The sequence below is a fragment of the Sarcophilus harrisii genome, chromosome 3, assembly GCF_902635505.1.
Source record: "Sarcophilus harrisii chromosome 3, mSarHar1.11, whole genome shotgun sequence".
Classification (NCBI taxonomy): Eukaryota; Metazoa; Chordata; class Mammalia; order Dasyuromorphia; family Dasyuridae; genus Sarcophilus; species Sarcophilus harrisii.
The window spans coordinates 67668230-67944944 of record NC_045428.1 but is presented as its reverse complement, the minus strand read 5'-3'; the positions used below and the strand labels follow the sequence as shown (position 1 = coordinate 67944944).

Below are 276715 nucleotides of genomic sequence, written 5' to 3'. Positions count from 1 at the left end.
AATTCCTGTAAAGTCTTGATTAGCTGAAGTAAATGAGTCTGAGAGCACTTGGATTATAAAACACTGGGGTAATACGGACTGACAGGCACACATAGTATTCTTTCACTGGATTTCTTTGAAATAGGCAACTGTGCACGGTTTCAACATTAAAGACACTTAACTCAAAGAGCTACCATTTTAAAATGTGTTAGTAGATGGTTGGCTTCTAATCCAGATGTATGATTCCATTAATGTGGACAATACCCAGCATGGAAACTCCCTTTCCCAAAGCAGATCACTAATTCATGGGTAACTATGGTCCTTTTTTTTCTTTTTATAAAATGTATTTTATTATAGCTTTTTATTTACAAAGCACATGCATTCAACACTGACCCTTGCAAAACCTTCTGTTCCAAATTTTCCCCTCCTTCCCCCCACCTCCTCCCCTAGATGACAAGTAGTTTAATACATGTTAAATATATTAAAATATATGTTAAATCATATATATATATATATATATATATATATATATATATTGATACAGTTATTTTGCTGCACAAGAAAAATCGGATCTAGAAAGAAAAAAGAACCTGAGAAGGAAAACAAAAAATGTAAGCAAACAATAACAGAAAGAATGAAAATGCTATGTTGTGGTCACTCAGTTCCCATAGTCCTCTCTCTGAGTATAGATGGCTCTCTTCATTACTGAACAATTAAAACTGATTTGAATCATCTCATTGTTGAGGAGAGCCATGTCCATCAGAACTGATCATCATATAGTCTTGTTGCCATGTATAATAATCTCCTGGTTCTGCTCATTTCACTCAGCATCAGTTCGTGTAAGTCTCTCCAGGCCTTTCTGAAATTACCCTGTTGGTCATTTCTTACAGAACAATAATATTCCATAACATTCATAGACCTTAATTTATTCAGCCATTCTCCAATTGATGGGCATCCATTCAGTTTCCAGTTTCTTGCCACTACAAAAAGGCTGCAGCAAACATTTTGGCACATTTGGGTCCCTTTCCCTCCTTTAAGATCTCTTTGGGATATAATCTTAGCAGTAACACTGCTGGATCAAAGGTATGCAGTTTGATAACTTTTTGAGCATAGTTTCAAACTGCTCTCCAGAATGATTGGATCTGTTCACAGTTCCACCAACAATGTATCAGTGTCCCAGTAACTATGGTCTTAAAGAGCTACCATGAAACACAAAGAAGTTAAGGGATTTAACCAAGAGGTTATCCTTGCTACATGCCTGAGGCAAACTTATACCCAAGACTTACTGACATTAAGACAATTGTCCATATACTATTTTGTAAAATTTCTTGGGAGGTATCATATGTGGGACAAAGCTCCTGAAGTACAATGGTACTTATACGTCACCTACCTTATCTTCTTCCATAACTGATCCCACAAACTTAAATGACTGACACTTATATGACCATAGTTCTCTTTTGATACTTGTTTCTTATCATATCTTGCCTTGAAATTTTCAGGCCAAAATGACTAGTAGGGCACAGGGTCTTTTACATCCTATTTATGGGAAATACTAATCACTCATTGTGTCATCAAGCTTGTAAACATTCCTCAGCATTAAAGCAAAAAGTCTGCCCTTGCCATTTTGGAGAAGTGAAAGACCAATTTTGTTTTCACATTGTTCTTTGAATAGATCCTAGGTCGGAAGAGAAGGATTGCATGCTGCCACTTCTCTGCTCAGATTGCCAGCACTGAAAGAGTTAAATGGCCAATTGCATGCTGGGAACTCCTCCTTTTGACTATTTCTAAGGATACCCAGAGTGGCTTCCATTACATTTTTCTTTTCGTTTGTTTGTTTTTTTGGTTTCATTCCCTCTTTAATTAATCACAACATTGGGTCAGCCAGACCCATTAGCAACATTTCTCATTTGGACCTCTCAGAGATGCAGCTGCAGAGGCAATTTAATTTGTTGACCTGTGATCAATAGCAATTAATAGCATCTCTTTAATCTTGTTGAAAGGTCTGACTTGAGCTTCTAGTAGCTACCATCTCAAGGGAAAGGTATCATATACATCTATTATTAACTCCTGTGGTCTAGTCTCCTTCTACCATCCACTTTTCCAATGGCCTCCCAATCTCCACAAGGCTGCCCGTTCCAATGACTTTGCTTATTACATTACAATTCTAGATTTCTCTTCTTTAATTTATTATGCAAATACTATGAATGAAAAATTTTAAATCCTGTGAAAGTGGCCATAAATATCTTTTTTTCCTTTTTCTTCAGAAAGCAGATTTAATTTTTAAAAAACCACTTATAATGTTAATAACATGGAAGCTCAGCCCAACGAAGGCTATAATATGCTCATGTAGATGATACGTGGATGAAGAATGAATTTTGAGTCAGGAAGCTATGAATTCAAATCCTACCTCAAATACCATATCACTGTATGCAAGTTACTTTAATCTCTTTCAACCTCAGTTTCCTCATCTGTAAAATTGGTATAATAATACTATTCCTTATTTTACAGATATATTATGAGAATCAATTGCAGTAACATTAAAATACATTGTGAATTTTGAAACATTATATATGTTAGTTGCTTTATTATTTAATATTGTTATTATTGTAGGAATAGTGATGGGAATCAAGAGCTAAGGTCCTGCAACAACAACACAAAAATGTTCCTTCTATTTAAAAGTGTTAAAACCTCCAAAAAGAGATGGGGAAGGGTCAAAGGTCCCTCATACCCAACAAAAGACATAGCTATGAAATCATAACATAAAGTTGTACCTCTACAGATAAAGCTGATTCCAAAAAAAAAAAAGTTGCAGTATGTTCTCTGCCCTTAAGAAACTTTCTCTTTTGGAGACTTATAATTCCATTACAGTGAAACAGTAGGCAATGTCAGTGAAAGAGAGATTAGACACATATAAGGGCTTTAGGCATAAAGACAAAAATTTGCAGGGTCCGAGGATCAATTGGTACAAATGTACAGTGCAATGATTAGAAAGAGCATAGGATTTGAAATCGGAGATTTGGGGATCACACTCTACCTTCATCACTTACTCCCTCTATGAATGTTAGTACTTTTTTTTAAACTTCTCTGGGTCTCACTTTCTTCATTAGTAAAATAATAGGATTGTACTAGATGTTCTCTCAGAACAGATTCCTTCTAGTTCTAAATCTATGATCCTTCAAACCTACCTATATACATGTACATGTCTGTGTGTACATATGTCTGTGTCAAGCTCCCATTTTTGTGAGATCCTCCCTAAGATCTTTCCTTAAGTTAGTACATCTTTTTCATTCTAACTTCCAATCTAGCACATATTTGGCTCCCTGTCATTCTCATTGCACTTCCACTTGCCAGTAAAGTACTTCATTACTTCTGCTTGCTCATAGATTTAATTTCCCATCCCTTAATCATTGGTGACTTGTGAAAAAAATAAGTCCATTGATTTCAGAGAGAGCCCAGACTATGAGAGGCTCTCAAAGAAAAACAAAAATCAAAGTGAATGCAGTTACTTAACACCATTTCAGTGACAAAGTTACATGTGCATGAAGAGAAAGTAACTGATCTTATTAAACATGTCAAGACATTAGTACGTGTGTGTGTATGTGTGTGTGTGTGTGTGTGTGTGTGTGTGTGTGAATGCTTTCTGCTGAGAACAGGGCTTACCTTTCCTGTATATTCTAGGCTTGCTGTCTGATCCTCTATAAAGTATAACTTTTTTTTATAAAATGGAATAAGAACAATTTCACTGGGACCTCAGGCACATGCATATGATCATGTCATAAGTGCAACTGAATAATGATAATTTTTCACTACACTTAAAATGACTTTGCCTCAGAGCACACGAATGCCCCTTGCACTGAGTGTGCCTTTAACAGGAATCCCCTTGCCTTTTTTCAAGCTGTTTTCAGTCCTGAATTTTCCATTTTACAACCTGCAATTAGCATAGCATAGTGAATGTTAATACATATGCCATCTTCTGAATATCTACCTTTACTTTCTAAGCCTTGAGCCCTTGAATAATTGCATAAGAAAGTATATTTTACATTTACCTAGTGATAACTGAATGGCACCAGTTCCATTCACAAATAAAAAAAAGAATAAACAAGGGGATTTAAATCCCTCTACCTTTCCCCAGCCCCTCACCAGCACTATGATATCCATCAGCACCTGGGCTTCTGGCCACCAATACCCCTGAGTCAGCAGCCTGTAATAGTTTCAATGGAATATAATGACTGAAGTTCCATTTTTCTTGACCTTCTAGAGGATCAGCTCTCCTCCCAATCAGCAGGGAGGCAAGAGTCACTGCAGCAAAAACTATTAAATGATGCATCTGAAAACCATAAAGTAACACAGAGGGGAAAAAGGGTTTTCCCACTATCATGATATTTTACAACATCAATGTAGCGTGCAATAATGTATTCCCCTTTTTGCATTTGCAAACGGGAAATGGGAGAACCTGCATCTCTAATCACAGATTCCATTACATTGATTTGCTCCTGCAGTAAGTGGAAGGCTAGTCATCAGGGGCATATGCCTATTGAAATGATGTCAACATAGACAAATACTCTTTGTTTACCATATAATCTATATTTTAGTATATATAAATCAGCAGTATGCTGGCTGGGCACACAAACAAGACACATCTTAGTGGATTTTTTTTTAGAAAATAAAAGAACATATTGGAAATGCATTATGTATGTGTTAAAAATCACAGAATTTGCAACTGAAGCAAACCTTGAGGATGCCATGAGTTCAAACTCCCTATTTTACAGACAGTTTTAGAAAGCTCTAAGAGGTACAATTACATACCTAAAGTCATGTAGCTTTTGAGAACAGGTTTTCTGATTCCAAGGCAAACAGTAAGGCAGAGGAACGAAAAGTCTTCCAGACTTTCTGGAGTCTGAAAGAAGTGAATTAAATCCTGACAAAGATACTGCTAATTGTGTGAGTCTGAGCTACTTTTCTCTATCTGTTTTTTCATGTAAAAGATGGGGATAATAATAGCACTTATCTTAAAGGGCTGTTGTGCAGATCAAATGTGATAATACATATAAGAAAATTTGCAAAAATTAGAAACTCTGGAAACTGCTGCTACTGCTGCTGCTGCTGATGATGATGATAATGGTAATGATGATGATGATGATGGTGGTGGTGGTGGTGGTAATAATGATGTCTCATGATGGGAATCGTGATAACCAGGTCAACATCTCTGTCTACACAAAACAAATGAAAGTTCAGATGCAAGTAATTGGATTAATTGTGTAGTGATCCATACTAAACAAGCATAACCTCTAACCCTACTTGGGGCATAATAACTATTGTGGTTTGCCCAGACTGATACAATCAACTAAATGATTGACAGATATCTACTTCATTTTCAGCTAAGCAAGTTGTATTGTCAAAACAAAATCATTCCCACCATTATGTTTAAATAATTCATTTCACATCTACATCTAGTTTACTCTTTTAAATTATATATGTGTGTATGTGTGTGTGTGTGTATGTATCTACAAAGGCAATAACAACTTTAAAAATAGCATATATGTATACTTATCGAGAAATAAAGATATATACTTACATATATATATGCAAACAAAACAAACCCCCAAAACATACACATATATTATTTACATTCTATATATTCTATATAATATCCCATACTATATAAAAAGGGGAAGCTAGGTGACCCAGTTGATAGAGTGACTACCCTGATGTCAGGAGACCTGAGTTCAAATCTAGTTTCAGATACTTGCTAGCTATGTGACCCTGAGCAATTACTTAACCCTATTTAACTCAGTTTCCTCATCTCTAAAATGATCTGGAGAAGGAAATGGCAAACTACTCCAGTATCTTTCCAAGAAAACCCCCCAAGTCATGAATAGTTGGAAATGACTAATTGACTAAATATATGTAAAGGCATGATATATCATATATTGTGTGCTATATATATTATAAAGGTTTTATTATATATATAATTACATATCATATAAAATATACACACACACAGAGAAATAGACAAAGCGAAAAAGAGAGAGAAACATATAGAGAACAGAGAAAGAGACACACAGAGAGAAAGAGAGCTACAGAGACAGAGAAAGAGACAGAGTTGGAGAGTTGCATGGTGGGTCTGGGTATGAATGAGATATGGCCAATGCACACCAATCAGTTGCCAAGAATTGGAGCTTGAATTCCAGGTCCCAGGAACATACTAGCACAAAGATGTCTGAAAAATGATATCATGGACTATAAGTTCCGATAGAGACTTGAAAATTGCTGATATAACTATAGTTGTAAATGCTTCATGAACAAGTTTTATATTTTGAAGAAATCCTAGTGTTGTTTGCATAATAGACACTTAAACAATAGTCATTGAATGGTCTCACTAAAAAGAATGTAAATGAAAATATTTACTATTTTTTTCCAGTGTATGTAAAAAAAAAATAGAATACCATTAAGATTATATGCACAATGAGACTAGAAATTTTGTTTTCAAAGAGACAGAAAATAAAAACCAGAATATCAAAACTGAAAATGACTTTACAGACACTCTAGTTCAAAGGTTCTTAAAGCTTTTCATTTTCAAAACACATGCATAGATAGTTTCAACATTCACTCTTGCAAAATCTTGCATCCCAAATTTTTTTCTCCCTCCCTTCACCTGCTTCTTCCCTAAACAGCAAGTAATCCAAAATATGTTAAGCATGTGCAATTCTTCTATATCTATTTCCACAATTATCATACTGCATAAGAAAATCAAATCAAAAAGGGGAAAAATGAGAGGAAACAAATTGCAAGCAAACAACAGCAAAAAGTGAAAATACTACATTGTGATCCACACTCAGTCCCCACCATCTTCTCTCTGAATGCAGATGGCTCTCCCCATCACAAGACCATTGGAATTGGCCTGAATCACATCACAGAATCATGTTCATCACAATTATCACATAATTTTATTGTTGCTGTGTGCAATGTTCTCTTCGTATTCACTACACTTAGTATCAGTTCATATAAGTCTGAAATCATCCTGCTAATAGTTTCCTATAGAACAATAATATTCCATTACATTCATGTACCATAACTTATCCAGCCATTCTCCAACTGATGGACATCCACTCGATTTCCAGTTTCTTGCCACTACAAAAAAGGCTGCCACAAACTTTTTTTGAACATGTGGGTACCTTTCCCTCCTTTAAGATCTCCTTAGGGTACAAACCCAATAGAGACACTGCTGGTTCAAAGGATATGCACAGTTTTATAGCCCTTTGGACATAGTTCAATATTCTTCTCCAGAATGATTGGATCAATACACAACTCCACCAACAATGTATTAGTGTCCTAGTTTCCCCACATCTTGTCCAACATTTATCATTATCTTTTCCTGTCATCTAGTTCAAAGTTTCTTAACCTGAGATCCATGAATTTGTCTGTGGATATGTGTGTGTGCATGCATTTCATATATATTTTCGTATATGTATAATTACACTATTTTATCTGGAAAAAATCATATAAGCACATATGCATGTATATATATATATATATATATATATATATATATATGTATATACATACATTTATCTCCTTCCTCTGAAAACAAAATTTCTAGTCTCCAAATTATAAACATAAACTCAGGACATAAGCAACCATTTTCACTATCAGAAACGTATGGTAACTTATGAATAGTAACATCTTGGATATATTATCCTAAAAGTATGTTAAATTTTTTTATATGAACTGGAAATAAATAAATGGATGGATGGCTAAATAAATAAATATAGCCAGAGAAAATTGTATTCAATATAATTGCTTTTTTAAATAAGCCTATGTATTTTACTTTCTATGTTTAAAACTTTATTTTTTAAAACTATTTTGACAAGAGTTACATAGACTATACAGACTGCCAAGGGGGTTCATGACAACAAAAAAAAGAAGTTAAGAAATTCTAATGTTATCCAATCATCTCATTTTACATATGAGGAAACTGAGAAATTGGTCAATGTAATACAACTAATTAGTGGAAGAGTCTAAGAGATTAAAATTTCTGGGGATTTGAACTCACTTTTCAGTCCTTTTCCAGGGATATATCCCTTTTTATGCTACATTTTATGCCATAGTCTAGAGTTTTACTCACTAAAGCTGACCTGAAAAACTTATTCCTCCAGAACTGGAATTATTATTTACGCCAGGCAAATGACCCTGGAAGCTGGTCCCAGAATTCAAAGTTTTAGGTACTAGGCAAATAGGATACAGAGTTGAAAGTCAAAATACGAGAAAAAGATCAGAAAGTTACCAGAGTGACTATCAAGATTATATTGTTGAATCAGGATAAGAGAACCAACAACAGATTAAAATTTTTGTTTCATGCACACAAACATATACTGTAGACGTCCATGACAGCATTTTTCTGAGGCCATTACTTTGTATATCCCCAATGTCCCTAAAAGTATTTTTAAAATGAAGATTTTACTTCCTATTTAAAAAAAAAAAAACTTTCTTTCTGGTTTTTTATCCTTAAGTACCGTTGTTTCTTGTAAACTTTGAAAATTACTAAAATGGAGTACATAAGAAGAATATATAACTATGAAGGAAAGAGTAGAAAAAGTAGGCATTTTATGAACCTTATTCTTATTTGAACATGACAAAGCAGATTTGAACATGCATCCATATACACATGCACAGATAAGAATTAGTTGTAGAAATATATTAAATTCAAAAGAATAACAGCTAAATATATGAAGAAGAGAGAAGTTTAGAGAGGGAAAGTAGAATGGAGGAGAAAGTAAGACAAAACATCTTCAGAGGATGGAACATGAAGGAAATTGAAAGGAAAAAAAGAAAGAGTAAGAAGCAGTGATTAGGTTCTAGTAAGGAAAGAGAGGAGAACAATAGTATAGAAGCAGATCACTTCAATTATAGGTCAGTATATTATTGTCACACCTTATCATTCACCACCTCCTTTGTAAAGAGGAGGTACGGGGCAAAAAGCAAGGGCAATAAATAATCATAATTATAAATTTGAATGAGATGAACTATCACAAAATGGAAGAAAGTAGAACTGACTTGAGAGTAGAATCTGACAATATGGTGCTTACAATAAGGAACATCTTAAACAAAAGATTCACATAGAGTCAAAATGAGAGTCTGGAGAAAAAAAATATTATATATGGAAAAAATGAGAATTACATAATATACCAAACCTTTAAGATCTAGTCAAAGTATTTCTCAGGTAAAAAATTATACCCATAAATACTTTCATCAATAAAATGGAAGTAATAGATCAATGAATTGGATACGTAACTTAAAAACCACTGGAATTTTTAAAAGTAAATTTTAAAAAGCCAACTAAATATAAAAGAAATTCCAAAAATCAAAGAGATTAACAATACTGAAAACAAAAATCTCATTGAATTAATGAACTAGAAGGTGTTTTTAAAAAATAGCTTAAATGCTAGCTATATAGATTTTTTTGAAAAGAAGAAAATCAAATTTCCATACCAAAAAAGAAGAAGAGGAAGAATAAAAGGAAAAAGAAGAAATAGAAAAAGAAAAAGAAGAAGAAGAAAGAGGAGGAGGAGGAAAAAAAGAAGAAAAGAAGCATTCACAACAAATGAAGAGGAAATACAGGAAGCTATTAAAAACAATTTTGCCCATTTATGGGCCAACAAAACTGATAACTTCAATGAAATGGTTGAATATTTATAAAGGTAAAAAAAAATACCCAGATTAACAGACTTAAAAAAAAAACTAGCCTCTGAAAAAGAAATTTAAATTATAAATAAACTCTCCAAGGTGGTGGGGAAGAGGGAGGGAAGAAAGGAGGAGATAAATTTATATGTGAATTCTTTCACACATTCAAAGAAAAATTAATGCCCATACCACATAAAGGATTTGCAAAAATTGGAAAAGAAAATATTCTAACAATTTCCTTCTATAATATAAAAGTATTCTTAATATCTAAACAAGGCCGACCTAATCAGAGAAAGTAGATCTGTGAATTAGCCTAAATATTCCAGAAAGTAATTTTGAATGATACCTCAAAAAGTATTAATAAAGTACTTATGGGGCACTTAATATTTGCAAAATATTGTGCTAAATTTTGAGGATACAAATAGTAGAGCACTCTAAAAGAGTTTATTTTCTAATGGGGAAACCAACAAATGAGTATAAGTCATATGGAAAAGTCAAATATTCATTAGGGTGTTGGGACAAAGCAAATGGTAATCCCTGGTCTTTTTTGATATGTAGTCCTTGGCTCAAAGGACTAGTTAATTGCATGGGACTTTTTCCCCAATGATGGAGATTGATTACTTAACTTACCATGCCTGGGGGGGCGGGAAGGGAGGGAGGAATTAGTGAGAACTTTTCTGGCATCCAACTTTGAGAAAGAGGATGTGCCATTCTATTCACTCTCCAAATCACTAGAGAGAAAAACTTTTTCTCTAAATTAATTTTATTTGAAGAAACAGAATAAGAAAAAAGAAAAATAGGAAAAGCAATACAAAATAAAATGAAACAAAAGAAAAAAGGGCATCATGTGCCCAGCAGAACATCAGAGAAGATTCAAAATATATAAAAACAAATACCAATTTAAGAACGTATATATAATATTAGAAGAAATTATATTCATAAGTGTATGTCTCTATTTCTTTGTTGCTGTACTTCCTTGTAAATTGTTCTTTTGTTCTTTGCTGCACACTTTTTTTAGTTTATTCTTTTCCCTCTCCTTTAATTCCCCCCACTACCTCCAAGAAGGCTATAGTTAAGAAAAGATATATCGTATATACATATGTAAATATATATATACACATACATATACATACACGTACATACACACACTTATTTCCCTTTAATCCCTCCTACCACCCCCAAGCAAGCTACAGTTAAGAAAAGATATATTTATGCATCCATGTATAGATATATACATACATACACACACATACCTCACATGCACACATGTCTTTCCTATCCCTGCTGACTCATTAAATTCTGTTCCATAACTTGGCTTACTATACTTAATCTCCCCCCACCTAAGGATCCCTCCCTTGTCTTCTTCCTTCATTCTTTGCTTCCCCATTCATCTATTCCTCCTCCTCTTATCTCTTTCTAGATTTTGTAGAGTTCTGCACTCTTCATATGTAGTGTTAAATGTAGTGTTACCTATTGAATCTATTTCTGATGTGAATAGGTTTTCAGAACTATGAACTTTCATAAGGAAGGAGTTATTTCATAAGGAGGAGTTTCAGAACTCCTCCCTCCTCTAAAGCCTCTGTGTCTATTCTTCTTCTGCATCTCATCTGTATAACATGATTTCTTTTACCTTTACTCTGCCAGTCTTTTTTTTTGAGCTTACCCTATTGTTGATGTAAATCTTAAACGTAAAGAATATATTTCCCATGTAAAAAAAAAGCCATAAACAATTTGTCCATGTTTAAACAGTTTGTCCATGTTAAGTTCCTTAAAATTGCTCTTTGATATTGGCTTTTAAATATTAAATTTTCTGTTAAGTTTGGGTTAAGTGGATAGAAAGTCATGAAAATCTGCAAGTTCATTGAATGGCCATTTTTCTCATTTAAAATTATACATAATTTTGCTGGATATGATATTTTGGGCCACAGGCCCAATTCTTTTACTTGTATGTAGATATGATTCCAAGACTTGTGGTTTTTTATTGTAGCTGCTACTAAGTCTTGAACAATTCTAATTGTAGCTCCAGTATATTTGAATTGTTTTTTTCTCTTATTTCTTGCAAAACTTTCTCTTTGATCTGAAGGTTTCAAAATTTGGTAATAATATTCCTTATATATTTTCCACAAAGGATCTCTTTGAGGTGATGATCAGGATTTTTTCTGTTTCTACTTTTTCCTCATGTTCTACCATTCCAGCACAATTTTCTAGGATAATTTCTCTTTTTGGCCACAACTTTCTGGCAGTCCAATTATTCTTATATTTCTCTTTTTCCTTTTTTTTTCCCTGAAGCAATTGGGGTTAAGTGACTTGCCCAGGGTCACACAGCTAGAAAGTGTTAAGTGTCTGAGATCACATTTGAACTCAAGTCCTCCTGACTTCAGGACTGGTGCTCTACCCACTGAACTACCTCGCTGCCCCTATATTTCTTTTTCATCTGTTCTCCAGATCTATTGTTTTTCTTATGAGATGTTTCACATTCTGTTCTATTTTCTCATTTTTTATAATCTGTTTTATTAATTCTTGTTCTTTCATAGCTTCACTGGCTTCCCTTGTTTGATTCTAATTTTCAAAGAGTTATTTTCATCTTTGAGACTCCTTTTCTAATTGGTAAATTTTTTTTTCAAAATCTTCTTGTTTTTCTTAGATAGTTTTAATTTTTTTCTTTAGTTTTTCCTCAGTGTCTCTCATTTCTGAATTCTTTTTGGAGTTCTATAAATTCTCTCTGGGCAAGGAGCTATTTCACATTACTCTTTCATGTAGAAGCTTTTTTTTTCCTAAAGTGTCCTCCTCTGAAGATGAATTCTGATCTTCTCTATTCCCATAATATGTTTCAATGGTGGGATTCTTTCTTCTTTGCCATTCATTTTTTTAATAAGAGGTATTAGTGTAAGCACCTCTAATTTCCTCAAGCTTCCTTTCAGTTTTCCACTCTGACCAGGAACCCCAAACCAAGAGCTCCTGCAAGTGCCCACTGCCAGCTCTACTGCTTCTGTATTCACCATTTGCTGGTTCCTTCTTGCCCAGGGCTAGCTCAGCAGCACAGCTGGCCTGGGAATTCCCAATTAGTCAAGATTCACTCTGTCTTCCTGGACTCAAACCCCCACTCCACAAAAAGTCAGGCAGATGAAGGTCTCTGTGGTTCTGGCAGAGACTCCACCCACAATCAGATAAGCAGAAATCCTCACTTAATGTTTCTCTGCAACTAGCTTGGAGGTGTTTGTACTTCAGACAAGTTAATCCCAGCCTGGTTCTTTCTTCAAATCTTGTAGGGTTGTATCAGAACTTCTGCCCCAAGTCTTCTTGGTTTTTCACCAGTCCCTGTTCACCGTGAAGTGCAAATTTGTTCTATTTGTGGGAGAAATCATGAGAACTTACAATTTACCACCATCTTCCCAGAATCTTTCCCAAGAGAGAAAAATAGGAAGAAGATGATATGTCAAACAAAAAACTAGCAATTCCTATCAAGTCTCTATCTCCAGACTGCTATACTAGAGACTTCAAGGAATTTCTCCTTGAATGTGATCTAAGATTCTCTCTTTTAGTTGAGGTGACTTATTTTATTCCCAAAGAGAAAGCTCCTTTATTCTGTATCATTTTGTATGAATTATCCTATATATTTTTCTTTGATTTTTGTTTTTCTATTAACTCAATTAAGTGGGTCTATTTGCCAGAATAACTCTGACCCACGTGAACATGCATGAGCTATATGGACAAAACAACAGAACACAAACCACAACTTCTACAGTATAAAATAATATCAGTTTCGGAAGCTGAATCATTTGAAAATGCCAAGGACTTTGATAACAAAAACCTTTATTTATCTGGATATTCAATAACTGTAGCTATAGCACTTTTAGGAGTAGATACCAAGCTATATTTTCAAAAGGGATCCTAAGATGATACTTATGGTCACTGGGCTAAAAACATGGCTATTTCCAAAGTCATTGGGACCTGGGATATTTTCATTGAAGACTGAAGGAATATAGTTACCAAGGTGATGCTATGAGGTTTGTATGTCACCTGCTGAAACATACTGCATCCCATTTCTCCCAAAGGGCACCTTTTCAGGTGGCCTACATTCCTTCCCTGTAAATAATATTTTGTTGGCAACTGATGGAGATAACTGGCCCCTTCTTCATAGGAGTTGCTTCCACAAATTACATCTTTAAGTGTTGGATTAGAAACAGGACCTAGATCTGGACAGGATTCAGTCAATCATCACAAAGTTTATATGTTCATCAACTAATTGGAAACAATTGGTTGACATTTGTTAATGGAAGTAGTAAGAAAGGTGAGCCCAATTTCTACAGTTATTTTCCCCCTAATGATGGCTTGAGAGGCCTGACCTATGACATGTGGTGATTTCAGGGGCACTTCTCTTGGGTTCAGAATACTGAGCTGTTCTCTTCAGGGTCTGATGGAAGATGGTGGTCAAAATGGTAGTGTTTTGACACTATTGTGCCTACTTTTTGAAAGAAAAGATAAGACATACAAAAATATTTATAGCTACACATTCATCATAGCAAAAAGAGAGAAGCTAAGGGAATACTTATCAACCAGGGAATAATTAAAGAAACTGTAGCATATGGATGCAATGGAATCTTATTTCTCTGCAAGACATGATCAAAGGGATGGATTCAGAGAAACTTAAGAAGACGAGTTTGAACTCAAATAAGCAGGAACTGGAGAACAATCTATATAATTTCTACAAGTCTATAAAGCAAAACAAATTTGAAAGACTTAAGAACTATGATCAATACATTGACCAATGAAAATCTGAGAGATTCAGTAATGAAACATCTACCCACTTTTTGACAGAGAGGTGATGAACTACAAAGAATGAAACAAAAACAATTTTGAATACGTCCAAATAAATGGGCTTCTTTTGCTTGAGTATACTTATTTGATTCAAGGGAAGCTGTTTTTTATTTGGTGGGGAAATAGTTGGCATGGATAAGGGCAAGTGATAGTGATATAAAAGAGAGAAAAAGAAAAAAAAGAAAGTTATTAAAGTATTTTAAAAGATATAAAAGGAGACCAAAAGGAAGTTCAGAGGGAGACAGCTAAGCAAGACAGCTTTAAAACTAATGTTGTATTTAAAAAAGATGAAACATGAAATTACAAATTTATTATATACAACTTGCTATTACTATTACATATATGTTATAAATTTCTTTTTTTCTTTTTCCTTCCCCCCAACTCTAGAGATGGCTACCATTAGACACAAATATACATATATATAAAATAATTATATACATATTTCTATTTATCAGTTTTTTTCTCTAGATCTAAATAGTGTATTCTTTCATATGTCCTTTGTAGTTAATTTCAGTATTTCTAATAGTCAAAATACTTTTTACTCAAATTTTTCCTTAAAATAATTTTGCTGTTATTGTGCACAATGTTCTCTTGGTTCTGTTCATTTCACTCTTTTTTATTTCATTCAAGCCTGTTTAAGATAATTGAGCTCATAGTTTCTTATAGTTCAATAGTATTCTATCACATTCACATACAACAGTTTATTCATGTGCTTTTCAAAATACAAGTTGCATGTAATAGAGATCTGTGGTGTCATTATAAACCACTGTTTCTGTATTTTGTTGTTCTGTTGTTGTTTTCTATGTTTTCCATGTTCTAAATAAAAGGAAAATTTAAAGAAATCAACAGAGTTTAAGAATATATCCTTTGAGTGTCTTTTCAATGCTGTCTTCAAAGAGACAAAATCTGTCCTTCATCTTTTCCAAGAGTGTTTTCACACAAATTTTGTCAGCTTTGAAGCATTTGAAGCTTTGAAAATCATATGACCCTTCTTAGGGAAAGTATAGCATGATCACAATGTTGGTGCCAAGCCACTCAGGAAATAAAAGGGCAACAGAGCACAATTATGTGACTGGAAAAGATATGCATTACCCTACCTCAGGCAATTGGTTTAAGTTAGGGAATCCAAGGACATTTTAAAAAGGATTGCAACTACAAATTCATCACTAAGTTAAGAGGATCCACTTAAGGTTGAGACATTTGGCAGATAAAAGAGGCAGCTGAGGTTTTTTATGTTTTGCTCTAAGGCTTATTTGCTATTTATAAATGACGTTCTCAGTGAAGTTAAACCTTTGTCTTATTTCTCATTGAACTTGTTTCCTTCTGAACTTCAATTAGTTTTTTGTTCCCTTTGAGAGTCTAACTTTGAGTTTTTTCTTCTGTGATTGGAGGATAAGAGAATTAAGCACTTAATACGTGCGAGGAATTGTGCACTGAGAATTTAAAGAAAAAAACAAAACACAATCTCTGCCCTCAAGAGGCTTACTTTCTAATAGGGAAGAGAATTCATATATAAATAGGAGATATAAAATACATTCAGAATAGATGGAAGATAAGCTTAGAAGGGAAGGTACTATCAGAGGAATCTGGAAAAGCTTCCTTTGTCTTGTGGCATTGGAACTGAGTCTTGAACAGAACCAGAAATTTGATAGAAGTTAGGAATAGAGTAGTCCAAGCACAGAAACAGGGATTCAAATGTCCTATGTGAATAATAGCAAGCACTCTGTGACTGAACCAGACTTAGAAGAAAACTTGATAATACTCAACAAACATTTTTGAATAGCTATGTATACAGGATACCAGGTGAAGTATTGGGCGAGGCAGAAAATTAAAATAATACCTTGTAGTTACCTTCATGAACTTATTAATTACAAATTTGCCCCCACACAATAGGGGCAAAAAAACAAACATAGATAACTATAGTTTACAACATCATTTTTCCATTACAGAATCATTACTGATAGAGGGGAATCAGGAAAGATTTTGTGTAAGATGCATATTTGAGTTACATTTTTAAAAAGGTAGGAATTAAACATATGAAAAGAGGAAAGATAGATATATCGGATAGTATGAGCAAATGGAGGTAGAAAATGGCATAAGTGTGCAAGGTGTGTCCAAGGAAACTCTACTGAGAGATTTTGCTCTTCCAAAATGCCAGAGGTTTACCAGCACAATTTGAGCTGTCTTCCCAAAACAAGCAAAAATCCAACAGTACCTCATAGATATGATTACCTATGAGTGACCAGTGAGGAAGTTCCCCTTGCCTTTCTTAAGACTTCTTCATATATCACTCTTATATGTACAGAAATGGGATTCAGCTGTAGACATTTCAGAATGCAATATAAAAATGAATAATCTTAAAGTTCTTTGTTGCCTCTATCTCAAAGACTTGAATACTAAAAGTATGGTGACTGCCAGAGAGAAATAATGAAGTCAAAAGGAGATGCCATATGGGAGTAAAGATAATTAGTTCAGTTTGGGTATATTGAGTTTGATGTGTCCATTGGAAATGTGCATCTGGAATTTAGGAAGAAGTCAGGAACTAACTGGAAGTCTGAATGGAGTAGGTCGTTGAAACTGAGGAAGTACAGAAACCATGGAAATAAATTCCAAGTAGTGAAAAAATAGACAGAAATAAAAAGGGCCAAGAATAGACCCATACTCACATAAAGAGTTTAGGAAATAGGTGAGAAATGAGTACAAGACACAGAGAAGGAACAACTAAATAGGAGAATAAGTTAAATATGATATTGTTAAAACCAGAGAGGGCTACATGGCCAGTAGGAACAAAAGGTGTGCTGAAGCTATCTCTAACTTAGAGACCTTTGCTAAAATTTCAATGTAAATATTTAAGTTTTATGATCATTTTTAATTGTACTACCATGCTGCTAATTCAAACCTTGGATAGCATCTCCTTCAGCCTTCTATTCTTATGATAGGAGAGCAACAGAGTAAAGGACTAAATTCCTCCCAAAGCTTTCCTTTATAGAGGACAGAAATTAAATTTGCAACTCACTCTCTCTATTATTCAACTATTGTTCTGCCCAGTTTGAACTGCATAGTATAAAGATACCAGTTTCTGTTATCCCTCAGGTATCTATCCCCCATCTGTTTTTCGGTTTATTTTTTGTGTGTTTATTTCTCCTCATTAGCTTGTAAGCTCCTTGAGAACAAGAATTGTCTTTTTGTTCTTACCTGTATACCCAGCGCTTAACATGCAATCTAACATTTAATAAATATTAATTGAATTGAATTTATACCTGGAAATCATTATAATTCAGAGACTGATTTGTTTTTTTATTGAGTGATTCACTTTAAAAATATTAATAATGCAGATTAAACTTTAAAGTATGCATATATTTTCCCCTGGACAACCCACTTATAAATATTTACTAGCACACCCTGAGTGAGAGGGACTGGTCAACAGAAACATTACTACATAGAATTAAAGAAGGATGAAGAACGTATGGAAAGGGGACCTTGGATTTAGGTATAAGGAGGGCACTGGTAATCTGAGAGAAAATAATTTCATTCTTGTGGTTGGGTGTGCAAGTCTTATTGCAAAGAATTGAAGGGAAAGTGATTTTTAAAAAAAGGAAGAAAGTAAATGTAGACTTTTCTAAGAAGCTTATCAGTGCCAATCACAGTCCTAAAAAATAGAAAATGAATTATAATTCTTTCCTGTTAGCAAAAAAGGGGCTCCATTTCATCATAATACCATAAAAATTAAAATATTTTGATTTAACTCTATATTAAAAGTAGCTTCAATTCTAGGTTGGAGGGGGAACAGGACACGCAGGCATGGGGTATATGCAGAAATTATTATGATGTAAAAACAATATGTATCAATAAAAATTTAATTAAAAACAAAATTAACAATGAAAGGCAAGAATGAGATGGGCAGTAAATAGGGTAGGAGATCAAGAAAAAAGCTTTTAACGAGATCTGAGCATGTCTGTGGGCAGATGGAAAAATACATGTAAAAGACTCAGAACTCCAAATCAGCATCTTCTATATTCTCTCTCCAGTCCCACTAATTCTCTAAAAGATAAATGCATGCATGCATGCTCTCACTGGATCTTCTTTCTCTGAGAAGGAACAAAGGGAGAGAGGAAAGGAAAGGAGGGAGGAAGGAAGGAAGGAAAGAGGGAAAGAAAGAAGAATGAAAGAAAGAATGAAGAAAAGAAGGAAGGAAGGAAGAGCATAGAAAAGAGAAAGAAAAGAAAACATCCCTGTCCTCAAAGAGCTTCCATTTGATCATTGAATTGCTTTGCCATGTAAGTTAAAGGAGGTATGTCAAAAGACAGTGACCTTGTGGGGAATGTTAAAAATAGCTTGAATGAAAATTGGGTGTTCAGGAGCTTAGAGAAATTTGTCAGACTTCCTTGGTTTTGTTCATCCATGTACATAAATACATACATTGATGGGAAATGTGTATGATTTGTTCTCACACAAATAACTCTTACCTATATGTGCTTAAATGCTCATTTCTCAGTCCATTAACTTCAATTTAATGCATATAGAACATGTCCAGAATCGATAGGATTTTGAAGGTTTCATTTTTAATTTTACTCAGATGAAAAATTCTATGTGCTTGCCTGATAGTTGCAGCACTTACACAGCTAAGACAACAGGCCCCACAGGAAGCATGAGGCCAAGGTTAAAGCACTTCTAAGTCAAGATGCTACAATACCCAGAGAACCAATTTCCCATAGTATCGCATGACTTCTGCTATTTTATTGGCACATGCCAAATCTGAAAATAAAAGGTGTGCCCTGGGACTACTTTTAATTGCAAATGTGTACTTCTGGTTTTAAATTTTCTCTAATTTCACAAGATTCAAGGTTACTGCATTGGCTTATTAGACTTTAGATGATTTTGTACAATAAACCAAAAAAAGAAAAGTATAGAAATAATTAAAAGAAGCATAAAATGCTCTTGAGATTGGATCCCAGCTATGTGCTGGAATGTCAAGCACTTCCCAAACAATCTGTGTTTGTTTCCTAGAAAAACTGCTCTCAACATGCAAAATAATAGCACTCCATCCTCAGAATGCATCTGAGTTGTTTTTATAGTGGTGATAATGGATTTGAATGGAACTAACTACACCTGTTTGGTCTGGGTTCTCTTGTGACCAATGGTATACATTTGCAAGGCAGCTGTCCAAGGTACTTTTCTACTCGGGAACACTACTCTCAAGATCTTGAAATTACTTCAGTATGATTTTGTTTACACTGTATTTATTTCTGCATGTACATGTCCATATACCCAGCCCCAGATCATGCTTTCCAAAGCATCCAGACATCCTATAGTGAATCCATGACTTCTTCCTACAGCCCTCTAGTGAGCCATGGCTATCTCACTTATTCTTTATCTTACTGAAAAAATGGATACAAATATCATTGTTAGAAAAGTATCATAATAGATTGTTTTAGAACTCCATGAAAGTTCCCTGTAATTCCCCAAGCTCTAACTTCCTTCTCTGGCAAGACTTCCCTGATCTGCTCAGAATGCAACTCCTACAGGATATTGACAAGACTATCTTTTGTATCAATCTGGAATTATGCCCAAAGAGTTATCAAACTGTGCATACCCTTTGATCCAGCAGTGTTTCTACTGGGCTTATACCCCAAGGAGATACTAAAGAAGGGAAAGGGACCAGTATGTGCCAAAATGTTTGTGGCAGCCTTGTTTGTAGTGGCTAGAAGCTGGAAACTGAGTGGATGCCCATCAATTGGAGAATGGTTGGGTAAATTGTGGTATATGAATGTTATGGAATATTATTGTTCTGTAAGAAATGACCAGCAAGATGAATACAGAGAAGCTTGGAGGGAATTACATGAACTGATGCTAAGTGAAATGAGCAGAACCAGGAGATCATTGTGTATGTCAACAACAATACTGTATGAAGATGTCATCTGATGGAAGTGGATTTCTTTGACAAAGAGACCTAATTCAGTTTCAAATGATCAATGATGGACAGAAGCAGCTACACCCAAAGAAAAAACACTGGGAAATGAATGTAAACTGTTTGCATTTTTGTTTTTCTTCCCGGGTTATTTCTACCTTCTGAATCCAATTCTCCCTGTGCAACATGAAAACTGTTTGGTTCTGCACACATACATTGTATCTAGGATATACTAGGACATATTCAACATATATAGGACTGCTTGCCATCTAGGGGAGGGGATGGAGGGTGGGAGGGAAAAATCGGAACAGAAGTGAGTGCAAGGGATAATGTTGTAAAAAAAATTACCCTGGCATGGATTCTGTCAATAAAAAGTTACTATAATAAAATATTTTTAAAAAAAGACTATCTTTTGTATTTTCACCTCCAACATCAAGTAGACTTTCTGGGACATTATGCTGCTCAGTCATTTCAGTCATGTCGAATTCTGCATGACCCCATTTGGGGTTTTCTTGAAAAAGCTATTGGAGTGATTTTCCGTTTCCTTTTTCCACTCATTTTACATATGAAAAAACTGAGACAAAGAGTGTTAAGTGATTTGCTCAGGATCACAAAGCTAGCAAGAATCTGAGACCAGAAGTTAGGTTCCTCCTAACTCTAGGGCTGATACTCCATTCACTGTACCACCTAGCTGCCCATAGCAGATATTTAATATATGGTTTTTTTCATTCATTAATTCTGGTATCCTTTCCAGTACAGTACAGGTCCAAGAGTATTTTTCATTTTGGTACAAAGAACATTACTGTGCACAACATAAAACTTTTCATAAAGTACTTTTGATATATTTTTTTAAATTTTATATCACTTAAATTTCTCCCTGTATTCCTCCTCTTGTCCATTTTCAGACAGTTATCCAACATAGCAAAGAATATTACAAAACAGAACTTTAACAAATGTTTATTGAATTGAATCAAATCCAAGATTTGCCACTTACTAAGTACATAAAATTCAACACATCATTAGCCTGCTCTGGACCTCAGTTTCCTCAGCTGTAAAGTAAAACTGTTAGATGACTTCTAGGGTTATAAAGACAGAAGATTTAGAGATAGAAGGAATAGTCCCTTGCATCCTTAAATACTATGATCATTACAGCAATCTTATGAAGCAGAAAGGGCAAGTATGATTGTCTCTATTTTACAGTTGTAAAAAGAGTCTCAAAAGTTTTCCTCCATAGAGTATTTTTCTTTAGTTTGCAGAACAATTCCTAGCTCATTTTGGTAGAGGGAGTTCCTGATCAAAAACTCCTTACAATGATGAAATTACATACCTTTCCCATTTTATAGATGAGGAAACTGAGGTTCAGAGAGTTTCCCCAATTTATTTAGGCTCTAATATGTGGCAGAGCCAAGCCTAGGACATGGTACGCTTTTCACTAAAGAGTGTCCCCTCTGGTGACAAATAGTAGATCATTTCATTCCACTTTTTGTCTTTTGATCTATGGCTTTGCTTAGTCCAGACTTAATGGAACAAAATGTCCCTCCCAGGATTGTCAGATCAACAGAAATCTCATTCTGCTGCTTAACTCAGTCATAGATATACTCAACAATCTTTCTACCTCCCTCAGCCTTCCCTCTTCTCTGATTGGAGGCCTGGAGAGTGGAAAACTAATCTCTCCCCAAAGCTCTCCTTTTAAGAAGGCAGAAGCTTTGCTTGGAATCAAGATGCCCCCTCCCTAGATGTCCTCTCCCCTTGCCTTCCCTCTCTAGCATCCTTTTTAGTGTTGTATTCTCCCATTAGATTTTGATCTTCATGAAAGCATTAACTATCTTCCTTTTTCTTATTTCTATCCCTAGCACTTAACATGGTAGCTGGCACACAGTAGTCATTCATTAAATATTTATTGAATTGAATTGAGTGAAACATCCGTGGGGGAAGAAAGATTTTTTCTATACTAGCAGTCAGGAAACATTGTGAAGAAGTTGAAGCTTGTCTTTGCTTTGAGAAACTTTGACTGCCAATATCAAGAGTTTATTTTTTGTCAGATTTTTTTTCTTCTAGGGAAAAAAAATGACATTAGTTTCATTGTTGTTATTACATCCTTACACATGAGCATTGAAGCTAGAGACTCACTGGGTAAGAATTAAGGTTCAAAGGCATCATGAGAGTAGTGACTCTGTGCAATTATTGACCTCTGTTCCCTCTATCTCAAATACAATGTGGCAAGCTATTTATCTTTGTGGGATTTTGGAATGAAACAAACACTGAGTATATCAAGTTCTGAATCACTCCACTTCTACTTCTGACTAACTACATGGCCAGCTAGTTCACTTGGTTAGAGGCTACCGCTTATAGGGCCAGGATTTGTGCTCTTGATCCCCACAAGGACTAATTAGTTTCCCTCTTACCTTGGCACAGCCAACCCCTAGCTGCCACCTGCTGACCCACAGCTTTTTAGACTTACAGAAGATAGGACCTTGGCTAGAAAGAGTCAAGACTGTCATTCTGAGACCCAGGATCTATATATGGGGAAAGCAATTCAGAGGAAGCAAGAGACAGCATGTCTCTCAGCTCAGATAGCCTCCTGCTTATTCTCCCAGGTCTGGACAACCATGTGATTGCATAAAGAGTCTTAAAAGAATAAAATAATTGACCAGCCCGTAGGACAAAAGCAGGAAGAGGCAACCAGCCTCTCACTTCAGATGTATCAATGATACACATTCATAACTAGCATTAGATCTGTCCTGGAGTGTAGCTTCTTTTTACTCTCAATAAAGTGTTCGTTCAGATGAAAACAGGTTTATTTATGTGTGTACTTTTTAACAAAACTAACAACAGCTTAACTAGATAACCACTCCTTTGGAAGTAATTTCATCTTTCTCTTTTTTTTTTATTCCCAATGCTAGCATATTGTAGGCACTTAATAAAGGTTTAAAATTTTACTGATTAACATCACCACTCAAAAAAAAAAACCCAAAATGGAAAATTATATAGTATAAAACAAGTTTTAATACTTCAGAAAAGAAATAAAGACAACAGGAGAAATAATAGTTTTAAAGATAACAAGGGCTTTGTTATTATGCCTCTCATTTTTTCTCTGTCTCCAGTCTTAGTGGAAGAGTTTTTCTTCCCTACTTAGATATACAGTAGAGAGTACTAGAAAGTATTAACCCTGAATTCTCATAAAGGCAAGCTGCTTTTCTCCTCTAAATCAGAATTCTCAACTTCCATTCTCTTTAAGCTACTTTAGATTTTATCATAGTTATGAAGTCAATTATTTCTACAGTGTAATCTATGGATATTTTAAATATAACACTGAATTTGGTGAAATTTTAGTCATGTATTATGCTTATTTCATGTTTAATGTTATATGTCTGACCCTACTTTACATCTCATTGAGCTGTTAAACTCAGACTATCTTCCCAAACTACTCAGACCCCAAAAGTAAACTCAACTAAACCCTTTCCATTTCATATTCTGGGAGGAATCAAATCAGTATCACCATTACTCCTGAGAATAATGTAGATCTCACCTATAAACGTTATTGCTATGACTCTACAGATCAAAATTTCCTTCCCTAGCCATCATTCTTCTACTAATGTGGTCTCCCTTTATTAGAATTTAAGCTCCTTGATCATTATACTCGGCAACAACAAGATTATACGATGGACATGGCTCTCTTAAACAATGAGATGATTCAGGCCAGTTCCAATGATCTTGTGATGAAGAGAGCCTCTCTACTCAGAGAGAGGACTATGGGAACTGAGTGTGGTTCACAACATCGCATTTTCACTCTTTTTGTTGTTGTTTGCTTGCATTTTATTTTGCTTCTCTTTTTTTCTTGTGCAGCACAATAATTGTATAAATATGTATACATATATTGTATTTAACATATATTTCTACCATGTTTAACATATATTGGACTACTTGCCATCTAGGGAGAACATGGAGGAAGAGGGAAATTGGAACACAAGGTTTTTCAAGGGCTAAGATTGAAGAACTGTCCATGCATATGTTTTGAAAAATAAAGAGCTTTAATAAAAAAAAATAAAAATTTTCACTCAAAAAAAAGAATATAAGCTCCTTGAGGGAGTAGCTATTAATTTTTTTATTTGCATTCTTGGAGCTTAGCATGTTAGCTTAGCATGGCACATAGGATGCATAAGACATTTAGGATATAGGACAGCTACATGGCACAGTGGGGAGTATTCCAGCACTAGAGAAAGATCTTAGTTCAAATCTGGTCTCAGATGCTTACTAGTTGTGTGACCCTCACTTAACTCTGTTTGCCTCAGTTTCCTCATCTGTGAAATGAGTTGAGGAGGGAAATCAGGATCTTTGCCAAGAAAATCACAAATGGTATCACAAAGAATCATAGATGATTGAACTGAACTACTGAAATGAACAAAAATAGCACATAGTAAGCACTTAATCTTTTTATTTACTCATATTCTAAAAATTATATACACATTTTTACATAATGATGTACATATCTCTCTATGTACATATGTATAGAGCCTCAGATCCATCATAAATCCACAAGTACCACTGACTTGATCTATCCAATCTCACAAATTCATGCCAATGGTCATGAAAGGGCAGATGGATCATCACCAACCAAAGAACAGTTCAAAGACAATTCCCTACTGTTGTTGGGTCAATATTCCATTTTCATATAGACAGTCACATGATTGCAATACTGCCAGAGTCCCTCAGATTCCTGTTGTTTCAAATCACCATTTGTGAAATAAAATGATTGCACCCACCACTGACATCACAGAACTAAAGGATTTTGCTGTGAAAGAATGAGAGCATCCCAAGGCCGCCTGGAAAATTGGGCAATCATCCAGTCCATTCAGATCACACCTACACTGTCGTAAGCAGAAGAATGTTTATTTCTCTCCAAAGATCTAGAGCTTAAATGTTAACTAATCATGTCATTAAGATCTAGAACTTAAGAGCCAACCATTTATTTTGTTACAATAAATCTCTCAGAATAATATTTTATCATCTGGTTTATGATCCTTTCTATTCAAGAGAATAACAATTTTTATAAGGCTAGTCAATTCATTAATTAAATAATTATGTGTGTAATTTCTGAGTCATGCAATTCCCTTATCAGAGCACAAGAAAGCACTTTCTTTGAGCTATCTTTGTGACATATGAATTTCCAAAAACCACAATCCCCAAATTACTTTCTGTCCCCTTATGGATTGGTCCCTGGAGTTGATAGAATAGGGGGTGTTAATATGTTCAATCTAATAATAGCTCTGATTCTGCTACCTTCCATCTATGTGACCTCCATAATGTCCCTAATCTATCTAGGTCTCCAGACCTCAGTTTATTCATTTGTAAGTCTCTTCTCGTTCTAAATCTATAATCCTAGATGGTATTTCAAGGTATGAAAAAAATGGCTTACATATTTTAACTCATTTGATCTTCATAAAAAAACTGCATGAGTTAGGTACAATAATTATTCCCATTTTATAAATGAAAAACTAGGCTGAAGCTAAAGGTGGGTAGCATCTGAGGAGTACACAAACTTAGATCTTACTGAATCATTCTACATGCTGTACCTCTTGACCTTTAGTGTCTCAGGGACAGTCAATCAGGGTATGCCCTGATTTCTAATTTTCTGGTATGATGCCTGGTTGCTTTTGGTATCAGGCTCAAACATTGGTAAAGCCAACAGAAACCAGGATCTCTCTGCTCCCACTGTGAATGCATGCTCCACTGCCCCTAAAGCTTTACTTGTGCTTTAATATTTAATGTAGATTGATTCCATGTTTGCCCAAATAACTAAATATGATTTGTCTAAATCTCCTCATATGGAGGGAAAACCACAAACATATTATTTGGGATATGGCAAAAATAGTCCTCTATAAAGCAAATTCCTTTTTTTTTCAATCAGAATTAAATGAATAAGAGTTTCTCCATATGCAGCATGAGACACCGCTCAAAGCTTAGTTACCCTTTAGCAGGACCCAGATTATCACATTTCATTATTTGATATATTTTTCAGGCCTGCAACTGGGTCTCGATGAATTGGTGAGAGCAGCAAATTCGTTTTATAACAGGTTTATCACTTCATCAGGTATTCATTTAAACAGAATTCATTGCATAACTGGATCTCTTTGGCCTCATGTGACATGTTTTTCCAAATGGAATGATAATAAGTTGAGAAATGTAATACATAGTTACAGACTGCTCATGTCCACAAGGTACTGGGATATCCAAAGGAGGAAATTACTTTCATTCTAGAGCCATTGCATACTATGAGATCAATGGTCAGTCATTTTAGGGCCTAGCTAAAGGGAAATCTGGAGCTGCCACAATCCTTTGGCTATTAGTGAATGAAATGAATAGCTATATTATAGAGAAACCAGCATAGGAGATCTGGATTTGGATGAGGCAAAAAAAAATTGAGCAAAAAAATGTATTATGTTACAGTTTCTTACAGCTACTAAGCCAGATCAAATAAGGAAATGGCATGAGATTAATTAAGAAACTAAAATTAAAACTCAAAGAAAAATCCATTACAAAACTCTGAGCTTACTTCTGATTTCCAGGCTCAGTAAATTATGGTTGCAATTATTCACACAAATCTATAGTCTATAAACTTCAACTTCTAGTCTGAGGTAAAGATTGTGAATTTGATGAGTTTCTGTAGAATGGAATTAGGTTGATCAATTGCAAATTGCATCATGGCAAAAATAACTAGCCTCCAGATGAAAATGCTTGATTGCCAAAATAAATCAAATCAAAACATGGCCCCATTTAAGTTACATTAAACTATTGAGTCTCATTTTTAAATTCCCAATCAGAGGAGACAAAATAAAAACTATAAATCCATAGATGATACATATAATTGTTGTGTATTATAAGGATTTCTTTTTATTAACAGATTTTACATTTTATCATCCTCAGCGGAACACTAGCAAGACCACAAGAAATGGTTTTAATTACTAAAGAAACAAAAATAACCTTTCAACCAAGAGGTAAAATTTTGGACTGTCATTAACCTTCAAAAACTTTGCATTCACTAAAAGGGAGAAAGAGAGGGAGACAGAGAGAGACAATAGACTGAGAAAGACAAGAGACAGACAGAAACAAAGACAGAGAGACAGTCACAAAGAGAGAGACAGAAAGACAAAGACACAGAGAAAAAAACAAAGAAAGGCACACATACACAAAGAAAGAGACAGACACAGACACACAGAGACAGATACAGAAAGAGAGAGAGATAGGGAGATACAAACATACACACATGCAGAGAGAGAGAGAATTAGTCTAAGCAACCTAATCTGGAGGACATATCTATATTTTCTCCAGTCATAATTCTAAAAGTATACCTCTATAATCTGAAGATAAGGCAGATTTGAGTCAAATATTGTTTGCTAAAAACAGATATGTACATATATTTACATGGGAAAAGTTTCTAAATAATACTGCTGTGGGGACACCATAAACTTTGTTTTATTTGACCATGTATTGTTTACACTGGTGTAAGGGAATTGGTCTCTGAAAGCTTAGGACCTATAATAATTCAGAGAAAAAGGCATGTGGAAGGCATTTAAAAAAAAAACACTGAAATGCCAAGTAATGTGTTTTATGAAGCACAGACAATTGTAGGGTAAACAGTGTTTGGTGATGACCTTCGGAGGCCAGTTAGTGAGTCTAGTCAGACCTCAGACTCAAAAAGGAAACTAACCCTTGAGGAAAATACCAAGACATCCATAGAGTTGGAGAAGGGGAGGCTCCAAGAATATACATAGAAATGGGAGAAGGAAGCAAGGCTGTTGGTAGCTTCTACATACATCAGGAAAAGACTTCTGGAAGGAAAACAGTTTGGACCAAGCAAGCAAGACAAATCCTCCATTTTTAAACTATTTGCCCTTTACCCACACCCTAAGATGTTTAGGCATTGTATATCTCCTTTCTCATGCTGGGCTCCTTCTTAGTGAATGGATGTCAAGTCTGCTTATCTTTCTATGTTTAAATAGTATTTATGTATGGTGCTAATTTTATAAATAATCATTAATCATAGGCATTTGCTAGAATGTGTCATTACTGGGAACATAGAAAAAGGCAATGGAAGAGAAAGCATGAGAGAGAGAGAGAGAGAGAGAGAGAGAGATCTAATACTGACATGTTTACCAAAGGGCTAAAAGTTAAGAGAAACAAAGAGAGAGAGAGAGATACAGAGGCAGAGACAGAGACAGAGAGATTGAAAGAGACAGAGTCAGAAAGACAGAGAATTACAAATCTTTCTGATATAACTTTTTAAGGTAGAAAAGTGCTTATACCAAGAAACTCATCTAAGTAATGAATTAGTAATATGGAGATATGGAGGTGAGAAATAGGAATAATTGAACAACTGTGCTCACCAGTCTCTAAAAACTAGAACAGGAGGAAGTTAAAGATAGGTGCAGGCCAAGTAGCCTGGTTTTCCCTTATTAAAATGCTTGTTGGGATTTTTTCTGGAAATCTCTCTTTGAGAAAACTGAATATTTGTAGCCTTAAATAAATGTTGATAAAACAGAATTTATAATATAGCCCCTATTATTACTGAGTTCATAGTTTCAGGGGATTTGGATATGTATCTTATCTCCTGATAAGTAAGTAATTTCAAGTGGAAAAAGCTGAATAACCACAGTCAGACCCCTCCTATTCTGATTTATCATGGTGCCCTGGAGTTATCTGGGCTTTCAAAGGCCACAGTTGCAGAACTTAAGTTCTGATGGATTTTGTCAAACCAGAAAGACTTCAAATAGCATCCTGGAAATTTTCTGTCCATCTTCTGAGAACTAAGTCTGGAAATGGGCTCCTCACTAGAAGGTTGCCCAAAATATGAAGAATTTTTTCTTTTAAACAACAGCAGCTGATGAAGAACAGCTACTAAGGAATGGATGGGTTTTCAATTTGTGTCAGTGGAAGAAATTCCCAAGCAGTCAATTAACAAACAGTTATAAAGCATAAAGGTATTTACATGACATAATGGATAGATCACTGAGCCTGGAGTCAGGAAGGCCTGAATTCAGATATTACTTCACATATTAAAAAGGTTTGTGACTTTGGGCAAGTCTGTTTGCCTCAGTTTCCTCAACTATAAAATGGAAGAAAGAATTGCACCTATATTTCAGGGTTATTGTGAGGATCAAATGAAATCATATATGTATAGTGCTTTACATAGTGCTTGGCACATAGTAGATACTATAGAAATGCTATTTATTATTATTATTATTATTATTAGCAGGTACTGTACCAGGTTTTGGAGATACAAAGATAGAATTAAGATCATCTCTGACCACAAGGAATCCACATGCTCATGAATCAGTGAAATTTCAGTTCTTTTGAAGCATTAAGGGTAATGTGTTCCTTATAATTCGATAGAACTTAGTCTTATTCTCATCAGTATTGACTTTATAAAAATGTCCCACTATGGCAATAGCAACCATATAGAATGTTTAAGTTATGGTTTATAAAGAATAATAATAGCTGACATTTACAGGATGTCCCAAAAGATAATAGTTTAAAACTGCACAAAGACTTTTGAGATAGTGTGTCTTTAGAACCAATGTTAACAATAATAATTGTGATAGCAATAATAACAGCAACAATAAAAATATTATTCAGTAATTATTTTTAAAAGCATCAAATGACACTTTGTCTCCTGTCTCTGTTGATTATCAAAAAAAGTTCACTTTCTTGTTCATGTGTCATATGCATGCAAATATATTCATTATTGAAAGAACTCTGAACTTTTTGATGTCTACATAGAAAATTTTTCTATATTTAAAACCTGCTACAAAAAAATTCAAAAGCAATTGCTATAAAATGTGTTATCTCTGGAAAACAGATCAAGGGGACACAATATAAAAATTGCGGGATTATCTCAAAATTATAATAAAATTTATTTTACTATAGCATCTTGACACAATATTAGAAGATGTTCTTAAGGAAAATTTCAAAATTCTATAACAACAGGGTAAAGTAGAAATTGAAAACAATTTTATCATCCACCACATGAAAAAGATTCTGGGAAGAAAACTTTTAGGAATGTCATAACCAAGTTTCAAAATTCCTAGGTTAATGAGAAAATATTGCAAGCAACAAGAAAAAAAGATAAAATTCAAGATTTCACAAAACCTAACCATGTTTACGTTAAAAGACTGTACTCTTGGAACATTATATTTCAAAAGGCAAAAAAACAGGGGTTGTGATCAAGAATAACTTAACTAGCAAAGTTGAATGTAATCTTGAATAGAAAAAAAAAGAATATTTGAAAGATTTTCAAGTATTTGTAACAACAACAACAACAACAAAACAGAGCTCAGGGGAAAACTCAAAATAAAAATCCAAAATAAATATAAGAAAAATCTTAAAGACTAATTATAAGAAAATCATTAAAGTTAAACTGCTTAATTTTTATATATGAAGATAGAGCTAGTATTTTTTAAACAGTCATCATTACTAGGTCAATTTGAAAGAAAGGTTGAAGCTGAGTTGTATACTCTAAAAAACAAAATAAATTGGGAAAGGTTAAAAAAGATAAGTTATCTAATAAAATGGGGTGTGAAAGGAGATGGGGGTGAAGGATAGGCAAAGTTGGGAATTTCACTCATTTGATGTGAGTTGTACATCTAGAAGGGTATAAAAGTCTAAACTGGGTAGAATAAGGAATGGAAGGGGAAGGTGGAAAGATAATAGGAATAGGGTAAAAAGAGAGGCTGAGAAGATAGTGAGTAAAAAATAAAATAACAAGAAAATTGGAAGAGCATGGAAAATATTACTTATTAGACTTACAGATAAGTGAACAATTTGTAAATTAACAAGAGATAAAGAGTAGAATGAGAATTAAAATGGATAATTTTGATTACATTAAATTTAAAAGTGTACAAATAAAACAAATGTAGCCAAAATTAGAAGGAAAGCAGAAAATTGTGGCGGGGTGGAGAGATTATAGACAGTTTCTCAGATAAAGGTCTCTTATCCCAAATATGAAAAGAATTTTGTTAAAAATCTATAAGAATGTGAGTCATTCCCCAATTAATAAATGGTCAAAAGATATGAACAGTTAATTTTTTGATAAAGAAACCAAAAAAATTATAGTCATATAAGAATGCTCTAAATCATTATTGAGTAGAAAGATGCAAATTACAATAACCTTGGGATATTATTTTATATCTATCAGCTTGGCTAAAACGATTGAAGAGGAAAGTAACATGTTAGAAAGGAAATAGAAAAACTGGGACACTAGTTTATTGGTGGAATTGTTCATTGATCCAGCTGTTATAGAGAGCAATCTGAAATTATGTTCAAAGAATTATTAGACTGTTTATACTCTTTGACCCAGCACTAGGAGCTCTATTTCCAAAGATAATTAAAAAGGAAAAGAACCTACATGTTCTAAAATATTCAGAGCAGCTTTCTGTATAGTGGCAAAGAAGTGTAAACTAGGGGTTTCCCCATCAATTGGGGAATGTATATGATACAATGGAATATTAATATGCCATAACAAGTGAGGAGGTCAATAACTTTAGAAAAACATGAGTATAGCAGCGCAAAATAATGGAGAAATGAAAACCAAAAGAACATTATCTACAGTTATAGTAATATTTTTTAAGAAAAACTTTGGAAAAAAAAAAGAAAAACTTTGAGTGACAAAGTCATTTTAACTATTACAAATACCTAAATCAACTACAAAGGACATATAAAGAAAGTGCTATCTGCATCCAGAGAAAGAACTGATGAAAAGAAGTGTATGTAGAATGATTACACAGACACACACACATTTTTTTATATCAAATGGTAACAACCTCTAGGGCAGGGTATGGGGAAGAGAGGAAATAAAAGAAATTTACATGATAACTTTGTAATATATTTGAAATCAATAACAAGTTGTACATAATAGATTTGCAGTTTCATGCATTGTCATCTTTTATTATTACACTATATTATGGAAATGCTTGTTTTATTCCATAAATTTAAAATAAGGGAAAAAATGTGTTATCTTTCAGAATTGACTAAATTCCACTTTTGTTCTACCTAGACTATCCTTAGTTAACCTCATTATATGTCACCAAATATGGCTTAAAGTTAAAGAGAAATTATATCAAAGCATCTTGTTAATCACTTGATATACACAGCTATCATGTTGTATGGGTCTACTAAAAACACATATCAAGATATCACTTGGATTTTTCAAATGGAACATCTTCAAATAGAGCCTTTAAAATGGCCAGGATCATCAGCTCCAGTAGAGCAGTAATGAACTGAACCAGCTACACCCAGTAAAAGAACTCTGGGAGATGACTATGAATCATTACATGGAATTCCCAATCCCTATATTTTTGTCCGCCTGCATTTTTGATTTCCTTCACAGGCTAATAGTACACTATTTCAAAGTCTGATCCTTTCTATACAGCAAAATAACTGTTAAGACATGTATACTTATATTTAATTTATACTTTAACATATTTAACATGTATTGCTCAACCTGCCATTGGAGGGAGGGAATGGAGGGAAGGAGGGGAAAAAGTGGAACAAAAGGTTTAGCAATTGTCAATGCTGTAAAATTACCCATGCATATAACTTGTAAATAAAAAGCTATAAAATGGCCAGGATCCAGCAATAGAATCCAAAGATGTTTCATGGTTGATGTACACATGACCTTAATCAATAATATGCAAACAAAAAACATTCCAAAAATAGTTCTGTCCTGGAGATTTGCTTTTGAAAATGGTGGGAGTTATGATAGAAATTAGATATTAGATATTAGAAATTAGCTAGAATAGATAGAAAATAGATAGATAGATGATTGATAGATAGATAGATAGATAGAGGATAGATAGAAAATAGAAATATTCTTAAGAAGGCCAGACATCTTGATCCATGTGAATTATATAAGGAAATGATAGATAGCATGCAGCACATCATTAAAGGCTGTAAAAATTAGCACCAGCTGAATACCTTTCAAGGAAATGACACATAGTATGCAGTACATCACTGCAGGCTGCAAAAATTAGCACCAGCTGAATAGCTAACAAAAAGTGACCTTGTGGTTAAAATTATAGATCAGGAGGCACTGTCTTTCACAAACCAATAGATGACAACTCTGTGTACTACAAATAAAGAATTCAAAACATTCTTAGAAATTTGATACATACCCCAAATTCCACTGGAACCAGAATATTACCCCATAAAAAACCATTGTCAACAATCTCCAAAATAAAACTTTGATCTAAATCTTTTCTTTTTTCTTTTTTTAAAAATTGTTTTATTTTTGGTTATTCATGTACATTAATTTGTTTAAATACACATTTTTATGAATCATGTTGGGGGAGAAAAATCAAAACAAAAGGAAAAAACCACAAAGAAATAAAAAAGAAGGAAAGGGAAAAAAGTAAACATAGCATGTGTTGATTTACATTCAGTCTCCAGAGCTCTCTCTGTGTATACAGATGGCGTTTTCTATCCAAAGTTTATTGGGATTGTCTTGGGTCACTGAATTACTGAGAAGAACTAAGTCTTTCAGAGATAATCATCACATAATCTTGCTGTTACTGTGTACCATGTATGCCTTTTTCTGCTTGTTTTGTTCAACAATCTGTTCGTGTAAATCTTTCTAGGCCTTTCTAAAATCAGTTTGTTCATTTCTTATAAAACAATAGTATTCCATTGCATTCATATACCATAATTTATTCAGCCATTCCCCAATTGATGGATATCTATTCATTTTTTAATACTTTGCTGCCACAAAAAGAGCTTCTACAAACATTTTTGCACATGTGGGTCCTTTCCCCTCCTTTTCCTTGGGATACAGACCCAATAGTAGCACTGCTGGATTAATAGGTATACACAGTTTGATAGCCTGTTAGGATAGTTCCAATTTGCTTTTCAGAATGTTTGGATCATTTTACAACTTCAGCAACAATGCATTAGTGTCCCAGTTTTTCCACATCCATTCTAATATTTACCAATATTGATTTTTTTTCCTGTCATCTTAGCCAATATGAGAGATATGAGGTTGTACCTCAGAGTTGTTTTAATTTGCATTTCTCTAATCAATAGTGATTTAGAGCATTTTTTCATATGACTATAAATGGTTTTAATTTCATCTTCTGAAAATTGTCTGTTCATATTCTTTGACCATTTATCAATTGGGGAATGACTTATCTTCTTAGAAATTTGATATAGTTCTTTATATATTTTATAAATGGGGCCTTTATCAGAAACACTGGGTGTAAATTTTCCCCCAGCTATATACTATTATTTGAATTGGTTTTATTTGTGCAAAACTTTTGAAATCAATGTAATCAAAATTGTTCAGATCTATGACCATTTAAGGTGAATTTTAATAGATAGAACTATGCCAAATATCCATCATCTCCAAGTTAAATAAAATAAAAAGCTTGCAAAATGCAGAATCCTAATAAAAAAATCAAAACCATGCACATATGATCTCTGTGTTCTGCCTGTCTACTATGAGGTTGTCCTGAAGATACTTTTAGTGAGCTTATCAAAAGTGAACTTAGATTCTATTTCTTTTATTCAATTACAGAAAGCAATTATTTTATTCACCTGTGCAATAGTCTGTAGAACATTAAACATGAAATATTAATTGCAGGATAATGATTTGTTCCTGGAATGTTTCTTTCAGAACTTCATCTAAAAGGATAAGAAGGATGATATTAATAACAATAATATGTTCTGTCAGTTCCTTGAGTTATGATTTTACAGAATATGAACTCGTATCCTTGTACTTTTATAAAAGTATAAACAACAATAATTTTATCTACCTGAACAATTATCTGTCAAACATTAAAGCATAAAAGAACAATTGTTGGATAGATACTTAGCCCAGGACAATTTCTACCTGAACTTCATTGACTATATAAAATGAGAAGAATAAGAAAAACAACAATAATAGTTTTCATTTATATTGTATAAGATTTTCAAAGCACTTTAAGAATTTTATCACATTTGGTCCACGCAGTGATCCTGTAAAATATCTGCAATTACTATTCCCAGTTTATAAATGAAAACATTGACATTTAGAGAAGTTGTGAGCTGTCCAAAATTACAAAGACTGGTCACAAGTTACAAGGCTGGTGAATCTCAAAGAGTGGATTTGAACCCAGGTCTTTCTGAGGCCAGGTCCAGCTCTCTATCTGCTAAACCCTGCAGCCTTGGAATGGAGTATACAGGTGCTTTGTTATGTTTATAACAAAATAGAAAGAAAAGAAGAAAGGAAGAGAAGGAAGGGGAAAGGAAGGAAAGGGGAGAGGAGGGAAGGAAGGAAAGAGAAAAGAGGGAAGGACAGGGGAGGACAGGAAAGGAGAGGACAGGGGAGAGAAGGGGAAAAATTTCATTTGATCTTAGGATCATGCCATTGTAGGTAGAATTACAGCTGCTCTCTGGACATTAAGACATCTTTTCTGGTCCTTTGCTACCAATGTATATTCACTAGTTAGTCCAATTCAGTCAGTAGTATGCTGGAGTCAGCTCTTACCAGCCCACAAGATCTGATGGGTAAATTTTCAGTATCAGCATTTATACCTCAGAAATCATCAAATAGTAATCATCAAGGCTTGATTTACTGGTTTTTTTTTTTTGATTATCTGGACCACATATATCCCCTAACATTTACAAGTGTTATGAAGCAGATTAAAATGTAATTGGGAAATATGTAATAAAATAAAAATACAATAAAACAGATAATATTACATTTCAAAACAAAATAATTGTGCAGCCAGTATAATATTGAAGAACTTCCTGATTTAATTGGATAACAATGACTTATCCAGGATCACTCAGCATCAGAAGTAGAAATATGACCATGTTGTTGGGTTCTCAAGAATGACCATTCCTCATTCCTTTCCTAAGTCACAGAAAGGATCAAAGGGTCCTGAGCTTATAGGAGCTTGAGATCCTAGATTTTTAATCTGGAAGTCATCTAAACTGTAGATTCTTAAAACCTTTTTATTGTCATCAACCCATTTGACACCCTACTGAAGCATATGCACTTCTCAGAATCATGTTTTTAAATAAGTAAAATAAAATATATGATAAAAAAGGAAACATTTTTGAACAGACATATTCACAGATCCCATAACTCTTGATCAAATACAACCCTTAATTTTATAAATAAGTAAACTGAGGCCTAAAAGGGCTAAGTAAATTGCCCGGGGCTATATAAGGACAGGTGAATAAATTAATAAAGTGAACAAATGAATGAATGAAAAAACATATATTAAGCACTTAGCATAATACATAAAGTTAGATGCTATGTTTTAAATAAAGGATACAAACACAAGGAAGCAAGACAGTCCCTGTCCTAAAGTAGCTTATATTTTAATAGGAAAAGACAGCAAAAAGAATTTAATAGCAGAGGAAGGCATCATGATTAAGAAAGTTTTTTTGGAAAAGGTCTGTGACTTGGATAGGAGAGAAATAAAGCCTAGAAGCCCACCTATTTGAGTCCAATATCCTAAAGAAATATTTGAACCTAGGTCCTCAGTCCTCAAAGCTAGTGCTTTTTCTTATGTTGCCATAACTACAGTAAAATAGGATAATAAATAGAATTTGAAAAGTGAACAATGTTGAATTCAGATTTTCCATTTACAAGCTCTGAGAGGGAAAAGGAGTTTTCCATAGTTACTAGCCCCCAGCTCTCCTTCAAAACAAATAGCATAGGGCTTTTGCTTCCTACAGAGAATAATCCATTGCAGAGAACTTGCAAGTGCCAGACTATATTATAGTAGCATGTGAGGAGGGCCAAAGGAAACAGTCTCAGAATGGTGACAAAAGCGAGCGAGTTGGGTTTCATTTCTCTGGTCTCACAGCAGAATTTGTCATGGAGATTGGACCCATGTTTTGCCATTCTTCCATTCTCATTTGCAATTTTTGTCGCAAGAGTGATGTGTCAAAATTTATACTTCCCACACAGTTCCTGTATAGTCAGTAAATTATGTATGAGTGTTTGCTTCCCCTTTGACCTTTTCAGTATTCGAATTCTGGGTGTGTGATATCAAAGAGAAAAAATAAAGAACAAACATTGCTTCCTAAGATCCCTATACTCCTGATGGAAAATGCACAACCCTCTCATTCTGTTCCCACATGTTAAAGGCTCTGAGCTGTCGGTACCCATTTTTTTTTATTTTACATATTAAATTGATATGAAAGGGCATTAGGTATTAGAGAGGGTATATAAGAAGAGAGGCTGAAATAATATGGATCCCAAAGGAGAATCCAAGATAGAGAAAGGTTGGGTATTTTCAGTGTAATGCCACTTAATATTTAAATGGTGAGTGAGTTCTACAGAATTAGCAAGCAACTTCTTTCCCCAGAGCATCCTCATAACACCAAAGTTTCCCTAGTTCCTTCTTTTTGTTTTCTGATTTTGAAATCCAGGAATGAGGATATGAACAGTTCCATGCTGAAGGCGTGTCTATTGTACTTTCCTTCTCAGGTCAGACAGAGCACAGACTCATTCTTAAAATACTGTTTTTTATTCATGAGAGATATCATGGTTATTTATGTGTTCTTCTCCCTCTCACCCTACTTCTCAGCAAAATTAAATTCCACCATCTACATAATTCCACATATTGTAGTGATCGTGAATCTCTGAAGTCTTGGTAAATGCCACCAAGGAGGTATAAATTGTATTTAATTAAATCCTTTCTGATAGCTGCTATTCACAATTCTGCAACCTGTTCATATCAAAATTTTGGAAGCTCTGAAAATGACTGTTATCCCTGCTAGACATAGCATCAGCCTTCTTAGAGCAGGAGCTCTTAACCTAGGTTCTATGAATTTAGAAAAAAAAAGTTTAGGTAATTTTATTTCAATATAATTGACTTCCTTTGTACTGCTATGTATTATTTTCAGAAGAGGTCCATGACAAACAAAAAGTTAAGACCTCTCTGACCTAGGGGAACATAACAACTCACTTTATGCTAACTCTCTAGTTTGCTCCATACTAACTGCCATGATAACTCTATTTTGAACCCTACTCACTAATAAGTGGGTACCTGCCCTCATGCAGTCTTGTAAGCTCCATGGAAACAAGGATTGTCTTATGTTTTTATATTCCCCAGTGCCTGGAACATAATAAACCCTTAATATATGCTTCTGAGATCTGGAGGATTATAATTTTCACATAGACAATAGGGAGCTACTGTCTTCTCCTTATTTGGTGGATTATTTTTATTTTGTTTTGTTTTAAAGTAAGGAAGTAATACAATCTGAGGTTATTATATAATAAATATGTAGATTTATATCATATATGATAGTTCAAGTAAAAGGTGATGAAAAACTAAGGTAGAATACTAACCATGAGTGGAGGTGAGATAGATGGAGTAATGGAGGTTGTTAACAAAACTTGACAATTAATTGGTCAGGGGGGTTGCAGTGAAGGAAAAGGAAGATTCAAAGAGTCCAAGATAATAATGTGGCAATTTGTTTAACTTCATATTTTGCACAAGAGATTTTTTTTTCAATAGGAGTTGAGAAAATAGGGAATGAGAGAAAAAGATTGGTAAAAGATAGGGGTCTCTCTGTAACACTTCCCAAAAATGAGAACAAAAGATAGGAAAAAAGGAGTCATAGATGATCAGGATAGTTTTGAAAGTTATACATTGAATTTACAGTATGCTTTAAAATGGGATGAGGCAAGGTCTATATAGTAGAGATTCAAATTATTATTGTGCAAATCTCTTCTCCACTGTGCATATAGAAATGCTCATTTTATATGTTATTTCTTAAATTCAGAATAAAAAGAAAAGGAAAAAAGACTCTTGGTGACAAGGAGAATAATGATACTCAAGAGAAATAAGGAAATTTGGAAAAGAGATGATTCAGGAGAGAAAATGAGTTCTATTTTGGACATGTTAAATCTCAGATGTTGACAGGTCACTTAGGTAGAGATGTCTAGCAGACAATTGACAGTGCAAGACTATTACCCAGGAGAGAGAGAGATCAAAACTGAATTTAAAAGACATCTGCATAGGGATGATAAATGAACACTTGGGAGCTGGTAAGATCACCAAAGGAATGTATAAAGAGAAAAGAGATGACTCAGAAGAGATTTTAGGGCAAAGAAATTAGATGATGGTCCAGCAATAGAAATTGAGAAAACTGGTGGAAAATACTACCTCAGACAGGGAGAAGCAAAACTAGGAGAGAGAAATGTCAAAGATATCAAAGGAAAACAAAGTACCTGAAAAGTTTCAATAATATTTTAAAAAATGAGATAGACCATTGAGTAAGAGGTTCAGGAGGAAAAAGGAATGTTTAGCTGTTGAAAAATAATCAATCATCTTTTTAAGTAATAGATTTTATTTTCAAAATATATGCAATGATAGTTTTCAATATTCATCCTTGAAAAACCGTGTGTTCCAAATTTTTCTTCCTCCCCTTCCTCCAACCCCCAGACAGCAAGTAATCCAATAAATATTAAACAATACATACTTCCATATTAATCATGCTGCATAAGAAAAATCAGATAAAAAGGAAAAAATGAGAAAGAAAACAGAAATCAAGTAAACAACAACAAAATGATGACAATACTGTATTGTGTTCCATATTCAGTCCCAATGATCCTCCCTCTGAATGCAGATGGCTCTCTGCATCACAAGTCTATTGTAATTGGCTTGAATCACTTCGTTGTAAAGAGTTATGTTCATCAGAATTGATAATCACATAATCTTGTTGTTTTATGTAACATTCTCTTAATTCTACTCACTTCTCTTAGCATCAGTTCATGTAATATGTCTTTCCAGGCCTTTCTGAAATCATCCTGCTGATCATTTCTTAAAGAATAATAATATTCCATAACATTCATATATTATAATTTATTCAGCCAATTCCCAGCTGATGGGCATACACTAAGTTTCCATTTCCTTGCTATCGCAAAAAGGGTTGCTACAAATATGTTTGCAGTATGACTCCTTTTCTCTTTTTATGATCTCTTTGGTATACAGACCTAGTAATGGCACTGCTGGATCAAAAGTATGCAGAGTTTGATAGCCCTTTGGGCATAGTTCCAAATTGTTCTCCAGAATGATTAGGTCAGTTCATAACTCCACTAACAACATATGTGTTCCAGTTTTCCCACATCCCCTCCAACATTTATCATTATCTTTTCCTGTCATCTTAGCCAATCTGAGATATGTGCAGTGGTACTTCAGAGTTGTCTTAATTTGCATTTCTCTGATCAATAGGGATTTGGAGCATTTTTTTTCATATGACTAGAAATGGTTTTAATTTCTTCATCTGAAAATTGTCCATTGTAAAATTGTAACCATTTGTCAATTGGAGAATGACTTATAGTCTTATAAATTTTAGTCGCCTTTGAGGGAAAAGTTTCAATAGAGAAATGGGGTCAGAAGCCAGATTAACAAGGGGTCAAGAAGTGATTAGGTGATGATAAAATAGAAGCAGCCATAGGATTCGGTCAAGGACAAGGTAGCCTGGCATCTGAGAATTTATTATAAAGATATATATTTTGGTAAGTATTTAAGTGTTTTTTTTTGCAATACTATGCATTTAAAGATATTCTGAAAATGGGTTTCACCAGCTGTCAAAGAGATCTAGCACACACATACACACACGCACACACACACACATACACACACAAAATTGTTAAGAACTTCTGGTCTAAGAGTTTGGTTGTCAAGGGAAATAGAAATGTTGGATAGTGGTTCAAGGGGATGATAAGAATAAAACAAGATTTTTAAAATATACAATAGCTTTTTACTCTTCGAAATACATGTCAAAGACTCACACTTTGCACTCACACTTGCAAAATTTTGTGTTCTAAATCTATCTCCTTCCCTCCCTTACTTCCCCCCATTATCAAGATAGTAAGCAATATGACATAGGTTAAACATATGCAATTTTTCAAAACATTTTTCCATATTTGTCATGCTGTGCAAGAAAAAACAGATCAAAAGAGAAAAATACATGAGAAAGAAAAAACAGCAAACAACAACAATAAAAAAGTGAAAAATACTATACTTAAATCAACATTCAGTCTCCAAAGTTCTCACTCTGGATCTCTCTATCACAAGTTTTTTGGAATTAACTGAATTATCTCATTGTTGAAAGGAGCCACATTCATCAGAGTTGATCATCATATAATCTTATTGTTGCTGTATATAATGTTCTCTTGTTTTTACTTCCTTCACTTGGCACTAATTCATGTAACACCTTTCAGGCTTTTTTCTGAAATTATTCTGCTCATCATTTCTTATAAAATAATAATATTCATTACATTGATATAGCATAACTTATTCGGTCATTTCACAACTGATGAATATCCACTCAATTTCCAGTTCTTTTGAAGTACAAAAAAAGGCTGCTACAAACATTTTTGCACGTGTGGATCCTTTTCCCTTTTATGATCTCTTTGGGACATAGACTCAGTAGAGACACTGCTGAATGAAAGTTATGCACAATTTCATAGCTCTTTGAGCATAGTTCCAAATTGTTCTCCAGAATAGTTGGATCTGTTCACAACTTCACCAAAAATGTATCAGTGTTCCAGTTTTCCCACATCCCCTCCAACATTTACCATTATCTTTTTCTATTATCTTAGCCAATCTGAAAGGTTTGAAGTGATACCTCAGTTGTCTTAATTTGCATTTCCTCTGATCTGTAGTGATTTAGAGCATTTTTTTTCAATGACTAGAAATGTCTTTAATTTTTTCATCTGAAAATCATCCCTTTGGACATTTCTCAATTGGGACTTGTATCTTATAAATTTGAGTCAATTCTCTATATATTTTAAAAATGGGGCCTTTATCAGAAATACTGGATGTAATAATTTCCCCCAACTTTCTGCTTCCCTTCTAATTTTGACTGCATTGGTTTTGTTTGAACAAAATCTTTTAAATTTAATATAATGAAAATTATCCATTTCGCTTTTCATAATGTTCTCTCGTTCTTTTTTGGCCATAAATTCCTTCCTTCTTCACAGACCTGAGAAGCAGTTTATACCATGTTTTCCTAATTTGTTGATAGTATCACCCTTTATGTCTCTATCATAAACCTATTTTGACCTATCTTGGTGTAAGGTATTAGATGTTGGTCAATGCCTAGTTTCTGCCATACTATTTTCCAGTTTTGCCAGTAATTTTTGTCAAATAGTAAGTTCTTATGACAAAAGTTGGAATTTGGGGGTTTACCAAACACTATATTTCTATAGTCATTGACTCTTTGTCCCATGTCCTACTTCTTAGCCAGCACCAACTTTTTGATTTTTGATTATCACTGCTTTATAAGATAGTTTGAAATCTGGCACAGCTGGGCCAACTTCCTTTATGTTTTTTCATTAATTCCCTTTGAAATTCTTGACTTCAAAAAGAGATATTTTAAGAATAAAAGAGATATGATCATAATAGTGGTAAATGAAGAAGAGACCAATGGAGAAAATGAAAATGAGAGAATAATGGATGGAGGACTGTCAGGTCAGAGTCATAGTTATCAAAGATTGAAAATGGCCATGCCCCTTGGAAATAAATAATAGACAGAGCCTCCTTCCCCTTCTAGGTGTCTGCTGGCCAAGGCAATCACCCTCTAGGCTACTGCCATTAGGTTTCTCTCCACAATATTTAGAACATGGTAGCTATATAATAACTGCTTATGGAAAAATTCCATAATAATAATAAAGGTGGCCTGGATGAAGTGGATAGAGGGTCAATCTTGATTTGAGAAGACTTTTATTTAATTCCTATCTCTAAAACATATAGGCCCTGAGCAAATCACTTACTCTCTGAGAAGCCTCAGATAACATTTTAAAATGATCAGTTAAAAAGCAGCTGCCTATTTGCCATTTTTTCCTTTACCAGGAGTTTCCTAAACTAATGAAATCCTGACCAGAAATAGAAAGAAGTGAAAATCAAGAACAAATATGTCAGGCATGCCACTAAAATATCCTAAAGATCTTTACAGAGTTTTATGCTATTTAGGCAGTCATTTGCTAATTCAGCTTCAACCTCAAATGACTTAACTGATCTGTATAAAGGTAACTGAAGGCTTGTTTGTGCAAAAGCACAAAGCAACCTTTATTTACACATGGCTTACTGTGTATGACTCCACAATGATACTTTTAAAAATAATCACAATGATAATTCACATTTATATAATAGTTTGGAAAAATGCTTTATGTAGGTTATTTCATTTCATAAGTGTCACTTGTTCTTTTCTTTAAAAAAAGTTTCTCATGCTAAGTATGCAAAATTGAGTAATCACAATATTTTTTTTTATTATGCAACGAGCTTTAGCTACTTTGACAGGAATACCAGTAAACTTCTGGACTGACATACCGGAAGGACAATTCCATTATAACATAATCAGAAAACATGACTATGATCCTTAGATTAAAAATAACATTCTAGAATGCTATTTTTATTCCCATGTTTTCAGAGGGTTCAGAAAAAGTATGATTTTGATGAATCTTCATAAAAAGAGTGTTCCTTATGAAACAAAAACTATAACATGCCATAGATAAGAATTCATAGAGAATCAAACTCAATTCCTAGTTTCACAGATGTCAGAAAATTGAGTCCCAAAGATGTAATTTTTATAAGATCACTCAAATGGTCAATGTTAAAACTGAGGCTCAAACCCAAGCCTCATGTTCAATATTTTTCATCTTACACTTCTTGGTTTGGAAAATAAGGTCATCTATTTTGATCCAAAAGAACAGAGTGGGAAACACACTTCCCTTCTCTCTGAACATGAGTGTTGCCTAGAACTCTTCCTTCCTCTTTCCATTTACTGCCAGCTACTTTTTATAAATCCTCTACATGCTTAGCTATTTTTACATTGTCTCTTCCATTAAAATGACAAAGCAACTTGAGATCAGAGACTGTTCTTTGCTCTTTCTATTCCCAACTAGTTGTATATAAGAAATTGGAAATTAATCTTTCTTGATTTACCAGTTAAATCACATTAATAGGTAATACAATAGGTAGTCCTAGAGTCAAAAAGACTTAAATCTAGCCTCATTCATGTAATAGCTGTATGATCTTGTGCAACTCACTCAACATTATCATTCTCAATTTCCACATCTGTAAATAGAGCTGATAACTGGTACCTACCTCCGGGATTGCTATGAAGATCAAATGGAATATTTGTAAAACACTTTGTCAATTTGAAATACTATATAAATGCTAGTTTTTATTTTTAAATATATTTTACTTTCCCACAATTATATATTAGAACAATTTTGGACATTTTTTAAAAAAGAATTTGAGTTCCAAATTCTACCTCTCCCTCTCCTCCTCCCTTCCTGAGACAATAAGCAATCCAATATAGTTCATTCATATGAAATCATGTTAAACATTTCCAGATTAAGCGCTAGTTATTATTGTGCTGTAATTACAATTGGCATTAATATAGCACTTTATCATTATCAAAGACATTACATATATTTTCTCTTTTAATCCTTACACTACCCTATGAAGTAGCCAGGACACTTTTATTATCTGCATTTTATTACTAAGAAAACAGAATTTAAGTAATTTGCTCAAGATCACACATGTATTTTGTCAGAGCAAAGATTCTAAGCAAAGTCTCTGACTGGTACTTTTACCACATAATGAAAACAATTTAGTAACAAATAGAAATTATTATCAAAGTAAAATTAATATATGACCACATCAGTCAGAACCAGCCATATGCTAAATTGTGAAATAGAGTAAGTACAGCTTCAGTGGCCCTAGGGTCCCCATTCTTTTTAAAAGATTTATTTAAATTTATTTTATTTTTAAATTATGGAATAAAACAATCATTTCTATAACCATTTAATAAAAAAGATGATTACACATGAAACTGTAAATCTATTATATATAATTTGCCATTCCTTTTATATATATATATATATATATATATAATATTTATAGTAAAGTTGTGATACAAATGTCTTTTCTCCCCTTCTTTTTCTTTTCTCCCCACCCTTTCCCTAGAGATGGCTACCATTAAGCACAAATATGTATGTGCATTTTATATATATATACATATATACACACATATGTGTGTGTGTAAATATATATACATACACATATATAGGAATGTGTATGTGTGTGTGAGTGTGTGTGTGTGTGTGTGTGTGTACATATCCTTCTATTTAGCAATTCTTTCTTTGGATGCAGATAGTGTCTTCATGGGCCATTAATATAATTTGGAAATTTATAATTGTAAAAATGATTTAGTCACTCAAAGTTGTTCTTAAAACAACAATGCTATTACTGCAATCAATTTTCTCTGGTTCCAAAGATTATTTCTTTTCTCTCTCCTTCCTGTTATTTTTTTCTTTCTCATCCCCAAGCAGCCAATGACCACAGGTTCCATTTTCTTAATACCCCTACTAAAACTTTATTTCAGATCATCAAATCATATTGAAAGTTGTATTGGTGGCTAATAATACCTTAAAATTATTGCCCTTCCTGGAGTCTTATGCAGTTTTAAAGAATCAAAATCTTAAACTTTGTTAATGAATGAATAGTATAATATGAAAAGAATAAAATAAATAGTATAATTTGGATGATAGAGGACTGATTGGTTCATTCACTCATTCATGTATTCACTTTTTATCAAATTCTTCCTAGAACACCTGAAATAACTGCATATAGTTGGTTGCCCACTTAAAAGACCAAATTCTATAAGAAATGTCTTGAGTAAATCCACTAAAGCATAACAGTTCTTCTCTATCCTAAGTTTAATGGAGCCTTTTCGATGAAGAAAATCTAACCTCTCATCATATGTTTTAGCTTAAATTAAGCCTAATTCCAGTTTTTCATGATGAAATTATGGTTAAATGATTAATCTTTTTATTAGCAGATTGCAAATAAAGGCAATGTGATTAATTTAAAGTGCAAATTTGGATCCATGATTAGTTAAATAGGGGAATACTTATAGATCCTTTTTTCTTGATTTTTTTATATTTGTTATTTTTAGATTATTGTCCATAATGTTTTTTTAAATAACAAAAATTAATGTTGTTAAAAACAAATTTGTGTATTTTTTAAAAAGAAAACAAGAGGCATTTTTCACCTCATTTAAAGAACTATTTTCAAGTACTTTGGATTGGGTACCTTGAAAGTCTTTGTGTAGTTTAAAGCTACTAAAACTGAGACTTTGATTGGTTTAGGTATGAATGAAAAATCATTTTTATTATCCATTTAAAAAATAGTACTCCCTTCCCATGACCTGAACTTCTTAGATAAAGAAGCGAGCACAAGAAATGAGAGGGAAGTTTATTATGGGTAACAAAAATAACAATTTGCACTTACTTGTTTTAAAACATCTAAATTATGGAGCTTATTCATTCTAATTTTGCATCATTTGTTTTCAATTGTTTTCTTGTGCTAGTTCTTTGTCTTGACATTCTTATAGTCACTGTATATAATCAATGAGCACTTAACTGCCAAATTTGATGGTCTCTTCTCAGGCTTTCTTATTCTCAGCTTATCCACTAGCTGCATTTGGCTGTTAACCAACCTCTCCTTTTGATTACTCCACATATTATAGGGTTTTGCAACAGTCATTTCCCATGATTCTCCTACCTTTTCTTCTCCATAACTCTTTCTGTTTCATTCATATCTTGCTATTTCTACCTTTCCAACATCTCTCACAAGCAACTTTTTCTCCAGACTCACATCATTCATCACCTCTCACAGAGATTATTAAAACATCCTCCAATGGGCCTTCTTCATTCCAACTCATTCCCCAAAGCTGCTAAATTGATTTTCCTTAAAGATATGATCAAATCACTTTCCTACTCAATTAATTTCTTGAAGATATTAAAGGAATAAGAATAGGCAATGAGGAAACCAAATTATCACTCTTTGCTGATGATATGATGGTATACTTAGAGAACCCCAGAGATTCTACTAAAAAGTTATTAGAAATAATCCACAATTTTAGCAAAGTTGCTGGTTATAAAATAAACCCACATAAGTCATCAGCATTCTTATATATCACTAACAAAATCCAACAGTCAGAGTTACAAAGAGAAATTCCATTTAAAGTATCTTTAACAGACTGTCAAGAAGGTCCTAGAGTAGTGAACAAATAAATCAGCTCCCTCAAGTACTCAACCCTGTCTGCAGCTGAAATATTTATTCAATCAAAAAGGTTCTTTGATACTTAAGATCCTAAATTCCTATTCAGAGGATGAGTTCTTGAGCTTGAATAGTAATCCATTTAGTATAAAATATTTAGGAATCTATCTGCCAAAGAAAAATCAGAAACTTTATGAGCAAAACTACAAAACACTTTCCACACAAATTAAGTCTGATCTAGCTAACTGGAAAAATATTAAATGCTCTTGGATTGGGCGAGCAAATATAATAAAGATGTCAATTAATTTCTTGGCTCTCTTCTGTCTCTAAAATAAAATCCCACCTCTTCTATTAGGTTTTTTTTAAGGTGAAAATACTATGTTGTTACCCCCACTCATTCCCCACAGTCCTTTCTCTAGATGCAGATGGCTTTCTCCATCACAAGTCTACTGGAATGGACTTGAACCACCTCATTGTTGAAAAGAGCCATGTCCATCAGAGTTGATTATTACATAATCTTCTTGTCACTGTATACAATGTTCTCTACTCCACCAAGAATGTATTAGTATCCCAGTTTTCCCACATCCCTTCCAACTTTTACCATTTTCTTTTCCTGTCATTTTAGCCAATCTAAGAGATGTGTAGGCATACCTCAGAGTTGTTTTAATTTGCATTTCTCTGATCAATAATAATTTAGAGCAGTTTTTTCTTATATCTAAAAATAGATTCAATTTCTTCAAAAAACTATGCCCAAAGGACTATAGGACTGTGCATACCTTTTGACTCAGCAGTCTCAATACTACATCTGTGTTTCTAAGAGAATATAAAAGAGGGGAAAGGTCCCACATGTATAAAAATGTTTGTAGCACCCTTTTTTGTAGTGGCAAGGAACTGATAACTGAGTGGACGCTCATCAGTTGGGGAATGGATGAATAAATTACGGTATATGAATATAATGGAATATTATTGTTCTGTAAGAAATGACCAGCAGGATGATTTCAGAAAGGCCTGGAGAGACTTAAATGAACTGTTGCTGAGTGAAAAGAGCAAACCCAAAAGAACATTGTACACAAGAACAGCAAGATTATATGATGATCAACTGTGATGGACTTAGCTATTCTCAACAATGAGGTGATTCAAAACAGCTCCAATAGACTTGTAATGGAAAATGTCATCCAGGCAGAGAACTATGGAGACTGAATGTGGATCAAAGAATAGTATTTTCACCTTTTTGTGGTTGGTGGTTTTTTTCTCCTTTACATCTGATTTTTCTTGTACAAAATGATAAATATGGACATAAGTTTAAAAGAATTGCACATAATTAACCTTTATCAGATTGCTTGCTATCTTGGGGGGGGGGTCAGATAAGGAAAGAAGGAAGAAAAATCTGGAACACAAAGTCTTATAGAAATGAATGTTGAAAACTATCTTTACATATATTTGGAAAATAAATTTACATTAAAAATTTTTAAATATCTAAATTCAACCTGACTCCTTAGACAGTTGTTCCAAAATAGTAAGCATTTGCTTTACTTTTATAAGAAAAAGAGCTTATTCATTACAGATAGAACAAAAATGCAATAACCAAAGCATAGAATCTCAGAACTAGAGTGGACCTCAGAGGCTGTCTAGTCCAATTCTTAATAGAACAGAAACCATAGCTATAATAACCCCAATGAATGGTTATAAAAATCATCTGAAGACCTGTTGTAAAAATACATAACAATATAAAATTTCTACTTTGTTCATTTCCTCCTTTATAATATAAAAATTCTTATAATCTTTTAATTTCTAAGAGAACATATTCAGGACTATGATGAAACTTTAACACAAACTTAGAATTGAAAGAGGCCTTAGAAGTCATGTAGTTCCTGTCCATGTAGTGCCTAAGCAAAAATCCCCTTAGAATACCCAAGATAAGTGATCAAAACAAGCTATTCTTAGAGAATTTCCACTGGAAAAAAATTGCCACTATCTGAGGCAACCCATTTTTGTATGTTGAGATGAAATCTTATGAATGTCTTCCAGATAGTATTCCTAATTTCTCCCTCTGGGTCCACACAGAATAATTCTAAACTCCTTTCTCCAGAAACCCTTTTATTCATTTGAAGATAATTCTCTTGTCTCTCCTATCCTAAATCTTTTCTCTAAGTAAAACAGACCTAATTAATTCAATTGATTATCATGTGGAATGATATATAAAAGTATATAATAGATATGTATAGATGAATAAGTATAAAAATCAAACATTTATTGATAATAAATCATGATTTCATGTCCCTCACATTTCATTACTTAATCCCATATGGGATCGTGACCCACAGTTTAAAAGGCTTTGGTCTGAATGATTTAAAACTCCTCTCTCCATTTCTTTCCTATTCCCTTTCAAGAGAATAACAATAATAATAATAACTACAATAAAATTTATCTAGTGCCTACTCTGTGACAGGCCTTATACTAAGCACTTCATAATATTATCTCATTTGGTCCTCACAACAATATAGAGAGATAGGTGTTATTATGAAATCCATTTTACAGATGAAGAAATTAAGGCAAAGGTCAAGTGACTTGTCCAGGGTCATACAACTAGGTCTTCCTGTCTTCAAGAGCAGTGCTCTGTTCAGTGCACTATCTAGCTATCTCTAAAATAATTTTAGACTAATAAATAAATTCAACAAAGGAGGTTTCACAAAAATTAACTAGTGCAGTGGTGAGTTGACAGTCAGAATCTGCTTCCCAATAGTAATTCAAAATGTGTAGCAGCCATCATAATGCTCTATCATATTTAGTCACAAGGTAACTGAAGGACAAAGAACTGAAAGCAGAGGAAGGTATTTCTCTAAGCATTCCCAGTCCCAAAAGATGAAGAAAACGATCAATGGTATCTTTAACAGACTGTCAAGAAGGTCCTAGAGTAGTGAACAAATAAATCAGCTCCCTCAAGTACTCAAGCCTGTCTGCAGCTGAAATATTTATTCAATCAAAAAGGTTCTTTGATACTTAAGATCCTAAATTCCTATTCAGAGGATGAGTTCTTGAGCTTGAATAGTAGTTGCTGTGCTTTTCATCTTTACATGAAGAAAACAAAATCATTTTTTCCTTCTTTTAATCTTCTTTAATTATAGTTTTTTTGCGGAGGGCTGTATTATGTTTGAAAATAAAAATGGTCAATTGGTAAGAATCAACCTTACTGGAAAATCTAGGCATATTTTATTTGCTCATCATGGGACATTGCTTTCCTGTCTTTTACTTTCTAATTAACCCAGAAACATTCCTGCTGAGTCAATCTGAACCCCAGTGTACAACCTGAGAGATCATGAATATTGCTATTAATTATATGTCCGTGTTTGAGTGAAACATACTCAAGCATTTCCAACTGAAGCCTCATATATGGTTTTATTTTGTATGTAATGACCCAGAATTAATGATTTACATTGTTTTATTTCCCATAAAAGGAATAAATATATCAGGAGTTAAATTTTCTTGCTCTTAAGACACACAATACAAAAGCAACACCTCCTCTTAAAAAAGTAAATTATTCATCAGATGCCTTGGTCTAAGTCTTTTGTTAATTCCTTCCATCATTTCCATCTCCAGTTATAATTCCCTCACTTCTCCATAATATACTTTAGATATCAGCTAATAAATATGTGTGTCTGGGTGTTGATCACTGAGTTTAATTGTGTGAATATGTTTATCAAATCCTAGGGGCTAATTATCATCAACTTTTTTTTTCCTACTGCACTAAGGAGTATTTTGTAGAATAGAGAATATTAAAAATGTAAAAGATGTCTTTCCAAGCAAAATGGAAACTATGATTTATTCTCCTAAGGTAAGATAGCATATGCAGACAGTATATTGGCAACAAAAAAGCAAAATACACTTTAATTGGCTTTCTGAGGTATTCTTGTCAAATTGTTCCTCACAGGGAGTTGGTGAAAAAGTAATGAGAATAGTTTATAATTTTTAGTACTTTATCATTTACAATGTGTTCTCTTCACTCAATTCCTGCGAGATAATTACTGCCATCTAAAGGCAGTAAATAAGCATTTATTAAGCACCTACTATGTACCCAGAGCTGTGAAAAGGACTGGGGATATTAAAAGAAAAAAAAAAGACTAAAACCTCCCTTAACCTCAAAGAACTCATAATCTAATGGTAGAGATGGTACAAATAAATTAGAAGTAATCTCAGAGGGGAAATCCTATCTATAATAAAAGGACTGACTTAGCTAAACTTGAAAAATCTATCACCAGATGATGAATATTTTTAGCTTTAACCAATCAGAAAAGCTATCCACACACACTTTAGAATACTTGTAAACAGCATCAAGGGGAAGGACTTTCCAAATAAAATAAAATTTCTTGTCCTCAAGATGAAGTAACAATAATAAATATAAAACAAGACAGCAACAATAATACTATTAATAACAAGCTAGCATTAAAATGGTGTTTAAGGTTTACAAAGCTCTTTATATATATTATCTAATTTGATCCTCACAACAAATCTGGGAAGTAGGTTATATTATCATTATTTTATCAATGAGGAAACTAGGTTAATTGACTTGACTAAGGTCACACAATTGGAAGTACCTTATATATTTTAGTTTTATCTCTTTATATCTTTCTTAAATTAAAAAAAAAACAATAATTTATTGGTCTATGAAGGACAGTTTTCAGTACAGTTCTCTCCCTTGGCTTTAAATCAAAGCAAGAAGTATTTATTAAGTATGTACAATGTGCTAGGCACTGTGTTAAATGTTGGACAGACAAAGAAAGACAAAAACAGTCACTTTCCTCAAGGAGCTCACTGTCTAATGGGGAAAAGAATATTATCAGGCACTGGAAAAGGCTTCTTGCTGAAGATGGAATTTAACTTCAAAAAGAATTCCAACTTTCCTCTAAGAGGATTACATCTATTGTATTCTTGTAATAATTAGGAAGATTGGTCTATTAATGCAGTCTCAGATTTGCTGTGTGTGTGAAAAGACAGGCTCACATTTCACTTAATTAGACCTCAATGCACAGACAGGAAAACTCCTTTGAGACTGTAATTATGCTAAGTTTTAAAGATGGGAGCTGGGGACTCAAACATTCACCATTTTGACCTACTGTGATCCCAATCATTTCCATATATTCAAATGGTTAAGGACAGAGAAAAAGGTCCCATATACATTGAAATAGTCATAGCAGCACTTTTTGTAGTAACAAAGAACTGGAAATGAAATCAACATCTATAAATATGGGAAATGACTAAATAAATCATGATAAATGGTTGCAATGAAATGGAAGTGTTACTTCACATACACAGAGCTTTAAAAAAAAAACACTTTGAGATTTGCAAAGGAGTCTTCCTATATTATTTCATTTAGTCTTCACAACAATCCTTCCTATTGAGGAAGTGCTATTATTACACCCATTTTTCAGATGAGAAAACAGAGGTACAAAGAGATTAAGTGACTGGTTAAGTGTTTTAGCAAGATTTAAACTGAGTTCTATGCTGACTTGCACTTGGGCGTGCAATCCATTGTGATACTCAGTTATAATATTACATATATATGTTATAAAATTAATGAAGATGGAGACGTTAAAGAAAAATGGAAAGACATATGAACTGATTCAGAGTTCTTTAAACAGAATTAGGGAAACAATACTTTTGATAGTTATAACAATGTAGACAAAAAGAACAACAAAGAAACTAAATGCTGTGTAATTATGACCAAATTCAGTCAAGAGGAAAAGTGGAAAAATGTACATCCTTTCCTTCTTTGCAGAGATAGGAAGATCATGGAATATTGTACATACTGTCAGATAGGATGATGGATAGATTTGGTGGTTTTGCTCTATTGCTTTTACTTTGCTTTAATCTGTTATAAAGAAAAGGTAGAGGTGGGGAGAGGTGTATATTTGAAAATGGAAGTAATGCAAAAACAAGAGATATTAAAATGAAATTTAAAAAGGAAGAGAAAATATGGCAATAAGAACTAATAAGGGAAAATAGACTAAAAACACAAGTATTTTAGGTGATTAGGTAAGATTCTTGCTAAATGTACAATGTTACATGTCAAGGGATGCAAGTTGATCCATTTTGTCTAAAACGTGTAAAAATTAAATCATGCTATAATGAAGCTCAGATGTGCAACACTTTCTTTTAATTTAAGGATCTGACAATGTTGATACAATAACCTGTGAATCCTATAACCCCCAAATGGGGTTACCTTTTAGACTGTAAATTCCCAAAGGACTGGGACCATATGTGTTCAGCTTATTTCATGTAAGGTTTACAGGTCAAGCTTTCAGTAAAATTAGGAAATGGGCAAAATTTGTCTTCTATTCTCTATTCTCCTATATCTGTACTTTCTCTTCTTCTCCATTTTCTTTATCTCCCTATCCAAGAAACAAGTGATCTCTTTCCTCTTTTCATCAAAACTTGTTCTCATCAAAATTTCTGTTTCCCTTCTCCCTAACTTGGAATAGCTATCCCCTGGACTGGCCTTCCAGAAGCCATGATGTTCATTCGAGTAAGTTTGTCTTCTTAGATATTGGTCTTGGTCTTGGGACCGAATTGTCCTGATTGATGGGTGAATGAAAAATTGACTAACCTACCTACTGCTAGGTGCTATAATGCATAGAGCAGTTAGTGACGCATCAGGAAGATCTGAGTTCAGATCCAGCCTTAGAGATTTATTGACTTTGTGACACTTGACAGGTCATTTAACTTTGGTCTGTGTCACTTTCCTCAACAGTAAAAATGGAAATTAAAATAGCACCTACTTCCCAGCAGAGATATGAGAATAAAATGAGATTATATTTGTAAAACACTTAGTTTAGTACCTGGCATAGAAAGTACTTAATAAATGCTTGCATTTTCCCCCTCCTCAACTTACCATATCTATATAACAGATCATGCTTCATATTTCATCCAGCCATTCATCAGAAAAACAGAGCCTCTGAGGTCATCTAGTTGTCTACCCAGCAGCTATACATCCACATAACCCATTACTCTTGGGGACAATAATCAAATCAACCCTGCTATTGCCCTTGGAAAAAGCATGATAATTAACCAATCATCATTTATTAAATGAACTAAATTTTCATAATCTAGTGCCCTCTGACCACACTCATAATCCCTAGGATTCTTTAGTCCAAAATTCTTCACCCTAGCTACTCTTCTCTATATGTACTGTGTTCCCCTATAGGAAGATAAGCTTCTTAAGGGCAGGTTTACTATAGTATTATCTACAGTTTTTTTTTTTTCATAGTTTCTATCTCATTAGTAGGTACTTGGTGCTTTTTCATTCATTCATTGATTGATTCATTCATTCATTCTCTGGAACAAATCTGAAACTTATTCACCATAAATGGATATAAAATGATAGCAGCTCTGTTACTCCTCCTAGGGGCAAAGGAAGTGGAACAAAGTTGAAGTAACCTTGAAGCAGCAAAGTATACTAGAAAGAATAGTCAATCAGGAGCTAAGAGATTTGGATTCTAATAACATTAAACTACAAGTTTAGTAATTTAAGTTCTAATTTTTTAATGAATAAGACTGTAACAATAGAATTGTAAACTACTATACAAAAATTTCATAAGATTTAGAGCTAGAAGGAAATTTAGAGATTAGATCAACCATGTCTTCTCATAGATAAGAAAACTGAGAACCAGAGCAGGGAAGGAACATATCTAAAATCACATAATTGGCAGAATTGGACATTTCCACCTCACTTAGCTGCTGGAAGGATTTTTGGTTGGTTTTGTTGCCTGTGCAATCTCTAAAATAATTCTAATTTTATAATAGCAATTGGTCAGAAATCATGCGGACTTCTTCTTGATGCCCTGAAGTCATGCCAGGTAGGAAAAAAATCAATTTCCGCTATAAGTGGCTCTTGTCCTGCTCTGTTCCCCCATCTCTCATGATATGCAGACAGGTGCTCAGTAATTGCTCTTTGATAGGAAGTTGAAGGAAAATTATTTTAATAATGGACAGTTCTGATTTGGGGGTGGGGAATAAAAGGTAAATCCTCTTACCAATCTTCAGACAGCAATAGAAATAAAAGCTGTAAATTGGTCTTTCTCTACTATATACTTAGAAAAATACTGGCAGATCTCATTCCATTAGTCTTATTAAGCTTTTACACAGAATTTGGTATTTCCAATTGCTTTACAATCATGAACCAGTTAACGATTAAATTACTAGTTTCAAAATGCTCATTATAAAGTAATAATGTCAACTTCCTTGTTTCTCTTGATTGCTTGTTTTTAAATTTTTAAACTCAGTATCATTAGTTAGGCAGTATGCTAATATTTGAAGAATATTTATTGCACATAAAGCTTATGTATGTTTTATGATACCAATAAATGCAGCAAAAGCAGTTATGGGAATTAGGACAAAATTTTAGGACAAAAAATTAGAAGGCTGGGGTTCTAGGCCTAATTCTTCCATGGATTCCTGTCGCCATTTCTCTACTAGCAGAATCTGAAATAAAGGTGTTTCAAGAAATTGTCTCAGGTCCAATCCTAAGAAAAAAACAAACACAAAAATGTGAAAATTATATGCTTCAATCCATATTCAGTATCTATAGTACTCTCTCTGGAAGCAGATGGCATTTTCCAGCCCATGTCTATTGGAATTGTTTTGAAGCATCACATTGTTGAGAAGAGCTAAAATAAAGATATATTTTCGATCTCACTTGGTTACCAATTCTTGAATTCTATTTTGTCCTCTGAAATCTAGATATCCAACCTCTATCCTCCCACACAGTTCTTGCTATTGATTTATCATTCTAAGCCAGAACATCAGGTATAATTAGTTAGAAAGCAGCCCAGTATTTCAGTGGAGACTTTTTCTTGTAATCATGAAAAAATAAAGATTCTAGAGTCATAAAAACTTTTTTCTTTTCCTATTCCTGTATTTTATAGATGAAGAAATTAAAGCTTTAAGTCTGTTAGTGAGTTATCACACTAGTAGCATCTGAATCCACATTTTTTAAATTTCAGAATTAGTACTCTTTCCAACATAAAGGTCTCAGTGTCCTATCTATGCTCAACACACGTCTTGTCATCTTGATTGGCTGTACCTTAAATGAGTTGACATTATAAAGTGCTTAGCACGTTGCTTGGCACATAGTAGACAATTAAAATGCTTATTCCCTCCCCTTTCTCTCAAAAGAAAATCATTGGGTACATTAATTAATCCACATGCTAAGGAAGTGAGAACTTAATTTGCAAAGTTGTCTATAAAGCATTTTTCAAAGACTATTATTCCAACCCTGATATTTACTCTAGAGATTTAGGTGTTGATAGATTTCTTGATTGTGCATTGGGTGATAACCATACCTACAAACTAGTCTGCCTGAAGTGAATATAGATTGCAAGTTCCCAGAGAGCAGAGCTAGAGTTTTGTGGCAGTTATGACCAAGCAGATGGGCTTGAAGTCTGGAAGATCATGCTTCAGAACCTTATTAGAAAAAAGTGTGATCCTGGCCAAGTCCCCTAACCTCTCATGTTTCAGTTTCCCCAGATGATGATAATAATAGCACCAATCTCACAGGATTGTTATGAGGATCAAATTAATTAAATGTGTTTAAATTGCTTTGTAAATCTTAAATGCATGTAAATGACAATTATCATTATCATTGTATTTCTATTATATTAACTGGTTTATCAGAAGACCTTGAACTGCTGGGCCAATCCTTGGAAAAATTCTAAAACTCTCCCTTTTCTCTTTCTCTCTTCCTCTATCACATGCACATATGGACACAAATGTATGAACATACCCAAATCTTAAATTCTGTAAAGAAATTGTCTTTTACCAGTTCTGATGGATCAGGCCATCCTCAGCAACGAGATCAACCAAATCATTTCTAATGGAGCAGTAATGAACTGAACTAGCTATGCCCAGAAAAATAACTCTGGGAGATGACTAAAAACCATTACATTAAATTCACAATCCCTATATTTATGCACACATGCATTTTTGATTTCCTTCACAAGCTAATTGTACAATAATTCAGAGCCTGATTCTTTTTGTACAGCAAAATAATGTTTTGGTCATGTATACTTATTGTGTATCTAAGTTCTATTTTAATATATTTAACATCTACTGGTCATCCTGCCATCTAGGGGAGGGGGTGGGGGGGTAAGAGGTGAAAAATTGGAACAAGAGGTTTGGCAATTGTTAATGCTGTAAAGTTACCCATGTATATATCCTGTAAATAAAAGGCTATTAAATAAAAAAAAAGAAATTGTCTTTTAGACGTTTGTTGCATCTACATTTTAACAATCAACAATTTTTAAAACTAACTCTGTCTTCCAACTAAATATCTTATTCTTTTCTGTCCATGAAAGGAAATAGTTCATATGGTCCTTTAGCCATAGATATTCATTCATATTAGTAGTTAGGCATGAAACTAGGTCTGCAGAGGAAATCATATCAGCATCTTCAGACACAATAAGTTCCTTTAAATGAACAATTGAGATGATTTCACATTAGTTAGTGGCATTGGTTGTTTTTTCCACTTCTTAATGAAAAGCTCATTATGACTACATACATATTTATATTTTCCACATATATTTATTTATATATTTATATATTCATGTATATATCAAGCAACCAGGTAGCACAGTGGACAGAATGTTAGGTTGAGTCAAGAATACTCATCTTGATGAGTTAAAATCTGAACTTAGACACTTACTAGTTGTGTGACCCCACACAAAGCACTCAATCCTATTCATCTGTAAAATGAGCTAGAGAAGGAAATGGTAAATCACACCAGTCAGTATCTTTGCCAAGAATAACCTGGACACCAAGAACATGTGGGTATGTATATATGCATACACATATATGTAAGTGTATATACTTAAAAATACAATATATGTGTGTGTGTGTGTGTGTGTGTGTGTGTGTGTGTGTAGATAAAGAGATCAACCAATGAAGATAGAAATTGCAGGCCCAACAAGGGACTCCAGGGCCCTGGAAATGAGTCATTAGTTCTTAAGGGCCATTATGCAGATAGATAAATGATATCTGTGATTTGGGGATCCTGAATGGAAAGCATAATTACTAGGCTTTAAGCAAGCAATAACATTAACTATGACTATAATGAAGTTGGGAGAGTGAGGGTAGATAATTAGATAGCCAGGGAGGGAAAGAAGAGAGAAAGAAGAAAGGAAGAAAGAGAGAGGAAGGACAAGACAGAGACAGAGAAAGATAGAAATACACAGAGAGAGAGACAGAGACAGAAAGACAGAGAAGACAGAGAGACAAAGAGAGAAGAGAGAGGCAGAAAGATAGACACTCAGAGAGACAGAGAGAGAAGAGATAGAGAGAGGCAGAGACAAAGAGAGACAGAGACAGAGCGAGAGAAGAGACACAGAGAGAAGAGAAAGAGACTGAGATATGAGAGGGGATATATATATATATATATATATATATATATATATATACAACTATATGGCATACATAAAATTACCAATAATCACTAATATTTACATAGCACTATAACATTTTAAGGTTTGTGAAATGCTTTATAAATATTGCTTCCTTATATCTTCACAATAGCTCTCAGAAGTAGATGTGATTATTATCCCCATTTTACAAAATGAAAAAGAGTTTAAGCACCTTTTCCAGAATCACAAAGCTGGTAAGTATTTCAGGCAAGATTTGAATTCAGATTCTGTGCTTTATTCATTGAGCTTTTTAGCTGACTCTCATTACTCAAAAGCAACCTCAAACATCCTGAACAAACCACTTAACTCAGTTTGCCTCATTTTCTCATCTGTAAAATGAACTGGAGAAGAAAATTACAACCCACTTCAGTGTTTTTGCCAAGAGAATCGTCTAACATGATCACAAAGAGTCAGACACAACTCAAATAACTGAGCAACAACAATTACTTAATATGTTTCCTGAAGAAAATGTTTCTTCTTTTTTAGGGTCATAAATTTTAGAATTAAAAAGGACCTGAGAGACCACTGAGTACAATCCTGCATTTCACAGGTGGGGAAACTGAGGCCCAGAGTGTTTAAGTTACTTGTACAGATTTATGCAGTTAGTAAATAAATGGAGCAAGATTTGAATTCAAGTTTTCTTGATTCTAAGTGTAGTACATTATCTATCATGTCCCATTGTTTTCCCCTATTTTTAAGGCAGCATAGTACAGTGGGAAAAGTATGATCTATTTTGGAATTATGCTTTTTTTAAAGTAAATACTGCAACAAGAATCAGGAGTAGAACTTATTAAGGGAAAAAGTAGGGCTAGTAATCATTGATTTCAGACATAATTAAACCTAAAGTTCCAATTAAGAGAGAAATCTACATTATGTCAGCCATATTAATATTGTTTTAGATGAGAGTTTATATGTGTGTAAATGTATATATATATATATGTGTGTGTGTGTGTGTGTGTGTGTGTGCGTATATATATATATATATATATATATATATATATATGTGTGTGTGTTTGTGTTTATAGATATAGGTGGGTGGGGTGAAATATATATGCATACCCATGTTTAATTAAACATTAATTAAACTACTTGGGGAAAGTGGTAAGGGGATGAAAGGAGAGAATATAGAGGGAAAAGTACACAGAAAAGAACAAAAGAATAACCTATAAGGAAGCAAGAAAAGATAGACAGTCATGAACATAATTTCTTTTATTACTATAGATGCTTTTTTTTTTTTTTTTTTTTTTTTTTTTTTTTTTTTGCTGAAGCAATTGAGATTAAATGACTTGCCCAGAGTCACACAGCTAGGAAGTATTAAGTGTCTGAGGTCAGATTTGAACTCTTCAGGGCTGGTGCTCTATCCATCTAGCTGCCCCCTATATATGCTTTCTTGAAATGGAAATTTATTGTTACATATTTTGAATCCTCATTTTTGTTCTGCTGGGGACATAGCAATACTTTGCTTTGTTTTTATTTTTCTTTTTCTGTCTCTCTTTTTCTATTTTATTTTATTCCTTATTGTGCATTTTATCCACCTCTTTTCATCCAAAAATCCAAAGTCTAGGTATGAATAATAACAATAGCTAACATTTATAGAACATTTACTATTTACCAGAAATTGGGCTAACAGCTTTATAATTATTGTCTCATTTGCTCTTCACAACAACTGTGTAAGGTCGTCGCTATTATTGTCCAATTTTACAGATGAAGAAACTGAGGCAGACAGGACTTAAATTGACTTACCAGGGTCACATAGCTAGTGAGTGTTTGAGACGTCATGTAGATTATTAGTCTTTTTGACTAATGGGCCAGTGCTCTGTGCACTATGGCACAATCTAGCAATCCCTCACACTTTGGACTGGAGTGCTGATAGTTCGTGGATCAACCATATCTGTGACAGTAGACTATCCCCAGAGGAGGTTAAAAACAGAAAGAAAAGTCTTGTATGTACCAAAATATTCATAGTAGGGCTTTTTGTGGCAGCAAAGAAAACTGGAAACAAAATTGTAGCCATCAAGAGGAATATTGACTCACCACATTGTAGCATATTAACGTAAAAGAATGTTACTACAACATAAGAAATACAGTGTAATGAATTCAGATAAGTATAGAAAGACTTATAAGAACTGATACAGAACAAAGTATAGCAACAACAACAGTAACAACAAATGTTTTCTGTAATGACCAAAACTATGTCAGTAGAAAGAACCTTGAAGACGACAATAAACCGAATGCTAAAAATGGATGTGGAACACTGTATTTGCTATAAAAGTCAGTCTCTTCCCCATATATACTTTTTCTTTTGCCCTCTTCTTGCCCCCTTTTGGGGGAAGAAATGATTGGAGTTGCACTGTTTAAATCCTATCTCTCCTATTGTTTACTTTCTGTTTGACTTTGGACATTTAGCAAGAATGTTTCTGGGACTCAATTTTCATCTGTAAAAATTATAGGGAGAGGGGAGGAGAATGACTAAATGGTCTCTGAAAGATTCTATAATCACATTGTTATAAAGAGTTCTTTTTTATAGAAATTCCTTTTTAACACAAATCAGCAACTTGTTATTTATAGTCTTAACGAGTTGCTTAAAGGCAAGTGATCTGTTCTTGATCACATAGCTAGCGCATATCAGAGGTGAAACCGATCATCCTTCTATCCCCAAGGCCATCCTGCTTCTCAAAAAGTCCTCTTCTGTACCAAAAAACTATTTTCTAACAGCACCTTAATTGCATTTCTCTTGCCAGCGTTAGCCTAACTTTAAAATAGATCTGAATCAGTCACAGGAGAGTTTTCTTGAAGTTCTTAATTCTAAAAATATTCACAAGCTTTTCATAGGATCACACGGGAACATAGATTTAGAGCTAGAAGACATTAGAGGTCATCTAGGAAAACCTTGTTGTTTTTAATAGGTGAAAAACCAATTGGCTTGCTCAAGGTCACATTAGTAGGGAGTAGCAGATATGGAATTCAGGTTCTCTGATTCCAAATCCAGCAATCTTTCTCAGAATTATTTCAGTATAAAAACAGAAAGGGTTCACCACTGAGATTCCAGATAATGTCATAACTCCCTATTCCACCTCTAAATCCTATGTTCTCATAAAGAATATTTCTCTTTTGTATCAAATTTATATATCATTTTAATAAAATTTTAAATTATTAATTAAAACATAAAATATTAATTTCATTAATGTTATTGTTGTTTAGTTATTTCAGTCATGTCTGACTCTGTGATTCCATTTGGGGTTTTATTGGCAAAGATCCTAGAGTGGTTTGCTACTTCTTTCTCCAGCTCATTTTACAAGTGAGGAAATTGAGGCAAATGAGGTTAAATGATTTGCCCAAGGTCATATGGCTAGCAAGTATCTCAGGCTGGAATTGAGTTTAGGTGTTCTTGACTCCAAGCCTAGCACTCTATCCATTGTGTCACCTAGCTGTCCCTAATTTTATTAAAACTGATGATTAAACTAAATTATTTAAATGGATAATTTAATATTAAATTTAAAATTATTTTGGATTTACATTTTATTTTATTTTAAATTGTCAAATCTTTTTTTTTTTTAATTTCCCACCTCTCCTCATCACTGGGGATCATCACTGGGGAAAAAAAGAGAAAAATAAAACTGTTGTTAACAAATACATAGTCAAGCAAAACAAATTTCCATATCAATCATATCCAAAAATGTATCTCATTCTGCATATTTAACCTTAACCTCTCTGTCAGAAGGCATGCAGCATGTTTCATCATTGGTCCTCTGGAAACATGGTTAATCATTCTATTAATAAATATTCACAAGTCTTTGAAAATTATACTATAAATTATTCTGCTAGTTCTACTCACTTCACTCTGTATTAGTTCCTATAAATCTTCCCGGGTTTCTCTGAAACCATCTGTTTTATCATTTTAAAGCACAATAGGAATAGGAATAGCCTATTCATATACCACAATGTTTAATTATTTCTCAACTGATAGACACCACATTATTAACACTATAATATAATCATGGACTGCTATAAAATAATTTGCACATATAGAACCTTTTTCCTTTCTTTACTCTCTTTGAGAGTAATCAGTAAGGGATTGCACAGTTTAGTACCACTTGGGAAATGGTTCCAAATTTCTTTCCAAAATGGCTGAACCAATTCAGAGTTCTACCAACAGTATACTTATGAATTTTTTTTCCTACAGCCCCTCTAATATTCATAATATTCCTCTCATGTCAATCTTACCAATACAATGAAATCTGGAAGAATCTCCCAGTTACTGAATTTTACATCTCTCTAGTTATTAGTGAGTTGAGGTTATTTCATATGGCTATAAAAAGCTTGGATTTCTTCCCTTAAGAATCAAAGACCAATTCTCAAATTCAGAGTTTTTGTGTTGGTTTACTGTTTTCACAACATATTTCTAGAGCAATTGGGCAAACCAGTTAAATCTATTCCTTTAGGTATTTGGGGGGGAAAGTATAAACTTAAAAATGTGGAAAGGGAGGGAATCATTTCTTTGGTTACATGTGGACATCATGTTGAACATAGACTCAGGATTATGCATCTAGATATCCTTTTTAGATGGATTGCAAATAAATCCAAACAGAATCAAACAATTGGTGATGGGGTGATACCTTTCAAGACTAAAGGTTTTGTGACTGCACCCTTTATTTTATCATCAATTCTGTATGTATTTCATCATACTGTTGAATGTTTCTACATGTGTTGTCTTCTGCTATTAGAACATAAGATACCTGAAAACAGATGATCTTTTTTTTTATTGAATCATCCATTACTTAGTGCTAAGAGCTTTAAAAAATTCCTTTTACTCATGCATTCATTGCTTTTTTCCTGTTTTGTTTTTGATGATAAGTGATCAATTGTCTTTCTAACTTCATCATCTTAGAATGAGAATCTTTCATTTAAGATCTTTCACAAATTTGTCAGGTAAAAAGAAAATTGACAAGTCCCAAGAACCTCATGCTTAGAAAGAAATGAGGAATAACATCCACATAGCATTCCTCAAATAAAGACTTTTGAATTTATTTCTTGTTTTTATTATATATGGTCTGACCTCTTTTCTACAGGAGGGGTGAAGAAGAGCTCCTAAATATATATTGTAGTATAATGGGCAAGACAGCTAGATGGTGCAGTGGATCAAGTGCCCAGAGTGAAGAAAACTTATTTTCTTGAGTTCAAATACGGCTTCAGATTCTTATTAGCTGTGTGATCCTGGACAAGTTATTTAACACTGTTTGCCCCAATCTCCTCATCTGTAAAATGAGGTAAAGAAATAAATGGCAAATCATTCCAATATCTCTGCCAAGAAAACCCTAAATGGGGTTACAAGAATCAGACTTAACCCCATTACCCTAGTTTCCTCATCTGTAAAATGATTTGAGAAGGAAATGGCAAACCACTGCAGTATCTTTGCCAAGAAAACCTTAAATGGAATCACAAAGAGTCAGAAGCAAAACAAATGAACAGCAACAACAAAAATAATGATGGTAGAGTATCATATTGAAAAGTACAATGGACAGAGACATCAGAATACCTGGGTTTCTGTTGTGGTTTCACTAGTAACTAGTTTTGCAGTCTTTACTTAGTAAATCTGGGCTTCTTTTTCCACATCTGAAAGAGTTAAAGTAAATAATTTCAACTCAATTCAACAAACACATTGTAGGGCTTGAAGCCTACCCATAGGCCTCCAAAGCTATTCTCTAATCTCCTAAAATGTGAATCTGGTGCTGATCTGGTCTACTTTGGTAGAGAGAATTTCCAAGTTTACTAGCCTAATAAGAGCATAGGCAAAATTCTTATCTCTACATTTCAGGTCTTGAGCTAGGCACTGGAGATACAATGAAGAAGTGAAGAAATAAGCATTTATTAAGCATCTGCTATATACCAAACACTGTACTAAACATTTTACAAATATTAACTCATTTGTTCTTCACAACAACCATAGAAGTCAGTTACTATTATTATTTCTAATTTATAGTTAAGGAACTTAACTTAGAGATTAAGTGACTTGCCCGGAATCACACAGTTAGTATTTGAAGATTGATTTGAACTCATGTTTTCTTGACTCCAATCCCAGAATTTTTATTTACTTCATCTCTTAACTGCCTCTACAAAGACCATAGCAAAATAGTTTTTGTCTGTGGGGGAAGCCTAGGAGGAAGGTTACAGAGAAAGCAAATGCAAAATATACCAAGTAAATATAAAGCAATTTGGTACTAGGGAAACTGGCAAGTGGGGGGGATGAAGAAAGAACTCAGGTAGGAGGTCATAATGGAGTTGAGCCTTGAACTGAGTTAAGGATTCCAGAAAGTAAAGGACTTCTTTGAATTCTTCCTATTCTGTTATTCTAAGAAATCTGACTCCAATAGAAAAAATTGTGGTATTATAAAATGATCTGTCATTTTAAAACACCTTAAAAGTAAGAGGAGGATAGCCAAGGCCCAGGAGCAAAGCATATACCCATTGATTGGGGAATGGCTAAACAAAGAGGATGTAAGAACAGAATGTCACTGTGATGAATATGAATGAATCAGAGAAACTCAGGAAGACATGTTATGAACTGGTACAAAGAAAAGTGAGGAGAACCAGGAGAACATTGATGCAAAGGAAAACATGGGATTACAGATTTAGAGTTGGAAAGCATTTTTGAGTCACTTAGTCTTACCCTTTACTTTATAGATGAGGAAAATGAAGTCCAGCAAAGTCAAATAATTTGTTTAATACACGGGTAGTAAAATATCAAGTCAGAATTTGAATCTCAGATTCCAAATCCAGGATACTTTCCAATATGCCATGGCATATGGGGGACAACATGTTGTCCCCATCTGACCAATATAGTCACTGATTGAATCTTCAGAGGGCAAATGGAAAAGTATTCCTCCCTCCCCTCAGAAGAGAAAGTCAATTGTAGATGTAGAATGAGACATACTGGCAGATATGGCCAATGTGTTGACTTGTTTTAATGAAATTTCTTTGTTATAAGGGAGAGGTTTAATGTGGCTTTTCAAATCATTAGGAAGTCAGAGAAATGTAAAAAAAAAAAAGGCAACAGGAATGGATTTAAAAAAAAATAGATTGAGGGTACAAAGATGACCTCTACCATCATCTTTTCTCCACCCCAACCCCTCCATACAAACTTACTGATGTCTGTGTACATATGTGTTCTTCTCTCTATTAATAAAAAAACATGAATTATCACTGATGAATATCTGCAAAAAGTAAATGATAGCTAACCATAATGTGAATCCAATGAATATGAGGAAAGGATGTAGAGTTCATATTTTGTTCTTACATCATTTTTCAAGCATATTCAACCTTCTATGATCCCATTTGGGGTTTTCTTGGCAAAGATACTAGAGCGGTTCACTAATTTTTTTCTCCAGCTCATTTTACAGGTTAGAAACTGAGGCAAAGAGAAATAAGTGACTTGCCCAAGGTCACACAGCTAGGCAGTATCTGAGGCTGGATTTGAACTCATGAAGATAAGTTTTCCTGATTCCAAGCTCAATGTTCCATCTGCTATGCTACCTAGCTGCCCCAATGTCTGGATTATGACTTGTTACTAAAAATTTGCCAATTCAGCTCTGCGATATCACTACATACCTCTCAGATTGGCTAAGATGACAGGAAAAGAAATTGAAAAATGTTGGAGGGATATGGGAAAACTGGGACACTAATACATTGTTGGTGGACTGTGAATAGATCCAACCATTCTGGAGAGCAATTTGGAACTATGCTCAAAAAATTATCCAACTGTGCATACACTTTGACCCAGAAATATTTCTACTGGGCTTATATCCCAAAGAGATATTAAAAGAGGGAAAGGAACACACATTTGCAAAAATGTTTGTGGTAGCCCTTTCATAGTGGCAAGTAGGTGGAAATGAGTAAATGCCCATCAGTTGGAGAATGGCTGAATAAGTTATGGTCTATGAATGTTATGGAAAATTATTGTTCTATAAGAGATGATCAGCAGGATGCTTTTAGAGAGGCCTGGAGAAACCTACATGAATTGATGCTAAGTGAAATGAGCAGAATCAGGAGATCATTATACACAGCAACAACAAGGCTATATGATGATCAATTATGATGGACGTGATTCTTTCCAACAATGAGATGATTGAGGTCAGTTTCAATGATCTTGTGATGTAGAGAACCATCTGCATCCAGAGAGAGGACTGTGGGAACTTGGTGTGGATAATAACATAACATTCTCACTCTTTTTGTTGTTATTCATTTGCATTTTGTTTTCTTATTAATTTTCTTTTCTTTTTAATCTGATCTTTCTTGTTCAGCAAGATAATTGTACAAAAAAGTTTACATATATTGGATTTAACATATATTTTAACATTTATAACGTATATTGAATTACTTGCCATCTAGGGGAGGGGGTAGGGGAAAGGAGGGGAAATTTTGGAATATAAGGTTTTGCAATGGTCAATGTTGAGAAATTATCTATGCATATGTTTTGAAAATAAAAAGCTTTAATAAAAAAAAATAAAAGTTTGTCACTTTATCTGAAAATTAAAATTATAAACTACTTAGGCTAAACCATCACCTGGATAGGTAGTGGGACATAGTGAACAAAGATTAAACTTGGAGTCAAAAAATATCTTCCTACTGGAAACTGAATGGATGCCCATCAGTTGAGGAATAGCTGAATAAATTATGGTATAAGAATGTTATGAAATATTATTGTTCTATAAGAAATGATCAGCAGTAAGATTTCAGAGAGACCTGGAGAGAATTATATGAACTGATGCTAAGTGAAATGAGCTGAACAAGAAGATCATTGTACATGGCCACAACAAGATTATACAATATTCAAATCTGATGGACATGGCTCTTTTCAGCGATGAGATGGTTAAAACCAGTTCCAATTGTTCAGTAATGAAGAGAGTCATTTAGACCCAGACAGAGGACTATGGGAACTGAGTGTGAATCACAACATAGCATTTTTATTCTTTTTGCTGCTGTTGCTTGCATTTTATTTTCCTTCTCATTTTGTTCCTTTTTTGTTTGATTATTCTTATACAACAAGATAATTGTATAAATATGTATGCAGATATTGAATTTAACATATATTTTAACATGTTTAACATATATTGGATTATGTGCTAACTAAGGGAGGGTGTGGGAGGAAGGGGGAGAAATTGAAATACAAGGTTCTGCAAGGGTTAATATTGAAAAATTATCCATGCATATCTTTTTTTTAAATTATAACTTTTTATTGACAGAACCCATGCCTGGGTAAGGTTTTTTTTATTTAATAGCCTTTTATTTACAGGTCATATGTATGGGCAACTTTACAGCATTAACAATTGCCAAACCTCTTGTTCCAATTTTTCACCTCTTACCCCCCACCCCCTCCCCCAGATGACAGGATGACCAGTAGATGTTAAATATATTAAAATATAAATTAGATACACAATAAGTATATATGACCAAACCGTTATTTTGCTGTACAAAAAGAATCAGACTCTGAAATATTGTACAATTAGCTTGTGAAGGAAATCAAAAACGCAGGTGGGCATAAATATAGGGATTGGGAATTCAATGTAATGGTTCTTAGTCATCTCCCAGAGTTCTTTCTCTGGGGGTAGCTGGTTCAGTTCATTACTGCTCCACTGGAAATTATTTAGTTGATCTCATTGCTGAGGATGGCCAGATCCATCAGAACTGGTCATCATATAGTATTGTTGTTGAAGTATATAATGATCTCCTGGTCCTGCTCGTTTCACTCAGCATCAGTTCGTGTAAGTCTCTCCAGGCCTTTCTGAAATCATCCTGTTGGTCAATTCTTACAGAACAATAATATTCCATAATATTCAATAATATACCACAATTTATTCAGCCATTCTCCAACTGATGGGCATCCACTCAGTTTCCAGTTTCTAGCCACTACAAAGAGGGCTGCCACAAACATTCGTGCACATACAGGTAGGTCCCTTTCCCTTCTTTATGATCTCTTTGGGATATAAGCCCAGTAGTAACACTGCTGGATCAAAGGGTATGCACAGTTTAATAACTTTTTGAGCATAGTTCCAAACTACTCTCCAGAATGGTTGGATTCGTTCACAACTCCACTAACAATGCATCAATGTCCCTGGGTAAGTTTTTTAAACATTATCCCTTATGCTCACTTCTGTTCCAACTTTTCCCTTGCCTCCCTCCCTCCCCTCCCCTAGATGGCAGGCAGTCTTATACATGTTAAATATGTTATAGTATACCCTAGATACAATGTATGTGTGCAGAACCGAACAGTTCTCTTGTTGCACAGGAAGAATTGGATTCAGAAGGTAAAAATAACCTGAGAAGAAAAACAAAAATGCAAACAGTTCACACTCATTTCCCAGTGTTCCTTCTCTAGGTGTATCTGATTCTATTCATCATTGATCAGTTGGAACTGAATTAGATCTTCTCTTTGTCAAAGAAATCCACTTCCATCAGTATATATCCTCATACAGTATTATTGTTGAAGTGTATAATGATTCTGTATAATGGTTCTGCTCATTTCACTCAGCATTAGTTCATGTAAGTCTTTCCAAGCATCTCTGTATTCATCCTGCTGGTCATTTCTTACACAACAATAATATTCCATAACATTCATATACCACAATTTACCCAACCATTCTCCAATTGATGGGCATCCATTCATTTTCCAGTTTCTAGCCACTACAAACAGGGCTGCCACAAACATTTTGGCACATACAGGTCCCTTTCCCTTCTTTAGTATCTCTTTAGGATATAAGCCCAATAGTAACACGGCTTGATCAAAGGGTATGCACAGATTAATAGCTTTTGGGGCATAATTCCAGAGTGCTCTCCAGAATGGTTGGATTCGTTCACAACTCCACCAACAATGCATCAGTGTCCCAGTTTTCCCGCATCCCCTCCAACATTTGTCATTATTTTTTCCTGTCATATTAACCAATCTGACAGGTGTGTAGTGGTATCTCAGAGTTGTCTTAATTTGCATTTCTCTGATCAATAGTGATTTGGAACACTCTTTTATATGAGTGAAAATAGTTTCAATTTCATCATCTGAAAATTGTCTGTTCATATCCTTTGACCATTTATCAAGTGGAGAATGACTTGATTTTTTATAGAGTCAATTCTCTATATATTTTGGAAATGAGGCCTTTATCAGAACCTTTAACTGTAAAAATGTTTTCCCCGTTTGTTGCTTCCTTTCTAATCTTTTTTGCATTAGTTTTGTTTGTACAAAGGCTTTTTAATTTGATATAATCAAAATTTTCTATTTTGTGATCAATAATGTTCTCTAGTTTGTCTTTGGTCACAAATTCCTTCCTCCTCCACAGGTCTGGGAGGTAAACTATCTTATGTTCCTCTAATTTATTTATAATCTCATTCTTTATGCCTAAATCATGGACCCATTTTGATCTTATCTTGGTGTACAGTGTTAAGTGTGGGTCCATGCCTAATTTCTGCCATACTAATTTCCAGTTTTCTCAGCAGTTTTTGTCAAATAATGAATTCTTATCCCAAAAGTTGGGGTCTTTGGGTTTGTCAAACACTAGATTGCTATAGTTATTGACTGTTTTGTCCTGTGAACCTAACCTATTCCACTGATCAACTCTCCCAGTGTTTATAGCTTCTCTGCTGATCTGCTGGCTTCCTGTCAGGACAAAGTAGCCACACTGTGATAAAGTTCTCCCTGCAGAAATGGCTGAGATCACACCCCACCTCCCCTCCAGTCTGCTCAGTGTGAGCTGCTTTCCATACTCTCACTGCCTGCTGCGCTCCCACTGCCTACCTTCAGTCTGCGCCTGATCTAACCATCCCTGCTGCCAGCAAAAACCGACCTTTTCTGGCGAATTTCGAGTATATCTTCTGTTGGTAATTATTTGTGTGTTTTTTCATTCAAGCCCTAATTCCGAGGCCTTGTCATGAAATAAAGTATTCTGAGAGCAAGAAGGAGCTTAGATAGATGTGTGTTTCCTCTCCACCATCTTGGCCGGAAGTCTCCATGCATATCTTTTGAAAATTAAAAAGCTTTAATAAAAAAAGATTTTCTTCTGATACATACTAGCTATGCAAGTATAAGCAAATCACTTTGACTCTCAGTTCCCAACTCTCTAAGACTGCAAATTATGTCAAAGGAGGGAATTCCTAAAGGTTTGTGACTGATGAAGTTACAAATCTGGACTATACATACATAATACACAAAAAAACCATTAGCTGACTTTGAGGATACATACATATATGGATCCTAAAATGGTAACAATCCTTTGAGACAAGGATAATGATACATCTAAGGTGAACTCATTAAGGTTTCCACAAAAGATAGAAAAGTATTCCCTGGGCTAGGAGATTAGAGGTCTCTCTAAGCTTCTGTGTTAGCTATTCATGTGCCTGACTCTGTACTTTTAAGTATGATTCCTTTTTCCTTAAGATCTTGTGAATTTGTGAGGGAAGAGTGAATCCTCTCCATAGTTTGTTATTTAAGGAACTTGTTTTATAACTCTTCTTGCTATACCTTCTCAGTAAAGACTCTTATAAAAGCTAATCGATGTCACCTGGCTGATTGATAATGTATAGCAGACCATTAAGCAGAGTTATGGCCTCTAATAGTCTCTAGTGCCCTCAACCAGTGTAAAATGTAATTGGGAAATGTTCAACAACAAATAAAAATTTATATTTTTATAGATAATGTTAATTTTTGATTTTCCAAGTCACTATGTGGTCTGTATCTATTTAACTTTGATACTACTGATGTGGAGCATATCAGATAGATGCCTATGATAGTTCTAAAAAAAAAATCTAGTCCTTCAAAATTTCCCCTAGAACTCTAGAAAAAGGTTATCCCTAGATATAATTGGTTACCCCCAGGGAAATTAACTTCTTCCAGAAGGGGCAGAGGTCTATATAGATTAAACTGATAAAATCAGAAAATGACTTAGATGGAAACATATCAGATGTTAAATACAGGTTGAAGCAACCAAGATTCTTACTGGGATTTACACTTTGGGATTTACAGTGACTGAGGTCATTAGGATGGTATTTCATGCCCTGTGGCACTTTTTGCTATGAACACTGCCTTTATGACCTGGGAGACCTAATTTTCTTCCCAAATCCAATGGGCAATCATTGTCTAAATGTCCTGGTGGGATCTGGCCCAGAACTAGTTCTGTATTTTCACCTCTTTTTAAATCTTATATTTAGAGAAAGTCATAAATAGATTTACCATTTTTCCTCATTTTTTTTTCTCTTAGAGGTCTGTTTTTTTTTATTTTAAATAATTAAAACTGGTTTTAAAATTACTTTCTAAAGCATCTTTCAAAATAATACTAGAATTATAGGATTTCTAAAAAAATATCCATTAACCATTAGACATAGGGAATTTTGGAGGGATGGCAAATACTACTGCTCATCCTTCATAGGCCATAATTAAGCATACTCAGTGGAAAATGATGCAAATAAGGTAATAATCAGAAACTAAAACTCATATGCCTTTCCTTCTTTGCCTACCCTTTATTTTTCCTGACTCTTGGAATTCCTTTACTATATTATTCTTCATTATTTAACAGACTAAAATGTTCTGGAAATTGTGTATTGATAGAAATGAGTGAGAGATAATGAGAATGAAAGCATTCCACAAATATACCAATGGAATATATATATATATATATATATATATATATATATATATCAATACTCAATTTTTTCAAGACTTTAAAATATGTAAATGTAAAATGCTTTAACTGTACTAAGGAATCTTTAGAGATCAAGAAGTCATGAGGTATAATCAATCCATAGATCAATAAGCATTTGGTAAGCACCTACTATGTACCATGGGTTCAAAGATAAAAATCAAACAGTTCGAGTCCTCAAAGTAGTCCAATTTGAATGGAACACAGGGTGTGTAATGTGTAGAAAAGGTGGCAAAGCCCAAATGTAAAGGGCTTCCAATGTTAGAGGATTTCTATTTTATTCTAGAGATACAGGACACACTGGAGCTTTTTGAATAGGGCAGTGACATATTCAGATCCATGCTTTAGTGTATCAATTGGATGACTATGTGGGGATGAATTGAAAGGGGGAGAGATAAGACAAAGAGAAGTTATTAAGCATGGATAAAAAAAAGATAATGAAGGGAAAGCTAGGGTGGTGCAGTGGATAGAGCACCAAAGAGGAAGTCAGGAAAACCTAAGTTCAAATTGTACCTCAGATATTGTGTAGCTGTGTGGCTGGCCCTGAAGCCTCTTAACCCTATTTGCCTCAGTTTCTCACCTATAAAATGAACCAGACAAAAATAAGGCAAACCACTCTAGTGTCTTTGCCAGGAAAATTCCAAATGGGGTCACAAAGAGCTGGACATGATTGAACCAACTGAACTACTACAAAAAAGAAGATAGTGGATAATTGAATTTGGTTTTAGGAAGACGTGGGTCTGAGTCTTGCCTCAGATTTTTACTGGCTGTATGTATGAACATGAACAAGTCATTTAAATTTTCAGTGTCCAAGATATCCTCTAAGACTCTACCAAAAAGTCTTCAATTTACTTCAGTGGAAGGAATCTCTACACCAGTTATTCCTTACCTTGAAGAAATAAGAGATCCTATTTAAAAAAAACAATAACAATAAAACCCACAGAGAATGATATTTGGAGTCAGGAAGATACATGTAGGTTAAAATCCTACTGCTAACAGTTACTGGGTACCCGACTACGGGCAAGACCCATAAACTTTCTGAGTTGTAGGCAGATTTATCTACTAAAGTTATAGATCTCAGTACTGATTATTCAGGGATCTCTCTATGTCCCGATTGGAGACATTTCACTATTTCAGGATGACAATGTCATTTAATAACAAATGTTTCCCTTTCAAAGTAGATGAAACAATGGCTCTTGGGAAGACAAATGAGTCTTAGGTGAAGGACAGCTTTCACTTGTAGAGATGTCTTTGGAACTGGCAGTACATGGATAATGTGAATCCTTTGACAGGTGAGAAAGGGGAACCATGAAGCCCATCTTTCAATATTGAAATGTTATCTCTCAGATGGCAAGGAGGATAATTTAAAAAAAAAAAAAAACAGCTAGAAAAGGCTGATCAACCCCCCTCTGTCCTTCTGAATGTTTGAATTAACATTAAATTTTATTTTGTTTTAGTCATCCCTTCTCCATCCCCCACTGTCCAGATTTTAATTAGTAACTCCCCTATCATAGATAGGTTATCTCCTAAACTTCAGGAAGCAAAGTGGAAACTATACTTAACCTGAATAGTCAGATGTGGTTCTAGAAGCATTCAAGAATTAAGGCTGAATTTTAGATCATCTGGCACCATCTTGTTTATGAGCCTAGAATTTTGATCCAGACTTGGGAATTTTGGGACTTTTGCCCAAGAAACAGAATCTAATTCATAGAATCAGATATTAGTAGATTTGAGGAGGAAACAGAAAGATCCTTTTTAAAAACCCTCTTATTTTATAAATAAGGACAATTAGCTCTAACAAAGTAAAAATGATTTCCCAAGGTCACATAGCAAGTTAATTTCAGAGCTAAGACTTGAACCTATATCTTCCAATTCTAGTCCAATACTCTTTTTTTTTTAACATTTTATTCATATTAAAGCCCACTATTCTATTTTTAGCTAGAACTGCTCAAATACAGGAGAAAAATCTTAAGGGAGATTAAAAAACAGATAAGTTAATTAGAAACAAATCCTCAGTGAGTTTAAAAACAATTAAGATAATAATAGAAGCTATTTTGACTCAATGCTTCTTAAAATTAATTTTATTTTTAGATCCCATGTCTATTAACTTAATGAGTTTTCAAAAAATTACTTTTATTATTTTGAAGTAAAAAAGTATTTCATAATTTTTAAAGGAAATTTATTGTTTATCTAAAGTTTTTTCCTAATGTTAAATATCTTTTTTCTACCAGTCATAGATGAATCAGCCCATTAACAAATGGGTAAGTTCCCATTTGTTTTGAACATCTGGGGCTCTCAAAAGCAACCATAGGGGGAAAGAACAGAATGCCAGATATCTTAATTGCCATATTATCATAGATGGACCTTCTCTTGGGTATCAACAAGTCTGTCCATAAGACAGAATTCCTTAGTGGGCTGTGAAACATGTAGTCAAATTCACTTGCCTTAACAGCAGAGCAACCAAAATACTCTAAGATCCCTTCTAATATAAATTTATCATCCTATCACTTATAAAAGGGAAGACTTTGATTTTCCACATACTTCCAGATGCGTCCTTCCCTGGGACCAAAAGATTCATATTTCGGTCAATTTTCTCTATTTATAAATAGAGCAATCCTCCCTAAAGGCAATAGAGTTTCTTTCAATATAACATCCACAAAAATAACTTTCCTTCCTTCTTCTTAAATAACCCAGGTAAGTATATGATATTAGAATGTCAGTGAAATTACTCATAATCCTAAATATTCCTGAATTTTCCAAAGTTCCATTGAATATCATGGTTAACAAGGTAGATTCAAAAGAAAATTAATGCTATATGCATATTAAAAATATTTCCCTGTTTTGTTACATTCAAAACATGCAATTATTACTGTTTTTATTATTGTTTTAATTCAAACAAGAGTTGGCTATGATGCTATAATTATATAGCAGTAAATTTAATTAAATTTAATTTAAATTTAATTAATTTTATTTAATTTAAATATTAAATTTATTGTAATTATATAGCATTAAAGCATTATATCTGTCAATATCCCTTCTAAAATTTAACCAAAAGTGGACATATCAATTCCAGATGTGGTCTAACTCTTTTATTTGTTCAGTCATATAAATCACATCAGACTCTTCATGACTTGGAGTTTTCTTGGCAAAGAGACCAGAGTGGTTTGCTTCTTCCTTTTCCAGCTCTTTTTATCAATGAGGAAACTGAGGCAAACAGGGTTAAGTGACTTGCCCAGGGTCATATAGCTAGTAAGTATGTGAGGTAGGATTCAAATTCAAGTCTTTCTGACTATGTATCCATTGCAACACCTAGCTGCCTGGTTTGCCTAGATAGACAGACAGACAGACATAGATATAGACAGATAAACACACAGACATACATACACATACATATATAGTAATTACATGTGTTTATATATACATGTGTAGGTGTGTATGTATATATAATGCATATGTGCATTCACACATTAATGTGATTATTACCTTCCTGGGTCAGAATATCATTAGGATGAGATTAGCTTCCTTTATTAGAAATGGGGGCAAAAAAAGGCAAACCAACTGATTCATTCCTTGTTTATCATATTTTTCAGTTAACAATTTTGAAAGACATTGTGTCCTTGTTAATTGGATACATAACCAAATATAGCACTGCCATCTGGTGACAGCTTTGTGAATTGTAGGCACAAGGTCCCCTGGAAGTGAGGGGGGAATTATCCTTTGAAAAAAGTCAATTTAGGGCAGCTAGGTGGTAGGTGCAATGGATAGAGCCCAGCCCTGAAGTTAGGAGGACCTGAGTTCAAATTTGAGCGCAGAGACTCAACACTTTCTAGCTGTGTGACCCCGGGCAAGTCACTTCCTCCCAATTGCCTCAGCAAAAAAGAAAAAAGTGAATTCAACTGTAATTCAATCACACTGTCCATATAGGAATCATACCCTTACCTATGGGTATTCTGCCCAAAGGAATATAAATTTTGATTGCTGAAACCTCACAAGATACTTGGGATTTACAGGCTAGATATCCTTTTAAAAGACCATGCCCTAAATCCTGATAATTCTGGCTCTAAGTGATTGATCAACAGTAGGTCGCAGCCCTGTCTCATTTGGTCATTGTTTGGCCTCTAGTAGCTAAGACTGGGTGTAAAGAGCCATTGTTTCTGTTTTGGCTGGAAATTCAGAGGGTCTTCCCCTCTTAGAGTGATTTTTTTGACTAGGTAAAAGAGGCCATTCTTTACCTTATTTCTTACCTAGCCTTGATTACTGAATGGCATTGCCTCAGACAAACAGAACTTGTTTAAGAATTTAGCTTAAAAATACCAAGATCTCCTATTGGATCCAGGCTTATCTCCAGTTATCCTGTTTTACATCTGACCACTGGACCCAGATCTGGGGGAGGAAGAGAGGCTGATAAGATTAGAAAGCCTAGCCTCACTTAAATCCAATTCACTGCAACTCTTGCAATCACCTTCTCAATGTCATGATCCTCTTCAAGAATGAAAGACAAACAAGAATAAATAGTCACAGCAACCATTATGGACATCTAGGATGCAAGCCAATAAGGACTCTCCCCAAATTTCCATTTTGCTCAGTTTTTATTCATTCATTCATTTTTGCCCCATGTCTTTTTAAAAGCTTTTTTATTTTCAAAATATATGCATAAAGTCCCTCCCTTCCTTCCATTTCTCACCTAGATGACAAGTAATCCAATATATGTTAAATGTATAATTCTTCTATAAATATTTCCACAATTATCATGCTGCACAGGAAAAACCAGATCAAAAAGGAAAAAAAAATTGTTGCTTAGTTTTTTTAAAGCAGAAATTCTTAGGAATTTATTTTAGCCATTGTTTTCATCTTATATACTCTCTCAAAAGACACTTTGCAAAGGAATGTTTCTTTCCCTGGGCCACTCTGCAGAACTTCAGCCTACATAGAGATGGATATTCTAAGTGCTTTTTCCATTCATTATTGCCTACTCTCTTGTTTGCTCCTTTACTAGAGAGACTTAATCAATTATTTAATATGTTGCAGAAATTTGAAAATAAAAGTTAAAAGTTAAAAATTATCATCCCTGAAATACCATTCCATAAAAATGTCTGCATATTTGTTTAACCATTTATCTTGAAAACTGTGCCAAGGAGTTATTTCTCTTTTTCAAAAACCAATTTTGTGCCTTTTAGTAAGAAGAAAAAATGCCTGGACTTTTTTACATATTTAAAAAAATACTAGGATATTCAATTAATGCCACTTTGTAACTATAACAAAATAAATATTGATTAAATAAAAACTGAAAGGATGAATCTGGAAAATAGAAGTGGAGTTAGTGCACAATTTTATATGTTTTGTTAAATAAAAACTCTGGGTTTCCAAAACCCCTAAAAAGCAGATGTACATATACATACAAATGTATATATTATATTATCAATCAGATACAGACCAATTTCCTTTACTTTATATTCAAATCCCTTTATGATTTGTCCCCACTCTATCTTTCCAGTCTGACTAGTGCCACCAGGCCATCTCTTTTAAGAAGCAAAAGTAGACACAGCTGAAATCTCTTGACTGTTCTTCATAAGAAACCATGGACAGGGGCCTCTTCATATACAATGGTTTGTCTTAACAAGAGCTGAGTGCCATAGAATCAGTTTTGCCGGTTTTCAGAGCTCTGATTTTTCACATTGCCATTGAAGGGTTTTTTGGTGCTTTTCATAACAATCTATTATACTGACCTAGCTAGCATCATGATTTTTCTGCTTGCCCATTCCCTTTGCTCTGGCATCTTAGGGTCCTTACTCTTCAATAGTCTTCCCCACTTCTGGATCCTACCAATTAGAAAAATACTACTTCCTGCTAAAATTCTGGCCATACTGACATTGATAATGACCTTTTCTCTTGCCATGGAACTACTCATCCCAAACATGCTCCTAATTTTCCCTTTCTGTGTATTTGCTTTAGTGTCTTCTGAGTTCCCCTTTCTCCCACTGTTAAAATTCAATCCAATTGAACAAGGAATTATCAAATGTTCATTATATACTAGGAGATACAAAGAGAGAGACAATATAGATTTGATTTTAAGTTTATTATCAAATATGGGAGGGGAGGAAATTAGAATACAAATAATTATAATACCTGGGAGAATGTGATAATTAACTAGACAAACTTCTATGAAGCAATTACTAGGTGTCAGGGATTGTGCCCAGGATGTAAAGGAAAAAAATCGTACCCTTACATTACACTATCACAACCTAGACAGTTCCTAAGGTCCCTTTCAGCTTTTGATTTTAGAATTGTGAGTGCATAGAAAAATAAATAAGAGAGAGAGAGAGAGAGAGAGAGAGAGAGAGAGAGAGAGAGAGAGAGAGAGAGAGAGAGAGAGAGAGAATGCATTGATAACTAGGCATATCTGGGGGAAAAGTGTCACCTGAGCTTGTCCTTAAAAGGAGACAAGAATACTGCTAGATGAAAATTAGAAGGTTGGTCATTCTAGACTTGGAGGCAAGAGATGAAATTGCAAGTTAGGGAATAGCTTTTGAGCAAGAGAATGGCATTGTCAGAGATGTGCCTGAGGAAGATTTTTTGGCAGTTCTGTGGAGGATTAATCGTAAAAAGACTAGAAACCTTAGGAGCATATTACACTAGTCTAGGCAAGAGGTGAAGAGTTTCTAACTTGGGTTTGCAGTTTATAACTGGAGAGAAGGAGATGAGTTTGAAAAATATTGTGAGACAAAAGAGGCAAGATTTGTCTACTGATTGGATTGTTAAGAGGTGGGAAATGAGGAAAAATAAAGCATGATTGTGCTTTTATAAATATGAAGGACTGGAAATAGAGTAATTTCTTCAAGGGAAATAAAATTATTTGGAGGAAGGGACTTTTAAGGGAGGAAGAAAATCATTTCCATTTTGGACAAGTTGAGTTTAAAGTAGCTGCAGACATCTTGCCCTAAATTCTTTCCTGAACGCCAATCACAGATTGCCTACAACACATGAATATACTATCATAAGAGTTTTTTATTTTGTATTTCCTCTCATTGATTTATATAATTTGAGGGGGTGTCAGGACTATCTCCTAGTTTGAAGATTATTGAGCTGGCTGAAACCTGTTCCACAAGATAACGTTCCTCAGATAAGTAGCTCAAAAGAGAGTCTGGCTTCTAGAAGTAATTTATCTTGTTTTATTGGTGGAAAGAATCTATTATCCTTGAGACATGTAAATATCCCCTCTCAATAAGGCATTATGAATTTTATAATTGTATCTTAATCTGTAATCAGATTTAGTTTATCTATTGGATCCTTAACTAGCTCTGTTTCCTTAGAGAATGTATGAGATTATGATTGTTTAACTAAATTTGTTCAACTTTTATGATCTAAGTGGATATATTCTGTGTCAAAAAGTATTTCTCTGTCTATGTTGTGCACAAAAAGCCTTTTTAGAATCCTAATACTAGCTCAGTAATATCTTTCTATCTCTGGAACCTATGCTTAAGCAGAATAAACCTAAGTTTTTACCTCTATTATTTCTGCACTTCAGTATATTTATTCAGTAACATCACATGAACTCAGGAGATATTTGTCCCATAACACTACCATCAGCATCTCAAAGTCAATCTGTCCAGGCAGAACTCACAGGTCACACATGGGTGGAGGAGCTGGGAGGAAGCTGGTGGGAAGGTGGAACAGTTCAGAGAATGAATTAAATTAAACCAGACATGAAGTGAGCAGTATGGCTGGAGGTCCTCAACAAATAGTGATCTTAGACAGAGTCTCACCAGTGTGCAAATCTCAAAGTAAAAATCATTCCTAGGCGGAAAAGATATAGAGTATTGTGAAAAATGAATTGAACTGGGAATTTTTTATTAATAGAATGTAATCTCTTCAAAGCAGGGACCATTTGATTTTTGCCATTCTATTCCCAGTGCTTAGCACAGTACCTTGAACAGAATAAGTTCCAGGGGAAAAAAAGCTTCCTAAATTGAAATTGATATAGTAGGAAGGTATAGTATTAAGAATAAAGGTAACTAGCCTAGCAATCCATACAAGGAAAAATAATTCCTACCTAAATTCAAACCTAACCTCAAACACTCACTAGCTATGTGACCCTAGGCAAGTCACTTTACCCTATTTGCCTGATTTTCCTCATTTGTAAAGTGATCTGGAGAAGGAAATGGCAAAGCATTCCAATATCTTTGCCAAGAAAACTCCGGACAAGGTCACAAAGAGTAGGACATAAAGTGAACAACAAAAACAATACCAACTTCTATTATGACTAAATATATTTCTTATTCGGTCATCGGAATGGATGAATTGTCATTTACTTTTCCTTTCTTAGCTCTAGAAATTGTGTCCACCATAATAAACGTGCCCTGACAACTTGTTAATTGTGTTAATTGGGGAGCAGCCTTCATGGTGAGACTGGGGGTGGGGAAAAGTGGTGATGAGAATAAAGATTCTTGGTTCTAAATAGTTTAGGTTTCCAGAGGGCACAGATCTCAGATATGAGACAGCCATGGGGGGAATCCTCTTACAGGGAGCAACAAAGACAGATTTTTTGTGCTGTTTTTGCCCTGCTTCTCTTCTTGGTTTATTGTAAAGACTCTTCTGTCCCACTGAGGTTGTAAACTTGCCAAGCCCCATCTCTTTGATTTCTTGTTTTCCTACAGGACCAGCAGGCTGTTGACATTCAATAAATGTTAAATGATAACAACAGTTTACTGTCAGTTGTTTCTTCATAGCTGTCACTACTGGGGGAGCTAGTGGGTGGAGGAGACAGACCAGTTTAGTGTGGTCAGATTATTTGGACATCAAGGTTATTGGTCAAACTTGAGTTTTGTGTAAAACACTATAGTGCTCAAAATGAGGTGAGGGAGGGTCAATGGACAGCTCCTCCTGGAAGCTGGCTATGTGCTGGCAGCTTTCTTATTCTTCCTGCAGTATCCCCGATTGCAACAACATCCCTGCCTGCATAATACTCTGTCATCCATTCTGCAGCCCTCTGATCTCAGATTTAGCCCTCTCTCTCTGGACCCTCATTGAGCAAGGTCAGTCTTCAACTTGTAGTCCTAATTTCCTCACTCCGGAAAACTGATGGGTGGTTCCCTTCAACCTGTTCCCTTCCCCACATCAGCACTTTTTTTCTCTTTAAAACAATCCAAATCTGAGACCAACTGTTCTAAACCTTTGCTTTTCTTTTCCTTTTTAAGGGAGTATAGGACCAAAAGAAACCTCTAGGTGCTGATACAAAGACAAGATTAAGATCCATCGCTTTAGGGAAGTTGCCTTTTCTAGTGACATACCAAACAACCTTCAGTTTCCAGTAGTTAAGATCCTGTTCACATCGAGCCTCTGGTGTATATCTTGAATTTTTACATGCAAGAGCATAGCTTATGTTTTGTTTTAATAATGCCTTTCTGTTCCAACTGGGAATCTCCTTAATACACCAAGATGTTAATTGACTAAGACAGCATTGGAAGGACTGTATGACCTACAGTTGTTTTCTTTCTTTCTTTTTTTCTTGGGGAGACCTGGGGGTGGGGCCAGCAATGAAAGAGCATTTAGGGTCCTGTCTTCTCAGGAAGGTACCCACTGTAGCCATAAACTCTGTCAGCAAGACGCTGTCCAGACATTTTGCAATTTAGAATTGCTAACAAGGTTTCACTGTCAGAGGTGGTGTCCCAAGGCAACCTAATGAGAAAATAAAAGCAAGAAAAATGTAACTCTCTAGTTCTGGCAAATGGCTCATTTAGTGAATTACAAACTTCAGCAGATAAAATGAGGAAAAAGGCAAGCATGTTTCTGGCTCATTGTTTAGGCTAAGAGCTATTGGGTCTCCACTAACATGTGTGAGAAGGCTCAGAGATTCCTCTTTCTTCCTTATTCTAAAGTTACTCAAGCACAAGAAGGAGATACACCTATGATGAGCCAAAAACCAAATTTCAGGAACCCAAATACAGCGTCCCAAAAGAAGGAAAGGAAGGAGGAAGGAACAGAGAGAACCCAAATACAGCGTCCCAAAAGCCTTGGTGCTGTCGTGAGCCCAAACTCTAATTTCAGGAACCCAAATACAGCATCCCAAAAGCCTTAGTGCTGTTGTGAGCCCAAACCTGAACTTCAGGAACTCAAATACAGCATCCCAAAAGTAGTGCTGTTGTCAGTCAAAAACCAAATTTCCCCAAAAGCCTTGGTGCTGTTGTGAGCCAAAAAACAAATTTCAGGAACCCAAATACAGCATCCCAAAAGCCTTAGTGCTGTTGTGAGCCCAAACTTGAATTTCAGGAACTCAAATACAGCATCCCAAAAGTCTTAGTGCTGTTTTAAACTTTAGCACATTAGTCCTATTGTTATTGGGAGGGAGATGGAGGTTGTCACTTTATAGAAAAACTACATGGTTCAGTAAATAGAAAGCTCATGAGGAATGAGGAAGACTCATCTTCACAAGTTCAGATATAGCCTCAGACACTTTAAATAACGCTAATGTGTTTAAGTGATTTTACTTTACTTACTTTAATAACACTAATGTGTCACCGGGCAAGTCATTTAACTCTGTTGTCTCAATTCCTCATCCATAAAATGTTAAATAAGGAAATGTTTATCTTTATCAAGAAAACCCCACATTCAGTGATGAAGAGTTAGACATGATTGAACAACTATTATACAGGTTAAATGAGATGATATATATAAAGTGCTTTGCAAACTTTAACATACATAGAAATGTCCCATTTCCTTAAGGCCGTTTGGGAGAGAAGGGCAGGGGACAAATGGAAATACAGTACAGTGGTCATTTTGCTCTTAAACAATATAGATCTAGAGGTAAAATAAGAGACTTTATTTGGTGAGTTAACTTTAAAAATGAAAGCAAACTGGGTATGGTGATACACACTTGTTATCAGTGATAGCAAATAGGCTAAGGCTGGTAGATCTCTTAAGGTCAGGAATTCTAATTGCCCTTGGAAAAGTTAATCAAGTATTTCCATTGTTTGGCAGTAATATGGTGAGCCCCTGGAAACAAAGGGAAACAGAAAGAAAGAGTAGAGACAGACAGACAGAGATTGAGACATGAAGAGAGAGACAGAGATAAATACAAAGAGAGAAAAAGAGAGGGGGAGGGGAGGAAGACGGAAAAGGGAGGAAGGGACAGAGAGAATTTTATTTTTTAATCAAAAAATCTTAATTTTCATCCTTGTGGAAAAAGCTAAGTTTCTAAGAGATCTTGGTGTTTTTTTTAATGGAGGGAAATTAAAAATGTGGTTTTGATCAATAAGGTCTTCAATTCATAAACCCACCAGTATAGATGTGGGGGATTTGGGGGTCCCACCAGCTTACTGTACTCCTCCATCAGCATTTCACAGGTCCTGGCTCCCTTGCAAAATTCCTGAGTTATCATGGCCACCAACTTTTCTCTCCCTTCACTTCCAGTCATTTGTTACAGAAACGTCATCTTCATATTTCATAAAGTTAGAGCTGGAAGGAACTTTAGATGTCATCAAATCCAAACAACTCATTTTACAGATGAGGAAATTGAGGCCCAAAGAAGTCAAATTACTTTCTTCAAGGTCACACTGGTAATGGACTGGCAGAGCAGAAATTTAAATCCATGTCTTCTGACCCCAAATTCATCATTTCCTTCCCTACCACTCCTCCTCCTCCTACAACTATTACTACTAAAATTATAAGCATTCTCAATAATTATAATAAAATAATAATTGCATAAAATTATTTGATCTTGTTTTTATTATATTCTCAACCAAACAATCTCTACTAGTTTTAAATTCACAAGTTGCAGGCTGTCCCTAAAGAGATAACTACCAATCTAGTTCCAAGGTGATTGAAGATTCACACTTTTAAAAGAATGAATCAAAAATTCTTACTTAATAATCAGCCTGTGGACACAATTCACTCAAAGCAAAGGCACTTCCTAGGATGGTAGAGCAGAGCAATAATTATCAAAAATTCACCACCCTCTCCCCCACCCCCATTAACCTAGAACAAACTATCATAAATATGAATGGGTGAGTGATTATTATTTGGGATCCCTCTCTCTCACCTAACAGATGAAACTGTCAAGTCCTACCATTTCTATCTTCCCAATATCTCTAGCATCCAGCTTCTTATCGCCACTCATACACTCCTCAAAAGATGATTTTAGTAACTTGGTCACCCTGCCTCAGCCCTCTTACCATTCTATTCCATTCTACACACAATAGTCAAAATAATTTTTCTTAAGCACAGATCTGACCATGGTAACTCTCCTACCCAACCAACTCCAGTAATTTCCTCTTGCTTCTTGGGCAGACAGAAACTTCTCTGTTTAGTTATTAAAACAATTTCTCTTCCCCTACTATGATTAAATAATTTTAAATTTTACAATATAATGTTCCCACAACTCTTGAAAGAGGATTGAGCAATGGAAAAGGCACTAGGTTTGGAGTTTTAAAAAACTAGGTCCAAATCCAGCTTTGACCCTTAATTCTTGCATTTGTAAATTTGGATAAGTTGATTCAATGATCCCCAAGGCTTAAATTTCCTCAAGTATAAAATGAAGGGTTATTATTGCTATTCATAGCCCCCATTAGCTCTAAGTCTATGACCTAATGATACTTCAAGTGTTTCTATTTCCATTTTATACATGAATGAGCCAAGACTCCTGAGAGGTTTGGGTCCAAGATCATACAATTGTTAAGTGGCAGGTCTGGGATTTAAAAACCCAAGCTTTCCTGAGTCTAGGTCCGATGCTTATTCTATTGCTGTTGTTGTTGTTTATCCCTTCTTCTCAAAGAGAACCAAGGATATAATGCCATAATCTGCAAGTGAATTGGATTTAAGGAAGGAAGGACTGTGCAAGATTACCAGACTGATTTTTTTCTCCAGAGTCATCTGGGTTCAGTGGCAAAATAGAGATCAGGACAACTGGAGATGGCTCTAGATGCAGTAAGAGACATGATCTTTAACAGGTTTTACTTTGACTGAGGCAACACCCACTCAGGAATTAAGACTAGCCAACAACTCTGAGAGGTGGGTTCTATTATTATTTCCTTACAGAGCAGTAAACTGAGACAAATAGAACTTTCTTGAGGACTTACAAGTAGTAAATTTCTAAGTGCCAAATAACAAATATCTTTTCATGTTTGATTGTAATTTACCATAATAATCCTGATAGGGAAAATACACTCAAATCTGGTTCTTATTTCCTTCAGGACATATTTTAGCTTAAATCAAATCACATCTAGATTCATAATCACCAATGGTAACAATTTAATTTCTAATTAAGTTCTAATTCTAAATTAAATTCTTGCCAATACTCGGAGATTTAAATGAAAAAAGATTATCACCTATAAATTCATATTATTTTAAATGACACAACATGACAATTCCCACCTCTTTATATTTTGCCCTGCTTCCTTAAAGATCTGCAATCTCCTGTCTCTACCTTTGAGACTTATCAGACAAAAATTTTATTCTATTATTTTCTGCTGGACTATGAGGCTTAAACTACCAGGGTCCCACAACCTGATCTGACTCCCTATGCTTCTATCACCAAGGATCCCACAAGGCTAATCTTTTTTTCTTAATATTTCAAAACGTTTAAACCTGCTAAAATACCCACCAAATTTTAATTCTTCCACCACACTTTCCCATTTGATTGTGAGCTGTTTAAGGGCTCTGTCTTTTATCTCTTTATATATCCCTGGTGCTTACCACCTGAAATGGTTCCTGAAACATAGCAGTAAACCAGTTAATTGACAAAACTGAGATGATTAATACGCAGAGTGAAAAGGGTACTGACATGAATTAGGAATGACTGAAAAAAATACATTTTATATATGTAAATTAATTTGAATGCAAATAGTTTACTCAACAGGTTTGATTAGTTGTTTTGGTGTCCAATGTAAAAAAATTAATATATTCATTTAAATCCATTTTATAGATATGGTGCCTGCTTTTTTATATGGGGTTCTTTTAAGAGGATAGGCATACCATTTTGCTTCCTTGCCTCCTAACATATATAGCCAGACTTTGTGAAGTTGATGCTAAAGATTTTCTCAAAATCTGAATATTACTAATTGCTCTAGTGAATGTGGAAGCAGAGAAGTATAATGTTCTATTTGAATTTAACCTTATAAATTGTATCATTTTTATTTTTTCTTAATAGTGAAGTCATCTTTTAAATTTCATTTAATGGTCCATTAATATTCTTCTAACCCCAAACCTAAGTGAGCTAAATCTGACCCAGAATAATATGCACACATAATATACATACACACAGACACATACATGCACTAAGAACTATGTGCATTTTGTGCTTCTCTCTGACACAACTGTCTTTTCAATCTATATCTCCAATTTCTCAGGATATAGATTCAACACTCAAGTCCTCTCCCAGGATTCAAGTTCATGGAACATAAAAAAACAATAGCTTATATGTACAATAATTAATAATAGGCATTTCTTCTAACAAATAAGGTCAGGGTTGTGGCACCAGAACAGCCATATTTTTATGGAATCTGGTATTATCATTCAATGATGTTATACAATTCATATTCACAACAATCTTCATCAAGTGAGTAAAAGTGGATAAAAATCCTCAACATCTTCTATATTATCTGCGCAATGACAAAAGTGACTTGTAGAACAGACTAGATCAGGAGTCAACAAACTGTAGTTAGTTCACAGCCTGTTTTTGTATGCCCAAGCTAAAAATGTTTTTTTTTTACATTTTCAAATAAAGTTTTATTGTATTTAAAAATGTAAAACCTACTTTTAACCTAATTCCCTTAAATAGATAAGAAGGCCCAAAGGTAGTAGATCACAGATGTCCAATGTTCAATAATCCCAAGACCACAAACTTTTGGGGAAAGGATTTGAGAAGAACTTGTAAAAAAAAAAAAAAAACTGGAAATGTTTCTATAAGTTCTTATCAAATCCTTATAAAGAGCATTATATACCACATGCTAAAATAAATTCCAAATGAATATGTAACCAAAATATTAAAAATATTTTAAAATTAGAGAATGGAAGAAGGTATCTTTTAGAATTCTGCCTAAGAAATCTTAACTGAATAAACAATGTTCACAAAATGTAAAATAGAATGTGAGGACATAAAATTTGGGACAAATATAATTAAATAAAACTGACATAAGAAGAAAATATCTGATGGAAAAATTGTGTCAAGTATCTTCTAAAAGTCTGATGTTTGATATATTTAAGGAATTGCAGCAAATATGTGAGGGCAAGAGCCATTCTCTAGTAGATAAATGATCAAAAAAAAAAAAAAGAATTGTTTACAAAAGAAGGACAAACTATCAAAAACCATATGAAAATATGTTCGAAATCATTAATAATTACAGAGATAAAAATTAAAATAATTCTGAAGTTTCACTTAACATTTAGCAAATGTCAAAGATGGTAACAGATGGAACAGTCAATTTTGGAGGGATAATAGAAAGATAGAAACATTAAGGCACTGTTGGGAGAGTTGTTAATTGATCCAATCATTCTGACAGCAATTTGGAATGGTTGAAAAAAATATTAATGCTGTACTCTGTTTTAGGCACAAGTCTGCCAGAAGCAATTTTATTAAATTTCACACTAATCTAGTTTCCAAGATATTTCTAGCTTAGAAAGTGAGATACAAGCTGGCATAGTTATCCCTCCTGCACTCATTCCTGTCCTTCTACCAAAAAATGATTTAAAGTAATATTTATTGGAATCTTAAATGAAGAAAATATCCTAATTTGTTCAAATATACTTCCAGAACAACAATCACTACTTCATTCTTCTCTTGATCATTCTACTTAAGCATTACATTACTCCCCAAAATTAAATCTTCCAAAAATCAATTATCTCAATAGACATACAGATATAAGCATATGTTATACATATGTATGTATATATATACTCATACTAACACTTTTTTGATAGCTCAAAACAAGAAACAAATTAAGCATCCATAAGTTGAGGTGTAGTTGAACAAATTTGGGTACAAGAATTAAATGATTATTTGTATTGCATTACTCAATGTAATATATTGTTATATAACAAATTATGAATATGAAGAATTCAAAGAAACATGGGAATTTTGAATGAATTATTTCATCTGAAATAATTATATAAAATTTATATAATAAGAGTCAATATTTATGTAGCATTTTAAGGTTTAAAGATTATTTTACAAAAAAATATATTATTTGATTTTCAAAAAATACCATAAGACAAATGCTATTATTTACACCATTTTTATAAATGAAAAAGCTGAGTTTCAGAGAGGTTGAATGATTTCTCCAAGGTCATACACTTTAAAAAAGCACAATAGGTAGGATTCAAGAAACCAGGTCTTCCTGACTCCAAATTGCCCACAATACCTACTATTATATTACCTGTAGGAACAATTAGTAGAATGACAAATAAGTTTACAATAATGTAAATAGAAACAATATCAAGAACCAGCCAAACTCAGAATAATCACCATGATCAATCTTGATTCTGGAGAATAGACGATGCAAGTATTTAGCTCTCAGTCAAAAGGTGCAATAATATGAATGTAGAATGTATATTATATCAACTATGGTAGGATTTTGTAATCTGCTTTTGCTTAATTATTTTTCTTTATTACAAGAAAGGTTTCAGCTCAGGTGAGGGGATGATGCTCAGAAAAAATTGTGGTATTAAAAAACCAAAAGACATCTACAACCTGAAATTTTAAAAAAATGTAATATGTATATCATAAGATATGTAATGTATATTTCCTGGTACTAATCTGATAATTCATAGATTAATCAGATAACATTGGGAAACGCATTGCTCAAGGAAGTTTCTTTGCTCAGATTTTCTAATTGTAAGGATAAAAAAGTTCAAACTCCTCATTTAAAAGCATCAATATACAGGGATGGATGGATGGATGAATGGAAGGAGGGAAAGAGGGAAGGAGGGAGGGATGTATGGAGGGATGGAGGAAGGGATGCATGGATGGATGGATGGATGGATGGATAAATTAAAAAATATTTATTAAGTACTTCCAAGCTCCAAGGATAAAATTAAAAGCAAGGAAATCATCCCTGCTCTTTAGGTTGCATTCTAACAGGGAAAAGCAAAACCCAAAGGGAAAGATTGTAAAGTGAGGAGAACTGGCTATCTACACATTGGCATGGTTCAGAAATGGTCAGAAAGTTGTTTGGAATACTAATTTGCAAGCACCATAAAGCATTATCTCTCCTAACAAAGCCTTGGCTCCCAAAGGACCCAATAATAAGTTCCTATTAAAGAAAACCATTTATATGCTTCTCTATCAGTTAGTGTCCTACTCATTTCCCTGGTCTTTCTCATGTTATGTAATTCTAGTACATGCCCTTCTACAAATCTTCCATAGAAGATCCACCCAGTGTATTAAAGGCCATTGAGCTCTTTCATATTTGAGGAATACTAATCTACTTAACTTTTCCCCCAGTAGCAAGGTATGACTATGAGACTTTTGAGAGTCCCTTGGATAGCAGGGAAGTCAAATTAATCAATTCTTAAAGACATTAATTCAGATTAATCACTGGGAGGTCAAATATTAAAGCTGAAGCTTAAATACTTTGGCCATATAATGAGAAGATGGGATTCATTGGAAAAGACTTTGACATTGGGAAAGACTGAAGGCAAAAATAAAAGGAGATGGCAGAGGATGATATGAAAAAATAGGATCATAAAGACAACAAATGTGAAATTGGAAAGACTTCAAGGGATAGTAAAAGTTAGAAGGGTCTGATGTGCCATGGTATGTGGGTTCACAAGAGTCATACATAAGTGAAGGAATATACATTAGAACAATTCAATTGATACCAACTCCAATGTGTTAGAAAATGCCAACATTTCCAAATGTTGGGCGACGGCAGAACCCTCAATAGAGGAATAGACTTGGTGGAATTTTACCCCTGACTGGTTTTGCTGCTCCCTATTTGACAAGTCCATTACAGGCAGCCTGTGGATCTCCATAGAACAACTCCTAAAACCAAAAGAAAGAACCCAAACATAAATTCTCTGTGATTAATTTAAATTAACATTTGTATTAATGACAGCTTGGCTATAGGATCTTCTGCCTGTAGCAGTAAGAAAAACAAAAGAAAACTGTTCATCTGTGGTTGGTTTTTAATCAGAAGTTGGAATAGAGTCAGCATAATTCTCTGATTGTTTTAGACGCCTTGGTAAAATGAGCATTTAGCTTATTGACCATTTAGCAGATTTCTCATTTTTGTCAACATCACCAATGCTAATCCTAATGAGGGCTGTCACCCACCCCTAAAAGAAGTGTTCTAGGGATTTTGTGCATTTCCTCCACCCTTTGCACATGAGCAGAATTCCCTTACAAATCTAAGGCTAAAAACAACTTCACAAAATCATAGGAATTTAGAGGTAAAGATCTCAGACGCTGTCCAATTCAATGCCCCCATTTTTTAAATTAAAAAACAGGGTCAGAGAGGTGAAGGGTTTTAGCTTACTGTGGTGCTGGGAGGAATAAATGAGGTAATATATGAAATGTTTTCCCAATCTTAAAGTACTAAGTAGTTATTATTATTACTTCCAATGGCCTTACAGGTAATAAACAAATATCTATTAGGTGTTTGTACTAGAAGCTAGAAATAAAAAAAACGGAATACCCGTCCTCAGGAAGTTTACATTCTAGCAAGGGAACCAACATCTATATAAGAGGTAAGAACTGGGGGAAAGGGTGGCTTTATGACTTTATTGACAAAAGGGAATTTGTATGAAGAAATTCTGACTAAAGCAGAGCGTTTCCTGCTCTACAACTTATAATCAGAGAATTGCTTTGGGGCATTAAGAAGAAAGTTACCCAAGATCACATAGTTAGGCAATGTCTGAGGGCAGACTTGATTTCAGGTCTACTAAACACCAAACCCAGCACTCTATACACTGTGTCACCTAGCTACTATTGAATTAAGCTTCAACTGAATATAGAATTTCTAAGAAGCATATATAAAGAGTGAGGATATTTCAGAAATCTGGACAATCTGTCACCTATACTATGTTAAGGGCTAATTCTTTGAATTAGGAAGGGAAAGAAAGAGGGAAACAGAGAGACAGAGGCAGAGACCCTGTTTTAAATGTGTTCATACCCTAAATAGGAAATAAAGCACATCTAAGAGAATTCAGCTGCAGGGATCGCTAAGTACATCAGTAGATCAGCTGGCAGTGACTAGGAGTCTTGAGGATGACATAGCAGATGATAAAGTTGGGTGTTCCTGCATTTTATTAGAAGCATTATAATTTGTGATTTCTTGTTCCTCCATTGCATGTCAGCTGCCATGTTGCTTTTTCCAATTAAAATAGGGGTTAGAAATTAAGGGGTTGAGAGAAAGGGGAAAGGAAGGCACTCTGGGTGAATTTTTCAGTAAGAACAAAAAGAAAACCTTCAAGAAATAAGGGTTTAGTTGAGATTACATAATACGAATGAATAATGGACTCATATTTTGGATTAGGCCTGACAGACATTTATAGGTCATTCTATAGTTAACAAAAGGAAGTCTATTTAACTTTAACATAAAAAAGGATAGTCCTTAAGATCACTTTACATCTCTCTCTTTTTTCTCTATAGTGAACTTTTATATTGTCATGGTTATCAGGACAAGGTGTGATTTCTTGGAGATGTTTGCCAAATCTCATGTTTCTCAAATTTTAGGTCTTTTTATATGTTTAGATGACTAAAAAGTTGGAGGGAAAATTTGGAACACAAGGCTATGCAAGGGTCAATGTTGAAAAATGCATATGTTTTGAAAATAAAAACTTTTAAAAAATAAAGAAAAGAAATATCCCAAAGGCAATTAGTGAACTGAAGTGTCTACAGACAAAGAAATGATGTCTCTTTATTTAGCAATCTAGACTGGGACAGTCACACCTTCTGTAGAGATGGAATTGAAATCAATTTTTTAAAAAACAACTCCAGTATAAAGGATTTCCAAAGCTACCAAATTAATGACATAATAAGAACTGACATATTTAAAAATAGAATTTTATGTACATTTCCTCATTTGAGCTTCACAATGAGTCTGTGTAATGGAGGGATTGGCCAATAGAGGGTTCATCCTTAAAACATGCACAGGGGGATCTGTCCAGGGGAGGCTTGGTAAGCTTGTTTTTGGAAGTGGAAGATGATGTATAATGGAGGCGTCTCAATCTCAGTTAAGAACATGAGTAAATATTCTTTTACTATTCCCTAAGGAATAGTGAAGAAAAAATGTAAGTGGATTCTTTCATTGTAGGAAGATGAGAAAAGAGGCTTTGGGCCTTAATTTCCTCAAAATGGCCACTCATAAACCCATAGCTGTGTTGTTTTTTCTTCTGGTTGCATTTATTATTTCATGATCTTAGGTAAAAGAAGAATAAAGATAAAACAATATTTAAAGGTTGAGAAAATCAGCAGTACTTGCTAACAGCTCAGTTCAATGAGGAACCATTCCTGAGGAATAATCTGTTTAGACTAAGCTGGACAATGGATCAGTCTAGCTTCTGAAGCTAGCAAACAAAGCAAAAGAGTAGTTTTATTCTAGCGGATAAGTCAATTCAGTGACTTTAAATTTAAACCCATTTTCCCCAAAGACTGAAGTAAAGTAGTAAGAGTATACCCTGTTTCAGGGAAACTTTTTTGCATTTTAGTTCTTGCTATATCTTTTCAGGAAGCATTCCTCTGTAAAAGCTAATTGATATTGATTGGTTAATAATGTTGCACAGAAATTAACTGGTTAAATTGACAGTGATGTACTAATCAATGGTATTGATGATAATGAGGAAACATTAATCGACATGTGATTAACATAGAGATGCACTAAATAGAGGCTTGAGCCAATAGCATTGGAGTAATATTTCAGGGTCATACCTAAAACTCCAAGAGAAAAATGTAACCAGACACATAGTAATGACTGATTTGCTGGGGTATATATGGGTATATAGGTTTTAGTAAATCCAGAGTCCCATTGCACTTCTGAAGTGGGGACTGAAAACTTCATAATCTTAATTTTTACAAATTGAGAAACCTATTGATTAAGTGCTTTCCAGTGGTCATATAAGCTATTAAGTGTCAGAAGTGATATATGAACTCAAATATCTTGTGATTCCAGAGACAAAACTCTTTCCACTAAATCACACTGTCAAACTGAATACAAACATAGTAACCAAAACTTCAGAGCTTTATGGAAGACTTGTTTCACCAAATGTGATGCAAGTTTGTAGAATGCTTATCACATCCCACAGAAAGAAGAAAGCAATTGAATTCATAAAAATCCTATGGTTTAAAGAGAAAGAGCATTTGTTGACATCAAAGACATAGCCTGGCCTTTCTTGGAATTTCCTTTCCAAAAGCAGGCTGCCTTTTTCAGGCATTTATGGTCAAATACAATTTCCTCTTTAAGGGGAACTCTAATTTTAAAAAAATTAAGCCAAGGGATAATCTGGATCTCAAATGTATAACCCATTAGAGCTAAAAAAAGAAAAAAAAAAAGAAAAAAAAGAAAAAAGAAAAAACCTTACAATTCAGGTCAACAAACATTTATTAATTACCTATTATTTACATAACTGTGTAAGGACTGCCAGCAGGATTGTAGAATGGCAATTTCCTGATTTTCCAAAAACAGAAAAGATAATTTGCAGCTTGAAAATTATAGGCCAGTAAGTATGACTTCAATTCCTGGCAAAATTCTGGAACGTGTCATTAAAAGGATCATTAATGAATATCTAGCAAAAGAAGCCGTGATCACAAAAAGCTAATATGGCTTTGTCAATAACAGGTTGCGGAGTCTCTTTATTTTCTATTTTGATGATGGTAATAGACTAGTAGATTGGGTTATAAAACCGAACTAAAAACTTTTTTTAATTCAGCTGAAAATATTAAGAAGTTCTATTGCTATTCTAAAAGCCCTTTAAAAGATTTAACCAAGCCTTTAGAAATATGGGGAATAGGAAAGTAGATTAAGGCTGCAAACCAACATTTAACAAAGATTACCTCAGGATGAATTAAGATCCTTGATGTGACTATTAGCTGTAATATGACCCACATTTTTACATTCAGTAAGGTTTAAGATATTAATTGCCAGGGGAGGAACTATGACAGTTTGGATCTCTCTTTTTCTATCTCTGTCTCTGTCTCTTTCTGTGTGTGTCTCTCTCCCTGTTCTTCTATCTTTGTATCTCTCTTTCTCTATGTCTCTGTCTCTCTCTGTGTCTCTCTGTGTCTCTGTGTCTCTGTCTCTTTCTTTTATATCTTTTTCTCTTTGTATCTCTCCTGACTCTCTCTGTCTCTCTTTCTGTGTGTCTCTTTCTATCTCTCTACTTGTCACTGTCTGCTTGTCTCTTTCTCTAATTCTCTTTGTCTATTCCTTTAAATGTGTGTGTGTCTCTATATGTCTTTCTGTCTGTCTGTCTGTCTGACTCTCTTTTAACGAGAAATGGATTGTGACATTAGGTTAATATCAAATTAAACAGCTATTTCCAGCAGATTTATGCCTAAAACACAGAACAGTATTTTTAGTATTTATATACTAACAGTGTATTATATTTATATAGTAATTATATACTAACAGTAATTAGTATTTTTCTTCAAAAAGAGATATATTATTAATATATTATATCTCAGTTTTACAAAGCACTTAGCAAAGACTCTAATGCTAGTTAATTAGGTAACACAGTGGTTTTATATTCACAGTGGTTTATATATGATTGGGAGTCAGAAAGTCCTGAGTTAAAATATTGCCTCAGATATTTACTAGCTATGTGATCCTAGACAAGACTCTTAATCTCTGTCTGCCTCAGTTTTCTTATCTATAAAGTGGGGACTATAATAGTACTTATTTCCAAAAGTTGTTGTATGGATAAAATAAGATAACATTTGCAAAGTGCGTTATAAACCTTAAGGTTCTTTATAAATACTAGTTATTTTTCTTGTGAGAAAGATGGAATAATTCAGTCTAGACAATACTATAATTTTGTGATTGAATGGCCTGTTCCAAAAAAGTAGTCATTAATGATTCAATGCCACTTTGGAAGGAAGTTCTTAGTGTAGGACCATAAGGATCTCTCCTGGCCCCATTTTAAATATTTTTGTTAATGATTCAGATGAAAGCATAGATAGCTTGCTTTCAACTGACGCCAAACCAGAAGGAATGTAAAACATTAAATAAGTCAGAATTCAAAAATATGTTAGCATTCTAGACTGCTAGATCAAATCTAATAAATTTAGAACTATCCCAAAACAGAATTAGTTGCCTGTGAGAGTGTTTTCTCTTTTGATGAATGTCCTTAAATAATTTTTTTAATTTATGTAATAAAACAAGCATTTCCATAACAGAATATAAGAAAAAAAATGATTACAAACCTACTATGCTTTTTAAAAATATACAACAAAGTTAGCCTGTGAATTTATTTTTTTTTCTTCTCTCCCCCACCCCATTACTCTAAGCAAAATTTAGATACACAGTTGTTTGGTATGTAGAGAGGAATTCTTGCTGAAATATTAGTCAGATTAGATGCTACCAAAAATTTTTACTACTTTGAATTCTGTGCTAGTTAGTGGAGAAGATGCAAAGTACAAATAAAACATATTTCTGCCTTCATGGAGTTTACATTCTAGGTTAAGAATAATAAAAATACAAATAGCAGTATTTTAAAATTACACATCATAAATGCATTATAGAGGTATAATACGTGAACATGGTGAATATTTCATATTTCTATGTGAAATCTGGAAAGAGCGATTATAACATATGGGAGATACAAATTTAATGTTATTTTGATATACTAATAGTTCAAATTTATGTATTATTTGAAGGTCTACAAAGCTCCCTTAACAACACTGTACAGAAATGTAATTTAATATATGAGGATACTAAGGTCGGAATACTTCATAAAGGTCACACAACTGCTACAGAGTCAAGCCAAGATTCTAATCCAAGTTTCTTGATTCAAAATCCAAACAGTTCATCAATGATCAAAGATTTATTAAGCACCTACTATGTAGGCACTCTCCTAATGCAGTGATAGTACAGTGAATAGAGCATCAGTCCTGCAGTCAGACCTGAATTCAAGACCAGTTTCAGACACTTAACACTTACTAGCTGTGTGATTGTCACTTAATCCCAACTGCCTCATAAAAAATGAAAACATAATATTCTAAGGAGGAGACAATAAATACATGATATATATATATATATAGAGAGAGAGAGAATAAATATTTAAAAAATAAATATTAATTAAGACAATTAGGGAAGAAGGGCACTAACAGTTGGAAGATCAGGAAAGACTACAGAAAGGAAGTGATGATTGAAGAACGTGAGGAATTCTAAGAGACAGAAGTGAGGAAGTAGTGTACTCCAGAGGAGGAGGGTGGTCAGTACAGTCATAAAGACAGAAGATGCTCCCTGTAAAGAAGCCCATTCATGTGAACCATAGAGTCTGGGAAAGGAAAATAATGTAAATAAGTTGGGGCTAAATTTGGAAGGGTCTTAAAAGCCAAACTTATGTTTATCCTAGAGACAATAGACTTGTGAAGATTACTAAGAAGGGTAGTGTTCTCTACACTGCATGCTATAAGACAAAAGAAAATACCAGGTAAATTATCTTGTTTTTCAGAATATCCAATTTAACAATTTTATTAAACTTTTATCTCCTTATTTTTCTATTGGCAATTTTTTAAAGCTTATGTAATCCAATTTCAAGACCATATAGGACTTCTCAAAACCAGAAAAGTTTGCCAACCACATATGTGTGTATGTATATAAAGTAAGTATATATATATGCATATGTATGTATGTACATATATATACATATATGAGAGACTAAGAATTCAGAAAAGCAGAAAGAAGATGATGATTTTGTCCTGAAGTTTAGTTTTTTCCCCCCAGAGATGTGTGTGTGTGTGTGCGTGTGTGTGTGCCTTCGTCCCCATCCTATTTGCATGTGAGAACAAAAGTATAGAGACTGAGAAATCAGAAACCCTGAATCCAAAGAGCTCTTGCCAATTTGCTGCCAGAGTACATGTAGGAAGATTTGTTAGGAGGCTATTGAGATAGTTCTGAGAGGTGGTAATTCAGTTCAATTTAATTCAACAAGCATTAATTACCTACTGAATAGCCTCAATAAGTTTACCTTTGTTATGGGAGAAATATCTCCTTTCTGATTTCATGTGGTAGGTAACTTGCTGAAATTGATTTGTCATAATGCTGAAATTATAGAGGTAAGCAAAACCTATGTTTTATAATTATGTTTAAGCATTGTTTCATATCTCAAACAAAAAAATTCTGAATAATGATTAGGATTCTCTCAAAGACAAAATTATGTCATGGTGACAGAAAAATGATTTTTTTCCATATTGTTCTCATTAGGCCATAGTTGTCTCAGACCATAAAAGTTTAAAAAAAATCCATAATCCCATTCTTTCATTGATTGCATAAAAATTAAACAACCTTAGTTAAAGTCATAATTTTATATATAAACAAACCTAATTAAACAGGTATTATAGATAAACTAAGTGAGGTTACAGATTAAACTATATTTATAGGATTCAAAAATAGGTGAATTGAGGAGAAAATTTACAAATTGCTAAGGAATGAGGGATAATTGAGATTCTTCCTCTGGATTCCAATCCTATTTAGAAGAGGGAAGATAAGAAAGATGTTTTCAGAGAAGGGGGATGATGAAATTTGGATCAGTGGAAGCTTAAGAGAAGAGAGGGGATTTGAGATTAATTTTGAAAGATGATGTGAGTCAAGAATGAGAAAAAAGTTCATTTCAAGCATGGAGGTGAGAGAAGGTTGGATAACAAGATGTTATGGATAAAGAATCAACAAAAGTTGATGGCAAGTGAATGGATTTGAAGTTGGATGTATGGAGGATGATTCTGAGAAGATGAATCAAGTTGACCAGTAAGACAGTTACGCCCTCAATAGAAATAAGGAAAGGAGAAAATTTGGGAAAGAGGTGAGTTTAGAAAGAAAAATAATGGCTTCCATTTTGAAATATTGAATGTGGGATTCTAACTACCCTAAATGAAGAGCAATTAGTGATATGAGAGATACCTAAGAAAAATGTTTAGGATTGGATATAAAGATTTGTGAATTATTTGCAAGATAATATTTGAATGTAAGGAACCAATAAAATTACAAAGGAAGAAAATATAGAGAGTCCAGGATATAGCTTTATGTTCGGTGACACAGTGGATAAAGTTCTGGGCTGTGAAACATCTGAGTCCAATTCTCCCATCAGATACTGACTAGCAGGGTGATCCTGGGCAGGTGATATAATTGCTACACATTTTAGTTCCTCAATAATAATATGAGGATAATAATAGCATCTTCCTCCCAGGGTTGTGAAGATCAAGTGAGATAATATTTGTAAAGGTGCTTAGCACAGTGACTGGCACATAGTGGGCTCTTAACAAATGTTTGTTTCCTTCTTTGGGGGGAGAGGGGATACTAACAATTAAAGTATACGAAAGGCAATGAACCAGCAACTGGGAATGAGAAAATGATACTGGAGAAGTATAAGAAAAGGAGAAAAACAATAGTCACAGAAGCCAAGGAGAGAAGAGTATGAAGAAGGAGGATTTGATCAATGACATTAAAAGTCTCAAAGAATGGATGCAGACAAAAGTTAAGAAAGTCTAATGGGTTTTGCATTGGAGAAAACACCACTATGAACACCTGTACTGGGATGGTGACAGTGGGAATAAAAGAAGGGACAGCTGTGGAGAGCTATTGCCAAGATAAAGTTGACTCATTATATGACTCACTTAGTGGCATTAAATAAAGCATGCACTGTCTCTAACAGTACACAAAAATCAGTAAGTTCCTTTTTAATTAAGGTAGGCAAAAAACCAAGGAAAATATGGATAATATTATGAAACAGCTCCATCCATTCACTGCCAGACATGGTGGCCCTGTTAGTTAGATTTGCTTGAATATTTTTATTTGGTACAAAGGGGTGGAGAGTCATTGAAAGTGAGAATTTTTAAGGACAAAAGACAATGTTATAAAAACTAAAAGCAGCAACAATTTAAAAGGTAACAAAGAATAATTAACTATTTGTAATCAATAATCAAATTATCTATGTCCTCAATATTTCTGCTTTATTCTCTCTCTCTTCCCACCACAATACCCCACTATTGAAGGCTCTCTTCATATTCCCCTGAACTATTGCAAAAGACTTCCACTTGGTGCATACACAACCACCTCCCTTTGCCAATCTACCAGCACATAACGGCCAAACTGCTATTTCTACAGTGTTCTGACCTTACTCAGGAAGCTTCAACTCCCTATAACCTTAATTAAAATGCATGCCCTTCTGTTTGGCATCTAAAACTCTTCACAATCTAGATCCAGATTAACTTTCCAGCATGGTTATACATTGCTCCTTATCACATAGTCTATTTTCTAGTTAAATTGGACTACTTATCCATTCCTTTTCCCAGCTTTATTCTTTTGCATGGGCTTCTTTCCATGCCTAAAATACACAACATCTTCACCTCCACCTCCTAGAACCTCTGTGTCCCTTCAAGGCTCAGCTCTAGAGCCACCTCCTTCAAGAACTCTTTGCTAATTGATATCCCCCAATTGTTAAATCCTCCAACATTACATATATCTTGTACTTTCTTCTCCATAATTGGTTTTTTTAAACACACACACACACACACACACACACACACACACACACACAAAACAGAATGTAAACTCCTTGAGTATAGAGATTACCTTCTGCTAATCTCTTTCCCATTCTCTTCTTATCAGCTCACCTTTCATTTATTTGTACATATCTATATATTTTCACTTTATCTCATTATTAGAATATCCTGGAGGGCAAAGACTATTTTATTTTTGTTCTGGAGTCCCAGTGTTTAGCACAGTCACTGGTATATTATAAGCATTTAATAAATCCATGTTGATTGATTGATTGATTGATCTTTGTTTTTTGGTGAACCTAAGAACAGTAATAAGATTTGCTATTTTAAAAACTCTGCCTTCAAATACCATTATAATTTTGCTGAAGTAGAACTGTTAATATAGTCATAAAAGATTTCCACATGCTATTTATCAGAAAGCACCTCTGATGAAAGTTCAAATCTTTCCCTGCCCTAAGCCCTCTGAATGTCCCCAGTCCCACTTCCTATCCTGGTTCTTCAGTTAGCCCTGATTCCCACCTTTCCCTGTGCCCCTCCCATTTGTTGTTCTGTCATCTCCTCCATAATAGGACGCTGATGTCATCACGGATAAACATGTACTCCCTATTTCGGTGACTATGCAGCCATTGCAGCTGCCTGGCATCGGATCCATGTACAACTCTGCCAGTTAATGTGAACAGCTCAGGCCCTCAGGGACAGCATGCAGATTTGTAACCTTCTCTGGAGAATTTGTCTGCACTCCAATGAATATGTTAGGCTGAGGGAAACATTATGTTGTCTGTTTAAACAGGTATAACCTTATTCATGTGTGTCAGGAAACAGAAAGAATAGCTCCTATTGTTCAGGATCCCTATAATTTCTAAAGGTAAAAAAGATTTTGGACCAAATCCTAGAGTGACTGTTTTTGGTACTTGGTAATCCATTCTGTCTAATAGAAGACTATGATTTTATTTAATTTTATTTAATTTTTTCCTCCTTTTATAATCATGAATTTTACAAATGAAAACAGACATGAGCAGTTCATTATATAAAGAAGAGAAAATGAATACTGTCTATTCAATTATGAATCTCCACTCTGTTTAGCTTTTTAAGTGTATTTCACATTTAGATGTATTTCAAAGGCAGTAGGGTTTGGTGGCTAGCAAGCTGGTCTTAATCCAAAAAGACCAGGGTTCAAAAACCTTTTCTGACACAAGATACTAATTTTATTTCACTCAGCATCAGTTCATGTAAATCTCTCCAGGCCTCTCTGAAATCATCTTTCTGATCGTTTTTTATGGAATAATAAGATGCCATAACATTCACATGTTATTCAGTCATTCTCCAACTGATGGGCATCCACTCAGTTTCCAGTTTCTTGCTATTATAAAAAGGGCTGCCACAAACATTTTTGCACATGTGGGTCCCTTTTCCTCCTTTAAGATCTCTTTGGGATACAAGCTCAGTAGAAATATATGCACATTTTGATAGCTTTTTGGGCATCGTTCCAAATTGCTCTCCAGAATGGTTGGATCATTTCACAACTCCACCAACAATGTATAAGTGTCCCAATTTTTCAACATCCTGTCCAACATTTGTCATTATCTTTTCCTGTCATTTGAGCCAATCTGGGAGATGTTGTAGTAGTACCTCAGAGTTGTCTTAATTTGCATTTCTCTGATCAATAGTTTAGAGGGAAATGAGTAGAACCAGGAGATCACTATAGACAGCAACAACAAGATTATATAATGATCAATTCTAATGGATGTGGCGCTCCAACAATGAGATGATTCAGGCCAGTTCCAATGACCTTGTGATGAAGAGAGTCATCTACAAGCACAGAGAGGACTGTGGGAACTAAGTGTGGATTACTACAACATAGCATTTTCACTCTGTTTATTGTTGTTTGCTTGTATTTTGTTCAAGATATTTGTATAAATATGTATGCATATATTGGATTTAACATATATTTTAACATGTTTAACATAGATTGGATTATTTCTAGAGGAAAGAGTGAGGGAAAGGGGGGAAATTTGGATCACAAAGTTTTGCAAGGATCAGTGTTGAAAAATTATCCATGCATGTGTTTTGAAAATAAAAATTTTAATAAATAAAGAAATAAGATATTAATTATAATTAAGTTCAAGAAATTTTGGCTATCATTATCCAACAATCACATTCCTCCCACCTACTTGGATCAAATTTACTCCAGCTACTCATCTGTTATGCTCTAAGTACTAGTAGTCCTTCACTAAATACTTAAACAGTGTAATAGGGTGTATAGACCTCTGGATATGAATTTTGGAAGATTGAGTTCAGATTCTGCATCAAACATTTCCTAGTTAAGTGAGCACACATAAGGTCCTTGTCTTCTAAGGAGCTATTTGATCATCTATAAAATGGGGCTACTATTATTTGCCCACCAAGGTTAGTGTGACAAAATTGAATTGTCAAAAGTGTAAAATAAATGTATGTTGATTTTATTAGACCACAAAGGGGTATAAAAGTTGAATTTTGCATAATTTCTGTCTTCAGTCTCTTTTAGATACCCTCTGTTTCCCAACTCAAAAATTCTTCATAGGCTAAATAAGGCATATCTCTATCTATCTATTTATCTGTGTGCTAATATCTGATTGGTTCTATAAGGAATATTTGTTGTTCAGTTGTTCAGTCATTTCAGTCGTATCTGCCTCTTAAACACTACATTTGGAAACTTCTTGGCAAAGATAGTGGGGTGGTTTGCCATTTTCTTCTTCGGCTTATTTTACAGATGAGGAAACTGAGGCAGACAGGGTTAAGTGACTTGCCCAGCTAGTAATTATCTGAGGCTGGAATTGAACTCATGACTTCATGACTTTGGACTCAGTGCTGCCACTTAGCTGCCCTTATAAGGGAATACAAAGCATATATAAAGAGGAAGGACTGGGGTAATATGGTAACATTTCAGGGAGAAGATTCATATGGAATGACAATAATGGGAACAATTTTAAAAGGACGGATGTGAGACACACTCCTCCTCTGTTGCCCTACTGTCTGAAGAAAGGCTTATCAAACAGGACAGTGATCTGTAAAGCAGTTACTGAAAGGGCAAGCTAAATTCTATTCATTTCAAAGTTCCTGCCATACTGAAGGCTCTCCATCCAGGCCAGTAAATGCTCCATGGGGGCAGGCATTCGCTGCGACACAAACAAGCTCAGCCATCACACGGTGCGGTATCAGGGACCAGACAATAGCATGAACACAAGCAATAAAATAGAGTCAAATAGAAACCATGCTAAGACACCGATGGCAAACTTCCTCTGAATAGTAACAAAGAAAAAACATTTTAAAATTTGTCCTGCAATAAAGTGGAGCTCTGTTCAAGACCTATATATTGCGTATAGTGTTCCCTTCATGTGGAACAGCATGGAGGATTAGAAAGAACAATTGGGGGGCAGCAGAGAGAGCACCAGCCCTGAAATCTGGAGGATCTGAGTTCAAATGTGGCCTCAGACACACTTCCTGGCTGTGTGATTCTGGGCAAGTCACTTAACCCCAATTGCCTCAGGGGAAAAAAAGAACAATTGGTCAAATCATTTATGAACTCTGTTGAACACTGAAACAAATCATATTCATAAGGTAAGATGTAAGAGGTTGGTTAGTGTTACTTGATTTGGTTTGGTTTGTCAGAAGGTAGAAGTAGTAGGGTTAGTTGGTGGGGATTGGGGAGATGACTCTAGACCAGTGGTTCTCAAAGTCTGGTCCAGAGCATCCTGGGAATCTCTGAAATCCTTTCAGAGAGTCTACAAATTCATAATTAGTTTTTATTTTAATGTGATCAGTATCTATAACTATAAACCACATAAACAAAAACCCTTTGGACAGATCCTCAATCATTTTTAATAGGATAAAGATACTGAGAACAAAAGTTTGAGGACCACTGCCTAGACCTTCAATTTCATCACTATAGGAAATGCCCCACATGGGAAGGGTCGGTCACTTTGCCTCAAATCTCATCCTTCTCCAATCCATTCTACACAGAGTTGCCAAATTAAGTTTCCTTATGCTGATTTCTAACCATGTAACTCCTCTACTTAAACAATTATGCTGGCTTCCTATTGCTACTAAAAACAAATAGAAACTTTTCTATTTAGTTTTTAATGCCCTACAGAATCTATCTCAATCTATCTTTACATTTTCATCCGACATTAGTATTCCCTCACTTGGAGGTTCAGCTAAATTAGCCTTCTCTCTGTCCTTCACACACAATATGCATCTTCTTTGTACTAAAACTGCTTTGTACTGAACAATTAAATATACTTATTTGTATTTATTCACCTTTTGTTATACATCCATGAGGTATTCATATATATAAGATATATATATGTACACACACACATATATATATATACATATACATATACATACATATAATACATGCACATACAGGTATATAGATATATATACATACATAGATATATACATATATATACACACATATAGTTATAATCACAAATATATATACATTTGTCTTCCTAAAAGAACATAAAAGTAGGGATCATTTTATTTTTTGTACTTCTGTTCCAAGTGCCTGTCTAGGGAGTTAACTCAATTAAGGCAGCACTAGTCCAAATCCAATTTCAGACACTTCCTTGTCATTTAACCCTTGGCAGTAAATAAACGGCCCCACTGTTTCTTCAAATGCAAAATAGGAACAATAATAGCACCTAACTCCCAAGGTTGTTGTGAGGATCAAATGAGATAATTCTTGTAAAATATATAGTAGATACTTTCCTTACTTCATAAATACTCATTGATTGATCCTGCCTTTCAACTATTGCTTAATAAATTATATTTTATTGTAATTTTGGATGGAGATGCAGGCCTCAAAATAGAAATGAGGGGCAGCTAGGTGGTGCAGTGGATAGAGCACCAGTCCTGAAGTCAGGAGGACCTGAGTTCAAATGTGACCTCAGATACTTAATACTTCCTGACTGTGTGACCCTGAACAAATCATTTAACCCCAATTGCCTCAGCAAAAAAAAAAAAAAAAAAAAAATTATATATATATATATTATATATATACACATATATATGTATACATACACAAAAATTTACTTGTCAACTCCCAATCATTCCTAAATGTTTCTTAAATGTAAAAGTGTTGTTCACATTTTAATTTGGAAGGCAAAGAAAGAAATCTTTATCCTTATAACCAACTTTAGGGAAATTTTTTTTTCAACATTAATCCTTACAAAGCCTTGTGTTCCAAATTTTTTCTCTCTCCCTTTTCCTCACTCTCTCCCTTAGACATCAAGTAATCCAGTATATGTTAAAGATGAGCAATTCTTTTATACATATTTCGACAATTATCATGCTGCCCAAGAAAAATCAGATCAAAAAGGAAAAAAGTGAGAAAGAAAACAAAAAAGCAAGCAAAGAACAAGAAAAGGTGGGAATACTGTGTTGTGATTCACACTCCCATAGTCCTTTCTTTGAGGGCAGATTGTTCTCTCTATGACAAGACTACTGGAACTGGCCTGAATAGTCTCATTGTTGAAAAGAGCCATGTCCATCAGAACTGATCATCATAAAATCTTGCTATTGCTGTGTACAACGTTCTCTTGGTTCTACACACTTCACTTAACATGCTCAGGTAAGTCTCTGCAGACCTTTCTAAAATCATTCTGCTGACCATTTCTTAAAGAATAATAATATTCCAGTACATTCATATACCATAACTTATTCAGCCCTAACTGATGAGCATCCCACTCAGTTTCCAATTCTTTGCCACTATAAAAAAAAGGCTGCTACAAATATCTCTACACATGTAGGTCCTTTTCCCTTTCTTACGATCTCTTTGGGATACAGACCAGAAAAGACACTATTGGATCAAAGGGTATGAAGATTTTTTTCTGACGAGATTAGAACCAGAAAAAAAGCTGTTGTTTAAAAATACAAGTCAATTAAATGAGAGCACTCGACCAAACTACATTTCCTTCTTGTAGATATGTTTCAATTGAGGCATTCCATTGCCCTCAAAATTTTTAGTTCTGAGGACCACTAATGAGATGACAATGTTTGCAACAAAGAGCAGCAGTATGTTTTTTTGTGTAGTGGAGCCAAATTTCAAATGGGGCTTCACTGAGACTAGCTAATACCTTTTCTTCCTTTTTTAAGTGAAGAGAATGCAACATTTGGCATCGATAACATGCTCCCACAGTGATGAAAACATGAAAAAAATTTTAATAAAGAAAAGTAATTTTCACAGCTTCATTTGAATTCTTCTATGAAATTCAGACTTTGTGCTTTTCTATAATAACCCATAACTGTATGCTAGCCACACAAAAGTCAAAAGACTAGACATCCTCCTGGATTTTCATGAAGCATAATTATTTCCTTATTGGGACATTTGTAATATCCAGAAGGATGTAGGCAAAAGAAAATATGTAATTTCCCGTATTTATTTATTTTTATTGTTTCTTTCCTCACCCATTTTAAGACTTGGCAAACAATCATAGTTACTATGGATTTTTGGACAACTAGATAAAATTTCATTTTGACTTTTCTTTGTGTGGCAAAAAGTATATTTGCAGAAACACAACAATGCAAGTAATGGAGGAGGGCAGTAAATAACCTTTTATTAATAGTTCAACAAATGAAATAATCTTGATATGCCCATGGGAAAGATATTTCATCAACACAATTTTGATTAGGTTTGAGATCAAGTTAGGGTTGTGCCTGAAACAAACAAATATGAAAAAAATAAGTATAATTTTTCTACTAGTATACTATGTATAACCAATAGAGAAATAGATTTTGAATCAGGGGACATTGATTCAAAGGCCAGGTCTACTTTTTATTACTTTGTATCTCTCCTCACTCTGCACCTCTCTCACTTTGAAGATGCCTTTATCCTATGGACTCCTCTCCTAATTGGGGAATCTGTCTGATTCTGATATATTCATCCATTGTATTCTGAGGGTAGCTAGATGGAAATCCAACTTGAAGTCAAGGAACATTGAATTTTTATCTTGATGTCTTCTTATCCTAGCACAGAGTAGGAACTTAACACATATTTATTAAGACTGATTGTATCAATTTTCCTTCACCTTTGCATTATAAAGTGGATTTTAAAAAAGGATTTCTTTCTTTGATTTTTTACAGAGACAATAATTATTCAACAACTATTATATAGGTATGGCAGACATACTTATTTTCTCAAGCAATGAACTACATCAAGGAGCCATTATTTTGGACATTCTATATATGAAAGAGGTTTTGTTTTTTTTTTTGAACTAGTAGCCAAATAAGGAAGAATTAGACAGAAAAAAAGAATTAAAAACAGGCACATATCCTAAAAATAACAAATTATAATGAGCAATGATAACATTTGCAAGATATCAAGAAAGATATCTAGGTCTAAAACAGTTAATAATAACATAATATAACATTTATACAGCATCTTAAGGAATGCCAAGTGTTCCATATACTTTTATTATATGTAAGCCCTACAACAATCAGTGAAGTAGGTGCTAGTTATTATTTTTTATTTTTATAGTATTTTATTTTTCCAAATACACGCAAGGATAATTTCCAACATTCACCTTTGCAAAATCTTGTGTTACAAATTTCTCTCTTACTCTTCCTCCTCTCCCTTCCCCAAAATAGCAAGCAATTCTATATAGGTTAAACATGTACAATTCTTCTAAACACATTTTCATATTTGTCATATTCTGCAAGGAAAATCAGACCAAAAGGGAAAAAAACACAAGAAACAAAGAAACAAAAAGAAACAAACAAAAAAAAATATACTGCGCTAGGATCCACATTCAGTCTCCATAGTTCTCTCTCTGGATACGAATGACTCTGTACATCACAAGTTTATTGGAATTGCTTTGAATCACTTCATTGTTGAAAAGAGCCAAGTCCATCACGGTTGATTATCACCTAATCTTGTTGTTACTGTATATAATGTTCTCTTGAACATTGGTTCTGCTCGCTTCACTTAGCATCAGTTCATGTAAACTTCTCTAAGCTATTCTGAAATCACCCTGTTCATCATTTCTAATAGAACAATAACCTCCCCTCATATTCACATACCATAACTTATTCAGCCATTCCCCAAGTAAAGGGCATCCTACAGTTATTATTATTATTCCCTTTTGCAGATGAGGTCATTGAGGTTCAGAGAGTTTAACTGACTTATTTGTGATCACCCAGCAGTGCTCAGTATTATAGGCAGTTTTTTGACCTACTGATCGCCAACATGCTTTCTACTCTAGTACAAATCCAAATAAAATACTGTGACTAATCATGGTAGTTTATCTGTGTGATTTCTGTTACTTTGAAGGCTGGGGCTGTGGAACACATGAATTTAAGGGAATGATGATTTTTAGATATGGGTAATATAGTAGTAGTAGTAGTAATAGCTTGCATGTATGTAGTACCTACTATGTGCCAACCACTATGCTAAGAACTTTACAAATACTATGTCATTTGATCTTTACCTTTGAGGTAGGTGCCATTACTATCCCATTTTACAGTTGAGGAAACTGAGGCAAAAAGATACTTGTTCAGTGACTTGCTCAGGATCACAGAGCTAGTAATTGTTTAAGGTCACATTTGAACTCAGATCTTTCTGATTCCAGACCATTAAATATGGCACCAATATGGTGAGCCTGCTGGAGCAGGGATGGGAGTGAAAGAGAGAGGGAATAGGGAATAGGGAATAGGGTCCCTAATAGCAGAGAATTAGCCCAAATCAGAAATAGAGCAGTTCAAAATTCCTGCACGTATCACAAAGAGGATTAACCTGTGAGTGCCCTACCCTGGCTGAAAGAGAGACCTAATCTTAAAAAAAAACCTATGCTAGTAATTTAGTTATTAGGCCATTGCAGTGCTTACTCTGTATTAAGATTTGGGGGGAGGCAGGGAGGTGGGGAGCTAAGGGGTTGGTAACAGTGCAAATTTTGTGCTAAGATCTGATAAACGGTTGTTCCAAAATTAATATTTAAAAAAAGACAAATCAACAACAGATAGGTTTAAGAACTGTAATTTCCTTAGACTAAAAAAGACCAAAAAGTATCCACTGATACAAGACTGAAAGTGAATGGAATATAAAGGATATCTATTTTTCAATCTATTTTTCAATCTCAAATGGACACTATTCTACTGTCAATGATTCTGAAGAGTATAATTAGAATGCCATCAACAAATGGAACAATTTTTCTTCAATTTAACAAAAATTCCCTTAATAGATTCTTATTTATTTCTCATTTTGGATTGATCTGTGATTTTGGACTACTTTTCTTAATTGATTTATTGATCATACCTTTAGGAATAGAAAGAGATAGAGAGGGTTCCTCTTCAGAGATAGACTAAAATTTCACATGTCTAACTGTGATGATTGATTGAAAAGATGTTATTCTAAGTCTTTCCATTGGTCTGTTGCCTCTGGGAGTTGACTTTTCTCTCAAACAAAGCTCAGAAAAATGGCAGAAGCTCTATCTCAGTAACAGTCCAACTAGTCACCAGCTCACTCGACCCAGTGCTGAATCACTACTTAGAAAGAAATCCTGCTATAAGTATTGTCTTTGTCTTGGGGAGTTGCACAAATGAATCTCAACTATCATTCTGAATTCCCAGACAGAAGTTGCATTATGGCAAAATACTAGTTTTCAATTCATCTCTCTTGGCTTCTGGACACTATTCCAATTATTTTTTCTCTGCTAGATTTGAACAATGACACTTAGCCTAGCAATATGAGTAGTTAGTAACATTTATCTAGTCTGCTGCCTTAAGAGACAAACTAAACATTTAAACAAAGTCAAACAGGCTTTTAAGAAATAAACTGCCCCCGCTCCCAAGAAAGATATCAAAGAAAGGAAAGAGAGAGACAAGGGAAGAGATGTAAGAGGAGCAGGGAAATGAGAAATACATAATACACATCTTTTTTTTCTATTTTAAAATCTCAAATGATCACTGTTCTATTGTCAATGATTCTGAATATTATAATTAGAATGCCATAAACAAATGGAATAAATTTTCTTCAATTTAATAAAAATTCCCTTAATAGATTCTTATTTTTTTTTGTATTTCTTTTGTATTTGGTATTTCATTTATATTTGTGCTGTGTGTCGATGTCTGTAGTGCAGAGGTTTCTACTGTTATCATTATTAATTAAAATATGCTTTATTCTGAATTTAAATGTCAAAAAAAGATTTCCTTACACACAGTAGAACACAAAACCAGTATTGTTTGAGAAACCATGAATTTCCATTTCATTACTTGCCCTTTAAAAATATATAATAAATTCTATTTATTAACTTCAAAAACTTATAGTATTATCTGTTCCTCTCTGTGAACTCCCTTCTGTTCTTTTCTGTATATTTTTACAAATGTTTCAACAATCCTTTTTTTAAAAAGCTCATCATTGCTAACCCTGTCTCCTCTACCAGCAAATCTCCCCAATTAAAAGACTGAAAGAAAAAAATCTACTTTGTAACAAATAAGCATAGTCAAGTAAAGTGAATATAAAACACCCATGTCCAAAAATGAATCTATTTCATAAGTCCATCCCCTCTTTGTCAGAAAGTAGGTGACAAGCTTCATCAAAGAGCTTTTGGAGATGTGCATGGTACATTTATCAGAATTTTTAAATCTTTCAAAATTAAACACACATATACACACATACATACATACATATATGTTATTCTTGTCTAAATCAGGGTTTCTTAAACTCTTTCCACTCAGGACCTCTTTTTGCCCAAGAAATTTTTACATGACCCAAGGTATATAGATATATAAAATAGGTATACAAATCAATAACATATATATATATATATAAATAATAGATCATAAGTTTTCAGTTCTCACTTTCAGTTACACAACCCCATACGGGGTCACATTCATAGCTTAAGAAGCTTTCCCCCTTATGCTTTCTAAGCATTAGTTCAGATCAAAACTATCTCCTTGTTCATATTTCACCATGTATTAGTTCACAATACCCTGGAGTCTCTGCAATTGTCTCTAATAGCAAAGTTGCATAGAGTGTTGGGCCCAGAGTCATGTAGCTTTGAATTCAAATCCAGCTTCAGATGTGCACTAGTTGTGTAATCATGGTCAATTCACTTAATCTCTTTTTACTTTAGCTTCCTCAATCGTAGAATTCAAATAAAAACAGCACCTCCCTCCCTGGGTAGTTATAAGGATCAAATGAGCTATTTGTAAAGTATTTCATCTAACTGCTTGACACAAAGAAGGCATTGTACAAATACTAGTTATCATCATTATTTTTATTAAATTATATTACATTCATAAATCACAATTTGTTTAGCCATTCCTCAACTGAGGTCACCCCCTGAGACTCAATCTTTATTTTGTCTTTTGAAACATTTCAAGATGCCTTCTCATTAATAGTGGAAGCTTCCCAGTCTTGGGTGATCCTATCTTCCATTGCTACTTGAATTACTTATTTATGGATTTTTTTTCTTTGATATGGCTATCTCATCTGAATTTTGGCTATATCATTCCTGGAACTCTTGGGTTTGGGTTATCTTCACTTCCCCCCCCCCTCCCTATTTTGAATAGATCTGGCAGTATATATTTATCATTTCTTGAAACATAATGTCTGTTTTGTTTTCTTTACATTTTTAATCATAGCTTTCAGGGATTCCAATGATTCTTAAATTGTCTTTTCTTAATTTCTTTCTCTGGTTAATTGTATTTGATGTTACATTTTCTTCCATTTTTAAAAAGATTTCATCCAAATATTTCTTCTCTTGTGGAGTCATTGATTTGTTTAATCTGTTCTACTTTTCAAGGGATCTTTTCAAGGGCTTGCTACTTTTTCTTCTAAGTTATTTACTTTCTTTCCATTCATTCCTCTACAGTTTATTTCATTTTTTTTAAATCCTCTGTTGCATTTCTTCTAAATATTTACTTAGTCCTAATTGGAAATTAACTTTTTTTTTTACTCCCGATTTACAGTTATTACAGACTTTTTTGTGGATTTCTAGATCTACAATAGGTTTTTATTTGTTGCCATTTTCTTGATTTACTTATCTCTGCAGCCTTAGCTCCTTAATTGGGGTTTTGTGTCAGGTCCAGACTCTGCCCCATGTGTACTCTTAGGTAAGTGGTCAGCCCTGTTTGATCTTGTCCTGGATCCTTTGAGTTCTTGTGCTCACTTCTATATCTTGTATATCTGAGCTTCAGAGCTCTAAATCTTCAGGTCTCTCTATGAGGTATCAGGACCCAGTGCTAGAGAGCTTGGAGGACTTGGAGACCTGGGCTGTCCCCAGGTGAGTAGCACTATCCCTCCTCAATAACTGATTTCCAGGGATTTTCAATGTTATTGCTCTTGGACTTTCTGATCACTCTGGTAATTAAAAAAAAATTTCCATGGGACTTACTTAAAGGGGGATTACATTTGTAGTGCCTCTACACACAGCATCTTGAACATTACACATGTTTCTTGTCCATCTCTGGCCTTGATGGGAGCCTTGGCTTGTTTAGCTGAGCTAGCTCTGGCTTTGGCAAAGGCCTCTTTACTGTTTTGTTGCCTGCTGGCATCTGGCTGACTTTTTGTGGAGCTGCAGGGTAGCAGTCACTGTATTTTCTTATTGGGTTTTTTAATCATTATTTAGATTGGTGTAAATTTCAGAGTTTCCCCCCTAGCGTAGTTATGTGTGAGCTGGATAATCTGCCTCTTTCAAGCAGTCAAATATGCTCGAAGACCCCAGAGAGACTTTCCACATGTCCCTACGTCCCTCTCAAGCACAATTTGATCACATTGCCTCAGTCCCAGGGTTCTGATGCCTGTTTTCATTATGGCTGTTCTTAGATTCTGTTTTCCATGTCTCACGTATTTGGTCTCCAGCTCCATGGGGAAACTCCTCTTTAATTTCTATGCACTCTCTGTGTATCATGCAGCAATCCACATCTCCTCTCACATTCCTTTAGAATGGTAGGCTCTAACTTGTCAGTCAAATTCAGGGAAAAACTCTCCAGAGTCTGGAAAAGATACTGCTGAAACAGCGCTCTCTCTCTCTCTCTCTCTCTGTCTCTCTCTCTCTTTCTGTCTGTCTCTCTTTCTGTCTCTTTCTGTCTGTCTGTCTCTCTCTTTCTGTTTCTCTCTTTCTGTCTCACTCTCGCTCTCTCTTTTTGTCTCTGTCTCTGTCTCTCTCTTTTCTGTCTCTCTCTTTTTCTGTCTCTCTCTTTCTCTGTCTCTCTCTTTCTGTCTCTCTCTCACTCTCTGTCTCTTTCTCTGTGTGTGTGTTTCTTTCTGTCTCTCTCTCTCTGTCTCTGTCTCTCTCTCTCTCTCTCTGTCTCTGTCTCTCTCTCTTTGTCTCTCTCACACACACACATACACATCTACTCTAAGACAAGACTATATTCTTTCCCAGGGGAAGAAAAATTTCCTATCCCTTGCAAAATCATCCAGTCTACTGTACACCTAGAGACACAAGCAACAAAATAAATAAACCTTAACAAGAACAAGGATGATTAATTCAGAATCCCCCATAATCATCTCAGGATATTGTTCACAGCATATATACACCAGCAATACATGAAAGACATATCATAATGTGAAGTATTGCCTGAAAAACTGCTTCAGTGACTACAGGTCTAAATTATACACAAATCGTATTATATGTTCATATCTTACCCCTGCATGCAAACCCATAAAACACAAGCAATTATGCATAACAGTAAAATAAAGCAAAGCAATAACACAACTAGTAGGCCTACAAAATCAAACATTTATTAAAAAGTATATATAAAATAAATAAGAAGGAAGAGTTTGCATAGTTAATATATATATATATATATATATATATATCACATAGGTGACCTTAGCACAGAAACAAATAAAAATGAAATGATAAAATAAACATGTCTGGATATACAGTGATTAATATGCAAATAAATGAATACATGCAAGTCCCAGATTGCATGAGTAAAGAATAGCAGTCTCATCTGACTACCTGTATTATCTCTTCTCTAGATTTTCTTTTATCACATATAGTAATACAGTTACAAACTAAATATATCTATTTCTCTTGTGACCTGTTTACCTGTCTGTCCCTATATCTGAGATAGTTAAAAGTAAGAGCAGACTATAGATCTTTATACAACCATAGTCCTGCATCCCTAAATGTGAATTCATATAAGAGCAAGGCTGGTTAGCAAACACCTTGAAGTTCTGAGCAAGAAAAACATTGTCTCTGTGACAAGTCTTCTATCCACATCTGGACTGGTCACTGGGTTATAATAGCCATATTCTTCTTCACTGGAAATATCTGTTTCTAAACCATTACCTAGTTCTTTGCCACAGTCTTTGCATAATTGATAGACTGGATTTTTTTTTTCAACAACAAGCATTTATTTTTACTTCCTTCCACCTTGCCCACTTCCTCTCACCATTAAATAACAAACAGAAACAACAACAAAAACCTCATAACAAATATGCATAGGCAAATAAATTCTTGCATTAGTCTTATAAAAATATATATTTCATTGTGTACCCTGAATCTATCAACTTTCTTTCAGAAGGAGGGTAAAATGTTTTGCCTTCAGTCCTCTGGAATCATGCTTTGTTAGTGCATTGATCAAACATCTGTTAGTGCAGAATTCTAACATCTTTCAAAATTCTTTTAATTATAATATAGTTACTATATAAATCATTCTCCTGGTTTTGCTCATTTAACTCTGTTATACTCTTTTCTGTTTTGTTTAATTTCTTCCAAAACTGACTCTTTTGTCACATCTTATAATAAAATAATATTCTATTACATTCATATGCTGCAATTTGTTTAATCCTACCTCAATAGATATGTTTCCTACATCCTCCTTAATTTCCAGTCTTTTGATACTATAAAAATAAGTTGCTGCAAGTATTGTGTACATATGAGTTCTTCTTTCTTTGATTTCTTTGAGAGTATAGGTCTTATAATGGTATTTGCTGGGTTGAAGCACATGTAATTTGAATGGAGTCTTTGGCAGCATAACCACATTGGGCCAATTCACAATTTGTTGTGCTCCACACATTGTTCATCCTTTGTTTTCAAAGAGGACCATTAACATCATAGGGTGATAACTTAACTTTCACATGAATTGGACTTAAGTGAGGCAGAATTGTGAAAAGGTATCAGTTTTCCTCTCTCCTCCAAAGTCATCAAAATCCAGTAGGAAGACAAAAGTCGGGCAACTGACAATGGCTCCACAAATAGTCAATTGACAGACAGTGTCTTTTGCTTAGAGTCCATTGAGATAAGCATCCATCAGTCTTTTCTTGCTAATTCATTAGGAAGTTCCCCTAACTTTCCTATTGATAGTTATGGTAGATTGTCTTTATTTTATCCTGTCAATCATTATTGCCATTCTGTAAACATGTAAATTAACTATTCTCTTTACAACAAGGTGTGGAGTAGCTTTCCATCTATCTGCTGATTACATTGTCTCATGAAATTCAAGAGTCATCAGCAAACCTCCATTTCTTATTTGAAGGTAGTAATAATGAATTCAGCCATCACATCATTATTTGCTCCTGGCAGAGCTTTTCTGGGCTGAAGTTGTAACAATGACCGTTTCAATCTTCATAGACTCCAAAGCACAACAAACGTAGAGTAGCTCTCATCCGAACATCAGCCAGTGTGTTATAAAGGATGTGGCAGCAGTAGTAGAGATATATTTGAAAGTAGTAGAAATGTTTTATCCTGGAGGATAAAGGTGTTCGTTTAAAAATATATGTGATTGAAAAACATGAAAATGTTGTAAACGATTGCAAATATTTAACCCATATAGGATTGCTTGCTGCCTTGGGGAGGGGGAAAGGAAGGGAAGGGAGGGAGGGAGAAAAATTTGGAAAATAATGTCTTACAAAAATGAATGTTGAGAAGAACTATCTTTACATGTATTTGGAAAAATAAAATACTACTGAAGAAAAAAGTTAAATAAGCAAACAAATAAATAAAATACACGAGTGGAAAGACTGGTGATTTTGAATTCAGCATAGAAGAGGCAGCATTTTTTTTAATTCATTCTGCAGAACAGTATACAGTTTTCTCTTCTGTAAGACTATTACTTCTATAGAAAGTAACAGCGGTTAAAATTTATAGTCTGGAGTATCAATGTACGTTAATCAAGAGACATGCAAGGAAAGGTGGAATTGTACATTTGCTGATACTAGCCAATATTTTCAAAGTTCCAATCTTGGTCAGAAGGGATCCTAGCAAGAAATCTATACATGGGGCAATACTTCTCCTCCAACAGTTTAGCAACTTTGGAAGCTTTGTGTTTCTTGATAAGAGTATATAGCCAGAGAAAGAACACTGGGAAATGAGTATGGACAACATAGCATTTCTACTCTTTCTGTTATTGTTTACTTGCATTTTTACTTTTTTCTTCTCAGGTTATTTTTACCTTCTTTCTAAATCCAATCTTTCTTGTGCAACAAGATAACTGTATAAATATGTACACATATATTGTATTTAACATATACTTTAACATATTTAACATGTGTGGGACTATCTGCCATCTTACCCATGCATATATTTTGTATATAAAAAGCTATAATAAAAATAAAAAAGTATACCTGAAAATACCTTTCAATATTGTCATTCATCATCAAAATGTGATTTATATTACTTCTGCCTCTTTCTACAGATAGAAAAGGAAAAGCAAGACATGTTCCAACAGATTGCAAGTATTTATATTCCCCAAATATGCAGGACAAGTTGCTAGCACTTCAACCACAACAAACACAAATTTCAGACTGTTTAGTCTTATCAGCAACCATTTAGACCAGTAAAATCTCTTTCTTCTTAGCTCTGATTTCCTCTCTTGACTCATACACTCACAGTAATTAAGTAAAGCCCCTACATCCATAGAACAATATTCACTGGGTAGCACCAATTGCTTCCTACTATCACATATAGGTTCAGCAACAAAACAGGGCAATATTCCACTGCACAGCTCCAACTTCTTATGTCATCTCAATAGTTGAGTACCTCCAAAGGACCAGAACTTGAGTCCTTTAGCATCATTGATTTACCTCTTGCCTTGCAATACTTCTCTCAGTCCCACATCAACCATTTGCTTTTATTACCAGTCACTCAAATGAGGTAGAAAAGGTTGGTATAATGAAACAAGGTTCATAAATGTTGCTGATGTGCTGTCTGGTGGAAATCCCAAATTCTCAGCTGTACAGCTATTTTACTGTAGCCCAGCTCTCTGGTTGTCACGGATAGCCTTTACTCTTTCTTGAGAAATCACCATAGCTTTGACATCACATGGCTATTTGGACAGTCACTATATTAAGGGAGAACAAGGGGAATAAGCATTTATATAGTACCGATTATGTGCCAGACACGCTGTTAATAGCACTTTACAAATATCACCTCATTTTAATCAACAGTCTTAGGAAGAGATGCTATTATTACTTATAGTTTATAGCCGAGGTGCTCCTAAATCCAGACCCAATCGTTTATTCACTGTCACCTAGTTACCTTAGCCAGGCGTGAATTTTAAATTGATGGTTAGCTAGTGTTACCATACATCAGCAGCATGAAACATCAAACTTCACAATGGCCAGAATGCATTAATTTGACTCTACTTTTGCAACTTTGCTCCATCCACATAATCTTTGAATTTCTAAATGACATTACACTTCAAAGGCAAGAATTTCAATTTGTAAATAGAATATCAGATTTCACTGTCACTCATCCCTCCTTTCTTGGACACAAGAGATTTCTGCTAAGCATCCCTCTTTTGTATCTTCAAGCCCTCCAGTCTGATATCAGTTCAAAAGGTCTGTTTGTTTCTCCAGAGACCAATACTAATGCATATGGGAGACAACTGACCAAGTCTTTGAAAGTTTATTTACATTTATCTGTCCTTCAGTCTCCAAAAGTTTTATGAAAAATCAATCTTTCTTACTCCTTCTGATTCTCTTTAATCACGTAAGCCTGAACAAGGGCATTTGTTGATTTAGCAATAGAAGCAATGTTTTTAACAAATTTTCCATAACAACGTCAAATCCTAGAACACCTCAAGAGGTTTGGTGAACATAGTCAAGCCAAAAAAGGCTTCTTCTGTGAGTCAATGTTCATATCTGGTAGAGATACTGCTTGACCCACATACTTAACAGAGGCCATGTCAAAATGTGACTTGTCCACTGAAAATTTTAGAGGTGAAAATTTTCCTCTAACCAATTCAACTTCTTCACTAATCTCTCCTACTGGTGGTCTTTTTCAATGACAATGAGGGTCTTCTAGGTTCACAATACTTTTAAGTAACTCTTGTCTCCAATTATGTCCTCCATCAATGGAAAGTAGTCAACACACGCACCATGCATTGCGACTCCTAATTAGGCTGACAAACTCAAGTCAGATAAATGAAAGTCATCTTCTCATAGGCAATATCACCAGCAACTTATAGGACAATTGTTTTTTCAAAAACAAATGCTAAAAAAAACTATTAAGTCATTATCAGATAACAATGGATTTAGGAATTGTCTTTTTCTTAAAATAAAAAAGAGACAAAAATTTACCTTTAAAAGGCTGGAATTATATGGAACATAAAGAAGAGGTTGTTTTTTTTTAATATGCTATAAATATCTCAAAACATCATTGTTCTATTTTCAAATTATTTTTCATATTATATTTAAAAAGTCATTTACAGATGGAACAACTTCCTTCAAATTAAAAAAAAAAATCCTCATTTATTTCTCATTTTAAATTGACCTGTGATCTCAGACTAATCTTAATTAATTCACTGATAAGTACCTTTAGAAATCAGGGACAAGGAAAGAAGAGAAAGTTACCGCTTCATAAGCTTAGAAACATACTTGGTTCATATGCAAGGAAAAAAATATGTTAACTTGCAAATACAGACACAGAATGCCATAAAACTGATATTTTCTCTAAATGTTACTTACTATATGATCAGTTCTGAAAAAATCTATAAGTTTTGTTGATCTAAAATAAAAATGGGGACTATCAATCCATACATAAGGATCCTTGCAGGCTATATATAGATTTAGTTTTAAAATGCGATATTACAACTATTTATTTTGTTAAATATTTTCCTGTTTCATTTTAATTTATTTTGAACTGTTCTTGAGACTGCTCTTGGACCCATATGTCCAGAACACCATTGAACACCTTTGGCCTATAGAATATATCTAAGCCATTTAAAAGCTCTCTACCCCTCCCTAGTAGAGTGAAACAGGATTATTACGAGATAGAAAATCTAATATAACCATTAAGTTTGGTAACAATTTATGAGTCTTCCAAACTACTAAGAGCTTATAATCACAATGCACATTTTTGGCTAAAAGAAAACACACAATTTGGTGGAGAGTAAAAAAGTTTTGTATTTATGAATGAAAGCCATCTCTTTTTTCATGTAAATGAATCTTTAAAATAAATTTACTATTGATTATAACAGAAGAAAGTGAATGGGAATGGACAGAAATCTGATAGACATTTAGAGCAAGTAACTAAAAATTACGCTAGTAACAACAGTAATGATAGCTTTTTTGATATATTATATCACTTGCTACTTCTGACAATTTTATAAGGTAAAGGCTATTATTATCCCCATTTTATAGATGAGAAAACTGAAGCAAGAAGACATTAAGTGATTTGGTGAGGATCATAAAGTTAATACATATCTGGGGCAGAATTTGAACTCGGGTTTAAGGAATAAATTGTTCCTAAATTTAGTTAGTAATAATCTTTTCTTTTTTTCAATATACAAAAATCTAATTTCTCTCCATGCTCTCCACTGAAAAAATAATGAAAAAATGTTGGTTCCTATATTAACTATATTCAAAAATATATGTCTCACTTTGAACTCTGACTCTCTCTACTCTCTGTCAGGATATATTGGTATTTTTTAATACACTTCTTTTTTTCAAGAAAAAAGTGCTCTACCTTTAAAAAAGAAGTGGAGAATGTAAAGGCTTGATCTATTAGGAAGCCTATTTCAGATTTGTCCTTGGATTAAAAAACTGTTAGTAAACAACAAAAGGATCCCAAAAGTTTTAATGGAATTGCATGGACTGGAAGATCTCTTTGGTCTGCAGTTGCCCAACTGCCATTTTGGTTGGAATACACCAACTTTGGCAAGAATATGATAATTCTTTCAGATTTATTATTGAGCATTTCAAACAAAAATACCTGTTTTTATTTGTAAAAATCACAGTATCTATTCAACAAATATTTATTAATCACTTACTAGGTACCAAGATCTGTTCTATATACTGGGCATACAAAACAAAAATAGTAATCTCTGCCTTCAGGGAGTTTACATTCAACTGGGAAAAGACAAATAAATAAAAAGTATATTCTAAAAATACCAAGTAATTTAAAGAGAAAGAAAACAGTAACGACTGGGAGAAATAAGAAAAGTTTCTTAAAGCATATATTTATTTTCCTTAGAGATAGACATGCAATAATCCCTATGTCAAAATCCCCACCTATGAGAAGTTACATAGTACCAAAAAGCATACACTAATTTGAGGGATTGATGGCAGAATCAAAAATTGCTCATACACTAGGGAAAAATGTAAATTTATTTTCTGCCGTATCCAAAATTATAGAATATTGTAAAAGACAGAGCTATAAAGTATAGTTATTATTTCAAAAAATGACTGTAAAAACAGTCTCTCTCAAGAACATATCTCTCTCTCTCTCATGTGTCTTTTGATTCACGTCTGCTTAGTTTACCCTGAAGAATAAATTTTTACCACGGCCACCCCTGCAGAACCAATATTCCAACAGAAGAGCAAAGCATACTCCACTCTGCCTCATGAATCAAAAATACTGCCGACTGCGTTCTGATTTCAGAATCCCCATTGTTGGCAATCATGTACAAGGTAGAATGAATGCTTCTTGATTTCTGAAAAGGTAGCAGAGTACTCAATAGACATAATAAACGCCCCCACTTAGCATTGTGTTATATTTGACTGAAGCAGGGTTCTGAAATACTTGAACTTACTCTGTTAGCAGCAGAAAACCCAAACAGGACAAATTGTGGGTCTAGGAGGGAGCCTTGGAATATGAACAGCAGTCACAAATTACATCAACCAGAGGTAAGATATTCAATAAATCCTTCACTTTCATGGAGTGGCAGAAATACAGGGTGAAGCAACAGGAAATTGAGTAACACTGCTCTGGTCCAATCATACCTAGCAGTGATTTCAAATCTGAAACAGCAGAGGAATTTTCCAAATCATATATAGTACATCAACATAAATATTAGGAGCTCCTGAGACTGCATCAACTTAAGCCTCCATGATGGCAGAAACCCAGCACCTGAAGTCAGCCAACTCCATCAATACCATGGTGACATTTGCTTTGCTATAAACTACAGGTGAAGGGTACAAATATACTTCTCTGCCTCCAAGGACAATAGAGATTTTTAAAATGGAATTATTAAAAAAAAAAAAAGAAAGAAAAGAAAAAAGGAGCCAGATTTGGGGTGAAATGAAAACATATCCCATGTGGGAAATAAAGCTACATTTAAAGGTTACTCAGAACTTTCGAATTTAACTAATTCACAAAATACATGGAAATTTTGTCTCTGGTGAATGTCGAGGTCACTGACGCATTTACCTAATGGGCAATTTCAGGGAAAGATCTTGAATAAAATTCATCATATTTGAGATATAAATTTAACAGGTCAACCATCTGTATCAAATGAAGACAAAGTCAGAAGGGCATTACTTAATTTCTTAAAAAAGAAGAATTAAGGTTTTTTATTGTTTTGTTTTTTAGATATCAGTAGATTTTGCTTTATTTTAACAATTTGATGTGATTTTAAGAGGGCCAGACTTAGCATCTAGAGAGCTCTAGATTCAAATTCTGCCTCTGGTACTCACTTAATAATTGTAAAATCATGGGTTTTTCATGTTTCTCTGAGTCTGAGTTTCTTCATCTAAATGGAGATTACACTTGCATTACTGGTGCAAAGGATACAATGTTGGACTAGATTTAGGAAGTTACTGTTGTCATTTCATCCGGGCATGACTCTTCATGATCCCATTTGGGTTTTCTTGGCAAAGGTCCTGGAGTGGTTTGCCATTTCCTTCTCCAGATCATTTTACGGATGAGGAAACTGAGGCAGGCAGGGTTAAGGGATTTGCTGGGGGTCCCACAGCTAGTAAGTGCCTGAGGCCAGATTTAATCTGACTCCAGAGCTGGCAACTCTGTAGACTACCCACTCAATATTTCAGGAAGACCTGAATTCAAATTCAGATTTAGACATTTACTAGCTGTAGGACCCCAGGCAGCTTTCGAAACATCTCAGTTTCTTCATCTGTAAAATGGAGATGATAGTAATTGCATCAAGCTCCAAGGGTTATTATGAAAATAAAATAAGATAATACTTATCTTACAGGAATGTTGCTACAATCCAATTAGAAAATGTACACAAAGTGCCCTTACCTCAAAGCACTATGCAAACTTTAGTTGTTATTAAAGAGACCTCTATATATTTGAAGGCACAAGGGGAAGAACCAAACTAAATAAATAATTAAATAAATGAGAATTCCGGTTTTGGAGACACTGTGGTGCAATTCAAAGAAATCTACATTTGAAGTGAGAATATATGGATTCAGATTTCCACTGACTCCCTGAGTGCAGCTGAGTAATATACTGCAGAAAATGCTGGATGGAAAGTCAGAAAGATCTGAGTTTGTTTGAATCCTGCCTCAGACCCTACCCATTTGACTCTGGGAAAGTCACTCAAATTTCTCGATTTTCTTATCTGTAAAAGGGGGAAAATATTAGCACCTACTGCACAGGGTTGTTATGAGAATCATATCAAATGAGATAAATAGATAAAGTGCTTTGCATAACTCAGCTTAAAAAATGCTACCTATTATTTTAATTACAATAATGACAACAGATTCTGGTTTAAATGACAAGGCTAGTTATTGTTAGTAATTATAATAATGACAACAAATACTAATTACTGTTATTAATTATAATAGCAATAACACAATGGAGTTATGATAATGCTACTTATAGTTAATTATAAAAATGTTAACATATTTTTGTTTTCTTTCTCATTTTTTTCTTTTTGATCTGATTTTTCTTGTGCAGTAAGATAATCATATAAATATGTATACATATTGGATTTAACATATATTTTAACATGTTTAACATATATTGGATTACTTGCCATCTAGAGAAGGAGGTAGGGGGGAAAAGGGGAAAATTTGGAACACAAGGTTTTGCAGGGGTCAGTATTGAAAAATTATCCATGCATATGTTTTGAAAATAAAAAGCTTTAATAAAAAATGCTAACATAATAATAATTGTTATAATGATAACTATTAATTATAATAATGACAATAATAGTAGTTATTATGATAATCCTGATTATTGTTCATTATAATAATGATAACAGAATAGTTGTTATTATTATAATTACAATGCTAGCTAATATTAATTATAATACTGAAAATACAGTGGTAGTTATGATAGTGCTAGTTACTATTATTAATTATAATAATGTTAACATAATAGTTATTATAATAATAACATTAGTTACTATTAATTATAATAATGATAACAATAGTAGTTATTCTGATAATGCTGGTTATTATTAATCATAATAATGATAACAGAATAGTGGTTATTATAATTAGAATGCTAGCTATTATTAACTATAATAATGAAAACACAATGATTATCATTATAGTGATAATACTAGTTATTTATTAATCACAATAATAAGAATGCTAGCATCATAATAGTTATTGGAATGTGAACAAACACTAGTTATTATTGATGAAGAGAAAGAAGAGGAGGAGGAGGAGGATGGTGAGAAAAAGGATAATAACTATAATTCTTTTCACCTCTCTCAGTTTTAATTTTATCTGTAAAATAAGGTGAGTTGTATTCAAACTTTAAGATCTATGGGTTTATGATTATTTTTTTACAGAAAACCAAGATTCTCTGAAAAAGCATATGTTATACTGCCTAGTATTAATAGCAACATTAGGTAAGCCATGTAAAAAAAGCAGAGAAGGAAGCAATCAGCCTCCTAGAAAACTTAAAAAAAAAAAAAAAACCCATAGCATCCTATGTGAAAGGCAGCTATCAAATTCTAAGTGACCAGAACAGCCTGCTTTGTGCAGTAGGTGATGTTAAGAATCTTGTCTAACATGTTCCCCTTGTAAAAATCCCAGAATAATACATCTAGGAAGTACCACTTGAGATCATCTGGTCCAGCTGTCTGCCTTCTGTGATTCAAGTTCAGAGTTTATAGAAGACAGTGATGGTAAAAGAGATATCAAATGGGAGGGGAAATAGAGATTCTAGCAGAAAAATTGCAGCAGCAGAAGCAGCATGGGGGGAGATGCTGGACATTACAAGCAAGAAGAAAATGTTGCTATCTTCTTCTTCAACTGAAGGATGTGAATGAGGTCATCCACCCTTCCTGCAGAGAGAAGCAGCAGAGAAAACATTTTGTTATAGAACTGGCAAGATAGAGAATCCCAAGTATACTATATTACAAGGTAAAAAAAGCAATCTCATATGCCAGGGAGAGAAGCTTGGGGCTCCAAGTCTGCAGTTTTTCAGCAGAAATGGTATAATCTTTCTAGGATAGACTTTTTTATCATAGGATTATAGATTTTGAACTTGAAGAGACCTTAGAAGCCATGTAGTCCAACCTCCCTTTACAGATAAGGAAACTGAGGCCCAGCGAAGTAAATATTCCTTTCTTCTCTTCCTCCTTTCTTCCCTTCCTTTCCTTCCTTTTTTCCCTTCCTTTCTTTTTTCCTTTCTTCCTTCATTCCTTTTTATCTTCCTTCCTTTCTTCCTTCTCTCTTCTTTCCTCCTCTCTCCTTTCCTCACTCATTCCCTCCCTCCCTCTTTTCCTTCTTTTATTTCTTCCTTCTCTCCCTCCCTTTCTTTCCTTCCTTCCTTTTTTCTTTCCTTCTTTCTTATTTTTCTTTCTTTCTTTCTGCTTTTCATTCTACCTTTCTGCTTTCCATTCTATCTTTCTGCCTTTATTTATTTATTTCCTTTTCTCTCTTTTTTTCCTTCCTTCCTTCCTTCCTTCCTTCCTTCCTTTCTTTATTTCATTCCAAAGCTAAAGATCACTTACAACTGAAAAAAAGATTTATTAAATGACACAGTTTTTGGAAAGAGACCAAAATGAGAGAAGGAAGTGGCTCAGGGCCAATACTTTAATCCAGGCCTTCTAAACCTACACTACAGCCTAAAGATTTTAGGAAGATGAGTTGCCAAAGATATGTTTGGTAACCTTAAATTACCCATTTGTTCTGTAAAGGATTATTTCTGCCAAAAACTAACAGGAGGTATTTGATCAGACTTCTATAATGTAAGAGATAACCAAAATAATGTAACTATAAATTTTGTGAATCAAAAGAATAATAATAATAATAAAAGAGTTCAGTTCATTGTGTCTTAAATAGATTATTTGTTGTCCATCTGCCAATTCTTAAGAGTCACAGACTTAGAGAAGAAAATCATCCTTCATCTAGTCTAACATCTTCTTTTTATAGATGAGCAAATGAAGGTTCACAGAAATCATAATTCACCCAACGTGACATGGTGAATAAAAGGCAGAGGCAGAATTTGAATCTAGTTCCTGACTCCAAATTCAGTCTGCTTTTTATTGTACCCCGTGGCAGTCTCATATCAGATCCAAGAATAAAGAAATATAAAGCAATTATGAAAACTATATATCACGTATTCAGCAATTACCTTGTGATTTCCTCTGCTCCAATAACTCTGATTGCTTTATTCTAACTCCATCCTTGGATTGCTGGGAAGTTAATAGATCCTGCTTGATTGGCTAAAGGTGGCTCCTTCCCTCTTACATCCTCTTTACCTATCTCATCAGTCATAGTCTATGGGGTGACCTTACCTATTTCTTCCAAAAAGAAATCTTGCTCATTTTATCAATTTCAGAGTCTTTATATCTCACCTAAGCCAAAATGACTGCTTGCCCTCAATTTGCATTTTAGTTAACCTCCTGTCATTGACATCTTCTTTTAAGGGTTATTGGAGCAAGATTTATAAACTTTTAAAGAAGAGAGGCTTTCCAGGAAAGATTAGACAGTAAGGCTGGCTGTTAAAATATTTAACCAGGAGCTTCCTGAATGCCTCAAACACAGAATACAGATGATGGACCAAGAAGGTTTTCCAGGGCAGGGATGGATTCAATCACCTTTAATCATCACTGAAAATTCTAAATCACATTCAGCTTAGCTCCTGTTTACAGAATGTCTACTTTTCAGTTGGGGAAATGCAAATAGAACTAATCTGGCTTCTATTTGCTTTCAACAAGATTCTCAATGAATAACTGGACATTGAAATCAATGAAAGTGAGACCTGTTTCTGTCTAGGTCAGACTCACACCATTTAAAAGCATTACTTCAATGGATAATCTATCATTTCCAAAGGCAGAAGGAGATGCATACCAATATTATTGGCCTGTAATTGCAAAAGAAAAGATCAGAATTTTATTTTAGATGCTTTTTCTGCCACTATTGAGAGAAATAGTTTCCTTCTAATTATATCTGAATGCATGGAAAACTACCATAAATATTAAAAAGGGCAAAATGCATTTTTTAAATAGGCAGGAGATGCAATTCACCAAGAGATTAAATGAATCTAAAGAGACTTAACTACTGTTTAAATTATATGGAGACTGAATTGCTAACTTAGCAAATTAAATACTGATGGGAAAACCTCATTTTCCATTCATGCCAACAGTAAGGCGCATTTCCTGTTTCTGAATATACTTCCCAACAGAAAATCCAGTGTGATAAAACATTAGCAAAATGTCATTCCCTCCTGCCAAGAACCAGGGTTGTTACTGAAGAGGATTCAGATATCTCAAGTACTTTTTTAAAAAATGAAGCTTTAGATTTATCTTATCGAGATTGGTGTGCATTTGGTACTGATAGATCCTGGATAGTTCCCAAAGCACTTTGTTCAAGCATAAAGACTGCAGATCAAGGACTATAATCCCTTTACATGTCTTTATCAGTGATAGTAATAAAGGGGGACTCAATTGTTTGCTATCATGCAAATTGTGAAATAGGCAGACTAGGGTCCTTAAATTATAAGGAAGGTTAATATTTAAGCTTTGCAAAGGACTTTTTGTATATTATCTTGTTTGATTCTCACAACAACCATATTATTATTCTCATTTGACAGACCATGACACTGAAGCTAAAAGTTTTAAGTGACTTGTTTAGAGTATGTTTTAGATAAGATCAGAACTGAGCTCTTCCTGATTCCCAACACTCTATCCAACCAAGCAAGCAGTTTTCCATATTTTTATTATCATAGCTATAAATATAAAATAGAAGAAATTATCTTTAAAAAAAAAAAAAAAACAAGTGCCTACATTTTCACATCTTTCTTAGCTCCAGAAATCAAAAGTAGTTCAGAACAAGTGATGAATCCAGTCCAGAGCAGACCAGGATCAGTTTAATTCAATAAATATTTATTAAGATTATATTACAGATATTCACATGAAGACAGAACAGTCTTATGCGTCAAAGTACACGAAAATCTAGGAGGGGATGAGACATGTACACAAATAATTATAATGTCAGGTACAAATATGTGCAAGTGAGAAAGAATAGGATATTGGAAAACAGCTAGCAGTTCAGTTTGATTAGAACAAAAGTTATTTGAAGGGTAGGAATAGGAAATTAGCCCAGAAACGGAAATTAAAGTCAGATTGTGGAAGACCTTGAATTATAGTTTATAATTTATCTTGCAGTAACAGAGAATTACCAACAATTTTTTCGAGAGGAAGAGGTGAGATCAGATCTTTACATTGGGAAGATTTTTCCTCACATTGTTGTAAATAGGTTGGAGAAAGACAGAGAAACATGGTGATAGGTGATTATAAAATTCTAGGTAAGAGGAAATGAAGACATGAACTAGAATGGGTGTAGAGGGAAAGAAGGAAAGGATGATATCAGTATTGTAATGGTAGGTACATTGGACTTAGAAAATAATTGGATTTGGAATATGGAATATTTATGGAATGACTCATAAATAACTATGAGTTTTTGGGCCTGAGAGGCAAGAAGTGTTGTATACCACAAGGGCAGGAACTGTTTTTGTCTTTCTTCATGTAACCAGTGATTAGCATGGCTCTTGACATATAGTACTGAGTAAATGTTTGTTAACTGACTGATGTATACCATTAACAGACATGTCCAAAAGAAGGACAAGATGTGGGAGTGGGTAAAATGAGGGGATACTATGGCATGTCACATTTTGAACATGTTGAATTCAGGTGGTGGAGAACATTCATGTAGGTTTAGAGGGAAAGTGTAAATTGTTTTAGATATGACAAAGTCAAATGTGGGAAATTCAAATGTAAATGTATTGGAGATAGTTGTTGATGATGATGATGATGATGATGATGATGATGGTAACAGAAACAGAAATAGAAACAGAGACAGAGACAGAGAGGAGGCAGTGAAGGAAAGAAGAAGGAGAGGAAGAGAGAGAAGAAAAAGGGAGAAATTTATTGATAAGGAAGTTCCTAGAGCATACAGGAAAGGAGAAGATGGGACTGAGGTCACAAACAGCAAGGTTAACCTTAGCAAGGAAAACAGCCATTTCTTCCTTAAAATAGGATTAAAAGAGGATAGATTAAAATATAAAAAATGTTTCAATGTTTAAATTATGAAAAAAAAGGGAGCTTAGAAAAAATAATCATGTCAAACTAAGGGTATCTGAGGGAGCAGGATCTTGAAAAGGTAAGACTGAGTAGAGTAGGAGAGTCAATAAAAATGGAAAAGTTTTGCCATGCAGTAGCAAGAACTCATTTGACATTAAATGACATAAACTTATTGAGGCTGCAGTTGCTATGAAAGTATTGCTTCTTCCTCTGGCAGTTTTGGTACATCAGGATAACTAGCAAGGAAGAAAGATGGGGGGTGATCCAGGGTTGAGCACATGGTTTAATCATAGTAGGAAAAGAAGGTAAGGGAATCAAAGATGGAGAACAGTATATTGCTGAAATTTAGCAATTAAAAATTGCTAATTTTTAAAAATTTAAAATTTAAAAAAATAAAAAATTTAAAAATAGAAATTAAAAACAAGTTTGCCATTAAGGTGAAGAAAAGTGAGATCAGAAAAAGGGAATGGTAGCCTGGGGAAAGCAGAAATTAAGGCACAAGAAATTATAGTAACAATGAAGAATAGCAGCAGAAATCAGGCAGTTGGAAAGATAGAACAGGAAATGATGATCAAAGAGAAATTTCAAAGTTCAAAATCATATACGTCTCAATCACAAACAAAGATATGATCATCTCTGTAGGTAGCTGAAACAGGCGACCGGGGTTCAGGTTGAGGAAATGGAAGGTCATGGCGTTTGAGATATTAATGGCTATGATGAAATCTGTAAGTATGAGGGCAATTTTGGAGGAAATGATTGAATCAGATTGCAATAAGAATCTGTACCAAGAGACAGAATGAACCATAGTAGAAGGAAAGTGACAGTGGCAGGAGGGTTACCAAGATAGCAGGAGGGAGCAGAGACCATATCAACTCCTCCTGTCCCAGTATGCCATAAAGTATGTTTTTAGTCATTCAGCCATATTCAGCTCTTCATGACCCCATACAGAGCTTTCTGGGCAAAAGCATTGGAGTGGTTTGCCATTTTCTTCTCCAGTGGATTAAGGCAGACAGAGACTAAGTGACTAGTCCAGAGTCATATAGCTAGTAAGTGTCTGAGGCTAGATTTGCACTCAAGTTTTCCTGACTCCAAGGCCAGCATTATGTACTATCTAGCTGTCTCATCATAAAACATAGCAAGGGCCATAATATAGTGCCTTCTAGAGAGAGTTAAGGTTTCTCTGATTGGGTGGAAAAGTGTGATATTCTTGTGATAATAATAATAATAATAATAGGTACCTAAGACATATAAAAATTCCTCTCCAGGAATTCTTCAGAGTCTTTATCAAGAAAGTTTGTTCTTGGTAGGAAAGCCCAGTTCTAATTTTCCAGCAGCATTAAAGAAATAATTTATCTAAGTTTATTATCTGTTGATTTGGTCTTTATTCACTCAATCAACAAGCATTTGTTAAATGTTTACAATGTGTTAGGCACGAGTGATACAAATATAAATAATTCCTCCTTTAAAAACTTAAAACCATATTAAAAGTTATATCAAAGACTAAGCTCCTGAAGGACAGGTACTGAGTATGTATTTAAGAACTTTAAGATGTCATGATGTCATAAAGATGGCCACTACTTCCATCAAGATCACAACTTCTCTATTACTGATTTATTAGATGGTTTTCTCTGGAAGTTGCTGGGGTTAAACAATTCACCAACCATGGACCAATCTGGTCATGAACCTCTTTGAATAGGATTAGGCAGGTCCCCAGAAACAGACAAAGTCCATTGTCAGGTCTGTGCATAAAGCCTTTCTACTCTGATATGCAACCTCCAGACCCATCAAATTGATTTTTCTAAAACTCAGATCTGACCATATTATTCCTCTACTCCATAAACTGTAGTAATTCCCTATTGTCTCTAGCATCAAATATAAATGCCTGTTGGGCTTAGAAAGCTCTTCACCATCTGACCCTACCTTACCCTTTCCAGCCTTAGCACACATCACCTTCTAGAGTCTAGTTAAGCTCTAGAGTCTAGTTAAAATGGATTTCGTGCTGCTCATTGCTGCATCTGCTCTCTGTAAGCCTTTATATTGACTGTTCTGCAGGTTCTCTTATATCATTTTCCTTTGTCATCTCAACTTCTGGAAATCCCTCCTTTCCTTTAGGACTAAATTCAATGACATTTTCTACAAGGGGTTTTTCCTGCTCTCCCTAGCATCTTCTCCCTAAGATTTCTGTACATCTGTTTTGTATATGTTTTATTTTTACCCATATAAGTATATGTTGTATCACCAATCAGAAAATAAACTCCCTAGTTCTTGTCTTCATATTTCCAACGCCTACCAGTTCCTGGAACATTTGTTACTGTTGTTGTCTTTTTTTTTTTTTTTTTTTCAATCACGTCTGACTCTTCTTGGCAAAGATGCCTTCTCCAGCTCATTTTACAGATGAGGAACTGAGACAAATAGGCTTTTCTAGCCTACCAAGCAAAGTTATACATCTTACAAAGTATGTATTTATACAATTGTCATGTCAATCTGACTCAATTCTTTGCAGGCTATGCAGGTATGAACTCTGGCACTACCTACTAATCAACAAGCCTTTATTAAGTGCCTACTATGTGCCAGGAAAGAAGCACGGTAGCACTGCAGTGAATAGAGTGCCAGGATTGAAGTCAGGAAGACTTATTCTTCCTGAGTCCAAATCTGACTTCAAAAACTCACTGACATATGATCCTAAGCAAGTCACTTAAATTTTCAGTGTTTTAGATACCTTTCTAAGATGTTTCTGTCTTGAATTAGTAGAGGGAGTTTCCTTAGCTGGCAGTTTCTGAAATCAAATCACAACTCCAACTGGAAAAATATTTATAATGAAGGCTATATAAATATCTTTTAAAATATAAATGTGTAAAAATCTTTAAAAATATTTTCATAAACTTCTAAAGCACATTTTAATTGTTTTGTAACTTAAGAAAACACTAAATCCGTTTTTTATTTTGTTACTAATTATTATCACTACAACCTATGGGGGGAAAAGCAATCTGAAATGCCATTTGATGACAAAATTTCACAACTTTAAGGAAAAAGGAGAGATGGCACAATGAACATGTTCACACATACTTATATTTTAAAACAAACTCATTCAAGTCTTAACTTCTTAAAGAAGTTTCTTATGCAGGTTGCCATTTGCCATGGTGAGTTCTAATCATGATTCATTTATCTACCATTAAATATCTTTAGGTTCATGCTTGTACCAGTTTGGCAGAGAGAATTTCAACGTTCAAAGCATTGAGTTGGAGAATCCTTTCAGGGACATGAGAATTCCCAAGCATATTTGGCCTTGGAAATTTTTCACTCTAGGGCTGTTATCTTTCTACATCTCTGAATAACTAATCCAGTCTGGCCTTTTCAAAGTCATTCTGCTAATCCTATCCCATGGCTTCCAAACCACCTGCAGCAATAGTCACAAGCAGACAGGAAAAAGAAAAAATTAATCTCAAAGCTATGACTATACATACTTTTCATGTAACTAACAGGCAGAGCTTGCTTGCTGGGAAACAGCATGGTGGTGGGAAATATGCTACCCTGGGAATTGGAAGACCTGATTTCCACTCCCTGTCCTGCCACCGACTAGCTGTGTGATCTTGGGCAAGTGATCTAATTTCTCTGGGTCTCAGCAGTCTGCCAACTGAGGGGCTGAACTAAATGATTGATAAAGGTCCCTTCTAGCTGTCGTGTTCTATTTTTAATATCCAGCCCCCAAAAGCCAGGGGATTTTAGAACTTACATTTGAAGTCTGTCATCAACTCATATGCAAATCAGAACAATCAATTAAGGCTCATTTTCTAATTTACATATTTTAAATATTTAAGCCAACTCGAAGCTACAGATCTCACTGTTCTAAATGGTGTACACAGCCCATCATTCTGTATAGAAGTAGCGTGACAGCTGCTGGCCTGGGGAGTGCTTTGCAGTTCTATAGAAAACACTCCAAATACAAGTGGGGATTCTAAAGCAGAAAACCCTTTGTCTCCAAAGGTTAAGATCAAAAGCTAGTCAAGGTATAAAAACAGGGAAAAGACCTACATCTTGATCTTGGCAGCAAAGAATATGCAGCTAACTTCATTTGAGCCAGCAGGCAAGCAGGGAGGGATATTAATAGTAAAATATTCATCACAATACTCCGCTGGGTTCACCTTTCTGCATCATAGAGCAAGAAGGGACCGTACAAATCCAAGCAGGAAAAGATCATGGAAATACCCTAATCTGACCCTCACTTTACAGATAAGGAAACAGATCCAGAGAGATTGTGAATTGTACCATGGTGCTTCTTCACTGGATTAAACCAGTGAATTGCTGCAAGAGATTTCAGATCTCCAATAAATCATAGAACGTGAAGCTTAGAAGAGACCTTGGCAACTTGCAATCCAGGTACAAGAGGCATACCTGCTATATCTTCCCAATCGGTCATCCAACCTCTGACTGAAGATCTTGAAGGTGGAGGAGACTACCACTTCTTGAGGCAATCCTATCTACTTCTGAACTACTCTAATTACTGGATTATCGATGATTTCATCAGGAAACTTCTCCTTGACTTCAAATCTCAATTTGGCTCTTCATTTTCCACCTTATTCTGCCCTCTGGGACTTATTAGAATTATAGTCCTTCAAATATTTTAAGATAGTTGTTATCTTCTCCAGTCTAAACATACCCAGTTCCTTTAACCTATACCGCATATGGCATACTCATAAATTCATCTCCTTCAATTAATTTATTCATGTTTTCCTTAAAACCATAGTGTCCATAGCTAGAACATAATATTCCAGAAGAGTGAGTGAATTCCAAAAGATCATGCATGAGGGCAGAGTACAATGGGATTAATAACTCCTTGGATTCTAAGATATTTTTTTTTGTTGTTTCTTCCCATCTCTCCATCAAGATTCATGATTGTATTTCTTCTTCATAGACACACTTGATCATTGTAAATCAGCATTCAGTTTCAGTGTTTTGTGTTATTGTTGGTGGTTGAAGTGATTTTTCCATTTACAATGTTATAGCCATTGGGAATTTTGTTTTCCTTATTCACTTCACTTATCCTTGGTTCATGTGTCCCCACTTCTCTTTAAAGGCTTCTAAATTCCTTCAGCTATCCAAAATTCTATTAATTTTTGGCTGCCCCACTACACTGTTGACCCATATTACTCTCTCATTTTGTATTTACAAAGTACAATTTCTTTGTGCCCAAATGTATTAAATTTACTCCTATTTAATTCCATCTTATTAGATCCAGTTCAAGTGCTCCATTTTAACCCATGTCTGCACAGGAATCCTATATAAAGTTTGCCCTGAAAGACTGATATTCAGTCTTTGTTTGAAGACCTGCAGGAAGGTAGAATCTACTACCTCCCAAAACAGTCCAACCCACTTTTAGAAAGTTTCTATTATTAGGAAATTGTTTGCTTTTTAAAAGCTAAATCTGTGGCTCTGTCATTCTCACCCATTCCCACATTACTCTTAGTTCTCTTTGGGATGATGCAGAACAAAGCTAACATGTCATCCACAGAGAACCACTTGAGATGCTCATGGGCTCACTAAGCATTCTCTTCTCTTGGTTAAAGTCCTTTTTTCCTGGGCCATTTCTCTTACGCCATGTACTCATTTTACCATCTTGTTCTCTTCAGTCTGGATCTAGTTTATATATGTTTTTCTTTGAAATGGGGCAGCTAGAATGAAGCATACATAATACTCCAGTTGAGATCTATGGAATTATGACCCCTCAAGTCCTGGATCCTAAGCCTCTCAAAACAGCCTAAAATCACGTTAGTTTTTGTGATTTATAAATCATATTATAAAAACACATATATCTTGTAGTCACCCAAACTCCCAGATTTTTTTCCCCATTTAACTATCTAGAGTGGTTATATACTATATATGTGAAGTTAATTTTGTGAGCACAAATGTAGAATTGACATTAATTAAATTTGATCCACTGGACTAACTTGTAGAGAGCTTTTTGGATCATGACACTATCAAGGTTCACCAACAAGTCAGGACTTAATGCACAAACCTGCCATCTCTGCTTTGGAAGGAAGGTAGACACTGGTGGGTTGCTGGGTTCAGAGTTTGGAACTGCAAAAGGGCTAGTCTATCCTCACTCAGTCCCAGCATCAATATAGAGCCCTTAAGATCAAGGGGTCACAAGGCTATTTAGGGAAAATCATGGAAAATGGGGTCAAATCCTCATGTTAAAGATTCCATTCTGCTCAGTAGTTCAATGAGCATGAACTCATTGGATTCATGAGTAGCTTTTGCACTTCTGGCCTTGGTGAGATAGAAAGACCCACTCAAAAAAAAAAAAAAAATACCAACATCAAAAAAAAAGAATTTGCTCTGTCCATTTTAAAATAAAATAGCACTTTTAGAATGGCATCAAAATTTGAATAATGAAGAAAAGTTAAAGAAATGCATACCAAAAAAAAAGTTAAAAGTATAATTATATCACCACAAACTCTCCACCTGATCTTCTTTTACTAGCTCGTACCTAAAGATGCCTCATTGATTATTAGATTTTTGTTACCAAATATCCTCGTTAGGAGCATTCTCCCCATTTAGCTTTGTTTTGGGAAGTGATAAAAACTTAAAGATAGCTAGGTGGTGCAATGGATAGAGAAGACCATTTACAATTGGTGTTTCCATTTCTTAAAATTAGTGGTCTTTTATCAGTTCTCATGCTATTTAATCTCTGCAGACTTTGACACTCCCAATTCAACATTTTCACTGACTCTCATCTAAATCTGGTATTCTTTCCCTCCTCATCCTGCCTTCCTTGGCCACCTGCTACAAGAAGTCTTTTCCAGTCATCAATCTTAGTTTGTGTGTCTTTGTACATAGCTGTTTGCATGTCATCTGGCCATTGGATGACTGAGAACTGGGACTGTGTGTGTGTATGTGTGTTCTTTATATCTCCAGTGCCTAACACATAATAAACACTTAATAAATGTTTGACTTATGTTGGGATTGGAATCTGAAAGACTCCCCCTTCAAATACTACCTCAAATACTTAACAGCTGTGAAACCCCAAGCAGGTCATTTAATTTCTACCCTGTGTTCCCATCTGTAAAATTAGGGGGTAAGACCTGATATCCGGCTAAGTCCCTTTCAGTTTAAAGATCCTGATTCTATTATTCTTAGTCTTGCTCTTTAAAAAGAAAAAAAGGAGCACAACCTTTTATTTTGAGGTTCCTTTTAGACATTTTATTATTAAACACAGAAAACATTAAGACAAGGAAGGAAAGTTTACACATTCTTAGAAGGCTTACCAAGTTGATCCTGGTCCTGGTGTGAAATAGAAGGAATTAAGCCTTAATCTTTTTTTAGCTCCTTCTCTCCAACTTAACAGCAATACTGCTAGCTCAAGCTCTGAATGATTTCTAACTTATATAACTTGGGACAGTCAATAAACCAATATTGTGCTAAGTGCTGAAAACATTAAAGATAGTCCCTGACCCCAAGGAGCTTACAGTCTAATAGGGGAAGATAATGTGCAAAAGGAAGGGGGAAAGGAGGAGGAGGTGGTGATAGAGAGGTCCAGGGTACCGCAGCCAGGTGGGCAATGATAGCAATTCTATATTAGAGGTTCTGATTCTGAAATTAAAGGGACAGATTTCAGGGGGGTCCATGAACTTGGATAGGGAAAAAAATATATCTTTATTTCAACACAGTTTTCTTTGTAATCCTATGTATTTTATGCATTTAAAAAATATTATTCTGAAAAGCCATAGGCTTCACCAGACTGCCAAAAGGGTCTATAATAAATACAAGAAAGATTTAAGAATCCCCATCTTTCTTTGTAATTTTTAGCAATGATTTCTAGTTTCTTTCTGCTAATGTCATCTGTGACCATGGGGATCACTTAGAAGCAGGAACTCCAGCAGCTTTCTGTTAACAGCCTGGCTCCTTTGTATCCCTTCTTGCACATAACTCTGTCCTGTGGACCTTAGGAGCATCCCTTAATCTGTCCTCCATGCTCAGTATGTTCTCCCTCAACTCTGCTTCTTGGAAAATCTGATTTTCTTCAAGATTCCATTCAAGCATGACTTTTGCAGGAATCTTCCTGATTCCCCTCTCAATTCCCTTCCCATCCAAGGTTATGTGGCATTTTTTGTGTATTGTCCATATGGATAAAAGTACATATAGATACCTCCACCACATTAAAACAGATGGACCTTAAGAGGAAGGACCAAATGAGCTTTTGTCTTTCTATCTCCATCCAGCATTCAGTAATGTGTCTAGAACACAATATAACAGCTGGACTGGAATAAATTAAGAAGGCACTAAACAGGAGTTGCAAGACTTAGCATGACGAAAAGTATTCATCTGGACTAAGAACATTTGTACTGAGAGTTCCAATATATTATACCTTAGCTTATAAATGTCTGAGGGAAGATTTGGACTTAGGGAAGATGAGCTTCCTTGATCTTAGGTTTGGAACTCTTTCTATTCTGCCACATAGATGCCCCAAAATTTATATAGCACTTGACAAATATCTCATCTGATTCTCACAACAGACTGAGAGGTAGATACTATTTTATAAAGGAGAAAACTGAGACTTAAGAAACTATGGGATATGATAAGCCCAGATTCACCTGGCTAATGAGTATTGGATTTTAGACCTGAATTCAGGTCTTCATGGGCCAAGACTGGCACAATAGTACTTAGTTGCCAAGTGTCCATGAGTATTTGGAAACATATAGTGGGATGTTTAAGGTAAAGGTTGATTTAATACTAATTTTGACAGATTTAACAAAATTGGCTGCCTTTTGTAACTATAATTAATTTGAATTTTGTCCACATTAGGCTTTAGGATATAAGAGCCACAATTTCCCATTCTTTCACATAAGTATATGCCTTTTCCCCAGTAACCTAACCAGCAATAATGGCATAGTGTCTGTATAATCCCTGCATCTGTGTCTGGTTATCCTATACCTGTCCTTGGTACCACTTCTTATAAAAGAAGGTTGAATCAGTGATGCATTTTAGTAGCATGATTGTGATAAACCATAGTGAGCTATAAAATTATAAAAAGGACAGGCTTTGTGTTAGGTGCTATGATTGTGTAAGACACAATCTTTGCCTTCATACAGTTTATCCTTATATTATTTTAGAGGTAGACCCCTTAGGAGAACATTTAGTCTGACCCTTATCTAACTGACCCAGAAAACTTAAAGTGATATGCCCAAAATACAGGGCCCATTAGCAGTAAAGTTAGGATTAAGACCCAGGTCTCCAATCTTGGTAACATATAAAAGAGATGCTCAAGAACACATCTAAATTATAAAATTACTGACACAGGCAGAACAACAGAAGCTTTCAAGGGCTGACAGAAAGCATGTATCACTGAAACAAAAATCACAGAAATTAGAAAATGAAGCTAATTAAAGAGCTGAGAAGACACAAAGAGAAAAGCCAGAGTCCATGAATTAATGGATTAGAATAAAAGATTTCAAAAGTAAATGACGAATCTAAACAAGAGCACTGAGTTACAAAGTAGCTTCAGAGGCAGATTCCCTTTTATAAGCAAGGAACCTGGGTCACATAAGCAAATAACAAATTTTAAACCCAGGTCCCTCTGACTCTTAAGAATTACTACTTTTGCCTTTGTACTAAGCTCAATTGGAGCATGGTAGGGAAAAAAGAAGAGATGCAAATTTGTTTCAGAAATACAGCTGAACAGGTAATGGAACAGATAGAAAGCTAGCTCTAAATCAGAAATGACAACAAAGATCCCTCAGACTCCTCAATTATTTAATCTAGATATGATCTCATCTCTCACTCCTGACCCATCACATTGGTGTTCATTATTCCCCATAAGAATGAAAATTTTTACCATCTAACATGTCATTGACAATGGATAGAGAAAATGAACAGATTCATTACCTAGGATTCAAGACAGGTTGTTTTGAAAGGGTATATATTAGGTCTCTATAGCTGGTGTGCATGAGTAAGAGGAAGACTCACATGATATTTATAACAAAAAACACTATAAGACTTTATATATAATTCCTGCTTTGATTAATGCAGAAACAGATCCATCTTAAGTAACTTGGAAAAATGAAGAAGTTGAAGAAACACTATTCAGGGTATCCAAAACCTACTTTCACTTAAAAGAAAAAAAATCACTCTTTACTGGCTACCTCAAAGGTGCCACATAAGTTGTTGAGATGAATCAAACGAGAACAGATTATAAAGTATTACAGAAATATAATGAAGAATGGACAAAGTCATTGATGTTTAAGGTCAGGAAGGACTTTAGAAATCCCTCATTTTGCAAATGATACTAATGTTCTTCCCTACCAAGAGTCAGAAGATCTGACTTTGGCTCTGCTATTTAGTATTTGTGGCTTGGTTCATTTAATTCTGAACCTGGTTTGCACATCTATCAAAGAGGTGGGTAGACTAGGATCAGTTTTTAATCTGGAGTCCTTGAACCTGATTTCCCCCCTAATATTTTGATAACTATTTCAGTGTAATCTGGTTTCCTTTGTAATTCTATTTATTTTATGCATTTGAAAATATTATTCTGACAATGAGGTCATAGGCTTTTCAAAATCCTACATAGAGCCCCCTTTAAGATTCCTTCTGATTATAAATCCTATGAGCTTGTGAATTAAATATTGTACATAGTTCACAAAATATATTCTTAATTTAAAAAAAAAAACACCTTATTTTATAATAACTTGTAAAACCAAATAGGAAAAGATGGAATCCCAATTCCGTTTATTACATAAAATCATCTTGAAATGACATGACCACTATTTAAGACCTGACAAAAAATTAACATTGTTATTGAAATGAGATTCACCAACTGCTATTAAGACATGTATTTCAGATATACAAAATAATTTCATAATGTAATAATAATGAATCATTACATAAAAGGGCATCTCTCAATGTTGATTTTCTCAACACACAAGCACACGAATAACTGCTTTTTAGCATCATGATTTTTTTCCAATTGCAAAATCCTGAAGAAAGACAACCAAGTAAATAATAATAAATTTAAAGGCAGGAACACACAGAAGTTCAATACAGACACAAGAGAAGAAATAGTCAAGCATTTAAAATCTGTGATTAGTTGGATCAAATATGTACTTTCTTTGCATTTTTATTCAAGCATTTCCAGAATAACTCTTTTCACAAAAATCCCTGCTTCCTCTATAATAGTAAGTACTCATTATGGCAGGTGTGGGCTTTTCATCAAAGCCTATCAAGTGGCTTGACAGTAATGATACAACTTGCATATCTCACCAATGGTTCAGATATACTCTCATTGATCTCCAAAAGCTGATGATTTTAGTAGAAAGACATAATGAATATCAAACCAAAGGTCTCTTAAAGAAACAGCCTTTCAAAGCAGTCACAGTATCTAAATGGGAAACATGGACTGAATTCTAATGTTCACCTATAAGTAAAAACAAAATAGTTTTAAAGTTCAACTAAGAAAAATCTTGAATGGTGCCAACTTTTGTAATAATATGACTGGTCAACAAAGGTAAGCACGGTCGCCATGTTTCTGTCCCAATGGCTCATCTGGGGAAGGGGGTAGCTTTCACTTGGCAACAGGGAGCACCTGAAATGACACCAAACAGTCTATAAACCAGCTGGAGGGAGCCATCCAGACTTTGCCCTGACGAATCTTCTGTGGGCAATAATTAGAGAAAGCATCATAGATGATGTACTGTGTGCAAAATCGCTGATCAGAGTCGGGCCTGGCGTGGTACGACACCGTGTTGATTGTCTGAGTCACGTCACTGTCTGGTTTTGGCTTTCTATTGAGGATCTGCCCTCCAGAAGCTTTGGCCAGTTTAATAAGCTCATCCTTGGAATGATGCTTGAAAGTTCCCTCAAAATAGAAATAACAGCCATCAAATAACTTTGGCAGCTGAAAGAAAACGAAAAGAAAATCTGTTAATGGGGAACTAACACACAAAGAAAGTCATGTGCTTTAAGCAAATGGGGGAATAAAGGAAAAATTAGCCTCACAGAGGAAATCAATGGAGACGGACAAAATGATTCCTCAAATCAACCAACTATTGGTTAAGGAAAAATGCATGTATATATAAACAATCTTCATTTGCAGACTTAACCTCCAATATTTTAGTAAATTAGCTAATTTACTAATCCAATTCATATTTGTGGATCTCATCCATAGTTCCTTACCCTTAGGCAGGTTTTGAAAATATAATAAAACAAAACAAAACAAAAACACCTCTCTTCTATTTATTGTACTTCTCTGTCTGGATGAACTGGACCTATCTGATGGAACCCCAATTCAGTCCTTTGGATTCAGAAAAGTTGATTGCAGAGCTTTGTTTGGTACTACTAGAAATGATTAGGATAGAATACAGTGGGAAACTCTCCTCCTACCTGAACAAATCCAAATATCCTTTACTCTACATTTTCTAGGGCTACAGTCGAAAAAAGGGGCCTCTAGGAATGCAGAGTTACTCTTAATGGGAACTAAAACAAGCAGGACTTATAGGTTATGGGGACCAAGACTAATGAGGGTTCTGAGAACTGGAACTCAGTAGATTGTCAAATGTTACTTGCTCACAAAAAAGCCCCCTCGCATTTTCATCTTATGGTACCTTCTCTCTATATTAAAGAATTTTTCAATAGTTGGTCCCTTGTAATTTTCCAACAGATATAAAAACCAAACGGACAATGGAACTTCAGATTGTCTATTAAATAGGGACACGTGGCAAAGAAGACATATGGCAGTTAAATCCAAGCAGCAGCTGTAAGTCTTCTTTTGAGCTATTTCCTGAATTTGAGACTTACCTCAGATTCTGAAAGGTTTATGGGAATATTTGAGATGCCAGAAATCCATTAACAGTATGAAATTATTACCTTTTTGGATTTTACTGCACGTCGTGACCATCTTTCAGAATCAAGTGCTTGAAATAAGCACAATTAAAATTTTAATCAGTAGACTCTACTTGAAGAAAGGGCAAGGGCCATTTTTCATGGCAGCAGTGACGGTAATACTAAGCGATGATGATGATATACACCATCACCAGAACAAAAACAATGAGGAAATCTATGAGAAGGAAAATACCAGCTGTTCTCTGTTGAGCCTGCTTCTCTGCGGACCACCAGGCATTTCATACTTTTCCTCTGGTTCACACATTCTGCTTTCTAGACAGGCTTTTACCCCTGGAAAGATAAGAGAAGGATTAAAAAAAATAACAAGCATATCAGCTGTGCAGCATGCCTTTACCACAGATGTTTGACAGAAATCACATAACTCTTTGGAGGAGTCAATATATTTATTCTTTACAGCAATATTATTAGTTTGTTGTCACACTAGAAACAGAAATCTTAAGTATTTAAAAAAGTAGATCTGAGAGAAAAGCAATTTTCTTGGCTTGAATTTCTTTTCAAGAACAGTAAAAACACTGAAATTGGGTCTCTTTCTGAAGTAATTAAATCACAATATTCTTTTAAATGGCACACACACACATACAGAGAATCACAAAAGATAACAATTTTACAGTATTCAACCTACCTTTCTAGCCTCTTTTCTTAAACCCCTTTAACATACTTTCTGGCTCCTGGCTTCACCACTGCCCTCAAACATACCAGTCTTTTCATCCTTAGAAAATCTTAACTAGACCTTACCATCCCCTCAAGATAATGTGCTATATCTCATTTCTTTATTAAACTCTTGGGGGGGGGGGGGAAATTTTGCACTCATTTCTAGCTCTCCTCCCATTCACATATCATCCCTTTGTAATCTGGTTTTCAACCTCACTGCACAACTGAAATTGCTCTCTCTTAACTGTTAAATCTGACAATCAAATCAAAACAAGCATTTGTTATTAATTCAGGGCATTGTGCCCAGGGCTTAGCAGGGATCCTCAAACTTTTTAAATAGGGGGCCAGTTCACTGTCCCTCAGACTACTGGAGGGCCAGACTATAGTAAAAACAAAAACTTTGTTTTGTGGGCTTTTAAATAAAGAAACTTCATAGCCCTGGGTGAGGGGGATAATTGTCCTGGCCGTAGTTTGAGAACCCCTGTGCAGCTAAGCCCTTTAGAACACAAAGATAGGCAGCTCTGGCTCTCAAGGAATTTCTAGTCTAAAGGAAGAAACAATATACAAATAATTTTTATGGTTTTTTCCTTTGTTTTTATCCTTAACCTAGATACCGTGGACAACCTTCTGCTTCTGAGTACTCTATCCTTTTCTGGGTTTTTGTTACAATATTCTCTTGGTTCTCTGCCTACCATCTGACTGCTCCTTCCCGGTTCATATTCCCTGTGTAGTCGGCAAGACTTTCATATAAATTGGTCTTTTCTCCATTTCTCACACATAGTAATCCATGTTCCCTCCATGGGTTTTTGTAATTACCTTCCTCTTCTTTTCCCTCACATAAGACTGTAAGCTGGATGACCGCTTATTAGGTATATTATGAGGGATCAATCAATCAACAATTCTTTATTTATTGCTTACTCGTGTAGTCAACACTGCTCTAAGTAATGGGGAGTAAAAACATTTCCTGCTCTCAAGAAGCATACAAGCTAATCGAAATGATTTTTTTTAATGTACAGGTTAGACTAAATAATCAAAGAAGTCACTTCTCACTATAAAATTCAACAATTGTCCAATTTGCCAAACACAAAAAAATTCCTTCTTAAAAGGTTAAAAACAAACCACAAGCTAATCATGTTTTACTCTTGGCTTAGACGTGAGCCTATTTACCAGCTAAGAAGCAGAGGACAGAAAGAACGGCAGCCGGAGCATTATTAGCAACACTCCAGGACCTGGCAGCGGGCAGGGGGTTCCCCGCTTGCATGCTATTTGCTGGCACCAAACTGGGTCTGGCAGAGCTCCGTGGCTGAAATGTGGCACTCTACAGCTTAGACCAAGCGGTGCCAGATTTCAAATGCAGGGCTGTCTACCACCACCCACCAGGAAGCATTGTGGGGATGCACATGGTGCATTCTGGAGGTACACTGAGGGGTCAAATCAGATGGTTTGTGGTCAATCGCCAGTACTGGGGAGTGAGAGGAAAGAGTTGGGCAAAGAGATATTGAATCACCTCCTATCAATTTTTAACATTGGGTGAGAGATATTTCTTAAGAGAATGCAAACCTGTGACATTATAGACGCTTAAAAATGTTAATTCCCAAAAACCATTAATCCAAAGCTTTCAGGTTCACATAAGAAGAAACTAAGGTTTTATTGGGTTAAATATCGGACTCTTGAAACTACAAAGCAGCAATTACTCTGATGCTCTCAATTTTACATATGAAGATTATGTGACCTGATCAAGGACCCATTGATATTAGTAAAACAGGGTTATAACTCAGGTGTCCTGGCTTCTGTAGTAGCAATAAGTTCAGTGTCTAGTATATATAATTAAGCACTTAACGAATGCTCAATGACTGATTTAAAGGAAGCAAGAAAACAGAATATGACTTGACATTCATTTGTTTTTTAAAACACTAATTTAATTTAAATATCTCAATTAATATTTAGGAGATTAGGTTTTAATATTTGCTTCAAATATTTAGATTTATAGGCCTACATATAAAAATTGATCAGATAATTACATAGATGCTTGTGATGGAACTTTATAATATGATTTTCTTTTAATTTTAATCTATTTTTGGAAATCAAAACATAAATCATGAATCTAACAGCTACATAACTCACATCTGAAGTTATAGTAATATTAAACTTAATCAGAATGAAACTCATAGCTATAGATATTAACTTTTTTTGGTAGAGAATTAGAATTATATACTGGCTATAAACTGATTTACAGTACGGAAAGAATTGGCTATGTTGTTTATTTGACTGAAAATGACCTGTAGTCAAAAATGCCTATGAAACTGAATCCTAATTTAGCCTAAATCTGGCCCTATTCAAACCCTTCAGCAAGACCTGGGTCATGGAGAGACATGCAAGGAAAAGAAAACAGTTCCTATTACCCCAGAAATACTTCAACAAAGACAACGGTAGGTTCTAAGAAATAATTTATGACTTTGTCATCTATGTTGGCAAGATGAAACTGTCATCTGTGAATCATTTGGCAAGACTTTGTCTTGTGAACCAGCTGTGGGAAGTTATTAGACTGAGGCACTGCAGTCATGGCGGAGGTGCTCACTAGGGAGAAGAGAGCCTCCAGATGGTGGAGTATAAGCTGCCTGACCCATCAAGAGAAGGAAGCCCTTTTGGCAGAGAAAGAACAATTCTACTCCCCAAAAAGAGTGCTTTTAGAATCAAACGTATCTCAAACCAAGATTCAATCTATTCTGCGTTGAGTTCAATGCCATTCCATTGCGTGGCATATGAACATAATGGAATATTATTGGCCAAAAAAAGTTGTTTTTTTTCAGAGCAGAACCAGGAGAAGATGGTGACTTTATAACTATAAATAAAAATTCTGAAGTACTTAAGAATATTGATCAATGTAAAGAGCAACTGTGATTCTAAAGGACTGATGATGAAGCAAGCTTCCCACCACTTAAGAGCAATGGATCAGAAGAAAGAGACATACTTTTGGAGACTGTAGATTTGCTAGGCTTTCTTACCTGGACTGAAGAATGGTGGTTGTTATTGTTGTTGTTGTTGTTTTTTAAATACATTTAGAGAAAGGAAAATGGGGAAAGCAGGAAAGCTCGGTGATAGAGATACTGACAAAAAAGATCAATAAAACATTTTAAAAGTGAACAGGAAAGAATAGAAACTGGTTCAGAGGGAAACAGACAAATGGGACCGTTTTAGATTAATGTGCTAAATTTAGTATCTACTTGAAAAACAGCTGTACATAATAAAGATTAAAAGTTTCAAATTCTCTTTTCTGTATATGAACTGTTCACATTTGTTGGTATTTGTTGAATTAGGTATAAAAGAAAATTGTATGCATATATGTGTATGTGTACCCACATATATACTATGTGTGTGTGTGTGTGTGTGTGTGTATATACACACACACACACACACACACACACACACACACATATATGTGTAGAGAAATAATAATATACATGAGTTTGTATATATATCTAAATCTCCATGTAAATATACATACATAAAGAAATCATGTGGGGGTTTCCTTAAGTAGCCCAATAGCTATGAGAGTAGGTTTAGAAGCCCATTTTTTGAGATGGTAAAAATCAAATTTAGACTTGTCCTAAAAGGCACATAATACTATCATTTAAGATTTTTAATTCTGCATCAAAACATCAATAACACAAATGTATTGAAGGATCTATTATGTGGCAGTCACTGGAGAAATAGGCAAATTATGAAACAATCAATGCCCTTAAAGAACTTACACTATCAGGGGAGACAGTATGACATATATAAGTATATATAAAATAAAAATAAATATTTTATTTGGGGATCAGAAGAATAATCAGAAAAGGCTTCCTGGATACAGATCAGGCCTCTATCCTTGGTATTAAACATCTCTAATTAAAGCTTTCCATTTGTAAATTTGTAGGAAACAAATACAAATATACAATTAAGATACATTTATTTTAGAAAGGGGCTCAAGATGAAGTTTTCAAGATATGGAACCTACAATCATACTTAGACTGAATGTTCCAAATCATTAATAAGAAGATAAATATGTTTAAAATAATACATGAAAATAGTCACGTGGTATCATCTCACACCAATGAAATTGACAATAATGGGTTTATGAGAAGGCAAATATGGTATTATTAAGCTGATAGTACTGTGAAGTGATCTAACATTTTATAAAATATAGAAATTGAGCAAAAAAAAATTACTATATGGAAGGTCCAAGAAGGTGAATGATAGACAAGAGCCATTTATCCACCCAAACTGATATCAAGATATTGAATGCCACACTTTTTTGTAGAAGTAAAGGACTGAAGGGGAAAGAAAAACAAACAAACAACAAATTATACATTTATCAATGAGGGAGTGGCTATACAAATTATGAAACATGCTTAATAGATCACAAGCAACAATTATAATGAATTCAGGAAAACATGGGAAGAATTGATGTGAATAGAGATAGTAGAGCCAGGAAAAAAAAGATATATAATTTAACTAGAATAACGTAAAGGAAAATAGCAGTAAAAGTAATGAAAATTGAAGTTAATACATTGATCAATTTTGATTCCAGAGAGCAAGTGACCTACTTGTCTTCTTCTGAGAAAAAAGGTGATTAAAGTGTTGTATAATCATTTGATAGTTAGTTTTGACCAATTTTTTCTTTAGAATAAGGGAAAAATGAGAGTTTATTAGGAAATTACTGTAATATACAAAACACAAAGCATCATTAAGCTCCAGAAAAAATATTTTAAAATAAAGTGAACAATTATTTTTTCGGATAAAAATAAATAGCTGGAAAAAATTCTGGATCAAAATTCCCTATGTATTTATTCTAAAAACTGGCAAATAAGTTGACATACTTTAGTATTAGTACAAGTAGAAGGAGATAAATTGGGTTTTGGATATTAAAGGTGATTTTTGCATTTCTGATATCTATAACATCAATGTGATAATGGAGTTATAAAAGTTAATATGGAACATGTCTTTTTTTCCCTATAAATCCTTTTTTGAGTATATATTCTTTGAATCACAAAACTGATTCAATCAAGATTGACTACTTTAAAAATATTTATCAATTAAGGATATTAAAGACTGGTTGAAATATGCATTTTTTTCTAATTATTTTTAAGTCCCCCTGAAGCAAATCCTTTCTTCAAGCCAATTTTCATAAATATTGTAATTTTATAATTGTTGAGTTTGGGCTCTATGTTGCATTCACAGATAGTATACATTTGTACCTAAACATCTAATTATAAAATCTAAGTCAGGAATTCTTAACCTTATCAGTACAGCCAGATCCCTAAAGATAAAATTTCCCATAATTTTAAAAATTAAATTATGATAATTACTTTAATTTCCAAATAAAGGGAATGGAAGTGTAAATAATTTAGGGTACAGAAATACATAATTGCATTCATTTATTTATCTGCATTTTCTGTCTGCATGAAAAAATGGAAAAGCACGAAGTGCACTGATTACAGTTCTGTTCAGCTTTATAGACATTCCTATCCTGGCCCCCAATTACTGAGAACACGAGTACTCCCTTTTACCAATGGATGACCCTTGGGAATACAGTACAACTGCTTTATCAGTTTGGAGGCTAAGGAACATTAATTGAACTTTTCAAAAAGTTTAAAGCTTCCTCAAGTGGCTTTTTACTTGGTTCTGCCAAATTAGGAATCCAACAGAGATGTCACAGAAAATTTCAACACCTGCACATTATTTTCCTGTAATAAACAAATGGTTTCAAGAGAGTGGATATTCCCCACTTTGGGGAAAAGGTAGTGGATACTCATAAGTTGAGGAGGAAGCTAAGGAATATCTATTTAGCAGAACATTCTTTTTTTCTTTCTTCTTATAACAAGGGATTTCTGATTTCACAGAATGAAGCAGCTGTTTAGTCAAGTTTGGTAAGCTGAATTTCCTAAGTGACTCTTCTTTTATGTCCACTCTAGCTCAGGATAAAAAGAATTAATGGATCCTACATTCATACAACCATATGAAAGAATAGGCTCATAATATGGGAATCAACGGAGATTGTAGCTACCACCATCAAGCCCAGGCAACTTCTGCCTACAAGTGAAACAAATTGCTCAAAGTCACACAGGTCAAAAGTAGGAGAGGAGAGAAAAGGAGGATTTGAACTCTCTATGTTCTTCCTACAATACATGGACAAAAAAAATAAAATAAAATAAATCTTAAAAAATAAAACAAAGGAAATACACATAAAAATATGTTGAGGGGAGAAAATAATAATTTTAAGATGAAACTAATAATCTTAGAAACAAAATTCCAGATTCCAGATACAGATTTTGTATTCCAGATACAAAATGATAAAATTAAAATGTTGACTAAAGTGCAAAATACCTTATGAGAAACTCTAACAGTATTAATGGCCTCCTGCTCCTGAACAAATTTTAGGAGGCCTATGATTCCAACTCTTCAAATACCTCCATATATCACCTTCCTTTGACAAAGAACACATTTATTAATTTATTTTTATCAGCTTTTTAAAAACAGTAATAGCATTTTTATTTTTCAAAATACATGCAATATATACAATATACAAAGCAAATAGCTTTCGACAACCATTCTTGCAAAAACTTGTGTTCCAAATCTTTCTCCCTCCCTTCCCACCTCCTTCCTCTCTTAGACAGCAAGTAATCCAATGTAGGTTAGAACATATATGTTTTTAAAAGAAAATAGTGTTAATTATAGAATGAACTGGTAGAAAAAACAAGGGTGAGGTACCTTTGGCATACTGACCACAGTTAGGGTTGATATGTTGACATCTATCATCAATAATGGCTAAGGCTTTCAGTAGCTGGGTGCATTAATGTTAATCATTTAATGAGTCAGTGGTGGTCTAATGCAATGGGTTTTTACTGAATCACTGAGAATGTCTCCTAGCACCCACATTTTCTGCTAATTTTAAGGTAGGAACATTTTCCTCTACAAACTTATCTATCATTAATAAAAAATACATTTAAAAAAATAAAAAAAAAAGGTTTTTGAGAACATTTTAAAAATAATCTTAGAAAGCAAGAAGAGTTGGGAAGGATATATTAATTTTTGGTCTAGACTGGTTAGTCAATAATCTAAGATGAAAAAGAAATCAAATGATATTTCAAAGTGCAACAGAAAATGTATTAAACTAGCTATGCATTCACAATCAACTGCTAAATATTTGTTAAATATCTACATAGGTCAGGCACTGTGCAAGTTGTAGGGATACAAAAGGACAAAATCACTCCCTGCCCTCAAGAAGTTCACAAACTAATTGCTAGAGATAGGAATTAATGATTGAAGGAGGGTGAAAAAGAATCCACAATTCAATGGGAAAAGAATGATTTTCCATATTTGTTGTGAGGTCAAAACATTAAATGTACAGACAGCTGTAGCTCTTTTGACATATTCTTTGGGAACATACTATGCTGGTTGTAAAAAGAGTACTTCTCTCAAGCATATCCAAACTTATGTTCTCCCAACTAGAATTAACTTTGTTTTTTTAACAGATTCTAAAAATATGAGATATTTTTTTAAAATTCTTAAAGCTTTTTTATATTATCATATTCATATAATTAGCAAAATGGTTTTATCATTCAAAAGAAAAAATATTGAAATATAAACAAGACATAACATTTTCTCTTTGAATATGGTTGTAGAATTTTCATATATACCTCATTAAATCACATCATTTAAAGTTCTCTGGAAGTCTAGCTTTTCTCCTTAATTTTTCTCTATTTACCTCAATCACAAAATAAAATGAAAGCTTGCCTGGCTTTGTTTTTATTTTTTTTTTTAATTCCCAGTAACTGAGATAAATGCTTTTGGTTTATTTATTTATTTTCCTGAAATATTATCTCCTCTCCCAAACTATACTTCAGTGAAACAAAGTATACCTTCATCTCCTGCTAAGCTCATTCACTGAGTGGACTGACTTGACCCTTTTTTCCAAAGATGCACAAAATACAATGGCATATGCTGTAATTGCCTCTGCAAATTACCTGGCGTCACTAGTCAATACTCTCTAAATAAGAGATTTTACAGGAACAAGCTCCACTGTTCAGGAAAGAACAACAGGCTTTGGAATTTGCCAAATGTATATTTTCAAGAGGGTCGGTGTCTTTCTAAAAATGCATTTTTTATCTTAGCCTATTTATTTTTCAAATTTTCCATTAAAAGTTAAGATGCTGACAGAAGCTGTCATTTTTCAGAAAAACAGAGATGACCTACCTACCCTATTAAAACTGAGAGTGTCTTTTAGCCCAGATGTATTCTTGATCATGTCTACCCCCTTTCATGTCAGGCTTCCCTTTCCCTTGATCACAACACTTTTTAGGTAAGCCACACAATTCCCCAAGCACTGCTTAATTCAAAGTCATTAATTCATCCCTACCCACATCAGTGATGACAGTTGTCTTTGCATACTAATCTAAGATGGATGCAGGGACCACAGCAACTTTTTTTTAATTAGCTTTTACCATTTGGAAAGGTAATTGCTTAAGAAAGGGGGAAGGTATAGGAAAAAAACACACTGGAGGGTCCTAAGTTCCATTCACTGCCATTTATTAATTGTATAATTTGGGGCAAGTAATTTCTCTTTGGATCTGTTTTTTGATTTATGAGATGGAGATAACATAAAACTTGAATCCACAAATTCCTATGTGTCCAATGGAGGAGAGAAGGAGCCAAATTTTCTCACCTCTTTTTTTAGGGGATTGAGAGAGAGGGAGACAGTGGAGAAAATAAGCTTGGTGACTAATTACAATGTTCAGCTAGCTCTGAGAGATTTTGTTCTTTTCATTTACATTGTGATCAAAGTGCATACTACTTTCTTGTCCTGCTTACCTCATTTTATTTGTCTTCCCTTAGCCCTTTGAATTCTTCATATGCATTATTTCTTATACCAAAGTAATATTCTATTACATTCACATATCAGTATTTGTTTAGCCCTTTGCCAATTGAAGAACATTATACTTTGTTTCTGATATAAACATTTTAGCGAATATGAAAATAAACTTTCTATCTTTGATCTCCTTCGAGTACATTCTAAGAAGTGGGATTTCTGGCTCAAAACATATGAATATTCTAGTTATTTTCTTAGCATAATTCCAAATTATTTCAGACAATTGGTTTAACCAATTCATAGTTCCCTCAACAATGTATTAAATGTATACTTATCTTTCAACATCTCCTACAAATGACTACTCCTATATTTTGTCATTTTTGCCAATTTGCTAGATAAAAAGGTTTTCAAAACTCAGGTTTGTTTTTAGCTAAAACTTCTCTAATAACAAATATTTGGGGAAATTTTTATATTTAGAGTTAGCAAGTCTTCTTTGAAAACTGCATATGGAAATCCTTTAGCCAGTTATCCAATGGGGAATGTTTGGTTTCATATATTTGTATTAGTTCCTTATATAACTTTGGATATCACACACTTATCATTTGATACAAAAGTTTTCCCTTCACCAACTGCTTTCTTTCTTATCCAAGTTGCATTGATAATCTAAGTTGCCCAATTTATATATTAAAAATCTTACAATAATCTCAAAATACATTTCATATAATTAAAAATATCTTATAATATTCTTGAAACATATTTCATATAACCAAAAATTCATCTATTTTACTATTTACTTCTACTTCTTATGTGGTTAAGAAATCTCCAAGGAAGAGAAAGACAAAAATATATGAATTCTATGATATGTGCAATATAAATATACTACATGAAGAAGATAGGATGAAATATCTGCTCTGGGTCGCCACATAAAAACTTTATAGTTAACATCTAAACTGAAAAATTGGAACAAGAATAAAAAATATCTGTTTTGCCAAATGTTAAGAGTAGCCAGAATTCTTTATAACTTCCTCAAAATTATCTATCACAAGGCTGTGCTGGTTACCTGAAAAGCAGCCATACAAATCAAGCTTGGGGCAGAAATGGGAGAGGAGCACATCTGAAATACATATCATTCCACTCTAAAACTCAATTTCCTAATCAAACCAGATTTGAAATGCTTGTAGGCATTTCTATGGTAGAAGCCAAAAGACTTTATACATATAATATAGTATTATGTCTTTTCTACTAGTGATTCAACCCTCCTCCGAAATGAACAATGGTCCCTGACACATGGAAATACCAGATTTTGACATAATCAAATTACATTGAAATGCAGGAATAATGGAAAACTAGCCATTCAGTCTTACAATTTTAAATAATGGGGGAGGGGAGGAGGTAAAAGGGTAAAGAAATCAGTCAAGCATCACAAAATTCCATAGTTGAGAGTAAATGAAAATCAAAACAATAACTGAAAATATAAAATCAAAGCTAATGGTCCATCCATGATATCTTTTCTTGTATTTAGGATTTACGGACCACAGAAAATGATTAAAATAATATTGTCATAGGCTATTAGGTTTTACGATTGAATGTAAACCCCATTTAATGTTCATGTACCCTTCCTTCCCTTTTTAAGCCAAAATTCTAATTACTAATCTATGCATATTGAAAACTTCTTTCCCTACACAATAGAATACATTTAATATATTTCAGTTTAATGCATATTGATAAGCAAACTGGATTTTATTATGAAGCAAGCTGCCAAATTTTAACACAAACATGATTAATTATAAAGTCCAGCTAAACACAAATTAGTAATATTAATGAGACTCAAACTCTCAATAAATTTACCCCTTATTAATGAATGGAAAAGAATGTTTTTGAAGGGACACTTTTAAGAAACAGATGCATGCATTCATTTAAAATTAAACTCAGATCCATATCTGAAATAAAGGAAAAACAAAAGGATATTTAAAGACTCTGTTTCTATCTAGCCTTCCATTTTAGGAGTTAACAGCCATTGCATTAATTAGAGCCATTAGTATATGAAAATGTATTTGGCCAGTCTATTGGTATAAAAGATCAGGTGCTCACAACTGATGAAATGAAAACTGTTAAATTCAAGTACTAATGACCCTCATTTAGGCTAAGAAAGTCATGTAATTAACATTTTGGATAATAAGACAATGCATGAATTTATCAATTATTCTTTCTATTAAAATCAACAACGCAAGTTTAAGCTTTTCTTCATCTTTCTCACATAAGCACACCTGTCATTTATTAAAGTTGTGTTCAGCAAAATATCACAGATATTTGTTGTAAAATTTATAGTTATTTTTCACAATAAGATTTGGTTTATTTATCAATAAAGGGAGTTTGGGAAAGTGGGATGTTATTAGGCAGTTCTGGGTTCAAATCCTACCTTTGGCATCTATTATTTGTGCGACCCTGACCAAGTGACCAAATAAACCTCTTAGAAGGAGTACCTTGTCTTCTCACTCTATGACTGTTTAATTACATACTCTTGTGGGTCAGGTCCTTGACCCCAACTTTGAGACTAGAACACTAGAAAAAGTGAATTGCCAGTGCAAGGGATTTCTGCATGAGGAGCTCTCTATATCAGTAAAATCTCAGGTCCAAACTAATTTGCATTACTTGTGTATCATTTGGTTATTATATTTATAATATGTGTATATTTTATCTTGACTATGAGAGAAAGAGAGAGAGAGAGAGAGAATGAGAATTTCCTTTAGCAGGGTATGTATGTGTCTTGGGAGTCTGGGGAGAGGAGATGCATGTAAAGGAAGCTCATTCTTAGCTGCTTCATCTATAAAATCTAAAAAATGAGTTCTCATCCCCTTCCAATATAATCTTATGGTCCAATAACCCACCTATATACCGAGCTCTGAAAAATTAAGACTGCCTAGTCACACTGTGGTTTAGTGAACAACTTTTGTTTTCGTCTTTTCAGACAACTTAGAAAAATTTTGTTAAAATTAGAATTGTGCTCTTTTAAAAATGTCACTGCATTCTTACTTCAATTTAAGAATAAAACACCGGAGGAAAAGTACAAATTTGTTAACGTGGATTTGGGGGCTTTGTACAATATGTAAAGTATTTCTTCCTCATCCATATTAAGATTTAAATACACCCATTTCTTGAGCCATTCCACATAAACTTATATTCTTTAGAGAAAGAGAATAACAGATTTACTTTAGATCTACCTGACATGAAAATGTCGTATGCTAATTTTATTTCAACTTCTAATTAGGTTATTGATTAATCTCAAGCTTCAGAAAATGAGAGCTGGATTAGAGACTTCTACCTCTCAAACTGTGATCCAACAATCTAGTAAAAAAATAATGTGTATGAATTCTCTAGTTCCAGTGAGGAAAAGAACTAGATTAAGTGGAATAAAGAAAAGGAAAAAAAAGTAACCATAAGCAATTGTTATGTGACACCTTAAAATTTGTAAAGAAGTTTATAGATCTCAACATTTGAGCCTCTCAAACAATGTGAGATAAGTATTCTTATCCCAATTTTACAGGTAAAAAAGTAAATTTAAAGAGTAATTAAATATCAGAGGTAATTTTTGATCTTAGGTTTTTCAGATTCTCTCCATTATTCTATGCTGGAGTTACTGAAATGCACAGGAGTTTCATAACAGAGAAATGAGTTAATAATACTCAAATCATTTTATCGATGACAGATTTGCATCTATATGGAATGCTATAAATATAGTTCTGTCATATTACAAGAGAATAAGAAAGATGATCTTTTTGAAGTTAATTCTAGCCAATGATTCTATGTAGCATTTGTAGGCTCCTATTTTGGTGGGAATCATAGGCTAGAAGAAATCAAATTAATTCACTCAAAGTCAATCTTATATATAGACCATTAGTTGCTCCAAATTGATGACTGCCAGTATTGATTCAAAGCTGGAATCTCTAAAGTTCTCTATCATAACATGAGTTCTGGCATACTGATGGTTTCAGGTTACTGTCAAGAGCAGACATATCCTAAACTTATCTCTCCTTCTTCTGTAGACTAATGATGTTAAAGTGGGATGTGGCTGCCATCATACTTGTGTGTTATTTTAAATCACATTTATATAGCCCAGCACTTCAAGGCATGCAAAACACTTAAAATAAAGTGATTTGATCTTCACAATAACCCAGTAAAGGAAAGTACTATTATCATGCCCATTTTATATAAAGATGAGAAAATTTAACCTTACAAATCAAGTAATTGTTATTTATATAAATTGATCTTCCTTTGGTAAACATGATTAAAAAACAAATCATGACTTCTAAACAGATAAGTCATGAATCATCAATAATTGACCACTAGCTTTAGATACAGGTGTATGTATATTTGTGAATGTTGGCTCTTTTTGGTGCTGACTTCTAATTTTATCCACAAAAGGAACTTCTGCATGTAGAACCCCACCTCTCCCCCAGATACAGAAAAATACCCTATCTATCACTTACAGTCTTGAGAGAATTTGGGTGACGTGAGTCACACACATTTCAGAAGCAGTATTTGAACTCAAGGCACATTTATAAAATGCAAGAAAATTTACAAATGCATAATGGTTGATTCACATTTTTGCATTTTAAAGGATCTCTGGTTTCCTCCAGGAAGTTGTTCTAATCAGACCAATTCTCATTTCTGTAATGACTGCATTTACATTGTATTTGAGGGGCAGTGTATATATAGTCAGTCTCAATGCCAGGAAGATTTGCCATTTTAATCTTGCTTCTGACACAAAATGGCAAAGCAACTTATCCAACCTTTTTTTATTCTAGGCAACTCTCTAAGATTTCTGCTGACCTGCAGTGGTAGAAAGAATTGCCTCACCTGGGATCTTCTATTAATAAACATCAAAGTCCAGCATCCATTCTCATACACCAGATCTGCTTTTCTGTGTGCATGCTGTATCTTTCCCAGAAGGGCATAAGCTCTTTAAAGGATTGTTTCATTTTTGTTTGTGAATTTCTAGTGCTTACTACAGTACCCTGCCCACAACAGAGGTTTAATAACTGTTTTCTTAACAAAAAAGAAGTCACTGTTCTGCATTTAGAAATCTTAAATCTGGTGTCACTTTAGCTTACTAGCACAATATTCTATGGACACCAAACTAGGATTAAAATAATTTTCAAGGCAATAATCTAAGGCCAAATAAATTTAAAATAAAATATCACTAGAGGTTTTATTTGGTTCCCAAGGAGTCCTTACTTTGTATTCCTAAATAAGTAAACAAAAAATAATATCTGTCAACTCTAGTGAATTTTCTAACAAATATTTTAAAATAAAACAATATCATTGGGAGTTTTATTTGGTTCCAAAGGAAATCTTTTATTCAAAAAAAGAAAAAAGTCAACTCCAGGGAATTTTCAGTATAAGAACTTTCTCTTAGAATCTATTTAGTCCTACTGAAGAGTCCTATCCAAGAAAAATGAGTACTAGAATGTCTCTCTATCTAAATCAATTTAGGGGCTCTCTAAGAGCAACCTATTGTATTAAATTTTCCCAGACACAAGACCTATTTTTAATAAGTCATAAATCTTTGCAATTAATTTTGAAGGCCTCCTTATCTACTGGCTCATAGCAACCAAATCATCCTTTTAAAAAAAAAAAATTCACTTGACCTTATCCTTCAAATTATCTCTCTCCCCCTTTCAAAGTCAAACTCTTAAGTGACAGAAGAAAGTTCACAAGAAAATACGGGCTAATTTTATAAGGAGCATATTTAATTTATCATACACAATAGATATACATATATAAGTGTATAAACATATAAATAAGTAAATGGTATGTAATAGAGCTCATGATTTCATATATAATTCCCTTTTTCTGTTCTATTTCATATATGAAAATACTCTCTTTTTTTAGTATTAGTTGAATTCAGAAAAAGAAAACATCTATCTACACTGGTTGATTTTACTTTTTCAACTTTCATTCACTTATGGTTTGGTTTCTCTCTTATTCTGGAACATGTCTGCCTCAGACCGGTTCAAGTGATTCAGGTTCAGTACAAAATGACACACTCAGATCATCTAATAGTTAAGAAATAGAGATACAATAGTAATATGGAAAGAATATCACAAAATCACAAGGCTGGTGCACTTGGGAGCAGTTTTGTTGCCTTCATAATTTCCATAATGGCACTCATGTCAAAAAGTGTGTGCTAACATATCAAATTGCTTATCATCATAGGGAAGGGTGAGGATAGGGGGAAAAAAGTGTTGTTGTTGTTGTTGTTTTAATCAATGTTAAAAACTGTCTTTACAGTAATTAGAAAAAAATAAAATACTACCTAAAAAATGTATGTCCTAAGCCAGAGAACCATTCTTTTGTGCATTGGGCTTTTGTCCTGAAGCATCCAGGAAGCCATCAGGCTGAGTCTTAGTCCCCTGGACCAATGAACTCTCAAAAATGGTTTCATTACTTTTCAGATAAAAACTTGCCTAATATCCAATGATAGATGTTGTGCCTATCTACCTCCACTACTCTACCAAAACTGTTAACTCTAAGGTCACCAAGAATATACATGTTGCTAAATCCAATGGTTTAAGTGAACAATGTACACAGCAACAACAAAATTATGTGATAAATCAGCTGTGATGAACCTGGCTTTTTTCAACAATGAGGGATTCAGCCCAATTCCAATACACTTGTGATGGAGAGAGCCATTTATATCCAAAGAGAGGGCTATGGGAACCGAGGATTACAACATAGTAATTTCACCTTTTGGATCTGATTTTTCTTGAGCAGAATGATAAATGTGGAAATATGTATAGAAGAACTGCACATGTTTTAAACATATATTGGGACTGCTTGCTGTCTAGGAATGAATGGGTAGAAAAGAGAGGAGAGAAATTTGGAACACAAGATTTGGCAAGGGTAAATGCTAAAAACTATCTTTGCATGTATTTTGAAAATAAAAAGCTATCATTTTTAAAAATCCAATGTCTTGGTTTTTTTTTTTTTCCTCACTCCTCACGCTTCCTGATTTCTCCCAGCTTTTGGGACTGCTACAGTCCCAAACTGACATCACTGGATAACAAATTCAAATAAAAATTAGGGCCTACTAAGTTGAATCAAGTTCCTGTGAGCCATAAAATTTAGAAACTTAAATATTAACATTCTCTCTGCTCTATTTATTTTTATTTATTTTGATAAATATTTTAATCTGGTTCCAGAACTTGGGTATGGTAGGTGTGTATGAGACCCCTGAGTTTTTGCGATACTTCTCCCATGATTCTCTTCTCTTTTTTTACCTGCTCATTCTTAGTTTCCTCTGAAGGAACATCATTCCTGTAAGTGGAAATCTAAAGCAGAGGGCTGTGGTAGGCAATATTCCCTTCTTAATCTATGCTCTGTTTAGTCTCTTCAGTTATCTTGCATTCAGCTATCATATCTAGGTAGAAAATTCCAAAACCCATAAATCCAGCCTATATGTCTCTTCAGAATCCTATTAGCCCTGTAAAACTAAGTGCTTCCTAGACATCTCCCTGTGATGTTCCAGAACCATTAAACTCAACATAGATAAAGCTGAACTCATTATTTTTACTTACAATTCTGTCCCTTTAACTTTCTTATTTCCATGAGGACTGTCATCACCTTTTTGAATTACCAGATTTACAACCTACAAGTCAACCTTGCATCTTCACTCACTGCCCCCTACCTAATCAGCTGCCAAGTTTTAGCAATTCCAGCTCTACAAAAACCTCCACACATTATAATCATTAGAAGTTTAGACTCTCACTTTTACCTGGCTTCCTAATTATAGATGCTGTTCTTTACATCTTCTCTACAAGTGAGACTTATAATCACACAAAGTTCAAGTTCATTTTATCGTTCTTTTAGTAGACAATGTTATATCCATTCAATATGTTTTCCTGGTTCTATTTATTTCATTCTGTATTAGTTAATTTTGTACCATATATCACACATTAATCTGAATTCCAGGCATGAACCTTTTTTCAAGTGTAGTGATATTCCACTACATTCACATATCAGAATTTATTTAACCATTTCCCAATCAATGAGCACCCGTTTGCTTTCCCTTGCTAACACAAAAAAATATTCCTATGAAAATCTTGACATAAATGAGACCTCTGACTGCTTTGGGCTATAAAAAGGGCAATAGGAAGACAAAATTTAGTCACATTTTTCTAGTAATCCTAAACTTTTTCTAACAGTTGAACCAAGACATGACTCTACCCACGATCTATTCTTTAGTAGCTATTTTAATACTGACTTGTTTCCTAACTTTGATTATATTTATTCTGGGTATAAACATAACCTTCAGAATTGCTTAAATTTGCATTTTTACCAAATCTGACTTCAACAACAAACCATACAAATAAAGGACCACTGAGCCAAAGCTAGATAGGTCAGGATATTAAAATTTTTAAAAGACTCTTATGTTTAGTATACATCATACAGTTAATGATAAATTAGGTTGCAATAATGTAAGTGTAGCATCCAACACAAGGAAGGTCACAATCCCACCATATTCTGATTTTCTGAGACTATATCTGAAGCACTTGTGTTTTGTTTGTGGCAGTGCCTTTTACAAAGAACAAACAGGAATATGTCTAAGATAGTATGTTACCACTAGGATGTGTTAATCTGAAATAAAGATGAAGACCAAAACAGCAAGAACTAGGATCTTTAATCAAACCAAGAGAATTGCAATTTAAGACACTGCAGCATTAAAGTACTGCAGTGCCCAAGAGAAGCAGAGAGAGGAAAAAGGTTAAATACATTTCAACAGGGACCCCCCAGGAGGTAAAGCCTCTACATAAGTTGTTTTGCATAACAAGTTCAGAAAAAAGGCTAAAATATAACCATATCTGGTCCTTTTTGGATCAATCAAGATCAGCTGAAGTCAGTTGCATTCAACAGATTTCTAACAAAGAAAAGGAGACTAAGGTATGAGAAGACTTGAAATATTATAGTTTTCTTTAAATATTTTAAAGACTGTCATAAAGAATAAGAAAAACGCTTTTTTCGGCTCTGACCCAGTTGGGAACAGATTCAAGGTAACAGAAGGAAAATCTCTGTAATAATTATTACTATTTAAAAACAAATTTAGAAAATTTATTTTCCTCAGGAGATAGTAATTCCCTGAACCTACAGAGCCTTAGTCAAGGAGCTAGGATTTCCACTGATCAGAGAAATTATAAAAAGAATTCAAGAGCCAGGAATAAGTTAGAATAGAGAACTTCTGAGTTCAAAAATGTTCCTGGTATAGTTCTAGATGTAACCTAGTAATCCACAAATGATTTTGAAATGTTATTTTTTTTCCATCGAGGACAAATGGATTTCAGTCAAGAAATACATGAAGGTATACAAATAAGAGAGGGGAGACATGGTGAAATTCTTTTCTGAGACAAATGTTCCACCAGCATGAGTCCAATTATTTGTTATAACAATCCTTAACTTGTAATGACTCTGAAGAAGACTAATAACAGGGACTGGTGGGAACAGATGGAGCAGTGTTGTTAATTATAGCCACTTAGTTGCATCAGGCCCCATGAGTTATTACTAAAGTCTCCCAACAGGGAAGACAAGTAGTTGCATTTAAAAAGTATATGTACATCAATAGTTGAGCGTGTACAAATAAGTATTTCACAAATAAGTCAAATAAGACTCAAAGTTAAAAATAAAGTGAAGGTCTCTATTCAACTGAGAGCATAGGGGGGAAAACTGTCATTTTATTATGAAATGTCAATCCACCTATTTTGATCATTTGGATCAAAAAATAATTCATTTCAGATAATTCTAACCCACTGACAGGGTATCCCTTAAAATGATGTGGTTTTCAGAGAAAGCACTATGGGAACTGAGTGTGGATCACAATATAGCATTTTCACTCTTTCTGTTGTTTGCTTGTATTTTTGTTTTCCTTCTCAGGTTTTTTTTTTTTTTTCTTTCTTCATCCGATTTTTCTTGTGTAGCAAGATAACTCTATAAATATGTATTACATATATTGCATTTAACATATTTTTTTAACATATTTAACATGTATTGTACTACCTGCCATCTAGGGGAGGCAGTTGGGGGAAGGAGGGGAAAATCTGGAACAGAAGGTTTTGCAAGGGTCATTGTTGAAAAAAATTACCCATGCATATGTTTTGTAAATAAAAAGCTATTAAAAAAAGAAAGAAATGATGTGGTTTTGTATTTTTTTAACCAATAAAATGTAAGATTCTCTTTCAACAAATGTTTAGAATAAATGATTTAAATTTTGCCCAACCCTTTCATGTTCTATTTCACCAGCACTTTAGCTAATCTAATAGTTTAGGTTAGAAGGAATTCCATGCAGTGAAAAGAGAATTGTAAATGCATGAAACTTTCTGAATAAGTGTTTCATGTGGTCCAAACCATCTGAGCAGCCATTCTTCTAGTGAACTTTGTGGCCACCTTGCCAGTGGAAGCATAATCAGTTCAAAATTGTCATTACTGCTGGGTAGGTAGCAGGGCCCTGGAATCCTCAAGATTCAGGACCTTGGACAAGTCCCCTCATTCTCTTTCTCCCCAAACCAATGCCTCTTCTGAATTTCCCTATTGTTATCAGGGACACCATCATACTCCCAGTTAACCCTACACACCAGATATTGCAAATACTAGGGCAGCTAGGTGACAAAGAGAACGGATTGCTAGACTCAGAGTAAGATGTTCTGAGTTCAAAAGCAATTCATTTCATCTCTTTTCTCCCATCTGTGAAATGGGAATAACAGAAAGTGCTTTTTCCTACATACCTTCTCTTATTATTATTATTGCCTTCCTTCAAATCTCAGCTTAACTGCTACATTAATAGCTCTTTCCTGTCTGTCACCCCCCCACCCCGTGCTATATCCTTCCCCTAAGTTTACTTTTCATCCACACTATATATAGCTATATGCAGATGTTCCTTGAAGGCATAGCTGATTTTGCCTTTTATTTGTATATTTTGTGTTTGGGACGGTGCCTAGGACACTTGATTGATGGAGGCCCAGAGAAAGAAGAGATTTGGCCTGAGGTTATATAGGAAGCAAGTGACATAGAAGGAACATGAACTCAAATTTCCTGACATTGCTCTATCTAGTAATAAATTTGTTCATTTCACTGCCTTATTGAGGCAATTAAGGGGCACCACAGTGTAGAGTGCTGGGTAAGGACAGAAGTAGAAAGATGTAAAGAAAATTTTAATTTAAATAGTAATGAAACCTTAGGAAATGAAACTGTTTGCCTCAGTTTCCTCATCTGTAAAAATGGAGATAATAACAGCAGCTGACCCCAATTTGCCCAAGGTTGTTTGTGAGGATCAAATGAGATAATAGATGTAAAATGCTTAATTAATACAATATCCATCACATAGTTGGTGCTATATAAATGCACTTATTATTACTGTTATTATTTCACTGACAGACTAGGTAAAAGGAATCATTAGCTATTTTAAAAACATCTTTTAGGTTTTATGAGGCTAAATAGTATATTTAGTAAAAATAATTATTGCTATGAAAGATATCAAGGAAAAGTAGATAGAGGGAGACCTAGAAGTCAGAAAAATTTGGATGGAAACTTGGATTCAAAACCTGCCTGTGATATATACTGATTATCCTCATCAGTTCCCCAGGAAACTCTAAGATTCAAAATTAGACATATCAGCATATCCCATCAGTAGAAGGAGTTTCTATACTGGGAGTTGCACACAACAATGAAATCACAAATTTGGATCAAAAAGAATATATATACATGTTATAATAAAATCTTTTAAATATTATATACATAGATATACATTTTCTTAAAAATTCTACTAGATAAGATTAATTGGATTATCTTTCTGGATAAAAGACTAGTCTTTTATTCAAATGCTTAGTTGTAGAGTTCTAATATTAAGACACTAACTTACTTTATTTGAAATTAAAACAATACAATTAATCAATCAACCACTAAGCTTTCATCAAATGCTTAAATGTGTACTGTACTAAGCCCTGAACATGCAAAGAAAGGCAAAAATAGCACCTGCCTTCAAAGAGTTTACATTCTATTGAAGAACTCTTTATGAAAAAAAAATCTAAATACTCTTTTCTCATTTTTTTAGTGTATTTGTTGTTCAGTTGTTCTTCAATCATGTCTGACTGTTCATGACTATATTTGGGGTTTTCTTGGCAAAGATACTAGATGCTATTTTCCTTCTCCAGCTCATTTGACAGATGAGGAAATCAAGGCACAAAGCGTGAAATAATTTGCCCTGGATCATACAGCTAGCATGTGCAGCTTTAGCATTATTCAGTTGTTTTTAATCATATCTAGTTCTTTGTGACCCTATTTCAGATTTCCTTGCCAAAGATACTGGAATGGTTTGCCATTTCCCTTCTCCAGCTCGTGGCAGATGAGGAAACTGAGGCAGTACACATAAGAGTGGGCAGAAGATAACCCACAAGAAGACACTTCTTAGAACATGGTGTTTAAGCCTACCTCTTCTTAAAAGAAGAAAAGGGCTCTAAATGATGGATGCAAGGTACAAGAGCATCCCAGGCATGTGAGACATCCAGGTCAAAGGTATGAAGTCAAAAGAAGAAATATTAGGTATAAGGAACAACATAGAGAAGCTTATAAAATGAATGGCAGAAACAATGAAACGTAAGTTTGAAAGAGGAAGAGAACCATGGGCTAGCATGATAAAATATATCTCCCTCTGCCTAAATAATACTATTTAGAAATTTATGAAAAATTACTCCAAGTAATGACCCTTAGTATGAAAAATCTACTAGTAGCACACCAGACGTTGTACACTGTGGAAAATGAAATACAAGTTCATATATAATTCCACCAAAGGCGATACTTACAATCAAATTTTAGGATCCAGCATCCACTGATGATACCAAGAATACATTTCATGGTTCTTTGGACTGTATCACCAGGAACAATGATATGAGTGACTAGGATTGAAAAGAAATAGGATGAGAAAAATAAATACAATTCAAAATAAACTATTTACCAAGAAGTAAGCTCATTATCCTCTCTCATTGCACATTCTATAAAGCTGTATTTGGACACGCACCAAAACCAACATTTTGAACTTCTAAGCATAAGGTAGTTTATTCCCTTTGTACTCATGGGATGTCAATATCACCTAAATTTGGATTCTTTTCTTTTCCTTTCTTTAAAATGATACACATTAGTGCTGAAGGGCAGCACGACACAGTACACAAAAGGCCAGTCTCAAGAATCAAGGTGGTCTGGCTTCAAATCCTTCCTCTGATGCATCCTAAGTCCTGTCATTTCCAAGGCAAGAAATTTAATTTCTTCACACACCAAGAAACTTTCAAAGATTATGAATTGCAAATAAGTTAACTTTCCTTGATAAGACAAGGGTCTATATCATGAATTCCTCACCCCAATTAACATCAGGTTTATAATAAAATAAGCAAACATAAATTACATGAAATTATATTACTCTATCAATAGTAAATATACTTTTGAATTTAAAATAAACTAAACCACACAAAGCCATGAAGCTTTGGACTCTATCACAAGTATCAGTATTTCATCCTTATTAAAAGTAGAGTATGAGAAAAACTCTGGTGGAGGGGAGGGAGATCTAGTCATAGAGTCAGGAACATCATTGTTATAGGTGACCATCATGCATGTCACTTCAGAGAACTACCAAGATTACCGAATTGTTACTGCTTTATAAAAGCATGGAATTTCCATACCATGAAGTCTTCAGAGCCATGAAACTACAAGTATACACTGAGGTGGCGAGATGGTAACATGGTGCATAAAGGACCAGCTCTAAAATCGGGAAGATTCATGTTACTGAGTTCAAATGTGACCTCAGAGATGACCGAGACCAGTTCCTGCACCAACCCTGAAGTCAGGAGGTTCTGAGTTTGAATTTAGTCTCAGATACTTAACACTTCCTAATTGTGTGACCCTGGGCAAGTCATTTAACTCCAATTGCCTCGGGGGGGGGGGGGGGAGAAGGAGAGAGAGAGAAACCAGTTCCAATGGTCTTATGATGAAGAGATATATATACATATATAATACATATATTGGATTTAACATATTTTAATATGCTTAACATATATTAGATTATCTGCCATCTAGAGGAGCAGGTGGGGGGGAAGGAGTAGAAAATTTGGAACACAAGGTTTTGTGAGGGTCAGTGTTGAAAAATTATCCTTGCATATGTTTCGAAAATAAAAAGCTTTAATGAAAAAAAAAAAGAAAAGAAAAGAAAAAACCAAACAAATATGACTTCAGAGAGTTATTAACTGTGTGAATCTGGGCCAGTCATTTTTTGTTTCAGTTTCCTCATCTGGAAAATGAGGTAGACAAGAAAATGGCAAACCATTCCAGTTGCTTTGCCAAGAAACCTCAATAGAGTCATGAAGAGTAAGACACAATTGAACAACAAAATACGCAAAATAAAAATGAGGAAAAAATGCTTAGATTTATTCAAGACCCAAAATATCCCTTTCTATTTCAATGGAAGACTCAGAGTAATTTTTAGGTGCAAAGACTTTTCAATTAAAAAAAAAAAAACTTACCTGTGCTGTTAAACTCAGTATACTTTTTAGCCTTAAGAACTGCTACCAGCTCACTTAGTAACTTTTGCTGATCTGAATTAAGGCCACTGCTGAGGAGTATGACGGGGTCATCTCTTCGCTGACTAGTATTCACAGGCTAGGAAGGGAAAATAGAAGAAATGCTAAGAAATAGCATATTTTAATGTTCAGAGAGAGCAGAAATTATTTCCCTTTGACATGAAGCTTTCTCTTTAACTACTTAATCTATTTTCACTTAGCCATCCAAATGGATTCACATTATAGTTCTACCCATAGTTCAGAAATCTCACTACTATGTTATTTTGGATGAGTTCCCTTTTGTCTATAACTTTACTTTGATATTACCCTGTATGCTTTGAAGCACCTTGCTTTCTCTGTACTGAAATAAATTGTGTTTTTTAGGATTTATCAACCCTCTCCAACAACTTTAACTTGAGAAAAATAGATCTACTAAGACTCATCCACCGCATTTTTCAATCCAAAGATATTCAATAAGCTTTTAAATCTGTACAGTAAAACTTCAGCCACCCAAAGCCACCAAAAATCTCACAATGGCTCCAAACTCACAAAGAAGCAAAAGAAAACCTTTGGTGGAGAAGCAAGTATCTCTGAGCACCCAAAAACAGGTACTAAAAACTCAAAGCTTATACTTAACACGGTAAATAGAAAGGCCAGAAGGAAAGGAAAGAGAAACAACCATTGATTAAGTGCTTATTATGTACAACTGTGCTAAGAAATAGGAATTCTGACGAGGTTCTAAGAAGTTTAATGCAAAGAGTCAAAAGATTTGGGAGTCAAAACTCTAATTTGAGATCCAGCTTTGCTATCTATGAATTGAATGAATGAGTAAAATGCTTTGGTTTTCGAATTTTTAGTTTCAGCTTATTGATGCTCAGTTTCCTCATTGCATAAAGGAGGTAATACTATAAAAATAAGTGAAAGAAAACTCATTTATTAAATGCTAAGAATTATACTAAGTTCTAGGAATAAAAACATAAACAAGTATGATAGTTCTTATCCTCAAGGAACTTACATTCTAACTGGAGATGGATGACAGACAGAAAGGGTAAGATATGAGAGACAAGATAGTCTAGTTCTCTACCCGTTAAATCATGCTACTTTTCAAGGCAGACTATTGATCACTCATGATCACTGTATAGTTAGGAAAGTCATAATAAAAATATTCTGGTGCTTAGCTCTCTGGTATCTTGAATAATCTAGCCATCTAAAATAATGAATTCTCTGATGTTAGAGAGCTAACATTTTGCTACAAAGGTCTAAGAGCAGAGGCCTACAGAGATATACAGTCTAGTGTAGAGGGACCTAACAAAAAATCCACAATAAAGACATTCTGGCACTTAGCCCTCCAGCATATCTAAAATACCCAGCCACCTAACATGGCCAATTCCCTGGTCTTAGATAGGTAAGATTTCAGTGCAAAGGTCTCACAGCAGAGCCCTTTTTATTTTGAACATCATCCCTGTATACTAAAATATAGCTGTGTCCAAATATTTTTTCAACTCCCTGGATCATATGTTCATGGGATCAAATCTAACCTACTTTCCACAAACTCTATGGCACCTGGTAAATGTTAATACGCCCATTGAGGATGTGTAATAAAACACTTGATGGTAACAATGCTCATTTTAAAAGAGAGGTTTAACATCCATCCCTCTCAAATTTATTTGTAAGATAAATATTCCCACCAAAAATAGTCCTAAGTGGAAGACAACGCTTCCCTACTTTATATAACTCATCTTATTCTAAATTAGTTCACTGCATGAAATTCAATATTGAAGAGACACCTAAATATAGCCTATATTAACATTTCTCCCAACCCTAGGAAACCATTAAACTGGGTCAACCAACAAAAGTTCTAGAAATATCTTCCTTTATTTTTCTTATCATGGTTATTTAATTTGAGTTTTTAATAAATAACAGAAATTGAAATCGATGGAAATTGATATTGGCTATCCATAACATAAGAAGGCTATCGTGGAGTAGAATGCAAATGGCTGTCCAAGGCACATACCCTGTTAAAGAAAGGTTGAAAGAAAACTGAATATGTGCACAACTACACTGAACCTAATCTATAACCACGATGCAAACTGAATAATCAATCAATTAATCAATACTTATTTAGCACTTTCTGTATTCCAAGCACAGTACTAAGACCTAAGGATACAAGAAGAGGAAAAAGGTAGTCCTTGCCTTTAAGGAGCTTTTATTCTAACAGAATAAGAACAAGCACCTGGCAAAATATATTTTTAAAAATAAAGACAACATTCATTCAGTACATACTAAAATATATGAATTACATTAAATATAAATATCAATTTTACATTAAATATAAACTAAAATTTGCTAAGTTTTAGAGAAAATTTTTTTTCAAGGATAAGAAAAACTCCTTATAAAGTTAAAGAAAATATAGTAAAGATACTATAGGACTGCTAATATAAATAGTAACTGATTCTGTAATAACAATAATAGTAACTATTAATTATTATAAATAGATTTAATAGTGCTAAAAAATTCTCAAGATATATATATATATATATATATATATATATACACACACATATATGTATATCACCATACACACACACACACACACGTGTATATCACCGTGTGTGTGTGTGTGTGTGTGTGTGTGTGTATGTATGTGTGTAATCTTATACACATACTTATCTTATTTGGTCACAGATAAGGCTGCACTTGCCTGGGAGTCATTGGAGAAAGGATTCTAAAGGAGAAAGAAGGGAAAAGAGGATATTCTAGTACTAGGAAACCCCCCAAGAGGAAGCACAGAGGTGGGAAATATATTAAGTTATTGTTATTTTATGATTTGTTCTCATGGTTCTGCTTACTTCAAGTTGTATCAGATCAGATAAGTCTTCCCATGTCTCTCTGAAATTATTCTTTCATCATTTCTGATAGCAAGATAGTCTTCTATATATTACACACAAACACACACACCAATGTTATATATCATAATTTCTTCTACTATTTTCCCAATTGATGAGCATATTCCTTCATTTCCATCTTTTTGCTACTTTTAAAAGAACTAATATAAATATCTTTGCCCACGTAAATCTTTTTCTCTTTCTTTAGAGGAAAAAAAATCCTTTTGTGGGAGAGAGGTGTAGGACTGATATCTCTAGGTCAAAGGTAGACAGTTTAGTAACTTCTGAGGCACCTTTCCAAACTGATTTCCAGAATGGCAGAAAAAATTAATAAAATTAAATTGTCTTGGTTGGGAAATGGCTAACAGTCCACTTTGGCTTAGAAAGGGGGAATAGATGGAATTACTACACTAGCAGGTTTCAAGCTGATAACAAATAGCCTTGCACAACTAAATTAAAAGAAAATACTTTTTTGGGGGAGGAAACATTGGGGGTTGTGAGCATCTGAGAACAGATTTGAACTCCAGTTCTCCTGACTTCAGAACCCGTGTTCTATCCATTGCGTCATCTAGTTAACATCAGAAAATACACTTTCCAGGTAATAAGGTAATAAAATACATCGTGTATTCATTCAGTCTACATCCCTCTCTAAAATATTTTCTAAGTGGGAAAATGACAAATGACAAGTCCAAGCAATCAATATTTAAAGTCTAAAATGATTTTATTTGTCTTACAAGTGCTTAATATCATTACTATGTAACTTGATTTCACAATTAGGCATGTGTCAAGGACAATTAAAAGTATTACTACAAGGCTTTTACTTCAGAACAATGTGAAACAATTCTTTCACTCTACAAATGATTATAATGGGATGGGACAAACTCTGGCTGGAAAAAGAAGCTCTAGAGGAAAGAATAGGAAAGGAGATTGACTTTAAAAGTAAAGGAGTAAATTTCCCAAACAAATAAATTTCTGAAAATTATATGTTAAAATACATAAATGACTCCATAAAATTGCAAGAAATTTAGAACAAAATCAAAATATTAAAAAAAAATTGAAGAAAAAACAAGCTAATATAGACAACTGAATAGAAAACAAAACAAAAGAGATTAAGCCTAAACACAATGACATAGAGAAGAAAAGAGAATACCTGGGTACTTTAATTTTTTTTTAAGTCATGCAAAACACATTTCTATATTAGCCATATGCCCATCCACCCCCCCCAAAAAAAAAAGAGGGAGGGAGAAAAGAGGAAGAAAGGAAGTGGGGGAGAGACAGAAAGAAAGGGAGAGAGAGGGAGGGGAGAGAGAGAGAGAAGGAGGGAGGGAGGGGAAGAGAGAGGAGAGAGGAAGAAAGGAAGAGGAAGGGAAATATCTTTTGGGGATGAAAACCCAATAGCGATAGTGCTAGGTCAAAGGGTATGCACAGTTTCACGGGTCTTGCAAATAATTTCAAATTGTTCTCCAGAATGATTAGACCAGTAAACAACTCCACCAACAAAGTATTAGTGTCCCTATTTTTCCACATCCCCTCCAATATTTGTCAGTTTCCTTTTCTGTCATGTCAACCAATATAATGGATATAAGACAGAAAACAGAATTGTTTTCATTTACAATTCTCTACTTAATAGGGATATAGAGTACTTTTCATGTGATTAACAGCTTTGAATTATTCCTCTGAAAATTATTTATTTATATCTTTTGACTGTATCAACTGAGGAACTTTTTTTTTAATCAATTTGATTCAGTTCCTTAAATATGTGGGAAATGAAACCTTTAAGAGAGAAACTTTTCTTCAGTTTCCTGCCTTCCTAATTTTAGCTGCATTGGTTTTGTGCAGATCTCTTGATTTCATAAATCACAACAGTCCATTTAGCTTCCTGTGATCCGATTCTCTACATCTTATTTGGTCATAAATTCCTTCCTTGTTCACAGATCTGACAGGTAAATCACTCTATGGTGCCCTAATCTGCTTAGGGTATTATCTTTTATGCCTAAATCATATACCTATTTTGATCTTACCCTGGTATATTCTGATATCAGTATACCTGTAGTTTCTGCCAGGCTACTTTCTAGGTTTTTCAACAGTTTTTGTTCTATTTTGTTTTTTTGTCAAATACCTTGTTCTTGCTCATAAAACTTGGATCTTTGGGTTTATCAAATACTAAATTATTGTGGGTCATTTACTTGTCTACCTAATTTATTTCATTGATCCATCACTCTATTTTTTTTACCCAGTACTAGATTGTTTTGATAATTACAAATGTGAACAAATAGTTTGAGATTTGGTACTGCTTGGCTGCCTTCTTTCATTTTTTTTCCCATTGATTTCCAATATTCTTGACCATTATGTTCATCTAAATGAATAACTGTTATAATTTCTTCTAGCTCTCTAAAATAATTTTTGGTAGTCTGGTATAGAACTAAATTAATTTAGATAGTATTATCATTTTTATTATATTGACTCAGTACCTCCACAGGTAATTAATATTTTCTAAATGATTGCATTGGTCTTTGTATGAAAAGTGCTTGGCAATTATGTTCATATAGTTTCTGGGCATGTTTTGGCAAGTAGGCTCCCAATTATTTTGCATGCTATCTGCAGTAATTTTAAATGGAATTTTTCTTTCTCTTCTAGCTAAATTTTTGTTGGCAATATATAGAAATGATTTATGTGAAAAAATAAACTTTAAAAGAAAAAATGATTTATGTGCGTTTATTTTATGTTCTTCAATTTTACTAAAATTGTTAATTATTTGAACTAGTTTTTTAGTTGATTCTTTAGGGTTTTCTATGTATGTCATTTTATAATCTAAAAAAAGGGTGATAGCTTTGGCTCCTCATTACTGACTTTTCCCCCTTCCAATTTATTTTTCTTTTTTTTTTTTTAATGCTACAGCTAGCATTTCAAGTATAATAATGAATAAAAATAGTGATAATGGGTATTCTTGCTTCACTAGAATCCTAGTTTATTCCCATTACAGATAATGCTTGGTCTTGGTATTTTAAGAAATGTTTCATTATTCCTGTGCTTTCTAGTGGTTATTTTTCTTAAAAGGTATTTAAAAAGTGTTTTTGTCAAACAGCTTTTTAAAAAGATAATTTATATAATTATTTATTTAATTATATGTTTGTTTATATAATTATATGATTTTTGTTGTTTTTGTTATTGATAAAAGTCAGTCATACTAGTTTCTCTAATAGTGAACTGGTCCTACATTCCTGAAATAAATCCCACTTACTCATAATATATAGGATTTTAGTTACATATGTTACAGTCTTGAATGTTATATTTAAAGAGATAATAAATAAAAACTGCACGTATCTAGTAGAACCAGAAAGGCAATATAAAAACAGAAACAATCCACCAATCATTTCCTGAAAAGAACTTGCAAAAGAAAAAGTCCTTGTAATATCAGTCAAAATCCAAATTCCTAAGAAATTCTATTGTAAATATCCAAAAAGTAGCAGTTCAAATATCAAAGGAGCACAATTAGAATTACACAAAACATAAACAGTTTCTACAAAAACTGAAAGAATATCTTGAAATACAATAAAGCAAAAGAAATAGACACTTACAACCAAAACAATTTAACCTGCAAAGCTGATTATAGTCCTATTAGGAGAAAAAAATAAATCTTTAATGGAATCAAGAACTTTCAAAATATTTCAGATGAAAAACAAAACAAAGTTGATTAGGATTTTAATATTGAAAAATTCAGAAAAATCCAGAAATAAATTTATTTGAACATTTAGAAGGAGCTACATTAAGATGTAGTGAAAACATTCTAATAGAAAAAATAAAACAAAAAACAAATGGCCCTTTAGAACAGGGGTGGGGAACATCTGGCCTACAGGATCATTTCCTAAGGCAATTATTTTGTATGGCCCACAAATGATATTATAAATATCCAAATGGCCCTTGGCAGAAAAAAAAGTTCTTCACCCCTTCTTGAGAACATTAATGTCTTAAAAGTATTCTAAAGTAGTTAAATAAGAAAAAGAAGTTTTAGGAGACAGATTAGTTTTCTTCTGAGGATCTTAAGAGGAAGAATTCAAGAATTGACTACTAAAAAAAAAGGAGATGAAATTCACTATTTCTTTTGAATTAGAGCACACAAAGAAATACAAGAAGCATCAAATGAATTTCCCTTACTTGAAAGGAATTAAGCAGGATTAAACACATACATATATACATACAAACTATTGTAAAAATGCATTCAGTACAAAATAGAAAAAAGGTGAGATGGGAGGGAAAAGGTCTTGGTTGTGTGATCTTTAACTAAAAGGCCTTAATTTCTCCCTTAGTAAAATGGGAGTAATGATGATGTGACTCTGAAACCCCCTTATCAGGAAGGAGTCTATCAGGCTATAATCAGCCATGATCAAGTCCCAGACTGTCCTATTTGTATAGAATGATGTAAGAATAGAACTTTTTAATCAGCCTCTACTTCCTAACCCTCCAATCTTAGAGTATCTTGATTACCATAACTTCAAACAAGTCTGGGACTTGGTCAACCAGGTAGATTCCTCCCTGATCCCTCCCTTCAAGCTACCAAATTAACTCCCTGTTTCCTCCTCTTACCTCAATAGATCCTGCCTCTGCTCCCTTGAGACCTTAAAAATTGTGTACCCCAAAATTTAAACTGCTAATTCATTTATGACTCTGCATTGTAACTGTTTGTGCCCTTGAAGCTATTTTCACATAAATTAAATAGCAGCCCTTCATAACTTATGATAGATGCTTCACTTGATTTCTTCAGGTTGAATGAAGTGTAACCAAATCTCTATTATACTATTTTTATAATATTCTTTACAATTATGATCTCCCAAATCTATTGCTTTCCAAAAATCTATTACATATTACCACTCCTGGTGCCTATTTTGCTTCATCAATAATAACCTCCTCGGGTTATTGTGAGAATAAAATGATATTTATATAAAGTGCTTGGTAAAACTTAAAATCCTATATAAATGCATGATGCTATTATCACTACCATTATATTATCATTATTATTACTATTATTATACCAGAGAGGGAAGTTACAAGCAAAAGAAAGCTTCTTGACTCTAAAAGGGACATTAAGAAGTAAAAAGGAAGAGAAGGAAGGAAAAAAAGGTAGGAAGGGAAAGAGGGAGGGGACAAGAGGGAGAGAGGGAGGAAAGTAGGAAACAGAGAAGGAGGGCAGAAGGAAAGGAGGGAGGAAGAAAGGAAGAAGAGGGAGAAAGGGAGGGAGGGAAGGAGACCAACATCAAGAATTTAAATACTGACATATAACACCTCTTGCACAACCGACGAATGGCTGAGCAAACTGTGGTCCATGGATGTCATAGACTATTATTATTTCTTAAGAATTAAAGAAGTAATTTAGAGAATTCTGAATTACCACAAACTGATGCATCTAAGTAAAAAGAACAAGGAGAACAATTTATTTAAAGAAAACAATATTATGAAGAAAAACAACAACAAAAGAGTTAAAAAAACTTAATCCCTTCATCACTCTATGAAAGATAGGTGATGGGCACATATATTTTCAATTTTTTAAATATAACCACTCTGTGAATTCGTTTTGATTGGCTATGTTAATGTTTTATTAGTATTTCTAAGTCATTATCCTCTTTGCCCTTTTTCAGTTTTTAGTTGGGGATGGAGAGCAGGAGAGGGGTGGGACATTCAGCAATCATGATTTTTCAAAAACAGGGCCACTGAAACATTTTGTTTTCTTTTTAAATTTTTTTTTTGAGGCAATCAGGGTTAAGTGACTTGCCAGGGCCACACAGCTAATAAGTAATTGAAACTTGATTTAAACTCTGGGTCCTATTGACTCCAGAGCCGCTGCTCTAATCACTGCATATCTAGCAGCCTGAAACATTTTTTAAATGCATAAAAGAAAACAAAATTCAAACGGAGACAGAGACAAGTAGAATAATTTTGAAATTAATGCACAGAACTTATTTTGTGCTTTAAAAAAAATGGCAAGAAATGGAGATCCAGTTTCATACAGAAATACTCTTTTCTGTGTTCTCCTATGTGTGTAGAAATGTTTTTCTTATATGTTTTACTGTGAGTGGGGAGTGACAGGTAGCTAACAAGACCACAAGATAAACTATGAATTTGGTATTCACTCAAGTTTTAAAGATTTTAAATCCAGAGGCAATTAAGTGGATAGAGAACCAGCCCTGGAGTCAGAAGAAGCAAAATTCAAATACAGTCTCAAATGCTTAACTCTCAGCTGTGTCATACTGGACAAGTCACTTTACTCTGATTGCCTCACATAAAAAAGAGAAAGGGAAAGAAAGAAAAAAATAATAAAGAAATAAAGAGAGAGGGAAGGAGGGAGGGAGGAAGGAGAGAAGGAAGGAGGGAAGGGGAAGAAGAAGAGGAAGAAAAAGGGGAAAGAGAAGGGGAAGAAGAAGGAGAAGGGCAAGAAGAAGAAGGGTAAGATAAAGGGGAAGGGGAACGAGAAGAAGGGAAAGGGGAAGGACAAGGGGAAGGGGAAGAACAAGGAGAAGGGGAAAGGGAAAAGAAACAGGAAGGGGAAGGGGAAGGAAAGAAATTAAACCCATACTTACTCCTGAACAATGTCTACTTTTATATATTTTACTCTCCTCAGGCAGAGATAATACGGATCTCATAGCTTCAGTCTCTGCATAATCCACAGGCCGGAGACCAAATATGTTTCTGGAAAAATAAGCACAGATGGGTTTAAGTAAATAAAATATGTGACTTGGTTCTTAATAAAATGGGCACAGTTAGTGGAGTTGTTTTCAATCTCCTTACTAATATGCGGTTTTAACTAAAATATACAAGTCAGAATTTCACACAAGGCAGATGGATCCAGTAGTACTAGCTGCCATATTTGACAATGAAATTTAGGCAGTACGCCAAATCCAAAGGCTGTGTTCCTGCTCTCAATGTACTGCTCTGCTTGCATGTGGATCTCTTTTTATGAATCTGTGTTTTTCAGCCACGAAAAAAAATATGGCTTGCTAATCATTAATCATAATCATGGGGGTATTAGGCAGGGGGAGGAAGTTTTAATTGCAGATAGAAACCATTCCATGTATGACAGGTTTTATACAAACAAATACACAAATGAGATAAATTCACAAGCCAGGCATTTAAATCTATCAGATGCACAATTGTTCTACGTTACAGAAAAATAACCAAATAAAATAGTGATTGGACACCTTCCTAAACGAATTTAGTGGATTAATTTAGCTTAAATCTCTTAATTTGCTTAAGTGTGTGCTAATTGATAAGGTGAATACAAAGATGGGCAAAAACAGTTGGTATCATGGAAATTTTAAATTTTAAAGGAGGGATCTGGTAGATCTGGTATGCAAATGAATATATACATGATGCAGACAGAGTAGACAGAAGACAACCTTAGAAGGAGAGAAAAAAAGGAAAGGCTTCCTACAGAAGATGATTTTTGAGGTGTGTCTTAAAGGAGACCAGAAATTCTCCATATGGAGGTAAGATGGTATAGCATAGTAGTTATGGAGAACAGGCAGGGCAAAGGCGGAGAGTTGGGAGAATGAGTACTACGTATACTAAGCATACTGGCTTACATACAGGTTGTCTTGTCACAATAATAAGCCACAAAGTCCACTCCTCTCCTATGAAGCAATTTAGAAGCTGTGTCCCAAAAGTTTTAGTGTCCCTTTAACATTATTTGTGTTTTAATTGTGAGCTTAAACTTTGTAGGTATTTAGTCTCTTATATGTAACTATTTTATGTACACATGATATATATATGTATATATATATATTTATTTATATGTATATTTATATATATACACATACACACATATATATGTGACTCTGAACAAGTCACTTAACCCTATTTGGCTCAGTCTTGTCCTAAGGCAAATGAGCAGGAGAAAGAAATGGCAAATCTCTGTAACTTTGCTGAGAAAATCCCATATATGGTCATGAAATACAGACCGAGACTGAAGAAAATAGATGTGAAAAGTTCCAGTTACTCCAGTTTATTAGCCATACTTGAGAAGGTAAATTTTATGTGCATATGTAAAGTAGTGCTGCATGTATGATATGGCTCAAGCTCACAATTAATATTTTGCCACCATAATTAATGAAGAAATAAAAGAAAATACATGATAACAGTATGACGCTCAGAGGAGAATTTCTTCCAATAAGGGGGAAACACTCGTAGTAATACAAGCATCCAATAACTCAAAGTATCATTTGAATTCCCATGATTGGTTCTGCTAGTCCATGAGTCAAAAATGGCCCCAACTCAGAAGATATTTAAGCTTGTAGAACCTGAGAATAAAAGGAAGAGCAGGCTTCCAAGTTCTATTTAGTATCCTTAGCATTCAAAGCTCGTATGGAATCCAGACTCATGGATCTTTTCTCTTGGATTTCCCATGACTGTTGGCCATTGGCACTCAATTCGCTATACTGTTGACTAGGCTCTCTCTATTACTAATGAACTGGGAGATGGCACAGTACAAATGCATCAGATTAAAAAGTAATTGGTTAAACCTCAGGCTGGCATCATGGGAGAGCTACCCTATTAAACATTGTCATGAGGCTCCTACTTTGTCATGCACCATCAAGAAAAGAATTTGGCATCTAAGGACAAGCATCTTTAAATCAAGATGCTGCCAAAAAAAAAAAAAAAAAAAAAAATCCTTCAATTCAATTTAGCCAGAAAAGAAAAATGTCATTTATTACATTGCATTACTGGTTAAGTCATGAAATGCTCCAACTTCAAAGGATCAGTGATCTCATGTCTCACAGTACTACTACCTTCAACAGTGAAAAACAAAACTCCATCATGTTTTCTTATTCCTGTTCTTTGGTAAATCCTCCAAAAAGAGGTCATCCAACATCCTGGAGACCTTCTCCATAGTTCCAGTTTAAGAGACAGAAAAATAATTGATTACTAGAGTGGGAGTCACTGCAGCAAAAGCTGTTTATAAATCCAAGGATTCATCAGAGCCAAAGTCAAATTTACTATGAAAGTAAGAGAAAGGTTACAAATGAAAAGGCAATGAGAAGGATGACTCCAACTGATGGTGAAGGCAAGTTTTATATCTCCAGTGTCTAGCACAGTGCCTTTGCATATATGTATGCTTATGCATCTATAATTTAGACCTGTGAATTTAACTGTGAAGGAGATTACTGGTGAGAATAATAGCTGTTCTGCACCACAGGGTCTTTCCTTGAACAGAACACTTTCTAAGAAGTCACCGCCTTCGAGGTGACACCACAATGTTATTTTGGCTTAATGCTCATAAAATACATTGTTATGTATCATTAGCCTGTGGTGGTATCTCATCCTAAGTGATCCTGTGTCTGGGACTAGTTCTATGCTTAATATGGTGGTTATTCACCTTTTTTTCTGTGTCATGGACATCTTTTGGCTGGCAAAATTCATGTAGGCCCTTGTCATAATGGTTTTAAATACATAAAATAATATATATCTAATTACAATACATATCTAATTACAAAAGAAATCAATCATTGAAATATAATTATTAATGGATTCTTATTTTGACTTCCTTATATTTTGGGGAAATGTTTAGAATAGATGTTCTCTAAGTGTCATCTTAAACTGTTAACACATGACTAGTCCAAACTCTTTTTCTGATTTTTTTTTTCCCTTTCAATCCAGACTAGTGATTGACCTGCTGCAACAAGCAGTCCCCTTCAGGAAATTACATCTATCAAGGCCAACCTTCATCTCTTCTGGTCCTCGGCAGTATGTCAGTGGTTTGGATGACAACTATTTGTGAGGGGGGAGGGTGAACCCTGATTTTCCTATATCTTCCTCTTTAGCATCTGAGATCTCCTAAATTTCCAGTCCCAAACTCAAATGAACCAAAACCCGCCTCAAATCATCTTCGCAATTATTTTTTCTTTCTATAAACTAAAAATGGTTTGTTTGGACACCTACAAAAACCAGCACAACTGACTTGTGTAACCTAAACAAGTCAGAAGTTTGGAATAAAAATTAGATTCCACTGCTCACACTTCACAAATGACATTACTGGATATAAGAGCAACAAGATGATGACATCCAGGTAATTCTGGCCAACTCACCCTTCAGAACTCCCCGTGAACCGTAACCTAGGCTGCTGAAACCTGCCTCTCACCCTAGCACAAGGCTCTGGGTTGGCACAGGGGCAGGACTCTCAGAAGGCACCAAGACTTTGTTTTACTTAGTGCTTTTTGCTACTTATGCAAACAATGACCTGAGCAGGCTTCTGAGAAGCATTCACTCATCCCTTTCCACACCTTTTTGTCAGATTTTTTTCTCTATGCTTTTTCATAAACACTTACTACAAGTAATAATTTGCATTCATGGATCACTTCATAAGAGGGTCACAAAATGTTTTTATCCCAAACACCCTTCAGATGTAGATAGTACTGATATTATTCCCATTTTACAGATGAAGAAATGGAGGTTTGGATAGACTCTAAAACTTAAACCATGGGTCACATAGCTATGAAGTGTATCACAACCAGGATTCAAACTCAGGTCTACATGTCTCATGATCTTCCTACTAAACTACATAGAAGGGAAGAAGGGGAAAATAATTTATTAAATGCATTTTTATTTATTTTCAATTAATATTAAAAATTAAATACCTCCTGAGACCAAGCACTAAGCTTTATAAGTTATCTCATTCAGTAATCTCTACTTACAAACCCCATTTTACAGTTGAAGAAACTGAGGGAGACATTACTTACATGATTTGCCCCAGAGTCACATAGACTTGACTGGAACTCAAGATACTTTCTTGACTCCAGGCCCAGGCCTCTATCCATTGGTCAACAATGGCCAGTTGTGAGCATCAGACTTAAAGGCTTATTTCGGTGGAGGGGACAGTATTTGACTAGTTGGGAGGATGGCACATGCCTTGAGGAAGAAATAACAAGCTTTGTGGGGACAACAAATGGATTAGCTTAGCAAGCAGGGTTGGTCTGTGTAGGCTGGTAATGAGAAATCATGCTGTTGAGATAGCAAGAGCAGATGGCCTGGAATCTAAGCAACAGTTTAGATACTGTAGGCTTGTGTGTAAGGGGGCGGGGTGGGGATGATATACTACAAATAAGCAGTCGTGTTTTTTTGTTTTTGAGTGGGATTACTTGAATTGTGAATAGGAGGAATGGATCTTGGGAGTAATTGGGGCTTGGCAGATCAGTCAGTGCCATAACCTAGGCTTTCAGAAGGGCCTGAGAAAAAACAGTGGAAATCAAGAGTGTAAAAAAGGGGTGGCTACTTAGTGCATGGTCTTTGATGTGAGGCAGGGGTTCTGAAATAATTTTGAAGTGGTGGAGCCCTATGTCAGTCTGGCCAAGTCGATACATCTCTCTTTAGACTGTTCCATTACCTCCATTTATAATTAAAGGAAATTTTAAAATCCAATTAGAAGTAAGGGAAAATCAAGACAAGTTCTTGTCCATTCAAGTTCACAAAGCCTATACAGACTGACATTATAGATTTAGAACTAATGGGGAACTCAAAGGCTGTCTAGACCAACCCCATCCCCATTTAACCAGATGAGGAAGACAAGACCCAGAGTGGTTAAGTCAAGATTCACATGAGCAGCATCACTGCCTTGGACACTGACAAGATCAATAAACTAAGTGAAATACAATTAATATGATAATATGTCTTGCATGACTGCACATGTATAACCTTTAAAAATTGTTTTCCTTCTCAATGACAGGGGAGGGTAGAAGAGAATTTGGAACTCAAAATTGTAAAAAAAAAAAAAAAAAAAAAACATTAAAATGTTTTTATGTGTAAGAAAAAAATTACATATATATATATATACATACATACATATATAAAAATTAAGTGAAATAAAACATCTCAAAAATACTCTTTTCTTATGGAATTCTAGATTTAGAGATACAAGAGACTTTAGGCATGTGGATGATACAATGGATCAAGTGCTAAGCTTGTAGTCAGGAAAAGATTTAAGTTCAAATTTGATCTCAGACATTTGCCAGCCAAATAATCCTGGATAAATCTTATCTCAGTTTCTTCAACTGTAAAATGGGAATAATAGTGCCCACATTTCAGAGTTGTAGTGAGTAACAAATGAGATACCATTTGTAACATGAGCCTGGCACTCAATAGGTACAAATAATGGCTTGCTTTATTTCTTTCCTTTATAAGAGGTCCAGTTCCAATGATCTTGTGATGAAAAGAGCCATCTACACCCAGAGAGGACTGTGGGAACTGAGTGTGGACCACAACACAGCATTCTCACTCTTTTTGCTGTTGTTTGTTTGCATTTTGTTTTCTTATTCATTTTCTCTCCTTTTTGATCTGATTTTTTTTGTGTGTGCAGCAAGATAATTGTACAAATATGTTTACATACATTGGATTTAACATGTATTTTATCATGTATAACATATTGCTTGCCATCTTGGGGAGGGGGTGGAAAGGAGGGGAAAATTTGGAACACAAGGCTTTGTAAGGATCAATGAAAGATTATCTATGCATATGTTTTGAAAACAAAAGGCTTTAATAATAATGTAAAAGACCAAATTAAAAAAAAAATAAAATAAAAAAGTTCCACTTGGTTCAAAGACCTCATTTTACAGATGAAAGAATCAAGCCCAAAATGATTAAGTGATTAAATGCCCACGATCACACAGGTGACCAAATCTCAAGATTTTCTGAATTTTTTTTTAATACCAAATTTAGATGTAGAAACTATTTAATATTCACATCCAGCAATGGATTTTACATGTCACATTCTGAAGACCTTATATCTACTAATGCACTTTAAAGAGAAATCCTCTACACTATTCAAAAGATTTCATTTGGATTACATAAGACTCAGATTTTAAAAGCCACGTTAGAAAGAATAGTGTCTGTCAGGATTTGAAATTTTACTCTTAAGTTACTGGGGAAAACTGGCTTGCATTCTTTATGGCTATGGCTTGGTGGTATATTTTTATAAAAATGCTCCCTTAAGTCACCTCTTCGATTTCTCCCTTCCCATCTTTTAACACCCCTGACATCCTGCCATCCCAAATGATCATTAATAACCTAGCTGGAATAAAAGCTTGCTTCACAAACCTCAAGGCAGAAAAAACTTAGAGGTCACCCAGTAGAAGCCTAGAATTTTACAGATGAGGAAACTGAAATCCCAGGAAGGATAGTGACTGTGCCCAAGGACATGGAGTCAATTTAAGACCAAACATGGATTCTAACCCAATACCTTCAATGCTCATTCTGCTGTACTTCTGTATTCTATCTGGCTACTAGACAAATTATCTAGTAAATTTTCCTTCTATTTGTTTAGTGAGGTTTCTTAAATGAAAATAATTTTTTAAAACCCAACCCTTGAAGAGTTACTATTCTTACCTTTTCAGAAATTCTCATTAGTCAAGCCTTTAGAGGTAGAAATTCTGGCCAATATGCATTTATGAAGAAATGTAACTTTTGTTAATTGTGGAAGGAAAGTGTCTTATAACTACAATCAAAGAAGCACCTTTTCAACACTTTATTATTTGTTTGTTTCAAGTATTTATCATTAATAATAAGATTGGGCTTCGGAAGATCACAGAACTCTCAGGGAAAAGGCTATAACTATTGGATGAGAAGTATAACTTCAAATCAATATCACAAGGTTAACAATCCCAGCTCTAATACTTAGGAGCTCTATGATACTGAACAATTCACAAAATCTCTCTAGATTTGTTTTCCTATCTGTAACCTGAGGTCAGACCAGATGAACTATTAGGTCACTGTGGCTCTAAACATTATTATTATCATCAAACAGTCACTGCCCATATGGATTCCTGTCTTGTGAACATGAGAAAGTATCCTGCAGAAAGCAAGACAGAGAGAAACTCAGCTTCTTTAATACTAGAAGGTGCTATATGTCTTTGGTGAGTTAGGGGGGTGTCTGCCCCCAGCATGTGAAGTCCTTTCCTAGTAGGACAGGCAGAAGAGAATAGCTGTTCGAACAACTGCGAAGGCACCTAAAGCAGGAGCTTCGGAGCATTAGAGCTTGGTCAGACCCAGAAAATGGCAAAGTCCTCCTGAGCAGTCCCCAGTCCTCTCGACTTCTGTCTTGGACTTCAACGCCTCTAGAGTGACTGACAACTCTATGCAACTCACTCAAATCCAATCGACACATAAGTCATCACCCCATGTTATCATTGGTCTCTTCACAAAGGAAGAACAAACAACAATAAAGACAGAAGTATCAAACAGTTCAAACAGAATGACCGCATAGCAACTAATGATGTCATAATGGTACACAAATGGTACACAAAGAAATCTAGCATCTTTTTCCCACATGGACACCTTTTTAGTTTCTGCTATAAATGCTTGTGTACACAGTATGACTTAAAACTTTTTTGTTGCTTGAAAGTGTCCAGAGTCTTTTTTATCATTAAAGGAAATGGTTCAAGAGCTATGACAATGGAAATAATGCTACAATAAGATGCATTTCTGCTTGCCTGGGTGCTATGTCCTAAGAATTCCTGGGACTTTCCATCTGACCCGCAGCCAACTCCTAACCTGCAGCCAACTCCTGATTTCTGTGTGAGGCTTTCTTCTGTTGGAACCCTAGCTCTTGGAGAGCTCAAAGTCTGCTTTATTTCAGTTCCACATGTTGCCCTCCTCCTCTCCCCCCCCCCCCCAGATAATCTGATAACCTGAAATCTTCTCACCAAGCAGATGACTCAGATACTCAACACCTTCTCAACTCCCTTAGTTGTCTCTCCATTCTGACTGAAGGATGGAGAATTGAAACCCTCCCTTGGAACTTTGCAGATATCTCTCCATTTTCTACCAGTATCTCTGCTTGGTTTCTATTCCAGAGAATAGTATGTCCCCGTCCTAGGTACATCCCTTCCCCATACCCCACACTTTTCAGCTTCCTCATTGACTGTAAACTCCTTGAGGGCAGGGAGTTTTGTCTTTTCTTTATTGATCCCCAGCCTTTGGCACAATGCTCAGTATGTAGTATGTATTTAATAAAAATCTACTAAATTAAACTGATTTGAAATATTTATAATCCCGAAGTTCAATGTGGTACTTTTAACACAGTAAGTACTTAGAAGTTTTTCCACTCATTCACCAATTAATAGGAATTCAACAGGTTTAGGTTGAAATAGATAATTGATTTGTTTACAATTAACTCAGACAGTTGGCTAAAACATGGTGGGCTGAAGGAGAAAGAATAGAGAAAGGCCTGTTAAGAAAGGGTCCTTAGAATTCAATTTGAGAAATTGCTAACACATTCTCAGGAATCATTTGTTTTAAAGTCTCTACTGCCCTTGACAAAATCATTATAATTATGCCATATCCTCTGTGCTAATTCTTTTCTTTTTATTCATTTAAAACTAAAATAAAAATGACCCTCCCCCCCAAAAAAGAACATTTCCATGTAAACAGATATAACACAGCATAGAATTCAATATAAAAATCATGAATTTCCATTTTTTTGAAAATATAATAAATGCTATATATCATTTTTACAATTACCCTGCTTTTCTATGCTTCCTTCTAATCTTTCTTTTGTTCTTTGCAATGCACTTTTTCCCCCTCCCTCCCTCTTTAGCTTACCCTAGAGAAGGTTAAAGATTAAACATATACTTATATGTTCATATATTTATATGTATGTATGTATACAGATATAGATATAAACATATAGCCATACTATACATGCTTTTATCTTCTCTTCCTTCCTCTCCAGCCCACTCTAGAGAAGGCTACAAATAAACACACTCACTTATATATCTATATATTTACGTGTGTGTGTGTGTAGACATAGATACAGGTGTAGATATAGACATAAAGCCACACTAAACATATTTCTAGTTACCATTTCTCCAGGTGGACAGCAGCTTCCTTCATAGGTCCTTTGTAGTTGGTTTGAATATTTATGACACTCAGGATGAATCAGTCACTCAAAGTGGTTCTTAGGAGAATATTTCTGTTATTATCACTCCACATCCTCTTGGTACTGCTCATTTTACTTTTCATTATACCTCTCACTTAATTCTACTAGTAAAATATGTGCCCCAAAGGGGTTGAAAATTTTAATGAGTCAGCACTCTGCTTTTGTGACTTAATCACACAGCACCATCACATCCAACAGACAGAATTTATGAGGTGGGAAGAGGCTCCTCCACAAACTGAGTAAGACTGAAAGAATTCAGGGATGAAGGGAACCGTGAAAATCAAAAAGAGTTATCTACAGAAGACAACAGATAATCTAGAGTCATGAGGCTTAATGGCCATGTGGTGACCGTTAGAATATTCTGAGAAACAGATTACCTCTTAAAGAAAAAAATGCTACTTTCCATTGTTCCCCTTAGAAACAACCAAGTTTTTCATGAGAAAAATAATTTCCCATAGATCCTCAGGGTAACAAAAATTCAGAGTCTTTTGCCATATTGTCAAGTGTTTAAGAAGCAAGGCAGTTACAGGTCATCATGGATAGAGCATTACAACTAAAATCAAGAAGACCCGAGTTCATATTCTGCTTAAGACACTTACTAGCGGTGTGACCCTGAAGAAGTAGCAAAAATCTCTCTGAGTCTCAGTTTTCTTATGTGTAAAATGAGAATAATGATAACATCAATTTCACAAGAGTATTGTTCAAATGAGATGATATTTCTAATAAGCCTTGCAAACTTTAAGATACTATCTAAACACTGGCTATTACAATTAGAATCCTGGTTCAAGTTTCTACTGGGCTTATATCCCAAAGAGATCTTAAAGGAGAGAAAGGGGCCCACATGTGCGAAAATGTTTGTGGCAGTCCTCTTTGTAGTAACAAGGATCTGGAAACTGAGGGGATGCCCATCAGTTGGAGAATGGTGGAATAAATTGTGGTATATGAATGTTATGGAATATTATTGTTCTGTAATAAACGACCAGCAGGATGATTTCAGAGAGACCTGGAGAGACTTACATGAATTGATGCCTAGTGAAATGAGCAGGACCAGGAGATCATTGAACACTTCAACAACAATACTATATGAGGATCAATTCTAATGGAAGTAGCTCTCTTCAACAATGAGAGGATCCAAATCAGTTCCAATTAACTTGTGATGGAGAGAGCCATCTACACCCAGAAAGAGAACTGTGGGAACAACATAGCTTTTTCACTCTATTTGTTGTTGTTCACTTGCATTTTGTTTTTTTTTTTTTACTCATTTTTTTTTTTCCTTTTTGATCCGATTTTGCTTGTATAGGAAGATAACTGTATAAATATGTATACATATATTGGATGTAACATATATTTTAACAGGTTTAACATATATTGGTTGCTTGCCATCTAAGAGAGGAGTGGGGTAAAAGGAGGGGAAAATTTGGAACACAAGGTTTTGCAAAGGTCAATGATGAAAAATTATCCATGCATATGTTTTGAAAATAAAAAACTTAAAAAAAAAAAAAAAAAGAATCCTGGTTCAACAGGGGAATATTAAGGAAATAAATATGTCACAGTATAATCTAGGTGGTACAGTAGATAGAGAGGCAGTGGATAGAGTCAGGAAGATACAAATTCAAATCCAGCCTCAGATATTTTACAAATTGTATAACCTTGGACAAGCCATTCAAATTTCTATTTGCCTCAGTTTTCTCATCTGTAAACTGAGGATAATAAAAGCTGTCATAGGGACTCATAAGATAATTGTAAAGTGCTTAGCACAGTGCCTGGAACAGAGTAGGTGCTAGATAAATGTTAATTCATTCTAATTATCATCATCACCACCATCACTATTATTATTAGCAAAATCTTTTTTTTTTATTAAAGTATTTTACTTTAGCCTTTTATTTGCATGTTTAAAAATTACTTTTCTAAAATGGCATTGCACCCAGGACTATTCCATATGTTGTCATTCTTACATTTAAATTATATAAGTTTGTTCCAAACTTCTAAATGTGGCATTAATTAAAATATTAGTAATTATTTATAGGAAGGCAGTATGTATGTCTTCTGAATGCTTTAAAAAACAATGACATTATTTCCATTTCCGAGGGGGAAAAACCCTCTCCCTACCCTGCCACTACAACTCAGATAATCATGTAGACATAATACAATAATAAATGTAGCTATTCTATCATTTGCCTACAGCAAAAACAACAACAGAGAAAGAATTGTATAAGCAGAGTAAAGTATCCCACTTCAACCTAAATGAAGGGAGAAGAAAAAACGTAAGGATAGAAATTAGATAACATAGACAATATATATTCATATCTTAATAAAAAAAATTCAAGACTATTTCACAGAACAGGAGGTTAATAAGCCAAATAATTCAATTATCTCATTTCAATTATTCTTCAGAGACATAAGGAGGCAACAGAGGGAGAAATGAATATGCATATTGATCACAATAGTTTAAATTAAAACATTAAAAGATCAAAATTTTTCATAACTAACATTAACATAAGACTTTATGCTTTACAGTATTTTTTTCCCTTAAATATATATTATTTCATCTTACCTTCATGATGACCCTGGGAGGGTAAGTGCTAATACTGGCCCCATTTTACAGATGCAGAAACTGAGGCAATTTTTTTTTAACCCAGGGTCACACTGCTACCAAGTTTCAAGAGGTATATGTGAACTCATGTTTTTCTAACAAGGTTCAGCATTCCATCCTAATTAGGATGACCAATCTCATTTCCAGAATATTGCTGATAAAATACTCCTCTTTCCTTCCAGTAGAAATATGATGGTCTTTGGATACAGAATGCTAGGTCCAGTGCTAGACACAATCTCTGGGTAGATTTATTTAAATTCTTTACTGGAGAGGAGAATTAGGGGCAAGATATGTATTTGGAAAAAATGGCTGTTATAAAAAAATGAAAAGATAGGCTATATATATATATATATATATATATATATATATATATATATCTGTATATGTGTGTTAAGATAGATACAGATATAGAAAAATATATATGCATATATATTTTAAAGAGTAATAATAGAAGAAAACAACCCAGGTGTTAGACTGGTATAAAAACAATCAACAAACACATATATAAGCACTTAATATGTTCCAGACATTATGTTAAATCTTGGGAATAAAATGAAAAAGTCAACAGTCCTTTCCCTGGAGGAGCTTACATTCTGATGGGAGTGTAAACAAGTATAAATAGATATATTTAAGATGCATACAGTAGACAATCAAAACTCTTTTACAAACTGCAATCCAATGGATTAAATTAAAATGACAAATTTATGGAAAGATATGGACAAGAACTACACAGGATTAAAAAGAATTGGACAGAACCACTAAAATGTATTTAAAAAAAAAAACAAAAAAAACAAATCTTCATTCTTCCACAACTTCTAGGCTTCCAATGGTTTCTACTTCAGGTCTATGATTGCTTACACCCCTTGAGAGGCTACTGTTTGTGAAACATTTAACTTTATCAAAGAGACTAAACATCAAGGCATGTTATGGGATTTGATCATTTCTTTGGACAAAGAAAAAGTCTTTTCTTAAAATTTAGTCTTGTGAGTCCTTTCAGAGTCATACCAATGTCAAGTAATTAATTCTGTATCTTTTAAACCAGCTTTTCATTCCAAAAGGTATGGATGTTTTGTAACATGGGATAGGGGAATAGCAAGTTTTATTTATCTACTCTATTGAGAGGGAAATAAGGGACCAAGGAAGAACTAGCAAGTGAAATCATTTGCTTATGGAAGAAAAAGGAGCCGGGGTAAAAGAATCATTTGGGGCTGACTCCTAGATGGCTGAAAGATGAGAAGATGATGTAGTTTGTGTGCTGTCTCTGGTTCAAATGTAGAATTCTTTCTGATCCTGGGCTTTTTCTTTCCAAGAGAGGCTAAGACAGGAGTTTTTAACATGGGATGTGCAAATGCATTATGCATATACACATACATATATACATGAGGATGTGTCATCTGAGGCTTCAGCAAAACTACCCCCAAATTGACACAATTTCCTATGCCAATCTGTGATATATTGAAACTGCAATGGGGACAGTCAATATGGAAAGGATAACTATAATTGCTTTCCTCTGTAATACTATGTATTCTATTTTATGCATTCTAAAACATTCTTTTTCTCTTCTTTTGCTTCTTGGGGGGATTTTTTGGTGGGGGGGATAGTTAAATGACTTGCCCATGATCACACAACTATTAACTGTCTGAGGCAAATTGTAACTCGAGTCCTCCTGGAAGGGGCAAGTGCTCTGTTCACTGTGCCATCTGGCTGCCTATACATTTAAAAACATTCTTAACAATGATCATATGTGGAAGACTTAGCTACTCTGATCAAGTCAATGAGCCAAGACAATTCCTAAGGATTCATGATAAAAAAAGCTATCCACCTCCAGAGAGAGAACTGATAAACTCCAAATGCAAATTAAAGCCCAGCTACTACACTATCACTAAGCTGGCTGGACATTGATTCTACTTGGGAAATGATGCAAAAGGCAAGCTTTGCAACCCATCCTTGCAGAGTCAATGACAATATACGCCCAGGGCCCCATTTGAACAGTCTCTGTCAGAGTTAAAATGTTTCTCTTTATTTTCCTGCTACAAACTGACATTTCACTTTAAATGAAACATCCTGTACAGAATACGGAATAACCTTTTTCATTTCCTAAGAACAGCACGGCAGGTGCCTGCCCACAACTGTTCACTAAATGCGTATTACTAAGGGAGGGAAGGAGGAGGTTATCATCAAATTTAAACGTACACCTGTTATAGAGACAACCAGGTACCTAACAGAAAAGCAGCAAGCCAGTTCTGTACTAATGCTGAGCTTATTGTGCATAACAAGCTGGTCAGGCAGTCCATCTGAGTAGAGAGTGTTTATGAACTACTGTGAAATTGCAAACACAGAGATCTAATACTTCAAGTCACTTGGCTTGCTGTGAATCAAAAAAAAAAAAAGTCACTGTAATTCAAGAGGACAAATACATGAAGAAAAAAAAAAACCCAACCATAAAATATAAATTATCTCTGTGCAGAAGATTAACTTTAAAAAAATTAACTAGGCCACAGGGACAATTAATAGGTCCACTGGTCCATATAATATTTTCCATTTATAATCTAATATCCTTCCTAGTCAGAGTAAACTTAGTGAAGAGCAAAGTATTTTAACTGCTAAATCTTCTGCATTTGCAAATCAGCATAATTCAAAGCCAACCCACATAATGTTTTACATTAAAGCTCTAATTTCATCATGAGTTTTTTTTTCTTTAACAGAAGAAGGCCAAGGAGAAAGATGGGGGAGGTATCATGCTTTCAACAGTTAACAATACAGACAGACATTTATACAATACAGAAAGAGATGTCAGGAAACCAGATCTCAGTTACCAAGATAGGACTCCCACCCATTCTTTCATAATTTAAAAACTCTAATTATCATATGTAAAACTATGTAAATCAATTGTATACAACATATTAGCTGAATGAATAGGGAAGATCGTAAATCTGAACTTAAAAAGTATTATAGAACACCACTGGATTTAAATTAAATATATTACACAAATTCTTCCAACATTTTCTCCAAAAGATCAAGGGGTAAAAATAAGTTATGTTTTCCCAGAGAAACTGATTCTTCCTTCAGTTTGTGCATTGGAATAATGACCTTTTAAAAAGCACAAAAGGGGAGGGAGAGCTAGGAGTTTAAATAAAATTAGTGTTCCTTAAGAGATAGTAACACCATGGGGGAAAGTACCATACTTTTAAAAAGTTCACACTCATTAGAAACTTCAATCCACATTATGAACAATGGGATAAGAAATAACCAAATAGAAATTAATCTTATACTATTCTAGTCCACCTTCATGAATTATATAGAATGAGATTTTTTTTAAAAACCAAGATCATATTACACAAAAAATAAACCTATATATCAGAAAACTTATCAGATAGGAACTAAATTATGTTTATCTAATATAGATATTTTATGCAAAATATATTCATTCATGTTATCTGACTATACTTTAAAAAATTAAGGGATTTTTAAAATGTTCTTAATTATAATAGCAATAATAGCTAGTATTTACATAGCTTTTATTACATAAAAGTACTTTGCTAAGTGAATTACAAATATTATCTAATTTGATCCTCTCAAACCTATGAAATTGCTGCTATAATTACATCCCATTTTACAGCTAGGAAAACTGGGATAAACAGGGCTTAAGTGACTTGCCCAAAGTCATGCAACTAATATGTAACCAAGGTTAGAAGAAAAGGAAAGAAAGGAAGGAAAGAGGGAAGAAGAGAAGGGAAGGAGGGAGAAAGGGATGGAGGAAAGAATTTAAAAAGGATTATACTGGGCTTCTCAAGCACAAAGAACTGTTGGTAAAAGGTTAAAGCCTACTGATGTCCATCACACAATTTTTATTGCTCTTATGGTCATCTACAATTTTGATTCTTTTGAGATAGTAATGTTCCAAGATTTACAGCTAAACAGCAACCTCAGGAGAACAATGGTGTTAAAAATATGGCCATGTGTGTCAGGGAGTAATTCAGACTGGGTCTATTGAAAGCACTGTCAAATTTACCAAATGCTTTATTCAATTTTGGGCCCAGACTCAATTTCTATCTGTAGTGCTTGCCTAAGAAAAACTGTACTGACAGACTAACTCAGTGAGTTGTCCATTCAAAGGTAAGCTATATTTGGGCCAATAAGCATCCTCCCTCCACGTCCTTGATTTTTCAGCCCTGGAATTCTAGGTCAATCTCTTTTGAATGACCATAAGTGTCTTTGAAAAAGTCCAGTAATATTCCATGACAATGTAATTAATACAACATTATCCATATAGAACTTCACAATATGTTGAATATCTCTGGACAGAGTCTCTAGAAATATACACATTATCAATACCAAAAAAAATGCTAACGATTTAAGCACGGAAAACACTTTCTATTGTTAAACCAATTATCTTTTTGAAGCATAAAACTGAGTCTTGAGGAATATCTGATACTATTGTAACTTGCTAACTATGCCTAAAGAGTATCATGATATAGCTTTAAAAAATCTGCACAAGAAGACAAAAGAATTCTAGGGTTCATTCACATAAAATAATAACAGTAATAACAATTCTAACAAATAATAAAATAATAAAAACAGCAGCTAACATTTATACAGTACTTACTATATGCCATGCACTATGTTAAGTGTTTTACAATTATCTCATTTGATGCTGACAAAAACGTGGAAGTATGAATTATTCTTATTTCTATTTTACAGGTGAGGAAGCTGAGACAATTGATTTGCCTTAGTCATGCATCTAGTAAGTGGCAGAAGCCAGGTTTGAATTCAGTACCACCTATAACCATATAAAAAATAAGGAAAAAGAACCAACAAAGTAGACAAATTAAAAATAGAAAAAACAGGTAGAAAATGGTACCCAAGAAGCCCAGGAAGAACAGAATAATATGGAGCATGCCGGGCATTAATAGTGTCAAACACTTTAGAAAAATGGAGGAATACTAAGAAGGAGGGAGAGATGGCATTAGAAGCCACAGAGCAATAGAATTAAAATAAAGGTGATGAATATAGAATAATCCTTACAAAAATCTGACATTGGAAGGATACCAGAGAAAGAGCAATTTTTTGAAAGTCTTTGTGGGGTGTTGGGGTGTTAAATTGATTTAAGGAGTCGGAGGGGGTCTTAAGAGGCCATCTAGTCAATATGTCCAATCCAATATTCTCAGTTTAGCAAACACAGAGAGACAGAAAGACACAAAGACAAACAAAAGAAACAGAAAGAATGAGAGAAACAAGAGAGACAGAGAGAGTGGGGGGAGGGGGGGTAGAGGGGGGGAGAGGGAAGGGAGGGAGCCAGAAAGAGAGAGACAGACAGAGGGAGATAGAGACAAAAACAGAGAGACAGAGAGGAAGGGAGGGGAGTAAGGGAGGGGAGTGAGGGAAGGACAGACAGCCAGAGAGACTGAGAGACAGAGACAGAGGGAGAGGAAGGGAGGGAGAAACAAATCAATGGAGCAAAATCCTGAAAGAGACAGACAAGAAAATATGACAACACAGATGGAGAGGTCAGTCTTGGTGACAAAGAAAGCCACATCATTCTCTCAGACAGAAAGGAAAGGAGGAAAGGATAGACATTCTAAAAGTTTGAAGATAAGGATGAGGGCAAATTCACATCAGAATTTCAAGCAAGGGAGATAGGGGAGCCATCTGCCAAGAGGGGGGAAGATAGAGATGGAATTAGGGAGCAAGAAGAAGTCCAGAACATGGAATATGGTGCAGAAATGAAAAAAAAAAAAAAAAGGGTGGTTGTGCAGCAAAGCAAAAACCACCATATAAAATGAGCATGTATAGTTCTACTCTAGCTCTTAGGTTCTAAATATCTCAATCTTCTTTTACTAGGTTCTGATTTCACATACTTAAAAGACTTATCTCTCCTTTTCTGTTACTGAGCCATTGCAGTCAAATCCAACTTTCCATGCCCATTTAGGGTGTTCTTGGCTGGAATGAGTTTGCCATTCCCTTGTCCAGGTCATTTTAAAGATGGGGAAACTGAGGCAAACAGGGGATTTAACCAGAGTCACATAACTAGTAATTGTCTCTCATGCTAGATTGAACTCAGTTCCTCCTAACTCCAGGGATGGTACTTTATCCACTTCACCATTTACCATCCCTTTTTGTACTTTAGATAAATATATAAATGTAGGACCTGGTAGGAAGGATGAATTACAACTCTTATCTGGTTGCTACATTCCCATTTTTCTTCTTTTCTTCCTTCCTCCTCTTCCTCCCTTCCTCCTCCTTCTCCTTTTTTTTTTTTTTTTTTTTTTTTTGAAGTAATAGAGGTTAAATGATTTGCCCAAGATCACATTGATAGTAAATGGTCTAAGGATAATTTGAACAGGTCTTCTTGATTCCAGGGTTAGTTGCGCAATTCAATTGCTTTTTAAGGGGGGAATGTAATCACACAAAAATATCAACAAAACACACACATTTTGTTTTTTCTCTCTGGTTTATTCTTGCTTTCCCTCAAAATGTCTACCCCCAATCAGTAAGTCTACACACCTGAAAGTAACTTACACAGTTAATAATAGCTAACATCTCTTTCACAGATCAGAAAACGGAGGGTGAAAAGATGTTAAGTTAATTGTTCACAATCCCACAGCCAGTAAGGACCTAAGCCTGTTATATCTGTTATATGTCATAACAGATGTTGAGGAAACAGGAAGTTCGAATGCCTTTACTAAGACTAATAGCATCCAGTTGGTATTAATTTTAAGTCACATTTCGCCAATGCTCTGGTGATCTTAGAAATGTTATAATGCAAAGAAATTCTCCCAAGTTTAGTCAAAGCAACAGTTGATTTATATTGCCGTGCTGTCACAAGGCAATGACAGAGATGGTCCACTATCTTCAATGTGATAATGACTTGTGATTCAGGATTACTTTTAACCGTGGATATATTAACTTTCCAAGGCTACAGTTCTCTTTGGAAGTCAGTAGTAAAAATTGAGTCTACATGTGGTAATAGAGATTACACATAAGGACCCGGGAATAACATAGAAAAATGACTAACAGTTGTAGCTATTGCAAAAATTGCTGAATTTAAACACATCTGTGGTTTCAAGATCCCATTTCCTCACAAATGCAAGGTATAAGAATCATTAATCAGTGGTTCAGGCCACATTCTAATGTACACAGAACTACACTTTGTTATGGGTAGCTAGGATGCACACAGTGGACAGAGTGCCAATAGTGGAGTCAGCAAGACTCAACTCACTGAGTTCAAAGCTGAAACCAGAGAATGGCTGTGTCACTTAACCATGTTAGTCTGTTTCTTTATCTATAAAACAAGCTGGAAAAAGGAAAGGCCAACCACTCCTGCATCTCTGCCAAGAAAACCCCAAATGGGGTCACAAAGAGTAAGACACAACTGAAATGATTGAACAACAATATTTGTGAAAAAAATATTATTTAATTCTCTTGCCCAGTTATATTTCAAACTATAAAGTGTACCACACTTTAGAAGACTGTGGATTCATAACTAGAAAGAACTCTAAAAAGCCCTCTAATTCAAGCCAATTTATTATTAATGAATTTGAGACAAAGATAGAGTTAATTACAAAATAAGGAAATCTAGAAAAGCTGTAAGGTTTTCTATAATGGAACATTCCATACCTGATAATTATAAATAATTGGTTTAAGATTCTTATAATACGATTGATTCATTCTTTGTAAGTTTTTTTTTTTTTTCCTCCTTGATGCCAGCACATCAAGGCACTTAATAAATACTTGTTGATTATTGACAAAAAAAAATGGCTGATTTTTAGATTCTATGTTTTCCAAAGTACTTGGTCATCTCAAGTGAATGACTTTTTTTTTTTCTATTTTTAATTCTCACATTTAGGAGGTATTTTAGAGGAAATATGAATATTTTCTTTTATTTAACTTTCCGAATTACCCTCATCCTTCTGGGAGAACTTTAATGAGATTAAATGGAAAGCTGGTATATCAGCTTACTCCAATTTAATTCAGCACTGAAACTAAACTTAATAATCTGACAAACCTAAGAGGATGAGGCAACAGACTAAGACAAAAAGTCTACATGAACCATTTATTTGGGATGTATTCCATGGCATCTATTTTAAATGGCAATTTCCAAAAGTCACTAATGCCCCTTTGTGCCACTGAAAAATAATATGCCAAAGCATTATCTGAAGGATGCAAAACCTCTTATTAAGGTGCAAGTTAATCATAGAGTTCTAGTTCCCAACTTCTGAATTCTTGCACATACTCTCTAGTCCATTATGTCCAAGTAGACATGAGGAAAATAATAAGAGTAAATAAACATAATGATCAATTTCAAATTTCTACATATATTTTCAAAATTTCTTTTGTGTAAATAAACTTGGAGGAATCAAAGCTTTTGAAATTAGCTTGATGACTGTTTCAGCACTAAAAGAAAGCTCTCTTCTCTCTTTTCTGTGTGTGCGTGTATGTGTGTATGTGTCTCACTATCTGTCTCTCTCTCTCTTTTAACAAACACACATATCTTACAACTGTAGAAGGAAAGGGCATGTTTGCTGATTTTTAAACCAATACAAAAATCACAATTAATTCTGAGAGACAGAAGAAATAAGGGGATTAAAAAAAAAAAAAAAACACGTATCATCAACAACCTATATATTAAGGTCTTCTCTTTACAAGTCAATTACAATAACACATTTCCAACCTACTTACACAGCATTGCGGGAGGCTCCATGGAAGAGTAACAGCTTGGCAATGCTCACGTGTCCATTCCTAACTGCATCATGGAGGGGCGAGTCATTCTGGTAGCCAGTGGTGTTGACCAAAGCCTTGTGCTGTAACAGCAGCTCCACAACCTTCTGATGTCCATGATTACAAGCTTCATGCTGATTGATATAAATTGGAGTGAACACAGAGAAGCATGACAAAGAATATATAAACAAAATCCTAATGATCTGGCAAAAAATATAACAAAACAAAAACCTTTTTTTTTTTTTTAAGGTCACTGAATTAGGTCAAATTTAAGTCAAATAGTTTGGATTCAATTTACCTGGACAAACATTGACTGGCATGTAGCCCTTATATGCCTTACAAATCACTTAAATGTAAAAGCTCTTATACCAGCTCTCCTGACATGAATTAAGTAATCACTGACTCTCATAGATACTCCTTGTTCTGACCACTTCTTTCATATGTATACAGTCTTGCCCTATTAGAATTTAAGTTCCTTGAGGGCAGGAACCGGCTTATTTTTGTATTTTTATTCCCCACATTGAAGGTAGTGTCTGGTACCGAGTAAGCAATAATATTAATAAATGTTTTTTCATTCACTCACTCAATTCAGGTTATAAGGACAAATCTTGAGGTGTGGAGTGATAAGTCTTTTATAGAAGAAATAGGGAACATGTATTTTAGATGAAATACTGCTAATCATGAAATCACACATTAAGTCCATTAGAACATCAATCAATAAGCAGTTATTAAGCATTTTCTACATGGGCATAATATAATGCTGAGGATTCAAACACAAAAACTATAGGTGATTCAAGATAATTCCAATAGACTTGGCATGGAAAATCCATCTGCATCCAGAGAGAGAACTATGGAGACTGAATGTGGATCAAAGAATAGTATTTTTACCTTTTTTAAAAAAATTATTTGCTTTTTTTTCTTTCTTATGGTTTTTTTCCCTTTGGTATGATTTTTCTTGCAAAACATGTCTAATACGGAAATATGTTTAAAAGGATTGCACATGTTTTTACCTTGTTCAGATTGTTTGCTGTCTTGGGAAAGTGGAAAATTTGGAACACAAAGTCTTACAAAAATGAATGCTAAAAACTATCTTTAAATGTATTTGGAAAAATAAAATTCTATCGGGGAGGGGGGGGAGGGGGGGAACGGACTATAGCGGTTATGCCCTAAAGTTTGAAATTCTCTATTTATCACAGAGCTATCAGCACTTATCAACAGTATAAATATCCAAAATCCATACCATGTATGAATTAATAGGCCCTACATGGAAGCCCTACTACCCAGCTGATACAGAAAGAGGTTATAGTTTATCCATTAACATTAGCATACTGATCTCAACAATAATTAAATTAACACAACCAGCAACTGAATTGAAGATATCAAAACACATTCTAGAGAAGAGAAATACTCCAAGTAAATTTTGTCCCTTTTTTTTTTACATGTGATCACTACCATTACTTTGCACTTTAATAACTACATTTGAGCAAATTCCTTCTTATGATAAAAGTGGATACTGATGTACCCAATTCAGAAAATAGGTCATGTTATAGATGCTTTTTTATTGGCAAAGGAGGGGAACCCAAATCAATACTGTGAGATTTCTTTCTTCCTTTAGAATACTCACTCCTTTTAGAATACTCATAAGTCATGTGCCTTCCAGATCATGGAAAAATAATTAAGCCAATCATGAAAATATTGGCTAATCTGAGAAAGTCTCTCCAACTCTATGACTTAGAGCTAGATGAATACCTTCCTGGCATGATACTTTGCCTAGTGGGGACACCATTATATATCACTTGAAGGCTGCAAGCACCTGGCCTAATTAGACTCCCAGTTTCTGTGCTGAATTTCTAGTTTGCAGGATGAATGCATCTCCCTCATTTGTTGACATCTTCTGTGGCTGCACATGTCATATCTCATGTTTATTGTCCTAATGCAATTAGCCCAGATAGTTAGCACTTGTTTCCAAATGCAAGCAGCTTGTACTGTTCTTTCCTGTGGATCCTTCACATTACCTCTTTAGCTAAACAAAAGCCAAAAAAGATCTCTACCCCCCCCCCAAAAAAAAGAAAAGAAGGCAATCAGTTAAAAAAAAATTATATATATACACACACATACACACACACACACACACACACACACACACACATATATATATATAGCAAGTGAGGCATGTGGTGTGTCTCAATGGGACTCACTTTCCTGCAAAAAAAAAATTATCACATATTCTTGACCCTTCTTGACACAGCCAGCAGCAAAAAGTCAGCCTCTAATGGAACAAGACTTTGGAAGGTGAGACTTTCTAAGTTTAGTAGCAGCTGTCAATAGTTCTGCCCTACACTGATTCTTGGGTGACCCATTTTGGGGGGAAAAAAAAGGCAAAATGAGAATACAAAAAAAAAAAAAAAAAAAAACCCATAATCACAATCCTAAACCCTTAGGAAATTAGTCAAGATAACATAATAATCTCTACTGGAGTTCCATGGACTTGGATGAGAAGGAAAAATGGCAGCTTTATTTTTACTGACTTCTACCTAAAACTTCATATTTTCTGTAATTATGAATGTAAGCATCAAACATTCAGAGAAGAGGTTCCATAGGTTTCACTAGACTGACAAATAGTTCCATGACACCAAGGTTAAGAACCTCTGCTCTAGTTAATACTCTAGACACTCTGACGATAAGATCAGAAGTCATTTATTTTCCTTATAATTAATGAGAACATAATTTCATTAAAAGGGGAAAAAAGCAGAGAGATATCCCAAAGGGAAATAGGAGTGTCAAAGAGCAAAGAAATCTGAAAAATACCAATGGAGTCCATCCAGCATGGTCTTTAACATTTGGGTCACTTCCATTTTGGAGGAGGTATTCAACAGATGGTACATCACCCTAGAGGAAAAAATACAAAAGTAACACATGAATATTAGAATTTATAACAGGATGGTAACATAAATTTCTTACTACTTTTTAGAAAGATAAAAAGCTAAATCTACCCAGTTTTCCCTTTCTGTTTGCCACAATCTTGCGATTCAATCACTTTAAGTGAAATTAAGATATGTTCTTCTCTGGGGAAAGGAACAAAGATTGTTCCTTAAAAGTGAGTTTGTGCTAGCATCAGAGCCAAATTCTGAAGACAGAGGATTATAGCTTTCAAACTGGAAAAGAAAATGAAGGTCTTCCAGTCCATCCCCTTAGACTTCCCTCCCCACACATTACAGAAACAAAAATTTGCACAAGGTCATGAACAGAAAATGGCAAGTTCAGGATTCAAATCCAGGTCTTCAGCTCCAAATGCTGTCCACTTTAGCTGTTACCATTACACTGTCTCTAAACAGCTATTCTCTATCTTTAGCTACATGGTATAAATTTCTATTGTTAGAAATTAAAGAATTGACTTTTGGAAGGGAGATGAAAAGGTGAGGCAGCTAGGTGGTACAGTGCATAGAGCACCAGCCCTGAAGTCAGGAGGACCTGAGTTCAAATCCAGCCTCAGACACTTAACATTTCCTAGCTGTATGACCTGGGCAAGTCACTCAACCCCAATTGCCTCACCCCCCCCCCCCCCCCCACCAAAAAAAAAGGGAGATGAAAATCACAGGATCTTGAGATAACAGATCTAGGATTGGAAGGGACTCTTAGACCTAAGGGGAAATTGAGGCTCAAAAATAAAAAGGAAATTATTTATGGAAAGTCACATAAATATTATTCAAACCCATATCCTTCCGGCCAAGATCCAGCAATCTGTAATGGTCACAATTAAACAAATAAACCTCAAGCTAGCTGTTAATGATCTAGAAACTGAATAAATTCCACCAGTTCTTTCCAAAATGGTGCTCTCTTCTACTAAGCTAAAAATTTAATGTTTTATTTTAAAAGTCATTCATATCATTTCATTTCTCTTCTCTCAAACTTTCCCACTGAGCAGTTGGAAGAACCTGACACCATAAGAACAACTTCCCCCACTTTCTTTCTCCCTTTTTTGCCCCCTTCCATGCTAGGGGGTACACAGGCTGCTGGAAGCTCACGTGATTTGGATGAGATGGGATTCACCAACTCTATTGGAAGACCACCAGCCTTAACACCTGTCTTGTAACTGCCTCCTAATATCCTCCTCCAGGCCTTACCATCTGCCCTGGAGACTCACAGCACAATCATTCAATTTAATGACATCACCTAAAGACCCCTGGGTCTTGCCAGCCACTAACCTTCTCTCCCTAGATTTCTTTCTTTCTATCTACCCTGCAGCTGCACCTTCTTTTATGTGATTTTCCCTCAAGCATAGCATACAAGTACAATCTTGCTTTTTCTATTTTTCTCCCCAGTGCTTAATTAACACAATCCTTGGCACACAGGTACTTAATGAATTTTTTACTCATCATGTCATCTAAGGGGGGAAAAAATACATGAAAATGTTTTATAAAAAACTGACCTGCAAAAAAACAAACAAAAAATCAAAAAGGCTTTTACTTAAATCGGTGATAACCCAAGTAAAAACCGCCAACATCCCTTATCTTATAGGCAGTAACTCACTATCCTTGTCCTTTAATTTCACTTCTGTTCTTCCCTATTTGCTGGAAGGTATTTTCTGGGCAGAAGCAGTTGCTTTGTTGAAACTGACAGAAATAGGAATTTGTATAAACCTATTCAGAATACCCCTTGGGAATTAGCGTTTAATTTTCCCCCTTAGTTTAAGACCAAAACAACAACCCCATTATCTTCTAACTGAGCTGTGAGGAACAGAGTTTCTGTGAAAACCATGATATAGTCTCTCCCTGGATAATTTTTTCCCCTAGTCTTACATATTATTAACAGAAGTAATTACTAGAAGACAATATTTTACTATGCATTAGAATTCACCTCCTGATTTGGGGGTAAAAAAAATTAAAATAAAGCAGAAAAGGGAGGACAACATTTAACAAAGGACTGGTAAAATTCATTCTGCTTTTATGTTATCAAGGCATACTTTCAAGTCAGTGAATAATGGCCTTAATTCCATCCCACAAATTAAAGATCTCTTCCAAGTCCCCTGAAAATTTTGTTCACCAGAAATGATTACAAAAATAGAAATATGCAACATTCAAAATGATAGTGGGAAAATACCCTAAGATTGCTTCCAACTCTCAAGTCTACACTACCATATCACACATCAAATATCAGCTTTTAATTCTTTTTCATCAAAACAAGTTTAATATCAAAAAATATATTGAAAAACATTTCATTCTATCTTAAAGATTCAAAAAGATATTTCAGTAGCTTATGATACATCAGATGTAATATTATAAAGTCAATTATCACTTTATAATAAATGTACAAAGCTACCTATTGTGTCAAAGTGACTAAATATTAGATTGCAAAGTTGGTATATACATAAACAGAAATTCACAGTGAGTAAGTATCTTCATTCATTCTAGGCTGTGCACAATGAAAACAAGACAGCATCAAAATAAAAACCAGCAGACTTAATAAATATAACCTGGGAAGGAAATTCATGAGTATAAAGTCCAACAAATGACAAATGAAGAAATGTTTTTTCCTTAGGATCAAAGAATTTTCTTTGAAACAGAAAAAAACCTAAGAATTCCTGGGAAAATGTACAAAATGAAGAAATACAATTTTGCTGTTAGGAAGAAGTGAAATATTTGTATATGTTTCTATTTCTGAGACATTCTCCTTGAAAGTAAACCTCTTAATTGTTGATATCCCTGAAAACCAAGGGAAAGTACCAGTGTGAACCGATGTCTAGATCCGGCTGCCTCCTTTTTTTTGTTTATTCCCCTGGAGAGAGACAGGTGGAAATGGGGAGATCTAGTCTGTGATAAATTGACCCATCCTTTGTACAAGAAGAAGGCTATGGTAATGCTCTTAATAGGCAGAATGAAACAACTATTTTTGGACATGACCAATATGGGGATTCACTTTGCCTGAATAAGCATTACTTTGTTTGGGGGTTCTCCCCTTTTGTGGAAAATGGGAGGATGGTGAGAGAAAATAAACGTTTGATAATTGAAAAAAATCTTAAAAAAAAAAAAAAAAGACTAAATGATGTCTGAGGGAAAGATGTATGGGGGGGTGAGGGGGAGAGGTGGCGAAGAGATGTTCCTTTTCATTATGAACACATTGTAATACAAAGAGAATTCACAAGCATCTAGTTCAATAATCAGCTTAAAGGATTGCACACAGAAGATAACACAAGGATTTCTTCTTATGTAATAATTAGCATTTTCCCATGTAACTCTATGGGATTCAAACCCTTCCTTCTGTGTATTGCTGAGGAAAAGGAGAATGGGCAGGTCAGAACTTTACCTCTTGCTCCAGATGGACGGCTGGTGGCTCCACAGCCAGCTAACATGCCAGAAAGGAATACAGTAATACCCAGATTAACAAATACCTTGGGAACAAAACCAGTTTACAAGCCTGCATTACATTTGGGGGAGGGAGAAAGGGGGAAAGTACAGTCACTAGAAACAGGACTGACAGTGACAATTAGCTAAAGGAAAATATTCCAGCAACTTTCCAGGTAAAGATAACCAGGAGTAATCTTAGGAAAAATAGTCTGGTCTGGCAAGACTGACCCCCCAGCATCCCCTGCCTCCTCTCTCTGTTTAACTAAACTTAACCACTTCACTTAGTAAAAATCAACTCCATCCATCCCATTATTCTACCACCAAATGCTTTCTACTCTTTTCACAAGCAGTATCCAGTTCTTGCTCTCCCCACAAACCAAGAGGAACAGGAATTCTTAAGTGACTGGTGAATCTCAATCATTCTAGCCAGTAAGTACATGTTAAATCTCACACTTCAAATTGTGGATGGGAAGGATCTGTCTTTTATTATGTTTATAGGTATCTCCCATCAGTTATCTCCCCAAAGGTAGGCCTGGGGGAAATGGAAGGGGAGGGACACCATGAAGTGTGTCATTCAAGTAAGTCTGACTTAGTCCTCCTTGGATAACTGGAATGAAAAAATGGGAATAAGACAGAGAAGTTCAAAGCTTCTCAGAATATATAAATGCAATAAAAATTAGGTAAAAAAAAAGCAGACACTGTTGATAATGACAGCTCCAAAAGTTAATATTAGAAATGGAACATTAGGAAAAATGCTCCAAAAATCTAAAATGTATTTAAAAGAATAGAAATTTATTCAGGTTTGCCTTTAGCTTCTTTTTTTTCCTAGGTAGGAGATCTCCTGTTGAAGAAAAGTAGAAATTTCATACACAAATCATAAGTTGGAAGGGAGGAGAAGGTGGATTACATTCTGTTAGCATTGGTAACTTCAGTGAAAGCAATTTGGAGAACAATTTTCAATCTGGCCATGAAAGGGAAAATCATTATATAAGGATGCTAAGAGTCAAGTGAATATATATTTTTAAGAAGGGATCACAATTCTAATTTGTTGGTAGGCAACAGAGAATGAGTCATTAGAAAAGGAGAGATTAAAGAGTAGAAATTAAAAGGGGAAAATACCAGTGCCTTAAAACATAATTTTCATATCTTTTACACTAATGCTGATTGATAACTTTATCTTTTCCAATATGACACAAGTTTTCATAAAAAAATTTTTACAGATTACATATATTTAAGTGCAAGCCAAATCATAACATAGTCTGTATTTCTAAATTTAAAAAAATTACTTTAAATATGTAAATGTATTAACATATATTGGACTCTGAGCAACTAGATGGTAGCTGATAGAGCCACAGGCCTGGAGTCAGGGAAATGTTAGTTCAAATCTGTCCTCAGATATTTACTAGCTATGTGATCTTAGTCAAGTCATTTTGTTAACAAATGACTTTCCTTATCTATAAAATGAGCTGAATAAGGAAATGGCAAACAACTCCAAGATTTTCTCCAAGAAAATTCCAAAAAGCCAAACAAGATTGGAAACAAGTGAACAGCAATATTGGACTTCAATTTCCCCTAAATTAGAATCTTAAAAAAAAAAAAAAAATTAATGATAGCTTGGAAATTCTCTCGTATTTTATGTTTCCAAGAACATATGAATTTGAAGTTTTCAGTGTCTGTACTTCAGACACTATTTCCAACATCTGTGGAAATGGGGGAAAAAGAATAAAGAAACAAGGTGAAAATAAATAAAGAAATCATGAAGGTACTTCGGAAAAGTGTGGAAATAATAAAGGTCTGAAATTGTATTCTGGGAGGAGAAAAAGGGAAAAATCTGAAGCAAAGCATGTTGAAAGTCTACTTCTAATGTCTACGAGAAAAAGGCCCATAATTAAAGAACTAAGTCCCTGAAAGAACCAATTGGTACACTGCTGAGTAATGATGATGATAAAGATAACTAAAATTTATACAATGTTTTAAGATCTATAAAGCACTTAATAAATATTATCCCATTTAATCTTCACAAATCCTGTAAAGGAATAATGCTATAATTATCCCCATTTTTTTGATGAGGAAAATGAAGATGAAGCATGGAGTCTGTAGAGTTTTCAAAAATGAGTCAAGATTGCCCTTTTTATATCTGTGCCTTCATCACCTCAAATTATTTGACATATATTTTACATTTATATCTATATAAAGATGATAGTAGGAAAAAGATAAAAGGAAGAGGAAGTCAGATGTAGCTTACAAGTTTGCTAAGACAAAAAAAAAAAAAAAAAGAAAAGTTTGGCTGCTCAAAAACTGTAAAAGTGTTAAGACGGTCTCTTAAATAGAAATTTAGGGGATGAGGCATAAAACACGCACAATTTATTAAAGAAAAAAGGCCAAGAATCTCAATAAGTATGAAAAACATGAAAAAGTTTGCAATAATTTTCATTGAGTTTGTCATATTTCTATTTCTTTTACCATCAAATGACCATTTTATGTTCCAGATACAAGTTGGTCTTCCTCTCATAAGAGAAAGAGAAGGAACTCAATGAATGCTATCCCAAGATACCAAGATAATGAAGTACTCCTTTTTAAAAACGGTACCTTAGTATTACTTTGAAAGACAGGAAGTACAATTATATCTATGTCTATTTTTCAGATGAGGAAATGGGTTCATTCATCCTCTTGGACCCCTCCAAGGATATATAACTAATAATAACTGAGGCAGAATTTGAACCTAAATGTTCTAACTTCTGATCTAAGGCTCTTCCCATTCCATGTGATCTTTTGAAGTCAGGATTATCACAAATTTCTGACTCCATACTCAATCCTACATACAACAAAAAAAGACAAATATACATTCATCCTCTTAGTTTTCACTTTCGGTAGAAAGTCAAACAAAATTAACACATAGTTTCTACTGTGCTTATATCCCAAAGACATCTTAAAGAAGGGAAAGGGACCTGTATGTGCAAGAATGTTCATGGCAGCCCTCTTTGTAGCGGCCAGAAACTGGAAACTGAGTGGATGCCCATCAGTTGGAGAATGGCTGAATAAATTGTGGTATATGAATATTATGGAATATTATTGTTCCGTAACAAATGACCAGCAGGATGATTTCAGAAAGGTCTGGAGAGACTTACATGAAGTAATGCTGAGTGAAATGAGCAGGACCAGAAGATCATTATTTACTTCAACAACAATACTACATATGATCAATTCTGATGGATGTAGCCCTCTTCAACAATGAGATGAACCAAATCAGTTCCAATAGAGCAGTAATGAACTGAACCAGCTACACCCAGGGAAAGAACTCTGGAAGATGACTATGAACCACTACATAGAATTCCCAATCCTTCTATTTTTGTCCGCCTGCATTTATGATTTCCTTCACAGGCTAATTGTACACTACTTCAAAGTCTGACTCTTCTTATACAGCAAAATAACTGTTTGGACATGTATACATACATTGTATTTAACTTATACTTTAACATATTTAACATATATTGGTCAACCTGCCATCTGGGGGAAGGGGTAGGGTGAAGGAAGGGAAAAGTTGGAACAAAAGGTTTTGCAACTGTCGATGCTGAAAAATTACCTATGCATAATATATTTGTAAATAAAAAGCTATATAAAAATAAATAAATAAAATTAACACATAATCCATCTAACACTTGCACAAGAATTCTCTCTATTCTAATTCCATGTAGTTGCTGTTCAAGAAGATACTTTCAATAGGGCAATGAAAGGTTTTTGAAATCCTTTCACTGTACCTTACTACCTTAAATGGAAGAAAGAGGAGTTTGTTTTTGTCACATAGGATTAGAATTACAATTTGCATTAGAGAAAATGTCCTTAAGGTATTTTAAGTTTGGCTGGTGATTTTCTTTGATTTCTTTTTACATTATCACAGATGTCTCCTACTAACACTGTAGTCCTTTACCTTTTCCAAATATACATCAGATTAAACTGCACAGTTTATTAAATGCAATCTTTTTTTTTGCCTCTCCATATTTTACGGTTTCCCAGATTTTCTCTCTTATGTAGATGTAATGCCAAGGACATAAATAAGATTATGATAATGACAAAAGGTGTCACAGTAACTGGATAAGCTCTAACTGATGTGACTTTTCTAGGAAATAAATTAACTTTTCCTGCTTCTGATTTCTTTATATTACTTTCCTTACTGGCAGGCTATTTACTGAGTAACAAGCACTATGTTATGGTTCAGCATATACACATACTTTAGACTCTTCACAACTTAAAATAATAATTGAGGTGTTGTTAGAGCATAGCTGAAAATAATCATCTCGGAAAACACTTACATTTAGGAAATTTTAACTGTCTTTGAAGTCAAAAATTAAAAAAAGAAAAAGGCTACCCAATTCAACATTAAGTCTAATCCTTCAAAGGACATATTTTGTCCACATTTGCAATATGTCTTTGCTAAATGGTAGTGTCATTTTTAACTTTCAAAAAATCCTGGAAAAGGTATCTGCTGATCAAATATTAACTATTTATATATATATATATGTGTGTGTGTGTACATATATGTATATGTACACACACACACACACATATTGTCAACAACAAATTCTACTTATTTCTCAAGAAGGCAGGTTCTTTGAAACTATATTGATTCTTGAAGCTACTGCATTAATGAGAGGCCTTAATGACAATCTACTGAAAGAATGGGGCCGGTACTATTTATTCTAGAGAAGAGGAGATTCAAGAGGGAACATGACACTTGTCTTCAAGTATCCAATATAGGAGAGAGATTGGACTTCTGTTTAGCACCATCATAGGGCAGAGAGCAGGAATCTGTTCATCAGTTTCACAAAGACACATTTGTGATAGGATATAAAGAAAAATCTAACATTATAAGCTATTCCATAATGTAATACACTACCATGGAAGGTCACAGGATCACAGTTGAAAGGCAAAAGTCCCTTAAAAATTATCAACCTGATTTTACAAATGACAACATTAATGCCCAAAGACTGACTTGTCCACAAAGGCACAAGGAGAAACACAGGATCTAATTCTAAATAACAGGGTTCTATATTGATCATTACTGATTGTTTTATTAAACTTCTATTATTTCAGTCAGTCAATAAACATTTATTTATTAAGGGCCTTTCATGTACCAGGCACTGTGCTAAGCAACAGGAATACAAAGAAATCATTATCCTTTGCACCATACATTTCCCAAGCCACTCTGCTTACACATCCTGCTGTCAGTGGTTCCTGACCTGGAGTTGGAAACATTTCTAAGTCCTCCAGTATCTTCATCAGTAAACAAGGATGGTAATTATCAAATTCTCTTGAATGAGGTAATTTGGGATCTGTTACAAGAGTTATACCCAATAATGGAGCTGTAATGACAGTGGGTCATATGAAAGCAAAGAAACTCATCAGCATGGTAAGCAAGACTGCTTGCTGATCAAAGCTTCGATTTCCTAAGGTACAAATTTGGTTTTTATGATTTTGGGGGCCCACTTAAAGTTCAGACAATCAGTAGTATTCTGCAGCAAATTAGCTTAGAAAAATAAAGCATTTCACCAGAGAGGTAGGGGCTGAGAAAGGAGAACTCAGCTAAGAGAAAATGGGGAAGGGTAGCTTCTGGAGGGAATATGTACCATGCAACTACAAAGTTTATTGTCAAAATGAGGAAACATTCCCAGTTCAAGGACAGGAACCAAAAGGAGGTAACCAAATACTTTTACAATTTCGAAAGAAGTCCACTTGGACAAAAACTGCAGGTGTCTCTCATCTAAGAACAACAAATAGCTAGCTATTCCAACAAAAGAGAAGTCTATCTACTTTACTATGTCCTCATACAGTCTGTAATATTTTATTTCTCCTTTAATAGTCTTTGAAGACTTTCAACTACTAAAATAATCAGCCAGAAGAGATGGCGAAGTATTTCAAGATGTCACGCAAAATACCTGAAGCCTGTCCCACTCTCCCCTCTATATAATACCTGCCCTCACAGAACTGTGGTAAAGCTCAAGAGTATTTATAAAGTACTTTGCCATATAAATGTAATCTATTATTCTAGTCCACCAATTTGTGCTAAAATGTTTTATTGTAGCCCATGCACATTGTTTCCTGTCATCCAACAACAAAATTTCTGGAAACAAAACGTCAGACCACAATTTTCTACAAGTTCTCTTTAATGATGAACTTTGAATAGAACTCCAGACCCAATTAACATTATGAATCGCTTTTTTAATGAGATGAGTCCTGCATACTACCTCTATGATCAATCAACTTTTTCACAAATCTCTTTGGTAATAATTGCATTTTCATATTCAGAATGACAACCTGGACTCAAAGGAATAAGTAGTATGAGGAAGGGCAGAATTAATGACTCTACTTATCCAGAATAAGCTAAATTATCTGCTAAACAGAGCAGTTCTATTCTTACATGGTTCTGAAGTGATCTTTCATTGATGACACAGTAGTAAAAATAAAATATACAATGTAGAGCGCTATACATTTTGCAAAATTGCTGTCAAATTCAAAACAAAACAATTTCAGTGGCTTGTTGACTTGTATGATATATTTTTTTGAAGAAAGGGCAAACCACTCCTGTATTTTTGCTAAGAAAATCCTAAATGAGATCAGAAAGAGTTGGACACAACTGAAGACAATAACAAGAATAACAAGAACAATAAATTATATTTTTATTCATGTCATCAAACATTTCCTAATTAATGTTTTTGGCCATACTTTGGAATTTGGCAGGGCAGTAAACTTTGTTTTAGATAAGTGGTAGGAGAGGTGGCTTCAGAACCAAGAAAACCTGGCTTTCAGTCTTGTCCTTACTGGCTGTGCAACTATGGATAAGTCACTTAATTTCTCAATAGTCTAAGTAGCTGAAAATAGTGATTCCAAAAAAAAAAAAAAAAAAAATAGAGGGAGTTTTCATATCCAGGGGTCCCCTATGCAAGTGAAATTACAACTTTGGTTTCTGTCCAAAGAAACCAGATGCCAGGATTTATTCAGGCATTTACAATTTTACACTTTATTATATTAGAACATACACACACACATACACACATACATACATACATACATACATACATCTCTTTCTCTTAAGAATAGCTCAATTCCTAGGAGATAGACGTAGTTTATTACAAAGTAGAAAAGAAGTGAGAAGTTGATATGCAAGTAAAAAACAGGACTAGAGTTCACCAGCCCTCTGTGGTCTGGGGCAGTATGAATGTTTTTAAAATATAGGCTCAAAAATAAATAAATAGATAAGCCCACACATTTTTTAAAAAATTTGAAATGCAACAAGGGCAATTCAATAATTTTTAATTATCATCCAGTTAAGAGTAGCAACCAGTGATTGCTACTGTGGACACTTTTAAAGTGAAAAAAGCAGGGCCCTCAAAACAGGAGTCCTTCCACACTAAGATTCTATTTATGTAGGATGTTCTCTAAGAAATTCCAGGAAAAAATTAGAGGTGAAATTCAAGTTCATTCCATCTCTTCCCTCCACTCAATTTTGATTTTCAGTTTTGGGGCCACTTAAAACTGTACTAAGAACACAAATTCACAGATACAGAAAAGATTTTCCTCTGAAGGAAGAAAAATACCTAACAGGAGCTAAAATAATTGTGTCAAGATCAGAGTGATAACGTGGGGGGAAAAACACAGTGCATGTTCCTAGTTCCATAATAAATTGTTTTGATAATAATAGTATCAACAGGTTATATCAAATTTATTGACTCCCTCTTCTAAATCAGTCAATCATTAAGTATTAATTAAATGCCTACTATAATCCAGGCACTCTGCTAAGTACTAAAGATATGAAAAAAAAAACAAAAATCACATAAGCTGTCTTTGGAAAGGACCTACTGGACATCCCAGAAATACTTCAAGGGACAATGATGTATCCATTACTTCCATCCAAAAACAATTCTTTGACATAACAAGAATGATTATGTACACCGGGTTTTCTTTTTCCACTAAAATTTTTTTAATATTTTGAGCTATGCCCCCTTATAACTGAGACCTTTTCTTTCTCTGAACTTTGTGATAACTCACTATACTGATAAGGGGATCATTATCAAATGATACCCCAATCCAATCTCTACACATCTTGGTTTTGGATAAGAAATATTCATTCTGTTTGGAGTCCTCAATCCTCAACTAACCATTTGTAGGTATTCAAGTTCAACATGGTCCTGCAAAGTCCTTTTAATTTTACATTTTTAGAGCAATGCAATATTTGGAAATTAAGGAATGTTAGATTTCCTTGTATATATGCGGGGGGAAATATTATTTGAAATTTCTCTAACAGAAAAGTCATCATTCAAATGAAAAAATATAAATCCTTACAAAAAGTAACAGATGCATATAAAAAGCCTTGAAAATAGAAACAAAAGACTGGGTCTCAAGCTTTTAGGAATCAGTCCATTTGTGACTCCCTGATCTATGTCATATTTATTTGTTTGCATGTGTTGTATTTCTCAGCAAAATATAAGGTCCATTCTGCAGATCACTCAGGATAGAATGCTTTGTTGGGAAAACATGTTAATACCCCAAAAGCTGGATATTTAATGAACCAATCAATATAGGTCTCAAAGCAAGCCCACTGTCCCCTGGGAAAAAAATATGGAGCCCAGCAAAAAATGGGAATATCAAGGTAATGTCCATCAATTGAGATATGCATATATAATAGATATAGATATATTATATGACATGTATATTATGTGTATATATAACATGATATATAGCATATAATAATTATATGCATATAATATATATAAAATACATAATGGAATAGAGTGCACTATAAGAATTAACAAAAGGGATAGAATTAAAAGAACCTAGAGAAGACTTATATGAAATGAGGTAGAATGAAGTAAACAGAACCAGGAGAACTTTTTCCTATAATGACCACAACAATATAAAGATAAACAACTTAGAGCAACTTAAGAACTCTGATCAAGGTTATGATCAATCATGACTCCAAAAAACTGATGACACAGTATAGCTCTCATTGTTGATTAAAAAGAGAAATACATCTCCTGACAACTACTTCAATACAAATGTATTTTGCTTGACTACCCCTTTAAAAAAAGGGGAAAGGGGGAAAATTCCCGTGTTGAGGGAGGAGAACATCAAAAAAAAATTTAAAAAGGTAGACAGAAGAGACCAAAGAAGAGCCAAGTAAGACAATGTAGCCCAAGTAAGGGCTACATTAAATTTAATGTATATTTAAAGGAATAAAACTGTTTACAATGGATTCATGGTTTTATGTGCAATCCACATTTTCAGGTCTTCATGTGTATGTCACCATAGTTCACTTATTTTTTAAAATCATATATTTTTTAAAAAGTTACGATGATAATTCCATATGGGATTTAGGCCACAACAGTTGACAGTCCTGATTATGTAGATTTCCTACAGAATTTAAGGCAGGCAAAGGTCTAAACAAAGTTTGAAAAAATAGGTAGCTTCCTTACTCAATCAAATTAGCATACAATCTTGAATACCTGTTATCAAACAATCAATAAATCTATTTGCTAAATTTCACATTATGTTCCAAGAACTGAGGTAGGTTCTAAGGGAACCTGCATTACAGACTAATTCTCCCTATGACCTAAGATCACCATAATAAATATGCTCCCCAAAATTCCATACTCTGAGAAGAAATAAATTAAATGTTATTTCTCAAAACTTAAATTCATGGGACCAAACATTTGGGCTCCAAACTCAACAGAAGAAAATTCAAATTAGTTACACTGATAAAAAAGTATTTATAAAGGTAGAAACATAAACCCATTGGAGCTGCCTGATATCCATAATTCTGTCTTACTCTGGCAAATAAAAATAGATTTATGGTTATAGAATATACATTCCTTATGGGACAATACAGACTCTCTCTTGTATTTATAATAAATCCAGTGGCCAGCACAGTGCCTGCCATATAAGTAAGAGCTTAAAAACTCTGTATTCAATTGATGCAGTGTGGTACGCTGCCTTCCCTAACACAAAGCAGATGAATATCTCAAAATGACCAGGTTCAAGCTTAATAAAGTAAGGGATGCTATTGAGAGATTTAGAAGTATCTGTCCTTATCCCCCTTTAGTAGTCATGCCATGGTATAAGAATATTCCAACCCTGTGTTCTATTATGGGGATATAATTTCCTCTAGATGCACTCCTGGAATATTTGGGTACCCTAAGTAACTTTTCTCTAGCTTTAAGGGGTGCTGCCTACCCAGTGGGAAAAAAGTAACAGGATCCCTTTAAGGTAACTTCCTTTTACTTTAAAAGGAACTTCCTTCCTTTACTCCAAGCTTAGAAAAAGGGTCATACAACTTCATGCACCAATGATCTCATATCAGCCAGTAGGTTTCCAACACATAACTTCCAGCTCAACAAAGAATACAGCGTGAGATCGAGAGTCAATTCCCCTGAACCTATTTGTTACAAGAGAGTTTTCATTATTTCTTTTTCCTTTTTTTTTTTTTAAAGGTGGGAGGAAAATAAAAGGGATGGAAAGTACATTATAACTCTAGTATAATATGCATTATAACTCTGGTATAAAAATCTCCAGTAAAGTAAATTATGTTTACTTTAAATAGGATAGTATAATAAGCTTCTGGCTCCATTATCCACAAAAATCCATGTCACAAATCCAAATATAATGACTGAGTATATCCCTTCTATTTTGAATAAATTGATACTCATCAACTACTGCAATGATGGACTGGTGGCTTGAGTTCCATGTGGCTCAATTTCCTCATCTGTGAATTGATTTGGTTTCAATGGTTTCAAGGTCTCTTCTAGCTTTGAATGTATGATTCTATAAACAAAGTAGAGGAAAAGAGCCACGTACAGACTATCCCAATACTACTCCATTAGGGAATGCATACCACCAGCTATGACCAATAGGCAGTCAATTTTCCAGTTTGCAAAGGGCCTGCCAAAGGCGGAGAATCAAGATAAGTAAGAAAAAGAGTTCTTGCTGTGGGGAAAAAAAGCTATATTCTTTTCTTCACCTTTTTTTAATAGTTAGTGCTAAAGTCATCAACTGCCAAAGAAACTTTCCCAAATGTCTTCTTGAAATTACTTCTATTAAACTTGAAGAAGAAAAAAACCTCTGTGGTTCAATTCAAAATGATTTGTAAAAATAACACACTTACCATTAATGTCTGATAATATTGCCAATTAGTAGTTTAAAAGACTACAGTAGAAGTCAATTAGCTTTTCTTAAATGTATTGTATTAGAAACTGCCAAGTAATCAAAATAATACTTTTTATTAAAAAATAATTAAATGCCAGAGAATTAAGATGCATTATTATAATTTTGGCAAAACTGTATTAAACCGACAACCTGACAAAATGTGGATGAAGCAATCTTGTACGTGTCAATGGAAGGGAGAAAAGAGCTCAACAGAGCTTCTTGCAGTAATTTGTTCATTTGAGATTTTTTTCTATTTCTTGGAGAACAATGCTAATGAAGATGACTTCTTTTCACCTTAGTAAGAAGTAATCTGCTTCCATAAGAGCTAAGAGAAATGAACATCCATCTACAGCTCTATACCATTAATAATGGGAGAAAAAACACAGATCGGTGAATGAATTTATAATGAGAAGAGAAAATGAAGGAGAAACCAGAAGTAAAGGATTACAAATGCTATCAACCTATGATAACATGATCAGACAACAAACATACACTGTGTATAGGAAGTTAAATCAAATATTTTAACTTGTTTGAGTCAAGGAATTTCAAGTAAAGCATATTTAGGGAACAGGAGAGATGCATATCACAGGTCAAAAACTTTATCCTGATTTTCATAAAGAAAGGAAAAAAATGGCGGCTGAAAACTCCCAAGGGATCTTCTAATCCTGGAAAAATTCTAATATTTATTACATAAAAAATGCATATTAAAATGTAATATTTAATATATCATTAAAATATATTATTAATATATTAAATAAATATATATTATTAAATTATACATTCTAATATACACTATTAAAGGCATGGTTGTCAAGCATCCAAAAAGTTCTGAGCTTCTATTAGGTAGAAATAAAACTTGTCAATTGGCAAAACCCAGGAGTATATAGAATATCACAGACAGAATCAATAAAAATGAGTTCAAATCAAGCCTGAGACACTTACTAGCTGTGACCTTTACTTAATCCTGTTTGCTTCAGTTCCTTATCTGTAAAAATGAACTGGAGAAAGAAATGGCAAACTACTCTAATATCTCTACCAAGAAAACCCTAAACATGAAACTTCAGGTCAGGCTTCCTTTGTCTCTTTTTATATTCCTAGTCCTTCGTACAGTTCCTGGCTTACAATAGGGAGCTTAATAAGTATTGACTGATTGATTGATTGAACTCAATGAGTCCACACAGTGATATGGTACCCAAGAAAAGTAACAATCTTACACTGAAGGCACATAGAAGAAATTTGTTTTCCCTAAGTATACATATCTGTTACAAGGGTATGTTTTCCTTTCTTTTTCAATGAGAAATTATGGAAATTATTGATTTTTCTTAATCAAAAAATAAATGACTCAATATCCAGGAATAAGAAGCCAGCTAGGTGGCCCATGGATAGAGGATTACACATATAGTAGGAATATCAAAGTGAGGTCAAATGCTGGCTTGTGATGGAAGGTACCATTTTTATGATAATTTTTTCAGATGAATGAAAATGAAAACTACAAAGGTTAGCCCAGAGTTACACAGCTAGTAAGTATTTAAGCCAGCATCTGACCTCACTTTGATTTTCCTACTTTATGTATACCCTTTAACCATGGGTTGGCCCAGCTGGCTACTGAGTTCCCTTCCAACTCTTGAGAAGCTGTGATTAAGAAATCCTTTGGAGATTGACTTTTGGCAGGCTTATGCTCCCAATGAAACCCCAGAATTTGGAAATCTGCATTAGTTTGTATGAAGAGGCAGGGTGCCATAACTTCCGCGGAATTCTTATTTCCCCTAAATGGAAATTATAAGTGAGGAGATCCTTGGTCCTAAAACTGAAATATAAAAAATAAAAAACTTTTTGTTTCAACACTAGCCTTCTGCTCTATGGCCACCAAGGGAATCCATCTATCCATTCATTCAACAAACATTAAGAATATGCTATAGAAAGGACAGTCAGTGTGTTAGATGAGAGTAAACAAGGCAGTCTCTGCCCTTGTGATTTTTCAATTTTGGAAGAAGACAGATATACATAGATCTAATATATGAAACAACTGAGAATGCTGAAAAGAAATACAGTTTGGTAAGAGTTCAAAAGAGCAAGAGATCACTTGGAATTGAGAGGAGTAAAGAAAGGCTTCATGGAAGAGGCTACATTTGTCCTGGGCTTGGAATAAAATCTGATTCAACAAGAATTTATTAAATGCCTGTGTGTGCAAAGCCCTGTGCTAGGTGTTGAACAAAAAGAATCTCAAAACCCATAGAGAGAAGTAAAGTAATTTAGGCATAGACAAAGCAGGACGGTGGGAAAGGTATAAGTAATGTTTAGGGGACATAGTTTGGTTAGAAGGATGAGTAGTGACAGAAGGGTCAAAATGGTATATTATATACTATAGATGCTTAATAAATGCTTTCTAAATTGAGTTGAAGGTAGCTTGAATAAATTAAGTAATTTGAATTTTATTTAGTAGAGCATAGAGGTCACTGAAGGTTTCTGAACCCTGGATCTACCTAACATCATGCACCCTACATGCCAGATCAGAAAAGCAAAAAAAATGGAAAATAGTGAGTTGTTAAGAAATTACAAAAATACCTAATTAATGGAGTCTTGACCTCAGAAAATTTTCTCAACAGATTCACATCGTTATCTACATTCAAAGGAATCTGCATTCATCAGATAGGCTTTTAAATTCTAATTGTAATTCTACTGTGTTCTAAAAAACAATGAGCTAGTTGATTTTAGAAAAACATAATGAAGAGTGAAATGAACAGAACCAAGAGAACACTGTATATAGTAACAGCAATATTGTTTGAAGAATAATTGTAAACAACCTATTCTTGAACATTATTAAATACTCAAATTAACTACACAGGATCTATGGAGGAAGATATTATCTACCTCCACAGTAAGAATTGATAAGTAGAAGTATTTCTATTGATAAATAGAAGTATAAATAGAAATCTAGAGAATGCTGGAAGTCTCTGAAAACAAAACAAATTCAAAATTAGTTTTTATTTCTATTTCTAAGATGATAAATATCTATCAGATATAACTCACATAAACAAAACTCTTTGGACAACTCCTCATAATTTATAAATAGTATAAAGGGACACGGAGAACAAAAGTTTGAGAACCACTGGTCTAGACCAGGACTTCTTAAATTTTTTCCACTCGTGAACCCCTTTTTGTCCAAGAAGGTTTTACTTGACTCTGGATATACAAGTGTATAAAATAAGTATATAAATCAAACATTTACTGATAATAAATAATAATTTCATAATCCCCACTTTCAGGGGTCTCAAGCGACAGTTTAAGAAGCTGGGATCTAGATGATCTCTCACTGGGCTTGTTTTAGAAGGGATTTTTCTTCTGGAGAGGTGTACAGCTGGATCAAATGATAGCTTCTCTACCATACTTTGGGGGAAGAAGGAAGGAGACCATTTGGAACTTAAAATGTAACAAAAATATATATATTTTTAAAAGTAACAAATAAAAAATAAAACCACTTTATTACTGATCTAGATTGTGCTGGATCTTCATAATGTTTGCAATAAATGAAAGACCAAAGTCAAGGAATCAATTTGACTATAACCACAGTCTGCTGCCCTTTGCGTACAAAATCTGTATTAATTATCTGCATGTTAACAGCTGCAACTATACTTCATGCTCTGCACACAGTCGGCCAGGTTCCAAAAAGGAACAGTGCCAAAAATTCAGGTGTTCAGACACTAATTACCAAGAATTAACTTCATTAGGGAAGCAAGTAAAAGAAATCGCGGCTGCTGCTCGTTCAGAGAGGTCCTAAATGGTCAGCTTCTAACAGGAGAGTCTGCTGGATTTCCAGGACCGTGGGCTCCGTTTTAGGGAGAGCGCTTGACTGAGTCCTGCAGTACAAAAGCGCACGCCCATCCATCTCCAGCAGAAACACCGCTACTCTGTGGCAGCTAGTTCAGCAGCAACTTCTCAACTGTCTACATTCATAAAGTCTCCAGCCCTGCCTGCAAGTGAGATGTTCATGTGCCAAGGACTTGACTAGCCGTGCATTAAAACAATTGCTGTCCAAGGCAATAAGAAGAATGAATTAGATTGAATAAACTCCAAGGGATCCCACTTTTTAACAAAAAATATTAACCATCCACCAAAAGAGTCAAAAAAAGAAAACGGGAAACCATTTAAATATAACACGTTTTCAAGCACTGAACTGCTTGTAATGTATATTTCAGGGCATGAAATAAATCCCAATATGCTTTACATTTCACAGATGGGAATCAACAAGCCAAAAGCAAAAATGGTCTCGAAAGATTTGGAACTGGTGTCTTAATTTCAAAATTTTTTTTTAAATTTAGGAGTTTTTAAGACATTTTTGAATAGTTTCCACTAACATCACATTGTCATAGTGACGATGAGAGTTCCATTCACTAAATCTATCTAAGCCAGGATGAATCTTCCTCCAAGAGGCCATTGAGACAATGGCCCATTACCAAATTTCTATTCTTTGTCTTAGGGCTTCAGAAGGTCATAATGCTAGGTTAGCAAGCAGATAATGATTTATTTTGGTGACCTCTGCCCCTTAAAGAGGCACCTAGATGGTCAAGTGGATAGAGTACCAGGTATTAGCCATGCATTAAAACAATTGCTGGTGAGGGCAATAAGAATGAATCATACTGAATAAATTTGAATCATATTGAATAAATACCAAGAGATCCCACTTTTTAACAAAAAACATTAACCATCCACCAAAAGAGTCAGGAAAGGAAATGGGAAACTATTTAAATAATAACACATTTTCAAGCACTGAGATGCTTGTCAAGTCAAGAAGACTCATCTTACTGAATTCAAACACTTATTTTCAGGCAAGGCACTTCACCGTTTGCCTCAGTTTCCTCATCTGTAAAATGAACTGGAGAAGAAAATAGCAAACTGCTCAGTATCTTTGCCAAGAAAACCCAAAATGGAGTCACAAAGAGATAGCTAAGAAAAGTATCACATGTGTCCTTCAAGTGAAGCAAATCTGATGTACAAACACAAACTTACCTCATCTGATAATTAAGAGACCTCAATATCAATGTGACCTATTATCGCTATGTAAATCAGAGGCAAGCTCATTCACAAATACAAAATTTCTTTGGGGAAAATGAATTCTCTGCAGGGTTCCTTTAACTTTAAGAACTAATATTCCTCACTGCAGTAAGAATAAAATTTGATTTACAGACATTCTACCCACACAACTTTTCATGAACACATTGACGACATTTTGGGTCATTAGACTTTCTGACATTTGAGGCTTCTGTGCAATCCATGCACATATATTTTTTAAGGTGAAAATTGCATATATGCCATAATCCATAGATTGCTTTTACATAGTTGAAATATTCTCATATTTTCTTTCTCTCTCTCTCTCTCCTATATCCTCAATAATTCTACCTTTAGAGCAGATCTAAGGATTTAAAATTCCTCTGCAGCTCCAAAAATGGGGATATACAGTACAAACCTTTAATATCTAGAGAGTACTTTCTCTCTTTCTCCCCTCCACCCACCTAATCCTAACCCTAACCCCCCAATTCAGATAAGGTATTCTTATCTGTGGGTACTGTCTCCAAAAGAATGTAATGGGAGGAAGGAGAGAGAGAGAGTAACAAACCTTGCAACATATCTTAAGGTTTACTAAATTGTCTAAAGGACCATGCCTTAAATTAAGACAACTCTAAGATACCACTACACACCTGTCAGATTGGCTAAGATGACAGGAAAAAATAATGATGATTGTTGGAGGGGATGCGGGAAAACTGAGACATTGATGCATTGTTGGTGGAGTTGTGAACGAATCCAACCATTCTGGAGAGTAGTTTGGAACTATGCTCAAAAAGTTATCAAACTGTGCATACCCTTTGATCCAGCAGTGTTACTACTGGCTTTATATCCCAAAGAGATTATAAAAGAAGGGAAAGGGACCTGTATGTGCACGAATGTTTGTGGCAGCCCTCTTTGTAGTGACTAGAAACTGGAAACTGAGTGGATGCCCATCAGTTGGAGAATGGCTGAATAAATTGTGGTATATGAATATTATGGAATATTATTATTCTGTAAGAAATGACCAACAGGATGATTTCAGAAAGGCCTGGAGAGACTTACATGAACTGATGCTGAGTGAAATGAGCAGGACCAGGAGATCATTATGTACTTCAACAACAATAGTATATGATGACCAGTTCTGATGGACCAGGCCATCCCCAAGCAATGAGATCAACCAAATCATTTCCAATGGAGCAGTAATGAACTGAACCAGCTACGCCCAGAGAAAGAACTCTAGGAGATGACTAAAAACCATTACATTGAACTCCCAATCCCTATATTTATGCCCACCTGCATTTTTTATTTCCTTCACAAGCTAATTGTACAATATTTCAGAGTCTGATTCTTTTTGTACAGCAAAATACAGTTTGGTCATGTATACTTATTGTGTATCTAATTTATATTTTAATATATTTAACATCTACTGGTCATCCTGCCATCTGGGGGGGAGGGGGGGTAAGAGGTGAAAAATTGGAACAAGAGGTTTAGCAATTGTTAATGCTGTAAAGTTACCCATGCATATAACCTGTAAATAAAAGGCTATTAAATTAAAAAAATAAATAAATATTAGACTTGGAAAAAAAAAATAAAGGACCATGCCTTAAAACCCTAATCAATCTGGTTCTCAAGAACTGCCCATCAATGGGTACCAAGCCTCAACTGATCATGGTTTGAGCCTCCAGGTAAACAGCAATTATTTCTGTTTGGGCCAGAAATCCTAAAGGTTTTCCCCTCCCAGATTGAATTTTATTTCATTCTTTGTCTCTTTTCTTACCCAACCTAATCACTGATTGGGCTTTGCTTCAGTCAAACTGAGACCTACTGAAGACCTTAGCTTAAAAAAACCAAACAAAATCTCCCACTGCATGTAGAGCCATCTCCAGTCATCTTGATCTATATCTTGCCGCTGGACTCAAATGTCTTCAGAGACTTTGCACAGCCCTCACTCATTTAAATACAATTCACTTGCATTTCACTGCACCATCTCCCTAATGTCATGATTCCCCTCCTTTGAAATAAAGGACAAAAGAACTTCTGGGAGTGAGATTAGATAAGTTAATGTTTAAGGAAACTAACTTTTGCTAAGAAAAATGCTAAACCTGCCACTCTACTGAAAGCTCCAGTGGGACAATTTTAAAACTCCAATTTAAAAGCTCATTTTTAATTTTTTTTTTTAATAAGCAACCTTCAAATCATCTAACTATATATAGTATGTTGCTATCCCTTCCATGACTAATTACTAAATAACAATGCTCTTTGCTTCACTAGTGAAATCAATCTTCTGAGAGGAAAATTATTATAATACATACTAGCATATTAAGGACCATACTGCAATAGTAATTAATATATATTTTTAAAGATGATTAAAAAAAAACAGTATGAGCAGTTATTCAATTGATGGAATTAAAAATATGAATTGCAAGGGCTTGGGAATAATTTCATATAGAGGAGTTCCTGCTCCCTCTGAGCACCACCTCACAAAGGGCATGCAAAATATGACTGCTACCTGTTCTCTCCTACAGGGCATGCTCTAGCAATGCCCAGTGAAAGGTTGGAGGAACCTAAATGGCATCTGCAGAAGTCCAATCTCACTGTGTGTTGTATCACAGACTGAAATAGTAAGTCAATGGACACCCACAGCTTCTCCCCCCTCCAAGACTACCTTCCATCTATCCTGGTTTTATTATGCATGTACTGATTTCAACATATGTCGTTTCCCCAATTAGAACATCAGGTTCTTGAGGACTGAGATTTAACTTTTACTTTCTAACCTGAATGCTTAGCACAGTGTCTGGCACAGAATAAGCACATAATAAATGCCTGTTGATACACACACACACACACGTATATATGCATGTATAAACATGTATGTGTGTATATTATATATGTGTGTGTATATATACACATACACACACTCATTCTCTCTCTCTCTCTCTCTCTCTCTCTCTCTCTCTCTCTCTCTGTCTCTGTCTCTCTGTCTCTCTTTAGTCCTCCCTTACCCAGTGGCCAGTAAATTTCCCAATCCTTTGCCTTTTATCTCCACAAATGATCCTAAAAAAAAATGCAGGGTTGTGAGATTGCACTAGATTTTTCCACTACTCCTATGATTAAATACCATTATACAATACATAACTTGAGGTAACATAGCACAAGGGGACAGCTAGATGGCACAATGGATAGAGAGCCAGGCCAGGAGTCAGAAAGTTCTGAGTTCAAATATTTATTAGCTATGTGACTGTAGGTGATCATTTAACTTTATTTGCCTCAATTTCCTTATCTGTAAAATAAGCTGGAGAAAGAAATGGCAAACCATTCCAGTATTTTTGCCAAGAAAACCTTAAATGGGGTCATAAAGAATTTGATACAATTGAAACAATTGAACAACATCACTATAAAACAAAAGTACTGTACATAACAGCCTTCTCTCCCCCTCCCCCCCAAAAAAGGGAGAGAAAGAGATAAAATAAAAGATGTGGAAGATACAGATATGGCAAGCAGCATACCTGGTCAGATAAAGTCATTGTGTCACTTGGATTTACTTGAATATTTTTTTTGTTTGTTTCAAGTGTAGGAGGAAAAGGAGAAATCAAATTGGCACAATAGCAAAAGACAATTTTTAAAAATTTAAGCCTATTTTATATGCTTTAATACATATATACACATATATGTATCTATATGTATATAATACATATATGTGTGTATATATGTGAATATGAGAAAAAATAAATTTTGTTTCTACATTACTAAGAAATCAAGAAACTTGATAATCATCGTATTTACCATTATTCTGAGGTATTATTTTTTGTTTTAAGTGAAGGAGGAAAAAGAGAAATCAGATTGACACAAAAACAAAAGACAATTTTTTAAAAAGTTAAACCTATTTTATATGTTTTAATACATATACATACATATATACATATTCATGTGTGTATCTACATATGAAATGCAAATATATTTATGTGTGTGTATATGTGTGAATGAAGAAAAAAATAAATTTTGCTCCTATATTTCTAAGAAATCAAGAAACTTCATAGTCACCATATTTGCCATTATTCCAGAGGTATTATTTATGTTCCAAAAGTAATATATTTTTTTAAATTTTTATTCTAAATTGATGTTCATAATAGCAAGCTTACCTTAATAGAAGCAATGTGGAGTGGAGTCTCTCCTCTATGATTTCTCTTGATGATGACAGGGCTAGTGGGAGATAGCTTCCCAGTAGAAGGGCTGGTGGGAGACAGCTTCATGGCAGAAGGACTAGCTACGATCCACGATTGAGAAGGGCTATTCATTATGGATGATGATGGAGTACTAGAAGATTTTGAGGGGGAAAAGCTAATAGAGTCATTTAATACATCACTGTTCCTTGCTTTTAATGATGGATCATCGACCACACATTTGGATTTGGGAGATGCAGCATTTTCTTTAGATGGCAACAACAACTCTGTGAGGATATCTTGATTGACTGATGTTCTTCTGGCTCTCTGCTGGCTTCTTCTTCTAGGTCTTTTAGAAAGAGGGACCATAAAGGAGTCAGAAGGTTGCCTCTCAGTTGTTCTACCATTGTTCAATGATAGCAGCGTCTCTGGTACAAAACTATTCTCACCGAGAGAATCCCCGAAAGATGATGCTATCTCGCTCTCTCTCTCGGTTTCTACAGAATCTACCTGCGGGGTAGATGATGGACAGACCTCATCTGCCTTTTCAGCAGGACTGGCCTCTGTCATGGAGACATAACTCAGTAAATCTATACCACCACCATTTAGGTCTGGGGTCTCAAGAACAGAGGGCTGGAAACAGAATGAGACGGACTTTTCTTTGAGTTTCTCACTGATACTTTGATCAAATTCTTGAACTTCTTTTTGATTTTCATCCTCCAAATTCCATTCTTGATTAATTTCAGCTAAACTCCTCTTTTTCTGCTTTTTTCTGGATTTTCTGGAAACTTTTTTAGGCTTCTGGGGAGAATCTTGCTCAAGAGATGAGGAAGTAAATTCAAAGGCTTGATAAACCTGCTCATCCTCAACTGGCTGTGGCTGAGTCTGAACTGAAGTTTTATTTAGGACATATCTGACTTTCTTACTACGAGGGCTGAACCACATTTTTATGAATTTCTTATCATTTTCACCTTCATCTGGTGAGGTTCTAGTCCCTGATGTACTTTCTTCCAGATCTGAAAGAAAGAAGAGGAAAAAGAAAATATATAAATTGTGAAGAAAAAAAATCTACTGCAAGAGGCAGGTCACAATGAATGACATACATTTCTGATTCTTCTAAAGGACATGGTTCCAGTAAATAGTCCTACTTGCTTCTCCATCTATTCATCTTGTCATTTTTTTTTTTAATTTGGGAAGTTACTTCCCTAATAGTCTACTGTGAGATTCAATTTAATATATATTAAATACTTTAACAGCAGAGAGAATCAATCAACAAGCATATATTAAGAATGTTAGATATTCTAGATTTTTTAACAATCAAAAGTTTCACTACAAATTAGATTAAGTAGGCAAAACTAGTGGCAATTATTATGAGGAAGAGTAATAACTGGGATCTGTGATTTAGATGTTTCTTTTCTGATGGGTAGTCCCCTTCCCCCCAAAAAAATTTAAGACAACAAGTAGTCAGATTGAACAATCACATTAAGAAATATTATCACTTTCAGGGAAACACTTTAGGAAGACAATAATAATTGAATTTTCGCAAATTCAGCCTAATGACCTAATACTTAATTGCCTATATTTTCTCCCTACACACCTTTTTCAATATTTTGCCTGCAAAATTTTCCCCATACAATCTATTTTACTTTTCCTAAAATAGCAATTTGAAGCCAATAGTGATGCCTCACTGTTATTATATAATCCTGACAGAACAGAGCAGGAGCAAATTAAAGGGGTAACAGGTTACCAGCCCTAAGCTGGTGCTATGGAGGAGAATTAATCATAACTTCAAGTCACTCAGTAGTCTCTCACTAACCCTCCTTCCATCTCTGACTGTCTCCCATTGCTATTCTCTACTCCTGGAGAGAAAGGTGAACAAGTGGGCTGTATGGCTTCTCTGGTCCTTTTCCACTTGAACTAAAAATAAAAATCAGACAGCAAACTTAAAACTTAAAAGGAAAGACAGTTCTCAATGTAAGCATCATTTTACAAATCATCTTTCTTGTTTCTCCCTTCAAGCCTTCTTTAAAAAACAACTAACAAAAACACAGAATGATGGAAGGGAAAAAAGAGGGGCGGGGGGATAGAAAATTCCTAGATGGGAAAAAACTTTAAGAATCTTTCTCAACCCACTACCACAAAGTTCCTGCTGAGATGACATTAGGATGAAGGGAAGAGGATGGACTGATAAGAGGTTGTTATTCAAGAAATAAAGTACAAGAAAAGGCAAAAAAAAAAAAAAAAAAAAAATACAGGGGTGGGGGGGGAAGGGGAAGAGAAAACAGTATAAATTAATGATCATTATCAACCACAATGATAAATCATTTTTCTGCCAAGACCTGTTACAATTAAATCAATTCTCTCTCTCTGGTGCTGATCATTTTTGTGATGGCAAATGAAGATGACTACATTTCCAAAGTTCCTTCCTCCATCTCTTAACACTCTGCAAATAGAATCAAAAGCTGGCAGAAGTTCAAGAGACCATCTAATCAAACCCTTTCACTTTACAGAGAGGGAAACTGAGACCCAGACAAGTTAACTCACTCAATGAGAGAGGTCAGATTTCAAGCCAGACCCAAAGAAACAGACATCAGGAAGACTTTCTTCCCCATACACCACAATGGTTCTACAGATGAATGAATGGATTACAAATTAACTTTTTAAATGAACATTTTAACAAACAATCTCCTGATGTGATATGGAAGAAAAGGGTGTTTACTACCTGTGTGATTTCTGACAAGTTACTTAAGAGACCTAAGAGACTGTGAGGTGACAAAACAGATATAGCACTGGAAAATGAGTTTTGAATCCCTGAATTTAAATTTAACCTGAGATACTCATAAAGTGTGTGACCCTTGGCAGGTCACTTAACTTATCTGTCTCAATTTTCTCATCTGTAAGAAGGGATAATGAAAGTATTTACTATATAACACTAATTACATAGTTGACATAATTATACTGTATCAAGTAATTAAACCCAGTAATTATGTAATATATAACACACCATATTATTTAATATATTAATTATACATTATATATTATATGATAGTAATTTTATATATCATGTGACAATATATGTAATAGGAATTATTCCCAGAATTGTGCCATGAGAGGTAATCTTTATAAAGCACTTTGCAAATCTTAAAGCACAAAATAAATGTTAGCTATTACCATCATCCATCATCATCCTCATCCTCCTCTTCTTCCTCCTCCTCCTCCTTGAGGGGGTTGTACAAGATTTGTTTTGTCCCTTCGATCTCAAAAATTCTATTATTTTTTTTTTGGGGGGGGGTTGTTTTTTATAAACATCTTTATACATAATAAAAAGAACATCAAATAAAATCTCTCATACCACTACATTCTAGTATCCTTCAAACAACAACAAAATAACACAACTATAAGGGCCTTAGAAACTTATAGCAGAGTATGAGAAAAATAAAGTAGATGATGGAACTTCATTTTATTCAATGTAAAATTCTCAAGTGTGTTTATTCTTGAGTTTCTCTTTGGTCCCTTCCCTCAGCTGTAACACAAAGTTAATTTAATTCTTTTCTGGGATTGAAACCTCTTTACAATATGTTCTTGCCTTTCAAATGCTGGCAAGGGAATTAGAAGCTGAGATGTTATTTCTAATTTCCCTCTGGATATTTTATATTTACACAATGTATTTCATAGCCTTTTTTTTTTTACCTGTTTAAAAAATATTAATGCATCTAGGTTGGCAGGCTGGAAACTCCAATCTAATCTAAAGTCTAAAATTAGCCAATTTCTCTTTTCCTTCTTCAGCTAATATTTCTGCTTTCATTTCACCTTAGTTTAAAGCTAGAATAATTTCTAAAGGTTTTCAAGTAGTTCATAAAAGAAAAGAATCACAGATCAGAGAACTTAGCTGATATGACCAAGGTTATAAAAGGCAGCAAATGTCAGAACTAGGATTTCAACTCATGGCCTGTAATTCCCAATCCAGAATTCTCTCTACTACATCACCTTTCCTCTATAATGGTCACAATCTCCTTTAAATATTAAAATGCAATAAGCTAAAAATTAACATTTTTATGATATATGAGAAACATATTTCTCATATTTGTTTCTCTAGTGGCATATAATGTATGTGTAATCAGGGAAACCTGAGTTCAAATTATGCCTCAGAAATTTATTAGCTGCATGGCTAGAAGCAGGTCATTTAATCTCATTTATAAAATCAAGATAATGATTCCATCTATTTCATAGGATTATCATAAGGAGCAAATGAGAGAAAAATACGGTGCTTTATAAACATACTTAAAGGACTCTATGAATGTTATCAAAAAAGTAAATCAAGAGAAAATTAAAAATGTTTCCATTGACAACAATCCAGCAAAAATTTAGCTGAATGAATGGAAACCTTGAAGGCCAGTAAGAAAAGGATTTGTTAAATCCCGCATATGATGCTCAGGACAGTCTTCAAATTCTAAATCCTTCAAGGGCTCCCTTTTCTACCTGGCATCCACACTCTTCAACAAGCAAATATTTGTCTATCTTTCCTGCTCATATACTTTTTTCTATATATTCTGAAGCCCAGATAAAGAGAAATATTACATTCACCCAATTTTTCCCACTTAAATGACTTTCCTAACCCTGTTCCTTAAAGCCCACCATTAACTGCAAAGATTCTCCTACTTCCTTAATCAAAAACTCTGATCTCTCTCTGGACAATCTCCTCTCCTTCCCCAGCTGTCCCTATGATTCTTTCCTGTAACACTTGAAATGAACAAAGATGGAGGTTCTGAGTAGAAAAAAGGACCTGGAAACAAGATGTCTTTTGGAGAAGTGACAAGCTTTGATCATTGATTGTGTGGAGTGAGGTTAAGGAGGAGTTAGAGAAATTCAATTTCTTCTCCCTATTTTCTCAGAATTTGTCCTTTTCTGAATCCACCTCACTCCTTTCTCTGTTTTCATCCTATAGTTAACTAATTCAATTCTATACAGTCATCAATTATCAAATTCCTTGCCTCCCTTGAGCTACTGCTCCTCACACACATCAGAATATGAACACTCAGAAAGGACAAAACTGGTTTTTCATTGTCTTTCTCTGTAGTCCCAGGGCTCAGCACAATGCTTGGCACATAATTGCTATCTTACAAATGTGACTGGCTGACTGTTGATTGACTGAATGGAGACAGGGGAAGCAACACAACTCTGTTATCTAGGTATTTTATCAATTCATGTTATCCAACTTCAAGCGACTCTTTATTACGGTAAGATAAATATTTTTAATATAATATAGAATAATGTATATATCAATAAATAAATAAATAAAATTAAAAAGATAAATAAAATTTTAAAATTACATAAAGTTCCTTTATTTTTTCCTAAATAGTTAACTATCTTGCTCCCTTGGAAACAATTCCAAACCTCTTTTTTCCTCAGGCCTCCCATAGCTCATTCCCTCAAACAGTTAAGGACCTTGCCTCCTATATTAATGAGAAAATTGAAACCATGAACTTCTTACCATCCCTTTTCATCTCAAAACCTCTGGGCTCTCTCTCCTCCTTTTCCCCAATCTAAAACAATGAGGTAACCTTATTATTATAGGTCAACACCAATCTTTCTATATGTATATGGTTGTTTCCTATCTCCTCCCAGTAGATGGCAACCTCAATTATCTCTTTCTAGAATCTTCATCCTCTTCTTCTATACTGGTTCCTTCCCTACTTCCTTGAAGCAAACATGAGCAAATTAAACTGAATCTTTAAAAAAAATACTTCATTAGACTTTACTGGGCCCTCAAGCTATCTCCTTCACCCTATATAGTTTAGGTTATCATTTATTTTTATAATTTATAATTCAATTTATTTAGCTATTTTTAATGATTTGATATTTTTAATAATTTAATAAAATTTACTTTATTTATAAATTCATTCAATGCAACCTCACCTCTCCAAAGTTACCAATAACTTATTCATTGCAAATTCTTTTCAGTTCTCATTTTTCTAGACTTCTCAGCTGTCTGACACTGCTAACTCTACTTTCTCCACCAGCGTATTGATAAGACACTCTCCTGGTCTTCCTCCTACCATTCACTCTCAAGCTCTCTTGCTGGCTCCTAAGTCTCATCACACACACCTCCAAATGTGAGTGTCTCTAGGGGTCTCTTCTCTGAGTACTACTGTTTCTTGGTTACCTCACCTGCTATCACAGTCTCTTCCCAGGATGGTTAGCTCCTAATTACCATCTGCCCATGAGACATCCCTCAGGCATCTCAAACTCAACATATCCAAAATGAAGCTCATTCTCTTCTCCCCAAATCCATTACTCTGCTATCTTCCCCTTTTCTCTGGTAAGGAAAAAATATTCTTACATCTTGGTATTTTTTCTGACTACTCCTTTCCCTGACCCCTCACAGACAATCAAATGTCAAATCTTGCTCCATCTCTCCCCAGAAGACCTCTTGTACCCAGGGCCCTTCTTTCTACTCAGAATCACCATTGTGGTTCCAGTCCTTGTCTATGTCCTCTCACTTTGATAATGTTCTACTTCTCTCAAAGTCTTCCTAACTGGACTTGCTGACTCTCAAATCTCTCTCCTCCCATCCCTTGTCCACATTAGCCACCAAAGTGATTTTCTGAAAGCATAATCTGACTATATCACTTTGCTAGTCTGGCCGCTAGGATAAATTATGAACTTTTTCAGGCTAAGTTTTTAAAACCCTTCACAAACTTGTTCAGACCTATTATTTTCAGACTCAGTGTATTTATTACTCCCTTCCCAATTATATTCTTCATCGATCTCTTCCTAACTCTCCCACTACCAATTAGGTATCTGCTTTATTGAAGCAGATAGTAGATAGTTAAGACGAGTTTAAATTATTAGCTATGGGATCCTGGGCAAACTAATAAGCTTCTGTGACTCAGTTTCTTGATATGTAAAAAGACAATAACAATCCCAACTTCACAGGGTTATTGTTAAATTAAGTTAAATCAAATAAGACAATATAAGTAAAAGTGTGGTGCAAATCTTAAAAGCATTACATAAATGGTCTAAGCTTTTAGCCAAGTGCTACAGAAAATATTATAAATTAACTCATATATAACACACAAACACAGACCACACACACACGCACACACACACACACACACACACACCCCTTCAGGTTTAATTTTCCTAGGAGTTTGAGTTTTAAAAAAGGAAGGGAGGGAGGAAGAAAGAGAGGGAGGGAGGGAGGGAGGAAGGAAGGAAGGAAGGGAGGGAAAGAAGGAGAGAGGGAGTAAGGAAGGAAATGTACCAATGAGACAGTTCTGATAGAAGACATACATTTATAATGGTGAGATTGATATGGGCAGCTCCTACAACAAGGGTGAGAAATAACTGGGCTAAGCGTTATACCAGAATGCATGAAACATTATAAGACCAAAAGAAGGCCTCTAGCATATTGGACAGTCATCCCAAAATCTCTCCAAAGAAAGTGAACAACCAAGAATGGACCTAGATGAGAAGGCAAGGATTCATACAGGATTTGTATGAATGAAGAAAATAACCATCTCAATGAGATGACAAACTATTGAAATATGGATGTGGCAGGCCAACTCATGAGATTCCACAGGAAAACAAACAGTAGTTTCGACTCAAATGATCCAAGTTGAATCCTGGTTCTGTTATTTACTATCTTTGTTTCTCTTTGGCCATCATTTTCCCTCATCTGCAAAATGGAGAGATTGGTTTGGATGGTCTCCAAGTTTCCTTCCAGATCTAAATCCTAGGAACATGTGTATTGGGGTGTGTGTGTGTGTGCTCATTTATGTGCATATCTGTATCTCTATATACACAAATATACATGTGCATATAGCTATCTACATATATCTTGGTTATTTCTATAGGGAGAGAAAGAGTGTCATCTTTTCATGGAAGTCCTAGTTGCTTAATCTATAAAAGCCAGCTTTTACCAACAATAGAAATGTAGACATTTTTTTTTTTTTTGATGCACTGTCTTTTTTACTTTCTCTAGGTTTTGGGTTTTTTGTTTTGTTTTTTATCTTGACTGGCCTCTCTTCAGTTCATAATCAGAAAGGACTTTTTTCCTTCTTATTTTTTTAATCACTTAACAATTCTCACTATGGTCCTCCCTCATTAGCCCTCCTGACCCTAAGGGTAACACTAATATAATGAGATTAAGAATAGAAATTATCAGGAGACCTGACTTCAAACACTATCTCTCTGGCTACAACCCTGGCACAGTTATCGGCTTTGAACTATGACAAATCATGGTCTTTTTTTCCTCACTTTTACAAAATGGGCACGGAAGACAAAAAGGCACAGAAATTAAGTTGGCCAGAATGCCTAAGCAGTTCTTTCTGGTCCAAATATCCTTTGATTCATTGAATCTAAATACTGTCAACTTAAAATATTTCTATTTATGTATCAAGCAAGGGAAAAGAAAAAAAAGCAGCAACCTGTTCAGCTATTTTTCAATTGCCTCTGACTCTCTGTGACCCCTACTAGAGTGGCCATTTCCTTCTCTAGTTCATTTTAGAGATGAGGAAACTGAGGCAAACAGGGTAAAGCAATTTCCCTAAGGTCACATAGCTAACAAGTGTCTGAAGCCAGATTTAACTTAAAAAGGTTAAGTCTTCCTGACTCCAGGCCCAGCATTCTATCCACCGGACCACCTCACTGCCTATTTTTAATAAACAAACAGAACAAATTGAGTCTATTTAATAACAGCATTACATGGTAGCTAGTACTTGACGCTAGCTTTGAGCTCATAGTCTACTTAATGTCCCAGTGTCTCCAGAATTCTTGATATTGTACATTAAAGATGAGATCCCAATCTGTATCAGCAGAAAGTGTCCTTCCCAAAACTCCTTCATGCTCATGCTCTCATTCCAGACAAATACAACTTATATTCACATGTAGTCCTTCAAAGGTTTACAAAGTGCTTTCATTACAACACCAGAGTTAAACACCTCTAACTTAAAAGGAATTGAGGATCAGAGATTTAGAGGTAGAAGGTATTTCAGAGGCTAAACAGGTAAATCCAAGGCCTTCATTTTAAAGATGAACGAGAAGAGGCAACTGATCTATCCAAAGTTACACACACAGTCAGAGGGGAGACCTAAAACCAGTCCTCCACTCGTTCCATGGTTCCATAATGTCTCATAAACGCTAGGTTCTTTTTATATGGTGGATCACCATCAAAAATAGTATTCTAGGATAAGTACTGGGACAATTTCATGAGTCTCATCTTTTCAAACTATCATCAATAACTTCACTGGAATAGGGTCTTAATCTGTTATTTCACTGATATAAGAAAGTTTCATGGGAGGCAACTTCCTTTATCAATGAAGGCTGGCACCCTTTCTTGGCAGTTCCTAGGACATCTCTAAGGAGGTTGTATGTCACAGGATCACTGAGCCACATCTTTATCCTATACACTACAGTTCTTCTTCCTATGAACTCAACCCTTTACTTGATTTTTCTAAAACCTCACTTACAGCATTCTGATATTTACATCATTTACATAAATATATACATAAATACAATTTACATATTCTGATTTTACAGACAGGGAACTTTCATCAAAATTGCATATTTTTTAAAACTATCAAAATAACAAAATATCACATTTCATTCTTCACCTCAACAAAAATCCCCCCCAAAATACACCCATAATCACTTCTCAATTAATAATTATTTATTAATATGTATCATGTGACAGATATGGAGACACAAAAATCATACAGTCCTGATCTCCACGTGCTTTAATTCTATTAGGGGAGGCAAGATTCATAGATCTGATCATATAGCAAAAATAAATGAAAAAATAAATAAATAAAAGGTGCGAGTTTGGTTAAGGGAGGGAAAGCACCAAAAGGTAGGGGAATCAAGAAAGGCTTTGTGTAAGAAAAGCTTTAAAAGAAACAAGGGTGTAAGTGGAAGAGGTAAGATGGGGCAAAAACTGAAGATGGAATGTCTGTCATGTGGGAGGAATCAGAGGTATAGTTTTTCTAACCTGTAGAGTTAGTCTGTAGAGAGGGGAACTAGAAAGAAAATATAATTCACAGACATATTATTGTAGAACACAGCTCTGAATAGTCTCAGCAGGTAATGTAGTGCAGGAAAAAAGAAAACACATTGAATTAAGGTCAGTTAGCTAATTAGCAAATGAAACTAAATTCAGAGTCTATCATTCGTCCATAAACAACATGTCCTTGGATATAAATGCAAATTTTAGGGCCTTACTTAGTTGCAGCAATCTTCCTGATATCATAATATCCAAATATCCAATATCTAAATAAACTAGAGATTTATATGACAGACTCATTATAGATCAACCCCCTACTCACTATGTCAAGAAACAATTCATATAATATAAAGTACGAAACAAAGTTATCAAGATGAAAAACCTGAAATCCAAATAAGATGGGGACATGAAGGAGGTAAGATAGGGAATCCCATAGACAGAAGTTTTGTGTCTAGATTCAACAAGGCCTTTTCACCAGTGATAAGAAGGCTTTAAAAGAAGTCTCGTGACAAAAATCTCTATTCTAGGGAGTTCAAAAAAGAAAATGCTTCCAGACCTTTCTTTAAAAAAGGAGATTTAGAACTATAAGGATTTAATTTAACTCATAGCAATATGTGCATTTAATGTGTAGGTACACACATACATAAATAGATACACACACACAAAGACAATGTAAAAATTATATATGTATATTTATATATACATACACAAAAGACAGAAAAGAAAGTAATAAATGTATATCTCTACATACATACACAAAAGAAATGGAAGTTTTATATATATATATATATGTATGTATGTATCTATACATCCACAAAAGGCACAGAAAAGGATGTCTATATATACATGCATGTGTGCATACCTACATACATAAAAGGCATAAAAAACTTCACAATTTTTCCAAAGTCCCACAAGAAGTGCTTAACACAAGTCTAATTATTTTTATCTACAGAATAAAGCCCCTAATGGCCTCAAACCACAAGGACACTAGGCTCTGTTCATTCAGCAATCAACTGTTCTTAAATTAAAGAATAATGAGCAGCACTAAGAGTTAAAATTTCCAGTACTGGGCACATAAGGAGATTACTAAATGTTGACTAATTGGTTTTATGACTCCAATCTAATTCAACTCATCAAGTAATTTTTAATGCATAAATAATGGACAAATAATAATGCACAAATCTTAAATAAGATTTGCTAAGCAAATTCCCTTATATTATGGTGGCAGAGTGGTACTCTAGACTGGCAGTCAGGATCCAAGTTCAAATCCCAATTCTCCTACTACTGTCTTGAATGAGTTTGGTGAAAAGTCATTTCTTTACTTCACTGGTCACGGTTTCCTCATTTGTAAAATAAGCAACTGAAAGGAAGCTCTCAAGGTCCCTGCGAGCTCCAAACCTCTGTTCTCAGGCACCCAGGAGATAACTGACCCAGACCCACCAACTATGCTTCCTCCCTCAATGTGTCATGGCACCTAGAGAGAGAATTTATTGGCAAATCTGCCCATTAATTCTGCCTACTGGTCAGAAACAGCAAAAATATTTTTCTCCCAAGTCTGCTCTATTGGTATACAACCAAAACTAGTCACAGCTGCATCAATATTTAGGAGCAAATATTCATGCAATGCTGTAACATATTCATGCATATATCACATGCATTTCCATTTAAACAAATACTCTCTCCTCTTACATAAAATCAAAATTAAGTTTCTTAATGTTGATATGAAAAACAGAACTGCCCTCCTTGAATTTACTCATTTCAGGATAGAATATAAAATTGAGACAGAAATGTATAGAGAGCTAGGGAGCTACTTTTCCAAATTTTTCCCATAATGCAACAACAAACTGGAGAAAAAAGAGGCAATTAGAAAATGTGGCTTAGCTATCATTAATCTGCATCAAAGGGATATAATGATGCACATTGTGTGCCTTTCCAATTACTCTCCATTATGGGTTTCACAACAGAAGTTAAGAAATCTCTTTGACAAACTAGTTCTTTATTAAAAATCAAAGGGAAGCGCTTTGCTACCATCTGCGCAACATTAACAGCTTCACTGAAGAATGATTATTTTCTAAGTTAAGAAATATTCAGCTCTATAAAACACAACACATGCACACATACACACCACTATTCAAACACTCACCTTTGGCTATAAAATGTCACAATATACATGAAACACTATGTCATTCAATAAAGGAGGACCAGTCCCTCTCCCCATACTAGAAAATGGAGGAAAAAAGGGAAATTGCAATCTTATGAAAGCATCATCAAAGCTAATCTATCTTACTATCCCCCAGCACCAACATATGCTTAAAAGAAACTGACCAACACCTGCAAGGAGAGGGAGCAAGTGAAAAAAATCTTATTTAAAAAACAAAACAAAAACAAAAACAAAAAACCTTTAAATTTAATGCCCTTAGTGGGAAAAAAAAAAACAAACAGATTACATTATAAAGAATAAGGTAAAATTATCCATAAATGGCTGTCAGGAAAATTTATGACAGACAATCTCTTCTCTTTAAAGTACACTGAACCGAGGAAAATCTGCTTGAGTATTTAGAAGCTCATTCTGGAAAGCATTACTATAAATCAGGCGCCTTTATCTCTAGTCTGCCATATACTATGTCCATGATTTGACAAGTTCTTCCTAATTACCCACCTTAATTACAGTAATTATATATTTTATAGTAAATGCAAGTAATAAGGTTCATTTGGAAGATAAATTATCAAATACAGGGGTTTTTTGGTGGGTTTTTTTTTAAAAGGGAAAGTATGACCATTTCATTGAATTTATTCTGCTGGTCGTGTGTGTGTGTGTGTGTGTGCACGCACAAGCACATGCATTAACATATGTGTGTACATAAACATGTTATATGTACGTGTAAGAACAAATAGAAAGATTAATAAAAGGACACATCTATGTATCTCATTTTTACTTCAATCTATCATCTACATCTATAACAAAAAAAAAGTATTAAAGATAGTAATCAATCATATAAAGAGCATGTAGAAAGTACTCATATTAAGTCAACAAGCATTTATTAAATTCTTACCATGAGAATAAGGTAAAATATATTTTTCTTATAGAATATTAAATTAAAATTAAGTGACATATTTTAATACATAATCATATATATCACATACGTATTATGTTGACATTACATATACTATCTAATAATATTATATGTGCACATATCCATATATACATACATACACATTTTGGGGGGAACATGGACAATGTGAGAATTTCTTTAACTTGACTTTAAACATTTATAATACAGGCTGTATTTTTCTTTTTCTTTTTTTTTTTTCTCATTTGGGTGGGAGAGAAAGAAGGCAAACTTTTGCTTACTGAAAAATACATAAAATTTAATTTAGAAATACAATTGTAACAACACTAGAAGGTATCCAAACAGTGAAGCATAAAGTCATTTCGCAAGGGATCTCACCTAGGCAGTGGAGATAATGATCAATACCCTAGTATTGGACATCTGAAAGAATAGGAAAATGACTTTTGAAAATGAACTATGCCCTCATTCTTAGATAGGAGACCTTCCTACCAAGTGAAGGCACATACAACAAAGTTTCTGGCATCACCAGGGATCCATCAATATCTGCTTTTCTGAAGTTTCAAAAGCAAAATTCTTAGGCTCTCATTCATATGTGGTAAACCTTCCAATATGAAGCCTTCCCTGCTGCTCCCAATGGGGTACCTACAAAAGCTTGCTGACTGATACGGCTGTCCTGCCATTAAGGGTCATTTTACTTCACCATGGATCTGACAATTACTTTTGTCAGTTAACAGACACCACACAGCTTGCTGTGCTACAATCAGTTAAATAGGAAGGACTGGAAAAACGGGGGGGGGGGGGGGTAGGACCAGGGGGGGGAATACCGTGGCGTTTATATGGCAAAGAACCAGAACTTCAAGGCCACAATGGGGCCATTAATCAATGTAAGCTCTGCACACAGAGCAACCAATCACAGCCTGCTCTTGCTAGCAAGAAATATCAATGGCAACATGCTGCATTAAGTCTCTGGTCCTATAAGGTTTGGGAAGCATTCTAAACTCAGGTCCTGGGATGGCACACAGTTGGAACTTAGAAGTTCAGATACCTCCACTACCCCTCTCTATTCAAGGACCTCAGCTTAAGATACCCAAGAGTAGGACTGTAATAAAGCTCTAGGCTATGAGCTCTGCTCTCCCCTTTTCTGTTGAAGGACTCCTAAGGTTTGCAGGATCAACACGACAATACACTCAAGTTACACCTGTAGGCACCTGAATCTGAGGAAAGAGACTGCTTTAAAGTCAGCCTATCTAATTATGTAAGAAGGGCCAGATCTGGAATGCTGTTTCTAGTTATTACAATGACCTACTTCTTATTTTAAAATATAAACCACTTGGATTTTTGTAGTATTTTCCATTATAAAACCATAAAGTTTGGGAGGGGCCAGTCGTGAAGCACAATACATTGTTCTACCTGTGGCTTCTCTGAATCCAGAAATGGGCAGGAAAACATGAGTCTGTTTAAGGACAGCTTAATCTAAGGTTTGGGGAACAGAAATGTATTACACAAAGAGTTAAACCTCATCATTACAATGTTCACATTTATACACATACACACAAATGTGTGTGTATATAATTAGAGGCTTGAGGTTTTTTTTTTTTTGATGGACTGCTTTTCTCTTCTTCCTCTTTATTTTTTTTAAACAAAATAGTCTTATTGTTGAACTCTGAAAGACAATCTCTGATCAAAGATCTCTGATCAAGACAATGACCAGCCATGATTGCAGGGGATTTATGATGAAACATACTAGTCATCTCCTGACATAGATGATGAATTCAAAAAGTAAAGATTGAGGAGGAGGGTGTGCATGTGTTCAACATCTCTTTTAGGTTTGTATATGTAAGTGTTTTTCACATGTTATGTATGCCTTCTTCACCTGGAATTAAAACCTTCCATCTAAGACTGAAAGAAGCATTCCTTTTCAAAAGTCACTTCAGTATTCTGCTATTCATTCTGGTGGCCAGTACCAGGGACAGCAATTCATTATCTGTACTGACCCAATGAGATATATATATAGATAGATAGATAGATAGATATAATGAAACTGATACCAACAGGAAGTCCCTGAAAGCTCTTTCAGGATCCAACTCAAGTTCTCCAAAGCCACACATTCCAGTGTATCCAGCTATTTTGGCCAGTAAACTTCCTGCTTTGCATCTGACAAAAATACCCTATCCATCGGGATTTTAAAAAACAAGAGCTAACAGTAGCCTGGAGCAGCTTTCCTATTCTACATCAATCATCATGGCAGGTGTCAATTTAGAAGAGGCCCTCCCACAGAGAAAAGGGAGGATGTCATTCTGGTCAATGAGAAAAACAAGGATTCCAAAATCCAATTACTGGGAAACTCCAATCACCTTACCTTCTTTTCATCCCTAATTAGTTCTCTGGAGAAAACATTTGAGGTGCACATTCAGTTAATAAACCGAATCTAAAAACAACTAGGATCAGCCAACCACAATTTCATTAGGGAAGAAAAGGACAATGAATATCGGATTCTACTTCTCCTTCAAAACAGGTCAAATGATCTAGAGTACTGTCAATTGTTTTTGTCCACATCTGCTTAAAAATACATTTTAATGAAGTAAGCAATGTTACTCCAATAAATAAATGAATGAATGAATGAATGAATGAATAAATAAATAAATAAGAGGAAAGAAAAAAGAAAGAAAAAAATAAAAAGAAAGAAAATCACCATTCTTTAGTTTTATGATGTTTCAGGAGCCAAACTTAGAAATTTACTTCATGAAATAATGTAATTCTAACTCAAATGCTTTTTTTTTTTTCTTTTTTGGGGACGTGGGTACAGTGAAAGGGAAGGTGGGGAGAAAAGACTTACTTATCCAGCTCCTTTTGTGTGAACCCACTATATATTTCAAACAAAGTGACCGTTTAAATATAGAAAGCCATTTCTACCAAGAGCCCTACGAGTCTTCCTCACCTGTACCTGAGCTGTTGTGTAAGAGATTCCGAAGCTTACTGCACAGCTGGATCATGTTGTCTAACTGTCGGTTAATCTTCACATCCTGAATCCAAGCAGGTGTATGACACACTGGACATTCTGCACCGATGCAGTCACTCACACACGTACTTAAAGAGAACAAACATTCTGAAATTAGCCCAGCACTGTAAGTACAAAAGAGAAGATGAGATTACTGTAACCTATTTAACATATACAGGACTGCTTGCCATCTGGGGGAGGGGGGGAGGGAGAGAGGGGAAAAAATCAGAACAGAAGTGAGTGCAAGGGATAATGTTGTAAAAAATTACCCTGGCATGGGTTCTGTCAATAAAAAGTTATTTAAAAAAAAAAAAAAAAGATGAGAGTTATTATCTGCTGGGGCTTAAAAAAAAAAAAATTGGGGGGGAGGGGTAAATTTTTGAAAACTCCCCAGAGTTGCCCATAATGATTTTAGAACAGTAGTTTTAAAAGTGAGGGTTCCCTGTCCAGTGTGGGTTCATAATCAGTGTGACATTGAGAATATGGGTCACATTCCACTCTTCTCCATAATAACTAATCATAACGCTTGTCTCCAACAAACTGTTCTCACCTTTCATGTATTTTTCCTACTCCTATCCCCTTCTATAAAAGGTCAATAAGCAATTTTTTTAAACTAGATCAAGTTGTATATTTATAAAAGTTTTGTTAATTCTTTTACACTTTCAATGAAGGAGAAATAAAAAGGAAATTTAAAAAAAATGCTTGCTAATTGAAAAAGAAAATGATTTTTTAAAAAGTTTAAGATTTATTAGACTACTACATTATCCAAATCACATCAGTTTTTACCTAATTACAGAAAAAATCAATAAGTTCAAATTTTTACCACAAAGCTTTTTCAATTATTTATTTTTAAAAATTTGCTCTTATATTTTTAAATAGTTAGAATCCTTACTTCTTATTTAATTGGTAATTAAGTAATCCTATTAATTAACTCTCAAAAGCTAACCCACATGGATAGCCCAAGGGGGTAATTCCAGATCAAAAATTAAGGAAGGAAACCTCAAAATAATCTCTTTTCAGAAAGACAGCTTTTTATCATCCACAAATTTTAATCTAGTAACCTGTTTACTGTAGGGTCTATACTCTGAAGAGAGTCTCAAGGATGTGCAGAAGTAAAGCTGTGACTTTTGAGTTGAGTAGAATTAAAATAATCATACAATCAATAATTATTAAGCTTCTGTGATAAGAGAGACAATATAATACCTGCCCTTAGGAAGCTTACAATCTAATGGAGGAGACTATGCAAATTAAAAAAAAAAAAAAAAAGGTAAATGAAAAATCTATACAAAAAAAATAAAATAGTCCCTACTCTCAAAGAGCTTAGGATAAGACCCACATTCAGGTGAAGTACAGTGGAGAGCCACAAAATCAAATGATATGTGAGGGTAAAGAGGGAAAATCACTGCCTATTAGGGAAGAAAAGGGGGGAAATCAGAGAAGGCTTCATGGAGGAGGTAGACACAAGAAAGTAATCAAGCTTCAATGAGGCAATGATGAAGATGTAACTCTGAAGCCACCTGTGTGTATTTAAAGTTTACTAGAATGGATTCAAGGCTGAATCAATATTTTCCCTGGAACAAAACTACAGCTGTTACACACATCAAAAGCAGAGAAGGGCGAGTTCTTGACAAATGACAGTCAGGTAATTTTGCCATAGTCACAGGAAATTTTTATAGTTCTCATAAAGGTGGTTTCAAGGGACTTAGAAAAGAGGACTTTTTTTCCTTTTTGTCTGAATGTTTCAGGTACTTTTTGAATCACTGATCTTTTGAGTGTGTCCCCTATACTGACTCCTATGAAGTCCATTTTCTCATTCTATATTGGGGGAGTTATTTAGTGTTATCTAGATGGACTATTTGCAAAAAAACTAACCCACCTTCATGAAATTCAATTCAAGACGTACTTAGTAAGCACTTAACTAGAGAAAACAAATGATACTAGCCCCAGAAGAAACAGACAAAATGCAACAACTTTCCATTCTACTGGAAGGGAGCCATCTAAGCACTGACAGAAAAGCAAATACAGGGTAATTTGAAGAGAACGAGTGGGAAGATGAGAACAGGCTCCTTTTTAGTGATTCAAGAGATTCAAGCTAAAAATTCTTTAATGGGACCTTAAGTAGTAATAATATTCAGATTAAATTACCATGGGGGTTTACAAAATACATTTGTTATTGTTGAAGGGGCTTTGCAGAATTAAAAACCAGCGGGAGGACCACTCAAGAGCTAAGCCAAGATGTGCTGAGACAGTGGTATACTCCAGGCATGAAGGCAGACATAGTAAAGATGGAGCACTGAGACTGGAGAAAAGCAACTGGTTCAATTTGGCTCTCTACAAGACAGAGTGCATGAAGGAGAGGAATATGTACTTAATCTAGAAATGTAGACTGGATCCTGGCTGTGGCAAGCTTTAAATGCCAAGCTGGGAATCCCCCCTTAGGATTTAATAGTTATTTGGAATATAGTGTTTGTAAAAGTACAAAAATCCTCAAATCTCTGTGGTTTGCTACATGCAACCTACACCCAGTCTCACAGGCCCTCAATGATCTTGCACTGCTCACAATGACTCTACACCCTTCAGGACCTACATCTCGAGAGAAAAGAGCCATAGAATTTAAGATCAGAACAGACCTCAAGATCGTATAGTCCACCACCTTATCCATAGCTCAAAAAGATTTATCACATGGCTAGCAATAATTTTTTTTTCACTTCTTGATATCCTTGCTGTCACAGACCACACATTGGACCTCAAGTTCTGATCCAAAGAGATTTCAGAAGGCTAAATCTAGTTGAATCCCCTCATTCAGATGAGGTCAAGAAATGTCAAAATACCTGCCCAAGCTTCTGGAGGAAGGGACAGAGAAGGATATGAACTCTGTGACTATCTGCAAAATAAAACCCTTATTAGCCCAATTCCAGTAATAACTGTTCTAAACTGTTTTCTAAATAGATAATTTTAGTGAAATTTTAATAAACCTTTTCTAAATTACATGTGTATGCATATGTGTATAAATGGGTTGTATGTATGTGTATATATAGATATACACAATTATTTACAAGTTGTCCTACTCTTTAGCATGTACCCTCCTACTCCTCAGGAAAAGTCACTGATAAAAAGAAATATCCCCATATATAGCAAAAGCAGTACTTTTGAAGATAGTAAAGAAGTGGAAATAAAGGAGGTATCTATTTATTTGGAGGAATGACTAAACAATGCTGCCATGCTGGAGGAAATGACAAATATAATGAACACAAGAGAAGCATGGAAAGATGCTTGGCCAAATAAATATATAACTACACAAAATAAACAGAAAAAACACCAGCACCATAAAACAAAGTAAATGTTGAAAAATTATAAACAATGAGGATAACCCAAAAACATCAACTCCTTTGCAATACTCGGATCATTACATGTTTGTTTTTTTCAGATTTTTTTTAATGTACTATTGGTTTAGTTTAAGGTTTTTTTTCCATTTTTCTTCAAAAAAAATTTTTTTTTGGTTCTATGGAATGGGAGAGAAGAGGTGGAAGAGCAATAGGAAAATATAGGCAACATAAAACAGAAAATTAATACAACTATCAAAAATAAAAAATTGGTTTTTTTTGTTTGTTTGTTTTTGTTTTAATAAAAATAAAGCCATTCCTGAGGTCAGGAACCATTTTTTGGCCAGTTTTTTGGATTCCCAGTTCTTAGCACAACATCTGGCACACAGTAAACCCTTAATAAATACATGATACTTGCCAACAGCAACTTTTTATTACCTGAACTGAAGTCAAACTTCTATTACTTGTTAATATTTCTAGGTTATCAATCATTACATCTATTATTATACTGTAGTGTGAATGTAGACACAGATTGTGTGAGACATGAAGGTGAATCTATATTGACCCAGGGAGCTGGTCTGAAAATTGCTTTCCTTGGCAATTTCCTTATAAAGGTAAAGGACTGACTACTGTATGATTTCCTGACAATGCTTTATAACAAGGCAGATTTCATGCAAAGCTAATCATTATTGAGTCAAAAACTGAAGGGGTCTCTTCTTATTTTCCTAGGCCAGTCCCCAGGAAAACACATTATTCATTGCTCAGGTAAGTATGCTTTCCCTTTCAATAACAGTCTTAACGTATTCTACTTTGCTTACATCACTAACATAGGCAACCTCCTGGTCAGCTTGCAAATAGTCTTCATCTCACTGGCACTATTGTGTTAAAGGTGGTGAAAGAAGTTTCTTACTATTCCAAGAGTTTAAGCAAGAGAAATTTGGGAAAAAAATTATTCTTATGCCTAAAATGGAAGCATTTTTTGAGGGCCCATTGGGATAGTGGGGTTCCTTGCACTCCCAAGGGTTTTTGTTGCACGTTTTTTGTTAATATGTTGATTGATTTTACTGAAAATTTTGTCTTTTCCCTTTATTACTTTTTTTTTTAATCTAGCAGACTTAACTTTAAAAAAAAAATGTATGTGAATGACTGTATTTCAATATATCTGATTTAGTTTGCAATTCTATGTATTTTAGTTCATTCATTTAAAAATGATATTCTGGAAAGGGGATTCACCAGATTGCCAGTGACTGGAATCCGTGACACAAAAAAAGGTGAAAGATCCCCAATACAGGATAAACAAATAAAAACCTATTAAAAAAAAAAAAAAAAAGATGGTGACATGGTACCAGTCAAATAGGATTCCAGACAATTAAACAAGGGATTCTAAGCAGAACAACACCCTTTAATGATGCTGAATATTTTATACAGTGTTTATACATCAACAGGTTCATAAAAATCTCTCCTTTTCTGAATAACATCTCAATCTGGACTAAATATTAAATCAAAAGGAACCTGGAGGATGGGGAGAAAGACTGTGGGGGAAGAGGGGGGAATCGTGAAAACCACTGCTTGCTTTCTAAGATATAACAATACCATCGTTTTGCTATGATCTGGCAAGTCTAGAGTCTGAAGCCACAGAAAGGAAAATGGGAGTAATACTAGGATCTAGTTACCACACATTTAGCCTGCAGGTTCTTAAGGCAGGTGAGCGTGTAATACCTAGACTTCCACGAGGGGATTTTCCTCTCCTGTTACGAGAGCCTAAACCATTTGCAGCACGGAAGAACAGTCAATCTATTCCCATTCTGTGCAGCTCCGAGGATGCAGAATTAATTACACTAGCAACGATGGAATTTGGCAAGCCTCCTCAAGCAGGGCCAGTGTCAACAGCACTCTAAAACTGCTCAGGAGAGTTCTCTGCAAATGCTTTAAAATTACGGTGTGGCAGAATGATGGTTCACTGCCACATTTACCACCATACATATTTTACCTTTCAACAGAGTTTGCAATGCCAAGGGCAGCCTTCAGAAAACAGGCTGTACAACCAGTAGCATTTGTTCATAAAAACCTTTTGTCTTTTCAATTATCATTGGCAAAATTGCTCTTTCTGTTCCCTGAGAGCCATGGAGACATTCCTATCAGACAGTCTGGGTAGTCTAAACCCTTTTGTGGATAAGCCTAAGGCTTATATAGTATAATATAGATGGCCAGATGTAGAGAATTGACACTCACACTGCTCAGCAGATGAAGAGATTCCAAGTGTGAAAAGAATCTGAGCAGTGACCTTGAGTCTCAACGTCATACAAAACAATGCTGTAGTGAACCCCGGTGTGTTCCTGTGCTCACCTTACAGAGTACTATGCAAGAGGCTCCAGAGTATTCCTGGCACCAGTGCTTAAAACTTTGAAACAGAACAGGCCACTTAACCTACTTCACAGTGCTAGGTCTTACTTTATAAATTCCATAGGATAAATATATTGCTATTTTCTCTTTTTTAAAAGGAGTAGGACTTTTCTGGACTTCTACTCTGTGCTTTTCACTCATTTGTCAAGCATTTATTAAGCACCAACTATATACCAGGAAACACGGTAGGTCCCAGCAATACAATGACAAGAGAATGAGACTTCTACTCTCAAGGAACAGTATAAAAGTATAGGTAGAAAAAACACCAAATAAATACAATTAACCAGCAGTTGGTACGAAAGAGTAGAGGAAAAAAAAAAAAGCTTTCACCTACAAAATGGTGACTGAATTGTATCTCATCAGAAAAAAATGGGTAAAAATACATTACATATTCAAAAAGCTATTCTTTGGGGAGAGAAGAGCAAAGGAGATTATTTGTTTTATTATAATAACAATTTTTCCAAGCCCTTCCTCTTAACTCTGTGAGGCAGGTAACACAAGAATTACCATGCCCATTTTACAGATGAGGAAACCAAGTCACATAAAGGTTAACTAACTTGCACAAGCCACAATTTAAATCCAATTCTTCCTCTACATACTCTTTCTACTCCCATGAATGGAGTTTAAAAGTGTAATCAAACCTACAACAAAATCTAATCATTTGAATAACTGTTATTGCAGGTGATGATTAGATATGAATGGTAAGCAGAGCATATCAATTATTAACACATTACTTCTTCAGAGGCAAACCTACTTTTCAGTTTTTATTTCCTTGCCTCATCTGTACACACAGCACCTACAAACAGCACCTATTAACACTTTTTCTTTGTATCATTATTTTATTAAACACCCAAAAGAGTGCCTGGCACACAGTAGGCACTAAATACATGGTTACTGACTGGCTAACTTTAGTTTTCTTCACACACACTAACCACTGATTAAAACACAACCTCCTGGAGCTGATCTCTCAAACCTCAAGAATCTGCTCAAATCATACTCGCTTAAACCTGAGTTTTCTTCATTCCATTCCTTTATCCCCAACCAACTGCCTGACTCGCAGGGCTACCGCTAAAATCCTCAAAGCCAAAGGGCTTAAACTGCCCTAGAGCTAGATTTCTCCCAAATCAAATAATATACAGGGGGACTTAGCGTGTGTGTGTGTGTGTGTGTGTGTGTGTGTGTGATGGACCCCTATGGCCTATGTAGTGTAATGTAAGCCTATGGACCCTTTCTCAAAATAATGCCTCTGACTATATAACAAAAAACCTAGAATTACAAAAGTTAGTTTTATTTAAAGAGTTATCAAATGAACAGTTTTCAAAAGAAGAAATCAAAGCTAGAAAAAAATGCTGTTAATAATTTGTGATTAGAGAAATGCAGATTAAAACAACACTGTAGTACCATATCATACCTATCCAACTGGGTAACGTGACAAAAAGAAGAAATGATAAATACTAAAGGAGTTATTAAAAAATTGACACACTAATGCTATGGACACACTGCAGCTAATTGGAGCTATGAACTTGTCCAAACATTCTGGAAAATAATTCGGAATTACACCCAAAGGATGATCAACCAACATACTCTATGAACCAGCAATAGCATTAGTAGGTCTGTACCCCAAGAAGTGAAAAGATAAGGGGGAAGGGATCCCTTTGTACCAAAATATTTATAGCAATGCTTTTTGTGGCAGCAAACAATTGCAAACTGAGGGGACACCCATCAATTGAATGCTTAAATGTGGTATATGATTGTAATGGAAAACTATTGTCCCATAAGAAATAATGAAAGGAAGGGTTTCAGAAAAATCTGGGAAGACTTATATGATCCTGATGCATAGTGAAGTGAGCAGAGCCACAAAAACATTATACACAATAACGATGCTGTCTAAATAAATCAATGTTCAAAGACAATTCCAAAGGACCTATGAGGCAAAATGTTATCCACTTCCAAATGATTAATTCTAACTGCAAACAGAAATACATTTTTTCATTTTCTTTCTTTTTCTTGGTTTTTGTGTATGTATGTTTTCTTTTGTAACATGGCTAATATGGAAATGTTTTGTATAATATTACTTATCTTCTCAGTGAGTGAGGGAATGAAGACAATTTGAAACTCATAATTTTAAAAAATGAATGTCAAAAAAATTCACATAATTGGGAAATATTTAATGAAATAAACAAGTTTTTAATGTTTTTTAAATGTTTTATCCTTTTTAAATGTTTTAAAATGTAAAATGTTTTTACAAAGAAATGTAGTTATTAATTTTTTTTTTTATTTCTCACTGCAAGAAGCCCTGACCTATTAAAATATAAGCTTTATGAGCGAAAGAATTTACTTGACTTACATCTTTGTATACTCATACCTGGCAGAGTGTATTATGTGTAATAAATGTTTGTTAAATTGAACAGGTAGATTTTCTTGTGCAGAAGAATTGTACAGGGACATCTAGGTGGCACAGTGGGTAGAGCACCAGTCCTGAAATCAGGAAAACCTGAGTTCAAATGTGGTCTGACACTTAACACTTCCCAGCTGTGTGACTCTGGGCAAGTCACTTACCCCCAACTGCCTCAGCAAAAAAAAAAAAAAAAAAAAAAAAAAAAGAATTGTACATGTTTAACATATATTGGATTACTTGCCCTCTAGGAGAGGGGATGGTAGGAAGAGAGGAAGAAAAAAAAATTGGAACACAAGGTTTTACAAGGGTGATTGTTAAAAAAAACTATGCATATGTTTTGAAAATAAAAAATTTTTATAAAAAAATAAATTGAACAGATAGGTAAACTGAAATACAAAGACCTAATAACCTAAATGCAAAGCAAGAAACTTGGTGAATGGACAAACTATCCCTGACTTTCTGGCAGAATTAACACCGATACCAATAAAATTTGGCTAGAATTTTAGAAACAAACATCCACCATTAAGATTCACAGTAAAAATACCTTTACATGATACAATTGTTTAAATTCTCTAACAGACAGGTATTTTCTTCCCACAGGCATTCCATAAAACCTGTAACAGGTTCCTAGTTCTTTACCAACAAAAACAGTCAGAAACTATAGAGAGCATTTTGTGAGACTCAATTCTAAAATAGTTCTTTTCGTTCAAGCCTTAGTCACTCACCTGCAGAAGATATGTTCACATCCTCCTAAGCACACGGGTTCCCTCAGGATATTGATGCTGTTCGAAGAAAGAACAATGTCAATAAGCAGACAGATGCAAGAAGATCATTTTTATCCCTCAGGCATAAATATACCCAAGGCTCAATCATACCCCATTAGATTTCCCTGAATTTTAAACACAAGATATTCATGAGGTATATTGCTCAGGTGACTGCTTATTACTCTCTGATGAAAGGTTGGATTAAAAGCTGTCCACAGGATTCCAATGGCAAATCTGATTTATATTGTAAACCTATTATCCAAGCAAAAGTCTAGACTGCCCTGTTTCTCCATAAATATATGCGACAGTAGGAGAGAGAGGAAAACACATGATATTTAGGATATCATAAATTGACATTAATACTTAAAACCCACTGCTTGCTAGTACTTTGAACTGTCCAGGTAACTCTTTGAAATAGAGATTCTCAAAGATCACACACATAATCCAAAAGGCTATCTTCTCCACAGTAACTCAATGTTATAAATAACCAGAATGTCATAAATGTTTATAAAAGTCCACAAAACTTACCCACAACTTTTAAAAATAATTATCTTTCCTTCCATTCTGCTCTTCCCAATCCTGGCTTCTCTGTATACCTTAGAACTCCTCAAGTTTTAATGTTAAGGCTAAAGAGAAGGGAGGTATGTTTTTCAGAAGAGAATATTGATATTTTATGCATCAGAAATACAATTTGAGCTGAAAAACTGAGAAACTGATCTATGAGATCATAATTTGTGTCAGTCAAAGACAACCATAGTCTATATATGGTACCCATTACTTATTTATATGCCAATAGAGACTCATCAGAAGCAGTTATTCATCGCTCCCAAAAATCACTGGAGGGGTAAGGGGGAAAATGAGGTACTATCTGAATTTCTTGTTTTAAACAGTGTCCAGTGGGAACCACTGGGAAGAAGCGGGTTGCCTAAACTAAGTCTGAGAAACTGCTTCATAAATAGGTAGGTAGACAGATTGTTGTTTTGGTAGTTGTTCCATCATTTTTTCTATCTTATCCTACCCTTTGTGACCCCAGTTGAGGTTTTCTTTACAAAGATCCATTTCCTTCTCCAGTTTATTTTCCAGATGAGGAAATTGAAGGAAACAGATTAAGCAAAAAAGATCACACAGCTAATTAAGTAAGTGTCTGAGAATGAATTGTTACTCAAATTTTCCTGATTCTAGGTTTAGCAATCTATTCACTGTGCTGCCCCAAAAAGATAGTTAGATGGACATCATAGATGGATAGATTTTGTCTTTATGTAGCCCAAATATTACCCTGTATCCCTTTCCCAAACCCTGCTATAGAGCCATCCTTTATAACATCCTTTAAGGGGGAGGAGAAACTTGAATAAAAAAAATATCATGGAAGTGGCTATCTTAGGCAATGAGAGGATCCAATTCAGTTCCAATTGATCAGTGATGAACAGAACCAGCTATACCCTGCAAAAGAACACTGGGAAATGAGTGTGGACAACAACATAGCATTTATACTCTTTCTGTTGTTGCTTGCTTGCATTTTTGTTTTTTTTCCTAGGTTATTTTTACCTTCTTTCTAAATCTGATTTTTCTTGTGCAATAAGTGAAATGTATAAATATGTACACATATGTTGTATTTAAGATATACTTTAACATGTTTAACATATGTGAGACTGCCTACTATCTAGGGGAGGGAGTGGGGGGAAGGAGGGGAAAAGTTGAACAGAAGTGTTTGCAAGGGTCAATGTTGAAAAATTACCCATCCATATGTTCTGTCAATAAAAAACATAATTTTTTTTAAAAAAAGAAAAATAAGGAAAAAATATCAATAAGAACTATATATATGTGTATGTGTGTATATATATATATTTTAAATTGACATGTGTAATGTATTCTAAATGGTCTTTAAAAGGGGAAATGGTCTTTTCATAGTCCTTTGAGGGTCAAACTTGGCCTTTACAAATTCATAATACTTGGTTTCAATTGCTTTGTGCTGTTTCCACTTAAATTGTGATTGATGATCTGTGTAAATACTGTCTTCCAGTTCGAGACTGCACTGCTGACCTATCCTCTGGAAGCTCAGATCGTCCCTCAATCACTTCTCACTTTGGAAGCTCTCCCAGTTCCTGAAATCCCACCTTCTGATTGGCCAGTTCTTCTCAAAGCCTCCAATTTCCAGGACAAAGAGGTGTTCATCCCTTTCCTAGATGCCTTCCTCTATCTTACATGGTCCCAACAGAACTAGGTACTTCCTCCTCTCCTTCTTTTTTCAGCTCTCTATTATGTGGCCTTCCCCATTAGAGTGTTAGCTCCTCCAGGGCAGGGGCAGACTTTGTTTCCCCTTCTATTTATATCTATATATATTTTAACATAGTGTCTGATTACATAGTAAATATTTAATAAATATCTATTGACTGCATCATTTCATGTCATCATATTTATCATGTCTTGTATATTAATATCCTATTTTATATTCATGCATAATTTATTTAGCCAGTCCATAATCGATAGCTATCTATTTTATCTCCAATTCTTTATTACTGCTAGAAGTGCTACCATAATTATTTTGATATATATGGAGATTTTCTTTTTGTCAGTAATCTCCTTGGGGTATGTGCTTAGAATATCTGAATCAAAGGGAATGAATATGTTAGCCACTTTATTTGCATAATTCCAAAATGTTTTCTGGAACGTTTTAATAATTTACAGTTCCACCAACAATGCATTAGTGTACCTGTCTTTCTAAAACCCAGCAGTGAGGCCTTTCAAAACACCTAAATGCATCAGATAATTCTGTTAAAGAAAGTGTCCTATTAAAAACCAAATACAAAGTTATAACATACCACAGGGGGATGGGGGAAAAAACAGAAAAAAATCCAAGATTCAGGTGAGCACCAAGTTCTTTGCTTGCTTTGCTATCTTTAGAACCCTTTAAATATTTACAGCATTATATCCCATTCCCTGTGTATACATATCACATATCAATAAAAAAATATTTCTGCATCTCTAGAAAGATCAGAAGTGTCACACTGCACATTTTAGTAGCTAAAAGCATTAAAGTGAAATTGAGCTTTTCAGAAGCGGCACAAAAGCAGAGTATACAACCACATTCTCACTCTCAAGAGATCTAAAAGGGTGTTCACTGACATTATACAAGCCATTACTTTTTAAAAACTGACAATACCTGACTTTTTCTATCACATGTCACTTGATAAAAATGAGCGGTACATATGTCAGATGTCTTTGTGGTCCTAAATAAAGAACCTTCTTTTACCCAGGCTGACAATGCTGAAATGTACGCAACAAATCATTAGTCTGGGAAGTCACAGATATTTTAAGAGATTCTGTATAATTGTTGGTAAGCTTCAGTCATTTACAGGCTTGTTTCATGACCCCATTTGGAGTTTTCTTGGCAAAGACACTACGGTGGTTTCTCTTTTCCTTCTCCAGCTCACTTTACAGATGGAGAACCTGAGGCAAATAGTTTCCTATTTTAAATCACTTGCCTAGCATCACACAGCTAAGAAATGTCTGAAGCCAGATTTAACTCAGGAAGCTAAGTCACTCTATCCAACCCCATCTCTGCCTATTTTTAATAAAGACCTGAGTTCAAATTCAGCATCGAATACTTACCGTGTGATTTTAGGCAAATCACTTTATCCCTGTTTGTCTCAGTTTTCTCAACTATAAAATGAGCCAGAAAAGGAAATGGCAAACCATTCCAGACCTTTGCAGAGAAAACTCCAAATGGAGTCATAGAGAATTGAAAAAATTGAAAAATTGAAAAAACCAGAACCACCACATCCCGTTTAAAACAGTCAGGGCAGCTAGATGTCACAGTGGATATAGAGCACTAGGCCTGAAGTCAGGAAAACCTGAGTTCAAATTTGACATCAGACAGACACTTAATACTTCCTGGCTGTGTGATTTTGAGCAAGTCACTTAACCCTAATTGCCGAAGGGGGGAAAAAAAGGAAAAACATAGTAAGCCTTAGAGTCAAAGGATATGAACAGACAATTTCCAGATGATGAAATTAAAACCATTTTTACAGTTACATGGAAAAAATCCTCTAGCTCACTATTGATTAGAGAAATGAAAAATAAAACAACTCTGAGGTACCTACCACCTCACACTTCTCACATTGGCTAAGATGACAGGAAAAGATCATGATAAATAACTATGAAGATTGAATGTAAATCAACACATGCTTTATTCATTTTTTTCTTATTTTTTTCTCTTACGATTCTCTTCCCTTTTGTTCTGATTTTTCTCTCCCAACATGATTCATAAAGTATGTGTATGTGTATCTATATATATTGTGTATATATATATATGTGTGTGTGTGTGTGTGTGTGTAAATATATACGTATATAAATACATGTAAATACACACACACACACACAAACACACAAACATAGGTAAATAATTTACATAAAAAAAAAAAAACAACAACAAAATCAAACCCAGAGTAAGCCCTTTGAGGGGGCAAATATCTGTTCTGTTGACACACAGTACCGGATAGTGAGTATATCTAAAGGATAATACAATCAAAACTCTACCTGGTATTCTATGACCCACCTCCATATGACCTATTCCACATTCTCTTCTGTTCTTGAACCTTCTCCTTCAAAAGTCACACTATTCTCTCCAAATCTATAGTGTCCACTGCTTATTCAGGATTTTACTACCTTTTAATGCCATTTCTTCCTCCTCCTCCACCCACTAGAGAGCCAAGCCTAATACACAGCACCCCACACCCTCGCCCCCTTTTGCAGAGGAGAATCTGGAAACCCAGGTAGCGAAATGACTTGTTAAGACAGCAGAGCCAGGAGTCAGGCCCCCAGCTGTGCATGCAACAGGCCCTGCCATCTTCTTCAGTTTCACCTATCCTTCAAAATCCGGTTCCAGGCCCATAAACCACTTCCCTGCCCCTCTTAATCATTCAGCAGGAGGTCTGTGGCTCTAAACTAAGTGCGCACTGACTTGCATAACCCTCATAAAGTGTTTCATGTCAGTCTCCCCAATCGGACAGTACATTCCAGGAGGGTCAGGCCGTGTCTTACACACACAGTGCCATGTGCCCATAGCGGCCAGCCAACAAATACTTATTATAATGAATTGAATAGCCAACTATAGAGAGCATCATTATGATCTGATACGGTCCAGGTGATTGTGAAGGTCACTTCCAATCTGCTAAGATTTCTACTTCTAGCCTAGACATTATTTCAGGACCTTAAAAAAAACAACCTCTGGGCTTTATATAACAAAGGACATTTACATAACAGGATTTCTATTCCTTGAAAATTCAAGGATTTTGGTTTTTTTTCCCCCTTCTGTCATGATAATTCTATGACATCACAAGCAGCTGATGAGAAAAGGTCTCTGCTGTCATAATCCTTTGACTTAAAAGAACTAAGCACTGACAAAAATAAGCTTAAGAAAAGAAGGCCCTAATGATATGCAAATTCTCTGCACATGAAAAAGGAGAAGAAAAAAAAAAGCAAAGTTCTTATTTAGCCAAAACTCTTCTTAACTGGAAGCAAAATTGTTCTTTAGATATAAGATGCTATTAAATTTAAGAAAAATGATTACATAATGCCTCCCTTTTCAAAGGGTCTCAAGGTATTTAAAACTAGAGTAAATCTTACTGAATACTGAAATATACCAAAAAGTTGATTAAAACAAAAAAATGCTCGATAAAAAAAAAAAAATCCCAAAATGGAAGAAGGGGAAATCAGTGAGGAAGAACATATATTTCAGAGGCAAAAGTTAAGCATTCTGTTAAGAATGCCAATTTTTGTTTTTATTATTAAGCAATGACTAAAATATCCATGCCTTTGACCCAGAAATTCCATAATTAGGTTTATACCTAAAGGAATTTATTAATAATAAAGTGCCCAAACACACTAAAACAATCATGGCAACAGTTATTGTAACAGCAAAGAATTGAAAAAAAAAAATAGTTGTCTACTAATTGGAGGAAAAAAACTCAACAAATTACAGTCATCTGAATGTCATGGAATACTACTATGTTCTAAGAAACAATGAATTAATAAATAAGAAAGGCATAAAGAGAGCTATATAACTGAGGAGAGTGGTGTTAGCAATCAAGAAATATACACAAACTAGCTATACCCAGAAAAAGAACTCTGGGAGATGACTAAAAACCATTACATTGAATTCCAAATCCCTATATTTATGCACACCTGCATTTTTGATTTCCTTCACAAGCTAATTGTACAATATTTCAGAGTCTGATTCTTTTTGTACAGCAAAATAATGTTTTGGTCATGTATACTTACTGTGTATCTAAGTTATATTTTAATATATTTAACATCTACTGGTCATCCTGCCATTTAGGGGAGGGGGTAAGAGGTGAAAAATTGGAACAAGAGGTTTGGCAATTGTTAATGCTGTAAAGTTACCCATGTATATATCCTGTAAATAAAAGGCTATTAAATAAAGAAAGAAAGAAAGAAAGAAATATACACAAATTATACCAGCATAGATGGAAAGAAAAATATATAATTTTTTTAAAAAGAGCAAAAAGTCAAAGGTTGCAAAATTAAAAAGAAAAAACATAACTCAAAAAAAAAAAAAATCCAAGATACTTCATCCATTTGCAGACATTGTAGGTCTACAAGGATGATATATTCCACACATTTTCAGATTTTTGCAATATATTAATCTGTACTGGTTCTTTTTTTTTTTTTTTTAACTTTAAAGATATTATTTGTTATTTGAGGTGGCTCTCTGGGAAAGGAAGGGAGAGGAATACTTGAGGGAAATTTCTGTGATGTTAAAAAAAAAAAAAGAAAGAAAAAGAATGCCCAAAATTTGTAAATCTTGGGAAATCTCATAAAAATGAATAATAAAATTTTTCTTGACTTGTAACTGGGGGAGAAAAAAATAAAATGGGAAAAAATTAAAAGATGAATGCACTTAAAAAATTTTTGGAAGGATTTCCATTTTAGAGATTCAAAAAGATATTTTACAAGAATTTCCATTTTAGAGACAAGTTAAATGGCACTGTATAAGATACAAAACTGAAACAGCAGATCCAAGGAAATCGGAAAGGGTTTGGTTATTCAATCTTGAGAATTTTCCTCTAGAAGCAAATGACATTTGGGAAAGGGTTGACTAACTTCCCAAACAGAGAAGATATATAAAAGTCCTCCTCACTTAAAGCACTTTTACTAAATACATTTGCATGGTTCTTTCATCACAAAATACTTTTTGATTACCGACTATTTGCAACTCCTGACTAGGGCAAAGGTGAGAACAATGCAAGTGTTTATTTAAAAGGCAGTGTCCGGCAGCTTTGATTATGGAGAGATCACAGAAGAAGCACAATTTAGAGAAGAAGCTGTTGTCCTTAGGGGTGGCTCATCATTAATTTGAAGTTCATGTTCTCCACTTATTTAAGTTGTGGGTCCCTGGACAACCTATTTGAATAAGTTACATCCATCCCATTACATCCAACTGGATAAGAGTATGGGGGTGGGAGTATTTGGTATAAAATGACTGGAAAGGTAAAAGGGGAGTAGGTTTGAATACCAAAGATTTTATATTCAATTCTTAAGAGATAGAGAGCTAGTGAATAGGTCTGGGCTTGAGAAAGAGCCTTTTGGCAGCTAAGAGAAGGATGGACTGTTTCTGGGAAGGATGACCATAATCAAAAGAAAAAAACTTCCATAATGGTCTAAAAATTCATTTTAACATCATCAGCCCGATTTGAAAAGAATTACGTTATGCATTGTATAAGAACATAATGGCTTTTATTTTTAAAGGGAAAATATTTTTAAAGTATACTGAACTGTATAGTGACTTTGACTACACTGAGTGTGGTATAGTGGAAAGAGCACTAGATGTGGACAAAGAATTATAGGATCAAAAATTTAGAAAGATTTAGAAGGAAATTTAAAAAGTATAGCTCAATCTCTCAATACTTCTACAATCAATACTGGATTTGAATTCTGATTCTGCTTATGTATTTATTACTTATGTTAGGCAAGCAAGTCATTTTGGTTTCCAATTTGGTGACTGCACTAGATTCCTAAAGCTGATTCAAGGTTATTAGAACTTAAAGAAATATGTATTTCACTAAATGACCAGAAGGCAATGGAACTCCAAGAATATTTCTTATCCAGTCATCATGCCCACTCTGTCTACTTTACTCCCTATATGCTAGACACTGCCCATCTGCCTGATAAGGATCCCCTTCCTCTCTAATATCCCTGTACAATTCCAGTTCTAAATCCATGATTAAATTAACTCTTCCATCTTTATTGACCTTCCCTTAAACTTTAAACCCAAGTACTGGTCATACCCCATACCCCATTAAAAGGACAACCAATAACCCTTTTAAAAAGATTATTTTTCATTATTAGATAATCAATTTGTGACTCGTTCCAACAATGAGATGATTCAGGCTAGTTCCAATGACCTTGTGATGGAGAGAGCCATCTACACCCAGAGAGGATTATAAGGACTGAGTATGGATCACAATATAGCAGTTTCATTTCTTTTGTTGTTGTTTAAAAATGCCTTTCTCATGCAAATGACAACTCTGAGATACCACTACATACCTGTCAGATTGGCTCGAATGAATGGGAAAGTAATGCGGAATGTTGGAGAGGATGTGGGAAAACAGGGACATTAATACATTGTTGGTGGAATTATGAATACATCCAGCCATTCTGGAGAACGATGTGGAACTATGTTCAAAAAGTTATCAAACTGTGCATACCCTTTGATCTAGCAATGTTACTACTGGGCTTATAACCCAAAGAGATACTAAAGAAGGGAAAGGGACCTGTATGTGCAAGAATGTTTGTGGCAGCCCTCTTTGTAGTGGCCAGAAACTAGAAACTAAGCATATCAATTGGAGAATGGCTGAATAAATTGTGGTATATGAATATTATGGAATATTATTGTTTGGTAAGAAATGACCAACAGGATGATTTCAGAGAGGCTTGGAGAGACTTACATGAACTCATGCTGAGTGAAATGAGCAGGACCAGGAGATCATTATATACTTCAACAACAATACTATATGATGATCAATTCTGATGGTTGTGGCCCTCTTCAGCAATGAGATGAATCAAATCAGTTCCAAGGGAGCAGTAATAAACTGAACCAGCTACACCCAGCGAAAGAACTCTGGGAGATGACTATGAACCATTATATAGAATTCCCAATCCCTCTATTTTTGTCCACCTGCATTTTTTATTTCCTTCACAGGTTAATTGTACACTATTTCAAAGTCCGATTCTTTTTGTACAGCAAAATAACTGGGCATGTATATATATATATATTGTATTTAACTTATATTTTAACATATTTAACATGTATTGGTCAACCTGCCATCTGGCGGAAGGGGTAAAGGGAAGGAGGGGAAAAGTTGGAACAAAAGGTTTTGCAATTGTCAATGCCGAAAATTTACCCATGCATATATCTTGCAAATAAAAAGCTAAAATAAAATAAATAATAAAATAAAAATGCCTTTCTCAGGATAAATCCCTTAGTATGTGTTAGAGGAAGATTTTGAACTCAGATCTTTCTGGCTTCAAGTCTTTTTACTCTATCCACATTGTGCTATCTCTGAAGGCAGGTAGTAAGTGCTGCTGTGTTCAGCTTAAAACATAATAAATTATTAATATAATTTTTTCTTTCATTTATTCATCCCTTTATTCAGAACCATAGCCTTAGAAATAGTTCCATTACTATGAATGCTATCAAACTGTGCATTCCCTTTGATTCATCAGTGCCTCTACTGGGTTTGCATCCCCAAAGAGATCTTTAAAAAGAGAAAAGAACCCACATGTGCAGAAATATTTGTAGCAGCCCTTTTTGCAGTGACAAGGAACTGGAAATTGAAGAGATGCCCGTCAGGTGGAGAATGGCTGAATAAGTTATGGTATGTGAATGTTATGGAATATTATTGTTATTGATGAGCAAACTGATTTCAAAAAAAGCATGAAAAAACATGTACTGATGCTAAGTGAACAGAACCAAGAGAACACTGTACACAGCAACAACAAGATTACGTGATGATCAATTCTGAAGGACATGACCCTTTTCAACAATGAGGTAATTCAGGCAAATTCCAATAGATTTATGATGGAGAGAGCCTTCTACATCCAGAGAGAGCCTATAAGGACTGAATGGGGACCATAACCTAATATTGTCACCTTTTTTATTGTTGCTGGCTTGCTTTGTTTTATTTTTCTCATTTTTGAGCTGATTTTTCTTGTGCAGCATGATAAATGTAGAAATATGTTTAGAAGAATTGTATGTGTTTAACATATATTGGATTACTTGCTGTATAAGGGAGGGAGAAAAATGGAACACAAGCTTTTGCAAGGGTAAATGCTGAAAACTATCTTTGCATGTATTTTGAAATAAAAAGCTATTATTAAAAAAAAAAAATTTAAAGTAGTTCCATTAGAAATATTTCAGAGAGAGGGCCAGATGGTAAGAAAGGGAGGGTATCAGCAAATAGAAGCTGAAAAGGCATTAAAAGGAAAAAGAAAAAAAAAAAAAAAAACCCTGCCTCAAAGTCCTGGGTGAATTATAGATAACACTTTACTAATCCATGTAAGAATTACAACAATGTCAGGCATATAAAGCAGAGCAACAAACATGGTTATAAGCACAAATAGCAAGGAAAACAGCTGCCAATCATCTATTTTCTAGTAATCCTCAATCAGTAAGGGAAAATGAGTAAGTATAATGTCTGAGAATCTTTATTCATCAAAACAGAGGGTTCTGAACATCAAAAGCTCTTGAAGGTATATAGCTTTAAAGATGGGAAGGTTAGAGTCCGTCCAGTTAAATCCTTTTACTGATAACAGGTCAGTTAATAGTGGCCCAAAATTTAAGTGACACTTGAGGTGACAGAGAATGTGACAGAACAGTACAAGATGAGGAATCCAGATGTTAGCAACTGTCCTCTAAGGATTACAGAGTGATTTGTACCCTTTTAGACACTGAGTTAGGATGCAGGGGCTGCCATTTTCTATCTTTGTACACTCAGCACTTAGTGAAGTGCTCAGCACATGATAGACATTTAATAAATGCTTGCTGACTCTAAATTGAGGGGTCTTTGCATTTAGTCCAAGAAAGTTCAAAACTGACTCCTGCAATCCCATCCCCCTCCCAGAAAGTCAAAAAGAACAGAAAAGACATCTCAACAGACATCTTAAAGCTACAAAGTGAACGCTGGTTTTCAATGTTGTTATTCTAAAGACAAACAAAAGAACACTGGAAAATTCCCCAAATCACTGAAAGCCAATCAAAAATGCAAATACACACCTAATTATTATAATTCACTAAGTAGCTGTCACAATCTGAATTTACATGAAACCTGGGAAAATACAGTGCTTGTCAAATCCTGCTTCCTTTGGGAACAAACTATTTTTTTTCCCCAATGTTCATTAATGTGTTGCTTGTTACCTCTTAAAAAAATAATTGGACTGAATTTTTTTCCCCCCAATATTTTGAAATAGCTCTGTAACTTTTGAGGAGGCCTGGACATATACCATATTAATAGCCATCTGGCCTAGTAGATTAGTCAACATCATTTTGGAGCCTTAAGTTATTAAAAGTCCAAAAAAAAAAAAAAATACATACATATATATATAAATATATATATGTATCATGTAGTGCAACCAGCCAAACATGTCTGATGCTCACAGCTGGGGTCAAGGGCTCCAAGGTTTCCATATAAAGAAGGGTTTCAGAGAGTTCTCTCTCCATTTCCCACCAATTACACTGCTTTTAGTTTTTCTTTTCATGTGCAAAATTACCATTACCTTATATATGAATAAATGCCATTTCTTAGCAGGTGGAAGGGGTTAGGGTGTGTGTAACTGATTCACTTTTTTCTATCCCCAGCAACTGGTATAGTGTCTGGCACATAGTAGGTGCTTAGTAAATGATTCTTCACTTCCTCCACCCCAAAAGACACAGCAAATTTGTTGATTAAAACTTCTGGACAAGATACCCTAAAATTTGAATTCACTATTATTTTTTGCAAAACATGACTTCATTTGACACAGCTCATTCTCTAGAAAAATGAATATTCCATTGCTTTTCAGCAGAAATATATAATAGCACCCCTAGTACAATGAATCAATTTTATGTTGAAAAAACATCAATCCACCAGATATGAATGGAATGTATTCTCCAGAGCACTAGTCGGGGAGTTAAATATCAGGGGTGCTACTCTAATTGGGCCTTTAGCTTGGTAAACTCCAGGAACCTCAGTTTTTTCACCAATACAATGAAGATGATAACACATATGTCATAGGATTAAGTAAAGCAATACATATAAAGAAAGGAATCTTTCATTCCTGAGATAAGGGACTATTCTGTTTGATCTCTGTGTATCTCTAGTATGCAATCACTAGGCAGTAGACTGAAAATTCTTGTTAAATTGAAAAGGAGAGGTTGAGAAGTAAAACTCACATTATTACTATCTAACCCCTTTACACTCTAATTAGTTTTAGCTTATTTTTGTTTGCTTGTTTTTAAGCAAGAAAAGAACAAGGAAGAATAAAAGTAATTACCTTTGTAAAGTTACTATGGAATGGCTAGACTTCATAATAACTTTTTTATTTGAGCCTTAATTTCAGCTGTACCAGAATGACCCTTTCCAAGATGATGATGATATAAAGATAATCATCATTCCTACATTCCCATTGTCTTTATATCACCTACAACAAGCTTCTCTCTCTTTTTTAAATTTTATTAAACCTTTTCATTTACAAAATATATGCGTGGGTAGTTTTTCAACACTGACCCTTGCAAAACCTTTTGTTCCAACTTTTCTCCTCCTTCCCCCCATCCCCTCCCCTAGATGGCAGGTAATCCAATACATGTTAAATATGTTAAATTATATATTAAATCAAATATATGTGTACATATTAATACAGTTATCTTGCTACACAAGAAAAATCGGATCAATAAGGAAGAAAAAGAAAAACTGAGAAAGAAAACAAAATGCAAGCAAATAACAACAGAGAGTGAGAATGCTATGTTGTGTTCTACACTCTGTTCCCATGGTTCTCTGTGGGTGTAGATGGCTCTCTTCATCATTAAACAATTGGACCTGGTTTGAATCATCTCACCATTAAAGAGAGCCAAGTCCATCAGAACTGATCATCTTATAGTCTTGTACAATAAGTTTCTTAAACTATGGGTAACAACTCCAAAAGAAGGCACATAACTGAATGTCAGGGTTGTGAAAAATTTGGCAACAGGAAAAGGTATCAAATATTCTTGCAAGATTTAATTCTTTTTTGTAAAAACAAATAAGCAATCTATCTCATTAGTATGTAAATTAGCTTTCATCTTTAATAAATGATAAAATTATATGTATAGCAAAAAATTGTTTTAAAATAAATTTCTTTACAATTTATTATCAGTAAATGTTTGATTTGGATAGCTGTTTTTTATCCCCATATACCCAGAGTTACACAGAAATTTCTCAGGTAAAAACGGGTTGTAAGTGGAAAAACTTTAAGAAGCCCTGACCTACCATATGTGAAGTACTTATTATCCCGAATTATTATCTGATCCTGTCTAAGATTTGTATCTCTGTCCAGGTACTCTCTGTAGCCAACTTCCCAGGAGAAACTGAAAAAGTCTATTTCTCCCAGTAGAATTTAAGCATATATAATCAGAGTCCTATTTGGGACAGGGATTATCTTTATACCTCAAATACAGGGCTTCATATCCAATTCATATATCCAAATAAATTCCAGAAGGATCCAGAAATCTATTATCTAGTTTGCAAATTATCTAAACTCCCTACATCTCTTCTACATTCCTTTCTGTTGATCATCAAGAGATGATGCAGTTAGGGGGGGAAATTTTTTTATGTCCTTTTTCCCCCTTCTCATTAATTAACTTGTTTGGGAAGAAGGGCTGATTATGTTTGAATCAGAATTCCAATATGGATCAGTGGAGGACCTGGAAGGCTGATTCCTGCTTCCCAAACTCCAAGTCAAAATAGTAAATGGACTTCTTTAAAATGGAAGACTCCCCGATGGCTAAACCAATACTTTTCATTCCAGAGGTTATTGGAAAAAGATTTACAGTATCATGGAGTTTCTGAGTAGAAAAAACTTTTAGAAACTCATTAGACTAACCCCAACCCCTTTTGCATTTTAAAATGGAAGAAATGGAATTGAAAAAAGAAAAAAAGGAAAATGGAAATAAATGTGACTAGCTCAAAATCATAACTATTAAGAGTCAAAAACAAAATGTGCAATTTTTCCCCCCAAAATGCCTTCCTATTTCCTTTATATCTATTTGGATATTATTTTAGTATATGAAGAATCATTTACAAGATAATAAAAAATTATACATATATATATATATATATATATATATAACTTTAAATTAGCTTTATATACACCATTTCAGAGTCTCACAGCCACTTCATAAGACAGTGGAGATATTATTTCCATTTTACAGATAAGGAAAATGGGATTCTGAAATTTACCTGTGGTCACCCTGGCAGTAGAAAGTATCAGATCTGCAAGTCCAGATACTCCACCCATTCCCTCACTAATAAAATTTCTATTCCCTTTTTTAGGGAATATTCATAGTTGTCTAGTTAGTTGAGACCCATTCCCCAAATCCACGTCTTCTTTCCTCATCTTCCCCAAAGTAGTGCTTGGGGCTGACAGAGATAAATTTCATATCTTCAAGAATCCTCCAAAGTCCTGCTTCAATAATTTTTTGCCACTTAATCATTTTCTCTAGGGCTGTACTTCTGATTTATATTCATTTCCAGTATCCCATGAGGGCAAGAGAAGAGGGAGAGGAAAAGTCCTTTTCCCTAACTTTGGGTAATTTCACCTTCCATCAAAAAAATACCTTTACTTTAGACTTCAAGTCCTGTCCACTGAGTTAGAATGAGCATGATGATAATCTCATCATCCCCTCCTTGCAAACCTCCAGCTCTGTCCACCATGCAAAGGCTTTCATCAGGCTCTACAAATTGCTTCTCATTGACCTCCATATCATACTGCCAACATTCCTGACACCATCCTCATATTCCATCTCCCAAAAAACACCTTGGACTCAAGTTACTGGGAAGTTAGGCTTCCTCTTTTATCTGGTCTCACCTCTTAAGAATCCAAGTTCCCCTTAAAAGCTTTGATTTGTATTCACAACTTTTATTTGTTGTTGATGTTCATTCAATCCTAAGTCCTGTCAGTCCCATTAGGGTTTTTCTCAGGAGACACATGAGTGGTTTGCCATTTCCTTCCCCAGATCATTTTACAGATGAGGAAACTGAGGCAAATGGGGAAAAGTGACTTGCTCAGAGTTATACAGCTAGTATCTTAGGTTACATCTGAACTCAAGATGATTTTTCCTAATTCCAGGCTTTGTAACTCAGTCCAGAGTTAACTAACTGCTTGCTGTGAACTTAACTCATAGTCTGCAGTCACAAACCAGTAATTGCTTGCTGATTCATTAGTTTATGCAAATATCTGTATTCTTCTCTATAGTCATCATCATCATTTCCTTAGAGAACAGTAATATCCATCACAGTCATGTCTTCCTTGAATTTATATTTTCTATGACCAACAGGATGATTTCAGAAAGGCCTGGAGAGACTTACACGAACTGATGCTGAGTGAAATGAGCAGGACCAGGAGATCATTATATACTTCAACAACAATACTATATGATGACCAGTTCTGATGGACCTAGCCATCCTCAGCAATGAGATCAACCAAATCATTTCTAATGGAGCAGTAATGAACTGAACTAGCTATGCCCAGAGAAAGAACTTTGGGAGATGACTAAAAACCATTACATTGAATTCCCAATCCCTATGTTTATACACACCTGCATTTTTGATTTCCTTCACAAGCTAATTGTACAATATTTCAGAGTCTGATTCTTTTTGTACAGCAAAATAACGGTTTGGTCATGTATACTTATTGTGTATCTAATTTATATTTTAATGTATTTAACATCTACTGGTCATCCTGCCATCTAGGGAGGGGGGGGGTGTAAGAGGTGAAAAATTGGAACAAGAGGTTTGGCAATTGTTAATGCTGTAAAGTTACCCATGCATATATCCTGTAAATAAAAGGCTATTAAATAAAAAAAAAAAAAAAAAAGAATTTATATTTTCTAGCAAACACACACAAGCAGTATATCTATCTTCTGGGCATATCTACCTTTAATCATTTCTTCAGTTTATCCATTGGGGCAGAGAGCCTTTTATGGAATAACAAGAAATGACAAAATGAAGGGAGACCTAGGTGGGGATAACCTCATAGAAGGAGGTTACTGATATTCTAATGACATTAAGAAATGTCTATAAAACCTTTATCTCAACCATTAAGAGGGGACGGTCGTAACCTAAGGAAGAATTAGGAAATAGGACAAATGGAGGAACTGGTCCCCCCATTAAAAAGGAACTTTGGCATAACATCCCCCCCTTTTTCTCTTGGAACTATTCAAAATTTTTAAATTACCTTCCTCTATCCATATATCTATGTATCTGTGTGACCCCTAAGAAGGTCCTTTACTTCTCAGCCTCATTTTCCCAAATTTGTAGAACAAGTAGCACTAAGCATAGTATAAGTATATATAGTAAAAGATAACGCGGGCAGAAGAAGACCCTGGACAAAAGGAAATTTCAAGTATGTAAATCAGACTACCACAAAGGACTGCTCTTCAGCTCTCCCGGGGCATCCCAACAAACACAGAAAAAAGAAACAAGTTTGTGTATCCTAAGAAACTTTTTTCTCTCCAATCATCAAAGCATCTAACACTGCCAGCTGAGAATTGCAAACTAAGAAACAAAGTCAAAAATCCTCATCTTTCCAAAAGCATAACTAACATTAGCTAAACCTGCCAAAAGGGGAAAAAAAAACAAAAACAAAAACAAAACAAAGCAAGTGAAATCAGCTTCCACAAACCAAGCTTCTCTCTTTGATGCAACAAATTTTTATCTGAAAGCCTTTAAAAGGCTTGAACAAAAACATATCAACATTCGTTGGATTCAATTAATCATATTTATGTTTTTATAAATGTAAAAATGGTTGTATTTGTTGTTATGTGATTCAGTGCGTTTTAGATTTATTCTAGCACAAAACTATTTACCGAAACAAGTGCAAGAGGGGCAGGGCGACAGCACAGAGGCAAAAAGTTGGCTTTCAAAGTGATGTGCAACACTCCACGAGCGAGCCCACGGAACCCCTCCCCCTACCCAAGGGTACGAGAGAGCCCAATGGTTTCCCAGCCAACAGCGCCCGAGGGCCCTTCGGACCCTCGGTTTCCTCCCAGCGCCCCTCCCCCTCGAAAATCTAATTCCCGACAGCCCGATTTAAAGCAGTAACTTTTGATAAAATGCAGCGATTGTATCTGCTCCGCATTCATGCACTGGGGGGTTTTCAGAACAAACAAGAAGCAATCCAACATGCACGTTTCTCTGGGGTCCCGGGGAAGGGCGCCCTCCCGGCACGTTGTGCGGGGCGCGGGATGGGCTGCAGGGAGACGGTCCCGGACGCAGGCCCAGTGCGGGGGGGGGGGGGGGGGAAAATGGGGGCGGGGGGAGGGGAAAGGGGGGAGGGGAAAGGGGGGAGGGGCACCTTTCGCTTTCCACCCCCGCCCAGGTGTAGCAGGGGGAGGGGAAGGGGACGAGGAAGGGGCGGCCGAGTTACCAGCGCGAGCAGCGCAACTGCGTCTCCAGCTGTTCCAGAGCCTCACAGCTGTGGGCCCAGGCTCCGCTCCCGCCGCCCCCCGCTCCGGCCGGCTGCATGACGGGCTCCGGACGCTGCTGGTTCCCGGAGCGGACCCTCAGCGGCGGCTCGCGCTGCATCCCGGCGCCCCAGCACGAGCCACAGGAAACTTCTACGACTGTAGAAACTTCCCGGGGAAAGCCGGGTCGCGGTCCCGCCAAGAGCTGGCAGCGGCGCGCGCGCGCGCGCTCGAGGGAGGGGCGGGGCGCCGAGCGCGGGAAAAGCCTCTGAGGGGGCGGGATAGGGGGCGGGGATGGAGACTGAGGCTGACCCCACCCCCCCCCATCGTGCGGATGCTTCTGGGAAGCAAGGAGCAGAGCGCCTTGGGAACCCTGCGGAGGGGCTACGTCTAACACGCTCCCTTCTCCTCCCCTCCCCCTTCCCCTCCGCGCGATTGTAAGTGAATTTCTGCGCCCCAGTGCACTTGAACTTGACCCTGGAAGCTTTCCAGTTCACCTGACAACGAATGCAAGTTATACTACGCATGAAACCGCGAATCTCTGGGCGACGGCTCAATCTCATCGTTCCCCTCCTCCAAGTGTTAAACGCCAGCTCTAAATGCTATTAAAATTAACTAAAATGTGTCCTCTTTAAAGAAGCCGGAAGACACCAAAAACTTTGTGGTTGGATCTTGTTGTTATAAAGGGGTGTCTCCAAAAGTCTTCACGCGCTTCCTATTTTAAATAAACTTAATTAAAAGATAATCTTTAATTAGCCTTTAGTACGCTTAAAACTTTGTAACCGCATTTGTTCTATAGGGATGTCCCAAAAAGTCTTAGTGCACTTCCTAATTTTAATAAACTTAATTAAAATATAATCTTTAATTAACCTTTAGTACACATAAAACTTTGTAGCTGAATTTGTTATACAGGGATGTCCCAAAACGGAGTACACTCTTAAATTTTAATAAGCTTAATTAAAATGTGTCATATTTAAGCTTTAATACAGCATAAAACTTTGCAGTTGAATTTTATCATACAAGTAAATGCCTCAGAATTCTTAGTGTTGTTCCATTTTTTTTTAAATAAATTTAACTAAAGTGTGTAATCTTTCATTAAGCTTTAATAGACTTAAAACTTTGTGGCTTAATTTTGTTATACAAGGGTGTCCCAAAATTATTAGTGCAATTCTAATTTTTTTTTTAATTTAATTTTTTTTTTTTTTTTTTTTTTTTTAGTAAGCTTAACTAAAGTTAAGTAATCTTTCATTAATTATATTGGAGTATATCCAAAAGTCTTAGTGTGGTTTCAAATTTTGAATTTGTTATACAAGGGTGACTTGAATGCCTTAAAACAATTCTAAATTTTAATAAACTTAATTATGTTTTAATAGGCTTAAAATTTTACTTGGATTGTATAAGAAATTCACCCTCCTCATTTCAAAGCTATCCTGCCAGTCTGACTCTCCCTGTGAATTGTTTTGTTTATTTAATAGCTAACACAATAAGAGCTCATATTTATATAGTACTTTCTATGTGACAGACATTTTACAATTATTTCATTTGATTGGTACAATAAACTCTGAGGTTCTTTTAGTATCTGCATCTTTCAGACAACGAAGGGACTATTTTTTGCCCCTTTTTGTATCCTAAGGACTTAGCATAGAGCCTGGAATGAAGTAGGTATTTAATATCAATTGATTGAGGCAAACTGATTAAATGTCTTGTCCAGAATCTCACAGATAGCAAATATATGAGGCTTAATTTGAACTCAGAATCTCACAGATAGCAAATATATGAACTTAATATGAGGTTTAATTTGAACTCAGGTCTTCCTTTCTCTGGATCCAACACTCTCATAAACTACCACCTAGCTTTCCTTTCTTCTATTCCCTTTTTTTTAATGCCCTTTTCTAAGGATCTATTTTCTAAATAACCCTCTTTTGGGGGTGGGGTCATTACTGTCATGAATTCCCCTCAAATCCCCATCTCTCCAATTAAAAATAAAAAACTCTTTTCTTATAACATATAAACATGATGTAAAGCAAATCCATATGTTGGCTATGTCTAAAAATTTATTCTGTGCCTATTTCATTCCAGGAGGTAAGTAGCATTCTGGGAGAGGGAAAGTAATCTCCCCTCTCACAAAATTAGTAAACAGGAATAGACCTACCAGCCAGAGTTGTTGTGACTTAAAATGTTACATAAAGGCTAGCTATGATTATTCTTTTCAAGGCTTAAGTTTAAACAGCCTACCTTCCCCCACCCCCATTATGGACTTTCTGCGGGCCAAAGATGTAATACAAAAAAAATTTTTTTGAAGATTTGAAACTCTGTTCAAAAAAGTAAGTGGGAATTGTTGGGGGGGGGGGGGTTTCCCTTTAATTATTATTTTTGTCTTATCAACCTTTGTAAGTAGAGCTGAACTACAAACTGGAACTGGTCAGTTGAAAAACTTTCTTCCTCCTGAATGGGAATGTTGTAATGTAGCTTCTAGGGCAGACAACAATGATTTTGAGCTCCCCTAACAATCTGTCTATCAGTAATTGTAAAGGTCTTCTGGTGTAGGAATGTAATAATGTTTATTTCCTTAGACTTTAGGGAAGATGGTGATCCTGAGACTCTCTAACCTAAGAGTGCTATTGTTCTAATAAATTGCCAATAATTCTAAAGTCTTCTGGCCTTAGGATAGTCCTAAATCTATCTGCTAGTCAATGATAACCAAATTCCTGAGACCACTCCTCAATTCTATAAAATTATGGCCTAGAAGCTCTGATCCAATTCTGTCCTATAAATCTATCTCCTTCCTCTGTGTTCCATTCTAATTTCTTCTGGAGCTCAGCTTGCTTCAGTTGGCATTACAGTTCCAATAAACTTCCCCCCTTGATTAGGAAATGGGTTCAAGATTGCAAATTCTTTTGAGATATCTCACACCACCACTCTGTGACCCCAAACATTTGGGATCCCCTTACCAACCTCAACAGATCCAGGTGAAGATTTCTCCAAAAGTCTATGAGATGGAGTGGGCCAGACCCTAGGCCTAAGTTTCAGGAAATCAAGTGTCCCACAGGAAGTAAACAGCATTGCTGACCATCAGTGAATGGTTACTTCCTTTCCAGTCCATCCAATGAATCCAAGTCTTTTGCTGTATAATTCACTCCATTTCCGGGTTTAGGCCACACATAATGCTAGGAGATTAGAGCCAGGAGCCTCAGTGTCTGCTCAGTTGGAGTGCTTGGCCCTCTCCTTGCAAGGACCAAATAAATGTTCTCTCTGTTTGTATCTGAAGATGCCTCCAAGTAGTTAATTTGGGTAAGGGATTCTAGTACCCTATCCCATACACTCCCTTCCTTCTTTCTTTCTTTCTTTCCTTCCTCCCTCTTTTTTTTCCTCTCTCCTTTCCTTCTTTTCTTCTTTCTTCCCTTTCTCTTTTCTACCTTCTTCCTTTTCTCTCTTCTTCCCTCCTTTTCTCCCTTCCTCTGTTACCTCCTTCCTTCTTTCCTTCCTTCCTTCCTTTTTTCCTTCCTTCCTTCCTTCTTTCCTTCCTTCCTTCCTTCCTTCTTTCCTTCCTTTTTTCCTTCCTTTCCTCCTTCCTTCCTTTTTTCCTTCCTTCCTTCCTTCCTTCTTTCCTTCCTTCCTTTCCTTCCTTCTTTCTTTGCTTCTTTCCTTCACTCTGTCCATATAGGGCATTTTATTCTTACCTTAAAATGATCTTAAAAGTTTTTTTTTTCTTCTTTTGGATCTTTGAACCCTCCCAAGATGTCTTAAGAGTTACTGGATTTACCGGATATCTTTCTTAAGGACCATGCCTTAAACCAAAACCAATCTGATTCTCATTAGCCACCAATAAGTCCCAGGCCAAGCCCCATTTGATCATTGTTTGGGTTTTGACTGACTCAGATTGAATGTAAATAGGAATCATTTCTGCTCTGGCCAGAAATCCTGGGGGTCTTCCCCTCCCAGATTTATTTAAATAAATTTAAACTAAATAGTTAATTTTTTGTTTTGTTTTGTTTTGTTTTTGACTAGGTGAAAGAAGAGATTCTTTGCCTCAGTTGCTACCTAGCCTTAATCACTGGTGCATCCTCAGACAAATAGAGACCTGTTGAAGATCTTAGCTTGAAAAGGTCAAAATCTCCTACTGAAATAGCCCAGGCAATAAAATTCAGGACGGCCAAGGTATTTATAATTTAAAAATCATTTATTGTTTATTTACCTGCCGGGATGAACCCTCAGTAGAGTACCAGCCCCAACCCAAATAGAGACAGGCTTATAAGCAATTCTTGTTCTGCCTTGAGTTTACAACAGTGACTCGACTTCTCTCTCGAAGAGGGATGCTGGGGAGCTTACAGGATGTCTGACATTGTTAGGCAAACATTCTGTCTGAATATAACACTTCCCTTAATTTAGTTTAAGCAACATTTTCCTATAAGCCTGAGGCCCCTTGACTCAGGGATTAGGGGGCCAGTCTTTTGTCCATTTCACTCCCCCTTTTTTATGTTCATAGTTGTGACTCATCTGAGGCCAACAGAGAATAATTACACAGGGAGGTATGAGGAGGAGGAGGAGGAGAAGGAACAAGAGGACTGGACCTGAGATTAGAGTGACTGATACCAGGACATTGAAGTCTTACAACTGGCCTCCTGGTCATCCGTTTACACAAGGAGGCGAGAGCGATTCCCTAATGACTCCCAACTGACTTGACAGCCTCCGCTAGGGAGTCCACTGATTATTCTAAATGGGTGATGAGACTCTCTAGAGTCTGCATCAACCTGAGAGCTAAAAAGGCAAATGTAAGGCTGGAGAAACTGAAGCAAGATAGAGATCAGAGAGCTCCCAACATTCTACTAATTGGAGAGTTTGATTGACTGGACAGGACTCTATTCTCAAAGTATCCAAGGGTGAATGTGAGTTAGACCAAGACAGGGGCGGGATCAGAACATTGAGAGTGGGAACAGCAATCTGGTTCTGACAGCATGGTGGGAGACACTGGACATTCTGATAGGAGCCAGGAAGTCTGAACTCCCCCTTATCTTGAGTCTCACATTGACAATTTATAATTTTAGAGCAAGTGGCCCTCAGTCTTCAATGAAACAGAGGGGGGGTTTGCAACTAAGGGGATTGAGGCAGAACACTTAAGGAAACTGAGGCAGAACAATTTAGGGAAACTGAGTCAGGACAATTAAAGAGGACTGTGGCAAAACATTCCACATTCTCTCTCTTTTGAATCCTATGTGAAGCAAATAAACCAAAAGAAAACTAGAAAAGAAAAAAATGCAAGAACAAGTCTCTCCCTGATAACCTTAGAGTTAAGAGCAGTACAAAAGCTCCCTTTTGCAAGCATGTCAGGTCCTCTGCAGTTGGGGCACCATCTCAGCCAGAGAATCCAGTTTGAGAGGACAGTTCATTGGGAGTTAAGCGGTCTGCAGTCATTTATGCACTCAACTCAGTCTCTGCTTACAGAGCAGCAGGGCTCAAGGGCACAAGGCCCATTCAGAGGGGCAGCCTTCTCCAGGGGAGAAGGTCAAGGCTTGGAGTAGCTTCACCTGTCTCTGCCCAGAGGAACAGACAGGGCTGCAGAAAGGAACAGATTGCAGAGCAGATGATGCAGTTAGACCATCACGGCAGGCAAACCCCAAACTTTTAGATGTTTGCTATCAAACTACAAGGTCCTTTGAGATTGCTGAAATACTAATTAATGAACTGGGGTTACAGGACTGGAAAAACAGATCAGAGAGACTGCTAGTCCCAAGATAGGTGTCTGATTTCTGGTTGTTTCTAAAAAATAATAATAATAATAATAATAATCCCAAGAAGTGAGTCCGCCAGGGCAATTCTGACAGAATAAGGGGTTCCAAAGCTAAAGCATCTGAACTAGTAAGATAGGGGGTGGGGTAGAAGTGCCTAAGGCAAAGTGAATAGGAGCTAGGGGTTCCCATTCTTTCAGGTATTTTTAGAAAAATATACCAGTTTCCCCAATGTTCTATCTCTTCCTCCCCCCTTTTTTATTTCTCATGGAAAGGAATTATCAAATGACCATTCCATATATAAATCCCAAGAGCGAATCAAAATCCCTATACATAACAGACTAGTACAGTAGAATTTCCTAAAAATCCCTCAAACAGAACAGCTGAGATAAAAAGACTGGTCCACAAGACTGCTGCAAAATGTGAAGAGCCAGCAGCTTCCTATGTGAAGAGATGAATGTTTACAAGACAGTCACCAGCTTAGTCTCAAGTCTTAATAGCAGTTAGGTCTCACAGACCACTGTTAATTGTCCATTTATCATTTAGAAACCTTAAAAAAATAAAACACAAATACCCAATAACAGACAGATGACCAGGCTAAATACTTATTTGCCTAAGCATTTAGGATACAATGATTACATATAATCAGACTGAAAACAGCAAGGTATGACATAATTGAATTGCATTAACTATCCTATTGACCATTGCTCTGACCATAGAGATCAGTTACAGGAGGAAAAATTGCAAATAACTTAACGATAGTACAACATAAGCAGTCAAAACTCAACCTTCAGCACATACAGGATAAAATAGCTTTAACCCAGTTTTATTCCAATAAATTGTCCCACTAACTGTCAGAGAGTGGAGCTTTAAAACTCCCCAAAACCATTAACTAATTAACTATAAGCCCAAGAAATTTTACCTCCAATAACAGATTCCATTAATCAAATTTCTGACAAATCCTTAGAATGATAACAGTAAGAAATTTGTCCCAATAAGTTTACAAATTAAACAATTATCCAAGTAGATGTTTCATAAATGAACATTATACATACAGATCAGTTTGCTTTTAAAATTCCCAATACATAGGAAAAAAAAATCCCAAATTGCATATTGTCCATAACAGAAACATTTTCAAAAACTTATTTTCAGAGGCCCTTTAAATAACCTCAGGATGACCCAATACAATCAATTTAAAACTTATACAGACTGTCCAAATATCACATAAGAGAATCTGAAACATTCTTTAAACTTTTAGAAATAATCCTAACAAAGTATGGATCACATTTATGACCACATTCCTCAAACAAGAAAACCATTATGTATCAAGAAACAAATATTCAATTAACCTAAAAGTAAGCCTGTCCCTTTAAATCAGTTTGCTGCACCAGCAGTAACTTGATTTAAAAAACAAAAAAAATCTGGAACACACTTAGCGGGGTGAAGGGAGGAGAAGATTCCATGTAGTCACCATTCCCCCACTCCTGTACTCCTGGACAAAAATTTCTTCAGGTTCCCCACTCAGTTTCTTACAGGGGAATCCTTCTCAAGATGTAACCCATCAGTTTATTTACTTTCTCCCAATATCAAGTTTTTTCCCAAGTCTACCAGATCCCAACTTTCTCCTTCTTTCATGCTACATACTTAAACAATCTCCAACAACGTTTGTAACTAGATGCTCCACTGCTAAAGTAGCAGGAAACAATGGGGGGGAAGAGGGGAGTTGAATCTCTATCTTTGAAGACAAAGGACCCTCTTCCTGTTTCTTTCTCTTCCACCTCTTCTTTCTGCTGCCAAAAACCCTTTAATTGTTCCTAGAAACCAATCCTTCATAAATCACCTGCATTCTTCTTTCCAGTTCTCTTCAAACTTTTAAGATTCACAATATAGTGAATAGCTAGATAACTCCATAAAACATAACTTACAATGTTAACATTTAAATTGAATCAAATCAAACTTTTTACAGAAGATTTTTGTTTGTTTGTTTTGTTTTGTTTTCCTGCCTGAATGTTGTCTGACAACAATTAGCATCTTTCTTATCTGTGCAGGCAGAGCTTGAATTGTATTGCTCTAACTAAATCAGGCTGCTTTTTTTTCCTTTAGTAATAAAGGTATCAATATTTAAACAAATTCCAAGATCTTATCCTCAGAATGAACAGATCTAGCAAGCAAAGGCAATAGCAAAATTATTTCTCACAATTTTCAGAATCATCCCAAAGTTCCTAATCAATTTTGTTTTCTTCCTGAGTTTCAATCAGATAAGGTTAAATAAATTTTAGGTGATCACAAAGGTAATATACTAGAATTAAGGGAGGCCAGAAAGACTACTAACAGATGGTAGGATATTAGCTGAGACTTTGTGAAGGAACCAGGAAAGTCAGAAGGTAAACATGAGGATTCTAGGGCTGCAGTGTATGAATGTAATGGAGGACTATTGTTCTATAAGAAATGAGGAAATAGATGATTTCAAAAACACAGGGGAAGATTTTTATAAACTGATATAGAATGAAGTGAGTTGAATCAAGAGAATAATTTATACTATAGCATTATTTTAAAAAATTAACTATTTTGATAACTTTCATAAACTAATGAACACAATGAACAGAACCAAAATAATTTATACAGTAATAACACTTTAAAAACAAACAGCTTTGAAAGCTACAAGAACTAAGTTCAATTCAGTGACCACTCAAGATTCCAGAGAACAATTATAATGATGAATCATGCAATCCTTTAAATGACATATATTTTTTCTCATGAAGTAATTTGTTTTGCTTGATTATGTATATTTGTAACAAGAATTCCTCCTGCCCTCCAGTGTAGTGGTAGGCAAAGGAAAAAGGGAGAAAAAAGATTTCTGTTAATTATTAAGGAATAGAGAAGTGGAAGAATGGGATAGATGTGAATTGTTGTGGGTACTTGGGGTATTATTAGTTTTTCTGAACTATTGACCTTTCACTAAGTAGGCATGATCTGTAAATCTTTGCCATGTGAAAACAAATACATCAATAAAACTTTCAAAAGCAAACAAAAAGAAATAGCATAGAATCTGTGTGAGGAAGAAAGAGGCTAGTGGCAATGCATCATTGAATACCTGGAGGGGACTAAGATATAAGGTTGGAAAGGTAGGAAGGGGATAGGTGAGAAAGGCCTTTAAAAGTCAAATTAACAATTTTATATTTGATCCTGGTGGTAACAGGAAGTCAGGGAAATCTATTGGATATGGGATCTAGGTTTTCAAATTCCAAGCAAAGGATTTTCTATTGGATCCTAGAGGTGATAGGGAGCTATATGAATAGAATTATAAAATACTTTTCACCCAAAGTCAGATCTAAACAATTGGAAAAATAATTAAATTTAGAATATCAGTTTGTGTGGTTTGTGATAATTATGAAATACTATTGTGTTTGAAGAAATGAAGAGCAGGATGCTCTCAGAAAAACCTGGAAAAATTTCTGTGAGTTGAGGCAAAGTGTAATGTTTTGTTTACAAAGTAATATTATAAGATGATCAAGTGTGAATGTTTTAGGTGTTCTCAGAAATTAAATGATCCAAGACATGTCTGAAGGATTTATGATGAAGGAACTCATGATGTCTTAGTACACTGAAGCATACTTTTTAAACTTTGTTTTCTTCAAAGTTATAGAAGTAAATGTTGGAAAATTTTTTTACAACTAACTGCAGAAAAATAAATTGTGAAATAAATATTTTTAAAAAGAATATAAATTTGAGAGTAGCTAAGTGGCAGAATGGATAGAGCACTAGCCCTGAAGTCAAGAGGACCTGAGTTCAAATTTGATCTCAGACACTTAACACTTACTAGCTGTGTGACCCTGGACGGGTCACTTAACCCCAATTGCCTCAAAAACAAAAAAAAATCAATTTAGTGCTTGTATTTGCCCAGATGTGTATATACCACATAAATGTGATTATTACTATTTAGCTGGCATTTCTCATGAGAAATGCCAGCTAAATAGTAATAATTCAATGATGATTTCTTCTGAAGACAGTCATAGCCTTATACTTATGTCTGTATCCCAGGGGCAAGTACTCAGTGATTAACAGATTAGCTGTTGATGAGAATATTTCAATATAACCTGTAGGTCAACAGATGATTGTTTTAGCTACATCTGAATGGTCTGCTATTATAAAATATAACTCTCATGTCTTTCATAATTAATTAGAGCATAATTTAATTGTTAATAATTTTGATTTAAGCTCTGCAGGGAAGGAGAGTAACAAACAAAGTGAAATAACTGAAGGACAATTGCTTTCCCGATTTAATTGGAGCTTTATTCTTTTCAATATTTATAATGCCACAGGCCAGAAAAAAAAATAAAATCTCCTGGTCTTTCTACCCCTGTGATTTCTCTCTTCATTCTTTTAGTCATGTAAGAAATGCTGGATTTGAAAAACTATGAATAAAGATTTAAATATGCAGGTTCAGGTTCAGTTCCTCTTCCTTATTATCTTGCCCTTTATATAAGACTTTGAGTCTTTATGATTCTCCAATTGCTTCCATTTTTCTCTCCCATCTAGTCAATTAGGAATACATACAGTGTAGGAGTTGATACCCAATCCATTTGAGAATGAAATATGTACCTGTATCCTTTTCTCCTTTCCACTCTATGGTTACAGTTCTTAGATCTTGAACCATGATCAAATCAATTCTACCATTGTTGTTGGATAGATAGGGTCTATCACTTCCTTGTGGCCCCATTCAGAATCTTTCTAACTTTCAAATCCAAAGTGCTACTCTGGCCCCTACTCTCCTAAATTATTAACAATTAAATTATGCTCTAATTAATTATGAAAGACATGAGAGTTATATTTTATAATAGCAGACCATTCAGATGTAGCTAAAACAATCATCTGTTGACCTACAGGTTATATTGAAATATTCTCATCAACAGCTAATCTGTTAATCACTGAGTACTTGCCCCTGGGATACAGACATAAGGAAGTTTTTTTTCCCTTCATCAGAATGTAAGCTCCTTGAGGACAAGGGCTATCTTTGTTTTTGTACTTATAGAACCCTGAATTAGCACATGTGTAATACATAATAAGCACTTAACAAATACTTTTTCTTTCAATAATAATTATAATGACAATGATAGGTAATATTTATAGAGGACTTATAGTTTTGCCCTATACTTTATGTGATAAATCATGAATAGAATGATGGTGGAGTTTTTTTTTTTTTTTTTTTTTCTCTCTCATTCTGCTTCTGCCTTCTCAGGCTTGAAGACCAGTTCTCTTGCCAAGAGGAAAATTTACAATATGTGCCATTTTGATGGAGGATGAATGAAAGGCATTATAGACAGTCCTCAGAGGCACATGAGATAATACAGTTTCAAAGTCACTTCCATAAACATAGTGAACTCCCCATTCTTAAGGTCAAATGAAATTTGGATTGAGTATCATGACCTTGGCTTTTAGAGCATTATGGTCTATGGAGCCTGAGTTTCCAGGGTCTTAGCTTCGAGAGCTCATAACTCTTTTGCTACCCAGCTTGTAGGAGCAGTACCAATGTTGCTATCACTAATCCACTCCCTTCCCTATCCATCATAACATTAAGTGACTTCATATTACCTATTAAATAAAAAG

At 34.7% G+C, this 276715-nt stretch overlaps 1 protein-coding gene across 3 annotated transcripts; it reads right to left on the bottom strand.

Annotated features, from left to right (window-relative positions):
* Window positions 1–139577: 139577 nt before the first annotated feature.
* On the bottom strand, window positions 139578–265615 carry BARD1 (BRCA1 associated RING domain 1). Of its 3 annotated transcripts, none has more exons than XM_031958099.1 (11): window positions 265346–265615; window positions 247631–247687; window positions 238728–238870; window positions 222692–223728; window positions 198781–198861; window positions 195934–196106; window positions 175321–175429; window positions 165828–165963; window positions 164121–164213; window positions 141946–142043; window positions 139578–140769 (listed from the first exon to the last, which is right to left on the bottom strand). In XM_031958099.1, the coding sequence occupies exons 1-11, from the start codon at window positions 265501–265503 to the stop codon at window positions 140437–140439; spliced, it is 2418 nt and encodes an 805-aa protein (XP_031813959.1). In that variant the 5' UTR covers window positions 265504–265615; the 3' UTR covers window positions 139578–140436. The 3 variants fall into 3 exon arrangements, with proteins under 3 accessions (XP_031813959.1, XP_031813958.1, XP_031813961.1); XM_031958098.1 differs by having other exon boundaries at window positions 238722–238870; window positions 265346–265614; XM_031958101.1 differs by lacking the exon at window positions 265346–265615 and adding an exon at window positions 248198–248730 and having other exon boundaries at window positions 238722–238870.
* Window positions 265616–276715: the final 11100 nt, after the last annotated feature.

What these genes read in the sequence shown, in the direction of transcription:
- BARD1 (XM_031958098.1), bottom strand. Translation starts at nt 265,503, where the DNA reads ATGCAGCGCGAGCCGCCGCTGAGGGTCCGCTCCGGGAACCAGCAGCGT. An exon ending in CAGTTGCGCTGCTCGCGCTG is followed by an intron (nt 247,688 to 265,345) that starts GTAACTCGGCCG and finishes TTCTTCGAACAG; the next exon opens with CATCAATATCCTGAGGGAAC. An exon ending in TCCACATTGCTTCTATTAAG is followed by an intron (nt 198,862 to 222,691) that starts GTAAGCTTGCTA and finishes TTTTTCCTCTAG; the next exon opens with GGTGATGTACCATCTGTTGA.